The sequence below is a fragment of the Pristis pectinata genome, chromosome 14 (genome assembly GCF_009764475.1).
Source record: "Pristis pectinata isolate sPriPec2 chromosome 14, sPriPec2.1.pri, whole genome shotgun sequence".
Taxonomy (NCBI): Eukaryota; Metazoa; Chordata; class Chondrichthyes; order Rhinopristiformes; family Pristidae; genus Pristis; species Pristis pectinata.
The window spans coordinates 32,514,568-32,802,925 of NC_067418.1; the positions used below are offsets into that span (position 1 = coordinate 32,514,568).

Genomic DNA, 288,358 nt, shown 5'->3' on the forward strand with positions numbered 1-288,358 from the left:
ATTTTTCTCAATGTATTTGAGGTTCTTTTTAGCTTCAATAAGCTAGCATCCGACTACCATGTGTATATTTAGGGCAAGACATTGAGTTTTGCTTCTCAACAAAACACTGATGAAAACATCAGCACTTCAATGATTAAGCATCAAAATTTTATATTAATATTTTATTTTTAATAATTTCCCCTTTGAACAACGAATCTGTTGTTATTTTCACTAATAAGGGTGTCTTTGATTTGCAACTTTATAGTAAAGAAGGGCATAGGAATAAATCAGCAGTAATCTGAAAAAAAAATTGTAGGGTGTGATTGTGACCCAATATTTTTTTTGGAAAATCAGAGGTTGGTCTTCACTGGAAAGTATCTGACAACTTGCCTGTTCACAAATATGTGATAAAATTATATGCTATGCAACATCTATTCCCTTTGTACTTAATTTATCAGGAAAAGTCATCAACATATCCTTGTGCAAAAATTCGTGAAAATTGTGTTGCTTTATGCTGGATTACATTGAATTTGAGCTTGTGTTAGAAATAAAGACTCACCATCACTCCATAGAACTACATCATGGACAACTTTAACTTTCTGAACTGCTGCAAGTGGGGTTGGGCAGGTTAATCAGTTGCCACTAAGCGGAAGGCCCAATGTTTTGCGCAGTATGCTTGTCACCCTCTTTAACCTAGCTACTGTATTGACACTGATCTATTATATCAGTATGTCTCATTCATTTAGGTCCAGTGAGCATGGTGACTTCATTACTGAGCCAAATTTTGATTCACTATTTAAAGCTAGCACAAGTATGAAATTTTGAGGGTTCTCAAATTGGCTGAACAAATCTGATTGCCGATCAAGGCTGCCCCTTGGGTTTAGTGACTCATTATTTGTGTCTTTCTAAAGGTTGCAGGGATCTGCAGGCAATTAATTTTACCCACCGAGAAAGAGGAAACAGTTTTGTAAAACCAAGGAAAGTTTGGCTGCAGACAGCCACTGAAGAGTAAAATGACTTCTTCCGCATCCACAGATTCCAGTTCAGGAGCAATTTAATTAATAACTTTGTGAAACCATGAAAGCTGATTGGCAGCACATTCTGATGTGTTGTTCGTGGCATCTCTCACTAACTCCTCTTGCAGGGATGCATATACCTATACCTTGCAGGGATACCTACATCTGTCCAGCCCCCCAATAATATTCATCCTCATCTTTTTATAATATCATACCTCCCCTTCAGTTACTTTCACCAAATACTTTTGATTCATTCACACTTTCCATGATTCTCCCTCGTGTCTCCTCTTTGCAGAAGAGCCAAAGAATACAAGGGAGAGAGTGAGGAAAGAAGATCACAGTCCAACAATTTCACTTGTATTTAACCAGCCATGGTGACAGAGATGTGGGGCTTAGAGCTTACTCAGTGACAGAATTCAAATATCAGATAACTGGATTACATATTATATTCAAGTTACTACACTGATAATTTTAATTCTGCTGGGGCTTTGCCCATCAACCAGGATGTATCATTGCGTGAATACAATGAGGAAAAGCAATTCACCCTGAGGCTGCTCTGTACTAGCCAACTCTATGCTTATCATACACAGACTTGGGTATTCATTGAATCTGGCATGAGGGATACTTACTACTTGCATCATACAGTACAAGTGAACATGAACATATACTGGAGACTGGGAGAGATCCTCATCACTGGCAGCTGTGGAGTGGCTGGTATTTAAAGCTAGCACAAGTGTGCTAATTGGTGGATTTTGGAGTTGGTTGTGCCACAGAGGAGGAGAAATCTGTTGCTGATCAAGACCACCTCTGGGGTTTTAGTGACTCATTATTTGTGAAATTCTGAAGGTTACAAGGACCTGCTGGCAGTTGCTGGTTTATATTGCAAATATAAGTGAAATAGTTGAAAGTTGATCTTTCTTTACTCTCTCCCTTGTGTTCTTTGACTCTTCTACAAGGAGGCAAAGAAGAGCCTTGTAATGGAGAGTTATGGAAGATGTGAATGACACTTGAAAGTGAATGAATGAAAAGCAGCCAGTCTTCTCCATCCTACCACTTTATTCCTCCTCACCTCAGTTGGGTACCACAGCAAGCCTCCCCATAAATGCATCAACACAATGCACTGCTACCATTTAATGAGACCAGGGAGTTCAGCATATTCATCTCCAAAAATTCTGACGTTTTTAACTTGACAGGACAAACTTGCCAATGCAAATTATTTCTTCAGGACTATAAACCCTCCATAACTTCAGGACCGCTGTCCAAGTCTGCGTTTCCATTTCAGAAGCTCCAGTCCATTCACTCCTGCCTGTCTGTTGTATCCTCAGCATTCCCGCCCTGTACAAAGCGTCCATGAGTGGAAACACCCGGAACCCACTGTTCGTTTGTAAAATTAATCTCCCCCCCCATTACTACTTGATGGCCCTCGTCATTTTCGAACTTGCTGTACTCCATGGCAAGTAAAATTCACGGGCTTCCAACTGAATATATCTAAACTGCAATTCGGAAAATCTGTTTAAAAGACTATTATTGTGCCCGGGGTGGGGGTCCAGTAACCGAGAGGGAGGTGGGTGTGCGCTGGCGCTCTGCCCGGGCGCAGGTGGGCGAGGGAAGCGCAGAATCCCGCGCCGGATCCCGGGCTGCACGGAGCGCCACTGGGGCAAAGCAGCAGCCCCGGAAACGGCTGCCCTCGCACTCACCTCTCCAGGTCCCGCTTAGAAAACAGAAGCTGATTGCTGCACCTGAACCCACTCCACCTTTCCTCAACATAATAATACTATCCACCATGTCTCGTCTGATGGCATTTTCGGCTCAAACACGTACGATATTTATTTTTCCCCTGTAGAATTCTTGCACGTAACGTGGAAATGTTTATTATGCCCTACCCATCCCCGACTCCTGTTGGAAATGTGGTGGAGGAAACCGTGCAATGGATCAAATGAGAAAGGAAAATCAATTGCAATATTACGCTGTATTGATCGATAATTCAAAGTATCAAAAATAAAACTTGGGCTGTTTTTGCGAAATTGAACAATGGAATTTAAAAGAATCGATGAACTTTGCAAATAAAATGCTACTTGTACGTTAAATAGTTCTAGTTTATACAAATAAAGATGGAAATAATAGGGTATAAATTTATTTTAAGATTGCACGGGTAATGAACTTATTGTGCTTTTTTTGGTATTACGAAATGACTTGTCGCTTTGATTTGCATACGCACTACCTCTTAACGGGTTGGCAGAAATACGCACAGCACAGATTCAGACCTCGACAGCGGAAGACGAGAGGAAACCGACATCAGAGCCATGAGCCACTGATGTAGCCAGCATCTCACAGTCGGAAACGTATCTACATATTGAAATAATCGCGTCGCAGGTGGCATGGAGCTCTCATCCCAGAGCAGAATAAAGACAAACTTTTATTCACATTTATACTGTTTGGTAATATTAGCATCACAAGGTGAGTTAATTTTTTTTGTAAAGCAGAAGCCATTGGACAGAGCGGCATGGACGTTAAAACGAAGTAAAAAGCAGTCGGTCATTCGTTAATTTGTTAATATCCGAGTTAACGAGTTTTTTTTATATTTAGTATAGTTATCCCGTAGACATTTATTTTGGAATGGGTGAAATGAGACAAAAGTCATTAATGCATTCGTCCTTTCTTCCTCCCTCAGTGCCGAGTTTCTGGAGTGGGGACAACGGGCGAATGTCCATTGAACCGTAAGTGAACCGTTGTCATTCGAAAACAGCAAAGTGGCTTGGGATAAGAACAACAAACAATTAATTCGCTGTGTATTTTTTAAAACTAAGTACAGGGGAAAATCACTGAAAACATCAACAATCTTTATCTGACTGAATGAAGCAATGGATAGTTTTCTATAAATAAAAGCAATAATTATTTCTGTGCCCACCTAGTGTTCACTATTTTGCATTAAGCATGTAAGCTTCTACTCGCATTCCTTCGCAGCACTGTGCAGTACATTACCAATGAAGGTGCAGATTACCTGTAAAGAACAAACCTATCCTTGTTCTCCTTCTCCAGGAAAGGCAGCCGTATAACACAGAAACGAGATATCATTTCGCAGGGAGAGCAGGTAGGGACTCTCTTTCTCTCATGCAACCGTTTCAATCGTTTGAAACATGAGTTAAAGCGGAATGCACATGGTAACGGCTGATCTTGGAAATTAAGACAACAAACCAGTTTGGAACTTGAGTAGCTGTTAGATTTCCAAGTGCATTGAGACGCGTTTTCGTTAACATAACAGAAATCTATTTTTTAATAGTCTGCTGCAATGTAATAAACATTCCAGATAATCCAATATACTGTTAGACTGAAATTTACACGTTCTAGCATACTGAAATGCGATAATGTGTGTGCCCGATATAGTGCTTCACTTTTCCCATTTATTGTTTTATATATATGGAAAAAGCAGTAAAAATATTCTAATGAACTATATTGTAGTTCCGAGAAACGTGTTTATTAAGGTAGCTTACCGGACAAAATACAAATAAGCAACTGTCTAAACAGCGGAATGATGGGGTGAGAAGCACTTTTTTTCCAGTAAGAACACCGACACGGAAACTGAATAAAAAAAATCGTTTGCTTCTGCAAGCACCATAGATCAACTGTAAATTATTACCTGACTTTCGGAACAATTTACTTTTTAGCAAGAAGCTAAAACAGTGCGTTAAGGAGAAGGATTCTGAGTTTAATGTCAGTTTGCAGATGTTTGCCCCACACAATTTCGTAAAACGAAACCTAGAATCCGTAACTGAAACGAACTGTTCAAACTCCATGAAAACGTGTGAGGTGTCACCACTGAGAATATTAACAATGCTTTCTTCTTCCTTTGTCCTTTCCAATTGACGAGTATTCTATTATCTCCTCCAAAATAATGACATTAATACTTTCCCTTTGAAATGAATACATCCAAGTCACAGAGATTTTAGTTGTTGTTTTAACTTCAGAAATGTAAAAATGTGCACGAAAATTCCTTAGAATTCTTTCATTTATGCTCGAAGCGCAAAGCATTGTCCATTGGGTAACCTCCCAGCGTCCTAAAAAGCACCAAAAGCCGTAAGTTTTCACTTGTATGTACATGGTAACACGGAATCTAAAACTTTGGATACACTTTTTTGTGTTAACTTTAAAATTGTGAATGGTCATCCAAGAAAATTGAGCTTTAAGTGTAAATTATAAAAAATGCTATGTTAATGTTAATCCAGAGAATCCGAGTGTAATTATGACTATCGTAGTTTGGGTAAATTAAGAAACAATTGAACTGGATTTGGAAATGTGAGGTGTATTTTTACTATATATCTATGTACTATCAAACATTGCAATTTAAAATTAAAAACATGTACAGTTAAAGCTAATTGTTCCAATGATTGACAAGATGTTATCAATGCCAGTAATAACAAATATACTTAACACCCCCAGGATATTCTCTTTTAGTTATCTTAATGGAAGTACTTACTTGTTTTAAACAAATATCACAAATAATGGTTGGCAGTTAGAATTTTGAGCATGTCCGAGATCTCTTGCCACTGAGCATTAATAACAAAAACCACCTATCATGTCACAATTTATACAGTCTTTGTATAAAATGATCTTCAACTAGCAGTTAGCAAAATTAATATGCATAATGATTTAATTGTTGGTGTAAATTCAAGTTTTAAAATGTTGTTTGGGAATTGTGAGCATGAATGAGCATTTAAAGTTCATAAATATATATCTACATTTATATGTACATACAAATCGGGAGCATGAATAATTCACTTGGTCCCTCAAGCTTGCTTTGCCATTTAGTAGGACTAAAACTCCACATTCTGCCTATATCCACCAACTTTTACTTCCTTGTTTATCAAGTATTTATCTAACTTTGGCTTAAAAATATTTGAAGACTGCTTCAACTGCCCTTGGAGATAGAGAGTTGCAAAGACTCGGGTGCTTTGAGAGAGAAATAAAATTGTGTTATCTCTGTCTTAAATGGGTGATCCCTTATTTTTAAACAATAACTCTTAGTCTCAAATTCTTCCATTAATGGAAATATTCTCTCCACATCCATCCTCTCAAGAGCTCTCAAAATCTTACAAGTTTTGATGAAGTAACTTTCACAATTTTGGAAGAAGTCCCCAGAAGAAATGATGATTGGAATTAATTTTTATTAGAAACAGTTATTAAACAGTCAGCAATTTGTTCGTTCATCGAAGTAATAAAAAAAAATCCCTGTCTTCCATTGCGCCAGTAAATCCTGTACCACACTGCTGTGAATATAAAAGTTCCCAATCAAGGCAGATCCAAAATAAGACAGATATTGCACAAATTGCTTTATACACAAGTGGTTTTATTAATTCTATTTTTATAAAGTCTTTTCCATTTCTAATTACCAATAAAAGTATACAATTATTATAAAATAATGAGTGTTCTTTATAATGTAGTGAACTTTGATATGTGTCAGATTGTTTTCAAATAGAACTGGTTTTCTGTAACTATATACTTTAAACCAAAAAAGATTAGATTCAATTTTCACAATTGAGGTTAGGTGTACTTTTGTACATTTTTAAATTTTTGAATGAAGAATAAACCAAGAAGATCTTTCTTCTGTAGATTTTATGTGCATGTCACATAGGTAACAGCAAAATTTGCAAGCAAAGAAAAGTAAATTTATCAGTTTCATAACAGCATCACAGTATAAATTCACAAAATGAGGGTCAAATGCACTCTTCTTGGGTTTTGGTGATTGCAGGATGACTGCCTTAAATTTAATGAATAATACTTAGAGCTGAACTTTTCTTGAACTTTTATACTTCAGATATTGCAAACATCTGGTGTTCTTTCCTCCCTTCCTGAAGCTACATCTGTTGCGTGGAGATCAGCACCTTCATTAGAGGGATCAATAAGTAAGTGAGGATCACTTGATTGACCAATCAAAAATAAGCTCTTGAAATAACCAACTCACCTGCACACCCAAGTTGAACTAAACTGATCCAAATCACAAATGTACAAATCTCCAGAGAAATGAAGCCAGTTCCAGATTTTCATCAGTGGAGTATTGCAGTTGCAAGTAACTGGTCATTGTTCAAGATAATATTGGATGGTCAGATGAATTTTTAAAAAAAGTGTTTAATGGATAATGGGTCAGGCATTGTATAAGTGAAGTCCTTTTGCTTGCATAGTGAGGAAACACTAATGCAGACTGTTTGGGATGAACACCCAATTGTAAATTCAATGTATTTCTGTACTTGAGTTAAGCAGCACAAAAGTACCACTGAACTTGATGAAAACAGTCAAAGAACAATTGTGTTTGATCAGTTCTGACTGATAACAAAATTCTGCAATAATTATTTCTGTATATACTGTGATATATTCAAGCTTTATGAATTCATTACATGGAAATTGCTTGAATTTGAATTTAAGTTGAAAGGAGACTGCTCCTGCTTACCATCTAACAATATAATGAAACCAGTTGCAAAAGGGACACTAAATGGACTTTGTATATTCATGCAGATCTATTTTGGGATTCAAAGGAGCGACATGCAATTTCTAAATATTGCTGATTGTTCTTCTTGCAGGATAACTTGCAGGACATTTTAGGCCCTTGCATTTGAAGAGCAGTGACTACAGTAAAAAAAATGCAACAATCCTTTCTTCATACATTAAAAGATCCTAACATAATCTGAGAAACAATGTCTAAATGCAATTATGTCCATGCCATATGATTTGGAAAACATTAATATTTGAATGGGTTTAAAAAGTGAAATTATTTTTGCATTAGTGACTCAGAAACGGTCCATATTCAAGGCTTGTTAATGCACTGCTGAAGTGCCAATGGGCCAAGCTTCTACAAAATAAGTGTCTGCATGGTTTCTAAATCTTTCTGTGGCCCAATAGTCTAATTTTATCAAGAAAGAAGTAAAGCTGTGGGCTTAAGAACCCAGTTTTGTAGTTCATTAACAGATTTCAAACCATGAGTAAGCCATTCAAACTCTCTTGCATGCTCCGCCATTCAATCAGATCATGGGTGATCATTTAACTTGGTGCCTAACCCCGAATGCCTTGATTCCCACAGTATCCAATAATCTATCAATCTGCAATCTTTGATCCTCACACAGAAAGCCGTTTGTATGTGACATTTTACTATTGCCTCAGGATTTGTGCATTAGAGAGAAGTCAAATCTATCTAGGTTTCCCACTTCTGATCATCAGACACATGTTTAGATTTTACATGAATTGGAATATAATTTTTGGTCTGAAATCTGTGCTAAGTGTAGTTTAAGTGGTATTGCATTTTTTTTGTTTAATAATTGGCCCTATCCTCTTCAGTATTGCTCTACGAAATGTTTCAAGGCATTGACTTGTGAATCTGGCATAGGAAAAACAAAGCAATGGCTTAAAGATTTTGAATATGTGAATAGCAGGAGACTCAACTAGATATTTAATTTCTGTGCAAAAAGAATGCATTTTCTGCATCTCTTATTTAGGATTATAACAATGTATGTTTAACACTCAAAAGTTACTTTTTTAATTTTATTAATAATTATTAATACTTGTAGAGTTTTAACATGCTTCTAATCATTAAAAATAGATGTGGTTTTAAAAAATACACTTAATAATCACTTAAAATCTGAGGTTTATGCTGAGTAAAGGTTTTTCTGTTCTCTTTAATATTTAAATAATTACCTTTATGTTTGTGTTATTTTACACCATCAAAATAACCAGTCATCCAGATAGCAATAATTTACACTTATCTAATACCTATAACACAGTAAAAATCCTTAACTTGCTTCAAAGGAGAGATTCGAGAGGTAGGCAAAAGTCTGTTCGCTGAAATTGTGTTTTAAGGAATGTTTTTAATGGAGGAGTTCAGGAATTGGGGGAGAAATCTCCAAAGTGTGGGCCCAAGGGACTTAAAGGACAGCGGTCAATGAGGAAAGAAAGTAGGTATGAATCAGAGTAAGGGAGCAGTAGCATTGTAATTCAAGAGAATTTTGCATAGAGAGGGAGGACAAGGCCATGAAAGTATTAAAAGATAGGGAATAAAAATCATGAGGCTGATGCAGAATAGGACATGGCTGTATCTGTAATCCAGATGTAATATTAAGCTGGACTTGGGATCAGACATGAACCCGAAGTGGAGAATGTGTATAAAATAGCATTTAAAGCAATAAATGTGTGGCACAGGATTCAGATAAAATTAAACTTTTAGCAAATTTTAAATGCTACATTTTGTATAACTACAGCTTGAGTTATGCTATCTGAATGTGAAATAAGCTCAAGATTTTAAATCATTCTTGCCTTAATGTGATAATTCATTTTATTATTAATAAAATGTGTCTCCATCCATTCTATTCCATTGAAGATGTCTGAATAATTACCAATACTATTGAACTGCTATTTGTTCTTTTTAGGCCTGTGTTCACTCCCATGTCTAAATGCAGGACTTTGTGTAAATGTGGACCAGTGTGATTGCAGTGAGTTTGGTGCGAATGGAACACTGTGTCAAGCAGGTACAATTTTGAATAAAGGAGAAATTTCAAGAGTTATTTTAATTACATAAATATCAAGTATTGATTATGGGTCTTTATAAATAATTTTATTCCTATTAAGTTAATCACCAGAAAATCACTTCCAAAAAAAATTGAAAGGTTTTTGTTGTTTGAGTAAAATCACTATCCTTGAACATGCTTCTCTTCTGATTTACGATACTCATGAAGCAAACTTGCAATATTACAGTAATTATTGTTGACCTAAATCCAGTAAAATTGTAGTTGTTAAAGAAGATAAGCTTAGAAATTGAACGACTCCTATTTGGGTGCATTAAATAGCTGGTGCTTGTCAGGGTGGTTAGTAAATGCAAAGGTAAAATTACAAGGTATTTACAGTAAAGAAGGTTGAGGAAATACAAGGCTTGCATGCGGTTTGGCTGCTCAAATGTTCAAACATTGTATAAAATATACCAAAGACAGCAAAATTTCCAAATTTTTATGGGATATGAATGATAATAATGAAAACAGATAATTTTTATTTAAGAATGAATGATTGTGAACCTGCTTGGTCTTTTCAAATTTAATACTAATTGGGAATAATAAAGTAATTTGGAATTTTAATGATATGGAAAATGCACCTAGATATTGACTTGGTCATAATTTGACTTGTTTGGTATCGTATAAACAAGTTGGCCACAAAATGATTTACAATATGTCTGAAATTTTTTATATATTTTTTTAGTTCTCAATAGAGGCATTAATCGTGATTTAATCTGCCGAACTTGGGGTCAGTACAACTATGAAACATTTGATGGGCTATACTATTATTACCCTGGAAAATGCACATACACACTGGTGAGGGAATGTGAACAAAGTCAGCAAAGCTTTTCGATTCAGGTAATTATTTCATTGGCTACTTCCGGTACTCTGAAAGGGCACTTTCCCTTTCTGTCCAGTTCCCTCTACCCATGCTAAAATGAGGTAATTGAATGACACTTGTTTCCTAAAGTTCATTTCTCTTTTTATAAATTGGCTTTTCACCATGTGGGTTTTAATTTAAACTCACTGACGTTCTCTGGCTTACTACAGTTATGTTTCATCTACTTCATTTCAAAGTCCCCATTGTCTGTGTAGTCAGTTAATTATATGTGTATATAGCTAAACTTTTATTATTGTATCTGATACTTGACGCACTGCTTTGGGACCTCCTAGATCATCTTGCCCTTGTCTAAACATGCATTTTCTTCTGCCCATTAGTCTGGTGCCCAATAGCGCAAGATGTGTTTTTGTCTTTTGTAGAATAATCAGTCTTTTGATACAGTAAACAGAATTCCTGGAAGTCAGAATAGCTTAAGGAACCACAATTTATTTTCACTGATGGAGAGCCAGTGCTCCAGTACTATGTGACATATTTGTTCATGAATTTTAGTAATTGTTTGCTAAATAACACAGGCAAATTGCTGACTTATAAAGGTCTATGTGTAAGTGATTTCAATGAACTGATTTTTGATCAAATGACAACTGCTGTTAACATTGTGAGGAAAAATGAAAAGAATAATACCCTTAGATATGCAGATTTTGTTAATATCAAACTTGCTGCTCAAAATTTGTCCTTTGGTTCTGAAGGGAATTTTTTCATTTACAATTTTCATTTTGTACTTAAAACATCAAATAAAACTTTCTCTGAGGCTGTGGTTGCAATCAGATTATAGAAAAGAATGTTGCACAGGTGTGATGATTAATACTTAGCCGAAGTTTGTTAAACAAAATGGACATGGACTAATCTTACTAAATGACAAAAGGTGCTAACCTTTTATTCACCAAACAAAAAGAAAAATAAAATAGAATTGTACTGAGATTGCAAGTTTTCTAAAATACTATAAAAAATCAATATCATTAAGTACTTAGAACTGTATTTCACAGCTGCTGAAAAATATATTTTGAAGTGGTTCTAAAAGGCACAAAACAACAAATTTCACAGCATATGTCAGTGATAATAAACCTGATTCTGATTCTGAAATTATGAGAGGTTTATAATGTCCTAGTCCTTTAGAGGTTGTGAGACATCTGTGCATTTGACTGTGCAGGAATTTACCGTCATTTTGGGTGAAAAGAAATGAACATTTCCTCCTTTAGTATTGAATGTCAAAACCTGTTGCATGTAGGTCAGGTTCACTGAAATCTTGCATTCATCTACTCTTGACTGCCTCACAAATGCATCCTTGTTCATAAAGAAAACTGTCCACCAACATGACATGCGTATTTAATACACTTTTGTGGTTTGTACTCTTCAGAGCTAAGACCTGGAGACTGAATAGAAGGTAGTTTTGTGTTCTAGAAAGATCTTCATTATGGAGTCACTAGGCTGAGACTGATAGAACTTAAGTTATTTGAGATATTTAATCCTTTGACTATAAAAGTGGAAAAAAATTCCTTTCCCTGGGTTGGATTTATTCTTGGGTTTCATGAAGTAGTGGAGAGTGACCAGATTTGTTTATTTTCACTGGTGCAAACCCAAAATTATTTCTAAATTAAGGTCTTTGATCTATTCCCATTATATTTCTTGTTTCTGCAGATACACAATGACCCAGCATGCAATTCTCCTCTATATTCTTGCCAGCGATTGGTCAGTTTGTTCTTTGCATTTGAAGGGGAAATCATTCTGCGAAACCACGAAGTCATTCATCATGGAAAAAGGTTATTCCTTTTACTGATAAGTGTCAGATCCTTAATGTGCCAAAATACTTAGAGATTTAATTAGGTCAAACTTTTTTTTGTTCACAATCGCAACTTTTTGTCATTCTCTATGATCAACTGAATTGGTATATCACAACTTGTAAATAATTAGACATTCTAAATCTGTACAGAGGTAAGCGGATTTCAGTGATAGAAGCAGAAATTAGGTTGGATTTCTGCATTTGGGAAATATTTTATGTAGATGAGGAAGGTCCTGGCCTCACTAAATTTAGTTCAACGTAATATACTTCCCGCATGTTTCTTGTGTTTAAAAAGCACAGTGAATGGAAAGGGATATGAAACAAAGAGAACAGCAGTTGGATCAGTAATGCATAGTTGGTTGCTCTTGCTACGTTGAAGATTTTCCTCAGTAATCGTGGTTTGGACATTCCATTAGGAGTAGAGCTGAAAATCCAGAGAGGAACCTGCTCTCTGTGCCACGATGTTTAGCAAATGTGGCAGAAAGTGATTGGTTGTGTGATTCCCATCTCTCATGTTCCATAGGTCATGGGAGAAAAATGAGGAACCAATTCCTAGGCTTAAGAAAGAGTGCCAAGGTAAGGGTGTCCATTGTTTGACACCACAAGTTGACTATTTCAATGGTGTGCATGTCATAAACATTGCATGCTATATTTTCAAGATCAGCAAAGGAACTGGAAAGATCAAGCAGGTCTTCTCACAAATTTCACACTTGTATTTACATGTCCACAAACATTTGCCCTGAATGTTTGTGATTGTTAGGCAAAGTGTTTTTAAGCTCTTCATTAACTGTTCCATGTTACATTATGAAATCAAAATTGCCTCTGAAACTACTTGGCCACACATTTGTGCAGGAGAACTATAGGAATATATTAAGCTCCTATCATCACAGGTAATGTGGCACCAGCTGGCCACTGGACTGGTGCACAAAGCAAATGCTGTCTCATTGTATTTTTTTGTTTTTAAGTATTTGCTCTACAGTATTCATTTTGATAAATATTTTTGGATTAATTATTTGCTTTAAACTAAAAACTTTGAACATCATTGCAAAAAGGATGTTCCTTTACATAATTATTCTCCCCCCCCCCATGGGGATTGCAAAATAAACTTGACCAGAATGAATTTTTATGCCAAATATTATTGTTGTTAACTTTGATAAAACTGGTCAAATAAGACTTTAGTGTTGTGGTGATCTTTGTACTCTGGATTGCTATTGTGCTAGAACTTGTTTGGAAATCCACATAATGCTGTTTGGGTCTAACAAGGCTTTAAGAGGTCTCTTCAGTTTTTCCCAAGGAGGCGTATCTACATATTTTAACTCTGCCGCTCAGACGAGATTAAACATTTGAGATTAATTTATACTTGCCATTGTTCTTTCTGCATGAATGACAGTCCATCTCCAAATTCACTGCTGCTTGTAAGAGTTTTGCGAATTGTGTACCTGCCTTGTTAAGTAAATGTGATGCTTCATCAAAAACACAGCACTTAAAGAGTTTTTCAATCCATTATTTTTAATGCATATTTAAAATTTTCTTCTGTTTTCTAGTGTTCAGCTGCCTTACATTATTGGAAATCTGAAGTTTGAACAGATAGCTGGATACATTCTGGTCAAGCATCACCATGGATTTTCTTTGGCTTGGGATGGTAGTTCTGGAGTATACATAAAGATGAGCATAGAGTATGTTGGGAAACTATGTGGACTTTGTGGCAACTTCAATGGAAATATGCATGATGATTTATACACTAGCTATGGTAAGTGATTTGAAACGTTAGAGATGATAATATGATAATCTGATTTAGTTTTGCAAAATATAATCTTGCACAAAAATTAGGTTTCTCAACATAGGTATAGATACCTTCTTTCACCAAATATGCAAGGCATTTTCTTCTCTGCATGCTTTTGTAATTGAAATCTCCATGGGAAGACTCATGCTGATATTGAAGTAATGTGACTGGATGAATAGAGAGGTCTTTTTTTTAAATAAATGGAACCATTTGCTAATTTACCACAGCCCTGCCTCCTACCTGTGCTTCTTTCCACTCTAATTTCCAGTGGGAATGAGCTTTGCTTTTTAACACATGCTCTTCACCATTTTCTTTGCAGAGGAAGAGAAATGTAACCATGCAAGAGATAGCTCAGCTCAATTTTAATTACGTCATGGCAATGTATTGTACAGAGAAGGTGGATTACTTAAGACAAAATGAATAATTTTGTATATATCTTTAAAACGCTCTATTGACATGCAACAGTCATTGGTCTATGATTACATGTTTTAATGTTTCAGTTCTTCAGTTAATGTTTTCTTTTTTTTCAAAATTTCAGCACAGTTTCCACTTTCTGGAAGTGGTACACCTCTTTGTAAAGGTGATGCGTTAATTAATGATTTCATTACATTGCTTCATTGTTGCGCTTTTTATATTTATATTCTGTCAGTTTTATTTTCTTTGCTTAGCATCCTTCTGCTTCCCAACTTGTATCTACTAGAGATATGCATCATCGGAGTACTGGGATAACTAAAAAAGCACATAAGATAACCATAAAGCTGTTTCACAAGGGTAATTCTCAACTATGCTGTAAAATGTTTGACACCGATAGAATTGAGTGGTTGGATAAAATGTCTCCTGGCATGGATTTGGTGTTGGTGATTCTAGTTAATTAATGCAAAATCCAGAGGGACAGATTGAAGGAAATATGGATAGTGGTAATGAAGACTAGAGCACGATTTGTTATCAGAAGCACTGCTCATGCAAAGTTTTTGAATGAAGTGCTTGTTTTGATTACTGGAAACTGAGAATAATGGGTGAATTGGTGTGATGTCTTCCTCCTTGCCCTCCTCCTCCTATCCTGCTGTTGGTAAGGTCATGAAAGAACAACGTAGCAGATAAATACAAATATAGGTAAGTTTTCTTTTATTTTAGGACACGGCACTATGCCGCTACACTTTTACCTAGAAAGACTTGTTTCTGGGAGACCATAACAGCCAACCTTGGCTATTGCTACTAGCACCTGTAGAATTTCCAAGGGAGAATCTGAGCACCACTATAACAAGGTAGGTTTTGTCCTAGCCATCAGTGAGCACATTTGGAATTTTGAAGATGTACTTCAAACTCCTGGATTAATAGAGGAATGTTTAACCTGAAGACCCAAATGTCATGGTTTTGTGCAGAAGCTACACAGCTTTACCTCACAAAGAAACCACATCATTGAGGCTTTTGAAGGAAGAATCAATTGGAGAAAATACGTCAGATCAATTGGAGAAATACAAATTGCCCTGAAGAGGATAAAGCTTCAAAACCTCTGACAGTCTGATGTGAAGTTCTTTTCTTAGTCATAATCTGGTGCGTGACATTTCAAATTACATCCTGATGGAACTTTCCACCTTCCTGTCATATGGATACCATCATCCACAAATGTTTCCTTAAGTTCCTCTACTTTCATGCTTTCTTGCTTGCTTTTCCTTTTAAAGACAATTTGATTCTTGCTTAGGACAATGCTAGTTCCATGAAGATTTCAGTGCAACAATAACTTTATTTCCAGCCTAGTGTTTGAATGTGCCTGAACGTTTTGGCATCATACTCCAAGACCGTGACTGAGATGCAAATATGCAAATGGGGACTTTTAACATTTCACCTAGTGGTTCAATTTGGCAAGTAAATTTACACTTCCACAATGAGGATGGTGGGTGTGGGGTAGAGATGGGGTCAGTTCATTTTTGTTTGAGTGGATGGGCACAGAGTGTAGCTTGCAAAGTTTTCTGCTTGAGTTTCTATGTAAACTCAAACTTCAAGGATTTGTTTCCTTTCATTTCTAGTTTAATCATTCTTAACTTTTTTTTCTAAGGTGTATTAACGGAGGAAATAACTATTTTTGGTAATAGTTGGATAGAAGATGCCCCAAATAGGAAACCTTGTCATGTTACTCCAATCAACCACCCAGCACCTTGTTCTGAACAAAACCAAAGTGTAAATGAGGTTAGTTATAAGTTAATTTAATTTTTAGTGCTATTGAGCAATTTTAAAAAGCACCGTTCACATGATTTAAGAGAAAGCTAGTCACAGTTTTGTTCATGTAGTTTAAACAAAATTGAACACCAATTTTTATGCATGGTTCAATGGAATATGCTTTGCCTTAATAACCTCCAAAAATATACAGTTCAAACTTTCATCATGTCTAAATCCCTTTTTCCACCAGCATCTGAAAGCTCTTCTGGTGCTATAACTATTAGATCTTCCCTAAAATTCTGCCATCTTTCTCATCCCTGATTTCCTCATTCCTACCAAAAGTAACCATCTAGCCCATTATCAATCAGGTTGGTTAAACACTTTTTTGGATGGAATATTCTCTGAGGAGAGAAGCAAGAAGCCTGGCAGGGGTGGTGGGGAGATGTGAGGAGCCAAATAAAGTAGTTGCAAGTGGTGAGGGATGAGGATTTCTGTCACTCATGATGCAGGGGTAGGATATGTGCATGAGCTCACTTTTACCTTAATGTTGCCCTTTCCCTCTGCTAGAAGAGAGGAAAGATGTTTCAAGGGCTCGAATTTGGATAGTACTTGTTGGGAGAGGGGTAGTGGTCAGAGGTCTGACAGGGAAGAAGAGATCTCACAGTACTGGCCAGTGGAAGCCACGTTGAATCATCATTATAAAGGTGTTGTTTTTCCAATAGCATTCATGATAAACCTCTTGAGAATTAACGCCTGCTGTCTGGAATTGTATACTTTATTGATGACTAACCAACTGCCCTAATAATTATTAATCAAGAGTTTCACTTGCAGCATTTTAAACTACACAGATTTTATTTATTAAAACCATGGGTTAGAAAAAATAGTTTCAGTTTTAGTTTGTGCAGGAACTGTACAATTAACCAAAGATATTTGCTTCAATATGATTTCTTTACAACCAGTTCCGGTAATGTCACTAGACCTGTTGAGGAATAACTAAAACCAAAATTGTGGCTCCTCATCTGGAAGTAAAAAATACTTTCTGGTGAAAATTTGGTGATTACTTGGAATTTTTTCATAAAACTCTTGTTACACTTGTCTGTCAAGTTTCTAAATATACAAGATTGTCTTTTTGACAGAAGCAAAGGTTTATCAAGTTGATTGGGGAGCATATATATTTTTGTGTATGATTTTTCTAAAGCCATTTTTAAAAAAAAAATTCCTATTAATGAGCCTGCTGTCAATGACATCATTCTTGTTCTTTAATTAGCTGCCATTCCTGTACCCTCTGCATCCCTACCCCTTGGCATCCAACTGATCCTCCCACTCAGGCTATTTCTCTGCTTTAAAGATAGACAGAATAAACTGATTTAGATTGTGAATGGCACCACTTAAATACCAAGATCTCTCGGAGCTCTTCACTGCCAATGAAGTAATTTTGTAAACATTAGATTTTGGTAAAAGAATTAGAAGGGAAATGAGGATCTTTTTTCACCTGGAGGATGGTAATGCTCTCGAATTTGCTGTCTGAAGAGGTGATAGATGCAGAAACCCTCACTATATTTAAAAAGAACGTGGATGTGTGCTTGAACCTGCAGGGGTATGGATAGTACAGGAAGACACACCACAAGGAACATGTTCCCCTCCCCTAGGAGTCCTCTCCTCAGCCCTATAGAACATAGAACAATTACAGCACAATTCAGGCCCTTCAGCCCACAAAGCTGTGCCGAACATGTCCCTACCCTAGAAATTACTAGGCTTACCCATAGCCCTCTATTTTACTCAGCTCTTTATACCTATCTAACAGTCTCTTGGAAGACCCTATCGTATCAGCCTCCACCACAGTTTCCGGCAGCCCATTCCACGCACTCACCACTCTCTGAGTAAAACAACTATAGGCTGAGAGATTCTTTTTAGACTGGCGTAGATATGAATGGTTAAGAAATTTTCTGTATCTTAAATTTTTTGTGATTCTATTTCATGGTTTAATTATACTGTAATGGATCAACAACCATGGAGTCCTTATTTCCCAGCTTCCTACTGCCTCTTGTTTGAGGCCAAATTGCAATGTTATGTTATTTGGGAACAGTCTGTGCTCTGCAGCTATTAATCATGTTAGGTGTTTGTCTTTGTAAAAGTTAAACTGCCTAGTTAAGATTTATTTTGTAATTTGTTATTATAAAGATAATAGTTTGTGTTTCCATCAAGAAATAAGGTATAGGTTTAAGTTTTGGTTTAACTATTATGACAGTACTAATATTGTTGTATATTCTGCAGAAAATAAGAAATTTGTGCACTGTGCTTCTTGGATATCCATTTACACTCTGCCATTACCATGTACAACCCTATCCATATATGGCCAGTTGTATGAATGAACTCTGCACGTGAGTATATTTAAAAAAACTAATTAGCATTAAATTTTAACACTCAGAGCAGCATTCTTATCTGCTATGATGTTGAATTTCATGTTAAAACTAAATCTGATCAAGTACTCCCACACATGAATGCAGTTCCTGAAATTTAATTGCAATGATTTGTGCACATGATGCATTTGCACATGGCATCTACGGGGATGGTTTTGAGTTGTGATGATTACTGTGTTAACTCATGCTTGATGTCACTCTTGTGATTTTTCTCTCTTAAATGGTACAAGCCATGACTAAAGGAGCAGGCCTTCACTGGAGGGTGAAGTCCTACTGAGTTGTTATTTAAATAACCCCAGAGTACTAAGACCACCACTGGGAAGTTTGTCCTTCTTCCTTCAGGTACGTTGCTATGCTTATGTTTTTTTTTTGGCACTGAATGCTCCATTGCCATTAGAGGCAGTTGATGCACACTGCTCCCCAAACCTCAAAAGTGGTTCTGCCATGGAGCAGAAGCAATGGGGACAAATGCATTACAAATAACCCTCATGAAAGAAGATTGAACTGCAGATTCACAATCCATGCTCGACTTTGTGTGTACTATGCAGTTTGTGTCTGCAAGGCTCATGATTATGAATTCAATGCACACAATGATTTAATGGATTGAAAATTTTCTAGTCCTAATGTCTTTTATTTACAAGTGTATGACAGTTTATAATATTTTGTATTTTCTTATAATTATGGAAGTATTAATAATTTGTACTAATACTAAAGTCTGATTTATTGGTTAGATTGCCAGACCTCAGGGAACAAAGAAGATTTTTGATTTAAATAAAGAAGATGGATCTTGCTGTGTGATTTTTGTTCTATATTGTTGCTTTCCTTTATTCTATCAGGTATGGACCTGATGATAATACAACACTGTGTGGAGTTTTGACTGAGTATGCAAGGGCTTGTGCACAAGCAAATAGACCACTAAATGGATGGAGACAGCTATTCAACCAGTGTGGTATGATACAATGAAAACAGACGTGTAGACCAGTTTTATTAGTTCACAGTCTGTATCAATGTAAAATTATTTTGATATCATGGATCAGGTCTTTGTGTAACACACAGAAAGCACACAAAGGCAAGAACCATAGACTACTTTAAGCCTGGAAGGGAATGACTTGGGAGCTGGGACTGTTACCACATAGGCATTGATCTGGATATAGGGGGTGGTAAATCCTGACGCAGGGTCTCAACGTGAAATATCGACCACCCCTTTGCCTCCCCACATGTTGCTTGACCTGCTGAGTTCTTCCAGTGGTCTTTTTTTGCTTCAGATTCCAGCATCTTCAGTCTCTTGTATCTCAATAGTAGATCAATAGCAAGTGAGGGGGAAAAATGTTGCAGAATAGAAGAAACACTTCAGTAAATTTATGTTGAAATGAAGCAATTAATAAAGTAAAACAAACAAAAACCTGAAGATGAAGGTATCCAAAATAAAACAGAAAATGCTGTTGTTACTCCAGAGATTAGGCATCATTTGTGGAGCAGAAACGAAACAGTTAATTTTTCAAGTTGATGATCTTTCATCAGAATTGGAAGTGTGAGAACACCAAGTCACAGAGAGGGGAAGAGAGAGAATAAAGGGAATATTTGTGAAAGGATAAAGACCAAAATAGTCCACATGACAAATGTCAAAGAGACAGACATGCATCTAAGAGACATTGTTGACTTCTTGTTAATTGTAGCTGGTCTGCGTGGAGGGCTAAATGGAGGGAAATGAGTGAGGGGAGATGGAAAGGAAAAACAAACACAGCTACACCTATAAGATGCAGAACTCAGCAATTTCTGGACAACTGAAATCAAAGAGAATGCTGGAAATACTCAGTAGATCAGGTAACATCTGTGGAGGGAGAAAGATTGAGTTAATGTTACAGCTTGATGACTTGCACCTGAGCTGACCAGTGTAGAAACAATCAGGAAAGGATGGTTATCTAAAATTGTTTAATTTCGGACTGAGTCCTGAGGGCTGCTTTATGCCTAGATGGAAGATGAGGTGCTGTTCCTCAAACCTATTCTAGATTTAGAACAATGTAGGAATCCAAAGATGGCAAGGTCAGAGTGGAAATGCAATGGTGAGTAAGAGCGCCCTGGCGACCGGAAGCTCAGAATTGCCTTCCAAGATTGAAATGAAGGCAAAGTGTCAGTTGGTCTGCATTTTGTTTCTCTAATGTAGAGGAGATATTATTGAAAGCACTGAATGCAGTCCCCTGTATTGGAAGAGCTACACATTAATTACTGCTGCACCTGGTAGGAACGTCTGGATCTCTGGATGGTGGATGAGATTTAAGTGTTGCATCTCCTGCAGTTGCATCAGAAAGTGCCTTGATACCTAGAATGGTGGAGATAGACTGACCCAGGGGTCCACAGAGGGAACAGTCCCTTCAGGATACTGAAAGGGGAGGGGAACATGTTCCTTGTGGTGTATTCTCATTGAAGCTCGTGAAAGTTATGTAGGATGACCTGTTTAATGCAGAGGCTGGTAGAGAGGAAAATGCAAATGCTCTGTTTGGGAGGAGGGTCTCTGAGAAACTGCAGGAAATAGCAGATGTGGTTGTGAGCCCAGTCATCTATGGTGGAGGGAAGCCATTATTTAGGAAAAAGGAAGACCTCAAAAGCACTGATCAGGAATGCCTTGTCATATATACGGATATGATGGACCTGAAGAAACTAGAAGCATGATGTGGTGTCCTTAGGAACATGATGGCGGAGGTATAATCATGATGGCTGTTGGAAGTCTGAGGGTGATGGGGGTAGAGACGAGAGGGGAAAAGTCAGATATGGACATTGTGAAAGTGAGAACAGGGTGGAAATGAACACTTTGAGTTCTGTATGAGTGCAGGAAGCAGCATCAGTACATTCATCAATGTCTCCAAAAAAAGTGAGTAGAACTGAAACAAGAACTGTTCCGTGCATCTCATGAAGAAGCAGGTATAGCTTGGGCATATGTGAGTTCCTGTAACTACAACTTTTGATTTGGAGAAAGTGATTGGAGCTGTGAGAACAAATTCTCCAGGCGAAGGAGGGTAATATGGAGGGGGACTAGTTGGATATCTGTTCAAGGAAGAAGTGAAAAGGCCTCTGTTTTTAATTGATGGAAAGAGATTTGCAATATCAATAAGGCTCAAATTATTATTTGTGTTTCATGGGTCATGGCTAACCTTTGTGTGTGCATACATCCATCTTCTCTGCACCTGCTGTGTGAAACCTGCTGTTGAGATTCGAAGATCTCACAAGATCTTTATTAGGGTTATGAGGGTTTTATGTGTGGGGAAAGTATGAATGATGTAGCTATAAGTAGGATGCTCCTCCTAGACTGAGATGATAAATTCAAGGCAGAAGATTAGATGAAATTTTATAATACACTTATGCTGCACTGAAATGATAAATATTTGGTGTTAGCACTGTCTATCAAAAGTAGAACAATGCTGAATTCCTCAAAATCTATCCCTTGACTTGATAGCATAAAAAATCATAAAACTGTCTAATTTATAAAATAATGTAATTAATCATGAAAGAGAATCTCAATCTGTCATGATGCTGACTTTCTTTTCACAGCATCAACTTGTGAAGGTGAATTTGTGCATCGTGAATGCGTGGAGTGTTGTCCTGTGTCATGCAGTGTGCAACAGGAATGCATTGACACTGATTTTCAGTGCCTTGATGGATGCTATTGCCCTGAAGGTAGGTTCATTATTTGGAACTTTTCAACTTCAATTTCATTGCTTGTACTTTATCACCCTTTACCATTCTGGCCTCTCAAAAGTTGTATCTGATCAGGCAGCAACAGACATACATCATTCTTTACGTTTTTATCATTCATTCGACTTTGAATTGTTTGGGTAATTGCCTTCAGATGTAGTCTTTAGCCAATCAGATGGGAATTTAGAATAAATTTCCCTTGTCTTTGGCTGAGGAAGAGCATGGAAGTCAGGTTGTTGAAATTCCGGTAAATGAAAAATGTACCATGGTGATATGATGTAAAAACTAAAGTAATTGCAGGATTATGTTTAAATATAACAAAACAACTTGTTGAGAGCAGCTCGATGCCTGTACTCGATGGTTTGATATACAAAAATTTAACATTTCTGTGATCCGAAGTAAGTTTGGGAGTAACTGGCACATTTCTGTGAAGTAGCAAACACTTGGTGCAACACGGGTGATTCCAGAACAAGGAAGGAAAAACACAATGATGCTGGAGGAACTCAGCAGGCCAGGCAGCATCCGTGGAGAAAAGCAGGCAGTCAATGTTTCGGGCCAGGACCCTTCTTCAGGACTGAAGATATAGGAAAAAGGGAAACCCAATATATAGGAGGGAAAAGCAGAGCAGTGATAGGTGGACAAAAGAGGGGAGGCGGGGTGGGCACAAGGTGGTGATAGGTAGAAGCAGGTAAGAGATAGTGATAGACAGGTGCTGGTGAGAAGGGGAGAGCAGGTCCATCGGGGGATGGGTCAAAGGTAAGGAGAGAAAGGGGAAAAAATGGGGTAGAAAAAAGAGGTTAGGAAAGGGAAGAAGGGGGAAGGGGGTTGGGGATTACTTAAAGTGGGAAAATGAGCTGCTGTTTCTCCAGTGATAGTGTGGGAAGGGGAGTTGAAGTGACTGGCAATGGGAAGTCGCCTCTGTGTTGACAGCCACTTCAACTCCTCCTCCCACACTATCACTGATATGTCAGTCCTCGGCCTCCTCCACTGCCAGGAGAATTCCAAGCGCAGACTGGAGGAACAGCACCTCATTTTCTGTCTTGGAACCTTGCAACCTAACAGCATGAACATTGAATTCTCCCGCTTTGAGTAATCCCCACCCCCCTTCCCGACAACACCTTACTTATTCCCTTTCCTAGCCTATCTCTTTTTTTTCTACCCCCTGTTTTCCCTTTATCTCCTTACCCTTGACCTATTCCCCTGGTGGGTCTGCTCTCCTGACCTCACCCACAGCTGTCTATCACTATCTCTTACCTGCATCTACCTATCACCACCTTGAGCCCACCCTGCCTCCCATCTTTTTTTCCCACCTATCACTGCTCTGCTTTTCCCTCCTATATATTGGGCTTCTCCTTTTCCTATCTTCAGTCCTGAGGCAGGGTCCTGACCCGAAACATTGACCAACTGCTTTTCTTCATGGATGCTGCCTGGCCTGCTGAGTTCCTCCAGCATCATGGTGTTTTTCATCTGGATTCCAGCATCTGCAGTCCTTTGTTTCTGCTGATTCCAGAACAAGCCCTACTGAAAGAAAAAAAAATGACAACCGGCAAGACCACAAGACCAATTTGCTATCAAAGTGGTCAAGATTTTAAATGCTTCTCATTCAGAATCATTTAAAAGCAGTAAAACAATTTAATTTAAAAAATTTTAAAAATCAACTGGAAATATTAAGTAAGTACACGTAAGAAACTTTTATACAAAAATATTCATATCATTCTTCGTATTTGCTATTCTTCTTCAAACCAGATTTTTTCTTTTTAAACGAGTCCTTTCTTCTTGTGAATTATTATTTATTCAATTTTTCAGAAGATGGTGGTGAGCTGTCTTGAACAGCTGCAGTACTTATAGCCACATACCATATGACATGGGAGCAGAATTAGGCCATTTGGCCTATCAAGTCTGCTCTGCCATTCGATCGTGGCTGATTCATTTTTCCCTCTCAACCCCATTCTTCTGCCTTCTCTCCATAACCTTTGATGCCCTTAATGATCAAGAACCTATCAACCTCCGCTTTAAATGTACCTAATGACTTGGCCTCCACTGCTGTCTGTGGCAATGAATTCCACAGATTCACCACCCTCTGGCTAAAGAAACTCCTCCTCTTTGTTCTAAAGGGACATCCCTTTATTATAAGGCTGTGCCCTCTGATTCTAGACTCTCCCACTACTGGAAACCATCCTCTCCCCATGACCACTCTGTCCAGACCTTTCAATATTTGGTAGGTCTCAATGAGATTCTCCCCATCCTCCACCACCACCACCCCACCGCACCCCCCCCCACCCCCACCGGCCAAATCCTTCTAAACTCCAGCGAGCACAGGCCCAGGGCCATCAAATGCTCCTCATATGTTAACCTTTTCATCTCCAGGATAATTCTTGTAAACCTTCTCTGGACCCTCTCCAATGCCAGCACATCCTTCCTTAGATATGGGGCCCAAAACTGCTCTCAGTACTCCAAATGTGGTCTGACCAACGCCTTATAAAACCTTAGCATTACATCCTTGCTTTTATATTCTTGTCCTCTCGAAATGAATGCTAACATAGCATTTGCCTTCCTTACTACTAACTCAACCAGCAAATTAACCTTTAGGGGATCCTGCACTAAGACTTCCAAGTCCCTTTGCATCTCTGATTTCTGAATTCTCTCCCCATTTAGGAAATAGTCTACCTTTTATTCCTTCTATTAATGTACATGACCATACAATTCCCTACACTCTATTCCATCTGTCACTTTGCCCATTCTCCCAACCTGTCCAAGTCCTTCTGCAGACTTCCTGCTTCGTCAATGCTACCTGCCCCTCCACCCATCTTTGTATCATCTGCAAACTTGGCCACAAAGCCATCAATTCTGTCATTCAGATCATTGACATACAACGTGAAAAGCAGTGGACCCTGCGGAACACCACTAGTCACTGGCAGCCAACCAGAAAAGGCCCCCTTTATTCCCATTCTTTGCCTTCTGCCAGTCAGCCAATCTTCTATCCATGCTGGTACCTTTCCTGTAATACCATGGGTTCCTATCTTGTTTAGCAGCCTTGTGAGTGGCACCTTGTCAAAAGCCTTCTGAAAATCCAATAAAAACAACATCCACTGACTCTCCTTTGTCTATCCTGCCTGTGACTTCCTCAAAGAATTCCAACAGATTTGTCAGGCAAGATCTCCCCTTAAGGAAACCATGCTGACTTTGGCCTATTTTATCATGTGTTTCCAAATACCCCGAAATATCATCCTTAATAATGGACTCTAACATCTTACCAATCACTGAAGTCAGGCTAACTGGCCTATAATTTTCTGTCTTTTCTCTTCCTTGAAGAGTGGAGTGACATTTGCGATTTTATAGTCCTCTGGAACCATTCCTGAATCTAGTGATTCTTGAAAGATCGCTGCTAATGCCTCCACAATCTCTTCAGCTACCTCTTTCAGAATCCTAGGGTGTAGTCCATCTAATCCAGGTGACTTACCCACCTTCAGATCTTTCAGCTTCCCAAACACCTTCTCCTTAATGATGGCGACTACACTCACTTCTGCCCCCTGTCTCTCTTGATGCTGTTGGATCAGGAATTATTGATAGACTTAGTGATGATGAAAGAATGGTGGTGTATTTACAAATCAGACTCGTGTGACATCGGCAGGGATCTGCAGGTGGTGGTGCTCATTGGCACAAGCTAGTCTTGTCCTTGGTGGTAGAGATCATGGGCTTGGGAGGTGCTTTGAGAAGCCTATGTGAGCAACTGCAGTGTACTTTGTGGAATGCTGCAATTGTGTACTGGTAGTGGAGATATCGAGTTTTAGGGATGATAGATGGGGTACCAATCTGGTGGATTGCTTTGCCTTTGGTGTTGAGCTTCTTGATTGTTGTTGGAGCTGAAATTTTCCATGCAAGTGGGCAATATTCCATCGTGTCCCTGACTTGTGACTCATGGATGATCTAAGGGCTTTGGGATATCGGGTGAGTTACTTGTCAGATGATTTCTAGCCTCTGACCTGTTTTTGTGCCCATAGTATTCATCTGGCAAGTCCAGTTGAGTTTCTGATCAATAGTGAATCCCAGAATATTGACGGCATGGGACTCTGCAATGGTGATGTCATTGAAAGTCAAGAATGGGTGGTTAGACATGCTCTCTCTTGTTGGAGACGGTAAGTATCTGGCCACTTATTCACCAACGGCAGCACATAGTCTAGCTCTTGCTACATGCAGGTATAGAAGGATTCATTTAATTGATTTGTGAATGGAAATGAGCATTGAAGAAACATCAGCAAACATCCCTGCTTCTGACCTCACAATGTGACAAAGATCATTGATGAGGCAACTGAAGATGATCAGACTCAAGACAATGCCTGGAGCTGGAATGATTGATTCCAATAATCACAACTATCTTCCTTTGTACACAGTATGATTCCAATCATTGGCGTGTTTTCACCTTGATGTCTTTTAATCTCAATTTTACCAAGGCTCTTTGATGCCATACTCCGTCAGGCACCACCTTGATGTCAAGTGCAGTCTCACCTTGCCTCTGAAATTCAAATCATGTTTAGACCAAGGTTGCGATGAGATCTGGAACTGAGTGATCCTGGGAAAACCTAAACTGGACATCAGTGAGTAGGATATTGAAGAGGAAAATGCTGACTGATAGAGCTTTTCAGGACATCTTGATAATCAAAGATGGACTGATTGGGCAGTAAGTAGCCAGACCAGATTTGCCTTGTCTTTTTGTGGACAGCACACACCAGAGCAATTTTCCACATTGTCGTGTAGATGCTAATGTTGTATCTGTACTGAAATACTTGACTAGGGACATAACTGGTTCTGGAGTACAAGTACGTAATATAGCCAGGATGTTGTCTGATCCCATAGCCTTTGTTAAATTGTTTGTTCTTGGCCGCTTCTTAATATTTCATGGGGTGAATCATACTGGATGAAGATTGGCTCCTGTGACGTTGGGAATCTCAGATGGTGGATCATCATTTCTGGGTGTACGTGTTGACAAATGCTTCAGCTTTAGACTCTCCTGCTGAGCCCTGATATTGTTGGAGACAGGGAATTCTTGGAGCCATCTCCTCATGTTAGCTGTTTAATTGTCCATCATCATTCACTGTAGCAAGTTTGCAAATCCTTCATCTGATCTGTTGGTTATAAGATCATTTAGTTCTGGCTAATGCAAGATGTTTTAAATATAATGCACAAATATAATTCTGTGTTGTAGTTTCAACAGATTCTCACTTTGTCTTTAGATATATTTAATGATACCTTTGGCATGCCCACTGCCCTCATTGAATCGTGGAAATGCCATTGAGTCAGATTTGTCTGGTCCTTGCTTGGTCTGTGTGGTATATGTATGTTAATATGGTGTTTATATGTTGCTTTAAACTTGGTGAGGTTGCTATTTCCTTAAACAACTATATCACATGTATATAGTGTATATAAATGTATTGCAACATTATATACACTATACACCATTATATACACCATGCTTCAAGTGGCTGAGTATGGTTTGCTTTAATAAGCAGACAGGTTTCCCTGAAACTTGTGTCCAGTGAGTTGTGCAATATGCCACAACACAATTAATTACAGTCTAGATGCAGAGGGCCTTCCTTTGCTATCTTGAACTTCGGCACTGTGGTCTGATCAGCAGCAGCTGGGTCTCTATACATGCAATGCATATATATGAGCATGTGTACTTTTAAGAGCTGTGTGCAGCTGATCTTCATTACTTGCCCTTATGAACGTCAAAACAAGAGTGCATACAAGCACTAAATTAGCAATGGGTTTGGATGTTGCTGCTGAAGGAGGCAGATAAGCAGTAATTAATGAGAGATAATAGAGAAAGAGGTTCTTCAGGTAAAGCAGTGAAGACAGCAGGCAGTGGACATAACAGATATATCGGCAAGCTTGAAATATGAACGGGTCTCAGCCATTTGCCCTTTACGTGGAGCGAGTGTGGTCGGCATGGATGAGTTGGGCTGAAGGACCTGCTTCCGTGCTGTATGACTGTATGTTGCTGAGAGTGAACAATATCACCAAGGTCCCAAAGGAGGACACAGAAAAGAGCAAAGCAGACATGTGGAAAAAATGGAAGGCGATATAAGACCAGAAATGCAAGGTGTTGGTGACTTTATTACTGCCTCAAGCCATGGATGAGATTCCTAATTTTAATCCAGTATTTTGAATGATTTTTGAGAGTTACGAGTTTGGCATGTATGATCAGGGACCAGAGGAACAAGTTGGCAAATGTGTGGTTAGGTTAAAAACGTTAGCAAAATAGTGTAACTTTCAGACCATTTAAGATTACTATCTCTGGAATTGTTTAATGTGTGGATTGGCAAGTGAGCTCATTATTTGATATGCTGAACCCAACATTTGAGAGAGCATGCAGAATAGCTCTCTCAGTAGTATGGAGATAACATTGAAAAGCGTGAATATTTCGCTCCAAGAATGAGGTTGCTCCTGAGGTGCAGGCATAAAATGAGCTCACAGAAATGGAAATGGATGTGTGATCTGCTTTGCAGCTGAGTCATGTGAGCACTATAAATGGAATTGGTGGGAAACCAGAAGGTCATGTTCATGCAAAAGGTGAAAATGTTGGGAGCCATGTAAAAGATGCAAAAGGTGGCAAGCCTTGCCATGGATGTTGTGGGAGCCCCTGGTCTCAGAATGCCTATTTACGATGGTCTATTGTGATAATAGTCACAGAATAGAGCATATTGGATGGACGTGCAAGTCCCTGAAGATGGTAACTGAAGGCAAAGACCATAGTCCCCTTTTACCTTGAATGAATGGGGAAAGAATGTGGTAGGGACACCATACACGTAGCAGAATCAAACAATGAGGAGATAGAAATGGGAGTGTTGCATTATATTTATTTCTCATCTGAAGAGGAAGATAATGACAGTGTATCCAAAGCTACCTTATCAGTTGAGAATTCAATATTCATATTGGAACAAGTTGGTCTATCGTAGGCCAGGATGTGTATTGGAAATACATCCATCGTTTGGAGTAAATTGGCATGGGACTTGTATGAAGGAGGGGCTCTTCCAATTGTGGGAGAGGGAAAACTAAGTTGTCTGTGGAAATTGATAAATCCAGTTACCTATTGCAGTTTCGGGACAGAGGCCAGTCCAGTGGTCATCGTCATCGAGGCATATAACATAGAATCAGGCCCTTAGGCCCACTGAGTTTATGCCAACCATCAAGCCTCTATTTGCACACCAATCCTATCCTAACTATATTTTTTTTAAATTCTCCTCACATTTCCATTGATTTGCCCCATCTCCCCTAACCCCCAGGTTCTACCACTTATCTACACACTAGGGACAATTTACAGTGGCCAATTAACCTACCGACCCACCTGGGAGGAAACCAGAGCACCCGGAGGAAACCATTTGGTCACAGGAGAAAGTGCCAGCTCTACACAGACAGTGCCAGAGGTCAGGATTGAACCCGAGTTGCTGGAGTTGTGAGGCAGCAGTTCTATTAGCTGCACTACTGTGCCTCCCCATGGATATAGATTTGGATTGAGGGACCATGTGCTGAGGGGACCATCACATTGGGCAGTGAAGAGATCCAGGAGCTACTCGTGCTTCAGAGTGCATCAGCATCAACAGACCACTAGAGGGATAGAAATGGGAGGTGCCAAAAGCAACAGCTCAATTCCAACAAAGTGGTCATGAAAAATGAGAGATCAATTACAACCTAATATAGTGAGAAAAATTTAACTGGAATGATGTATGCCAAAGATAAGCAGCTCTTTCCTGAAGGGCAGTTCTGGCAATCAAAGTGCAGATAGATGGAGTTTGTTTGAAGGGGAATGCTAAGCTTGGGCCAAAAGGTAAGCTAAACAGCTGAGTACAGAGTCTTTTGGGGAGAAAGCAAGGATGAAGTTGGATCATTACACACTGATGCAAAAAGTGATCAAGGAATTATAGAGTTGAGGGCTACAGAGAAATTTTTTCATTGTGAATGGAAAGGTAATATTCCCAGAAGTGCAATTGTAAGTTGACGATATCAACAAAGAATACACTTTTTGATGTACAAAAAGAGAAGAAATAGAAGCATTCTTCAAAAGTCATGAGTTTGTAGTTCTGACTGTATGGGTATCCTGCGAGCAAATGCTGCACATAAATGTTTACCTTTGCAGTAGGGCATCAACTAAAGCAAATATTGCAGTATAATGGCAGCAAGTACTTGGGCAGTAGGTGTCTACTACGGAAATGTCTGCAGAGGTCACCACAAGGTTGGAGAGGAAAACTGCTAATTATCAAGAAAGCTCAGTAATTACATGTTCCCAAGAAAGGAAACTCCATCTTGTGGAGCACAAGTTCAGAGTATAATTGGTCAAGTGATTTTTGTGTTCTCAGACTAATGGGAATATTTATGGACCTTGATAGCAAGCAAATTGGATGAATTTGGGGATTGGAGCAGATTTGGGGATGGTCCCTTCAGCACAGTTTTGAGACGATGGCTATGCCATTGCAAAAATCCACAGAAAAGAAGGTCGATTCTTTGCATGGGGTACTGTAACAAGATCGCTTCAATTAAGCCAGCGGATGCTTCTGCAGTAGATGACATTTCACGAGTCTAAGGAAGGAGTTTGGTGTCTACAAGGCTTTTGCTGTTCATGAAGTTACTGAATGGGCTAAAGCAAGATTGAGCTGGACACCATCATCGAATATTACAGCATGGAAGGAAGCCATTTTGGCCCTTGAGTCCCATATGTAAGAGGATTCCAGCTAAGTCCCATTCACTCACTCTCTCTCCCCACAGCCCTGCAAATTAAGATAAGATAAGAAAAGATATCTTTATTAGTCAAAACTCACAGTGAAATGTATTGTTTGCGTAGAGTATTCTGGGGGCCTTTCCTTTCAGATACTGATCCAGTTTGCTCTTGAATGCTGCCTCCAGTACTACCCATTACAATACATTCTGGGCTCCAATCACTTGTGTCAATGTAATTTTTGCTCTTGTCTTGAGGAAGAACTCCTCGAGGGAGAGCGTATTGAAGGTAGGACAGTTGTGGTGATTGAGATGCAGGCAGATGGTGTAATTCACCAAAGGATGCTACTTGGTAGTTCTATACTTATTACTTGCCTATGAGAGCAGCAACACAAAAGAGCTATGGATACTAAACTGAGAAAGTCCCATTGCAGAAATAGCTCTGAAAATTTGGAGATTCTGAAAAGCACCAGCTCCAGCTTTGTCTGCTGTAAAGACCGTAAACATCACTAAATGTCTCTAGTATTTGGAGGCATTTAAAAACTATTAAAATTTAAAAAAAAACAATTTATTCGACATCAACTAATTCTTAGTTAACTAAATATTTTTGTGGCTGTGAGTGAGGCTCTAAGATGGTGTGTTGCCTTCCTGGTGCCAGGGTCAAGGATATCTCTGAGAAAGTAAAGGACATTCTGAAAGGGGACGGTGAGCAGCCAGAGATCGTGGTCCATATATTGGTATTGACAACATGGGCGGGAAGGGAGATGAGGTCCTGCATGGGGAATTTAGGGAGTTGAGTGTAAAGTTTAAAAAGCAGGACCTCCTAGGGTAGTAATACCAGGATTATTCCCTGTGCCACATGCTAATGAGGCCAGAAATAGGAAGGTGGTATGGTTGAATGCATGGCTCAAGAGCTGGTGTAGGTGGGATCATTGGGATCTCTCCTGGGCAGGTGGGACCCGGACAAGAATGATGAATTACACTTAAACTGGAGTGATGTGAATATCCTTGCTGGGAGGTTTGCTAGTGTTACTCAAGAGGGCTTAAACTTGTGAGGCGGGGTTAGGAACCAGAGCAGTAGGTTAGCAGGTGGAGTGATTGAGGAGAAGGTAGGGGTTAGCTCAAATAAATCTAATAACAAAAACGGCTAGGGCCTGGATGAAAAACACAGCAGGATTGATGGTCTGAAGTGTATTTATTTTAATGCATAGAATATAATTGGTAAAATAGATGAGCTTAGAGCCTGGATTAGTGTATGGAACTACAATGTTGTAGTCATTACAGAAACTTGGTTGAGAGAAGGGCAGGATTGGCAGCTCTATGTTCCAGGGCATAGATGTTTCAGATGGGACGGAGAGGGAGGTAAAAGAGGTGGGAGAGCTTATTACTGATTAGGGAGAATGTCATGGCTGCACTCAGAGGACATTTTGGAGGGCTCATACAGCAAGGCCATATGTAGAACTCTGGAATAAGAAAAGTGTAATCATTATGATGGGATTATTCTATTGCCCACCACCACCACCACCCCCCCCCCCCCCAAAAGCCAGCAGAATTAGGAACAGATAGGCAGGCAGATCATGGAAAGGTCATTGAGTATTAAAGTTGGGAAGTTATGTTGCAGCTGTATAAAACTTTGGTTTTGCTACATTTGGAATACTGTGTACAGTTCTGGTCGCAATACCACAGGGAGGATGTGGAGGCTTTGAAAGGTGTGCAGAAGAGGTTCACCAGATTGTTGCCTGGATTGGAGTGTATTAGCTACAAAGAGGTTGGACAACCTGAGATTGCTTTCTTTGGAGTGTCAGAGGCTGTAGGGTGACTTGATAGTAGTGTTTAAAAAAAAATATAAAAGGCATAAATAAGATAGTCCTTTTTTCCTCCCAGAGTGGAAATGTTTAATACTACAGGGCATAGGACTAAGGTGAGAGAGGGAATGTTTATAGGAGATTTGTGAGGCAAGATTTTTACACAGAGTGGTAGGTGCCTGGAACATGCTGCCAGGGGTGTTGGTAGAAGCAATGTTTTAGATGCATTTAGACAGACATGTGAACAGGCAGGGAATATAGGAATATAGATCTTGTGCAGACAGATGGGATTAGTTTAGATTGGAATCGTGGTAGGTGCAGATATCGTGGGCTGAAGGGCCTATTCATGTGCTGTATTGTTCTATATCAAAACATGTAAAACAATTGATCAAATAAATTACACTAAACAGAAAGAATTACAGAAGAAGAACTTGCCAAATCCTTTATCTCTATGCAGTCTTACGATCCCCACTGGAATCGGTGATATCTTGGATCCTGCACCAGGTTTAACCACTGGCAGAATCCAAGAAGCAGTTCCACAAGGCACTTTATGTGGAATTTCCAGGCCATATGATTGTGTACATGTTACAGTCCTGGACTTCCATTTATATGCTGGTTGTTCCATTCAGAAATATTGGCATTTGTTAGCAAGTTCTAGGTCATTTATTGTACCTGCCTTCAATCTAAGACTTGAGCATGCCTTCTAATACAATGACCTACAGAATGTCCTGAAAAGAAAATTGTTTCCTTTTAAATGAAGTATAATATATTCTTACGGGTTTGATTTATGAAAATGGGACATGTCTGAAACCTACCGAGTGTCCTTGTGTGTTTCAAGGTACTCTCTACATGCCCGGCTCTATCATTCAGAAACACTGCAGCACCTGGTAAGTAATTTAATATCGAATGTGTTATTACAATTTTCTATTGAATCATTCTAGACAACGACATTCAATGAATGTTGCATCAGCATGTTGTACACTTATCTTTCAAATTCATTCCATTAATGTGCACTGACTGTAAACCATGATATGTATATTCCTCTGTCGCATTACACACATTTATATAGTGGGTCCTAAATCAAAATTTAAAGTCTTCATTCACTCCTTTACTGGATATGCAGTTCAATATGGAGAGAAATTCATCTCTGGCAGCACCAAATCTCTGCATGACTTCCTGCAGCTGGCTGCACTTCTGCTCATTTGGTTCCATTTACGTTAACGTGTGATTGTATTCCCCTTCTGCATTCCCAGGACAACTTGGGTTCATGCAATCAATTCTCCTTTAGCATGCTTTGACCCACATTAATGTGAGGTGGGAAAATTTGGACTTGTATCCAGCTATTCTTGAGCACCTTGGAGGAGTAATCAGCCTCATTATTGCTATAAGTATTCCAAACTTCTTGCATGTATTAAATCAGTAATAAAGAATATGTTTAATGCACAGAACTGGGCTTTGATATATGCACTAGACACTGATAAATGAAATTTGGTTGTATGTCACCAGTTTTCCAGTATTGAACATTCACATGTTGAATGACTTGTGTTTAGTATATAGCAAAATATTAAATGATATGCATGGTGATGTGGAATTTGGACCAGTTTGAATCAAGCTAAGAAACAGCAAAGTGCAGAAAATATTTAAAAGTTACTTATGGGCTTCCAAGTAGTAGTTATAATATTGGAATTGGCATAAATCAGGAAATTTATAGGTACATGTAACAGGGCTAATGCAATAATCAGAGGGGCTTTCATTTACACATAGACTGGACAAGTCAAATTAGTGATAATAAGATGGAGGATGAATTCATGGAATGTTAAACAGAATGGTTTCCTTAATATGTTGAGGAACTAACTGAGGAAAGGACTGCTTTAGATTGTATTTTGTGCAATGAGTAAGGGTTAATTGACCATCTTGAAGTAGTTCAATCCAAAGTTAGGACCTTAAAAGAAAGTATGGAGATATGAGTGGAAAATGATTGTGGTTGTTCGGGAAAATGTTTTGAAAAGTATGATCATGGACAGTGTTACGGATTAGGTTGCTATTTGGTTAATGTCCCTTTAAGACATAGTACAGTAGTGTGTGTGCGTGGCGTCATCACGACAGCAAGAAGATAACAACGTGCTGAAGTTTGTTCAGTGAGTCAGAAAGAGGGGGAGAGAGACACTTACTGCTGGTCTCTGTATCGATGGATGGGGAACAATAGCTTTGTCTGTCACTATAGTCCACGTATGGATTTTTGGAGTAATCCAGTGGAGTCCACTTTGTCGTTAACCTGTAGAGGGACACAGGTATTTGTGTGGACGGCCACGTCTCGAATGCCTTTCAGGGTGGCAGATATTTCAGGACAAGGCAATGGTGATTGAGGACAAGGACATTTCAGGACAAGGCAAAGACAATCAGTGATTGAGGTGTCATATGGGTTCCATTGTGGAACATCTGGATTTTGTAGTTTCTCTCTATTCTATCCCTACATTTTCTCTTCAGTCAACAGTGATTTTGCAAAAGCCTTTGCTCACGTTTCACCTTATGACTTGCTGAACTGAACTTTGAGAACTATTCCTGGACTTGGAGTTTGGGAATTTGCCACACACACACACTTCGGGTTTAGTTTTGGGGTTAATGTTTAATATCTAACATTCTTACTTATTATCATAAGTAGTTATTAATAGTTTCTAACACTTATACGTGACTCGGTGTGTTTCTTTTGTTGCTGGTACGTAACAACAGCATTTCAGAAAATCATGCATTAGTGCAGGAAAAATACAGTTAAGGCATTAAAAACTCAACAGGTGAAGTAGTCTATCTGTGGCTGGCTGATTAAAATTAAAGATGGTATTAAGTCCAAGGAAGAGGCCACATATTCCTCCCATCGGTTCCCCTCCTCACCTCCTTCCCTTTATTCCATGGTCCACCACCCTCTCCTATCAGATCCCATCTCCTTCAGCCCTTTGTCACTTCCACCATCACCTGTCAGCTTCTTGTGTCATTCCCACTCTCCCCTTCCCTCACCTGCCTACTACACCCCTCACCTAGATCCACCTATCATTGCTCCACCCTTTCCCCCAGCCTCTCTTATACTGGCTATCTCCCCTCTATCTTTCCAGTCCTGACGATGGGTCTCAACCCAAAACATTGACTATCCATTTCCCTCTGACCTGCCGAGTTCATCGAGCATTTTGTTTGTTGCTCAAGAGGCTTACAAATTTGCCAGAAATTAGCAGTAGGCCAAAGGATCAGGAGCATTTTAGTATTCTGCAGGGGATGAAGGAGCTGATAAAGAAATGCAAGATAGAATATGAGACCGAAAGAGCTTCAAGAGATATATGTAGAAAGGAAAATAGGAGTGAGGACAAATATGTGGCCATGTAGACAGAAACCAGAGACTTTATAAGGAAAAAGCAGAGAAATAAAGCAAGTACTTGATGATGAATTTTCAGGGAAGAAGACAAAACTTGCTAGAAATGTCAGACAACCAAGAATCCAATGAGAATGAGGAGCTAAAGGAAATAAGAACTTTAAAAAAAATATATAGCATTAGATAAGGTGGTGAGACTAAGAGCTGATAAATTAAGGATGAAATGTCTACATCCCAGAGATTTGAAAGAGGTGGCAAGAGAAACAGTGATCACTGTTTATCATTTTCCAAGATTCTATAGGTTCTGGGATTGTTCCTGTGAATTGGATGGTCCGGAAGGTTAGGTCCCGTGGAATCCAGGGAGAGCTAGTTGGATGGATTCAAAATTGGCGCAGAGGTAGGAAGCAGAGAGTGGTGGTTGAAGGTTGTTTCTCAGAATGGTGGCCGGTGACTAGTGGTGTGCCACGGGTCGGTGTTGGTACCCTTATTATTCATTATTTATATAAATGATTTGGATACAAGTGCACAAGGCTTGATCAGTAAGTTTGCGGACGACATAAAATCAGGAGGTGTTGTTGATAGTGAAGAAGGTTATCGTAGATTACAGGGGGATCTTGATCAGTTAGTGGGTCAAGAAGTAGCAAATGGATTTCAATACGGATGAGGTGATGCAGTTTGGAAAGCCAGACCAGCGTAGGACTTATACTATGAATGGTAGGGCACGAGGGAGTGTAATGGAACAGAGGGACCTAGGAGTACAAGTGTATAGTTTGTTGAAAGTGGCATCTCAGGTAGACAGGGTGGTCATAAAGGCATTTAGCACGCTGGCCTTCATCAGTCAGGGCACTGAGTATAGGAGTTGGGACATTATGTTGCAATTGTATAAGTTGTTGGTGAGGCTGCACTTTGAGTACTGTGTACAGTTATGGTCATCCTGTTATAGGAAAGATGTGGTTAAATGGGAAAGAGTACAGAAAAGATTTACGAAGAATTTGCAAGGACCAGAGGGCCTGAGTTATAGGGATAGGTCGGCCAGGCTAGGAGCATATTCCTTGGAGTGTAGGAGAATGAGGGGGTGATCTTATAGAGGTTTATAGAATCATGAGGGGCATGGATAAGGTGGATGGTAGCAGTCTTTTCCCCAGGGTAGGGAGTCCAAATCCATGGGGCATTGATTATGGGTGAGAGGGGAAAGATTTGAAAGGGACTTGAGGGGCAACTTTTACACACAGAGGGTGGTGAGTATATGGAATAAGCTGCCAGAGGAAGTGGTTGAGGCAGGTACAATAGTATCATTTAAGAAGCACTTGGATAGATACATGGAGGGGAAAGCAATCTGTGACTGTCTTGTTTGTAAAAGAAATATAAATCAGTGGCATTCTGAAATGAGAGAGTCAAAAGTTGGAAGGACAGATTGGGTTGCGCACTTTTACCTCATCTGAACCTATGCAAAGACTGCGTCCCATAAAACTGCCTTTTTTTAAACAGAAACAGAATTATCTCTTTCCAGTTTATTTTGTTATCCTCCTTTCTCTTTTCCCTCTCCTTAATTAAAATTATAGCTAGTTGAACTTGTATCAAATGCTGTTTACCCTGTTAAAGCAGTCACTTTTCTTCCCACTGTCTCTCTGCTAATGTTAGCAGTCTGCATACACCACTCCTGTCTGCCCTTTCCCCTATTCTTCTACTGCCTTTCATTTGTTAGCATCAGTTTTCCTCATTTCTCTAACGGCAATCCATTTCAGTCAATTTCTAATGGAATTAAATATTTTACTTTTAAAATATTTGTAATTTTAATTACTTTATCTAATTTCCCTGTAAAGGTTTCATGTTACTTCAATTTAATTTTTTTTTATTTCAGCGCTTGTGCAGGAGGCATTTGGAACTGTATAGAACATAGCTGTCCAGGTAAGGTTTGATTCTGATTTTGTTCTAGAATTTAGGCATCTAATGTTGTGGGGGTTAGTGTTGTACTTGGGAGATATAACATTGCAATAACTACAAGATGCAGCAGTGAAGAGGCATATTTTTGGTTTTCAGTTTTATTAACATTTTTGAGAAAATGTCTTGAGAGCCTTAATTCATCATTGGCTTTCTTAAACGTAGAACAGAGAACAGTACAGCACAGAACAGGCCCTTCGGCCCACAATGTTGTGCCGACGTAGCTAATCCCTCCCACCTACAGAATGCCCATATCCCTCTATTTTCCTCTCATTCATGTGCCCATCCAAGCCCCTCTTAAAAGCCCCCAATGAATTTGCCTTCACCACCCTATCAGGCAATGTATTCCAGGTATCCACCATTCTGTGTGGGGGAAAAAGAATGTACTCCTCACATCTGTTCTGAACCTACCCCCTCTCACCTTAAATGCATGCCCTCTGGTATTGGATTGCTCAATGGGGAAAAAGATGTTGCTTGTCCACCCTATCTATGCCCCTCATAATTTTATACACTTCCAACAGATCACCCCTCAGCCTCCGCTGCTCCAGAGAAAAGAGCCCAAGTTTGTCCAGCCTCTCCTGATAGCACATGCCCTCTACTCCAGGCAGCATCCTGGTAAACCTCCTCTGCACCCTCTCTAAAGCCTTGACATCCTTCCTGTAGTGAGGTGACCAGAATTGCATGCAATACTCCAAATGCGGCCTAACCAGAGTTCTATAGAGATGCATCATAACTCCTTGACTCCCATACTCAATACCTCGATTAATAAATGCAAGCATTCCACAAGCCTTCTTAACCGCCCTGTCTACCTGTGTAGCCACTTTCAATGAGTCATGGACTTGCACCCCAAGGTCTCTTGCTCTTCAATACTGTTAAGGGTCTTGCCCTTAAGAGTGTACTGCCACTGTTGAAATTAGTAGTGACCAACGCATTTCAGTCTGATCATATGCTTTCCCATAGTTAAACTCATTGTTGTCAAATTGTTACTCTTTTGAAAAGGCACTTTAAACTTTGAATTCAGAACCCAGAGAGCTTTTACTTATTTGTAAGTCGATTATCTGTGCCAGAGATAAATAATGAATATATAAGAGAAGGTTTTTTTTCTCCCCCAGGTCAATGGATGACAATACTAGAAAGAAATCTTTTAGAAACAATAAGTGCTCATTATGAAATCATTCAACATTTTTCAGGGGCCAACCACACTCATTCTATTCACTTATGTCTCCAAAAATATCTCCAGATGCATCTGTAATTTATGGTTGCTATTTACACCACTGGCTCCCCCTCTTTATTCCACACTTGATAATTCTTTGGCTGCAATGGTCAAGCCTGACATCCTTCCTGAATTCTAACTTAGCAGTTTCTAACGTTTCTCCTGATAGAGAATACAGAACAGTATTTACTCCGCCAAAATTAAATTATTTACAGAAAATTTAACTTTATTTCACTGTAACATAGGTTGATGGATCACTCAAGTCAAGTTAAGATCAGTTCAAGTATGTTGTGTATTAATTTAGAACAGATGGTAAGCATGATGGTGCTGTGTTATATTAATCTATGTGGAACAATTCCATGATTGTTTCATGTGCCAATATTCTTGCACTTTGGCAGGGGATTATGTCTAAGTTAATGTTAATAGTTCATTTAAGTGTAACTCCTTGATTAAAAAAAATACTGTAAATCGGCCATTGTCAGTATGTTCCCTATCCTGAACATCCTATTAAGTGATCCCTGAAGATCTGGCTCAAGGACCTGGCCTGAGAAGGCTGAAAATACCTGTCCTGATAAGATTTTGTTTTGTTTTGCATCTTCTAGTGGAATGCTCAGTAACTGGAGATATTCACTTCAAGACGTTTGATGAACAGCTCTATTCCTTTCATGCCATATGTCAGTACATCTTGGCAAAGAGCCGCAGTTCTGGAAAGTTTACTATCAGCCTCCAGAATTCTCAATGTGGCACAGTAAGAAACAACATTTGTTTACATAGATTAAACAGGAATTAAGATAGAGTTAAAGGTTTGAACAATGGTGATTTCATTAAGAAAATAGATTTAAATAAACTATTTGAAGAACAAAGGAGATGGGCAGTAGTTGGTAACTTGTGAGTTCAGTGACTGAAATTTTGTCCACATCTGTTCTTGGATAAAAGCCTCCGTTCATGTTGGATATTCAAGGCCATCACATTTTACCTGAAAGAAATACTACAAGGTCTCTAACCACAAAGCTAGCAATCTTCTGGTGCCAGTGAGTTGATGAAAGCAACATTCAGCAAGACCATGTAGATTTAAGGATCATGTGAAACTTACAGAAACCTTTATAACAATAAATTGGACAAGCAGTTCACTTGATGGAACCTTATCTATGTCCCTGTTGAAATGTCAAAGTCTTTGATGGTGTTGAGGATGAGAATGAGCTAAGATTTAAAAAAAAAAGTTTGTAAAGTGGTTGGTGAAAGAGACAGCAGTTGATATAAGAACACCTGCTGAATGTGGACTGATGTAAAGTTATCAAAGAGACAATTCAGTCGAACAGAGAATTATTGTTGGCTTGAATTTCTCTCCAATTTCAGGCAGTTATTCTTCGTATTTTGCATTTATGTAATATCCTCTCTAAATAGTGAATATTTTAGAAGTAATAAGAATTTTACTTCTGTATTTTTTTTTGTGAATATTCTGGTAGCATTTGTATTTGCGACAACTTGCTCAAGGAAAAACAGCTGAAGTGCAATGAAAATTTTTCTTGAAAGTACTGCAAAGGTCAGACAACCTGTCACAATATTTGTCCCTTGGGATGTTGGCTCAACATGATTAAGTCAATAGAACTCTTGTCATATATTCCCTGTCAGTTGGCAAAATCTTTACCAGTGAAGTAAAATCTCCCTTAAAATTCTGAACAACTAGTCCCTTTCAAAGATTTTTACTTGAGCTTTGTATTAGTAGCTTGTGATTTAAATTTACTGGATTTTTGTTATATCATTTCTATGATTAAATATAGCAGGAGATTGCTAATTTGCTAATACCTTTATGACCTATTTAGTCGTATGTGTATTTTTAGTAAATTTGCATGTTTGGACTGTCATTCTTGCAGGGAGATGCCTTGACTGCATGAGAATGCACGAAAATTTTAAGAATGCAATGTGCACAATTTTTCGGGCTATTTAAATTAATGGTCAAAAAGTAGTGTGCAGCAATTGTTGAAATTTACTATTTGTTCCTGAGGAAATAGTGGTGTCTGTTGGAAGTTGCTTGTTCCAAACAAGTGATTTGTCGTGGAAAGATGGCTGCACCCAGTCTATCTTGCATTCTGGCTTTCCAATTCCTTTTGGTGACAAGGGTATGAATAGTGGGTTAATTTTTCACTTTCCGTTTCCTTAAAACAACCTCAAGTTCTGACTGAACTTGGTACACGCAATTTGATGGGAACTTCATTATTATGGGTAACAAAGTATGGGGAAAGTTATAGCATCAGGTCTACAGCACACTCATGAGAGCCCTGAAGATGGGATGTCCTATAGGAGGTTCAGAAACTGCAGGTTAAAAGGCTTAGACCAATGTTGTATTTTATTTCTTCAAGTTGGCACTTGGACTTTCAGGAGCCTTTGTGTCAGCCTATGTTCACTTTTATTGACACTGAAGGAGTTACCATTACACATTTGGTCAGGAGGAAATGGAGCTATTGAGAGATTTCCAAGGTTTGTGGACTCCCCCTGACACTCACTCTCCTATATCTGTAGAGAGTGAGGTTGTTGATTGATTAAGTTGCCATTGAAGGTTCTCCAGAATCTTTCTAAATTGTTGTGCCTCTTGTAGGGCTCTCAGTCCCATTTGTTTTAAAATTTAATTTCTGCAGGGTGGCTGTCATGAGTGATGTCATCCTTAGACTCAACTGAATTTACAACTGAAGGTGATCGAATATGTTAAGCAGTCAGATGTGTAACATTCACATCTGACTGCATAATATATGAAGACAAAAATTAACCTTAATTCTGTAACTGCTGTATGTCAGGTTGTGTTAATTCAGCTCTAATCTGTGATCAGACTTGGTAACTGCTGAATTTATTTATAACGAGCACGATTTAAACGTGTTCACAAACAGAATAGAAGTAGATATAAATATTAAAATTAATATTATTAGAAATTTGATTTTCAGAAATGATAATGCAGAAACAAAATTAGCTCTTTATTCCATCATATCACCCATTTTGTTTGCCATGGTGACTCCTAGTATTTTTTGAACATGTAACTCACTTTTAAACAATTCAATTAAATCTGCATCTTTGGTATTTCATGGCCATGCACTCCATGTTTTTGTGGTTAGTTGTGTGAAGAAGTTTTCATTTGGGTTTAGTTTTAATTCATTGAAGTTCAGGATTATTGCTAGGAATTTTTTCATGGTCTCCAAAATTGCCATTATTGAAATACTGCTTCATCATTACTTGCGTGACTCTTTTGGTAAAGTTATGGCATACATTTGGGAGAATTTTTTTAAAAAAAAAGACTTGTGTATGCTTGATTTGTTTTACTTTTCTAAATAATGCATATATCAAATAGAAATTGTAATGCAGTCCTGCAAATAAATATAGTATGCACACATTATGAAACTCTAAAGATGATCTGTGTTTCTCCTTTTCTCAGAATCTGAATGGTGCCTGTATTCAGTCAGTGAGTATTATTGTTGATGAAGATCCGAAGAAACAGGTGACATTGACTCATTCAGGAGAGGTGTACCATTGCAATCAGTACAGGATTAGTTTACCTTATAAAGATGGTACGAAATAATGACCACTTGCTGCATTACAGTTCGCAAAACTTTGAACTCGCTTTTTAATATACTGTTTTTTTAAAATCTTTGAATAAATGCTATTTGTATCATTTTTCAATAAGTAAATTGTGTAGCCTGCTAAATAATTTGCAAGAACTAAGCATAGCCAAATTTATGTAACCACAATAAATCAAATCTGGTACATTCTTTATTTTTATCAGCTACGTATTTTATAGCTGGTCTGACATATTAACTAATTTAGGAAAATCTTTACTTCGAGGTATCAATTTAGCTTTAGTGTTTTATCTTTTTAATTCAAGTGTGTGTGTGTGTGTGTGTATATATATGTGTGTGTGTGTATGTATGTATATATAAAATAGACCAACTGTATATTTTATGTTATTAAGGTAAAGTAGAAACACAGTATTTTTTAAAGACTCAATTAGATGTTGTTTTAACCAAGTCCAAAGAGGAGATTGACAGATGCTGGGTTGGATGATCAGATCCTTTGGAACCACTGAGTGCACACACTGGTCTTCAAAATGATACCTTCCTGTCTCAAGAAGTCAGGTGCAAATGGATGGAACCAAGTGTGCATAGGGATACTGATGACATTTTCTAGTATCCTTTGTTTGCTCAAGTTATATTATTTGAACTTTACCCACAATGAATTGATCTTTGGAAGATGTTGGTGTAGGAAATGAATTATTTGGGTAGAGGAAGAAATATAGTTTGTTCTAGATGCTCATATACAATTTAAGAAAACAAGGATATAAATGGAGGCCTATACATGGAGGAAAAGCCCTACTGAAAGAAAGAACTTGTTTAATTTTTAAGTGCTGTTGTCATTATGCCTGAAAGACTGCTTCCAGCTTCCCAATCAGTTTAATTTGGTTAATCAGAAATATGATCACTGGTACTTTTTCTTATCACTTAACAGATTTATTTGAAGTTACTGAACTTACTTCAGTGTTCGTACAAGTTAACACAAACTTTGGACTGCGTTTGCAGTATGACAGGGAAGGGAGGAGGCTCTACCTCCAAGTGGATGCAAGGTGGAAAGAAGACACCATTGGACTTTGTGGAACATTCAATGGCAATATTCAGGATGATTTCTTGTAAGTATTCTTCATGCTTTGAAACTAATTGGCTTTGATTAGAACTTATTGACTGACTACAATTCGGTTTTTTTAAAAAAGGAGGTCATAATTAGAAAACCACAGCCAAACCTTTGTTTTCAACAAGGATTAATTTACAACCGTTCTATAGATGGGCAGTGGTATCTTGTTTCGTATTTATCTGAAGTTTGGCAAGTACTTCAACTGTTACCCACAGACGATTAACCCGTACATCATTTGTGCTTCTCCAGGTACTGGAACAATTCCTGAAGTTTAGGAGAAATAACCTTTTGAAGCAAATAATGTTGTTTTCCCAGAAGTAATTAATGAAAACTCGTCTAAATTTAAACCTGTTTTGTAGACATTTTCAGTATCTTCAAAAGAAATTTGCTAGTTTCAAAGTTGTGCAGAAATGCTTAACCAAGATCCATTTGCTTACTATTACAGTGTTAAATTGCCTCGGATTTGCAAAGCATGACATTATTTCCTTATATTAGCCGATTCCCTCTAGCTAGCACAGTACAGCACACTTTAAGAAGATGTAATTTTTCCATTATTACCCACCATCATTTCCAATCCACCTTGGTCATGTCTCCCTAACTTAATTGAATTGTTTTGAAGCAAAAACAGAGTGGATTTAAGTGTGATATGTTTCATATAGGTTGTGAGGGCTTTAGCAAAGCTTTTCCCAAGGATCCAAATACCAAAATAGACAGATAAATAAAAACAAATATTGGATCCAAGAGAAAATGATGAGTTGGCTGGGAGCAAAGGATAATGGTTAACAAATATTAGTTGTTTGCAATTAAGTTGCACAGGGCTCGGTTCTGGGCCTGTACTTTTAGAAGTTTTGTGTCAATGATTTGGATTTAAATGTAAGAGTTATTGTTAAAGAAGTTTGCCTTTGGTATAAAAATTGGCTGTGTGATTGATAGTAAGAAAGAAAGCCATAAGATATAAGAAAATAACTGAGTAGAAGGATGGCAATTCAAATTCCATTCAGAAGTGCAGGGCAAGAGGATAAAGTGCTTAAATAGCCATTGGGAATGCTTGCTATTTTGAGCTGAAGTGTAGCATGTATAAACAGGGAGTTCATGATCAAACTGCAGATAAAAACAATTACACTCTAGCAAGAATACTGTGTATGACACTGGTCACCACATGACAGTAAAGGGGTGATGGCAGAGAAGAAGGTTTACAATCCTGAAGAGATTTACAACACTGTTGGCAGTGCTGAAACTTTTCAAGGAAAACCAAAATAAAAATTAGCTAGCCTGAGGCTATTTTCTTTGGAACAATCGAGATTGAGTGGAGATTTAATTGAAGTGTACAACATTATGAGAGACCTACATTGAGTGAACAGGAATATCCTGCTTCCCTTGGTAGGGAGGTCAAAAACCAAGTTCTAAGCATGGATTTAATATAACTTGTAGAAGGATTTGAGGGAAATATTTTTCATCCAGAGCAAGGTGAGGGAATCTGGAACTCGCTGCTGGAAGAATGAACAGAGATAAAACTATTTTAAAAGTATTTGGATAAACTATAACTTGCAAGGCAAGTGTCCAAAAATGGAAAAGTGGGATTAGGCTGGAACAGACTCTATAGCTGGAATGGGCACTACATGTGATGTAAATTTCTATGATTTTGTGATTTCAATGACTATAACAAAATAAAAATGAAAATTAGTGTTTTTTTAAATGCAAGTGTTGTTTTGGAGGGTGCTATTGCGGCTGTGTCATGAATATATTCCGAGATGGGTCTATGGACTTAAGGGTAATTGAGAGCTGTGATGAACAAGCAGGAAAGTGGTATTGAAGCCAAGATCAGATCAGTCAATGGACAGCATAACTTCTAGATATTGACATTTAACTGCAAATATATATTTATCTTAAAGTGCCATTTGTGAGTCATATAGATTGCAACTACTCATCCAGACAAGGGGAAAATATTCCAAAGGGCTTTGGGGAATTAGGAGGCAAGTCCTTTGCCACGTGGTAGCCACCTGCTGACCTGCCTTTATAGACTTGGTATTTCTCTGAGTTACTACTGATGCTGGAAATCTGAAATAGTAGGGCTTTATTGGAGGTCTTTGTTGCCATGTACTATCAACTGCTGTCCGGCAGTCAAGACCAGCCATGCTCTACTCATTTTCAGAATTTGTTTGTCCACGTTTGGACTAAGGCAGTTATGAGGTCTTAAGCCATCTGACCTTGGTGGAATCCAAACTGAGCATCAATAGAAAACTATTGCTGAGTAAGTGTCACTGCTGATTATGCTTTTTTTCCTCCCCCACTTTGCTGCTTGAGTATAAACTGATCAGGCAGTGGTTAGATGACATTTGCATTTGAGTTACTTGTACTGATAACAACAGCGAGTGCGGTTAGCCTCACTATTTTAGTTAATGCAAATTCTGGGCCAAAATTGTGCAGATATATAAATCTGAAATATTACTCTGAAATTTCTAGTATATTTATTACAAAACTAGGTAACAAAAATAATTGTTGTTTCTTTGCCTGAAGTTGATGCTCAGAGCACTGGTCTTCAGTCAATGATAGCAACAGAAGTTTAAAAAGGACTGATTATCCATCAGCTAGAAGGATAAAACATCCCAGTTGGAAAGCCAGGGCTCAAACAAAAATTGATGTGACTCAGGTTATAAAGTGATCTGGAATTGACACTCAATTCTTAGTTTTTCTATATTGCCTGTGATTTATATACTGTGATTCTTCCTTTGGTGTCTTAGTGTTGAGAATGATTTGCTTCCATTCCAGTTCTGAGGTGATTGAAGTACCTTTATGTGCCATCTGCAGACTGCCACAAGGGATGGGACTTGGTTGTGTAGGATATTAACATTGCTTCTGTTGTTAGCATGTGTGCTTCCATCATAGATACTTGTGGAGCTCAGTGCCTTCCCAAATGCTGTTTCTCTACTTGGTGAGGATGTTACATTTTTTCAGAGAGGCTTGGATTATTCGTGTTGCTGTGATGTCTTGCGTATATTTTGCAGATTACAACAAGGTGTTTCTTATGACAAGATATCATGCTCCAAGCATTTTGAAAGGAGGACGACTCCATTGGAGTTGTTTTTCTCTACTTCTTGCTAATTAAGTGTTTCCAGCAATTTGTGTCCAGATTATCAAACTTGTTTTGAGGAGTGCAAGGTGCCCATGCGTGATTTCTTTTGACGTGGAGCTATCAGCCACCGTGTTTGCCTTGACAGCTCAATGACAAGAGGATCCGAAATGATTGGAGATCAGGCTCTTCTGCATGGACTTAAATGTGATTCCACCAAAGACGACAACAATTTGAGCTTTACTACCACTCCTTTTAACAAAGCAATATGCCTTGGAATAGTTCATGGTATTGGTATCAAGCAAATTCTGGCATGGAACCACAAAGAGATATTTGGACAAATCTTTAGTGGTGAGCTCTGAAGAGTGCCTTGGAGGAAAGCATATAGATGGGTAGAGAGATTTAAGGAAGAAATTCTTGTGTTTAGGACCTTGGCAACTGAAAGCACAACTATGAATGGTGGAATGATTAAAGTCGGTGATGATCAGGAGGTCAGAACTAGAAAAGTGAAGGTATCTCAGGGACTTGTACAACCGGTTACAGAGATAGGTAGAGGCAATGCTATGGAAAGATGTGAAAACAAGGTTCAAAATTTTAGAGTCAAAAATAGGAATCAATGCTCATCAGTAAGCTCAGGGAGGATGTATATACAGGGCTTGGTGTGAATTTGGACGTGTGTACTAGAATCTTGAATGATTTCAATTTATAGCTCAGCAAGAGAGACCAGTCATGTATGCAAACAATTATTAGAATCTTAAACAGAAAAGTTTTATTTGTCCAAATCATACTCATGATGTCTTGTGCGCTTCAAGCGAGTGCTCCTCTTGCTAGTCCCACAGTTACACTTACATTAAGGATGCTGGGAGCCATAGCCACAAATGTATCTGCTATACTGTCCCATGAGGCGAGGGCTCCATTAGCTGTAACCAGGCCACAGGCTATGAGGTCATTCTTCTAGACTGCTCAGATGACCTTCTGACAGCTCGTGATGTCAAAGATCCTTTCAATTGATCCTACCTATTTCTGCTGGATGGTGATGTTGAAATATTTGTTGTTGAATCGCTGTTGAAACATATTTAGTTAAAAGAATTAAAAATGATTAAAGACATTATTTTTAAAAATTGTTAAAATACATTAAACTACTAGAAATTAATTAAAAGCATTATTGAAACACTTACCCTTCACGTGCTTTTAATATTGAATAGTGCTCCCATTAATCACTTAAGCCCTGTTTACTACTCCAGCCATAACTGGAGAAAGCTAAGCCACACCCCTTGTTTTAGTCATCTGTCAAAGCTTTTAATGTTTCTTAATATCTCCTGACTTGTAGAAACAATCAAAAATGTTTAACTAATCAAAATATTAGAAAAATTTAAACACTGACAACATTTAAATACTAAAATACTTTTAAAACAGTTTTTTAAAAAGCATGTAAACAATAAATGTAGTTAACTAAATTCCAACAATTCAAAAATGTAATCAAATCAAAAGTTGCCTGTATCTTTGGAATTTGTTCTCTCTACAGCAGTGAATGGAGCTGCTGTTCCTGCCCTTGGTTCAATCTAGCCAAAGTAGTTCAGGCAAATTCCCCTGTATAAGTAGTGGAAGCTGCTGTAACTTTGCCTTTCTGCTGGATTTGGTGTAGTGTAATGTAGTCAACAAAATGCCAGCAAGCAGGTACTAACAATGCAGGACTTCTACGTTCACACATATTGTATATGCATGGAAACTTTGAACCACTTGGTACTTACATGAGTGTGGATCTATTGGCATTTCTCTGCAAAATCCAAGCATTTGTGAACACGTTCAGTTATTTTCAAGATTAAGTTTTGGGACTTTCAGTTTTCTCTGTCGGATTCTGTAACAAAACAATTGTATTGTGTTTAAAAGCTGTGGGTTATAAATTTACCTAGGGAGCTGCAGAAAATGGGTCTGTTTTGGTCTCCATCTGAAACTTGTTTCCATTGATCTTTAAGTACAAACTTCTCAATTTCTCCTTATTATTTGCACAGGTCCCCAGGGGGAATGATTGAAAGCACACCACAGATCTTTGCCAATTCCTGGAGAGTCTCCACAGCTTGTAACCCAGGTGCCAACGTTCCTGAGGTGGATCCATGTGACACACACCAGCAGTATGGTAAGTCTTAGAGTCTATTTTGTTGCTGATATTCATTTCCATGTTCTACTTTGTTCAGTTAAAATATCCAGATTTTGGTGGTTAGAAATTTACCTCCTGATTGGTAGTGGAAAAATATGCTATACAGTGGTGTAAAGATATTTTACTCAATGTAAAATTCATTCAGTTGTCTTTAGAATAAATGTTGGTGCTTGAGTACAATGTGCTTACACAATTAAAATCTGTAAATTGGTTTATTACTGTCACATATACCAAGGTACAGTGAAAAACATGTCTTGCATGCTCTTCATACAGATCAATTCATTATACAGTGCATTGAGGTGGTACAAGGTAAAACAATAACAATGCAGAATAAAGTGTTACAGTTACAGAGAAAGTGCAGTGCAGGTGGATAATAAGGTGATAATGAGGTAGATTCTAAAGTCAAGAGTCCATCTTATCGTTCTAGTGAACTGTTCAATAGTCTCATAACAGTGGGATAGAAGCTGTCCTTGAGCTTGGTACACGCTTTCAGGCTTTCGTATCTTCTGCCCGAACAGCGAGCGGAGAGAAGACAATGTCTGGGGTGGGTGGGGTCTTTGATTATGCTACTTTACCTACAGAGAGAAGTATAGACATGTGGAAGGGAGGCTGGTTTACATGATGTGCTGAGCTGTGTCCACGGCTCTCTGCAGGTTCTTGTGGTCATGGGCAGAGCAGTTGTCATACCAAGCCGTGGTGCATCTGGATGGGATGCTTTCTCTGGTGCATCAATTAAAAATTGGTGAGGGTCAAAGGGGACATGCCAAATTTCTTTAGCCTCCTGAGGAAGTAGAGGTGCTGGTGAGCTTTCTTGGCTGTGGCATCTACGTGGTTGGACCAGGACAGGATATTGGTGATGTTCACTCCTAGGAACTCAACTCCCAGAATAACTCTAGGAGTTGCTCTCGGGAGGGTTTAAATTAGTTTGCAAGGGGGATGGGAACTGGAGGGATAGGTCCATGGAAGAAGTGCATGGAGTAAAGCCAGATCTAACATATAGAGAGGCTTTGAGGAAGGAGAAGCAGAGTATAGGGTATAAAATTAGTAAGGTGGATGGGCTAAAGTGCATTTACTTAAATGCAAGAAGCAGCAGGAATAAGGGTGATGAACTGAGAGCTTGGATAAATACATGGGACTATGATATTGTGGCTCTTGCAGAGACTTGGCTGTCACTAGGGCAGGAATGGATACCGAATATTCCTGGATTTCAGTGCTTTAAAAGGGATATTGAGGGGGGTGGAGAAGAGGAGGATGGGTGGCGTTACTGGTTAGAGATATAATTACAGCTGCAGAAGGGGTGGAAAATGTAGCAGGATCCTCTCTAGAGTCCGTATGGGTGGAAGTTAGGAACAAGAAAAGAGCAGTTACTCTACTGGGAGTATTCTATAGGCCTCCTGGTAGCAGCAAGGATACTGAGGAGCAGATCAGGAGGCAGATTTTGGAAAGGTGCAAAAATAACAGGGTTGTTATCATGGGAGACTTCAAGTTTCAAAATATTGATTGGCACCTGCTTAGTACCAAAGGTTTAGACGGGGCAGAGTTTGTTAAGTGTGTCCAGGACGGATTCCTGTCACAGTATGTTGATAGACTGAGTAGATGGAATGCCATATTAGATCTAGTATTAGGTAATGAACTGGGTCAGGTGACAGATCTCTCAGTGGGTGAGCATTTGGGGGACAGTGACCACCGCTCCCTAACATTTAGCATTGTTGTGGACAAGGATAGAAGCAAAGAGGACAGGAAGATATTTAATTGGGGGAGGGCAAATTCTGAGGCTATAAGGCTAGAACTTGCGAGTGTGAATTGGGCTGACATTTTTGAAGGGAAATGTACTGTAGAGATGTGGTCGTTGTTCAGGGATCTCTTGCGGGATGTTAGGGATAAATTTGTCCCGGTGAGGTAGAGAAAGAATGGCAGGGTGCAGGAGCCATGGGTGACGAGAGGTGGAACATCTAGTTACGAGGAAGAAGGCAGCATACATAAGGTGTAGGCAGCAAGGATCAGATAGGGCTCTTGAGGAATATAGGGTAGCAAGGAAGGAATTTAAGAAGGGGCTGAGGAGAGCAAGAAGGGGACATGAAAAGGCCTTGGCGAGTAGGGTTAAGGAAAACCCCAAGGCATTTTTCATTTATGTGAAGAGCAGAAGGATGACGAGAGTAAAGGTAGGACCGATTAGAGACAAAGGTGGGAAGATGTGTCTGGAAGCTGTGGAAGTGGATGAGGTCCTCAATAAATACTTCAGTATTCGCCAAGGAGTGGGGCCTTGATGACGCTGAGGACAGTGTTGGTAAGGTTAAAGTTCTAGAGCATGTTGATATCAAGAGAGAGGATGTGTTGGAGCTGTTATAAAATATTAGGACAGATAAGTCCCCGGGGCCTGATGGAATATTCCCCAGGCTGCTCTGCGAGGCGAGGGAGGAGATTGCTGAACCGTTGGCTAGGATCTTTGAGTCCTTGTTGTCTATGGGAATGGTACCAAAGGATTGGAGGGTGGCAAATGTTGTCCCCTTATTCAAAAAAGGTAGTAGGGATAGTCCAGGGAATTACAGACCAGTGAGCCTTACGTCTGTGGTGGGCAAACTGTTGGAAAGGATTCTTAGAGATGGGATCTATGGGCATTTAAAGAATCATGGTGTGATCAGTGACAGCCAGCATGGCTTTGTGAAGGGCAGAGCACGTCTCACAAGCCTGATAGGGTTCTTTGAAGAGGTGACCAGACAGATTGGTGAGGGTAGTGCAGTAGATGTGGTCTACATGGATTTTAGTAAGGCATTTGACAAGGTTCCACGTGGTAGGCTTCTTCAGAGGGCATGGGATCCAGGGAGGCTTGGCCGTGCGGATTCAGAATTGGCTTGCCTGTAGAAAGCAGAGGGTTGTAGTGGAGGGAGTGCATTCAGATTGGAGGGCTGTCACTAGTGGTGTCCCACGAGGATCGATTCTGGGACCTCTGCTTTTTGTGATTTTAATTAATGACTTGGATGAGGGGGTAGTAGGGTGGGTTGGCAAGTTTGCAGACGACGCAAAGGTTGGTGGTGTTGTGGGTAGTGTGGTGGATTGTCAAAGATTACAGAGGGATATTGATAGGATGCAGAGCTGGGCTGAGAAGTGGCAGATGGAATTCAATCTGGAGAAGTGTGAGGTGGTACACTTTGGAAGGACAAACTCCAAGGCGGAGTACAAATTCAATGGCAGGATTCTGGGTAGTGTGGAGGAGCAGAGGGATCTGGTGGTCCATATCCACAGATCCCTGAAAGTTGCCTCACAGGTGGATAGGGTAGTTAAGAAAGCTTATGGGGTGTTAGCTTTCATAAGTCAAGGGAATGAGTTTAAGAGCTGTGAGGTAATGATGCAGCTCTATAAAACTCTGGTTAGACCACACTTGGAGTACTGTTTCCAGTTGTGGTCGCCTCATTATAGGAAGGATGTGGAGGACTTTGGAAAGGGTGCAGAGGAGATTTACCAGGATGCTGCCTGGTTTAGAGAGTATGGATTATGAGGAGAGACTAAGGGAGCTAGGGCTTTACTCTTTGGAGAGAAGGAGGATGAGAGGAGACATGATAGAGGTGTACAAAATACTAAGAGGAATAGATAGAGGGCAAGGGCCTCTTTCCCAAGGCACCAATGCTCAATACAAGGGGGCATGGCTTTAAAGTAATGGGTGGGAAGTTCAAGGGAGATATCGGAGGGAGGTTTTTTCCCCAGAGAGTGGTTGGGGCATGGAGTGCACTGCCTGGGGTGGTGGTGGAGGCAGGTACATTGGTCAAATTCGAGAGATTGCTAGATAAGCATATGGAGGAATTTAAAATAAAGTGATATGTGGGAGGAAGGTGTTAGATAGTCCTAGGCGAGGTTTAAAGGTCGGCACAACATTGTGGACCGAAGGGCCTGTATTGTGCTGTACTGTTCCATGTTCTGCATTCACTCAACCCTCTCGACCTTGGCACCGTTCATGTAGACAGGAGCATGTGCACTGCCTCCCTTGCATTTGGTGCCATTGATTGGGGATGAATTTCTACGTGTATTTATCAAAGACAATTCAAATGTGATCTGGTACAATATTTACAAAACAAAAAAGGCATAATGAATATTTGAGACACTAATGTAATAAGTTCTGTAAAGGCAGAAGATTAGTACACTGCCAGCACGATTTCAAATAATGCTGATAGAAATCAAAATGAGTTTTAAAAAAAATCAAAGCCATTCATGGGGATTCTGTCATGTTTATAGAAGTATATCTCAATCATTAAGACAATTAGACTTGCGTCTCAGTGATTGTCAAAATACTTGGTAGTCCCCTATTTTAAATCCCATGTTGTAGTGACTCACCGTCTGAGCAAGTGAACCGGCTCGGCGGCCGGGTCACGCGTCGTTGGAGCAGTGAGGCCAAAGATGGCGTTGGGCCTTTGTCTTCCTCGAGCGACAGGGAGAACCCACGCGCAGGAAAAGTTTGATGATGTGGCGCATATGTCATTTCCATTTTCGGTGGGCAGGAACCGTTCCTCTTAAAAGGCCCGCGCAAGGTGGGAAAAAAAATCAGTTTTTGTTCTGCAGCCCACCGACTAGTGTCTTGCTTTCACATCACGGTAGCAGCTGCTACAATGTAACAAATAATAATATGTTTGGCATATACCCAGATCTCCCTGCTACTATTAATAACAACTAATTTCAGTCTTTAAAATGAATCCAAATTAATCCAGATAAGATGAAAATTCCTTTGTATTAAACAGTCTTTTCATTTCATAGCAGTAGGGTTGGAGGTGAAACACTGGCAAATAAGCTGTACTGAGCAACAAGACTTCAAACCAAATCCTTCCCTCAAAGTTGGACTTCAACTGCAGTGATTTGTAAAGTTTCAAATCTGCATCAAGAAAAGTTGTTTTGGTAAACTTCCCATTTAGAAGTGTGATGATTTGATGAAGAGATGTGCATGATCTCTGAGATTCAGAATTGGCTTGACTATAGAAGACAGAGGGTAGTGATGGAAAGGTGTTATTCTGGCTGGAGGTCCGTGACCAGTGGTGTTCCGCAGGGATCAGTGTTGAGGCCTCTATTGTTTGTGATATGTATAAATGACTTGGATGAAAATATAGATAGGTGGGTTAATAAGTTTGCAGACAACACAAAGATTGATGGAGTGGTGGACAGTGTAGAGTGCTGTCAAAGGATACAGCAGAATATAGATCAGTTACAGATATGGGTGGAAAAATGGCAGCTGGAGCTCAATCCAAGCCAGTGAGAGGTGTTGCACTTTGGGAGGTCAATGTAAGGGGAAAGTGTACAGTTAATGGCAGGACCCTTAACAGCATTGATGTACAGAACTGCACTTGGAGTACTGTGTACAATTCTGATTGTCCCATTACAGGAAGGATGTGGAGGCTTTGGAAATGCTGTCTGGATTACAGGGTTTGAGCTATAAGGAGAGGTTGGACAAATTTGGGTTGTTTTCTCTGGAGCATAGAGATTGAGGGGAGACCTGATAGAAGTTTATAAAACTTATGAGAGGCAAAGATAGGGCAGACAGTCAGGATTCTTTTTTTAGGGTAGAACTGTGAAATACTGGAGTTCATGCATTTAAGGTGAGAGGGAGAAAGTTTAAAAGAGATGTGCAGGACAAGTTTTTTTTACACCAAGTGATAGGTGCCTGGAACTGGCTGCCAGGGATAGTGGTGGAAATAGAGATGATAATGGCATTTAAGAGGCTGTTAGATGGACACATGGAACAGGGAGATATGGATGATGTGCAGGCAGAAAGGATTTAGTTGAATTCGGCATTGTGTTTGGTGCAGACATTGTGGGCTGAAGGGCCTGTTCCTGTGCTGTACTGTTCTCTGTTCTAAAGTATAAGAGCCATAAATTTTGTGATGTGCTCCATTAAATGTATTCCTTGCCATGAAGAAATGAGTGGTAGAAATTTTAAATGATAATGGAATGTCAAGGTAAGAGGGACATCTGAACATTGTGACCCAGGGTCTGTTTTATCAGCCAAAGCAATTAAGTGATAAAGAATGGGAAAGAATATGAGGAGAATTAGTTAAGTTAGGTACAAAAAGAGAAAGAAATACAAAAAAGAAAACAATAAAAATGGTTTAAATTTGAAATTAAAATAAGCACCAAAAACAATTGACTATTTGGAGTAAGTGAGACTTTCCAGTTTCAATGGGTTGGATTTTCTTGGGAAATGCCAGAAACTGTGGAAAGAGAAACATGGTTAATGTTTCCGGTTGATGATCTTTTATCAATAACGTGAAACATTAACAGATGCCATCTGACCCATTTGCTATTTCCAGCATTCTCAGTTTTTAATTTCAGATTTCCAATATCTGCAGTTTTTATGCTTTCCATATGTGAAGTGGGCAGCAGGGAATTCATTCAGTTGATTGTTCCTGGTGTGTAAGGTTAAGGTAAATGCTAACAGGCAGGCTTTAATGACATTTGGTAAGGGACAATGAAGAAAATATATCCTAATTTCAATTTTTTAAAATATGTTTTATTTTCAGCCTCGTATGCTACAGAGAAGTGTAGCATTATCAGTGGATATCTTTTTGCATCCTGCCATCAGTATCTGAGTCCTGACCTTTATCAACAGCAATGCAAAACCGACACCTGCAAATGTGGACAAACATGCATGTGCTCTGCTGTGGCTCACTATGCTCGACAGTGTGGAAACTTTGGTATTTTTGTGGACTTCAGATCCAATGTTTCAGAGTGTGGTAAGCAATACTTTGTTAAATGATGAGATGATGATTTTTCTCTCAGTGTCTTGAATCTCTTGAGAAAGAGATACAAGGGTAATAGGAAAGGAATTTTTAAGTGTTTTTAAGGTAGAGGTAGATAGGTACTTGATAAACAAGGGTGGGGGGAAGGAGAAGGGAGATCTATCAGAATAGAGCTGAGGTCTCAATTAGTGCTATTTAAAGAGCATGTAGATTATTTTTTGGAAGATGAGGGAATTGAGGTCAATGGTGAATTGGCACAGAAGAGATGAGGCCTTGGGTAGATCAGCCATGATCATATTTAATTGCAAGGCAGGCTTGAGGGGCTGACTGGCCTATTTTGGCTGCTATGTACATATGTTCTTATGAGGAAGCAAGAATCCAGCTCGCCTGTGAAGTCTGGTTCTGTGTGATTGAAATGGGACTTCCCAAAGGAGGTTCCAGTCCAGCTGGCAGAGCCTGATTCTGGTACATCCCTTAAGTTATTTACCTACCTGCTCTCTCATTAGACACCCTGCAGTACCAGCTTCCACCTTTCCCTGATCCGTCTGCTCCACTTGCTGGTTGATGAACCTCTCTTCTTTGAGACTATCTGGATTCAGTCCTGGAGTTAACTGATTTCCTTTGTGTGCTCTGCACTGCCCAGATGCAGCATGGGAGGAGAATGCTTTGCTTCTCAAGGCCGATTCTTTTGTGCCTGAGCCCTAAGATTAGGGTCATGGTGCACTTCGGATTTGTAATGGAGGCCATTGTTGGGTAACTTACTGAATAGTTGAACTATAATCACCACTCTGTGATTTAGAACGTATATTTTAATTCTGTGCACCACTATAGCAGTAGGATTAATAGGAATGCATTGTTTTAATGTCCAGTGATCAACAGGGTCACATCCTTCTGGTAAAACTCTCAGGGGCAATTACTTGGAAATGTATGAAGGTCAATGATGGCAGCCCATTTAAGCTGGATAATAGAGGAGAGAAATTAAAAAAACATGATATGATTACAAAATTAATGCTTTGTTCTTTTGGGTGAGGAGTTTTAACAATGTGCGGAAGGGAGTAAATTATGGCTCCGAATGTTGAGATACATTAGTGTAATCAAGCATCAAAGAACTTTGTTCTTTTCTTTTACAATATTTTTATTAATTCCAGATAGAAAATACAAAGTACATGAAACAAAAGAAAAGACAAAATGTTACAAGATACATTGTATTGAATCACACTTGAAATCACAATACATCATATTGATAAAAATGATAACTAATGTTAATAAATTGGAATAATTTTATTATTAAAAAAAAATCTAAACCCACTACCAAGACCAAAGCTGTTTGGTTAAAAAAAGAAAAAAAAGCCCTAAAAACATAATAGTATTAGCCAGTATCTGTACTTTAAGCACCAAATCAATGGTTTTGAAAATAGTTCAAAAAGGTCCCCATAAAATTTGAAAGTCCAGATTAGATCCAGAAATTGAACAATGGATCTTCTCTAAATTTAGATATGACATAACGTCCCGTAGCCATTGAACATGAGTGGGGGGAGTAACTTCCTTCCATTTAAGCAACACAACCCTCCTGGCTATAAGAGAAATAAAGGCCAATATGTGTAAGTCGGAAGTCTCCAGAATTATATGTTTTTCTCCAACAATCCCAAATAATGCTGTTAAAGGATTTGGCTTAAAATTTATTTTAAAAAGCACAGAAAAGGTTTGAAATCCCTCTACCCAGTATTTTTTCAGACTCGGACGTGACCAAAACATGTGAATTAAAGAAGCCTCTCCATTATTGCATTTGTCACAATAAGGAGATATATCCGAATAAAAATGCAATAACTTGTCTTTGGACAGGTGAGCTCTATGGACCACTTTAAATTGAAGGAGGGAGTGACGCGCACATAATGATGAAGTATTAACCAGTTAAAAAATTTCATTCCAAGTTTCCTCAGAAATTGAAATCTGCAAATCATGTTCCCAAGCATTTTTAATTTTGTCTAAAGGAACCTTATTCATTCCTGATAACCTACCATAAATCTTTAGATATTGAACCATCATAAAAAGGCTTCAAATTAAAAATTGCATCTAGTAAGTTCTTATAAGGACTTATAGGGAATGTATGTACTTGAGATCGGAGCAAGTCTCTGATTTGCAAATATCGAAAAAAGTGAGTTTTTGGTAAATTATATTTAATTGACAATTGTTCAAACATTGCGAAATTTCCTCCAACAAGTAGATCCTGAAAACAAGTAATAGCCAATCTATGCCATTCTTTAAAAACTATGTCAGTCATAGAAGGTTTAAAAAAACAATTAGCAAAAATGGGACTCGACAAAGAAAATCTCAATAAATCATAATATTTTCTAAATTGTAACCAAATCCTCAAAGCATGTTTAACTACCAAATTATCAATTAATTTATTTAATGATAAAGGAAATGAAGAGCCAAGCAAAGAGATAATAGAAAATTTGTTAGGAAATGAAAGATCTTCCTGAAGCCAAAAGAATTCGTCATGATCTATTCTATACACTTATTTTGAAGTACAAGTAGATTTAATCTTTTAAAAATATATTTGCAAAACTGCCCATCTTAATCTTGTAGACAAGAGTTATATACATCAACAGCATTGAAAATATTTCTTGGAAAAAGGTGCATGATGTGAGTAAAATTATGTAACATGTAAAATCGGGTTTCAATTATTCATAATGCTGTTTGTTTAAAAAAGGGAAAGGTGGCAACTGTTACTTTTTCAGAAATCAGTGCAAGGATCCACATTTGAATGAAAAAAAAATCCATAAAATACATAATTATTTTCAAAGTTAATTTGTTTAGGATATTGTATGTTCCAAAAGATGCATTACAATATTTGAGAGGATTTGAGTCATTTACCAATGCATTTGCAGCTTATTGCTGAGATGCATATGATGGTACAGCTTCCAGATTGTGTTGAATTCTTTCCCTCTCTTTCTCTTTTTCTCTCTCTCTCTCTCTCTCTCTCTCTGTGGAAAGGTATGGAGTTTTCACTTGCAATAATGTGGTAATACTGATGACTCAGCAGTGTGAGACTGAAACTACAAACTCACATGAAACATTTCATTAACGCTTCAATGCACGGCAGCATTCATACGCCATGAAGTAACTATTTTATATTCAGGAATCTTAATTTTCTGATAAATTTTATCTTTAATGCACATTTTTAATCTTTGCAGCCATTCAATGTCCAAGTACTATGGTATATGGCCCTTGTGTGTCATTTTGCAATCAGAAATGCCAATCATTATCTATGCCGGAAGATTGTTCCAATGAATGCACTGAAGGATGTGCTTGCCCTGATGGCACATATTACAACACCAAGACACACACCTGTGTAATGAAGTAAGTGACAAATACGAAAAAATTTGTTCTGAAATGTTCTCTTGTAAAAGTTTAACTCCAGCAAGGGATCATGTAACTTAAGCAATGCAACTCTCAATGTCTGATGCTGCTATTATTTTCTTCTTAGCAAACATATTCACCAGTTTAAAATGTATAAGAAGTACAACTTTCTACATTCCTGGTAAGAAGGTAAAATTTAACTGAATTCCATAACACCAATCAATACTTGGATCAGCTACAATACTACAACCCATACTTGGATCAGATATAATACTGGCTAAAATTGTTTGCTCTATATTTAGGTTAAGGTTATGTTCCTGAATTTTTAGGTGTTAAAGATATTCTTTTAGCCAATGGACTAATTAGTTGCTAATAGTGGTGTTACTGTAAATTTAATACTGTGCTGAATTAATCAGCTTGTGGTATTTGCAACCCTACGTAGGTTAACATTGTTTTAGGTGCTTTGGTGCAGTTAATGGAGCTAATAAACTCATGGTTTTTGGAAGTTTTGCCAGGTGTAATGTAATATTGTTCTGAATGTGGAACATAATAAATTGCTGTATGATGTAGCATTAATTCTGTAACATAGATTCCTTTCTTAAAAAACTTGCTTCAAGTTGCTAGCTAAAAAAAAATTAACTGCTGCTTTCTTTAAAACTTTTTTCAATTATATGATGCACAAAATATGGTTGATGTCAAAAAGTTGTACAACTGAAATTGCTGAATGCATTTTGTCTCGCTGTGAAGTATCTTCTTATCCTGTTAATTTTAGTGGGTTTCTAAATAGTGCTCATAATTTTATTTTAACCATGACAGCTATGAGTGATCCTTACTTTAATTTTCTCAAATATTTCTAGCTAAATGAATTGGGGTAAAGCTGACAATTTAGCTTATGGATAGATGATACTACATTGCTTGGTGGTGACTCTATCTAGATCAGCTCAAAAGTAAATAAACTCAAACTCAATTCAATAGGAGCTTCCATGATCTAAAAGAGGTACTTGTGCATCACAATATATTTGGAATTTTATTGGATGTGTCATGCATGCAATGTTATTTGGTCTAATGATAGGCAAGTAATTACCAAAATGTTGACTATCATTCTAGGCTGAGCAGAAGGGTTATCTTCACACTGTAGGAACTATTTACATCTTATTTAAAAAAAAAAATTCAATCATTTCTATTTTGATTTTAAAGCCACTTGATTTGTTAATACATTTTTTTTTCTTTAAATTGACTTGTGATTTGCTGTTGAGCCCAAAATTTCCACCTCGTTGGCATATTTCACTTCCATTCAAAGAGGTTGCAAAAATAACTTTGAGCCTGCTTGCGATTATAAGTGGGGTTTGCTTTTAACCTTTGTGGTTTAGCATAGGTTCATCAACTATTAGATTTATAAGTAGATTTACATGCATGTGACACCAAGAGAAAATTGGTAGAGTTAGGATTCTGAATACCGACTTTAATGTCTCTAAATAAAGCTAACAATTGATGTTCTTCTTCATTATACTGTATTATAGAATCATAGAAATTGCATGTCAACAACTGAGAACATTAATATTGCTACAAGACATCTAATTTCAATATTTATTAATTAAGAGAAAACATTAATGCAAGTTCTGAAAGTACAGGAGGCTTCATCTCAGGTTAAAGTGGTGGAGAGAATTGTCTTTGATCAGCTTCCTTCATTAGTTTCTGTTGAATAGCAATCCTATAACTCATGAGGAGATTTTTCTTGAACATTGTTTCCAGCAAAATTGTGTTTTTGTACTACTTTTAATTTCCCTGTATTTAAATAAACCCCATGTCCATTGCCATGAACAATGAAACATAACTTTGTAAATAAGAAGTTAATTAATATCTTCTCATGATTTTTCTCTTTTTTCAATTTTACATTTTAACTAGTATATAATTTTGGTAAGTAAAATCGTTTGAAATTATGCAATTGACTTTTACAGAAATGATTGTCCTTGTTATTTTATGGGTACAGAATATTCACCTGGAGAAGTGGCAATTAGTTCCACAGGAATGTGGTGAGTAGCAACTGCAGTTTTCTATTCATCTTGCACCATTTATTTTCTGAATCGGAATACTACTTGCAATACTCTCCTTCACTACCACTTTGTTCTCATACAACAAATTAAAGGATGGCATCTCGCCTTCTAAATCACTACTTAATTTTCTTCACCTTTGAGAATATTGCAAAAAAAAACATCCATCTGGCTGACATAGATTATTTAAATCCTTTATGAACAGCTGTTTGACCACCTACAGCTCTTTTGGTTTGTTAGAAGCCTATTTCCGTTTTACAGTGCTGAACAGGTGCTATTCATTGTTTTGGGCTCTTCAACTGCCAGAAAACCCAATAAAAGTCGTGGTTACCCCAATAAATTACTTCATTAAAGTACATAATTTGGGTATCTAATTTCTCTTATTCCATATATACTTGTTTCACTGAGAGATGTTTAACAGTATGCACAGTTCCAGCATTGAAAAGTAGACCATTACTATTTTAATTGTGATGCTAATTATGTCAAAAAATATGAATATTCTTTTGCAGAAGATTTGAATTTTTTTTCAAAGGATGGAACACTATGCAGATTAATGTTGTTCTGATTAGTAAGAACAAGATGCCTGTTCTGTTAACACTAGAAAGCAGATTGTCAGAAAGATACATGTTTGTTCTTTAGCAACCTGAAGCCAGTTTGTCAAGATTTACAGATATCTTCTGAAATGGGTGAAAAAGGCACCCTGCTGAAACAAATGAGACCCATTAACTTAATTAATTAGGGTAGGTGATTAAAGTAGTTGATGGAGATGGTTCTGAAAATGCTCTCAAAAAGCCTCTTGTTTTTTCTTTGTGAAAGCCTGACCCTTCTGTTTCCCCACACTCCTTTCAAGTCCAGAACAGCTTGGCTTGTTTCAGCTGAGAAGCTGTCAGAGTCCTATCCATTGAAACTCTATTGTATATGGTGGCTCTAAGTGGTCGAGGTAGAAACTACTCCATATCCTGTCTCCCAACCACCATCAACCTTCTTCTCCCACCCTGATGCCCCACACTCTCTTCCTGTTACCCCTTCACAGGCCCCCTCCCTCCCCCCCATATCTGTGTATCATGACACTGACCACTCTTAATGTAAAAATCCTGAGTTCACACTAGTCTTGGTCTTCTCTGAAAGGACCATTTAACCTGGCAAGTTCTGATCTTGTAGTCATTGGTAACAGTTCAGCAACTGTATGATTTTATTTTGCACCCAATGGGCATTTTGAAGATGGTCATTAAAGATAGCCATTAGGAGATTAAGCTATGAGCAAGTTTTTGTCGAATGTTGGAAAGGAATAAGTATCTCTACGTCTTAGCACTCTTTCTGATGAACTGAGGAATGCAGCTGATCATTTCTGATGTGCGTTGTGTTGACTTTTCCAACTTGGGTTGAGGAATCTAATGTGAAAGGCAAAACACTATTCTTTAGGCATGTATGTGTAAGTTGAACATGAAACATTTTTTCATTAAATAACTGAATTGTTCTTTACCTATTCTCAGGAAACATGTAATGAACTGAAAATGTTTAGAAAAACATTGAATGTTTAGAAGTAACAGCTTTGTTGTCATTTTCAGGATATGTTCTGAAGGTACCATGCAATTCCAGAGTCAAAAACAGGGTAAGTACCTGCTATTACAAAATTTAATCTTTGAAGTCATAGAGAGATACAACATGAAAACACATCAATTAAGCCCACCACATCCACACCGATCAGTGGGCACCATCTGTACTAATCCCAGCTCCCAGCATTTGGTCCATAACCTTCTATGCTTGGGAGATTCAAGTGCTCAGCTAGAGACTTCTCACATGCTGTAAGTGACCTCACTTCCACCGCTCTCTTGGGGAGTGCGTTCCAGATACTTGCCATTCTTTGGGTGAGAAAGTCCCCCTCGTATCCCCTCTGAATCCCGTCCTCTTGGCCTAGTTCTATGTTTTGTCTACCTCTGATATAGGGAAAAGTTTCCTGCAGTTTACCCCATCTGTACCCCTCATAATTTTGTATGCCTCAATCATGTCCCCTCTTAATCTCCTCTGCTGCAAGGAGAACAGACTTAGCTTCTCCAGTCTCTCCTCATAACTGAAACACTCCATCCCAAGCAACATCCTGGTGAATCATAAACTATGTTTTTTTTCAGTATTGAGAGATTGAGGGATTGGGAATGATCAACTATCTGAGAATATATTTGCTACTTGTGGCTTGATTTGCAAAACTTGAATTTATGAATATGATCTGGTCCATGATATTGCATGCAATAAATAAACATTACTGAGATGCCCTTAGTACATATGTGATGTTACGTCGTGTGAAAAATTGGATGTTAACATGTGTTGGGTTTGAGATTATACTACACCATAAATAGCAGAAAAGAAATTTATAAATTGGTATTGTGTTCACAGCATGAAAACCACATAGATTTGGACACATTTTTGTACTTCAGAAGGCAGAAAATCCAAAGTGCCAAGTTGTCTCCCATTCTCCATAAATTAGTTTCCCTGTCAAAGATTGTCATAAAATTTCAATATTAGTGACAGCCTTGACACCTGGTGAGCAGGGGTTATGAGGTTGCCAGTGATGTTTTATTTTGGTGCAGGAAAGCAAGTTATGTTGAAAGAAGCCTAGAGCTGTACTACACTCTTTTGAGCTTCTCCAGTGAGCTGGCAGCCAGGCTTCCAGCTGAAGACTATATTCTGGACCAGGTTAAAAGAAATTGCATGCTACAAAGATGAGTGGCAATCACCTCAAAGTCAGCGGGAGTCTGGGCCCACAGTCTGAACATTCATGTACTGCTATTTTAAGAGTTTGCTGTGTACAAATTGGCTGCTGTGTTTTCCACATTATTAAAGTAACTACATAAAGAGTACTTCATTGACCTTTATGGTGCACTGAAAGGTGCCATGTAAATAAAAATATTTTAGTTTTTACCTAAACAGATGTGGCATATTTGATTGTGAGTTGCAGTAAAGTTGGAAAATGCGTCTGCCTATCCTGTAGGTGCGGAGGCATACTGAAGTTTAATACTGCAGATGCTGAAAATTTGAAATAAAGGCAGTAAATGCTTAACAAATCAGGAAACTGATAGAATTAATCTTTCAGGTCAATGACCTTTCATCAGAACTTGTATTTCCATCACTTGATTGCACTGAACAACAAACTTGTGGAACAAATCTCCTAACTCAGTTCCAATTTTAACTTTGATGTAACAGGTTGCTTCAATCCTGAAAACTTTCTCAATCACAAAATGAAACTTTGAGGTAAAAATAGAAAATGCTGGAAACACCCAGCGGATTTCTGGAAAGAAACTGTTTCTCCAATTCTGATGAAGGGTCTCTGACCTGAAACGTTCATTCTGTTTCTCTTTCCACAGATGCTGCCTGGCCTGCTGGGTGTTTCCAGTACCTGCTGTTTTTATTTCTAATTTCCAGCATCTGCATTTTTATTGACATTCAAATATCTTTAAGATTTTGAAAACAAGTAATACTGCACTTATTCTTCTGCATTTATTCACTCAAAGCTTGTTATTTCAAATAAACTGAAGAAAAAAATAATTAACCATTTTCCTAATTCTACAGATACCCAATGTGGACCTGGCCAAATATACTTTAACTGCAGTGCTCTTGTGAGTGGCTCTGAGACAAACGTAGGAGCAGGATGTGGAGAGACCTGTCAAAATTTACTCTTAAACACTTCATGCCCCAAATCTATGCCATGTCTTTCAGGATGTGTTTGCCCCCCTGGGTAAGTGACTAGTTGCATTAAGCAGTGATGTACAACAATGATATAAGTAGGCAAAAGATTACATTAATTATGTTACAATAATTTTGTCTTTATTGTCTAAGATGGATATTAAAAAGGTGATGCACAGCCAATAAACCTAAAACTATAATGTTGTCTCTGTCAGGCACAGCTTTACAAATGATTGCTTGCATGTATGTCCAGGGCTCAGCATTCTGGCTGGTATTTGTTTTTAATGTGAAGAAGGATTGTTAGCAGCGCTTGATTTCTCAAAATTAGTGATTCTGTGCTATATTTCAAAAGTGCCAAGGCATGGGTACTTATGACTTTTTAAAGCCATACTTTATACTTCAATAATGTGTTTACCTGTGAGTAGCATGTGTAGAGTGATGGACTCCTTCAGGGAACTCTTAGAACATGTCTATGATGGTGCTTTGGGTTTTTGATCCGCTGAACTGGCTTGCTGTTTTTTTTGTGGTGTATCTTGTAAAGCAGAGGCAATCAAAGTAATCTGAGCAGTAATATCTTTGAAATTATTATTTTCAAATATAATTATTTGAGAACATTTCTACTCAGTAATATTGTTCTGTCATTGATGTTTGAGTTTATTATACCTATGAATTACTGCAGAGAGGAATGATTAATGAAATGCAGCACAATAGTTTGCTTGGATTCCTTAACTCTATCTGGAGACAAGCAGCAGGGTTCAAAATTCTGGTCTTTAAATGAATTTGTAATTTGCCACAGCCCATAGAAAGCCCCAAAAACTCCAATTAAAAATGAACAACATCTGAGTTGAGCAATTGATGTATCTACATGCACAAACGATCATTATGATATTAACTCGAGCAGTAAATATTTGTATCACCAACATCATCCTTTTTTCAATTAAAACCATGTTCTTGTTGTTTTTCTATTTTAAGGCTGTAATTTTCTATCCCTCTTTCCTAGTTTGTTGTGGGAAGGAAGCAAGTGGAATTCCAAGAATTAAATATGTTAAATGATGAGAACCAAACAAGCAGGTTGTGAGCTGAATTGATTTACCATGTGAATTAAGTCTGATTCTTTTTGTTAGAGGTTGCATATTATATTTTGACTATTATTCGTGAGATGTTATTATCATCAGCAAGATTTTCCTTCACAACAATTATATATTTGCACAGGCTTTTTCTGGTTGTTATTCATCTCCATCTTGTGTGCATATTTATTGAGGATAAACGAATGCAGAACCATCATAGGATATGTGGCTGATGTATTGTTCTCCAGACTCTGCCCATTTCCAAGCTATATGACTCCTGTGAGTGAATCATTTGGTCTACTGCTCGGGAGAGGGGGTTTCAAATTAGCATTAGGAGCAGGAGTTCTTGGTTCCAGCAGTCCCTACCAATGGCTGCCATTTGCCTTTTAAGGATTGGCTGGAATTCCCCCCACCAATTATTGATGAATCTGCAGGATATGGTGGAGACCCAGCATATCTGTATTTAAGCTACATATCTGAGATTTTGAGGGTTTTCTTTCTGAAGTTATGGTATTAGAGTTCAACGCTGAACTTGTTTTTTTTTTAAAAAGAACTTGGAAACAAAATTTTTCCTTTCAGTACCTCATGCATGCACGCTTTAGATTATTGCTGGAGACAGGTCATCCAACTGATTATCTATTACAGCCACTCATGAATTATCTGCAAGAAAGTAATTCTAATAGATTCTTTGTTGGCAATTATGGTGCATGATATGCACTAGTGATTGCTGAAGAATCTTGTAGTTGTCTGTCACTACTTTTTAATTAGAGTAACAAAATACTCACTATAAAATGCTGGTTCAAAGGCTAGGGATTTAGGATAATGTAACAATGGATCAAAATTTACCTTTAGTAGGCAGCAGATTCCAGATTTGACATACAGTAGGGGCACTGGAGTTTCCAATCAGTACACTTGCATCATTTCTGGACTTTTGTTGTAGTGACCTGTGAAGAAAATATGTGAAGGTCAACAGTTACGTAATCAAGACTAATGCAACAAAATGACCATGCCATGTCCCTTTGGCAAGTCTGTAGCTTTCCTGACTGAGCAGTGTCAGCTGAAAACTAACTTGATATACCAAGTGAAAGAATATAATAACCTTGCAAGTTAATGCAGCAATTAACAAGTTGAGAGTAAAAGATGGGCATAAAAATGAATTGATAAATGAAATATCATTACTCAAGTAAGAGAAGACTTCAGTTTCTGAAGCATTGGAATGGTTTCTGGGGCAAGTGAGGCCCGTAGACCTCAAGTTTGCGGATGACACCACTGTAGTAGGCCAAATCTCAAATAATGATGAGTCATGGTACAGGTAGGAGATAGTCGTCATGGCTATCCCTTGAGGTCGCAGATAATGGTCTTCGTTCCGTTGATCTATTTATGGGCTCTCAAGTGGCTTATCAGTCCAATCTTGGCTCTTAGCCCACAGAACGAAGACGCCAGTGCATGCATTTGTTTAACGTGTACTTGATGTTGCACTACAAAAAGCGCACGATACTTCACAAATCAACAAATTGATTCCAATGGCATGGAAACCACGACGATTGGAGCTGATGGATTTGTTGCAGCCTTTATCCGCCTTCACAGCCGTTGAGTTTGAAGTAACTTCATCCCCCTGTTCCACTGTTGAGGTCTTGGTTGGATTGTTCTTTGTCAGGGACCTCACCGTCGACCTTGCCGCCATGGGTGACCCTACCAGGAGCATAGCTCCAGACAGCATCGCTCTCAGGATCTCAGGACCACACAAGCTTCTCCTCCACGACAAGGTGACAATCCACGGAGAAGAGGAAAGAGATAGAGAGCTTAGTGACATGCTGTCATGATAACAATCTTTCCCTCTATGTCAACAAAACAAAAGAGCTGGTCATTGACTTCAGAAAAGGGGCGGTGCACATGCTCCTGTTTACATCAACAGTGCTGAGGTCAAGAGGGTTGAGAGCTTCAAGTTCCTGGGAGTGAACATCACCAATAGCCCGTCCTGGTCTAACTACGTGGATACCATGGCCAAGAAAGCTCACCAGCACCTCTACGTCCTCTGGAGGCTAAAGAAATTTACTATATCCCCTTTGACCCTCACCAATTTTTATTGATGCACTATAGAAAGCATCCAATCTGGATGCATCATGGCTTGGTAAGGCAACTGCTCTGCCCGTGACTGCAAGAAACTGCAGAGAGTTGTGGACACAGCACATCATGGAAACCAGCCTCCCCTCCATGTTCTCTGTCTCTGTTTCTCGCTGTCTCGCTAAAGCAGCCAATGTAATCAAGGACCCCACCGACCCCGAACATTCTCTCTTCCCCCCCCTTTCCCATTGGGCAGAAGATACAAAAGCCTGAAAGCACGTACCACCGGGCTCAAGGACAGCTTTCATCCTGCTGTTCTAACACTATAGAACGGTTCGCTAGTACAATAAGATGGACTCTTGACCTCACAATCTACCTTGTTATGGCCTTGCACCTTATCCTCTGCCTGCCTGTGCTGCACTTTCTCAGTAACTGTAACACTTTATTCTGTTATTGTTTTCCCTTGTACCAGCTCAATGCACTGATGTGATGAAATAATCTGTATGAATGACATGCAAAACAAATTTTTTCCACTGTATCTAGGTACATGTGACTATAATAATTAATAATAATTTCCCCATTAGACCTACACAAGTCAGACAGGTTGCATCTGAGCAGGATTGGGGCCAGTCTCTGTCTGATAGTATTGGTTATAGTTGGGGTGGGGGGGGAGGTGCGGGTGCAGGGGTGTTTTGTTGCTAGTACCATTGTGGTGGAGTTTGGCAGGGGGGTGGTTGGGAGTCTTGAAGGGAAGTCAGGAACAACAGACACACAGAGGAAAGGAAGATTAAAAAAAAAAGTAGCAAGTGAAATAGAATTAAATTTGTATTCTGAAAAAAAGATTTTGACTATCTATCCTCTCTGTGCCTTTCATAATTTTATATACTCTTGTCACATTATCCCTCGTCCTTCCTCGCTAGTAAATGCATCAGTGGTGAAAATAGAAGTAATCAGGTGTGATCTGTCACTATGGAAGCATGAACCAAAGGTGGCAGCCAAAACTTGCAATGTGTTCAACAATTAGGAAGAGCAGGCAAAAAGGGAAAGAGTGTGGTGTAGCACTACTGATGAAGGTTGAGATTAATGAAGTGGTGAGAAATGGTCTTTGCATGACAGGTTGTGGTGTAGACTTGGAATCAACTCTGGTCAAACTAAGAAATAGCATAAAGCAGAAAACATTGGTAGGAGTTTTTTTTGTAGGCCATCAAATAGTAAATGTAATATAGCGAATGACATAAGCCAGGGAGTTGAAGGTGTGTGGAACAGGGTTATGGGACTTTACCACCCCCCGCCCCATCTAGTCTGGACAAATCAATTTTACTGCACTCAGGTGGAAGATGAATTTATGGAGTGTATTGAAGACAGTTTTCTAGATCAATATGTTGAGGAACCACCTGGGGAAAAGACAGTTTTGGATCTTGTTCTTTACATTGACAAAAGGTTGTTTGATGATTTTGTTGTCAGGCAGCCTTTGGGGGAAGAGTGATCATTACATAGACTTTAACATTCAGTTTGTAAGTGACATAGCTCAATGTTACACTGGGCTCTTCAATCAAAACAAAGGAAACTCTGAAGATGCGAGAGGAGAATTGTCTGTGGACGATTGGGAGAATACATTGGATGGTACAATGGTGAATCAGCAATGGTTAGCATTTTAAGGAATTAATGGATAAGTTGTAAAATAATCTGTTTAAGTGCAGACACCCAAAAGGAAAAGTGTTTCAACCGCAATTGACCAGAGAAATTAAAGATAGTATTAAATCAAAACAAGAGGCTTATAAATTTGCCAGAGTTAGCAGTAGACATTTGGAATGCAGCAAAGGAGGACCAGGTAGCTGATAAAAGCAAGGTAGAATGTGAATGTAGACTGATGAGCAACATGAAAACACTGAGTCAGAGTTATACAGCACAGAAACAGGCCCTTCAGTTCAACTGGTCCACGCTGACCAAGATTCTCATCTAAACTGGTCCTATTTGCCCACATTTGGCCCACAGCCCTCAACTAAAATAACATCGTAAGTGTGTTTAATAGATCAGTAAAAAAGAAAAGTCTAGTGAAGGCAGATGTGGACTGCCATACAGGCAGACAGAACTTATAATGGAGAACATGGAAAGGGCAGAATAATTGAACAATTACTTTGTGTCAGTTCTCATGAATTAGGATACACAAAAACAACTGGATATAGTCAAGGGTCTAATGAGAATGAGGAACTGAAAGGACTAAGTATTGGTCAAAATCTTGTATTCAAGTATTTGGCGAACTTGAAAATTGATAAAGGATCTGATGATCTCCCTCCGTGAGTTTTGAAAAAGGTGGCTTTAGAGATAGCTGATGGTCTGGTTATCATCTTGCCAAGTTTTGTAGATTCTGTAATTGAATTGGAGGATAGCAAATGTGACCTCACTGTTTAAAAAAGGGAGAGAGAGAATGGGGAACTACTGACCTGTTAGGATATTGTCAGTGGTGGGGAAATGTGGAATCTGTAATAAAGGATGTGATACCCAAACACCTTGAAAAGAATAATAGGATTCAGTGTTGCCAACATGGACTTATGAAAGAAACCCATGTTCAACTAATCTGTTGAAGTTCTTTGAGAATGTTACTGACAAAGGGGAATGAGTGGATGTGGTGTATTTAGATTTCCAGAAGGCTTTGGTAGGGAACCACACATCATTGATTAACAGGGTTAAAGTGCAAAGATCTGAGAGTAATATGCTGATATGGATTGGGAGTTGGTTACTGGACAAAGCAAAGAGTGGGGATAAATGGGTCCTTCTCAGGTTGGCAAACTGTGAACAGCAGAGTACTGCAGGGATCGGTGCTTGGCCCCAGCTAGTCACGACCGATATCAACAAATAGAGCATCAGATGTCATACTTCCAAGTTTGCCGAGGATACTAAACTCAGTGAGGCAAGTTCTGAAGATGTGAAGAAGTTTCAAGGGAGTATGTGCAGATTGAGTGAGTGGGCAAGAATATGACTGATGAAATATGATGAGGTCATGCAGTTTGGTGCACAAATCATTAAAGTGTTAAATGATTAGAACTTAGGCAGTGTTGATACTCAAAGGTTCAGGTGTGCTTGTAAAGTGTCACTGAAGGCCAGTGTGGAGTTGCAACAAATGCTAACAGTGACTCATGGCACATGGTATGTAAGCGCTTATTACAAGATGGTTTGATTGCAGGAGTAAGGATGTTGTATTACAATTGTAAAACACTGTTACCAGTTTTGATGGCTGTCAAATCTGTTAGGATTTACAATTTGAAGTGTCTCCAACATTCAAGGGAACTTAAAATGAAGTAAATAATTAAAATGTTTGTAAAGTCAGACATATGAATTAGGAGCAGGAGTAAGAATGCTCTGCCATCTAATATAATTATAGCTGATTTAATTGTAACATCAGCTTGGCATTCCTGTCTACGCACAGTAACCTTTCAACCCCTTGTTTAACAAGTATTTTATTGACCTCTGCTTAAAAATATTAAAACAGTCTGTTTCCACCATTTTGAATTTCAGAGACACAACCCTCTGGGAGAATAATTTTCACCTTGTTTCGGTCTTAAATGAGAACACCTTATTCTGAAATGGTGGATGCTAGTTCTTGATACTCCAAGGTATTTTCTCCATATCCACCTTGTCCTGACCTCAGGATTTAATGTGTTCCAATCAAGTCATCTCACACTCTGCTAAACTTCAGTGGATATAAGCATAAGACAAGATGCCCATTCCAGAGATTGGTCTCGTAAACCTTCTCTGAGCTGCTTTCAGTGCATTAACATCCTTGAATTAGGAGATACCTGCTTCAGGGCACTCCAGATGTAGTCTCGCCACTATCCTATAGAACTGAAGCATAAGTTGAAATACACTGCCTGAGAAAGTGGTGGCAGCAGAGTCACTGTTAACATTTTTAAAAAAAATGTCCAGACGAGTACTTGAACCGTCTAGGTAAACAAGGCTATGGGCCAAGTGCTGGAAGATGGGATTAATATGGATGGATGCCCACTGGTTGACATGGACATGGTGGGCCGAATGGCCTGTTTCCATTGCTGTATGACCCTGTGACTAACCTCTCCTTTTGTATTCAGTTACCTGAGCAATAAATGCTATCTCTTCTAATTGTCATTGATGGCTTCCATCACTTTTACTGACTGACAGTAGAATGATTGGGTGGTAATTAACCAGATTGGATTCATCTTGCTTTTTGTAAATAGGACGTACCTGAACGATTGTCCACATTGTTAAGTAGATGCTGGTATTGTAACTACAGTAGAATAGTGTGGCCGAAGCACAGGTAATTCTGGAGCACATTCTTCAGTACTACTGCTGGGCTTTCATCTGGCCTGTAGCCTTTGCTGTATGCATTGATTGTGACTTAACCCAATACAATGTCACAGTGCTCAATTAATCTTTATTTGTGTTGGGTATAAAACTAGTATTTCAGATTAACCCCACATTATACATAATGTGTAATTTAATTGCTGTTGATTCCAATGGAGATAAATTTAGCAATTTGTATAAAAGGTAGGTTGATTTTTGTCAGCAGATCGATCATACAGGTGCAATAAAATTTACAAGGAAAGTACTCTGATATTTTTGTAGTAACAGTGTTCAGTTATCTTTCTCTCAGTAGCTGTGAATGTTAACTGTGATATCATCAACTTGTCAGTTGAAGGTACTTGTGCAGCAACAGATTTAAGTTTCCCTTCTGGGGGCACAAAATGTGGTGCCAAAGCCCCAGACAGAATTATTTTTATCAAATGGCAATCAGTAATTAATTAAGATATTACAGGCAACTGGAAGTTATTGCAATTATTCAGAACTTTATTAAAGAACTTTTATTTAATATTGTTACAGTGTACAATCTGTTCTTTGTGAAGTACAGTGGTTGCTTGTGAGAAAGTATTTCAGATATCTGCCAACTCATCTCCCTAAAAAAAATCTATTCATTTTTGAGTGGTTTTGAGTAACAGAATTGAAAAACTGATATTTCATATTAATTTCATGAGAACCAAATCAGATTTCAGCCTCCAGAGAATGGAGATTTCTCTTCAACAAACAATGATAACTTTCAATATGTCTAATTATACTACTTATATAAATTTTCACATCAACCATCTGTTAATGTAGCAGTCAGTAGGTCCATGAAATTGCTATAAAGTGCAAGGATATTGGAAGTGTGGAGGAACAGAAGGATTTGGAAATGTATGTGCATAGATTTTTTAAAAGTAAATCTTTCAAGGCTGATAAGGTGATTGAAAAGGTACATGATTGCTATCCTTTATTAGTCAAGGTATAAATATAAATGCAGGAAACCTGTGCTCGAAATGTAGCCACACTTTGAATATTGCATACTGTTCTGGTCACCACATTGCACAAAAGGTGTGATTGCGGTGGAGAGGTTGCAGAGGAGATTTGCATAGATGTAGCCAGGACTGGAAACTTGTTGCTATGAGTAAAGCTTAAATAGGTTGGGGTTGGTTACTTTGGAACAGAAGAGGCTGAGGGAATATTGAATTGAGATGTATAAAATTGAGAGGCATGTATATAGTAAGAACCTATTTCTCTCAGCAGATGAGGGAAATATGGATTTGGATTTAAAGTTACAGGTAGTATTAGAAAGGACATGAGGAAAATTCTCTCCCAGAGAGCAGAGTTCTGGAATTCACTGCTGGAAATGGTGCAGAGTCTGAAACCCTCATTACGTTTAAATAGTACTCGTACATGAGAGCTATAATCTGCAGCTATGGATGTGGACTAAATGCTGGAATCCAGGATTTGACCAGCACAGACATGATGGGCCAGATAACCTCTTTCCATAATCGTAATTTTTCTATTGTCCTCTGAATATGAAGGAGAAGAATTTGTAACAGGATGAAAATTTTACAAAAAAACTGTAGGTTCTGGAAATCTGAAGCAAAAAAAACCAGAAAATGCTGGAACCATTCAGGAGTCAGGCAGGCATCTTATAGAGAGAAATAATTAATGTGTCAGTTTAAAGACCCGTCATCAGAAAGTTCTGAAAGGTTTGCCAGAAAGATGCTTTCAGAAACCTTGGGACTTTTACATTTGGATGTGTATGTGGCAGAGTCCCAAATTTTCTGGCATTTGCACAGTTAAAGACTGGCAGTTCTGTTTGAGAATTGTTTTAATAGGGCATATATGATTACATAGTAATTAATTGTGAATATAACATCTCAATTGTTTGCATGTATCAGTAGATCACACTTTGAATTTGATCAATTGAAAATGAATTAACCATTGACAGGTAACTAGTTCATTGAAATATATTACATCTCTTACGAGTAACTTTGATACAATTAAAGCATGCAGCCAAAATAATGACCATTGAACATTCATATTTCATTATTGAATGTCCAAAATTTCCAGCAGCTTTATCTCTAACCTTTTTCTATATCCTACTGCTTTAAAATAAGCTGCCTGGCTGTCTACATGAATTTGTTGTTAAAATTTTTATTTTATGCAGTGGCTTTCAATGACCCTCATTGTAACTACTTTGTGGAGCTATTTGGAGCAACTTGGGTCTTTTTAAAAATGCTTCCTTTGAAATGACAGCTAAGCATGTAGTGCATTAACATGCAAGTCTCTATGACTCCAGTCGGGAGTCAGATGTTCATAAGCATAGTACAGCCTGCTAACTCAGTTTATTCCAGTGGGTGGTAGCTGGCAGTAGAGTGGTTGGGGAGGAATGTGACGATTTAGTTAGTGGATTATAGTTGGATTATCATTTATACACCGTGCATATGATCCCAGATGCAGGAAAACACTTGCTGCAGAAGCCTGATGCCATTTGCAGAGTGCAAAGTTTGGGGGAACCATGGAAGGTACCAAATAAGCTTAAGATCATATTTTTAATTGGAAAAAAACATCCAATTAAACACCAAACTTTCACCAGAGTTGATGAACAATGTGGAGTCAACATATAATTCCAGAGTATGTAAAAGCAGCAACTGGGCAGCAGGTGTGCTCAAATAAGAACGACTGCTCCTCAGAATGATCACAGTCGATCACATTTATTGCTTTAAATTTAATGAACAGCAGGGTGAATCATGTATGGCACAGTTAAACAGTTCACCATGAGATATGTTGATGGAATTTTTTTTATTAAATATTCTATGCACATAAATGTTCTTTGCACACATTTTTTCTTGCATTACATGGTGTGCTCATTTCTTAATGAACGGGGCAAATTGTGCATGTCTTGTGGGGTGGGGAATAGATGAAAGATTCATGTTCCTGGTGCCAAAAATCTTGTACATTCTTAATTTGGTATAGTAGGACTTTGTTGCATTAAGACTGATTTAAACAAAAAGACATTTAGTCATTGCACCTTTAGCTATTGAAGAACTGTTTCCAATTTAAAAAATAGCCATGTGTCAACCCTGCATAATTAGATTTCCACAGGTTATATGCAAATAAGGTATTTTTGAGGGATGAATATTGTCAAGGACTATGTGCAAAATCTTGCCTATTATTTAATATAAAATGAGGTTTTTTTTTGGTTGGTTTAAAAGATTGCTTTCTGCTGGTTTGTATCGTGTAGCCCTTTATTTTGACATAAAACGTTGCTAACATAAAATAAGATACACTGACCACATTAATAAACCCATTAAATGAGAAATAATTCATGCAAATGTATGCTTTAATGAGGTTTCAAATAAAACAGAACATTCATATCCAGTAGTTAAAATGAAAGCTGTGTGGGTTTTGGAAAAATAATTAATTGTGGCATTCTTTTTCAAAGCGATGACTTCATTAGGTGGGACAATAAAGATGAGCTTTAGACAAACTTAAGCAATTATTGGAATGAGTGCTAATACTCCTGTGTTTGGCAAATGGTTAGTCAATATGATACAGTTAGGGAGGCCTCCAATCACTTTTGCTTCATTTTTCAGGTAGTCTTTGCTCTCTCTACCAGTCAGAGACAGACAGACTTTTGTTTTGAGACTGTTGCTGAAATCTGACCCAGATTAGTTCCCTCTTCCTCTATCCTTCAACAAATTTATTTGGCAAATAGAGGCATTCATTTTCTTCAAACTTTTTGGTTACTTTTTTTAAAAGAAAAACTTTTTGATCTGCCAAATGCACAGGGAACAAGTAATGAATTTGCATTGAGAAATTTAACCTTAGTTTTGTATTTTTCTTCTAATTCCTTTTTAATTGACTTAACAATTTGATTCAATGCATGAAACACATTACCAAATATACCATACTGATCTCAACTCTATTGAGATTATGCTGGTACTATTGCAACCATCTAGCGTTGTAAGCATTTTTTGTGTTAAATCTTACATGTAATTGCAGCAATTTCTAAGCACTTTTGGCCTATGTATATTGCCTGTTCGAGGTTACAGTTTCTCGACAAAAGGCTATTTTCCATTGCTTCTACACTTGCAATATTAAAACTTAATATTGTTTTTTCCCTAGATGGTTGTTGGTTGCACTGACCTGTTGGCAACAAAACTACATTCTAAGTTCTGAATAATTCCGAGAACAACAATGGATCCTTTATTTTAGAAATTGACTTTTGAAATTTTCTGAATTTTTGTTTTGGATTAATCAATGTATAATTAGTTTCCTAGTAATTTTAATTGCAATCAATAGGTGATCCTTCATCAATGACAATAGATTTCAATTTTTCAACAGAAATATAAATTGGTGACAAATGATCTAAATTTGTAAAATTATCCCATTGATTGTTGTTCGCAGATTTGCGTGTCACATGCCTCTCCTCCATGCCACCTAGATGGGTAATTTATAGTATATATCATGGCCTTGCACTGATGGAAACAACTTTAAAATACTAACCTTGCTTGTAAATCTTTCTTGCCATTTCTTTTGTAAAATTAGGGTTTAAAAAAACTGAAGGTTGGATTGTTTGGGGAAGGTGGTTTGAGAACTGAAGGGGAAGGTAAAGAAGGTGAAATGGCAATGAGACAGGTGATGGGGGAATAGGTGGTAGAAATGGGGAACCTTGACTCTCTCTCCAGCAGGTCCATAAACAAATAAAGTAAAAAGCAAATCTAGTATAATAGATATTATTTACTGTTCAAATTCTAATAAAATCTTCACCAGAAGTTCAAACAAAATTTCCTCCAATCACTTAAAATATTACAAAATAAAAGAAAGGTCTCTCTCCAGGCACAGAACTAGAATTTGGAAAGTATAAAGTATAATGAGAATTTGGAAAGTATAGAGGAAAAAAACTCTCTCTCTGTTTGTGTGCAGCATAAACATTGATGTGGACCCTTAGGGCTAAATAGCTGTTTCTCTGCTGTATATGCTATTTAATTAAATATTTAATTCAGCCTTTAAACTTCAGCAAAAATTAAGTTTTGCTTTCAAAATACCACAGGATGATATGTTGTATTTTGTTTCTGGTTATATGATCCACTGAAGATTTTAGGTCAATATTAATGAGGATCTTTTACTAGGGTGAGGAATGTTTGCTGTAATGAGGATTTAGACTAGTTGTGGATAGTAGATTTGAACTGTATGGAACTCTGACAAATGCACTGCACCTTGCAACCTCCTTCTGTGGTCACATTTATCTAATATGGCCATACACTTGTTAATGACACTAAATTGAGTGGAAAAGCAAATTGTACAGAGGTTGCGGAGACTCTGCAAAGAGATATAGACAGGTTAAGTGAGTGGGGAAGGGTCTGGCAGATGGAGTACAATGTTGGTAAATATGAGAGCATCCACTTGGGAAGGAAAAATAGATCAGATTATTATTTAGATAGTGAAAGATTGCAGCATGCTGTTGTGCAGAGGGACTTGGGAGTGCTTGTGCATGAATCACAAATGGTTGGTTTGCAGATGCAACAGGTTATCAAGAAGGCAAATAGAATATTGGCCTTAATTGCTAGAGGGATTGAGTTTAAGAGCAGGGAGGTCATGCTGCAACTGTACAGGGTACTGGTCTCTTTACTTGAAGAAAGATGTACTGGTCTTGGAGGCAGTGCAGAGGAGATTCACGAGATGATTCTGGAAATGGAGGGGTTAGCGTATGAGGAGAGAGGGAGTGTCCTGGGACTATACTTGCTGGCATTCAGAAGAATGAGAAGGGATCTTATAGAAACATATTACGTTATGATAGGGATAGATAAGATAGAAGCAGGAAGGTTGTTTCCACTGGTAGGTGAGACTAGAACTAGGGGCCATAGTCTCAAGATTAGGGGTAATAGATTTAGGATGGAGATGAGGAGAAACTGCTTTTCCCAAAGGGTAGTGAATTGGTGGAATTCTCTGCCCAGGGAAGCAGTGGAGGCTACCTCATTAAATATATTTAAGACACAGTTAGAAATCTATTTGTTAATTAATATTGGCTGCTCAAATGCAATTAACAATCACTTTTGATTGAAAAGAACATAGTATCATTAATAAATTCAAGCAGAAAACAGCAGATTGAAGACGTGCTACAAGTAAAAATAATCAAGTCACCATGTATCATTAGTTGGCTGCGGATAAAGAACAACTTGACCCTTGTTTCCCGTCAATCTTCTAAATAACTGAACATTCTTAGCAAATTATTCACTTTGATACATTGGCAGAATAAGAAAGTGGGATATTCATTTCTCTATGGATATTGGAAGTAGAAATTGCATAAATGTAAAATAATATGGCACATTTTCTCCCCACTAATGACTTCCTTTTCTCTCCCTTCCCACTCCTACAACATACGCTTTCAACATGGTGTTGATTCTGTAGATGACAATTTCCCTTCTTTGATCAGTTGGAGGGAATTTCTGTCATCCAACTTTAATACCAACAAGTTCGTTGAGCAGCTCATTCCATCAAGGAATCCTATTCGGGCGACTCAGAAGCAGGGACCAGACAGTGCGAAGGAGCAATTAAAAGTGGGCGGGGTGACGAACCAGTGGCCCAGGGAGCGTGAAGCTGAGAAGGCAAAAGGAAGCGAGAGCGAAGCACGAAGGGTAGAGAGAGGCGCCCAGACGACCCGAGCGCAGCTCAAGCCGACCTGCGAGGGAGAGGCAGGGTTGAGCTCAATGGCAATGGCCTTGCGGACCGCGTAGGGTGAACCAGGAGCAGGGCAGAGACGGTGCGAATGGGCGACTAGAAGTGGGGCCCGGGCAACATGAAGAGGTGCAGGGTGACGAGCCAGGGTGGGTGAAGCATGAACCGGACGAAGCGCGAACCACGAAGGTCAAAGGCGGAGCGGGCGGGCGGGGGAAGAAGCGCAGAGGCGGCAGGATGGGGCGCAGCGCATCTCGCAAACTGGGTGCGGACCCGGCAGGGTGCAGCTCGCCGACCTCACCCGAGCGGACCTGAAAGGGATACACGAGGGGGAGGGCTAGCAGAGTTCAAGCGGACCTGAAAGGGTGATGGCGTGGCGGACCGCGTAGGGTGAACCAGCAACAGGAATGGGGCTGTGCGAAGGGGCGACTAAACGCGGGCCGGGCGATGTGAAGAGGGACAGGGGCCCGACCCAGCGCGCCAGGTGGCGTGAAGCATGAGCGGGCTGAGAAGGCGGCAAAGAGAAGCGTAGCTGGCAGGACGACCGGCTGCGAAGCCGGCAGGATGCAGCTGAAGCGGGCCCGACGGGGATACCCCGGGCTGGAGCTCTGGCGGACCTGAAAGGGATACCCCGGGCTGGAGCTCTGGCGGACCTGAAAGGGTGAACGGCCAAGCGGACCGTGTAGGGTGAACCAGGAGCAGGGATGGATAGAGCGATGGGGCAAGTAACCAAGGAATGCGCAACATTAATCATCTCCTGGGTGAAGCAGGGAGCGCACAGTGGTTGGAAGTGGACCACGAAGTGTGAAGGAGGTGCAGACACGGAAGGGTGTAGCAGAAATGATGCGGGTAAATAGAATTAGTGGAGATAGGCACAAGGGTGGCATAGACGGTGGGCCGAAGGGCCCTTTTCTGTGCTGTATAATGCTGACTCTATACCAAGAGCAGATGATACTAATCTACATCAGGGCATAGCTGGCCGGCAGACGGGGAGCAAACGGCATTTAATAGGGACATGATGCATCTCCCCAGAAAGAATGGGGAGGGGGAAGAGAGACTTCACGGCTCAGTTCTAAGGGGGGTGGGGGGAGGGTGTTGGGAGAGGTCCATGGACGCATCAACTAACATGGCAGGGCAGATTCAGGGTGGTTGGCAAAACGTGTGGAATCTTGGGCTTCTTAAATAGAGGAATTAAATATAGAGCAGGAAAGTTGTGCTGAACCAGAAAAAAAATCTGCAGATGATGGGATCTGAAATAAAAACAGAAAATGCTGGAAAAACACATTAGGTCTGGCAGCAACTATGGGAAGATTAACAAAGTTAACAGTTGGGGTGACTGATCCTTTATGTTGAATCTTTATAAAGCTGACATTGGGCCACTTGTGGAGTATTTGGTTAATTTGTGCTAGTTTTATAGAACAGCATGTGTGCAACTGCAGCACCTGGACGTTGATGGCTGAGACCTCGGTTAAAAAAAGGATAAAGAAAAATGAATAGGAAAGGTTGAGAGGGATATGGGTCAAATGCAGGCAAATGGGACGAGCTTGGATGGGCATCTCAGTCAGCATGGATTAGTTGGGCCGAAGGGCCTGTTTTCATGCTGTATTACTCTATGAATCCTTAAATCGGGGGAAAAAAAAACATCTTTAATTTCACATAGAACGTTTTGCAGAGGCCTAAATAAACCAAGAAACGTAGACAGGTGATGAAGGATGAAGCATATTTTAAAATCTATTATCTTGAAATATTTAGTTTGGGAAATTAAAATATCCATTGTGTAGGGCCAGAGAGACTTCAGAGTATTAAATGTGGTTTAATATAAAAAAACTCACTTTGACCTTGTGCTCCAAGAGTTTCCATGGTCCATGATTTTGTCTTCAAATATAATAGCTTAACATCCACACTTACAGTCTCAGATGCTATTCAATTCAGCACTATCCCAGCAATTGCCTACCAGCAATCTCTGTTGGTTCAACAGGTCAGACGGCATCTTCTGAGCTTGGCGTGATGCTGAATTGTTTTTCTGTTGCCCTGAGTGTTTCCAGCACTTCTGTTTTTAATTTCCCATCTCCAGAAACTACAATTTTTTTAAAAAAATTCGATTTGTTAATCAGGACTTAAGCATAACATTTGCATGCTCAACCACATTATCACACATTTTACAAACTTCACAACTACTTTGGCTATGTTGTACACACTACCCAATGTTCAACTATGGTGGCCACATAAACTCAAATACTTTGTATGACACTTTCTGATGTGCATCTCTCTCCATCCCTTTCACTGTTGGGGCAAGGTAACAGGCAACTTGACGCGACAGAAGTTAACCGGAAAGGGGCGAGTGCTCAAATGTATGGTGAAGATAGTGCTGGTAATGACGAATTCACCTGCTAAGGCTGAAGCCATCTGTAGGGCTGACAAACGTTAAAAAAAATTATATGCTCATGCTTATACTCCATTTCAATCCATTTCTCACTCAACCCAAACCTCCTTATTTTACAAGCTTCAAATGGTATAGATACACACTTCTTACTTCCCCCAACTCCCTCCCCATTTACCTGCTTCACTCCTCAGCCATCCTGCTTCAGGCACTCCGTACCTGCAGCTTGGGCCGACAGTGGAGAAATGACGAGAAGGCGGCGATGAAGATTCACTTTAACTTGATTCCACGTTTGCAACGATTAAACCGGTGACTGACATAGGGGGTAGTTTAGATAAAAGCATTGTGACAATCTGAATGTGGTGAGACAGCTTGTAGAAAGCATAGGAGTGAGGATACCACCTTGCATTGATGGGTCATGCTATCAAAGGATGGGTGTGCAAAATGGCATGCTGATGTAGATGCCTCCTGCAGCTGAACACATGTTTAGCCATAGGAGGTTAAGAGAGGCTTTTGCTGGAAGTGAAATGTCACTAGCAGCATCAAAACAGCACTAATTGCTGGCTGATGTTACGCCTGCTTCTGGATGCCACCAATAGAGATTTATTAGGCATTCACTGGCACCCTTATCAACGTGATAGCTACCCCAACCCTCTCAAACGTGCGCAGGTTCCACAGTCACAATTTTGGAGGTTAAGAACAAAGACTAATCTCTCGCCATTGACATTTAAAAGTATAGAAGAAAAAAACGTTGTGCAGGAGGATAGGTTTTGTGGGAAAATACATAATATAAGTAGAAAAAGGTAGAGAGGAGGATTGATACTGGTTATACGCCTCATGCTCTTGTGATCATTATTTTCATCGGGTGAAATATGTGAGTGTTGAGCAATGGAATTCTTCCCAATCAGGTACTCAGAATGCTAGAACAGTCAGTTACTTCCAGTTTAGAACAACACCAGTGGCTGCCAGGGAGGGGTCCTTTTGCTCAAGCAATGCAGTGTGCTTCATGTGCAATTGCAGAATAGTTCCTCATTGGATAAGAGTCCTTCTGATGCCAGGATTGTACTATTGTAAAGTTTTGGACCTGGGAGTAAGAATCGGGTGCTGCATTCAGCTTTGCTAAATGTAAAAGAAAAAAATGTGTGAAGCATGCTGCCTTGTCCCTCAGAATTGCTTCAAAATACCACATAGATAAAACATTAATTTGAAGATTCCTAGAATTGTACAGCACAGAAACAGACTCTTCAGCCCAACTCGTCCGTGCTGACCAAGGTGTCTTCCTGAGCTAGTCCCATTTACTTGCAATTGTCTCATATGCCTGGAAACCTTTCCTATCCGTGTAATTGTGCAAATGTCTTTAAAATGTAATTGTGCCCACCTCCACCATTTCCTCTGGCAGCTCATTCTATATTACCCACCACCCTCTGCGTAGGAAAAACTGACTCTCGGGTCCCCTTTAAATCTTTCCCTTTAAGATTTATGACTTGATCTCTGAGGACAACACAATCCCACGATGAGTCATGAAATGCATCAAGAAAATCTAATTTGAATAACGTTGCCTAGAGAGAAACTCAAAGGGCATGCTGCTCCAATTTGAATAGATCCTCAGAATCTGTAATTCTCTCTGAAATAACCACAAAGGGTCTTGTCTTAAAAAGGAATACTGAAGTTGTAATCACTCCCTCAGTGCTGTCCTGGAATCCAGCATGTGCTCAAGTTTTGAAATTGGACTAAATGCACAGTCTACTCAAATAGTTGTGAGAATGTTACTGTTTGATTCCTGTCAGTTTAATATTGAAATAAATTGGTAAATTTAAATTGGTTTATTATTGTCACATGTTCCAAGGTACAGTGAAAAACTTGTTTTGCATGCTGTCCATACAGATCATTTCATTACCGCAGTGCATTTAGTTAGTACAAGGGAAAGCAATAACAGAATGCAGAATAAAATGAGATTTGAAAGAATGGAACGATTATAATAGAAGTAATGAGTAGATCTGCAGAGAGCAGCTTGCAACAAGTTGCCACGTTCCAGTGCTATAACCAACAAATAGATGATTTGCATATTCTAAAGGCATTTGGGCAAGGTGAATATATTTTGGTGTTCAATAGCAAACTTTGCTATTTCAGCAGTAATGAACGTACAACTTATCCCTGGTTATCAGTGTCCTTTTGTCTGATTAAACTTTTTATGTATTATTTAAATGCAAAAGAATGTGCTAAGAGGATCGGATACCCTCTAAGAAGCTTAACAGAATGTTGGAATAGACAAGAACTCAGCACTATTTCATTAAGCCAAACTAGAATCTTTATATAACGTAAAGTTGCAAATTTTCCACAAATAGTTTTTTTTTGGCTACACGCACAATGCATGACTGCAGTTGTGACAAACTGCACATTATTTTCAAGTATGTTTTAACTGCTGGACAAAAAGATTTGCATTTCTGCAACCAAGACTTCTTAGATTAGTGAAATTTTGTACTATTTTCAAGCTCATTTTTGAATCTCTGCCCCTTTAATTTCTATTGCGATGAGTAACTGATGGCTTTATGTATTCACATACAATTGAAATTTATGGTACTTAATTACTTCAGACTGTTGTTCTGAGGTATTTTTAATTATAATAAAACTAAAAAAAATCAGTAAACCCAGGAAAGAAGCAGAATATTGAGCCTTGTTATGCAGCTTGTCCCTGTGTACCTGTGTGAACGTTGAACTGAAAGTTCATTTACCACCAATTTTGCCCTTTTAAGGAATTATTACAGTCAAATTAATAGTAAATTTTATATTGAACGGACGTGATATGTAGACTTAACATATTAAACATTTATTTAAATATGGATTAATAGTTTTTTTGAAATGGCTCCACCCATCTTTAGTAATTAATAGTTTTATTTCTGTGTCTCTCTTATTTAATTGTGATGTTATACAATTTAAAAGATAGGGAATTCTGTTGCTCCCAAATTATTTCTTACTAACATTTTAATACCACGGTATGTAATTGTTTTGCCTTCCTCAAGTCATTAAAAAAACTAGCTGCTTTTAAAAATCTTCAGTTCAGTCTGTGTAAGGAAGTGTAATGTGCAGCAGGCAGGAGGGAGCTGGGTTGTGGAACAGTGTGTATCATGGTGTGGGCTTTTGTATTGAAGGAAAGATTTGGTAAGTTAACCCTAGAATATGGAAGTATCAGGAACAGAGGAAATGATGATAAGTACATTGAGAGTCATGCAAGAGTTTTGGGAGTATAGTGGTGGCACAGTAGTGTAGAGGTTAGCGTAACGCTATTACAGTGCCAGCGACCCAGGTTCAATTTCCGCTGCTGTCTGTAAAGAGTTTGTATGTTCTCCCTCTGTCTGCGTGGGTTTCCTCCGAGTGCTCTGGTTTCCCCCCACATTCCAAAGGTATATGGGTTAGGAGTTGTGGGCATGCTATTTTAGCGCCAGAAGAGTGGTGACACTTGCGGGCTGACCCCAGAACATTCTCAGTAATGCAAAAAGATGCACTTCACTGTGCGTTTTGATGTACGTGTGACTAATAAATAAATAAATGGTAGCTGTTGGGTGCTCCTGCTATACATCCCTGCCCTCTGAAAGGTTTATAGCGAAACCAGCAAAAACATGGACCATTGCTCATTTTATATGAAGCACCTCTCGAGGGCAGACTTCGATGCTGAAATTCACCATCGCCTTCAACACACCAGCATAGCCTTCGGCTGCATGAGGGAAAGGTTGTTTGAATATCAGGGCCTCAAACCTTGCACAAAACTCGTGTTCTACTGGACAGCAGTGACTCCTGCCCTCCTATATGCTGCTGAGACTTGAATTAGCTTTGGCAGGCACCTGTAGGCACTGGGGATATAAACCATTATTGTCCCTGGAAAATTCTCCCAATTCATAGGGTCATTAGTGTTGTACAGCACAGAAACAGGCCATTCGGCCCACCATATCCATGTTGACCTTTTCACCCATCTACACAATCCCATTTGCCCATATAGGGCCATATCCTTCCATGCCCTGCCTGTTTAAGTGTCTGTCTAAATGTCTTTTAAATGTAGGAAATGATCTGATTCCACCATCCCGTCTGGTTGCACATTCCAATCGGTTACTCACTGTGTTTTTTTAAAACAAAACCTACCCCTTAGATCACACTTCATCTGAAACTTGTGCCCTCTTGTTTTTGATATCCCTACCATGAGGAAAAAACACTTTGACTATCTGCCCTGACTATGCCTCTCATGATCTTATATACTTCCATAAAGTTACTGCACAGCCTCCTTCATCCAGGGCAAACGAACCCAACCTATCCAGTCTCTCCTTCAGAACTAACACCTTCCAATCCAGGCAACATCCTGGTGACTCTTTCCTGCACACTCCCCAGCGCAATCACATCATTGACTTTCAGGATAAGCAAACCAACGTCAGTGACTTGTCTCAGGCCAACACCCCCCACCATTCAGGCCCTAGTTACACCCAGTCAGTTCCAGCGGGCAGGCTGCATTGTTCACATGCCTGACACTGGCTTCTTGAAACAGACACTCTATTCCGAGCTCTGTTTTGGGCAGAGGTTACCAGGTGAACAGAGGAAAAGGTTCAAGGATGTTCTTAAAGCTACTTGAAAAATGCAACGTACCCACTGACTCCTGCAGATCTCTAACCCGTGACAGATTAAAGTGGAAGAGGAGCATTTGGAATGGCACTGAGAATCTCTGAAGCATGCATCAAGAGTGCACAGAAACCCTTTGTATGTTGCGGAAGGAGTACGCCATCTTGCAATCAGCCATGCACCCATCCTGTCAGAGACCTTCGTGTTCCTACTCTGGTAGAGTCTGGAGATCCCACATTGCCCTCATTGGTCAACTTAGAACCCACAGATCTGGAGTGGAAGCAAGTCATCTGCAATCCCAATGGATGGCCTAAAAAGAATAACTACCAGTGGCAGTCAAGATTATCTACAGCAGAGGTATTTTTGCTCTCACCCATCAAAGTCTGTCACAGTGCAGATGCTTGCATTAACTTGCTCAGGAGGCTGGTATTTATGTATGAGCCAAGATGGTGAGGGTTGCGAGATGGCCACAAAGCTCTCCTCATTCAAAATTTACCATGGATGTTTTTGTCTTGCACTCAGAGAGGGAAATGCTGGGTAATTTTTCTTCTCGCAAGCACAATAGCACTAAGGCTACCTGCAAAAACCCCAGATACTGTTCTGGCTAAGTTCTGCTAACTTGTTAAAAATACAAAATAGTTTTTGAACTTTAGACCTTCTCTTCAAAAAAAATTCAAAGGTTCTCCTGTCACTGCATTTATCCCTTGGGACATGGGTGTGTGTGTGTGTGTGTGTGTGGGGGGGGGGGGGGGGAGCTAGGTTAGATTTAACAACAAACTACAATAGAAAGAAGCTGGGAAAGATGTCTGACTGTAAGTGATGTTCATTTTTGTTAAAAGAAATAACTGCAGCTTTAGGAAGTCATACTTTCTGTTTTGATTGACAAATCAGTTTTGTTTGATAAGAACCTGAGATTTAATGTTCACTGCTTTCTAGAAAGTGTTTAATCTGGTCCTCAAAGAGAGAATGAATGGTGGATTGTTTAAAATCCTTTGATCACAGAAATTAATATATCTTCTTGGCTTGCTGGTAAAAGAATCTGTTAACATCTGTCCTATCTATAATGTAACATAACACAGATGAAACCCTTGGCTTCTGCAGTTCACTGATTGTGCTGTATTTTGTTTGAACATAGTTCTCAGCCTTGCTGTTGTACCTTAGTGGGAATGAAGTGTGCTTAATGTTTTGTATTTATTAAGAAATAGTTCTTTAAAAAAAATTGGAAAGTAAACCTATAGTTCTGCGAAGCATTTCAGAAATATCCTTCTTTGGGGTATGTGGCCTAATGTATAACTAAAAAGTAGATTCATTTTTTTCAAAAAACGGAAGGAGAAAACATTACCCAATAGCTATCAATGTTCAAGCTGTATTGTATTGTGGAATCACCATTACACTGTACTGTTAAATGATGGAGACTGAAATAGTTTGCTGATGTTTCTTCTGGATAGGGGGCTGTGGGACAAACATGAGCAGGAGGAGAGGGTCTGAAGACAAAGGCAGCTTGCCAAAAGACCCTGAAAGAGGAGAGGAAGAAGGGATCTGGCTTGGAAAGTTTCGCCCTTCAGAAGACAATCTCCTAACTCCAGGGTTCCAAGAAAAAATACATTGGACTAAGGTTTCCAAGGGGATGTAACCAGAGGTCTGTCATCTTCTGTAGGGAGGGCTCCAGCTGCTCACCCTTGCCTGGTCTGCTCTGTCTTTAGAGGTGAAGTTCACTGTCAATTTGGACCCTTTCAGACAGAAGCTGTTGGGATTTGTCACATCGTGACGCTTACTGGCTCATTGCTGCATACAGGATAGCAGAGATGCTCTTGATTTGAGAAGAGGGAAAATAGTTTTCTTTGTGAGCAAGATGATAAGATAAGATTTCTTTATTAGTTACGTGTACATCGAAACACAGTGAACTGCATCTTTTGCGTGGAGTGTTCTGGGGGCAGCCTGCAAGTGTTGCCACGCTTCCAGCGCCAACATAGCATGCCCACAACTTCCTAACCCGTACACCTTTGGAATGTGGGAGGAAACCAGAGCACCCGGAGGAAACCCATGCAGTCATGGGGAAAACGTACAAACTCCTTGCAGGCAGTGGCCAGAATTGAACCCAGGTCACTGGCGCAACATGCATTGTGGGAACATGGATTTGCCAGGATTATGGGTCCAAGTCAACAGGGAAATCCAGTGTCAGAAAGCAGAACTTGGGTGGCCGTGCTCTGAATTTGCACTCTAACACCAAGCAATTGCTTGGCTTCCACCTGGGCCGCAACGGAAATTAAAACCTCTGCCATCACATTTGTTGCGCGGGGGCGGGGGGGGGGGGGGTGGGGGTGGTCCATGCCTGTGGGCAATAAACCAGCCACCACTTCCCTAATGGACGGGGTAGGTACCTGGTTCTGCCTGTTGGCCTGAGTGAGGTTGGAGCTGGACCATCCCATTGCAACCTGCAGAATGTTGGATTCTGACCAAAAGTACATAACATGGAAACTACTTTCCCTCTCGTTTATAAGCCCAAGTGTAAGCAACTTATATTTGTTTAGTCATCAATTAGTTCATGTTTCAATTGAGCTTGGACACTATGGCTTGTATTTCACAGGCAATATTTGAGGACCAGTGCTTGCTGTTCATTATGATTGCAGTATTGTCATGAGCAGCTGAATGGTAATTTGTGCTTAATCATGAGCCTTTATAATTCAGTGAGTTGCTCTGCGGTGGATCATTGATGTGAACAGGACCAGCTATGTATTTCCCTATTCAATCACATTGAAGAATCATCAACGGAGTATAGAACCATGTAAGGAAACAAAATAAAAGAAACACTTGATATATTTTTGTGTGTGTGAGAGAGATAAAAGAGATAGAAAGGAAAAAGGCAAAACAAATTAGTTTGTTTTGGATCTAAGACAGTATCTAAATTGTGAGGAGATCAGACTCAATACATGCATAGTTCAGTTTGTGGAAGCCGTAGAGCTCGTTAAGACTCATTATGTGGCTTAAAAATTATTTTCCAGTTGTATGTAGCAACCCTAATGTTTTCTCTGTGTGTTGAGTGAGTAGCAGGGTGGTGCTCCAAGTTCTACCGCTTGACTTGGGTACGGACCTCTATTGTGCCCGAGCAGTCCTGAATTGTCCATCCTCTCCATGTAAAATTACTTTAACCTTGAAGTTTGTAGGCAGCTGTGAGTTCTGTGCCAGTGTAGTTCTGACAGTGGAGAAGGTACCATGCAATATTGATGCCAGGCTGATGAACATAATCTCAAGCGCAAATTTGAATCCATTGGGGACTGTCAAACTGGTTGATATTATCTGTCTTTATTTAAAGATGGAAATGATAATTCTGCTGCTGTAAAACGACATTAGTGTATTTAGGTGTTAAATGTTCTTCCAAATGTTCTTAACTCTGTGCTGCCTTGTTCTGGATAAACCTAATTTACAAAATTACAATCATTGTGGTTTAGGATTTGATATTCCCAACTCTTTCTGCAGGACATTTTGTTAAGAATTTTCCACATGCTTTCAACACAGAAGTTTTCTAAATTGGTGGGGGTTTACACAATTTACTTACAGAACATGATCTTATCATAGTTCAAATGGAGTAGTAATTCTGAAAAATTGACACTCCTGTAATGGCAACAACTATCTAAGTTTTAATCCTGGCAAATCTATCCAGTCATAAGTGAGGAGAATGCTGGATTTATTCAGAACACAAGATGGGTGGTTAGGAATTTTTAAGATTATATTAGAGTGAATGAACCAAATGCATTGTTTTTTAAAATTATATTTTTAATTAAAGAAGTTAGATAAAATGGAATCAGAAGGGAATTTGGAATTGCAGGTCTAGAAATTGGTGCACAATAGCATGGTTCTTGGTGCTAATGCCATGTCTGGTTCCTGCAAAAAAAATCATAAATCTGGACAAAAGGACATTTGAAACATCAGGTTGTTTACCCCCAGAAACAAGTGCTAAAGCATGACCTGCACAATTCCTGATGAGCCATAAAGCAACTTCACATGCCTTCTACGCAACAAACGAAGGGCATTAGCCCATAGAGGCACATTCCCTATGACTACCATGGATAAGAGAGAAACTTCAAAACAGTGGGAGACAGCTACCTAATTAACTTCCCTTTAAATCCTGTTCCATGAAGTACATGCTAGGAGTGGATGTTCTGCACCAAGGGGCCAAGACGTCTGCCAGGAGCTCCACAGTCCGGAAGGAATGATTCCAATAAACTCCTTCAGAAGTGATAATTTTGGACAATAGAGCAATAGAAGGAGGAACGTCACGTCATCTCAAGTTATGTTATTGTAATCTGCACATAACTGTTTACACCTATAGAGGGAGATCCTTACAGGAAAATGCGTTTTCTGCAGAAATCTTGAGTTTTTTAAATAAGATACCACAGCAGGAAATAGTGTGGTGCTGTAGCTTGCCACTCAAGTTATTGGTGCAAGGATTCATTCATTTATGTGTTATGATCAGTACAAGTGGACCTGTATAGCAGAATATTGATGAATTTTTTTGTGTGTCCGCTGGGATTCCCTGCTTGATTATTGGCCCACTACACTGATGATCGAAGTGCAGAGAAGATCATTTAGCTTGCATCAGGTCTACGATTTTGCAGGCTCCTCAGGAGAACCGTCTCTCCTGAAGTCTCTCGTAGCTGTGCTAACAATGCTTCCCCCTTCTACTGCCTTGAGAGATATGGTTGTAGGTGCTGAGTAGGGACATTGGTTCTCTTCCTTCTGCTGCTTCTCTGGCATTGCTTTGTGCACTTCAGGCTTCAGGTCGGGTCTCCTTGCTCTTCTTTGGCACTGCCTGCTCTTTCTGGTTTGCAACATTGTACGGCATGCAGCATCTGCATGGGGTGTGCTGCAGGGCAACTCTGTACTGACTCAAACAGCAAAATCCCATCTTGCGGATACCATTGGCATTTTCCACGATAACCTTAGTACTTTGGCTCTTGTAATTGCACTCAGCCGCTGTTTGGAGAGCACACAGGTGGTAGGAACCAGCGAAGTAGAGGGTTGCCTTCATCCACCTAGATCCATGCCTTTGGCTGCTTGAAATCTCCAGCTGTGGGAATGAAAGAGTCATGTGTGCTTACTGCAAATGTCACATTCATCATGAGAAAATTCTTCCCATGTACTGTGGCAAGCTGCATATGAAGGGACTAGAAACTTTTCCTGCTGATAAAAATGTCGGGGTTTCTGCAGAGAATCATAATGGATGCATGAATGACTCCTGCACTCGTGGGGAAACCAGGATCACAGGTAAATCCCAGTGCCAGAAATGCTAAAGTAGGTGAAATCATTGCTCCATGAATACTGTGTCTTGGGTGGCCTCCCCAGCATAGTGGAGAAAAGTAAATTGGACTTATGACAGAGGTCTCTGTGGCTGCTTGGGAAAAGTGCCATGGTAATGAAATTGAGAGTCAAAGTGAACTTGACCTCCTTGGGTAGAGCAGTCTGGGCATAGGAGTGTGACCAAAGGTGTTAGAACATAAGAATACAGTGGAAGAGTTGGTGATTCAGCCTCTCAAGCCAGTTCTACTATTCGATACCTCCATGATTGATCCTGTTTTGGTCTCAGGACCACTTTCCCGTAACTCTTCCCATAACTTTTGGCTCCCAAGTAGTTTCCCTGCTGATTTTTTTTTACATGTTCCAATATGACTGTTGGATGTGGTGTCTCTGAGGATTCTCAGGGGTAGGCTTTTTACTGATGAGTTATGTCTATGCTTCCTGCCATGAGATCTTTGGCTCACTCTGATGAAGGCTCCAGTGCAGTTTGTGATATGACTAATCGGGGAATAACTATCTCACCAGCTAAATGCTGGAGAAAATACTCCCCATTCATTTAAACATACTCTGTGAACTTTAAACAGTATTTAAGCAATCTGCATTGAGTGCTGAAGTTGCCCAGTCAGGTTTCTCAATGTCAGCAGAGTGTCCATTTAAACAGCACAAATATAAAGTATTTAAATAAATTGTTGTGAATTAATGCATGATGCAAAGTATTAATAGAACTAAAAGTAAAGGAATATAATACCTCCTTCAATTCTAAGTATACAGTACTATTTGTGTCCTCATTTATTCTAGCAAATGCTTGAAGTGCTTGCATTTATATTGGTATGTTTAGAATTAAAGAGCAATTAACTGAGTGAATGCATTCAACTAAGTGGAGCTATACTGTCAGCACAAGTAAGAATACCATCATTTTGTTTCAATAAAAGGCCATGCATCAGTAAAAAATCACTGCTCAATTTCATCCGTCCTTGCTTGTTATAGGCTTGTGAAGCATGAAGATGAATGCTTTAAACCTGAAGAATGCCCCTGTCTGTGGAAAGGAAAGGAGTATTTTCCTGGTGATGTAGTAAAATCACCTTGTTATATCTGGTGAGTGAGTCATCTATTAATGCATACAGTCTCCATTCTTTAAATTGGAAATTCTTTGTGATTATTCCCCTATTCTTCACAAATTTTCTTCCTTCCTGTTCTGAACTCTTGACTCTTTGGTGCATGGCATGTGCTACCTTGGGTTTGCGTTACAAGTAACTTTAGATGCAATAAAGGGCTAATAAGTTTTCCTGTCAAGGAAAATCCTGCAATATTTCTGTTATTCATGATTTTAAAATGCACTAAGAAGACTGTAAAAGAGAACATTTAATAACCAAATATAGATTTGGCCAATTTCATTGATTTGCAAGTTTCAAATTTTGAGAAGAGGGGAACTGGAAAACCAGGAGGAGGGATCTGATGGTCTTCAAAGGGCAGCACTCAAATAATTTATTTCACTGATGCCCAAACTTTAATAAACCTAACAAATCACACACATCATTTACTGACTGTATAATGCCATTTAGAATTCTAAAATCTTAATGGAATGCTCAACAAAAGTATTTGCAGGAAATACAAGGCTGGTAAAGTCCTCTTTTTCATTCCTAGTATCTCTGCTTTCCATATTGTTCATGCAGATTCTCTTTTCTGTAGAAGAAATCCAACTTCTAAATTTAAAAATAGTATCTTGATGAATACATATTTAAAGGCTCTGAACTGGTCACCAGAATGCAAACAAAATGGAAAATCTAAAAATACTTATGATGAACCAGGAAGTGTTAAAAGGTGATCTCAGTCCTAAACAGCCTACATCTTAATCTCAAACAGTACTCCCTGATTCTGGACTCTGATAATATTCTCAGTGTAGATGAGGTCTCCACTCATTCTTCTAAACTCTGGAGAATGCCGTCCCAATCTACTCAATCTCTACCCATAAGGCAGATCTGCCATGACTGGAACCAGTCCAGTAAATGCTTGTTGCACTATTGGCAAGTACATCCTTTGTTAGGTAAGGAAACCAAAACTGTATACAGTACTTCAGGTGTGAACAGGTCCTATGCTATTGCATAAAACTTTCTTACTCCTGTAATCAAATCTCTCTTAATAGAAAATTTCCTCCTTACTCTCAATCCCATCTAGTTTAATATTGTCAGCAAATTTGGAAATGTGATAGTTGGTTCCCCTCAGCCAAATGACTGATATGCATTGTGAATGGCTTGGACCCTAAGCACTGATTTCTGCAGTACCTCACTATATATTGAAAAGAAATAAAAATTCAGTTAATTGGGAGCCAATAAAAATGCACACTGGATGTTGATTAACATGGTTAGAGAACATGGAATCAGAGATAATATACTGGAATGGGTAGAAAATTGGTTATTGGACAGAAGTAATAAGCTGATCCTTCTCAGCTCCTTCTTTGCCAACCTGAGAAGGATCAGCTTATTCCCAGTCTTTCTGTCGGATAATTGATTTTCTACCCATTCCAGTATATTATCTCCGATTCCATGTTCTCTAACCAGGTTAATCAGCCTCCAGTGTGAATCTTTATTGTCTCCCAATTAACTGAACTTTTATTTCTTTTCCATATCTCTCCTATAAAGTTCTGGTACCCACATGTCTTTTATAAATGCTTGAAAAGCTATGTTAGTCTTCAGCAGCCCCAATAAATATCAACTTTCATTTTCTAAGATTTTTTTCTGAAAAAACTACATTCAGAAAATGCATCTTATTAATCGCTGAGTACTCTTACAGCAGATGAAAATGTGAGCAATGCACATGGTTAAATGTTTTGTTCTAATATATAATGTATGCAAAATCTGTATAACTGTAAAGCTGTCCTGATCTGGAACTTTAGTGGCTGACAGCAGCAAGAAATAGTTATTCTTCATTCAGTATAGTTATTTCTGAATTAAGAACTCCTGATAAAAAATTTATGTTGGTGAGCAGAATTCATAGTGTATAAAAAGTGGAGACCTCTATAAATGTCATCACACATGAACTTAAACCTTGCATTTAGCAGCCTTATGTACATGTTAAAGAGTGCTCAATTCTGGATGGGAAAAAAAGAGAATTTCAGTTTAAGTATTGAGTGAAATGCTGAATGTACTTTCCTTCATGGTTGACGTGTATGCATCCTTATTGGTAAAATGTTCTTTAGTGTTTGCCAGCAGGGAACATTCCAGTGCACATTCCATCCTTGTCCTTCAATGTGTACAGCGTATGGGGACCGCCATTTCAAGACTTTTGATGGAGTCCATTATGATTTTATAAGTGGTTGCAAGGTTTACCTTGTTAAGGTGAGAGTTTTTTTTTAAATCTGGTATCATTTCGGTGGAAAGAGTATTGGTTTAGAGAGTTACTTACCATTGGCAGATGTCTGGTTAAGTGCAGAAACTATGTTTTACTTCCAAAGTTGTGCATGATAAATGAATTTAAAAGTGCAATTTCTAGCCACACTAGGACCTCTTAAAATAGTGGTTCTCAGTTGGAACCACCGCTTCAGTAGTGGATCAGGGTTGCAACGTATTTGGCTTTAATTGACAGGTCAGAGACGAGAGCAAACACCATACACCTCCATTGAATGATGAAACGTTAAGCCGTTGGAATTTTGCCACACTCAAATAAGTGCCACGCTCTGTTTGATATCACTTCTGAGCATCGTGCACTTGTGTGAATGTGTATGATACTTGGTGAAAGCAGCAAAATAGTTTCTGATCAATATATCCCTTTGCAAAGCAAAACATGCAATCATCAATTCAACTTTACGTTCATTTGCTCAACATCAGCACCCTATTAGTAACATTTGTGGTTTATTTAAATGTATGCAAAAATCAGCATTTTACAATGCCTGAGCAATAGTTTACAGACTATGACTGAGAACTGTGCGACTGTTTCATGCCATGGGTAGAAGTTGTAATGGTATTCTTATTCTGCTCTTCTGCCTGGACTCCTCTCTTAGGTTTTCTACAGCTTCTGGTCGAGTCTCCTTCATATATCCATTATATGCCCTGTCTGTGATAGTGATTCACGGTGGGGAAATATGTCCAATCACAATCTTTCACACAAACTTTCTTTATGAAACCACATCCTTACAAAGGATCCACGGCAGGTGAAAGTGACGGCATAGAATACCTGGACAGGAGAACGAGGGGGCTGGTTTACATGCCCAAGCCATAACCCATATAGTGCAGAAGTTGAAGTCTGAAACACAACAGAAAATGCAGGAAATACTTAGCAGATAAGGAAGCCCTGGTGGAGAAAGAAACTAAGTTAACATTTCAGTTCAAATATGCTCCAATTAAACTTGCTGTGTCATATCAGCATTTCTCGTTTTCATTTTAACCTGTAGCATCTGCTGTATTTTACTTTTGTTAGTAATGTCCAATTTTTAAAGCTGTCCATGACATACTATACGAGAACATTAGAGCATTGTGCCATTATTAGAGTAGCTCATTATTTGAGCCAAATCCAAAACCAGCAAACAAGAACATTTTTGCTTGATTTGTAAACTAATTCATGATGTCTGACATCCATTTCTAACTACATGTATTAACAAATATTTTTTTCTTCCGTCAGAGTATCGGGAGTTTAAACCTGTCTATCACTGCTGAAAATATTGATTGTTATGGGAGTGGCACCATTTGTAAGAAAGCCCTGTCTATCTCTGTTGGAAATACTTTCTTAGTATTTGAAGACGATAGCGAAAATCTGGTAAGTTGCACACCAGTTAACTAAACAACTTCACTCACTGCATTTAATGATTGGCAAAGATGCACTCGTTCACCTACATTTTATAAAGCATGGTTATTCGTAATTGACAACAATGCCATAATCTTTAAAATGATCTATTAATTAATACAGTTGTTTAATGTAATTATTGAAGATTTTAAAAGAGAAAATGCTGGAAACACAGCAGGTCAGGTAGCACCTGTGGAGAACTGGAGTTGAAGACCTTCCATGAGAAATGGGAAAGAGAAGACAAATTGCTTTTAGGTTGTATAAAGGATGGGAAAATGATGGGTAGGACAAAGGGAAAATCACTGACATGGTGTAGCCAGGGTTGCCATAAGAATAACCTGAGGAAAGGATCATCTGGTTGATAGGTTAATGGGGACAGTTAGAGAGAGCAAGAGAACATGAACAATGGAGCACTACGAAATGCAGAGTGGGAGTGGGCTGGAGAATTAGAGTGGCAGTCAAGAGGAAGCAGAGGATCACACTGGTGGACTGAATGCAGGTGTTCTGCAAAGCAGCCACCAGTCCAATAAAGAGGAGACAGTATTGCGAACACCAAATGCAGTACGCTGGATTGGAAGAAGTGAAAGTGAGTTGCTGCTTCAGATGGAAGGACTGGATGGTGGGAAAAGGACACGTAGTCTGCAGTTGAACAGGAAAGTGCTGTAAGAAGGGAAGTGGGTGTTGGAAATGCAAGAGCAGAACAGGAGGGTGCAAAGGAAACAGTCACTTTGAAATGCTGAAAGGGGAAGACAAGATGTGCCTGGTGATGGAATCTCATTGATTATTGGCAGAAATGTAAAATTATATTTGTGTTTCATGAAATGTATACATAGTGTTAAATTTGAAAAATTTATCTAGTGACACCAATTGCCTATTACCGAAATGGCAGTTTCTCTATTGGAGCTCAATCACATTTACATTAAATTATCCAGTCTTTTGTACTGTTCATCAAATAACTGTCATAAATCTTCTCAGAGTCCTTCCAGCGTCATGGACACAAAACAGATCATGCACATATGGAAGGCAGGTATTTTTATCATGATACATTTCCCTGCTGAAGAAATTTCCGTACTATGGGATCAAAAGACAACAACGCACATCCAGGTTGGACCTAAGTGGCAGGTACGCCCCATGATTTGCAACATTTTAATATCTAACTTTCTACTGTGAAAATTGTGTACTCATATTTGAGTTAAAGATTCTATACTACGTGGCTTTTCCTCACTAGTAATTATCTGCACATTGTTTACATTTGTCTACTGCAGACGATTGATAAATTGATGTGTATACTTTATTGATTGGATTATTTTTTTTCCTCTGCTTTTCACATTCCTACAGGGTAAACTCTCTGGGTTGTGTGGAAATTTTGATATGAAAACAGTCAATGAAATGTGGACTCCGGATCACATGGAAGCACCAAATCCACAAGAGTTTGGGAATAGCTGGACTGCTATGGAGGTACATAAGTATTAGAGAAATTAAACACCTGGCTTGATTGTGGGAAGGGGCATGTATTTGGATGCTAAGTGAGATTCAGGGTTAAGTTTGGCTGAGATTGATGCCTCCCACAATCTAATAATCTAATGACCTTCATTATACATGTTCATACAAAATGTGTCCTCAACTAGTGAACCAAAGTACTATCATATCAGTGTTTAGACCATAAAGTAAAATACAGTGATGTTGAGGACAACTGAAAAACAGGAGGGAAAGATTGTACAGTAGTTCATTACTTTTGCAAAGCTTCAACTTGCAGTCGCACTTTGGGTACTAAACTAACACTGAATAACACTTCACTCATCTTACAGATAAAACAGCATTAGGATGATCATTCAGATCAACTTTACCACTGTAAATTGTGTGTACTGTTTGTAACAATCAATGGCATGCTTTAAATAACTACTGTATAAGAAGAGCTAATGTGAAAGAACCCTCAATGGGATCAGAACCAGGGTAATCATGATCTCAATTTGAGGTGATTTATAGATAAATATTTATCTCATCTTAAGTAGGTTAATATAGCTATCCAAGTGGAAGAGTTTCTTGCGTATCTTCTGAAGCTGTGAGTGACCGTTTGAAACATGCAAGATCCCGAGGAGCTTGATAAGGTGGATATAGGAAGATATTTCCTCCTGTGAGAGAAGCTAGAACTGCATATCCCAGTCAAAAATAAGGGGTCACCCATTTAAGGCAGATATGACTATGTTTTTATCTCTGAGGGTTGTGAGTCTTTGGAACTCTCTTCCTCAAAGAGAAGTGGAAGCAGAGTGTTTGTATATTTTTAAGGCAGATGTAGATTGTTGATAAGTAAGGGTGTGATAGGCTACCACAAGCAGATGGAATATGGAAATGAAGTCACAATCACATCAGTTTATTAAATGGCAAAGCAGGCTTGAGGGGTTGAGTAGCCTACTCCTGCTCTCAGTCCCTGTGCTTGTATGTTTGTGTTATATGTCCTGGACGTCCCCAGAGGGTTCAACACAAACTGACCATAGCACCCTCCTGCTCTTGCATGATACTACTGACTGTATTGGGACAGTTACCATCCTTCCTTTCTCCGCTTTTTTGCTTTCCCTGACGTATTCACTTTTGGGGTACAAACATTTTAACAGAGGACAAATGGCAATCAGTCCCAGTGACAATAGGAGTCGACCAGTTTCTGTCAGTATTATATTTTAGAAAATCACCCTCCCACCTTATTTATCATTTTTTAAAATTCCTTTAGATCTTGTGTACTAATCTAATTTCCACTTAAATGTTACTATGCAGCTACCCTTGGTCCTCTACTTTTTCTCATCCATCTAGACAAGGCACCTGTTTTCCTTTCTCACACCGACTCCACTAATAGTATTCAGATTTATTTCTCTGTAAGTTCCTTTGTCCTTGGTTGTTCAGACAGGTATACATTAACTTAACAAATCTCCTCCAGTTGGACACAGGGCCATTCTTTAAGAATTTAAGAAAGTAACATCTTTGTGTGCTGGGCTATTCTATGGTAGCTGCCGAACTTGCTTTGAAAGTTTATCTTTGTTGGGTTAAAAGACTAGGTCTATGACGCTCTTCAATGTTGAATGGAATGAAGACGTCTACACCAAGTGGGGTCCTTTCACCAGCAGCAACTGTGACCTCACTGACCTGATTCGAAACCAGTTGGACCTGATTATCTCTCCATTTTATCATAAAAACATGGAATCATAAAATATAGAGCACAGAGGGGGGTCATTTGGCCCATTAGGACCACACTAGCCAATAAGGTTAATTCCACTTCCCAGGATCATGCAGTAATTTAACCGTGCACAAAGCCCGGATTTGCTTCGGTAGGGTGTAACACCATGAGGGGTGAAAGGTAAGTGGGTGAGGTTAAAATTACCTTTAAATCAAGATCTCTTGGTATCCATGTAGATCTACTGATCCAAAGATTTGCAGATGAGATTCCCTTTAAAAGCACCCTAAATCAGCCAGAAAGTTTTAGTACTGAGGAAAAATTAGATAAACCAGGATTGTTTACCTTGGAGTAGAGGAGGCTGAGGGGAAACATACCTGAGGTGTATAAAATTATGTGAGGTCTAGATAACGTAAGGATCTATTCCTCTTGACAGAGTGGTTAAAAACCAGTGGATTAATGGTATTTGGTAGAAGTTTTAGAGAAGACATGAGTGTTTTTCACCAATAGGTTGGAACTCTCTGCCTGAAAGGGTGGTAGAAGCAAAAGCCCAAATCCCACTTAAAAATTACTTGGATAGGTACTTGAGGAACATAACTAGAACAACTATGGATTTAGGGCTGGAAGCTGGGATTGAGTTGGGTATTTATTTTTCAACCAACACTGATGTGTTGAGCTGAATAATCCTCTTCTGTGTCATAAATGTTTAGAATGCCATGATTCTAAGAGGCCTGTACATTGCCTGTGCTGCCCACCTTGCAAGCGGCTCCATTGATTTGCCTTAATATTAGTGTCACACCTGTGTCATATGCCATTTGAATATGGGATTATACTTCTGAATTTGGTGATGGGGTAGGGGAATGGGGGGCAGGGGGAATGGTTGATGAAACAGGTTGGGGGACAGCTGTGTTTCCTTCCTATGACCTTGTATATTATGACAACAGGGAAATTGTGAGCCTAAATTTGGGGATAAATCACAAGTGCCATTTTGAGGCCCCTTGCACCTGATTTAAACTGAACAGGGAGAGTTGGAATTTGTTTCAAAATATTTACAACATTAAGTACTTTCATGCTCCGAAACTTTAAAACCAGTTTCCCTAAGTGTATTGCCTACAAGACCGCATTTGAAACCAGTTTTTAAAAAAATTGAAAGCACACCTTATTAATATTCATATCAGTGACTTAATCTTTCTTAGTGTGCAAGTAGCCCTGACATTCGTAATCCATGTAACATGAACCCACTCCGTGAGCCATTTGCAAAGAAGGAATGTGGAATACTATTGTGCGAGGTGTTCCAGCCCTGCCATCCAGTGGTGAGTACTGACCTAAACAATGGGATTTTTCTCTTCAGTTTCTATCCATACTACCAATTGTGACCTCAGATCTTGAATAAAAGGTGCTTGAATAGGACGATTACATTCCCTGATCCATTGATGCTTTTCCCCTGCTTCTGATGTTTATCCCTGATTTATTCACTCCAAGAAAGCAAGAGAAAGTGGTGTGAGTTTCTCATTCCAAATAAAAGGATTGGGCTGTCACATTTCATTTGTTATGTCAAATGACTTAATTTCCCCTCTATGTATCTCCTAAGTGATCAATCTCATCTGACAAATTTCACTTTATGTTGATATTGGGATACTCTGTAAAGTGGACATGGGTATGAACCTGCCAACACTACTGAATCTTTACCAGTGTCCTGTTCACCATTGCAGGACTATTAGAACTAAGTCTTGTGTTTCATACTGTGTGTTAGGAAATGAGAAATGTCAGTTCTGAGTGTTGCCACAGGAATGAATTTCCCACTCTTCTCTTCCTGCAGTGTGCTAGCAATCAATGCACACTGGCCAAATTTACAGGTTATAATAAACCAGGATGGCCAGTGGAATCAGAGAAGATAACTCAAAAATTACAGAATAAATTAAACAATGTATGAGATTGGTTTGTCTACACAATGAACAGCAGGAAGTAACAAAGGTTAATCTTCACATCTAACTAGTAGAATAAAATCCAAGGGAAGTTGTGATTATACAGTACTGTTCTGATCAGATCTTGAAAACTGTCTAGTTCTGATTACCAAAAAGGATGAAAGAGAGATTTGGTGCATGACTGAATCTCTTGTAAGGCTGGACAGACTTGGAGCTAACAATTCCAGCACGTAGTGCAGTGTTTTTGTACAGATGATTTTTGTTTTAACATGAAAGTTGGTAGCTTTGTACAGCAATCATAATTCTAGTTGGCACATCTGTGTATCCGATACACTAACACATACAGCACGTTGGTGACATTGATTTGCGTGCATTGTTCTACTTGACAACATTCCTGCCACCTCCACTGAAATTGTAATACACCTGGCTGATTGAAAAACATATGGGCAACTTGCAGGGAACCAAATTTTAATGGCATTCCCACTCACAACACCTGTACTATTTAAAGGGGTAATCAGCTGCTGTTGAGTTGTTGAGTCAGTCATACTTTATTCTAAAGGTTTGCAGGCGTCACAATGGAGTGGATGAAAGTGGTAAATCAATATCTGATGAGTCCAGAGGTTGTTTCTCCATTATTAACCCTCTTTACATTGAAGGCCCCACTGGGCTTGGTATTGTGGGAGCTATTGGAGAGTGGCTTAACGAAAGGCAGAAATGTCAGATGACCTTGAGAGCGAAGGGAAAGAAATGCTCATTCCAGTAGACACTCTAGATGGCTACAAGGAACCGTGCTCTAACTCCAATTCCAATTGGACCAATGTACTCATAAGTTGAAGATCTTGAAAACTGTGGTGACAGAAATAAGAACATAAGAAATAAAAACAGGAAAAGGTCATCTAACTCCGTGAGTCTGCTTCGCCATTAGTTAAGAACATGGTTAATCTGATCTCGGCTTGAACTATACTTTCCTACTTGTCCCCATTAGACTTGTCTATAGTTCAGAATACTGACTTCCTTAGCCTTGAGTACACTTAATAGGGTCATAGAGGCATACAGTACTGAAGCAGGCCATTCGGCCTACCACGTCCATGCTGACAAGCAAGTACCCATCTATACTAATCCTATTTACCAGCACTTTATCTGTAGCCTTTTATGGCTTGGCGATTCAAGTGCACCTCTGAGAGTACTGCCTCTCCTATCCACTAAGGCAGTTCATTCCAGATTCCAACCACCTTTTAAGTGGAAAAAGAAGTCTACCTCTGATCCTCTCTAACCCTCACATTCCTTAATTTAAAGCAATGCCCTCTAGTGTTACAACACCTCTGCTTTGGGGAAAAGCTTACTAGTGTCTACCCTATGTATGCCCCTCATAATTTTGTACGCCTCTATCACGTTCCTCCTCAGCCTTCTTCGCTCCAAGGAAAACAAAGTAAGGTTCCACCAACTGTTGCACTATCAGTGTTTTGCAAAAAACAAACTGCTGGAAGAACTCAGTGGGTCGGGCAGCATCTGTGGAGGTAACGCGATAGTTGATGTTTTGGATCAAGATCCTGCATCAGGACTGAAAGTGTAGAAAGAAGATAGCCAGTATATAGAAGTGAGAGGGGGGAGTGAGTCCTGTTGCAGGGTTTCCACACAAAATATCGACCATCCCTCTGCCTTCACAGAGGCTGCTTGACATGCTGAGTCCTTCCAGCAGTTTGTTTTTTGCTTACTGATCAGAAGTTGACCCAAGTTGATCAGTACTGAAGGAATTATGTCAGCGAGCTGAAATCAATGGTGTACAAATAAGCCTGTTTTCATTGACACTGTATACTGTATAATCATGATCTTTTATCCAACCTAGTAGTTTTTGGAGAATAGGTTTCTGGATATGTGGAAACTTACTAGTTAATTGTAGCCTAATCAAGTGAGCAGTTCTGAATTATTTTATAAGATTAATTTTGTTTTATTTACTGGATTTCCAGATGTTTAATGACATATTTTGTAAACAAAAAATTGATTACTTTGTTTTACTATTTTTGTCTTTATTCAGGTTGATGTCACTTGGTTTTATTCTAACTGCTTGACTGATACTTGTGCCTGTAATAGAGGTGGAGACTGTGAATGTTTTTGCACCAGTGTGCTAGCATATGCTCACGTATGCTGTCAACATGGGGTTGCAATTGATTGGAGAACCCCCACAATGTGCCGTAAGTATTGAAACTACAGAAAGTAATTTTTGATTGCCCACCTGTAGCAGTAAGAGAACAGTGCTCAAGCAGTGACCCAAGCCCTCCAGCTCTCATTATCTCTTTAGCATGGAGGTCCCGGAGTAGTCTTGTAGTCTGCGAATCCCATTGGCCCTTCTTGTTTTTGCAGCATTCTGTCTAACTGTGAGGCTCTCTGGAGAAGCATCGGGAAGGTGGAACTTGCTTTCTATGCTTCACACAGAGCTTGGGAAAAACTTGCTACCAGTTATGTAACGTTCCCTTCCTTGTATGTTTTCACATGGTCAGTTGTGGAAACATGTGCTCCTTCCTATAAAAGTCAATTATGAATCATCATGAGTTTTGGTTCTATTGCAAGTCACATTAAAGAAACGGTCATTGATGCAATTGCATTGTTTTATGTACAATTTTTGAGATAATGTTAAAATCCTTTTTAAAAGAGAGCTATTTCAGGCTATACATAATTAATAGCTTCAGTACCCCTTTCTAAAACTAAACATGTATCTTAATATTCCTAGTAGTGATGTAAAATTAATTGTAAAAAAAAACACTTTTATTGTACTGTTCTGAATCTTCCATATTTTTAAACAGGTATAGCTTTAACTGTATATAAATCACTTCAAAGTGAGTTGCTGTTCTTCATTTAATCTTCTATATAAGATTTTGAGTGAAGAACAGGCACTTTTATTAAAAAGAGAAAATTAAGCAGCTAGTTATCCCTGACAGCTTCTTGCTAGCTCACGACATGGCAACTTTGGTAGAAACTTGGGTGCAGGTAACCAACCTATACATTCAGTGTGAGAAAATGCTGGGGGAAAATAGTCACAAGGAATTTAAAGATAGTTATATTCATTCATTAGAATTTTGATTACTTTAAGTGGCAGAAAACAATTTTAAAGGCTTTTCTCCTTCATTTCAGCTTATGACTGTGAATATTACAACAAAGGTAAGATTTGTGATATGATCTGTGAACCAGAACATTTGTATGTAAGGGATTTTGAGTAAACGTACATTTTGCTTTTATAAGACACGTTTACTGCAATGGCAAAAGAGAGAGTAATGGTGATGGAAACAATTATTATGCACTGTAAGGTAACTTAAGATTTTACTGGTTAAAAAAATATTCAACTGTGTATGCTTTCTCTGAAATTTTGAAAAAATTAGAACTGGATTTTCTGGCTCCTTAAGCTCTAAAGTTCGAGAAATTCTTTAACTGAGTTATCAGCAGAACAAAATAATTGTTCTGTACAAACAGGGTAAAATACCCATTTCTTAAAACACTAACTGTACCTCAGTCGCTTATTATATGAGTGCAGTGGATCCTTTCCGCTATGCCTAAAGATCAAGCATTTATTGCATGAGTTTTAAATTTAAAAAAAGTGAAATTTGTTTGAAAAATGTTGTGGAGCATTTCAGTCCAGAATCTCCATATAGTGAAGCTACTGAATTATCAACAAGACTGTGCCCCTAGAGGGGGCTAAGTGTTTACTATATTTGAAAAGTTACAGCGTATAGTACCTCATCATGTTTCCCCCCCTTTTTTTAAAGAAAAGGTAAACTGGTGTCTGAGAAATTAGTTTTCAAAAATTGATTCAACAGGGTAACCTTTTCAAATTGTGGTTCTTTGCATTATTAAAAAAGAGGACATTATCTTATCCCTGTTCCACCTTCCTCCTTGTTCAAATATGCACTTAATAACACAAGATGCATGATCGTATAGCAGAGCTGAAGTGATCCAAGGCACCAATTTGATTTAAATAGTAGGTCATGGTGCTTCTATGTAGTTTGTATGCAGCCAACATAAGGAGCTTTATTAACAATCTACCAATGTGATAAATAAAAGATGTTCAAAATAAAGATGGCTTTATTACTGAGGAAAAGTATAGAGAAGTGTCTGGAATCAAATGTTAATCATATCCTGGGCATTCTGCAATGTTGGAAAGAGCTTAAGAAGGCACAATCACAGATTATTTTTAAAAATTAACTATTTATTATGTGCATTGCTCAGTTGAACCAACAGTGCCAAGTGATTTGGGGGGAGGTAAACAGGTGCAGTTGATGTTCATTATACATTTATGAATTTTCTAAATGAAACCAAGTGAATCTATTTTCTGCTTACAGTGCTGGGAAAGGGTCCTTACTTATTGGTCAGTTACTTGGATGCAAGTACAGTGGTGGCAGCTAATTTGTCAAGTGGAGCTGTTTTTCTAGCTACAAGAGAAATTTCCATTCCAGGAGTAGTGACACTTTTTATGCTGACTCCAGGACTTTACTCCCCTAAGCCGCATGGTAAGCAAGTCTAAGTTTGACAAACTTGGCAGTTATTCAGCATCAATCATCGTTTATTTGCCAAAAATCAATATTTATAACTAGCAACAGTTTGCACCCTTGAAATATCTGATCATATTTTTCACGTGTTCTAAATACATAAGCATTATGAGGTGAATAAACAACAAGCAATTAAAATAGTCCCTATTTGTTTTGCCATCTTACATAGCTTCTGAAAATTCCCTGTTCCAAAATAATAAAAATTAGGAATGTAGAAGGTAGTATAATCTATAATAAATCTTTAAAAGAGAGATCACACTGATTATATCAGCATTTTCCTTTTGTTGGTTCTATTGATTTTATATACAGACCTTCACATTTTATTGAAAAGAATGGATATAGATTCACATATAGATGTGAATGCATAGCTTAAGTATTGATGCAGATGGAAAATTTTGGAATAATCCTGTATGTACTGGAGAATGTGTAGAATTGCAAGCTTAGACCTGTTTATGTGGAGACTTAATATAAACCCAAGAAGACATATAAAACTTCAGAACAGTTTGAAATTCATATAGTGACCTACCCACTTAGTGGTTGTTTTTAATGTAGGTATTTTATTTATTTTTCTCTTTATTTACTGATGCTGAACTGAAGATACAAATGTATGATTACTGATGGCTCCACTGAGGCTAGATCCCCTAAAGTAGATCACCCAGGTATTAAAACACAAGAAAAACCCCATAAATTCTGAAAATCTAGTATTAAAACAGAGAATACTGAAACTACTCAGCAGGTCGGTCAGCAGCTGTAGAGAGAAACAGAGTTAATGTTTCAGGTCAATCGTGTTTCTTCAAACCTTTCTGAAGAAACACCATTGTCATTGACCTCAAATGCTAACCTTGTTTCTCTCTCCGTGAATGCTGCCTGAATACATTCAGCATTCTCTTTTTTAATATCAGACTTCAATTCACGCAGCTGTCTTGATCTTGTTTGTGAGTTTGCACAGTGATTGCCAATTGGATAAAAGACCACTACCAAATAAAACAATCCAAGATAATTATTTTTCACCCTTTATCTAGGCCAAGGTCATTGACACCTAGTACATCATCAGTTGATTGCAGTGAACTCTGAGATCAACAAAGAGAGAACCTGTTGGAAATAAGTAGAGTTTTTTTAGCAGTATGACTCATCATCAAACTAAGATTTTTTTTCCAATACAGCTGCAGTCAATGCTAGAAATGAGTTTAAAAACAACACCAAAATAATGTGAATTATTTTCATTTATTTATTTGATGTCCATTAATTACAATAAAATATTCCAACGTTCCAACTGCAGATTTAAATGTGTAATGGTGCACTTCACTGGTAGAAGCAGAAAAGAATTTGATGAAATGCAAGTAATGAAAACATAGTGGCAGAATAGTCAACAATGCTCCTTGCAGAATCACATCCATGCATTAGGAATCTTTGCCAAGGTTGAAGAGAGTGCAGCTAGGGAAAAACAAGCAAAATTTAAGGGGAGAAAAACCCAAGTTGTAGGTGTATCTGGAGCATTGCAGAAAAGATTTACAAGGATGTTACCAGGACTCGAGGGACTGAGTTGCAGAGAGAGGTTGAGTGGGCTAGGACTTTATTCATTGGAGTGTAGCAGAATGAGGGGTGATCTTATGATGAAATCATGAGAGGCATAGAAAAGGTGAATGCACACACAGTCTTTTTCTCAGGGTTGGGGAATCAAGTTTTAAGGTGAGGGGGGAGATCTTAGTAGGGACTCGAGGGGCAACTTTTTCAGCCAGAGGGTGGTCTGTATAGGGAATGAGCTGCCAGAGGAAGTGATTGAGGCAGGTACTTTAACAACATTTAAAAGACACGTGGACACGTACATGGATAGGAGTGGTTTAGAAGGATATGGGCCAAGTACGAGCAGATGGGACTAGCTTAGATGGGCATCTTGGTCGCCATGGACCAGTTGGGGTGAAGGGCCTGTTTCCGTGCTGTAGGACTCTATGTAACAGAATAACCAGTATCTGACCCTTTATTTAATGAACCCAAAATTCTGTTTCCAGCTTGATGATCAGTTTGAGGTTCAAATATCCCAATTATTCCATTTGTTCTGCTTTTACAGAAATGAAACCTCTTCATGTACCAAAGTTCTGCTGACTTGAGGTGTATTCACCCACAGTTTGTAAACGCATGTGAAACTGTGCGAGGGACAGGGCACAGGTTTAACTCTGGTGAAGCCAGGAAAAACAGTAGTCTCTTTGCCTTTGCTTCTGCTTTCCCCTCCATTTACTCCTGAACTGTTAGATCACAGCTTGTCATGATAGCATGCAGTTTCAACCTAGTGGTATATGCCTAGATATTCTAGAGAAGCATAAAGAGTGCTGTGGAACAGCAATGATGTAGTGGAACAAAGACCCCATTGAAATTTAGTTGTGATTTAGACTCAAACGTTCAATCATAAGCTACTGGACATTGCATGTTTCTGTGACTGGAGCTGTGCTGCCCATTCCTCTTCTGAAAATGGGCCTGGGAGACTGGCCACAGCCCAGTGAGGTCTTGGATATCTTCTGATCAGGAGACTGGAATTTGGGTGGAGATCATTGCCAACATTTGTGAGGTGGGGAGAAGACAATCATGCCAGCGTCTGTTGGGGATGAGATCTGGAAGACCGTCAAAAGAACAGAGAAAAGGGCATTGGAACATCAGTGTGGATGAAGGAGGGTGGGCAGATCGAGGACTGAGAAGGGGAGGTCAGAGGAGAAGACGTCAGGGTTGGGGTTTGACAGCACCCAGAGATGAGGGGTGTTGGGGAGACCAGTTCATTTTGGGGTGATGGAATGGGTCGAGAATGAAGTTAAGTTGTTTTACTTACTTCAGACATCTCAGTCCAGCACCATGTTTTTAAGACCATTGAATCCCTGGAAAATGTGGTCCAAGTTCCCCTATGATGCTCCAAAAGGAGCATTGCTTGGGAATTGCATCATTCCGTTGTTTTTGACATAGAAATCGCATCAGAGACACAAGACTCGTTGACAGGAAGTGCTCTGTTTACTTCACGATTGATGTGATTTGACCTGGAATGCATTGCAAGTGAAATTTATGCTAGGTTAAATTGGTTTTCGATAGCATAGCACTCTAAACAAATGACCCCATATGATCCAATTTCTAAGCAATAATATCAACAGAAAATGCTGGAAGCACTCAGCAAGTTAGGCAGCATCTGTGGGGAGTTACTGTTTCAGTTGATGATCTCTGGCTTCTGTGTTTCTGTCTCCACAGGTGCAGCCTGACCTGCTGAGTATTCCCAGTATTTTCAGTTTTTATTTCATATTTCCAGCATCTTCAGGTTTTTGTTTTTTGACTATAGGTGTTAAAACTTTGCATCCTATTTGATCCTGGTGGTCCTCATTTCATAGTTTCTCCATCAGGAAGCTTGTCTACTTTTACTACCATAATATCACCAGCTTCTCTTGTATCTCCGCTTACTTTCCACTGAAACCCTCATAATCAACTCCAATGTTCTATCAACCAGTCTCCTATCATTCTGTGTAGAGTTATAGAGTTAGGAAAGCAAGCCCTTTGGCCCAACTCGTCCATGCCAACCAAGGTGCCTACTTGAGCTCGTCCCATTTGCCTGCATTTGGCCCATATCCCTCCAAAGCTTTTCCATCCGTGCACAGGCCGTCCCAGGATAATGAACGGGTTCTGCTTTTTCCAGACATCTGTAAGTTGATTTTGTCCGCAAGTCGAAAAATACACAAAAATCACTCAATATGGTAACCGTACCTCCACAGTATTGTAATGAATGGCATCAAAAGCACATAAGACTGATTTGAAAAAATAATTACTGAAAGTGGAGAGAGAGAGAGGAAGCTAGTTCTGCTGTCGTAGGAACGGACATGTGTACGTACATCGGATTTTTGAATTTAATAACATTATGGGAATCTGTTCGTAGGCACAGGCATCCGTAAGTCGGGTGTTCGTAATCCACGGACGGCCTATACCTGTCCGAATGTCTTTGACACATTGTAATTGTTTCTGTCTGTGTGAAAACTTGATCCTCGGGCCCACCAAAACCTATACCCTCTTATTTTAGTCTCCTTTACCCTGGGAAACAGGCTCTAAAAGTAAAATTCAACATTTCAAAACTTTTGTTGCACAAACGATATTTCCACATTTCACTTGCCAGTGACCTCTTTCTGGTTTGCATTGGTTTCATTTTTTGAATATCTTAACATTTCCATTCTTGTATTTCAGTTCTTTCAGAGCCTTGCCTCATTTTACCTTGAGCTGCCCCCAGCTGTAATTGCTTCTGAACTTCCTTTTCTTCCTCCAGCTTCTTGTATATTCCTCACTTTCTGTAATTTTATCTGGCTCTATGCCTTGGAACTCCTTCTCCATGGAGCTCTGCCATACCATTTCCCTCTCCTTTAGCCCCTTCCTCCAAACTAGTTTCCTTGTCCAATCTTTGATCTTTCTCCAAAGATGCTATTCAAATGTGGGTTCTAATTTTATTAGGATTAATGTATAGTCTGCATGAGAGGTTGAGGTGCAATTGCATTATCCAGTTAGAGCAGATCAGCATAGCTAACAAAAGATAATACTGCACATTCTATTTCAAAGAGCATGTGAAGCTTACAAAGGAAATTATGTTAATTGAAGCATCTACGTCAGCTGTTCAGTAACTATACTTCACTCATAATGCTTTCTCGAAAGTAATTTTCTCCAGCAATAAAGTGATCTCACTTTTTTTTAAAAAAATTTTTTGTTTCTTTGTTTACCACAGATGCATCATTAGTCTCCTTGGAAGTGGCTGACAAACCAAACTACTTTCTTCGGACTGGATTAGATGGAGACCTACATCTCAGTAAATGGGAATACAATACAACTTTTCAAAAAGAGGCAACGTTTAAATTCCACAAGGATGCGTGGGTTTTGGGATATAATGCCTTTGAATCTTACATAAGACCTGGATACTTTGTTCATCTGGCAAGTTCTATTCTCCATCTGCTGAAGTACAATCACTCAAAGGGTTTCAGACATGCTACACTCTTCCAGCTTGTAGGTGAGCAAATAATAACTAATCTTTGATTTTAAAAAAACAGACTAATTGTTAATAAATATACCTTAAAATAGAAACCTATTAAATGCGTTCTTAAAATTTTGATGGACAAAACCTCATTTTACAGATTCTCATTCAGAAACATTGAAATCTAATCTGAAATTAACAGCGAATGTCATGATCTGTTTCTAGTCAGCTCGTTTTCAAACACCGGATAGACTTGAATTGTAAAAAAAATATAACTATCAAGGAGGATAAGAACACCAAGTCCACCTGACCAGAATTTTGAACAGGTTACATACTGTATGTCTTCTGCAGCCATATGCAATAATATTCCAGGTTTTCCTCACCTATATCGTGGACAATGGCCTAGTGGTTAAGTTGCTGGACTGATATCTGGAATCCTGGGCTATTCTGGAAACATGAATTTGAATCTGACCGTAACAGCTGAGGAATTTAGATTCAATTAAACAAAATACTGGATTAAAAAGCTAGTATCGGAAATGGTGATCATGAAACAACTGGATTGTTGGAAAAAAAACAAGTGGTCCAGTAATGTCCTTCAATAAAACATAAGAACCGGAAGAAGCAGTAAACTATTTGGCTCCCTGTACCTGTTCCACAGTAAAATTGTAGCTGATCTATTATCTTATTTCCATTTTCCTACAGTAACTTCTTTTTTCTTAATTCACTCGGTACCCAAAAGTATATTGATCTCTCTCTGTGGTGAATATACTCAGTGGCCGAGTCTCCACAGGCCTCTTGATTAGAGAATTCCAAAGATTCACTACTGTCTGGGTCAAGAAGTTTCTTCTCAACTTAGTTGTGAATGGCCAACCCCTTATTTTGAGACCCCTGCTTCATTTAATACACCCCAGCCAGGGTAAGCAGTATCCCCGCATCTATCCTTCCAAGCCTTACAGAATTTTGGATATTTCATTGAGATCACCTTTCATTCTTCTAAACTGCTGAACCTTTCCTCATCAGTTAAACCCCCTGCCACCTGATGAATCTATCTGGTGAACCTTCATGCGCTTCCACTATTGCAAGTGCACCCTTCAAGTATGGGGGCTGTACCCTTTCACAGGATTCCTGGGCGTTATTATTCCAAGAAAGCTTTTTTATTCTTGTATTTAAATTCTCATGTAATGAATACCACATATCATTTGCCTTCATAATTGCTTGCTGTGATTTTATTTTTGAATAACACCCAGATCTCTCTGAACACCAACATCTTTCAATCTCTTGTGACCGTAAAGAAAAATCTGCTTTCTGTTTTTTCTCTACCAAAATGAATGACTTCACATTTTTCCACATTATATTCCATCTGCCATGTCCTTATCATTTATTTAGCTAATCTATTTCCCCTGAAAGATCTCTGCATCCTCTTCACAACTGACACTGGCACCCAGTTTTGTGTTACCAGCAAACTTGGATACAATCTGGATTCAATCCAATCTTGAATAGAATTGGCTATAAATTGTACTTGGTCCTCTCATCCAAATTATTGATATAGACTGTGAACAGCTGCAGTACTGATCCCTGCACTAGTCACAGCCTCTCCACTTAAATGACATGCTTATTCTCTTTGTTGCTTGTTTGTTACCCAATACTCAACCTAGATTGGTATATTATCTCCAATTGCTTTTGCATGAATGTTACTTAATAATTTTTTGTGTGGCATCTTATGGAATGCGTTCTGAAAGTTTAAACGCATCACATCAACTGATTTGCCTCCCCGCGCACCACCCCCACAATCTATTCTGCTAGTAGCAAACTCAAAAATGTTAATAGATTGGTCAAATATGATTTTCTTTTCAGAAATCCTCATTGATAATACCTGACCCTCTTATTTTCTAAGTGGATGCCTATAGTGGCCCAGAATTTTTTCATTACATTTAATAAATTATATTTGCAAATAGTGACCACTTACTTAAACTAGGTAGCATTACCAAAATGAGATGATGGCAAATTACTGGTTCATTGATGATAGTCGTTAAAGAACGAATTGGTGGAACTCTCTGTTCAAAGGTGCAATGGGGAATTTAGTGTTTACCTAAATTGCCAATGTTGCAGGCAGCAGTCTAGTCTTCTGCACAAACAATGCTTTTTCAAATGCAGGAATTTTGTCAGGATTGTACTTTTGTGTTGGATTAATTTATGTGTTCAGAGCTTGGAGTGTGGCACAAGTCTACAAACTGATTACCCCTTCTTGAACTGAGAATCTCACCGTAACTAATGTACAAGCAGAAAACATTTATCATCAAGGATTATACTTGTAGTAGTTTCAGGAAAGCACTCACAGGGCATATTTTGGACTACACTAAGTTTTTCAATTCATGACAATGCCAAGCTGACACAGCTGTAGATTACATGCTTGAATTTAGTATTGAAAAACTGTCTCTTTTAGGGCATGTTGCCCAATCACATGTCTTTAATCACAAACTTGGTGGAATTTAATAGGTGGTGTGACATTCTCCGAAACCAGCTAGCATTCTAATAATGTGTTGCTCTTTCCTTAAAATGAGAGAAAATGCATGTTCCAACACTCAATGAAAATACAATGCAAGTACCATTCATTGCATTACCTTTTTAAAGTGCAGGAATCTTGCTCTCAAAGCTGTTTATGCTAAAAATCTAACCTATGCCAATGGAAAACTGAAACAATTTACCTCCGCTATGGGATCAGATCAAATGATCAAGAAGCATTTCATTAATCACTACATCCAAGGAGTCAGGTTTCAGCATTTTTATAAGCGAAGCACTGTTGCACTTGGTTCATTCCCCAGCGCACTTTCCTAGGCACAGTCTGGGCCTAACATGCTGAGGCAGGGTAATTGCACGTTCTAAAAATACAGTACCATTTGTTTAGGTTAATGGAAAAGTTATACCAGCTACAGAGTGCAGAGGCAAAGGCAGATTAAATTTCATGCTGACTGTTGTACATGCCTGGCATATTAGATCAGAGATCATATCCAACTGGGGAATCAAGATTCAGAAGGAACCAAAGTGAAAAGAAAAGAATAACAGGCAATTTTTCAATATACTAAAACTCTTCACTTACTATTTTACAGGGAATAAAATAAAATATTCATTTTGTAGAATAGATGTCTTTTTAAATTTAATTTTAATTCAATGACTCTCCCTCCTCTTGCTGGAAGGATTGATTTTTACAGTATTCACAACTTCATCACTTGTATTTATCATGGAAAGTTTAACCTGGTGCAGGGTTGTGGTATTGAGGGGGTATCATTGGAAAAAGACCTTTGCATGCTGACTGGCATTGTAAGTTGATTTTACCATTTACAGGCCTTCTATTGGTTACAGATGCCTCCCTTGTGGGCACCCATACTTATGAACAAACTCATATATTTAAATTCAAATGAGAACCTGTCTTTTAAAAAAAAACCTGTTTACATATAACCCCCCACAGTAATCAAGCTCTTAATAACACAGGCTGCCAGTTCCACCGTGGGAGGCCACTTAAAAAGGTTCGTTTTGAAATTGATAAGCAATCACTTCTATTAATACTCGTGCAATGATACTCTGTGAAACATTGTAATTTTGACTGATACTTCAAGACCATCAGGACCAGCATGGGACATCCTGATTCTGTACCATTATAACTAGGCAAGGAAAGAGAATAAACAAATGTTCATGTTAATTGGTCCTCAACAACACCATTCATTACAATACTGTAGAGTGATGGTTACCGTATTGAGTGATTTTCCAATTTATGGACAAAATCAGCTTATGGATGTCTGTAAAAATGGAACCTGCTTGTAACCCAGGGATAGAAGGTAAATGTAAGGTTCCGAGCCAGTAGTCAGAATGATAATTTTGAAAAAGTTCTTGAAATCTTTAAGTAAGCTAGTTCTGAAAGTAGATAACGTGGCAGTCATTATCTAAAAGTGGGGACCCAATGATAAAAGATGGCAAGGGAAACGATATGTGAAAGATGGAAGAGCAGACAAAAAAAATCAGCCAGTCATCTCTCACCCGGTAACCAGCCTGCCTATATTTCTCACACTTCCTGCTTCTGTTGTCTGCAGCTTGAGGGGATAAATAACAAACAGTAAGAACTAGTGAAAGTTTTTTTCTTCTCTCTATCACTATCAAGTGTGCATTCCAAAGCATTTCATTGAATTATGAATCTCTAATTTTTTTAAAATGTTTCTTAATATGAGAAATTCCATAGGAGTTGTGGGTGTGAACCTGCGCCACTGTGTCATTGGCATAAGTCTTACTTCTCGTCATCTGACATTTCACTTATTGATTTAAAAAATGGACGTACTTGCGTCAGTCTGATCATCAAAGGACAAGAGCAGAAATGCTTGAAGAACTCAGCCAGTCGAGTTGTATCTGTGGAATAAGAAACCAGCTGAAGACCCTTCATCAGAACTGAGAAAGACAGAAAGCAAGTTGGTCTAATTAGCAGAGAGGGTAAGGAGGGCAGTAGATAGAACAAGGAGAATGTCTGTCGTAGGTTGAAATGATGTAGCCATTGAATGGACAGTTAGGCTCCTTTGTCTGGGTAATGTGTGGCTAATGTTGTGAACTCTAGGTGATTTGTATATTCTGGCCTACTGGGATGTGCTGAGCAGGCCAGAATAAACAAGTGAAAGTTTTAAAAAAAACAAAATAAGAGGGGGATGGGGGGAGGCAAGCCCAAATGGCCAGTCCTGATAATTTTGAGTCTTGCAGGCTGCAATGATCCCAGATGAAAAATGAGGTGTTGTTTCTTAAGCTTGTGTTGGGCCTCATTGCAACAGTGCAGGAGGCCACAGACAGAGAGGTTAGACTGGGAGTGGGATGGTGAATTAAAATGGCAGGCAGCTGGAGGCTCAGAGTCACTCCTGGGGACTGAGCTGCACCCAGTCTGTTTGGTTTCTCCAAATGTAGTGGAGGCCACATTGTGAACACCAGATGTAACACACTAGATTGAAAGAAGTACCACTTCACTGGAAATGATTGTTTGGGTCCCTGGACGGTGGGAAGGGAAGAGGTGAATAGGCAGGTATTGCATCTCTTCCAGTTGCATGGGAAGGTGCCATTGGATGAGGAATGGTGGGTGTCGACAGAAGAGGGGACCAGGAAGTCATGAAGTGAATGATCCCTGTGAAATGCAGAAAGGGAAGGAGAGGGGAAGATGTGACTGATGGTGGGATCATGTTGGAGCTGGTGGAAATTGCGAAGGATATGTTGAAAGCAAAGGCTGGTGGGGTGGAAGGTGTCCATTCAACACCTGAATATTCAACAACACCTTATCTCTTCCCACCAACCAGGGCAGCACCTGACACACAAGAGTGCCTGGGGAAGGCTGCCCTAAGGAAAGGCAAAAATGAACTAAGATTTAATCCTTGGGATTTTGTGCATTCGTAAAATCAGTAAAAGTGCTAATTTTATGTTAGGACTGGGAGTGAACAATCATGTTGGCGTTAAAAAGGAAATTGGGATTTGCTGAATGTGGGGAAAATGCAAATATCCATTTTGGTAAACTCAGCAGCTTCCCCCACTTTTTCTACACGAATCCTGACATGCACAATGAATTCTACTCGTATCTTAAGGGTGTGACCACCACCTATATTCATTGTTGTCAAAATTGTTGTCAGTTTCAAAAATTAGAATCTTTTCGCACGTTAATAGTAACTAAATTATCAGAAATTTAGATGAGTTTCGTATCTGAATTTCACAACACTTGACATCATTGCACATTATGTCATTTCTTTCTCGTGTGTGCCTGTGTAATGTTTACACAGTGCCATCCCTGCATTAAACGAGAATAAACTTCAAATGTAAATTGAGTTTCTGCAATGCTTAATGCTAGTTTAAAATGCTGGAATTTTGTCCCACCTGCAAAACTAATCACACCAGCAGGAAATAATGAGCACAACAAGTTTCTATAATTTGCAATTATAGGGTGAATCTGCACCTGCGTTTACTTGATAGTTTGCATGAGCAGTTTCACCCATGTGTAAAGTTCAACTTGGCACACAGTGAGTATCTTATGCTTGAAATTGGCCTACTTTTCTGTAGTGAAAGTTCCAGCCCATATCTGATTTGCAAATGTAAAAACCTTGAATCAGCACTGCTGGGCAGTGAAGGGTACAAAATCATTTATTTTCTACCATTATATTAAAAGATATTCATGATATGAAGCTGAAAACTTGAGTTTTATTATTACAGCTGAAAGTGAGGTTTTTTTTACAAAAATAAGTCATTTTGTGTGTGAGTAACCTGATTTTAAATCATTGAAGCTATGTGAAACTGCTATTTCAATTGCAATAAGGTCCTATTTAAAAACACTTTTGTAATAGGAAACATATTTAATTATTGTCTACTCATGCTCTTACACCTAATAACCTCAAATTGAAGAAATGCCTTCTATGCTTGAAAGTTGTTGCAAACAATAGGAACTTATCCTGCTCACTATTTCCTGCCGATAGGACAAAATTCCAGCATTTTAAACTAGCATTTAAGATTATAGAAATTCTGTTTACATTTCAAGTTTATTACAGTCAGTTGATGAAAATCAGCCCAAACTGCTGAAAACTGTAGACTTCTACACTTTAGCTCAGCTGTAAGTCCTTTACATTTGTTTATATACCTTCTTATACAATGTGCATCCACTCATTTGCCATGCATCCACAGCTGTGTGTCTGCATCCTGAATAAAATATTAAAAGCTAGCTAATAACAATATCATAAAAATACCATCAAAATATCCTCAATTATTCAAGAATTAATTTAATGATTCTCCTTATTCTCTACACAACACATATTTTATCCTATTTAAATAGTGCTTTAAAATTCAAATGAATGTTTTCGTAGTACCATTGAATACAAGACCTTTGACACAAGAACACCTGTGAAAGAAATGTAATGGATGCCATTTATCTGAAGGTATGCCTGGTTATAAAATTAACTTGCTGCTCTACTCCAGATGTCAGGCAGTATACTAACACTAATTCTTGCCGGCTTGTCCTGCATTGCAGGTTTATATTCATAAACTTTGGACCTTTAAAAATCAGAAACTTAAAGATTAATGCAAGACATGTCACCTCAAGTGCAGAAAGGGTGATCTATTATTTAGCCTAGTTTTTTTTTATTAGCTCCAATTAATGTGCTTCTTGTATAAGCTGGATGAGGAATGACAGTAAATGCCATAGCCGCTCGGTTAAACCTCTGATTATGGGAATTCCCATATTTAACATTTTCCAATACTGGATTGAATAAATTTTTATCTTCCATTCTTACAGTAACAGGAAATTGTACCTTGTTTGATTATATGTTTACCTTTTGAAATATAATTATTTTATAACAAAACTAATAATAAGTATATATATCAATTGTTCACTAACTCAAGTGCATCAAGCACCACTACATAAGAATGTTACCTTTATTAACCTACGTTTCATTCTGGGATCTCTTAAGGTATTTCTTTGAACCACGGTCTGCCATAAAGCATACCAACAGATTATTTTATTTGTGGGATATCTGTTGAAAAAGGCCATTAATATTCCCCCTCCTTAATTTCCCCCAGTTGTTGGTGCCATCAGTGCCAATCTTCATGCCTGTCTCTACTACAGGAAGTCCCCGGATTACGAACAAGTTCCGTTTTTGAGTCTGTTTGTAAGGTGAATTTGTATGTAAGTTGGAACAGTTACGTACAGTTCACATCCTGCGTCAGTTAGTCCTGAATCACTACAAGCTTCAGTTATTTATAGCTATATATTAAGATCTGAATGGAATTTTGATTCCAGTTTCATTATAATTCCACACATAATGTGAAGCAATCTAAAATACAGCATAACTTGTTATCACCAGGACATGTGAAGACTGTCATCAGTCTTATGTGTGTTTGGTGTCATTCATTACAGTACAGTACTGTGGAGGTACAATTACCACATCGAGTGAATTTTGTGTATCTTCCGACTGACGGACAAAATCAACTTAAGGACATCTGTAGAAACGGACCTCGGTCATTACCCGGGGACGACCTGTCGGGGGAGAGTGAGTGCTGGATAGATAGATAGATAGAGAGGGAGATAGAGAGATAGATAGAAAGATAGATATGGTGGGTGGGGGCAGCGGGAGAGGGGGCTGGTGACCATTCATGGTGTCCCTCATCATTCGGAACTCCTCGAACATCCCTGCCCCGAAATAGCAGTACTGACTGTAACACATGAAATCCACGATCCAGCCGTTCGCCACCTCCATCACCTGGAAAAAGTGAACACTGACAGGCAAACCGTTCTGCGCCCAATTCCGCACCTTCTTCCCGCCGTTCGTAAGTACAGGCGTTCGTAAGTCGGGTGTTCGTAACACGGGGACTTCCTTTAATCCCACTTGCCTGCATTAACTCCATATCTGTCTATGCCCTACTCATTCAAATGCCTGTCCAGATGCTTCTTAAATGTTGTTACAGTTCCTGCCTCCAGTACTTCCTCTGGCAGCACATTCCAGATACCAATTACTTTGCGTGAAAAATTTGACCCTTCCAATCCCCTTTAACCCTCCTCCCTCTCACCTTAAACTTATGCCCTCTAGTTTTAGACACCCCTACTGTGGGAAACAGACGATGGTTATCCACCCCATCTACGCTCTCATAATTTCATTATACCTCTTTCATGTCACCTTTCAATCTCCTTTGCTCCGGGAAAAACAGATCCAGCCCATCCAGTCTCTCCTGAAGATACAAGTCCTCCAATCCAGGCAACATCCTCAGGAATTTTTTTTTACATCTTCTTTAGTTTAAACATGTCCTTCCTACAATGTGATGATCAGAATTGGACAGGATACACCAAGTGCAGCCTAACCAACTTTTTGTATAACTGTAACATGACACCCCAAATCTCTCATTCCATGCCCCACCTGATGAAGGCAAGCATGCTATGTGCCTTCTTCTCCACTCTGTCTACCTGTGTCACCACATTCTGGGAACTATGTAGAGTCATACAGTCATGCAGCATGGAAGCAGACCCTTTGGCCCAACTCATCCATGCTAACCAAGGTGTCTTCCTGAACTAGTCCCATTTGTATGCATTTGTCCCACATCCCTCTAAACCTTTTCCTGCCCCATGTACCTGTCCAAATGTCCTTTAAAATGTACCCATCTCTATCACTTCTTCTGGCAGCTCGTTCCATATACCCACCACCCTCTGTGTGGAAAAACTTGCCTCTTGGGTACCCTTTCCCCTCTCACCTTATGTCCTCTAGTTTTAGACTCCCATACCCTGAGATAAAAGACAGGAATAATCCAACTTATCGATGCCCCCTCATGATTTTACAAACCTCTATAAGGCCACCTCCTCAGCCTCCTTTGCTCCTGGGAAAACAGTCCCAGCTTATCAAGTTTCTCCTTAGAACTCAAGTCCTCTAGTTCCAGCAACGTCCTTGTGAATCTTTTTCTGCATTCTCCTAGCTTAATCACATCCTTCCTGACAGTACAGTGACCAGAACTAGAGACAGTGTTCCAAGTCTGGTCTCACCAATGCCTTGTATAGCTGACGTCCCATCTCTTGTTCTCAGTGTCTCATCCAATGAAAGCAAGTGTGCCATACGCTTTCTCACCACTTTGTCTACTTTGTACTTCAGGGAACCATGTACCTGTATCCCTAGGCGTCTTTGTTCTACAACACTCCTCAGGGCCTTGTCATTCACCTTGTATGTCCTGCCCTGGTTTAGCTTCCCAAAATGCATCACTTTGCACTAGTCAGAGTTAACTTTCCATCTACCATTCCTCAGCCTACTTACCCAATTGATCTATATCCTGCTGTAACCTTACACAACCGCCTTCACTGTCCATTATACCACCAATTTTGGTGTTTTCTGCAAAATTAGTAATTCTGCCACCTACATTCTCATCCAAATCATTAATATATATGACAAACAACAAAGGATTCAACACTAATGCCTGTGGCACACCACTGGTCATAGGCCTTCAACCCAAAAAGCACCATCCTCTGCCTTCTTCCACCAGACCAATGTTGTAACCAATTTGCTAACTCACCCTGGATCCCATGTGTTCACTAACTCGTGTCTTCTGGACCAGCCGACCATGCAGGGCTTGTCAAACGTCTTGCTAAAGTCCATGTAGACAGTGTCTGTTGCCCTGCCCTCATTAATACCCTTGGTCACCTCTTCAAAAAAATCTCAATCAAATTTGTGAGATGTGATTTTCCCATGCATAAAGCCATGCTGACTATCCCTAATCAGTCTTTGCTTTTCCAAAAGCAAATACATCCTGTCCCTCCCTTTCGATAACTATCTCACTACTGGTGTAAGGCTCACTGGTCTGTAGTTCGCTGGCTTATCCCTGCTTCCCTTCTCAAATAAAGGCACATCAGTTATCCTCCAGTCTTCTAGTACCTCACAAAGGTACAAGAATCTCTGGTAGGGCCAGCAATCCATTCTCTTGCTCCCCATAACACCCTAGAATACACCTGGTCAGGCCCCATTAATTTATTCCACATTTATGCATTTCAAGATCTCCAATGCCTCCTCCTTTGAGGGTCAAGGTATTTGTAATCGAGGAAGTATGATGTTCCTATAAACCTGCAACACTTATCCTTTTAGGTGGTCTAGTGTGCGATATTGGGAGGTGGTACAATGATGTATTGGCAAATAACTACAACCCATTTTGTTGATGCTACATACTGTAGCCACATTGTGCCAGGGATGGAGGCAGATGAAGGGTGGGTATTGGGTACCAATCAAGTGGGTTGCCTTTGTCCTAAATTAATTCAAGCTTGGAGTATGTTGTTGGAACTGCACTCGTGCAGATACACTCCTGATTTATGCCTTGGAGATGATGGAAAGGCCTTTGGAGAATTGGGTGATGAGTCATTTTCCATGAGATATTTGACCTCTGAACTGCTTATAAAGCTGTGGGTATTTATGTGGCTAGTCCAGTTAAATTTTTGATCAATGCAAAGGTGGTGGTGATGGGGGGGACCTGGTGATTGTAACGCAGTTGAATGTTGAAGGGATTTTTCTTGTTGTGAGATCATCATTGCCTCACACTTGTGGAATGAATATTAATGCTACTCATTGGTCTATGCCCGAATGTTCTCCAGGTCTAGCTGTATGCATGCACAGACTACTATATTATTTGATGAGTTGCAAATGGAATTGAATATTCTGAATTGTGAACAAACAATCCCACTTATGATCTTACAATGGAGAAAAAAATTATTGATGCCATAGTGATGATGGTTGAGTTTAGGACACAGACTTCCTCTCCTTCAGCACTGTCCAGGAGCTGAAATAATTGACCTCAAACAACCATTACCATACTCTGTTAGGCAAGGTATGGCTTCAGCTAGTGTGGAGTTTTCCCATCCACTTCAATTTTGCTAAGACTTCTCAAAACATTGTCATAATGTTAATAATGATCATACGCACCTCACTTCTGGAGCTGTTTTGTCACATTTGGACTACAGTTGTCATGAAGGATGAATTGATTGATCCTGGCAAAACCCAAGCAGACCAATAGTGGGTACATTATTGGTGTGGAAGTGTGCTTGATAACACTTTCCATTACTCTGTAGATTATGATTTCAGTGTTAGATTAATCCTTGCCCAATTAGGATAATGCAAGAAGGATCGAACTCTGTGCTGCCTGCTAATTTGAATGACTTCAGCAGTGAACCAATCCTAATAATGTTGCTCAGTATATGACCAATATCCTGCATGGCGAGCATGAATTTGCCAGCTTTTGGTGCTAAAGGCTACACCAAAAATAAATTATGTTTTAAACCCCAGGATCTCTTGCATTAGGTCTGCCAATTTTAGGCAAACTACACGGGGGGAGGGGGGATAAAACAAAACAGCACAATTGAGCATAAAGACCAGGTTCATGATGTGAAAACTAAGGATTGTGCATGTTCTTGGCAAAGATTTATCAAATAAAGTAGTGATATGTTTATTTAGTTTCATTTTACCATTTGATAGCAAGTATATATTTAATGTTATTATACTATCTCATACCAACATGCAGCCAATATTTTTTGCAACTAATCGTATATTTTGTCAGTGGAACAGGGTGTAGCTCTGCAGACAGCAGATGGCAGCATTTGTGTTCTAATAATTTGAATGCACATGTTTGGTCATCTTTATAAACTTTCATACATGCAGTGAGCACAATGGGCTGGATCATCCTGCACCTGGCACGGTGCCTCAACTTGTCCTCAGTGCCAGACCTGGATGGCACTGACTTGTGTTTGAAAACTGAGGACCAGCCAAGCTGACACTGCACACCCGAGAGTCATTTGAGGTGACTAACCTCAGGTGGCATTTCTTGAGGCTCCCCATCCGAAATGATCTGATAGTCTTTAGATATCCAAAGGCATTTATAAACGGTTCAAATAGACTTCTCTACAATTTTTAATAATTGTAAAAAAAAAATTAAAAATTAATAAAACCTTAAATTATAGGAAATTAATTGAAAACATTTAAGATCAAGTAAAAGAAGTAAACCATACTGGCTAAAGGTAAGTACGATCTGGTCATTCACTAGGATGGGTTTTTTAATTAGGTGTCACTTAAGCGATTGAACTGGTATGTTCCTCCTGTGGTTTTGTTTACTGGAAAAGATTTGAACACTTAGAATAACAAACTCTTAAGAATGAGTTTTTCTCATCTTACCTCTGTTTACATATCAGTTTAAAAGCCTGCATTTTCTCAAATGAACAAACTTGGTTTCAAAACACAATAAACCGATATAAAAGAACATCCAGTAATGTCATTGTGATTTGTCATTGAATGTTAGATTGATGTGAGTAAGCCTGATATTTACTTTCCCTTCCTCCTCCCTATGGAAATATTTGGTAACACAGTACAACAATAGAGCTGAGATGGGGAGTGAGGGCCAATGCATTTGTAATCCCCAAAACTTTTTGTTTTAATCTTCAGTCATGATCTTAAGCAAATGTACTAACTGCTTGAGTCAATATCCAGGTTCCTTACGTGAAAACGTGTTGATTCTTTTTTGCAGTCCAGCATTAGGAACATAAGAAATAAAAGCTAGTGCACATGTGGCCATTTGAGTCTGCTCTGCCATTCAATAGATCACACCAAACCTACAAGGTTCACTTTCCCACTCGATCTCCGTATCCTTTGATTCGATCTTGATCTGGTACATAATCATTGCTTGAGCATCTTGTGTAGACAATTCCAAAGATTTATAAATAAAGACATTTTCCTTTATTTCAGTCCTAATTGCATGATTCCTTATCCTGGGATAATGTCTCCTAGTTCTAGAATCTACAGCTGAAGCCACCCAGCATCAATCCTGTAAATCCCTTTCAGAACCCAATAGGTTTCAATGAGATCACCTCTCATTTTTCCAATGAATATAAGTCAACCTGGCTCAAAGCCTCCTCAAGGGACAACCGCCACATCTCAGGAATCAATCTGGGATTTTTCTTTGGTGTATTTGAGTTCAGGAATTTTGCCAGCTAAAAATTTTAGCTAGTCTTCTTGGAAGTTCTGTGAGGCAGTTCTCGATTTTTAAGCATTAAAGTAATTGATTGATAATACAAGTTACAGGTTCCAAGCTGATGGATGCTGCAATTTTAACAGCTCTCCCAATAATCAAACCCTTGTACCATTCAGCTGACTTCCATCCTTCAAAGGTGTTGCAGATTGAGAGAGGAGACCTTCCCAAATTATGACAAAATGGTTCTCAGAGTTGGTTCATCCTGCCTTCCAGCTGAAAGACACCCAAATGAAAAGTTAAGATCCATGTATTTTGTTCAGTTGGACTTGCATGATTGCACCATTACATTTGAAAGGTAACAAAAACTGTTGTGCAAAGTAATGAACAATCATTTCATACGTGTGCTAACATAGAGTTGGGTAGTAAGAAACAAATACTCAGAATGTCACATTGTTTTCTTAAAATATCTAAACAGCAAACCAAGAGTTCTAATGAATTTCATCCACAATTATAACATTTTTATTGTTCAAATAATTATTAATCAGCATACTTCAACATTTGGGGTTTTAAATTTCATAATTCCAGAATTCATGGTCTTAATTTTTATCTGCAAATGGTTGATACCATAATGTTCTGTGGCATTTATATTTTAATGCCTCTTCTGAATTAATAAATGAAGTGCATAAAATGGGCTTAATTATTTTCATGAAGAATATGTAATAAGAGCTGCTTTCCAACAGGTGCTACTCTTTTTCACCGGTGTGATTTCAGATAAATATCTCGACACTCCAGCTGTGGAATCATTTGCTGAACATTAATCCTGAGTTACTGAGTAACAAAATTTAAATCTGATCAGAGTTCATTGAATAAAACCAGAATAATGCATACCTGGAGTTGATTGAGGGCAGATACATGTATAAGAAACTCTTAAAGAAAATATACAGTTAAAATTCATGGAGTTGTTATTTTAAACCATGCTGGTTAGACTTTAACTAGAGTATTTTGTCCTGTTCTGGAAGCCATGTTTTACTGATGCAGAAAAAGATTTAGTTGGTGTCAGTATACAAAGAGCCGGATTAGAATTTTTATACTTGGTGGTTCATCATCTCATCCACCTACCTTTCTGAGAGAAGTAACAATGGGTTAACAAAAATTTACTTTGAATGGTCCTCTACCTGTGCATTTACTATCTGTGAAGTTGGAAATAAATCCTGTTCTGGAAAGGATTAGGGAATCATTGTCTTGGCCATGCAGAACCGGCCAAGCAGTTAAAATCCAATAACTTCTATCATTGCACTCCTTGGGTTACATTATCGCATATTTAAATAGTGGAGTATGTAGGCACACCAATGTAAGATGTTCACACTAATTTTACAAATATTGAGCACAGTAACAAATAATTCACTTTGAGCTGGTTTATGTCAGTGTAATAAAAAAACAAAAATACTGGAAACTCTCAGTAGGTCAGGCGGTACCCGTGGAAAGAGAAACAGTTAATGTTTCAGGTCCGGGAACTTTCATCAGAGGGGTCAGTGTAAGATAAGATATTTAAGATATTTATTAGTCACGTGTACATCAAAACACACAGTGAAATTCGTCTTTTTGCGTTACTGAGAATGTGCTGGGGACAGCCCGCAAGTGTCGCCACTCTTCCGGTGCCAACATAGCATGCCCACAACTCCTAACCTGTACATCTTTAGAAGGTGGGAGGAATCCAGAGCACCTGGAGGAAACCCACGCAGACACGGGGAGAACGTACAAACTCCTTGCAGACAGCGGCAGGAATTGAACCAGGGTCACTGGTGCTGTGACAGCATTACGCTAACCGCTACCATGCTTCACATGGCCCTCCTCCCATTCTAGTTCAAATAGCCTAATCAGCACAACCCTCACTTTTTTTTGTCCTATGTACTTTGGCTTCCTCCTCAAGCATCAATGTTATTTCCCTCACCAACTCCACATTGTGGCAAGTTCTGGTAATGTTTTCCTTTAAATTCTTTTTTAATTGTTAATGATTTCTACATTTCTGACCCTTTTGGTTTAACACCAAACAAATGGAAATACTTTATTTATCCAACCTGTCAAGCATCTTCAAAAACATCCAATACACCTTCATGTTATAGCTGTATGGGACGTTGGTGAGACTGCATCTGGAAGATTGTATGCATTCCTGGTTGCCATACTATAGAAAGGATGTGACTAAGCTAGAGACAGTGCAGATGAGATTCACAAGGATGTTGCCTGGACTGGATAAGCTGGAACTGTTTTACCTGGAGTGAAGAAGACTGAGGGGGTGATCTCATAGAGGTTTACAAAATCATGAGGAGCATAGATAAGGTGGATGGTCACAGTCTTTTTTTCCCAGGGTAGGAGAATCTAAAACTAAAGGCCGTAGGTTTAAGACGAGAGGGGAAAGATTTAAAGGGCATCTGAGAGGCAGGTTTTTCACACAGAACGTGGTGGGTATATGGAACAAGCTGCCAGAGAAGTGGTAGAGGAAGATAAAATTACAACGTTTAAAAGTCCTGATGGAGGGTCACGACTTGAAACGTAGACAATTCCTCCCACCCCCCACAGATGCTGCTCAACCCACTGACTTCCTCCAGCAGTTTATTTTTTACTCCAGATTCCAGCATCTGTAGTCTCTAATAGTGACCCGGGTTCAATTCCCGCCGCCGTCTGTAAGGAGTTTGTACGTTCTCCCCGTGTGTCTGCATGGGTTTTCTCCGGGTGCTCCGGTTTCCTCCCACATTCCAAAGACGAACAGGTTCGGAGTTGCGGGCACGTTATGTTGGTGCCGGAAGAGTGGTGAAACTTGCGGGCTGCCCCCAGCACATTCTCAGTGACACAAAGAAAAGATGCATTTCACTGTGTGTTTCCATGTACATGTGACTAATAAATAAATATCTTAATATCTTATCTTGTGTCTCAACATTTAAAAGGCATTTGGACAGGTTCATGGATAGGAAAGGTTGAGAGGGATATGGGCCAAATTCAGACAAATGGGTCCAGCTCAGGAGACACCTTGGTTGGCTGAAGTTGGGCTGAAGGACCTGTTTCCGTGCTGTATGACTCTACGATTCTGAGATTGCCAGTCGAAAGGGAAGATTAGTGTCGAGACAGCTCAGGGCTAATTTAATAGTGAAAAGGCAACAATGAACAACTGAAGGGCATGTGCTGAAATACAGACATAGAACTAACTAAATATTAACCAAAAAGTAGAACCAAACGATATGGAAGCACAATGCAACAAAGCAATTTAGGACTGTGAAGTGAAAGAGTAAAATGTTAAAAATATAAAATTGAAATGTCTATTTTTGTGAATGTGAATGACAACAGAGAGGCTCCAGACAGTCTGACTTCTGGATTTTCCTCTGCAGGGTAGACTCCTGTCCACATCAAACGACTACTTACTTCTTGTTGTTTTGAACCATACCCGGAAATATGAGCATACTTCTGTGCATGAATACAGAATGCATAATGGATGTTTTTTCAGATTTTTCATGTGTTTTGCATGTAATACTTGCGTAAAGGGACTCCTAAATGAAATATATGTTTGTTGTATTTGTACAGATGCAAAGATTTTGTCTCCAGCTCATTCTACCTGTGAGTGGCAGTATGAGACTTGTGCCAGCCCTTGCATCAGAACATGCAGAGATCCTACAGGCAACATTTGTCAAGCTCTACCAAGGTATATGTGGAGAAATAGAACATAAATCTCTACTGCCTTTCTAGACTCTAGATAAATGAAGATACAATATTTCATTGACAATTATAAAGCGTGAATAATTGATTTTTTTCAACAACATTTTTTTTTCTACCTTGAATTTTGTTGCTAAATTTATAGAAGACTGATAGTATGTGATGAAATGTGATGTGGGAGGGAGGGTAAGCAGACCATCATCTTAAATGATCTCTGTCCTGCTGCTGTCCACAGACTCAGAGGGAGCTGCATCAATAATTGCTAACACTTTCTTTTTCAGGCTGATGAGCCAGTAAACGTGGGCTTAGCCCTGCTGGCCGTGTGCTGCTGCTGGTACTAATTACATGTTATTATCCTCCTGCAAGAGAAAGGAACACACCAGTGCTAGACTTTTGTTGTGTGATTGGGTGATGGTTTTGACTGTTGGCAGTATGAGAAAACTGAGCAATGCAAATATGAGGTTTATAATCATATTGGATGTGTGAACATCTGATGAAGCATATGAATATTAGATTGGTGTCAAAGATTGTTGAAGAAAATAATAAAAGCTGCAGGTCATAGGAATATGAAATAAAAACAGAAAATGCTAGAAATACTCAGTAGGTCAATCAGCATCTAGAAAGAGAAATAGTTAATGTCCGGGACCCTGAGTCTGAAATATTCTGATGAAGGCTCCTGGACTTGACATGTAAACTGTTTTTCTTTCCACAGATGCTGACTGACTTTCTGATTTGTTTCCAGCATTTTCTGTCAAAGATTGTTGTTAGGTGAGCGATGGGGTGGGGGGAGGGATGTCTGAGGCTGGTGGTACAGCTGTTGGAAGATGTTGTATGACAATATCTTTACTGACTAAGGCATCCAGAGCAGTGTCGGATGCGGGGTGCTTGCTCCTGCCCAGACTCTGCCATTGCTTGCTGCAGGTTTCTGAAGACTTTGCATTGCCTTCCATCACCGACTACAAAATATGAGAATGCCAGCTTGGCATTCGGTGCTAGCTAGGTTGAACTGGTCCAAAGCATTCATGGCTTAGTAACTTCTGGACATGCACTAAGAAAATAAATAGTGCAGTTCACACACTGATAATTAGGTAGAAGTATGAATCTTGTGTGCACCTGCAATAAGCCAAAAGGAAACATGTTAACTATGCATTGCAATCCCAGCACACATTTTCCATTCGTTGCTTTAGCCCTTTTCATGCCTCAGTACACTCTCCAAAAGAGATCTATTTGGTTGTCATTGTGTCAGTACAAATAATATAACTTGTGCTAAGGAACATAATTCAGATAGGTGTACTACTGGTATCTTCATTGTTTTTTTACCTCAATATATTGTTTACAAAAGATCAGTCAGACAAATAAGTGGGTTGGTTTTAACATTTTGATGTCAAAGGAGTCATCGCTGCCTTGTATCTATCCACCAAAATCACAGATTTTGTTATCAAGTAAATTTTGCTGTTTGAAGCAGTATGCATATGGACTTTGAACAGATCTGCCCACAGACAAAAACAGTAATGCAAATTACATATTAGTCTGGAAGGTTACCACAACTCGGCTGTAAAACAAAGTGACTCAAGATACACAATTGGCTTGATGGTGGAAAGCAGAGGGTGATGGTGGAATGTAATTTCTTGGACTGGAGGGCTGTTACTAGTGGTGTGCCTCGGGGTCGGTGCTGGGCCCATCGTTGTTTGTCATCTGTGTCAATGATTTAGATAAGAATGTACAAGGTATGGTTAGTAAGTTTGCAGATGACACTAAAATAAGTGGTATACTGGACAATGAAGAAGGTTATCAAAAATTACAGGGGGGATCTTGATCTGCTGAGTAGGTGGGCCAAGTAATGGCAAATGGAGTTTAATTTGGATACGTGCGAGGTGTTGCATTTTGAAAAGTCAAATTCAGGTAGGATTATCACAGTGAACAGCAGGGGCCTGGGGAGTGTTATAGAACAGAGAGACCTTGGAGTACAAGTACATGGTTCCCTGAAAGTGGAGTCATAGGTAGACAGGGTGGTGAAGAAGGTTTTTGGCACACTGGCCTTCATAAGGCAAGGCATTGAGTTTAAAAGTTGGTCAGTCACAGTGCGGTTGTACTGGATGCTGGTGAGGCCGCACTTGGAGTATTTGTTCAGTTTTGGTCGCCCTGCTTTCGGAAAGATATTATTAAACTGGAAAGAATGAAGAAAATATTTAAAAGGATGTTGCTGGGACTAGAGGGACTGAGTTATAGGGAGAGATTGGACAGGGTAGGACTTCATTCCTTGGAGTGTAGGAGACTGAGAGGTGAACTTATAGGGGTGTATAAAGTCATGAGGTGCATTGATTTGTGTGATTCTCTGATTTTTCCCAAGGTTGGGGAATCAAGAACTAGAGGGCAGAGGTTTAAGGTGACTAACTTTGGGGAAAGATTTAATAGAACTTGAGGGGCAACATTTTTCCACAAAGGGTGGTGTGTATCTGGAATGAGCTGCCAGAGGATGTGGTTAAGGAAGGTACAATAACAACTTTTGAAAGAGAGTTGGACAGGTACATGGATTGGAAAGATTTAGAAGGTTAAGGGCCAAACACTGGCAAATGGGACTAGCTTGGATGGGGCATCTTGGTCAGCGTGGACCAGTTGGGCCGAAGGGCCTGTCTCCATGCTGTATAACTCTATGATTCTATGAGAATCTTTGGCTCAAATCTGATGATGTCCATAAAATGATCCAGTTTTCATTACGATGAACTTGTAGATGTACAGAATTAACAATAGTACGCTTAATAATTATGCTAATCTGAAATTCTACAAACAAGGCATTTTTTACATCATTTTATGGTTACAACCCTCAGTTTAAAATAGCTTCAGACCTAAAGACTTGAATCTTTCAGTCTAATTGTTGGGTAAAACATCTGAGCAAAGCCACAGTCATGGAAGTTTCCTGTATTTCACTACACTGTTTATGTCACTGTGACACTATTCAATAAACAAAGTGATATTTCTTGTTTTTCTATGTTATCAAAAAAAATCCATCAACATTAATCTCTGTGTGAGGTCTGTTCTTCAACCTATCATAAAATGATACACAAATCCACAGGCATGCCATGTATGCATGTGCTGTGTCTAAGAATTTAAGTATAAGTTTTTTTTTCAGAAGCAGGCCCCATGGTCCAAATACATCTGTGCACATTCACAACATTTCATTCTCATATCACTATTTCTTTGGCTATTCTGGGCTTGCACTAAGTAATGTAAGCTTTTGACAACTGAGTGGTCATTTTAGCTTTTAATATCCTCAACATGTGTCTCTTGCAATACATCTGCAAAAGTCACTCAGTTTTTATTTCTAAATAAAATAAATTGGTATTAATAAAACAGTAGATTTACACAAAATATTATATGAATTTCAAACAAAATTACTATCATTGTATACATTTTCTCCTGGTTTCTCCCCCTCCCCCTGAGTGAATTTTTCAGATGTATTGCCCTGTGCTGGTGCTTAGTTTCCAGAGTGTAAGCAGCCTCTGTTGCAAATCAACGGCCGTTAATAAATTTACATTTCTCATATGTGAATCTGGAGAGTGTTTTTTAGTTAGTTATTCAACTGTGGAGAAAAGCACAGCTTAGCCCTTTCTGTCCACACCCTATATCCACAAACACACTTTTCATAAACACATTCAGTTCCAATCAGGAACATCAGCTTTATTTTCTCTCCTCTGGCTCAGAATCACTGGGATGAATTTTCCACCTTGACTGCTGGATGAGTGTTGATAGATTGTACATGATTTTACTTGCCTTCACTAGTAGAAGAAGATAATGTAACCATCCAACAGATGCACACTTGCACATTGTTGATTAATCGTTTCAACAACTTCAAAGCTAATATTTATAGGTAACTGAGTTGTATTATTGTCCAAGAATGCCAGATTCAATACCTCGTTGTTGGACTGGTTTATAAATTTAGAAGTAAAGCCGAGTGGCTAAAGCCAGTAGATTAGCCAACTGTAGTTTTGAGACTTACTATGAGTTATCTGGAAAGTAAATCCTGATCTAAATCTGAAAGTAAAACATAATTCACATTCTGCTGAGATACCTCCTGAAGAGTGCTGTACTCACTTTAATAAAGATGAGGGGGAGAAATATAAGGCCACGGAGTTAAATAAGTGGAGATGAATACATTTGTGCACATATCTACAACTGGCAACCAAAAATAAATTTCAAGATATTGAAATGATTTTGCCAAAATGCTCTAGAAGCAGAATTATATGGAGTAAAAATATTATTTTATATTTACCATTACTTAGATATGGGAGATAATTTATCTCCAGTATTTAGGCAGAGAAAATTTTAATGCAAGATTATTGGTGAGAAGATTTAGTTTCACCTCTCCTGCTAGCTTTGGCTCCTTGTAGCATGTCCTGGCCAAAGTCCACCCCTTGTCCCAAGTTGCCATTCCTCTGGGAACATAGGGAATGAGAGCTTTGACCAAGATTGGCTAATCCCAACCTTATTCGTCAACCACAATTCAGCAAATTCACTTGTCATTGCTAAGCTTTGGGGAACCTGGCCATTATTTGGCTTCACTGAGTGTAAGCGAGTGATCCTTTCATTCAAAAAAGCTGGGAACTGTGGACTAGAAAGGGACTTTTTATAATTGATCTGGAGCTTGGAGTCAGAAGTGCAATGTCCAAAATTTGCGAGTAATACAGAGCTAAATTGAAGTGTGAGATGAATATTTACCTATGAAAAATGTTAAATAGTTGATTGAAAGCCAAAGAAGGTCTGGAAGTGGCCATTACAGATCAAAATTAAAATGTTTGAAAAGGAGTCGATCTAGGAGATGTGATTACAATAATTTCAAGCAATTGCAATAATTGTTAGGATATTCTATTGAAGTGAATATTGAGCCAGAATGGATGGGTAATCTTGGCATTTTATGAATCCTTAGTGAGCCCAGCATAATAAAAAGTAAAGTTTTGGTTAAAAATTTGGTTAAAGGATGAAATGATTTTGACAAGAAGCATGGAAAAATAGTGTTCATTCCTTAGCGATTTTACTCATGTTAATATCTATAATTAATCCTGTTTTGGCTGTGGGAAAATTGCAGATGAATTACAGATACAGTGATGAAATAATTTAATGTTCTATTTTATATGAAATAATTTAATGTTCTATTTTATTCTTCAGTGTGGAAGGATGTGTGCCTCGTTGTCCATTGGATATGGTGTTTGATGAAGATACACAGAGATGCGTTTATCTAGAGGACTGTAAGTGATCATCTGACTTTTATTTTCCTGTGCAGAACTAAAGTTGAATTTAGCCATGTAAGGTCATGCTTGGCAAAATGAAAGTAGTTCATGCTTTGGAAATCAATAGCAAAGTAAAACACAGAGAATAGACAATTTTAACTTTGTAAATGAAATGCAGAAGAGAAGGAAATGCTGATTGACCTGTTGTTCCATTCTGTTTTTCATTCTTGAATGTTGTTCATTCTCCATTTTTGAGTTTATCTGTAAATCTTATTTACAGATTAAGTATCTGTTCAATTTGGAAGCTGAAAATATGGTTGAGTTATTTATGCAGTGAGTAGTGATTAAAACTGAATGTTAGTTTACATGTATTCTGAAATCCATACCTGAAAGACCTCATTTTCATTGAAAATGAAATAAAAACAGGTGCTGATGCTGGAAAAGTGAAATAAAAACAGAAAATGCCAGAAACACACATTCAGGATCAGTGTTATAAAAATAGTGGTTCCATTTTCACTGGGACTTTCCAATGCATTGACAGCTTATTGATTCCAAATACTCTTTACTGAACAATTAACATTGACAATGCATTAATTCTGATGTGAAAGCATGGCCTGAGATATAAAGGTTTATTGGACCAGGTTAGACAGATAGATGGTTTTTCTTGTACACAATTTTAAATATTTTAAGTCTGCTAGAGTGAAACCAGAGTTAACATGGATTTAATCTAAGTAGCCTCTTCCTGCACCATCTGTGTTTTAGTCTAAGTTGTATTGTCCTTTTTAGCTATATTAAAAATAACTTTTCTGTGTGGATGCCAGTGTTTGCTTTCACAGAGATCCTACCTAAATAATTTTTGATGTCCAAACTGTCAGCAGTTTTACTGTCCCTCAGTATCTTTGTTTTAAGCAGCATAACCCATATTTAGCTCCCATTTCCTGTTTTTACTTCCTCTTATTAATTAACCTACTTTTTGTATCTTGTGGATAAATGGCCATTACAACTATCTATTTCTTTGGTCTAGCGCTATCTCATTGAAAATGAAATAAAAACAGATGCTGATGCTGGAAAAGTGAAATAAAAGCAGAAAATGCTGGAAACACTCAGCAGGTCAGGTAGTATCTGTTATCCGTGGATGTGGACGATGTAAGGACATAAGAAATAGGAGCAGGTGTAGGCCTTCCAAGCCTGCTTTATCTTTCATCAAGAATATGGCTGCTCTTCCACTTCAGTGCCATTTTGCAGCACCATCCCCATATCCCTTGACACCCTCAATGCCCAAGAAACCTATCGATCTCTGCTTCAATGAACATAATGGCTCAGCTTCCACAGCTGTCTTGGGTAGAGAATTCCAGAGGCTCACCAGTCTCTGGAGAATGTTTTTCCTTAATGCCATGTCCCTTATTGTCAAACTGTGTCACCTGGTTCAGACTCTTCAGTCAAGGGAAACATTGTCCCTGCATCCAGTCTGTCCTTTTAAGACTTTTGTGTTTCAATGAGATCTCCTCCCATTCTGCCAAAGTCTAAAGAATTTTGTCCCAATCTACGAATCTCTCCACACATGGCAAGTCGTCCATTCCTGGAATCAGTCTGGTTTGTCTTCACTGCACACCTTTTGTGGCAAGCAGATTCTATCTTGGGTAATGAAAGCAAAACTTATAATCAATATTCCAGGTGCAGTCCTACCAAGATCCTATACAATTCTGGTAAGACTTCCTCATCCCTATAACCAAAACCCCCTGTATAAAGGCTAACATACCATTTGCTCTCTTGATCAGCTATTGCACTTATCTTCTGGCTTTCACTGAATTGTGTACAAGCCCACCTAGGGTACCCTTCAACATCAATACTACCCAATCCCTCATATTTTTCTATATTTCGTTCCACCTGCCATTTCTTCACCCACAAACTCAGCTTGTGCACATCCCCTTGAAGCCTTTTTACCACCTCCTTCATATTCACAATGCCACCTAGTTAAGTATCATCAGAAAACTTAGAAATATGATATTTGGTTCACCTCAGGCAAATTAATGTGGAATTATAGATTTATACAGCACAGAAACTGCCCACATCCATGCCATATTTGGACCATATCTTTATATTTAATTATCTCTCTAGTTGCCTCTTAAAAACTATAATTTTATCCGATTTCACCACCTCCCATGGCTGTGCATTCCAGATATCAACCGATCTCTGTGTAAAAATAGAAACTTTCTCAAAAGATCCCCTTTCAAACTCCTAACTCTCATTTTAAACCTATGCCTCCTTGTTTTTATACCCCTAACATGAGAAAAAGGTTTTGACTAGCCGCCCTATCTGTGCCTCTCATAATCTTATCTATTTTTAACAAGTCTTCTATCAGCCTCCTCCTCTCCAAGAAAAATGAGCCCAGCCTATCCAAACTGTCCCTGTAGCTAAAGTCCTCAAATCCAGGCAACATCCCGGTGAACGTCCTTTGCGCTCTGTCCAGTGCAGTCACATCCTTCCCATGGAGTGACACATGATATTCCAAGTGCAGACTAATCTGTCATTTGTAAAGTGGCAAAATAACATCCCAATCTTATATTCTGTGTCCTAATCTATGAAGGTAGATATGCCATATGCCTTCTTCACCACCCTATTTACCTGTGTGGCTGCTTTCAGGGAACCATGGACTTGGACACCTATGTCTCTCGTTTCATTAGCATTCCTTAGTGCCCTACCATTTGCTTCATATGTCCTACCCCTATTTGACTTCCCAATGTGCATCACACTTGTTGGAATTAAATTCCATTAGCCAATGGAACTTTCCAGCTGATCTATACCCTGTTAGTAGCCTTGGACAATCTTCCTCATTATCCACAACACCACCAAATTTTCATGTCATTCAGCATTTTTGTTTCCAGCATTTTCTATTTGTTTTTGTTTGAGATTTCCGGCATCAGCTCCTGCTTTTTATTTCATTTCCATTGAGATAACAGAGTTATTCTAACAGCCAGCAAGCTGATTCAGAAGATAAAGCACATGGGATCCATGGAGATTTGGTAGATGGGATTCAAAATTGGCTTGGCCATGAAACCAGAAGGTAGTGGTGGAGGGATGTTATACTGACTGGAGGTCTGTAACTAGTGGTGTTCGGCAAGGATCAGTGCTGGGGCCTCTGTTGTTTGTGATATATTGGATGAAAATGTAGGTGGGCTGATTAGTAAGTTTGCAGACAACACAAAAATTAATGGAGTTATGGATAGGAAAGTTGTCCAAGGATTCAGCAAGATATAGACCAATTGGAAATATGGGCAGAGAAATGGCAGATGGAGTTTAATCTGGAGAAGCTTGAGGTGTTGCACTTCGGGAGGTCAAATGCAAGAGGAAGGTATACAGTAAATGGCAGGACCCTCAGGAGCAGTGATGTACAGAGGGATCTTGTGGTGCCACTCCATTGTTCCCTGAAAGTGGATACACAAGTAGATAGGATGGTTCAAGGAGGCGTACGGTATACTTGCCTTTATTGGTCAGGGGCATTGAGCATAAAAATTGGCAAGTCACGTTGCAGCTGTATAGAACTTTGGTTAGGCCACATTTGGAGTTTTGTCTGCAGCTCTGGTTGCCGCACTACAGGAAGGATTTGGAAGCTTCGGAAAAGTTGCAGATGTAATTCACCAGGATGTTGACTGAATTAGAGAGTATTGGCTAAAATGAAAGGTTGGACAAACTTGGATTATTTTCTCTGGAGTGTCAGAGGCTGAGGGGCGACCTGATAGAAATGTATAAAATTATGAGAAGCCTACAGAGGGTATATAGTTATTCCCAGGGTGGAAATATAAAATATCATACATCATAGCTTTAAGGTGAGAGGGGAAATGCTTAAAGGAGACTCACAAGGCAAGTTTCTCTACCCAGAGTGATAGATACCTGGAATGTGCTGCCAGGGGAAGTGGTGGAAGCAGATACAATGGCAAGGTTTAAGAGGCTTTTGGACAGACACATGAACAGGCTGGGAATAGAGGGATATAGATCATGTGCAGGCACATGTGCAGTTTGAATTGGCATCATGATCAGTACACACATCGTGGGCCAAAAGGCCTGTTCCTGTGCTGTACTTTTCAATGTTCTATCCACTAGGCAAAAGTAATGGACAGTTGTAGTGCTCACTTATCCACAAGATACAAAATGTATCAATTAATAAGAGGAGGTAGAAACACGAAATGGGAGCTAAATACCTGGGATTATGAATGCCTGGGGCCTAAGCATTGATTCCTGCAGTACTCCACAGTCTGCCACCCAGAGAAGGAGCTGCATATTCCTACTCTTTGCTTTTTGTCCAGTAACCAATTCTCACTTCATATCAATACATTACCTCAATTCCAGGTGTTCTAACTTTGTTGTGTGGGACCTTATCAAGAGCCTTCTGGGAATCTAAATTCACCATATCCTCTGTTTCCCCTATTAAGGACTTAAGGACAGCTTCTACCCCACTGTGATAAGACTATTGAACGGTTCCCTTATACAATGAGATGGACTATGACCTCACGATCTACCTTGTTGTGACCTGGCACCTTATTGCACTGTACTTTCTCTGTAGCTGTGACACTTTACTCTGTACTGTTATTGTTTACCTGTACTACATCAATGCACTCTGTACTGACTCAATGTAATTGCACTGTGTGATGAATTGACCTGTACGATTGGTTTGTTAGACAAGCTTTTCACTGTACCTTGGTACAAGTGACAATAATAAACCAATACCAATAAAAATATTGTCAAAGAACTCCAACAGTCAAACGTAATTGTCCTTTCATAAATCCATGTTGATACTGCTCAAGGTTTTCCATTACTACTTTTTTCATTATGGATTCTGGCAGTTTCCTTATCATTATTTTTAGGGTATTAGGTTGATAGTTCCCTGTTTTCTCTCTCCCTCTCTTAGATAGTGAGGTCACACTTACTACTCTCCAATCCACAGAAACAACTCCAGAATCTTGAAAGATGATAACCAGAGCATTCACCATCTCTAATGCCACCTTTTAAAACTCTGGCATGTAGATCATCACGTCCTTGGGATTTGTCAGCTTTCAAGCTCACTAAGTTCTCGTACCATTTTTTGACTGATACTTAGTTACTTCAGTTCCTCATTCCTCTGAGGCCCTTAATTCCCTGATATATGCAGCAGGTTTTTGTGTATCTTCCATGAAGACAGACGCAATGTAATTATTTAATTCCTCTGCCATTTCTTTATTCCCCATTATAAATTCTCCTGCCTTGGCCTGTAAGAGGCCTCTATCTCATGGTTTACAAGCCTCTGAATATTTAAAACTTGGCATATTTTGTCTATAAGAATATTGTGTTCCATTTTAACACTCTTTCGTGATATAAAGGTATCCTTATGCTGCTTAAGCTAAATGTGTGTTTTAACACTGTATTTCCCAAGCAATGCATTATTATTCTTGCTTGAAAGTGATTATAAGTGTTGATCCTTTCAAGGTTAATTATTAATTTGCTACACGACTGATACAGTTCCCTACATTCTAAGAGTCCAAATACCTTTGTATTAAAGCTATAGTTGAAGCATGGTGCCTAACAAACAATGCCCTATTTTTGGTTCAACCTCTAGGAAAAACATTTAGAATGTTTTAATTTAGCCTAGTGAATCAGTGGAGCTCCTCAAGGCAATAATTTAAAAAGAGATAATGTCAATGAAGTTGTTTCTATTTTTACCTGTAAGTCTGCACATTGACTGTAATGCAGCATTGTTTGAGGCAAAATAAGTAAACTTCATTGCAAGTTCAATTTTGTCATTAGAAGGTAGAACCTAAAGATTGGTAGTTATTGTCTCTAGTGTTTTAAATTATGCTCACTTCAGAATTTCTAACTGTAATTAAAAGCAGAATCTTGTTTGCCAAGACTTTATCATTATTTGTTCTTCATAAGTTCAGCAATACAGAGAACATTTCACCCGAATGAAACACTCAGAGTTGGTGAGATGGAAGTAGGGCTTTTGATAGCATGAGATAAGTTATTGGTGTATTGTAACATTTGCTGCAATACCCAACCAACACAGGCTGTATTTATTGAAGTTCTTTTTTTCTCATGCAATTGAAGAGGTAGAAGCCAGGTCCTAATGTTTGTCTATTTCCTTTTTCCTCAATTAGGCATTAGGCCAGCTGTTTATATTCAGCCTTCCAAATCCACAAGTGCATCAGCATCACCAGGAATATTCACTTCTCCAGCCTTTAATGCCTCAGTGAAGCCATTGACTTCCAGTGCGATAGCTGAAATAAGCCAATTTACTAGTTTTCCAATAGCAACAAGTAGTACAAAGACCACTGTTTCCACTTCAACTCCTATGGTAACCCAGCTGTCAACAAGTCTAGCTGTGTTAACTACAAGTACTTCTCCACTTCCATCCTTTACTGGAACAACTACATCAATACAAAAGGTAACATCGAGAACAACACCTACCACACAACGAGGCTTGGTATATTCCACAGAATCTTACACATCACCCCCTTCTACATTAGGCTCATCAGCACGAATAATAACAACCGAAGCAGCAACTTTGCCTGAAATGTCAACATTAATGGAAGCCACAAGTCCAACTGAATTACTAACCAAGCCACATTTTCGATCCACTTCCATTGAAACCAAACATACTGTTACCAGAACAGTACCTTCAACAACTGCTACAGGAATAGCACTGTCATCGACAAGATGGCTAACTACAACTAAAACAATTCCGTCTAAAACAGAATCATTACCCGAGAAGACTTCCTCTTCCACAATTGTAGCATATTCCCCTACAGAGACAAAGTCAATTACCCAAAAAACCTCAGTGCTTCCAACTTCAAGAGGAACAGCAACATATGCCACTTCAAAAGAAATGGAACCAACTGTGCTTCCAACGTTCAGTAAGACAACCACAAAGACCACTCGTTCCAGTTATCCGTTCTTTACAGTGCACCCTTTGTCCACTGGAGCAGTGTCTTTGACAACAGAAAAGGCTCAATCATCAACGCCTGTTGGAGCCTTTAAATTATCAGCATCAACAGAAGGAGCATTGCATCCATCAACTGAAAAATTAACAACCCCTTCAGTAATTTCAATAACAGAATCAAATAAAACCACCACAGCAAGTTCAGCACAACTCAATGCAACAGAAAAGACTACAATTTATCATCTGAGCAAAAGAACTCACTCAACAGCAATTCCACCTGTGATCGATTCAAGTTTAACTACATTACACACAACTTCAAAAGAAGCTGTCCCCACATCAACTACCACAACGTATTCAACACCATCTGCGACAATATCCTCAGAATCAACAGCTCTCAAAACATTTCCAAATAAAACGACGACATCATTTCTTGAACATTCATATCCATCACCATCTACAAAAGGACCAGAAATAGGTTCAACTGTGGACATTTTCAAAATGGTTTCAACTCCCCAGAGCACAGAAATGACCTCTGGTTCAACAACCGAACTACATGCAAGTAGTAAATCAACTTCACCGCAACCAACCACTGCAATGAGATCCACAACTACTCAAAAAACAACCCTTTTGGAAACTTCATCCATTCAGACATTCAGAACTTCTACTACAGCAATCCCAACTTCCATAAAAGTTGTCCCTCTTTCTGTTTCAACAGTTAAAACAACTACTGCAACTGTAATCACTCAGCTTGGAACGACTACAATTTTACCTACATTGCTTACAAGCACCTCAGTAAAGCCCTCAACAGTTGTTTCAGGGCTCACATCTAAAATGACAGACACTGCACATGCAGTAAATGCAACAACACCTGTTTTTTCACTTTCAGCAACAACTACACCAACTTCAGCCAGCAGAACCATCACTGAAAAAGTAACAGCTCCAGCCGTGGATGTAGGTGGAACTAAACCTACAACAGTTTTGTTTAAAACACCATTAGCAACAGAAACATCAACTGTTTCAGTGAATGAAACATCTGTTACATCAGCAGGAGTTATTAAGACAACTATAGCACCTGTTACATCTGCAAGAATTTCTACTGGAACTGAAGGAAAAATAGTACCTTCTCCGCAGCTAACCAGTACTACAGAACCTGTATCTGTGAGTTTGAATGGGACTGTTCCAACTGAGTCCAAAATAACTTCAATTAAATTTGTTCCTTCAACTACACAATCAACAACTACCAGTAGCTCCGAATCACAACCATATACCTTATCCAATGTCACGTCATCTACAATTACTTCTGCTGGTCTATCAGAATCAGTAGCAGGCCCAACAGTATTCTCAGAAGGTGCCTACACGACAGCTCTGACCATCCCACCAACTAGTCATTGCATTGTAAGTAAAATATCAGCAAACCTGTAATCTTCACTGTTAGGTTATGTGGCACTATAAAGCTACTTGCTTTACATTATTCTTTGTGGCAAAAGCAATTGGAAGAGTGACCCAAAAATGGTGGGAGTACTAGGTGGTGGTAAAGAGAACTCTAGTGAGGAATTTCCCAGAACTTCCCCTGAACTGGAATTACAGTTATTGGAATTATTGTAATTCCAGTTCAGAGGTAGTTCCTTGATCGTACTGAAATGCTTTAAAAAAAAAGTCTTTTCCATCACGTCTGCTCCTTCACCGTCACCACCAACATAATGGATAAGACACCTTATCCTCTTCATCACCGATTTTATTGGCTACTTCTACCTCTAATATTGGTCCTATTTCGGCCCAACTCTTAGTTAGAATCTCAAGTGCTCTTGTTACCCAGCAGCAGCCTCTATTCACCTTGAACGCATCCAAAACTTTGATGCCCATAGCCAATTTGCAGCATGTTCCATTTTGCAGTCATTCCTGTGAATGATGACTTTAATTGGCTCATAATCAGACAGCTACTGATTTTTCATCTTTATGTTCAGATCCCTCCATGGCCTTAATCATTCCTTTTTTATGTAACACTCTACTCTTGGACCTCCCAAGATCATAGTGCTCCTTGAATAGTCTCTTTAGCATCCCCAGTTTTTGTTCCTCCACTCTTGGTGACTGTGTCTTCAGCTACCCAGCCCCTAATCTGGGAAATTCCTCACTAGAGCAGCCTTTACCACCATTTATTACTCCCACCATGTTTTTGGCCACTGATTTTAATATGTTACTCAGTGACAAAATTTATTCTGCAATACTTAATTGAGATTTTACTACAGTAAAAGGTATATAAATAATGTTGAACTGACAGACTTCTTGCTCTCACTTAGATGGAGACACTCCGTTCAATTCAATCTATCACATCTCTCCTCCACCCTTGCCTAACAATCCCATCAACTCCATTCCCCCATGTCATAGCCATGAAGTAACATCTTTCGTGGACTTTCCCTGTTGCTTACCTGACATCCAGTGTTGGATGAACATAATTTTTGTTTGCCAATTAAAACACTAATGGCCCTAAACTTGTGATTCCATGCCAACACCGATGCCGGGAGTTGCCTGTGTCTCCCTGCAGAAGTCCTGCTTTCCAGCAGAGGCACAGGCCTAAGCTGCTGGTGGCATCTTCTGCCCTAGTGTTAGCGGTCCCTGTGCTCCCCAGTGGACTCCCCATGGGGTCTGACAGTGCCGTGGTCTTCCACAGCCATCTCAGCTACCAGGTGAAAAGTAAGTAGATTCTATTTTATTATTTTTGTTTACATGAGGTTCACAATAGATTTTTATGAATTTTTTTTTAAGAATGTGATTATTCTAAGTTTTAAATGAGTCCCAAGTATTACCAAAAGGTGGTGAAAGATATTCACAAGCATTCAATGGCCCAGAAAACTTTGACAGCTGCTGAGTCCGAGGGTGGGGACCTGCCTGCTCTGTGAGTGCAGCTGGCTACCGATGCTGAGACAGCTGTTGTGGTGCACTCCACCACAAAGTGTTGGTCTCCAGGCTTCCGGTGAAAGACACCACCTGGGGACACATGGAACGAACAGGTGCAGGCATCCTGTGCTTTTGGGGCAACTGAAAATCTGTCTCAGTGGAAGACAAAGCCTTTGTTGTAAACTCTATTCTTCAGCCACTGATTTCTTCTTGTATCCTGGCACTATCTGAGGGTGACACTAGATTATTTATAGCCCTAAGAAGCTATTTGATCGGCACTGAACTTCTGACATCTATCCACTTCACTCCCCACACTGCCTATTTAATTTCCTTAAAATTACACCTCTAAGATAATCTGCCCCTAAACCTATACTTTTGTTATGCTTGCAGTATTCTCCTGATTGGCTTATCATTTTCAAGCTTTCGTGAGCTTCAGCTCATCCTAAACTCAGCCGCACATATCCTAACTTGCAACAAGTCCCATTTACCTACCACGTTGATTATTAGTTTGTAAAATTGTTGTCCTTCTCGTCAAATTCCTCCACCATTTCTCCCTCAATAGTCTTGGACATCTGAATTTAATTCTTTCACTGATAGTGGCAGGTAACAGTGACCTTCAGCAGGTAAGGCCTTAGTTTCCAGCATTCCCTGCCAAAACTCCTCTACTACCTTCTCTCTTTACCCTTCTTAAAACCTAACTCTCTGGCCAAACCTTCAGCTATATTTCCTGACATCTCTTTTTGTGGTTCAGTGCCATTCTCTTTTATTTGATATTGCTCCTGTAAAGCACCTTTAAAATGTTCTTGCCAGGTAAATGAGCTAAACAAATATTCATTAAGCTTCAGTTCCATTTTGCCACCTAGCCCAAGAAGCCAAACTTCCTGCTGTTGTTGCTGCCTGCCAACCTACTTCGGCTGTTGATCTAGGAAAGCTGAAAATTCTGTATTTTTTTTTTGTTCATCTTCCTCAGATACTGTGTGTACTCCCTTTCTATTTTTTAAACCTTGTCCACACCTACAACACTCTAAGAATTCTGCATTTTCTCAAATTGGATTACGTGTTGTTTTTGCTAATTTTCTGTTCCTACCACTGATGGTTATGCCTTCAGTAGTTCTGGCCCCAAGCAGTGATATTTGTTCTCCCTGCCTCTCAACTATCTTGACTACCTCTTTGACTATACATTTGAACACCTTTCCTATTTTCGCTTAATGCGGCTTGGTGCCTTTTTATGTAGTAACATTCCAACCAATTGCCAAGGAATGCCTCCTTCGCTAATGCAATATAAATGTAATTTTTTGTTATCATATTACCTTTGTTGCTTAAGCATAAGGACATGTCATTTCTTTTCCCATTGGAATGTTCATCTTGCTGTTTCTGTTAGTTGTCCATTGACATTATAAATGATAAATTATACTGATTCAATATTACTTTCCATGCAACATTAATCTGTTTCCTTTCAAATGTTTTTCAGATTCCATTTCCACAGGATGGAGATGAATGCATCACACAGATCTGTGTGGAAGGGCAAATAATGCAAATCAATAGATCACATCATTGCCCCTACATTATTACTCCACCCACTTGTGAGCTTCTAGGATTTGCTGTGCAGGTGAACACTGATAAGTGTTGTCCACAGTGGGAATGTCCATGTAAGATATCTGGCTTTGTTCTAATGGTTTAGTAAGACCTAGTGAGACCAAAAAATAGAAGATAATTTATTCTGTTACTCCCACTTCAGATCATCAAAATACCCAACAAGTATGCTTGCCTTGGTCATTTCTATTCTAACCGTCTAATTCTGTCTCCATGAAATTATATAATTAAACCTAAAATACTTAGCAACTAAAGCCTTTGTTAAACCATGACAATTATCTATCTTATAATTACAGTGAAACTAGTAATAACGTTTGTCAACACAAATTGCCAGCCTGGTGATTTTTTTTTGTCAATGTTTTATGAAGAGAGAACTTGTTAACTACCCGTGACATTAACTTTATTTTTTCTCAGTTCTTTTTTACAATGATATAGAAAAAAATAATTTGTGTGCCGTCTTCTTAACTAATACCCCATGATCTTCCTTCCATTCTACTTTCTTGGTTTCTGATGTGTCTGTTAAGCCCAGTGTGGGAAGTACAGACTCTTCAAGAGATGAGTTAAGGAGGTGTCTGATGGGGTGGGTGGGTAATGTGTGAGGTTGTGTGATTCTTCCACTATTTAGCCAAGACTTCTGAGTGCTTCCGATGCACGGACGTGACATTCCCACTATCATCCTGAATGCTTTCTTCATCTTTGAGCAGTCATGGGCCAGGGATTTCCAAGAGTCAGTGAAGGTGTTAAATGTTTCAAGGAGGCTTTGAACACATACTTGAATCTTTTCTTCTGTTTGCCTGGTAATCTCTTCCCATGACAGAGCTCAGAATGGAATGTCTGTTTGGGAATGTGCTGTCAGGCATGCTAGTGATGTAGATTGCCCAGTGGAATATTGGCCTAGGAGAGGATGCCGACAATGGTTTGCTTATACTTCCAGTGACTTTGGAGGATTTTGCGGAGATAGCATTGATGTTTTCTTCCCCAGTGTCTTGAGATGCCAGCTCTAGCTAGTTAAGGTTCTGGAAGATTTGGGAGGACAGGAATTCCTTGAAGTCTGAGGTCTTGATCTTCAAATATCCTTTTCCTCAGCTGACCAAAGGCTGTGCTGTGCACCAGAGATGTTGAGAAATGGTTCATTTTTTCCAAGGTCATATGGTGAACTTTTGTTGTTTTAAGACAGCGTTGTGCAACAGGGGCAGGTTGATTGAGGATCTTTGTCTTGTGGATTTTGAGTATAAGGCCAATACTCTTGTATGGCTGCTGTTACTGTTAGCCTTTTCAGGAACAATTTCTTACTAGCATTAAAATTCCTTTATCTTTCAATTAATCACAAGCAGCCAGATGTATTGGTTATTGATTAAAAAAAACACATGTTTGCATAGTTTGAAAGAAATTTGTCCCAGCAAGTCTGATGGAAATAAATGGATGTGCTATGCTGCAAAATACCAGAGTGCCAATAACCACTTCAACTGTGGGATTCCCACCCCAAGTGGGACTCTGCCACAACTGAAAAGACTTGCATTTTTTTCCTAATTGAAAGTGTGCTTTACTGATACTGAGGTCAATTTCATTGGAGGTGGTGGAAAGTGTGTTTCCTTACAATAGGAGAATGAGCACTGTGGCTTTGTGTTGGGTTGCTGAGAAAACCTGGAAGGGGGTCTGGGGAAATCTGAGGATTAGTCATTGGAGGGGCCTTGGAGGACTGATTTGAGGGTATCTTGGAGGATCAGTTGTTGGAGAGGTGGTGCGAGGGAAATGGAGGGTCAAGCTTGGGTTCTGGGAGATTGGTGGGTTGGAAAGCAACCCCTTTTTGATGCTATGGTAGGAAAGAGGGAAATTAAGTTATGGACTTGCCTCACAGAGGTTTCAATCCAGTGCTATGATAGTAAAGCATGGTTGATGGGAGTGACCAATGATGTTATGAATTACACAGTCAAAGTTGCTCCTCAATGCCTGGGGATTGACATCATCCTGTGAGCAACCAAAGTGGAAATCATATTGTCATCCAAGGGTGCTCATGCCAAGATGTGCTGGTCAAATTTTTTTTTAGTGATGGACAATGACCAGGAAATGATTGTTATTGCATTTTGCTGCATCATCACAGTGGTATACAGGTGAGAGGGACTAGCCCTTGGACTCCTCAATATTAACTCCACAATCAATTTCATCAGGTCAAATATGACCAAAGAAACTTCCTTCTAATTACCACACATCATCCTACCTCAGGGACAGTTTACCAACCAGCACATCTGTAGGATGTGGGGGGAAACTAGAGCACCCAAGGGAAACCCACACATCCACAGGGAGAATGTGCAAACTCCGCACAAACAACACCTGAGGTCAGAATCAAACCCAGGCTGCTGGAGCTATGAAGCAGCGTTGCTAACTTAAATCCCTCTGTGTTGGACAGGATTAATTCAGTGGCCAGCTATTCTCAATGATTCAGTAGTTTTACTGTTGTTCTATCCCCCAGTTTCAATGAATTAGATCTAAGAATAGTCTGAGAATTAAACAGTTAAGTGTTATAATGTGCAAATAAAATAAAAATGTTATAGATTTATGATAAGTAAATTAGGTAAAAAATAGATTGGAGAATATTTATCTGCATTACTTAAAAATATATTATTAGCTTAGGTGCTGTCTTATATGTAACAAAGAGCACATTTTTGAATGTTTCATCATTATTTTCTCAGCCCTAAGACGTGTGGATTCTGAAATGCAACCAATGAGAGGAAATATGAAAATAGACACCATATGTTTAAAATGTACCTTGAGTTAAAATTCATCTTTTTCAAGATGAATTGAACTTTCATTCCAGGGAACTTTCTGTTGAATTTGGGTTATTTCTGCTAGGGGAGGACAGCACAATAACTTTCCACAGTCTGATAACACAGTTTATAGCACTTGTACAAAAATTCATAATACTAAATGCAATAAAGCTATATTAATCTTTTGAAGCGCTATCATACCATTATTAAACATAGATCATTGAAATGTATACATTAAGGGAAAAGTTACTTCACTTGCACTTTGTGTCTATTGTTATGAATTCTGAGGAGAAGCAATTGAAGGATAAGATCAACAAAAATTTATATCTGATTTCTCTTATGGTAAATTCCAAAAAAAAGATTTCTATGTGCTCCACAAAAAGGAATGAAAAAGTAATGAAAACTTGAACCTTCCCAGTCTGTTTTTGAAGTTAAAAAAAGGCTATTTGGAAGTGCACCAAATTACTTGGCAAAGTATAAAATAAACAGAAGCTATATAGAGACCGTCATAATTGTCTTGTATAGACCACCTGGCTGTAAGGGGCCTCCATCTCATATTAATTTGATGATTGACATTTAAACTTCTGTTGAACAATGAGCATAAGTCCTCAACTACAGTCTCAATAGAAAGTGAAATAAAATTAATAAGGGCAATAATTCCTCTATAACCAAGTGGAAAAAATAGCAGGTAGCTTTGGCTTTTCCAAGAGTCATTGAAGCTTGCTTTGTCCAATTTCATCACCAGAGCATCTGGCCATCCCCAAGAACACGCATATATCTCCACCTGTAAGGGTGTGGGGAAGATTTTCCTGGGTGGTGCATTTCAGCTTGGCATCACCCTATCTTGTTCACAACTTACTGCTTTGCCCTCAACCTCTGCAGTATATTCACTACATGAAGCCGAATCAAACATCAGTGCAAAACCTCTTTTCGGTACTATATACAGACCCCCTTCTTGTAAGAACTCCCTCACAGATATATGTGCAAGAATTTAGATTTGGCCACTAGTTCAGCATTATGTTGAACTTATGTATATTATACAAACACATGCATGCCTCTAAAGTGCTTGATAAATATTTTGGGGTTAGGGAGTGGTGGGGCAAGGGGATATGTTACTGGGTCCCTGCTGGCCCCTCTCTCCGCACGTTGCTCAAAGCGATTTTACAAGGAACTGAAGGCAGCAAGACCTATTCATTGTAGAAGCCTCAATCAACAGGCCTAGGCCCCAATGGGTCCTACACTCCCATTTGTGCTTCACTACCATTCATTCCTACATAGGAACAAAATGTACATCAGTACCCATGAATAAGGAGCAGCACATATGCTACCTTCATACCGCATTTTTCTTTTTTGTTTTGGAAATATTTATTAACCACAGCACAGAAATAAAGAAATGATTGTGTGGATGCTACTTTTGTTTATTTTGAAAGGTTTATGCATTTAAGTGTTGTATGTTTTCCATGTTGTAAATCAATTGCAGCAGAATCTTAGCTAATTTGCATAATGTTTTAAATTGATGTTTTTGGTATTAAATAGAAGTTTGAAAAGATTTTGTTAATACTTAGTCATCTAATTTTTACTCATTTAAGTCCTTATGAGAATGATAATTTGATTTGTGCATGATTTAAGAGGGCGTCAGTCTCTACCAGAGCTTCTCCTTCCCAGCGTTCTCCTTTGAAGCTCAGCTTACTGATTTTTGGAAACTAGTTTTAATTACAATGTGAGCTATTTAACTTTTGTAGGTCGATGTTCCATTCTTGCCAATCTGCACATAATTACTTTTGATGGAAGTGGTTTTGGCATTTCTGGAGCTGCATCATACGTTATTGCTTCAACGGCAAATGAAACTATTATTGTTGGGATCAACGAATGTCTCAGCAGCCAGATGGTAAGTGTTCAAGATAATATAAACCCCTGAGAATCCATGTTACTTCACAGCATAAAGTACAAGGTTGTCTGAATTACTACATCTTTCTAATTATTAATTATCCTGCATCATTCAACACAATTATCTAACTTTTAATCAAGAGCATTTGCTAGCCAAGTTCAATTAGATGAATTCTTCGGCATCTATTTTAATATTTCAGGGCTGTGTTACCACATTGGTATTTGTTATAAGAAATAATATGGGCATGAATGTAATCCATTTGCTTTAGTTGGAGGTAGTTTGCAGCTGGTTCACTTTAAACCTTCTGCAATGTTTATAGTTTTTTATTATCTTCATAACTATTGGAAACACTGACATTCAGACTTCTTGGCAAATATTTCCCTTTTTCTCCAGGTGTTGAAATTTGCTGTGATGCATTCCCATGAACTCTGCAAAACCCAACTCATTTGAACATTCTTGGTCCTTTGGCCAAGACAATGAGTGCTGGCTGGCTTCATGATTGTGAAGAGCATCATGGCCAATCTGGATCCTTCACTCAGTCAATATCCTTGCACACTGTTTGCACTCAATATTCACTGATACCCACTTTCTAGTGTGATTGGAGGTTAGACTCTTGAGTGTTTATTTTTCCCAACCATCACTATGCTGGGGAGGATGAGGTCATTTGTAACGCACCACTGCTCTACCAGCTTAGATCCAAAGTCCATACATATTAGGGGTCAAACCAATTATCTTATAGGATGTTAGATTTCTAGCCGTTAGAATATGATTGCTCTTGTCAACAGTTCTTTATCTAATTTTACAAAAAGTAACGAAATAAAATTCAGTTTCCCATTTTGAAACACATCTTGGTGAATAAAGATGTCAATGTGGATAATTAAATTTTTAAATATCAGTAAATTTCAACACTTAATAGTAATCATTTTTACATTGAACAGAGAAATTGATGTGACTGATAATATCTACTGAAGATTTTGTTTGGTGCTTAAATATTTAAGCCAGAAATCAAGCTGTAGATATTTTATTTATCTTGCATGCACTTTCCCCACAACCCCAACAAATGGGGATATTGAATCAAACCTTGCATGATTTCATATGCGGTTAGTGATGTTTTGCCTTCAGGATGTGGAGAAATGCAATCAACAAAACTACTTAAACAATGATTTGGAATCATGCAGTGTGAAAACAGGCTCTTTGGCCCACCACATTCATGCCAACATGCATTTATGCTAATCGTACACTAATCCATTTTATTCTCATTTAAGCATACCACCCCCCCCCCCACCCCCACCAGATCCAATTGCTCACCTGCACACGAGGAACAATTTACAGTAGCCAATCTACCAAACCACATCTTTGGGATGTGGGAGGAAACCAGAGCACCTGGGGGAAGTCCACACTGCCACAGGGACAACATGCAAACTCCACACAGTCAGCACCAGTGGTCAGGTTTGAACCCAGGTTGCTGGAGCTGTGAGGCAGGAGTTTGTACGTTCTGTCCCTGTCTGCGTGGGTTTCCTCCAGGTGCTCCGGTTTCCTCCCACATTCCAAAGACGTACGGGTTAGGAAGTTGTGGGCATGCTTTGCTGGCGCTGGAAGTGTGGCAACACTTGTGGGCTGCCCCCAGAACACTCTACGCAAAAGATGCATTTCACTGTGTGTTTCGATGTACATGTGGCTAATAAAGATCTTATTCTACTAGTAGCACCATTGGGTCTCTTGGACATATGAGCAGATCTGAAACAAACAATTCGAGCTCTCAGTATACTGAGGTACCAAATTTAGACTCGTGTTATCCATGCAAAACCTGCTCCAGCCACTCCCACCCAGTTATTAACCCCTATCCACACCCAAGCAATGCCAGCACTCCTTCAGTGAACAAGCTGCAAGTGGTTGCATGGTTGGTACCTGCAACTCACTGTCAATATTTAAATGAAACCCAAATAATGGAAATTAGATTCTGTAGGAAAAAGATAGGAACCATGATCCATCCCTGAAGGAGAGAGAGGAAAGATTATAAAAGGATCTGAGGAGCAAATTCTTCCACACAGGGTGGTGAGTGTATGGAATGAGCTGCCAGAGGCAGGAACGATTACAATGTTTAAAAGACATTTAGACAGGTATATGGATAGGAAAGGTTCAGAGGAATATGGGCCAAACTCAGGTAAATGGGACTAGCTCAGGTAGGCAGTTGGTTGGCAAGGGTGAGTTGGAATGGAGGGCTTATTTCTGTGATGTATAACTCCATGACTCTTGCATGTGATTGCCCCTGTAAACAGTGTTTCTGAAATTGAAACTGGGGGTAAGTAGATGTTTAGACAGTTGAAAGCAATGAATTTTCAGAAGCATCTTAAGTCTTTCTCGAAATCTGAATATGCAGTTGGCTGTTATATTACAAGAGATTCAAAAATTGTTTGAAGAAAACTCTATTGTATGACCATATCACAATAATTTCCCTCTTTACTTAAAATCCAGTTACACAGTTCACCTCAGAGTTAAATAAATATGTGCAGCATGAGTGGAAACTAGGTGAATTTGCACCTACATCATGTTGTTGAGTTTCCATCAATGTGCTATTGGTATGGTATGATAAAAGTTATGTTACCACACTAGACATACAGAGGCCTGGATTATGTCAACAAACAAGTTCAATTGAGCTCTTTGGCAGCTGGGGAATTTATATATCAAGCTTCAGTGATTTGAATCATGAAAAAGGTTCACAGTTGTCCTTCAGGTGAAGTAAGTTTGTTATATTCACTGGTCTGCTCTGCATGTGAGTTAGACCCATGGTAACATGGTTCACTCTTAACTGCCCTATGAAATGGCCTGGCAAACAATGTGTTCAAGGGCAATTTATGTGTCAGGTTGGTAGATAGGAATAATTCAGGCAAGGGTCATGAGCTGGGGCAGGGGAGTCAGTAGCATTGGGGGGAAGGAATTAGTGTTTTATTGTAAGGAGGAGGGTTGAGGCAAATTTGTGGTGGGAGATGGTGTGGAGAGGTCCTAATAAGCAGATACGATTGGGTTGGGTTGTGAGTGGTCAGTGGCAGGTGCCGTTTTAATGCAGGTGCCAATTTAACCTAATTTCTAAAATGGTATCGCACTTGTAATTATTGCCATTATATCCGTGTTCAGCACAGAAACTGCCTTATCCGTGTAAAGACAAGTTGTTACAAAAATGCCTGGTTGAATTTCTAGAAAATTACCAGATTTCCAGACAATAAATCTTTAATACATTGTGGCTCAAAAATTTTAGATGACTGGATTTTTTGCAAGAAGTTATGGTCCTCATGTGTCCCTAACCAGAACTGAGCCAATCCAAACTAATCCAATCATCGTTTCATTAATTATATGTTTACTTATCAAGAACACCTGGTCCACAGCACAAATTAGTCCTTAATTGCCTGTTACTAAATATCTTTGCTACATAGATATAATGTATCAAAACTGTTTGAAGGGGGTCCTGATTATTAAAATGCATCTATTAATAATATTTGTGGAAAAAGACAGGATGTTTGATACTCTGCCATGAGAAAAAATGTGAAGCCTCTAAGTAAGTCATATACATCCACACAGTTTCTTATACAGGGTTCATATTTTGTTTAAATTATCTACTACTACATCCTCCCTCTAATTTACCTTGGTAAAACATGTTTTTATAATTCAAGTTAAATAGGACCATGTAATTTATGGCAAATTGCTGTAGTTTCACTGCTCAGCTCTAGCAGGAGGCTTAGCTATTAAGTTTTTTTTGTTATTTGCTGATTTTGTATAAAAGTTATCTTTGTTGAAAAACTGACATTTAGCATGTGACTCATTTTAGTGAAAATAAGTGGTAAGTGCTTTTGGCCTGTCACATAGACTTAATGGCCAATAAATGACTCCTGTATTGGTGTTGGATGATATCAGATTTGCGAAGCTGTGAATTTTTTTGGGGGGTCATCTTACGGGAAGAACTTGTGAATTTTGAATCAGATATGCAGCTATTTGTTTGGTCTAGACTTTCTGGAGGTTGTTTCAGAGAAAATTAAAATGTGGCTTTGGTGTGTCTGATAGACACTTCACCAAATAATACAAAACATTCCTTTAACATCATGTCCGTACTGGACTCGGCAACAAATTAGTTTAGTATCTTACATAACTAAACTTTTGGAAGGGATGATTTTATTGCTGAAAGAGTTAATTAAGTAATTAGGGAAAACCGCTAAGGCACCGTAAAAACTCTTTGGCACCGTAAAAAAAAACTAAATGGCAGTTGGTGAAGTTAGTGGGTGTGTGACATTTTTTTCTGCTCCATATAGCGATCTGCAGATGCTGTGCATGTTACAGTCAGACTTGAGAGAACAGTAAAATGAATATCATTACTTTAAGTAGGTTTGCAATTGTTCTAATGGTCTCCTGAATATCCTGATATTTGGTCACTGCTTGAGCCTTACTCTGATCTCAGAAGTAGTAGTGGAATGCATTTCTCACTCTGGGACAGCCTTGGTAAGTTACTAACAAAATTAGTAACTCAAACATCAGAAAAAGAGTAAAAGGGCTGTTTGTATCTCTAGTTTTGAACTGAAGTCTGCTAAAAAATTTGAAAATTATTTTGGTCTGGTATTTCAGTACAGGATCATGGGATTGCTTTGCTATTGGAGCTTGGTCAAATGCTTAGCATTTGAAGCATGAAACGTTATGAGATTTTTAAGAGAATGTGATTTTAAAAAATTAACTAGGCCAGATATGAGATGCCCATTTGTTCATTCTAGAATATGTTTGTGTTAAAGTGTCATTTCTAAGACTGGTTAAGATGTGACATTTGTTGCAAAGAAGATAAGTATGTAAACATTATCATAACATTTAAAGTTAAGCAATGAGGCCTAGATCATGTAAAACTAGTACAGCAAAAATTATGACTTGTGAATAAAACAACATTTTTAATTTTTATTCCAATTAATACAGTACCATATTTAAGTGGAGAAAAAATCATGTTCCTCAGCCATAAGCTGATGCCTATTTCTAAGTACTTATAGGCATATCCATCCTGACAATATGAACTTGATTTTATTTTTCTGAAAATGACAAATCATTGGAACTTCAAGTTGAAGCATTATCCTGTCATTACAAGCTGGGGAGAGGCTCCACAAAACAAAACACTGAAAATGTGTATCAATTTGTTTTCTAAAGTAGGCCCTTCCAAAATATGCAATAATTTCACAGGTTTGCAGTAATTCTTAGTTTTGCTTCACAGACCGAACACATCTGTGAAGAGAATAAACATCGAATGCTCATTGAAATTGTTTATTTGTTATGTCATCATGCGTAATACAGATTTGCTTGGTAAAGGACCGCGGTTAACACCATGTTTCTTTCTAATCAGACCACAATGATCCAACCCCAAGTGAACTCCAGCAACCTCTGTCTCATGAAGCTTAATATAACTCATGGATCAAACATTGTCATAATTGACCGGCAAAAGAGAAGGGTAGGTTCACTCTCTTTAATTTACAGTTGGTTACATGACTCATCCTCATGATTCTCCTAGTTAATGTAATTGCAGAGCTACAATTCATGTTAATAAATATTAGTACTAATCATGGGCTATATTGTAGTGCCTAGGATATACTAATCTGAGTTTGCCTTGGTTCATAAATATTAAAAATGTCATTAAAAATCAATTAATTCTTAACTGACACGGTAGAAATGTTTATCAACGAGCAATTGGCTACATTAAATTCCTGGGCAATGTTTACAATTTATTCTTGTGAGACGTGAAGGGAAATGTTCTTTGAAATTTGATATTAATTGTATCAATGAAATTTTCATGATAAAACAATCTAAAATTAATGACAAACATCCTCTTCATCTTCATTGAGTTTTTAATTAGCAGTTAATTTTCCTATTGTCTTTCCAATCATTTCTCCCAACTGATTTGAACAACATGAAAGTAATGCATTACACACAGACTGACGGCTACTATTTTAAAGGGAAATTAGTGATAATTTTCCTTTTTGTCATAGTTATGCATGCTTTTTATTTTGGAAAAGAAAGATAATTATTCACTGTGCTCAGGACTTTACAGTTGGTATATTTGGACTTGTTTCTTAAACATTAAAACTGCAGGAAACAGTTCCATGAAAAAGAAACATGTCTTAGTATCATGCAGTACAGTTATCCAATTAGCCCTGATCTTTCTCATAGTTCTTCAAAATATCTATCTCCCTCCGCCTCATTTTAAAACATTATTGAATTTGTTTCCACTGCACCTTCAAAAAGTGAATTTTGGATCATAGCAATTCAATGCATAAAACATTCCTTTTATTCCCACTAGATTTTTTGCCAATTATTTTAAATCTGTGCCCTCTAATTACCATTTCTATCAAAGGCCTCATTAATTTTAAAACCGCAATCAAATGTCTCCTTAATCTTCTTTGCTTTAAAAATAATAATCCCAATTCGTTCGCCTCTTCACACGTGTGAAGTCCTGTGTCCCTGGCATTTCAGAAAATGTTTTTTTGCTTCTTCCCCATGGTCTTAACATCCTTCCTTTGGTGTCATGCTTAGAATGGACGTAATATCTGGTTGGAAGTTCTGTACAACTTCCTTGCATGTTCACTCAATGCCTCTGTTTATAAAGTCAAGAACCCCCGCACATTTTTTTTAAACAATCTTATCGATCTGCTCTCACATCTTCAATGTTTTATGTATGTGAATTCCCAGGTCTTTCTGTTTCGAGATGTCAATTAAATATGTTAATATTCCTGATCCTCTCTTTATGCTAGGTGAAAATTTCATTGAACAGGTTAAGGAGAGGCTGAGTGAAGGTCGGGTTCTGCTTCTTACAAATGGTGGAAAAATTAAGCAAATCTCCTGCAAAAATAGATAAATTACTCCTCACTTCTTAGTGAGCAATGTTTGAGCTGTAAGGAAAATAAAACTGAGAGAGGAAAATTGGTAATGTTGTGTTAGGCTGAGAGTGCCTCACATGGTAATTGAAATGAAATGATTGGGCAGATTCTTTGTAATATGTCCTGCATTTCAATATAATGTGGAATTTTCAAAATACACACCATATTTATAAACAAACTTCTACAATATAATCATATATTTTAAGTTTTCTAATTTTCATTGAATTGTGTATGTAACCATGAGTTTTTTTTGTCATAGTTAAACATTAATTCAAAGTTAGGCTACACTCCATTCCGAAGATTTGATTTTGAGATTGTAGACACTGGGAGCATGTACACAATCCTGACTCCAGCTGGTATAGTGATACAGTGGTTTCATAGCACAGGGATTATGGTTATCGACACTGGAACACCCAATAAAAAGCAAGCCACTTTGGGACTATGTGGTATGTAAACATTGGTTACTTTAAATAGTTTAACATGTTTTGAAGTAGATTTTAACACAAAGAGACAAAAAGAGTAAAGGCATTTTATTACAATATAATACCGAGCCTGTTTTTAAAGTGTGGTTACAATGTGCACAAAACTTGAAATGGGCGATGCATTCAGTGACATAGAAAACCAGCTCGTCCAAACGCTGGAATCTTGCCCGAGCCCCTCACATCCTGGTGGTAGGTGGAAGCAGGGGGTCAGTGCTGGAAGACCACAGTTGGGACATATGGGAATAAAAATTAGTTTTAATTTTAAGAAAATAGTATTGAATCAGCATGAATAAAAGTAAGTTTTTTCTTTTTTGAGAGAAGACTCTTAAAAGTGAAATAGTTTATTGAACTCAAATAGAACACCACCTCATTTTCCCAAATATACAAAAATTTAAAAAGCAATATTCTGAATATTATACCTTTCTATTTTCATTTTACTGCTTGACGGCACAGTTTCATTCATTGACTTGTTGAGTTTATATCTTCTTACATATTTATAGGCTATTGCGATGGAAACCCAATAAACGACTTAACTTTGAAAAATGGCACTGTTCTTAATAAAGACGATGACCCAGTGATCTTTGTTGAAGATTGGACAGTGGCTAGCACAGAGACTGGCATAAAAATGAGTCGGATTCTTGAGGTTAACTGCTCCACAAGCAATTGCTCTGAGTGCTTCAGGATGCTCCAGAGTGAGTCTTTTGCCCCCTGCCATTCACAAGTAAGTAGTTCAGGAATTACTCTTAGTTTCCCAAAAGTCAACCGTCATTTTCTATTCAACACTATATATGAATGATGATATCCCTGTTGTCCTTGCATCTCATTTATCACTTACCATTTCTACCACTTGCGCATTGTCACCACTGAGCTCTTCTAACCTTACTTTGTCTCTGCTTTCTGGAAGAACATTTCACTCAAAATTCCTGTTACTTTTCTGTCAACCCAATCTTCAGCTAACTTTCCCCAGGCATCTATTTATATTGGAGCAGGAAATGCAATTACCATTCATTGAATTGTTCCTTTAAGGTATTGGTCACATGCTTTGGAAATATGTATTCACTTCCCCTAATAAACTACATCGTATTTTCTGTTTCTCTTTATCAAACATGGATTGAGTGACAGCTTCACTGAGCACCTTAATTCTGTCCACCAGCCACTGCTGTATTCTGTCCCTTTTCTAATTCCATTCCCGCTTCAGGTGCAAAACACTGTTAATCCTTGGGTCGGAATAGAGTTGGAAACAATTTTGGACCTTAGCTATCTTTCTACCAATTTGTTTGTGCCCTTAGCTGTTGTTATTACCCTTTGCTTTTCTAATGATGAGTTTTGTTACCTGACTGTTACAATCATTGTATATCATTCTATTTTTCTTCTTGCATCTGTAAAATAAAACAATTCATTAGCCTTTTCCAAATGCTGTTTCATTTTATTTTGTTTGATCCAAAAATAATCACATTTATCTCCTAGTATCCATTTTTGATGAAAAATCCCCGTATGAATAATGCACTTTTCTCTTTAATGGGATCTAATGAGTCCTCATTGCATTTTCTTTTATTTAAGCACTTTACTCATGAGGAAACTTGTGGAGTTTCAATTAGATTCTAGGTTTCATTTGTAACTACTGTATCTTTTGATAGAAACAGGTGGTAATAGCCTCAGCTGATTCTTTCTGTGACTGCAGCAAATAGTTGTACTCTAGTGCAAATATGATTGGTATTATGAAAAAATCCAGCCGAGAGTCAGTCTGTATTTTTTAATTGTTTGATATAACTTCCTTGTTTTAATTCTCTGTGACTCCGACTTTAAATACAAGAATCTCACATTCTTTATATCAGCTTTATATGATGTCCCACCACTTTCAAAAATTTGCACTTGTCAGTCTCCAAGTGTCTCTGTCTTATTCATCTCACGTTGCTTCTCATTTTTCCATTCAGAATCTATAATTTAAAATTTATTTGCCAAATGTTATATTTGGCTCATTTCTTCCCACTCTTTAGGTCATTTTAAAATGTACTTTTTTCCTCAATGTGAACACCATCCTTATCAGTCATACTCATTATGCCCTACTTTATGCATTTCTATGTGTTTGCATTTGAAATAGTTGCATATTGAAAAATAAAGCAAAATTTTGAGTGAATTTGTACAAAATATAAACAAAAGTCTCAGTTTAAGATGCATAGTATCTATCCTGTACTCCATTGTCAATCATTATTTAATAGAATCCTCATAAGCAGTGTGAAAGATTTAATTCATTTTTTTAATCCCAGGTTTCCCCAGAAATGTTTTGTGAACTCTGGATCCGCGATTCATTATTTGTGCACAACCATTGTTCTGCCCTGGGTGCTTATGTGGCACTGTGTAATAAGTTCAATATTTGCCTTGAGTGGAGGAAGCCAGACTATTGCCGTAAGTAGCGCTGTTTAAATAAATTGATAGAGCGTTGCTGCACGACCATGAAAACACATCCAGACAGAGGATAAAGCCCACTCTATTCTGCTAAAGTATTAGGCTCAGATTTACTGCTACGTTGCACCTTACTATATTCATAATATTTCCGATATCAATTGGATCTCTTCAGAACTCCAAATTGATGTTGGCAAATCCCATCTTGGGAGGTTTGGAATACAGCTCCAGTGTGTGTTAACCAATTCAAGTAAACGATAAAGAAATAGGAAAAAAATAGAGAAGAATAAAAAGATGGATAGTTACATTAGATATTGAAAGAGAGACAAAGAGGAAATGAGAATGGGCTATGAGAGAGATTGAGAGAAAAATGTCAGTTTTACTTTGTTTAGAAAAAAAGACACATGAAAGAAAAGGATATTTAACACAGTCTGTGTACTTTTAAATTAGTCCTTGCAAAGTTTAGCAAAAGCAGAGTGAATGTGCAAAAGTTACAAATATTCTTGGCACAAGATAGAACTGGAAGCCCTGTTCATACTGATTAGGATAAATAAACTAAACAATTAGAATCATATTTAATGTTTTTCCCCTTTTTTTTTCAGCATTCACATGTCCTCCTAACATGATATACCAGGCTTGTGTACTGACCTGTGAAGCAAAGACGTGCCAGAACAGAATTTTCTTCCCATCAGAAGACGCATCATGTTCCATAATGAGTGAAGGATGTGTCTGTTCAGAAGGATCCATCCTCCATCGTCTTGACTCCACCCTGTGTATACCTGAGGCAAAATGTGGTATGGCAGAGTTCTACATCGTATCTGGCTATGAAGAATTAGACACCAAATTTTACAACACTTTTATTAATTCCAAATTAATGCAGTGTGTATTTACAGCAACAATCATAATAGATGTTTCAAGGCTTCAGACATACCAGTTGTATTGCTAAAGGTCATTCATGTATTTCATACTTTTCAGCTTGCACCGATAGTTGGGGACTTCCACATGCTGCTGGTGAGACATGGAATGCATCAGTGGATGGATGTTGTATGCATCAGTGTCTGGAGAATGGGACCATTGTTACTGTCGACCACAACTGTTCAGCTGTTCCTGAACCAGTTTGCCATCGTTCTGGGGAAGTAGTAGTTAGTCTAGCTAGTGATAAGAGCTGCTGCCCTAACAAAATATGTGGTAAGTTTTAAATTCTGTACAGAAGTAGCTAATCCTCCTCACCTTAAGAATGTTAGCTCTTTGTAGTTTCTGTAAGGGCAGTTGATGACAATGGCATAGAGGTGTACAGCACAGAAACAGGCCCTTGTCCTACTTGTCCATACCAACCGTGATGCCGATCTATGCTAATCCCAATTGCCTGCATCAGGCCCGTATTCTCCTACTCCTTTCCCATCCAAGTACCTGTGCAAATGCCTTTTAAATGCCGTAATTGTAACTGTGTCTAACACTTCCTCTGACAACTCGTTCTATATAACTGCCACCCTGTGTGAAAATTTTCTTTAAAATTTTCCCGTCACCTTAAACCTATGCCTTTTTTTAGATTCCCCCGCACTAGGAAAAACATTCTATCTTGCCCTATCTTTGTCCCTCAATTTTATAAACTTCCTATAAGCTCACCCCTCAGCTTCCTACGTTCCACTGTGAATAAATCCAAGCTATCCAATCTCTCTTTATAAGGAAAGCCCTCCATTCCAGTCAACATTCTGGTGAATTTCTTCTGAACTCTTTTAATGCTACCACATCTGCCCTGTAATGTGGCGACCAGAAGTGTACACAGTACTCCAAGTGTGGCCTGACCAATGCTTTGACCAGCAGCAACCTCACATCCCAACTCTAATACTCAATGCCTCAGCCTATGAAGGCAAGCATACCGAGTGCCTTCAAAATCCACCTATGTTACCATTTTTGGGGAACTATGAAGGGTTCAATTCCTGCTGCTGCCTATAAAGAATTTGTATGTTCTCCCCTTGTCTGTGTGGGTTTCCTCCCACATTTAAGAGACGTACGGGTTAGGAAGTTGTGGGCATGCTATTTTGGTGCCGGAAGCGTGGCGACACTTGTGGGCTGCCCCCCAACACATTCTTAGCAATGCAAAAAGACGTATTTCACTGTGTGTTTCGATGTACATGTGACTAATAAATAAATATCTTATCGGAGGCCTCTCTGTACATCAGCACTCCTGAGGTTGCTGCCATTTACTGTATATGTCCCAAAATGCATTACCCGCAGAGTTAAACCTAGGTTTTAAAATGAAAATATACTCTTGTGTTTCATAAGAGCCATTACAAAGTTATCTGATGATGTATTAGGAATGTTTTTTTGCATTTTAGACTTCCTCAACCTTTATAAAGAGTCAAGAGGTGTTTTACCTTCACTAAACGCTTGAAGTATGGAGTTGCATTTGGGGCATTATAGCAGAAAGTGTACAATGAATTACCATTTTATTCCATTTTCAGCTTGCAATCAAACAGTCTGTGAGAGTTTTGCCCCTCAGTGTGCATATGGAGAGAGGCTCATTACCCTTTATAAACCAGACTTCTGCTGTCCTGACTACTTCTGTGGTAAGAACGTACATTTTAATGCAAAACAATACTGCCTGAAGTGAAATCTTGAGGAAATGATCACGTGTACTTCACACAAAAAAAAATGATGTAAATTTCCAGTATATCATGAGTAAAGAACAGCTTTTGTCATAAACATTTATTATCTTCTAATGTCATTGTGGCTTCAGTAAATCTATTTCAGAATTTTGCATAATTAATAATCAGGAAGCTATTTGTCAGTATAAAATTTGGAAAATATTTTAAAAAATCTTATTGATTAACATTAGAAATTATTCTTTATTACTGCAACTCAGATCATAAGGTTCTCTGTAGGAGTGATGTAACATTGCACCTGCAGTTCTTCAAATGCACAAATACCATCAGAGTAGGTGCAGAACAGACATGACGGAATTCACACAGAAGGGAAAAAATAAATCATTCTGCAGCATCTCCACTCTGTGAAAATGCATTGACGAGAAAGGCCAAAACGAATGGTGTTTGCAATTATTTATTTTGCTAACCCAAAGTAAATAACTATAAATTATAAAATTTATAAATTTATGATGTTATAGTTGCAGGGGGGTGGGAACCAGAGCGGCAGGACAGCAAGTGGAGAGGCTGTGGGGAAAGTAGATGTTAACACTACAAGATGGAAACCGAAAGGTTGAGCGTGGTGGGACTAATCTTCTGAGTTGTGTCTATTTTAATACAATGTGTAAGGCAGATGAACTTAGAGCGTGGATCCATACGTGGAATTATGATGTTGTAGCCATTAGTGAGACTTGGTTGCAGGAGGGGCAGGACTGGCAGCTCAATGTTCTGGTGTTCCGTTGTTTTAGACATGATAGAAGGGGAGGTATGAAAGGGTGGCATTCCTCATCAGGGAAAGTGTCACGGCAGTGCTCAGAGACGACATACTAGAGGGCTCGACTACCAAGGCATTATGGGTGGAACTAAGGAATAAGAAAGGGATGACCACGTTAATGGGACTATATTGTGGGCCTCCCAATAGCGGGATTTAGAGGAGAAAATCTGTAGAGAGATAGCAGACAATTTCAGGAAATACAAAGTTGTGATAGTAGGTGATTCTACCTTTGCACATACTGGGACTCCCATACTGTACAAGGACTGGATGGGGTCAAGTTTGTCATATGTGTTCAGGAGAGTTTCCTTAATCAATATGTAGATGTCCTAACTAGAGAGAATGCGATACTGGATGTCCTCTTGGGGAGAGACAGGGCAGGTGACAGGAGTGAGTGTAGAGGAACACTTTGGATCTCGTGATCATAATCCCATTAGTTTCAAGATAATTATGGAAAATGATAGGACCTGTCCTAGGGTTAAGATTCTAAACTGGAGGAAGGCCAATTTTGATGGCATCAGAAGGGATCTGGCAGGTGTGGATTGGTATAGTTTGTTTTCCGGCAAAGAGATGCTTGGTAAGCTGGAGGCTTTCAAGAGTGAAATATTGAGAGTATAGAGTCTGTATGTTCCTGTTAGGATAAAAGGCAAGACTAACAAGTTTAGGAAACCTTGGTTATCGAGGGATATTGAGGCCCTAGTAAAGAAAAAGATGAGGTGTATATCAGGTATAGACAGTTAGGATCCAATGAGGTGATTGAGGAGTATAAGAAATGCAAGAGAACACTTGAGAGAGAAATCAGGAAGGCTAAAAGAGGACATGAGTTTGCACTGGCAGACATGGTGAAAGAGAATCCAAAGAGTTTCTATAGCTATATTAAGAGCAAAAGGATAGCAAGGGACAAAATTGGTCCTCTTGGAAGATCAGCATGGTCATCTATGTGTGCAGCTGAAAGAGATGGGGGAGATTTTAAATGGATTTTTTGCATCTGTGTACACTCTGGAGGCAGGCACAGTCTATAGAACTAAGGAAAAAGAGTAGTGAGGTCATGGACCGTATCTGGATTATGGAAGAGGAGGTGCTTGCTGTTTTGAGGTGAATTAGGGTGGATAAATCGCCAGGGCCTGATGAGGGGTTCCCTCGGACCTTGTGTGAGGCTAGTGCAGAAATAGCAGGGGCCTGCAGGAGATATTTAAAATGTCCTTAGCCAAGGGTGAGGTGCTGGAGGACTGGAGGATAGCTAATGTTGTTCCGTTGTTTAAGAAAAGCTCTAAGAATAAGTCGGGAAATTATTGGCCAGTGAGCCTGACATCAGTCGTGGGTAAATTATTGGAAGGTATTCTGAGGGACAGGATATATAAGTATTTGGATAGACAGGGCCTGATTAGGAATAGTCAATGTGGCTTTGTGTGTGGCAGGTCATGTCTAACCAATCTAATAGAGTCTTTAAAGGTGATTACCAGGAAGATCGATGAAGGGAAGGCATTGGACCTTGTCTACATGGACTTCAGCAAGGCCTTTGACAAAGTCCCACATGGGAGGCTGCTCCAGAAGGTTAAGTTGCTTGGCATTCAGGATGAAGTAGTCATCTGGATTCAACGTTGGCTTAGCGGGAGAAGCCAGAGAGTGGCAGTAGATGGTTGTCTCTCTGATTGGAGACCTGTGACTTGTGGTATGTCGCGGGGATCAGTGCTGGGTCAGTTGTTTGTCATCTGTATTGATGATTTAGTCGATAATGTGGTAAACTGGATCAGCAGATTTGCAGGTGACACCAGGATTGGGGGTGTAATGGACAGTGAGCAAAGCTATCAAAGCTTGCAAAGTGATCTCGACCAGCTGGAAAAATGGGCAGAACAATGGCAGATGGAATTTAATGCAGACAAGTGTGAGGTGATGCACTTTGGGAGGACAAACCAGGGTAAGACTTGCACAGTGAATGGTAGGGCACTGAGGTGTGCAGTAGAACAAAGGGACTTGGGAATACAGATCCATAATTCCTTGAAAGTGGCAACGCAGGTCGATAGGGCCGTAAGGAGAGCTTTTGGCACATTGGCCTTCATAAATCAGGGCATTGAGTACAGGAGTTGGGATGTGTTGAAGTTGTATAAAACATTGGTGAGGACAAATTTAGAGTATTGTATACAATTCTGGTCATCTACCCACAGGAAAGATATCAATAAGCTCGAAAGAGTGCAGAGAAAATTTACACGGATGTTGCCAGAACTTGAGGACCTGAGCTACAGGGATAGGTTGAATAGGTTAGGACTTTATTCCCTGGAGCACAGGAGAATGAGGGGAGATCTTATAGAAGTATATAAAACTATGAGGGATATAGATAGGGTGAATACATGCAGGCTTTTTCCCCTCAGGTTGGGTGAGACTGGAACTAGAGGTCATAGGTTTAGGGTGAAAGGTGATATATTTAAGGGAAATCTGAGGGGGAACTTCTTCACTCAGAGGGTGGTGTGAGTGTGGAACGAGCTGCCAGTGGAAGTGGTGGATATGGGTTGAATTGTAACATTTAAGAGAAGTTTGGATGGTTGCATGGATGAGAGAAGTATGGAGGCCTATGGTCTGGATGCAGGTAGATGGGACTAGGCAGAAAACCGAAGGGCCTGTTTCTGTGCTGTAGTGCTCTATGACTCTATAAAATTTGTTCATGCATGGCATATGCTTTCAGAGTAGTGAAATATTTATATAAATAAAAGATTTATGTTTGAAATTGATTTACTACTTGAATTGACAGACCATTAACTTTCTACAGAATGTGATCCAGGAAAGTGTGGGTCTGATATTCCAATTTGTCGAGAGGACCAGACTTTGATTGCTACCCATGCTGACGGCAGTTGTTGCTTAGCATATATCTGCAGTAAGTTACACATTGATTCAAAAGATCTAACTTGTATCTGTCATTCAGCAAAAGTTTATTCCTATCAGTTCCGTCTTTGTAATTTCTTATTCATGAATGCCTCAAATTTTTATTTTGTCAAAGACCAATTTATATCTAAAATATTCTGATATAACACGACACCTAGAAGTCCAAATTAGGATGAGCTAATGTTTTAGCTTTAACAAAAAACAGAAAATAACTCCTTTCTCTGTCTCTTTGGCTGCCTCTATCTCTCATCCACCTGCCACGGTCTCCCAACTCCACCCCTGCTCCCCTCCCCTACCTGGCACAACCCACCTGTCATCTTGCTCCCCTCCTCTGTCCATCAGTCACTTCAGACTCCTTTCTCACCACTCACCTTCTCTTTACACTGGCCATCTCTCCTCATCACTCTCAGTCCCGATGCAAGGTTTTAACTCAAAACATTGACAATTTCTTCCTCCCCCTCCCCCACATATGATGCTCGACCCGCTGAGTTCCTCCAGCAGATTGTTCCCAGCCATCCATTATCCACATTTCAATGAGTCTGTGCACACAAACCCAAAAGTTGGAGGCACTGGAGATCAGATGCCAGCACATTTGAACTCCCACCTTGCCACTAGACTTACCATTAGGTCCAGTAGGAGATTCTGGATCATACTCAGCCCAGGCCAGATGTACTTCTCATTTTGGACCCTCAGCTTTACACCAGATAGGCTGATGAACAGTTGGCAGCTGTATCTGACTGTGGTCTTTACCCATTAAAGTGTCATTTTGGGTTAGGATCTTCCTTTCTCTCACCTTGTATTTTTAATTAACCTGAAATACAATGTATTTTTGTTATTTGAAATCCACTAAGCCAATCTTTGAATGGATTAAAAAATGATTCAGTCCAGTATTGTAAAAATTGGATACTTCTAAAATGTCAACATAATTAAAGAAAACCAATGTGGATTTATGAAAGGGAAATCTTGTTTAACAAGCATACTAGAAAATTTTGAGGATGAAGCAAATAGATAAATGAGTACCAGTGGATGTGGGTATATTTGGATTTTCAGAAGGCCCTTAATAAAGTCCCACGAGGTTTGTATGATTGTGGGTAACATACTGACATGCATTGAAAATTAGTTGACAAACAGAAAATAGAGAGTAGGAATAAGTGGATCTCTTTTGGGGTGGCAGGTAGTGACTGGTTGGGTACAACAGGGTGGGATTGTGAGTCTTGAAGCAGACACTAAGAGGTTTCAAGATGGTTCACACCAGTTGAGCGAGTGGTCCAATATGTAGGAGGTGGAATATAACATGAAGAAATGTGAAATTCTCCATTTTGGTAGGAAAAACTGAAAGGCAGAGTGTTATTTAAATGATGATAGACTGGGTAATGTTGATAGACCAAGGGTTCTAGATGCCTTTCTGCACCAGTCACTGAAAACAAATATGCAGGTGCAGCAGGCAGCTAAGGCAAATGGTATGTTGGGCTGATTGCAAGAGGTTTTAAGTGCAGGACAGGAACATCTACATCGAGTTATGGTGAGATGACATTTGGAGAATTATGTGCAGTTTTGGTCTCCTAAGAAAGGATATACTTGCCATAAAGGGATGCATAGAAGATTCACCAGACTGATTTATGGGATGGAAGAATTGTTGTATGAGGAGAGATTGGGTCAACTAAGTCTGTATTGTTGAGTCTAAAGTAATGAGAGGAGATCTTATTGAAATGTACAAAGTGTACAAAATGTACATGGCTTAACAGGCTGGATTCAGGGAGAATATTTCCCCTTGCTGAGGGGAGGAGGTTCAAAACCAGGGTCACAGTCTCAGGATACAGAATACGATAGGACTGAAATGAGGAAACATTTCTTCATTGTGGAGGCAGAATATATTTGAGGAGGAGATGCATGGATTTCTAGATACAAGTGTCATCTAGGAGTATTGGAGAACAGGAACATCATATTGAGCTATCAGGTCAACCATGCTCACATCGAATGGCGGAGCAAGCTCAAAGACCTGAGTGGCCAGCTCCAGTACTTTTATTTGTTTGTCTCAAGTAGAACCCTCGATCCCCTTTCCCACCCCTCCTCCCAATCATCCACCACCAAAACACTCTCATGCATGTTCTCCATAATCCCTGTGACTGCAGGAAGTTGAAAACCCTATGAGTTGTTTTACAGTGAAAAGGCCTGTTCAGTGCTGCAAACTACTTTGGACATTGTGAGAGGTGCAGAATATTGAAGCAATGAGCCTCAGATAAACTAGCACATTTTTTATAATTAACCTTTTTACTTTGTACATCATGCATGTAAATATCATGTATCCCCACCACATTATTGCAAAACGCTGTGAAAAGTGCAAACTTTCTCCATCATGGGATACCTTAAACTGGTAGTTCTCAAGAAAAATTGCTGCTTCAGTAATGGGTAAATTAGAGGTGGAAGAAGGGAGTGAATGCCACACATTTCTGTCATCAGAGCTGGGCATTTAGGGCAAGGATTGATGTGGTATCAGCCCCCTCCCAATGAAAGAAGCAGTCCTTACCTCGGGACCTTTGCTTGTTTCACTCATGAACTTCCCGACAATGGTGCAGGTCAGGATGTGCTCTTTCACCTATCCTGAAGTAGTCTGCACCCTTCTAGCATCTGATAAGTATCCAGAGAATTGGACTATTGATTAAGTTGATGAGCTTGAATCCCACTGGGATATCTGGGGAATTTAAACCTGAGTCATTAAATAAATCTGAAATAAAGAGTTAGTATCAGTGACCGATGAAACTACTAGATTGTTGTAAAATCTACCCAATTCAATAAAGTCAGGGAAGAGAATTTACCAACCACAATCTGATCCAGTCTGTGTATGTCACCAGCTACTGAGCAATGTGGTTGATGTGGTTTAGCAAGCCACTCATTTCTGGGACAGTTTGGAATGGCCAACAGATGCTAGTTTTATGATCAATTGCCACAGCCTATTAATGAATACACTGAAGGCTTGCTTCGGGATGTCCATCTGTTTGCATGCTACAGTATTGCAGTGGCATATCGAATGTTCATCACATGCCAATTGACCCTGCTGTTTGCTGAGTGGCCTCCTTGGCTTGGTGCGACATGAAGTGCATATCCTTGTGCACTGCATGGAACTGGCAAACCCTTTTAAGAAAATGAAAAAGAAATTGCACTTGCTGGAAATTTGAAACAACAACAGAAAGTGCTGGAAATGATCAGTAGGTTAGGCAGCATCTGTGAAAAGACATTTTAGGTCAAAGGTTTCCAGTATCTTCTGTTTTTGTGGCAATCTCTTAGTCATTGACTCGCTGTGTGTCTAGAGACAAATACTTTGCAGTAGAGAAACAAAAGATTGCAGATGCTGGAATCTAGATGAAACACACGATGATGCTGGAGGAACTCAGCAGGCCAGGCAGTATCCATGGAGAAAAGCAGGCGGTCAATGTTTCGGGTCAGGGCCCTTCAGCACTGAAAATGGGAAGAGGGGAAGCCCAATATATAGGAGGGAAAAGCAGAGCAGTGATAGGTGGACAAAAGAGGGGAGGCGGGGTGGGCACAAGGTGGTGATAGGTAGATGCAGGTAAGAGATAGTGATAGGCAGGTGCGGGGGAGGAGGGGAGAGCAGATCCACCAGAGGATGGGTCAAAGGTAAGGAGGAGAAAAAGGGGGGTAGAAAAAAGAGAGAGGCTAGGAAAGGGAAGAAAAGAAGAGGCATGGTTGGTGTGGTGGAGGGGGAGGGGATGTATTACTTAAAGTGGGAGAATTCAATGTTCATGCCATTAGGCTGCAAGGTTCCTCCATGAGATGCTGTTCCTCCAGTTTGCACTTGGAATTCTCCTGGCAGTGGAGGAGGCTGAGGACTGACATATCGCTGTGATAGTGGGAGGGGGAGTTGAAGGTGAAGTGACTGGGAGCGGGGAGATGCAGATCGCGGTTACGGACAGAGCACAGGTGTTCTGCGAAATGGTCACCTAGTCTGCGTTTGGTCTCACCAGTGGAGAGGAGGCCACACTTAGAGCACTGAATGCAGTAGATGATATTAAGGGAAGTGCAGGTGAATCTCTGTCTCACCTGAAAGGACTGTTTGGATCCCTAGATGGAGGTGGTGTAGGGGCAGGTGTTGCACCTATGGCAGGGGAAAGTTCCCAGGGTGGGAGTGGGATGGGTGGGGGGGGAAGGAGTGAACCAGGGAGTCACAGAGAGTGATCCCTGTGAAAGGCAGAAAGGGGTGTAAGTGGTGGAGAATGATTTGGAGGAACAGCACCTCATTTTTCATCTTGGAACCTTGCAGCCTAACGGCATGCAATTCACTTGGACTATCTCTGACACCTCTCTCTCCTTCCTCAATCTTTCCACCTCCATCCCAGGAGATTCCTTATCCACTGACATCTTCTACAAACCCACTGACGCCCACAGCTACTTCAATTACAGCTCCTCTCACCCTGTCTCTTGCAAGGACGCTATCCCTTTCTCTCAATTTCTCTGCCTCCGCCGCATCTGCTCCCATGATAAGGCTTTCCACTCCAGGATATCCGAGGTGTCCAACTCCTTTACTAACTGTGGCTTCCCCCCTACTGTGGTTGAGAGAGCTCGCACCCGCATCTCTGCCATTTCCTGCACCTCCGCTCTCACCCCCACCCCTCCCAGACCCAACAAGGAAAGGGTGCCCCTTGTCCTCGCATTTCATCCGACTAGCCTACGTATCCAACACGTCATTCTCCGCCACTTCCGCCATCTCCAACGGGACCCCACTACCAAGCATATCTTCCCCTCCCCACCCTTTTCTGCCTTTCACAGGAACCACTCTCTCCACGACTCCCTAGTTCTCTCCTCCCCCTCCACCCATCCTGCTCCCACACCGGGAACTTTCCACTGCTCCTGCCATAGGTGTAACACCTGCCCCTACACCACCTCCATCACCTCTAGAGGTGCAGGGACCCAAACAGTCCTTTTAGGTGAGACAGAGATTCACCTGCACCTTCCTTAATATCGTCAACTGCATTCATTGTGCTCCAAGTGTGGCCTCCTCTACATTGGTGAGAACAAACACAGACAAAGGTGACCATTTCGCAGAACACCTGCGCTCTGTCCGTAACCGCGATCTGCATCTCCCCATTGCCAGTCACTTCAACTCCCCCTCCCACACCATCACAGATCTGTCAGTCCTCAGCCTCCTCCACTGCCAGGAGAATTCCAAGCACAAACTGGAGGAACAACATCTTATTTTTGGTCTTGGAACCTTGCAGCCTAAGGGCATGAACATTGAATTCTCTGACTTTAAGTAATCCCCACACCCACCCCCAACCTTGCCTCTTCTTTCCTTCCCATTCCTAGCCCCTCTCTTTTTTCTCTACCCCCTTTTTTCCTAACTATCTTTGACCCATCCCCCAGTGGATCTGCTCTCCCCTCCTCCCCCACACCTGCCTATCACCATCTCTTACCTGCGTCTACCTATCACCACCTTGCATCCACCCCACCTCCCCTCTTTTGTTCACCTATCACTGTTCTGCCTTTCCCTCCTATACATTGGGCTTCCCCTTTTCCTATCTTCGGTCCTGAAGAAGGGTCCTGACCCGAAACGTTGACCGCCTGCTTTTCTCCACGGATGCTGCCTGGCCTGCTGAGTTCCTCCAGCATCATCGTGTTTTTCAATACTTTGCAGTACCTTAATTTCTGACTTGCACTCACTATAGGTAGGTCCCTTTGCTTTCACTCATAGTGATAGGAGATAATTAACAGAAAGGGTCACTCACTGCCTTTGAAAAGTCATAGAATCCTCTTTTTGTAGTGATCAATGTCATTTGAACCAAAGCAATTATATAAGGAAAATAGTGAAACTTGCGACAACACAGTTAAAAGTATGAAGGAAGACAGGTTTAGTTTCCTATTGCACAATCTAATGTGCAGACAGAAGCCTTTTCCTGAATGTAATCAAGCATTTAATCATGCATTGACCAATATGATACTTGCTTTGTTTTTCCTTGTACTTAGTGTGTGGTGCTTGTTCTGACCAAATTCCCACCTGCCAGGAAGGAGAAATCCTTACTGTGGACAACAATACAACTGAGATGTGTTGCCCAGACTACCAATGTGGTAAGAGTAATATTTTGCCTTTCAAGAGATGCACACGCAGTGCCAGTTGGTAACACAGAAGTGTAGCATACTTCAGGAGTCAGGTTGTGGTTTGATTCCTGAAAGCACTATAATCAAGTAATACAGTGTTGCACCAGCTCGCTGCTTGGATTCTCCCTCAAGAGAATGGGATAATTTTAAAGTCCAATTTTCCTCTGTCTAGGCAGATAGGCTGGCCTGAAGCGTGCTTTATCTGTACTTCAGGATTTGGGTCATGTGCACATATATGCTCTTTAACAGAGGTCTCCACCTGGAAACTGAGGTAAAGTTCTGCTGTGGAGCTCAGAACCATGATGTTGCACTATTCTCTGTTGGTTTTAGGGCATTGTACTGTGGCTGGAGGAGGGAGGGGAGAGGTGAGTAGACAAGACAAAAGTCACAGGAACAGAGTTTGTTATTTTAAAGTTTCAGGGCTGCAGACAATTGGAGTCTTTGGGGAACGGGCAGGTCATAGGTTGATGGTAGGAGAATTTTGGATGAGCTGGAGGATGGGTATCTGACCGTGAGATTGCTAGAATAGTTTTTAAAAAACAAAAGCAAAATATGTGGGGGTTGCAATTCTGAAATAAAACCAGAAAATCATGAAAACACTCAGCAAGTCAAGTAGTATCTGCAGGGAGAGAAACTTCAAAGGCTAATAGCCTTACAGCAGAATTGAGAAAAATAAACATGTTTTAAAATGCAGAGAAGGAAAAGAGTGAGACAAAAGGAAGATGTGCCAGAGAGGAAGGCAAAAGAAATTAAATAACAGAAAAACTTATAATGCAAACTGGAAAAGTGTGGTAATGAGACACAGCCTAGAATAGGCATGAAGGAGAGTAGAATTGTTGTTTGAAATTATCAAAGAAGGATATTTTGAATGGTGGAAATCTTGATTATCTGAAATTGGTGAACTCAGTGTTGAGTCTAGAAGACTGTTAATGTGCCTGGTCAGAATATAAAGTTATATTCCTTGACTTATGTTGAACTTCATTGGAGCAATAATATGAAGCCAAGAACAATGAGTGAAGAGAGGACTGGTTCAGCTGTGGGATGGCTGAATTTGGACAATGTTAGGCATGATTAGAGGGTCAATGTTGAAGGGGTGAAAACAACAGTCTTTGTGGTCAAGGGTTTGAAACTCAATAAATCTGAGGAAAACTGGACACTACAAATCCATACTGGCACTAGGGATTTGCATTCATTGAAATTTAGTTAGTTACTACCTTCCACTTCAACTTCCACAGATGTGATGTCAGACCTTAAAATGGTTTGAAGTTTTTCTTTTGAGTCTCATGAATACTTTGTAAATCGAGTTTACAGACCTTGCTTATGATAGGTCACTAATATTGCTATGTATGTTTTACTATACTTGAACCAGTGCTGCAATGTAATACTCATATTTAGAAGTTAAAGCTAGGAGAAGCATGCAGATCTTTGGCTGCAGTTCAGTTCAGATGCATGCATACGTTTTCTTCATTAATTACCTCTGGTTTATTTCTCCTAGTTTGTGAAATCAATCGATGTCCAAAATTTCAGTGTCCTACAGGAATGCAAGAAATTCGGGCATGGAGCCCAGATCAGTGCTGCCCATTTCATTCTTGTGGTATGATTTTCTTCAATTTCTAAAAGTTTCAACAACTTACAAGACTTAAATAACTGGCTTCAATTTACATATTTCTTTTTATTAGAATGTGCTTGTGACACAGTTCCTAAACCTCAGTGCAAATTGGTAAGCAACACATACCTATCTTTTGATCTGATGTAATGTTTTTTTCCCTTAGACTGGAGAATTATAACTATTCTATCATTTGACTATTTTAGGGAGAGGTGTTAGTAATAGAACAACAGCTTGGAAATATCACAGCCAATCCATGTGGATGCCTGGAATACAAATGTGGTAAGCTCACTTATCATTCTGGTTGCCCAATTGCAAGTGAGAATTAAATGCAACTTCATTCCAAGAATAATGCAATTTGAGCATTTAGGCAAATTTGATTAAGCTTGGGGAGGGATAGGAAAATATTAAACACTAAAATATCAGCTTCATGAACAGATAAAGATTGGTGAACTTCTGGAATTAAGGGTTATGGGGAACTGACACCGAAGAGGAATTGAGGCCTGGGGCAGATCAGATTGACTGGTAGGAAAGAGACACGGGATTCTGTAGATGCTGGAATCGGGAGCAACACACAAAAAAAAAATGCTTCCACACCTATTACCTGCCAGCCTGTGCTCCTCCCCCTCCCCAACCTTCTTATTCTGGCTTTTGCCCTCTTCCTTTCTAGTCCCAAAACATCGCCTGTCTATTTCCCTCCATCGATGCTGCCTGACCTGCTGAGTTCCTCTGGCATTTTGTGTGTGTTGACTGGTAGGATAGGCCCAAGGGGCCAGGTGGCTTACTCCTGCTCCCATTGTGTTCATCTTGTGCACAGGATCTTGGTTACAGTAAAAGCTGGGTGGCCTTCTCATTATGATAATTTTACGAGAGAAGAAATATTCCATCACAGGCTAAGTGGAACAGGGTGGTTTATGCATTGCTTAACTTTGGTTCTAATCCATAGATTTTAATGTTGCAAATAGTCTCCAAATGTGGAGATATTTGAACTGTGAGGGAGTCGAGAGATATAGGGAGCGCACTGGAAAGCTGTGGGCCAAGATTTAGTCAGCCATGACCTTATTTCAGTTCAGGCTTGAGAATTCAATTGGTCTACTCTTGCTCCTGTTAGGTTTCTAATTTTACTTATTTTGACTCCATTCATGTTGAGGGAAATGGGCTGGATTTTGCTGGCCCAGTTCCCTGAATCCATAACTGGTTGGGATGCAGGGAGCCTATTTTGATAGCTCAAAGTATTCTCCAGCTGGTAGGAGGGTCAGAAGTGTCGCAGTGACTGAAGCCCGATTCCAAGTGCTCTTTACGAAAGGAAGAAAAATGGGCAGAAGCAGAAAAGGGGGTGTTCGAAGGAGAGAGTGGAAAGGTAGTTGCAAGGAATGGAGAGAGCAAAAGAAAGAGTGGAAGAGGTTGAAGAGATGGAAATGGTGGGGGAAGGGAGAGGAAAAACTAAAAGGGAAAGCAGGAAAGAGAATCTGGGAGAGAGGGCTGAGAAGACAAAGGAAGGCATAAGGAAAACAGATGAGAAGGGAAGAATTGTCAAGGAAATAAAGGATAGAGGAAGTCGGGGTAAGAGAATGGTAGAGTTGGAGAGGGAGTGAAGGTGCAAAGGGGAGGAGACTGAGAGAATAGGAGAGGGATACAAAGGGGTAAGGAACAGGGAGCAGGAGAAAGTGTGGGAAGGGGGAGAAGAGGAAATGAACAGAGGAGAATGGTGAGAGGAGTGCGGGGGAGATGGTGTGCAAGAGAGGGGCAAGTTGGGGGATGGGAAGGAAAGAAGACATAAAGAGAGGGTAGATTTAATTAACTTCCAATGTAAAAGTAGCATTTATATTGGAGCAGCAGATAGAATGGAAGAATTACACAATGTCATTCGAAACTTATATCCAACTTTCTTTCCAAGTCCGTGGAATGAATAGTTTAAAGTTCCAAAATGAACTCTGAATTGGCAATTATTTAGTGCATCTGTGCACTTTATTGCAAGTACAATAGAGGCAGCATGTTCTTAATTAAGTCAACATTTTTAACTATTAGAAAAAAGCTTTATAGCCTGTTTTATTCTACATTGTTAAATAGCGATTTCCCGGAATCAGATACATTATTTTCATGTTTTTTTTTTGTCACAGTAAATGACCAAGTGTGTATTGATGGAGAGAGAGGTATATTACGCCCCGGACAAGCCATTGTAGAGCACACAACAGATGGGCTTTGCTACTCCACACAGTGTACACACAATCAGGACAACAAAACTGGCTTCTACCAACTGCTTGTCACCATGATCAACTGCTCAGCACAATGTGAAATGGTAATAATTCATGAATTAGATATACTTCAATCCTTGATACTGAGATTAAAGAGACAACTGAGGCATTTTGTAAGAAAATTGTCTATTGTACAGTAAACAGGAATCTATTTAATGGGGGAAATAGAGATGACAGCAACTTCTCCCAATAAAACCAGATTAACTGCCCCCTCCCCCCAAAAAAAAGTCAGTGAATGGAGGATAGTTACAGATAAATTATGTGTATAAAATTTAAATATATTTACAACATTGTAGCCATGAGGTTTAATGGAGAGTGGAAATGACCCAATAACTTCCACACCATTTGTCACTTTGCAGCCTTCTATAATGCAACTTTTAGTAAACGAGAAAAGGCATTGTTTTCTTTGTAAATCTACAGGAATAATAGGCCAGGATTATTCAGTGAAATTACATAATGTGCTAAATTTTAAGTAAATATGCAACTAAAAAACATTCTGGTAATTTTATTAGATATGATTTACCAACAGGCTATATGTGAGACGTATTAATATTTGTCATCAATTAATTACACAGAATCAGGTCTACATTCCTCCTAATGACTTAACAACATGTTGTGGTGTTTGCAAGAATGTATCCTGTCTAGATAACTTGGAAAATGAAACTACAACCATCCACAAGGTAAGAACATTAGGAAAAGATGAAAGAGAATACAGAAGTGAATAATTAAAGTTTTGCAGTGTTTCTCAAGTCTTCAGCTCCAAAACATCAATTATCGTTATTCTGCAAATTTTGTCTGACCAATTTACAGCTTTTTTCTGTTTTGTTGACAAGATTCCATTATCTGCAATATTTAATCTTGTTTAGTGAAGAGGCGAAGACGGAAATTATGATGTCACTGGTGCACTACCTGTCTGAGATGTGGATCAGGAATTTACTTTCATGTCATCTAGCTGAGATGTTTGATACATCTACATCTTTTTAATAATATAATGCCTTTCAGTGAAGACAGCCTGAAAATAAGTTAAATGTTAATCTGAACACTACCACAATTAGTTTGCATGTTACTTTAATCATCAAGTATATTGCTCTGCAATTCAGCCATTCAGGTTAACATGGTTTGATGAAGAAATTATACAATTATTTTTCATATTTAATTCTTATCTCTAGCAATAACATGATACTTATCCAGGAATACCCCTGGTTCAAGCACCAGTCTGTGTTGGTGTAGTGGATTTCAATAAGAACAATGGGAACACAAAATTTGCCTCAGTACCCTAAGGTTAGGAAAGAAAAGGTCACCTGGATACTTGCTCTTGATCACCGTCCAGTAACTGCTACCAAAAATCTATCCACATGGACATTGAGAGCAAGGATGGGGTAGTGTCATCCCTGTTCGCAGTATCCATTTGGATATATTTGGAAATCAAGCAGCATATCTATGGCAAAATAAATGATGGTCATATTTACTGAAATATCAGAAGGTGACAAAGTGAAAGAAGCAATTTCTCCTCCCTCATGTAGGATCACAAAAATTGATTGAAGTATTCTAAATGCTAGAAGACTTATGTCAAATAACTCGGTCAAGAGAAGGGATTGCATGTGAGACTTTATTCTCAGTATATCTTTACCTGCAGAGACAATGGAAAACACCTTGTCTCTGGCAAAAAGCTTTAAAATTGCCCTGGATTTTGAAAATCACCTATCACAGACTTTGACAAAAACTATTCTCAGAGATCTGGCAGTCTTTATGATATGGACTTACCCTTTTTTTGATGTCTGCTGCTGTCAGGCCTCATCAGTTCAAGAGATCTCATCTAGGGCATTAGTTGGAGGACATCTAACAGCCATAATGTTAACCTGGCCAAGTAGCCTATCGTAGACAATAAGTCAGCTAATGTTGTATAATTTCATAGAGCCCAAACCAAAGCTTGGAATATGGTAAGGCTAAAACTTAAAGCCTCACAATATTCTAAAGAAAAAATAATTTCATCTTTAAATATTTTTCTGATGGAATTACAATCCACATGCATAAAATTAGCTTGTATTTAGGTCTACTGCTAAGCAGCAATGATGGGTTTGTACAGTATTAACATACATAAATCTCATGTGATGGAGTGCAAAATTTTCAGGACACTAAAGAGCAGGATGAATTTGTAAGTATCCTGAGTAATATGACCGTTCTCCTGTAACAATGCTATATGCAAATATTTTTGCCATAAATACAACTGAGGAATCCAGGTCAGTATTTAGATTTCATCTTAGTACTTTTCTTCAACTGACATCATTATGTTTAACTTTTATCTATGACTAACCCGTCTCCTGATTTCAGGCATTCTCTCAGGTGCCTGGAATGTTTGCTGTGTCCAGAGCTGCTTTTTTCCATTTTAGTTTAGCACCCATCTTTACAGTCTGGGATAGTTTACAAACATTTTATGTTATCTCCTGGAATAACTAACTTTTATACCAACAATACTATGTCTGGCTATGCATCAGAGCTATTTGCCTAATACCCCACAGTTTGGAGTGCAGCAAGTTGCAAGGAGGTGTGCTATACGTCAGAGAGAGTTCTTCAAAACTTGTATTGAATAAGAAAAGTAAAACACACGAGCTTGCTAAATTTAATTTCTGATCTCATAATTTGCAACCTGTATATTCCTCCTCCTTTCACCAAATTATCAGGAAAATTTTACAATGTGTTATAAACAGTTCTTGTATGAAAACAGTACCTTATCATAATTCATTTTCTTCTTGAATAGCCTGGAACATCGTGGATGTCCAACTGTGTCAGGCATGATTGTACTGACACAATTTCAGGACCGGTCTTGATAACCTCAAATATCAGTTGCCCACCTTTCAATGAAACTGCTTGTTTGAAGGTCAGTCTGTCGCATATCAACATGTTCAATATTGAGGATTTATTTTGGATCATTTTGTAACTAAAGGTACAAAGAATTTGGATGAGAGCAGAATTATAGATCCAAATCAAATTATTTCAAAATGGAAGAAAATACCCTTGATGTGCATGAACATGCCTCTGCTTGTCAAAGTAGCAACATAATTTCCGAAATACTGTATATATAATTATGAAAGATAGTGTTACTTTTTTAAAATTGTAATATAGCCTGTCTGAGTTTAGCTACTAATTTTATTGGTAACTTGTTATAAGCCTTCTACCTAGTACTCTATGGCACAGGGCGCCACTGGAGCATTACCTTCACTGCATGATATTTTAAAACAATTATTTTTAGAAGTGGTCTGTTGGCACGACTTTAGACCACCAATAGGCAAATTCACAATAAAGCAAACTTGCACGCCCAGGTCCAAAATGGAGATGAGATCTTGCCTCGCATCCCTCTTCACCACTTGAGGAAACTAAGAAAAATCAGGCACAATTTTGATACTTGGAAGGGGTGACTCACTTGGGGATAAATCCAAGAAGCTTTATGATCCAAAGTGCAACATTTCAGTCCGTCCTACTTGTCAAAACCTCAGCTTCTGTCTCTCAGCCCTGAAAGGTTAGTCTAAGTATATGCGTTTTAAACATTTTGTGGAATCTGATTGCACTACACTTTCAGGTATTGTTTTCCAGATGATATCAAAACTTTGCAAAATAATTTTTCTTATTCTTCCTTTTATTTTATTTTGAGTTCTCACATGCCTGACAAAATAGAGCCTCCCTTGAACTTTTCTGTTTTAAAGAGAACTACCAGCTTCTCCAATCTGTCTATGAACTGAACTCTCATCTCTGGAAGCATTTAGATAAACCTCCTCTGTACATTCTCCCAAATGCTTCTGTAGCCAAGGCTGAAGTGGGAGTTGATAAGGGTCGTGTGACTTTCTTGTCCTTCTAGTCAATGCTCCTATTCACAAGCCAAGTATCTGATATGCATTCTTAAGCACCGCCTCGTGTAGAAATCAATTGAAGTATGAATATGAAGTTAAAATTACTGGGCTCCCTGACTCCATTTTGTACATTTTCTGTTCACCAAAATAAAAACATGGGCATCCCAGATTAGTAACTAATCTTAAAACCCTGAGTTTGCTGGTGCACAAGTGCAGTAATACCGTTACTCTTCAACAACCTACCTTAGTTTGCTCTTTTGATAATACACTGGTATGTAAGCATTCTCAGATGTATTCTTTGTCTGGTACAAGAAACTTGGTTTTAATGTGCATAGTTCAATCTTATTGCAGCTGACAGTAATTAAAGCTTTTCTTCCTCAGATTGGAGGATCAATTATAACGTACATGGAGGGCTGCTGTAAAAGCTGTGAGTAATCATGTAACTGGGACTATTTTTGAATCTGCACTAATCAGCAACTCTTTAAAATTGTTCCATTATTTTTACCATAGAAAAATTAACAGTGTAAACAAAATGTTAACGTTCATGGAACAAATAAGTCATGACTGTTATAATTATTTGAGGAGCAGCACCAGAAATGGAAATACTTGCAGAAATAAAGCCCTAGGTGGAGTAATCCATTTAGTCCCATTGCCCTGCTCTTTTCCCCATGGTCCTGAAAATTATTCTTCCTCACGCCTAACCTCCTCCTCCCTTGAAAGACCCTGTTGATTCTATTTCTACCAATCTTACAGGCAGTTCATTCCAGACCAACAATAGCAATGATTAACAGGCATGGAATAGAGGGATATAGGTCATGTGCAGGACAAATGTGCAATTTAAGTTGGCATTGTGGTCAGTACAGACATCATGGGCAGAAGGGCATATTCCCCCGGTCTTTGATACTGAGAACAGCCAAGATCTTCTGAACCTCTATCAAAACTCCTCTTAACCTGCTTTGCTCCAAGGAGAACAACTTAGTTTTCTAAGTCTAATGTTACAGCAGATATCCCAAATTCTTGGGATCATTCTAGTGAATAATTTCTGTACTTTCTATAGATGCTCATCGTGACTAAAATTAGGTAACCAGAATTGAACGCAACATTCCGCTTGTGACCCAACCAGTGTTTTGTACAGATTTAATACTTGCATACTCTCTGTCCCTATTTATGAATCCAAGGATAGCACACACTTTATTAATTACTCTCTCAATACGCTCTGCCATACGTAAGGATTTATGAAGAATGTGCAACATAATTACTCTTCGATGCAGAGGAAGAATCAGAGAAAACGTTGTAAAATGGGGAAGATTTTCCAAATGTTACAGCTCGCATATGTTAATCAAGGATAATAGACCAAGCATTGTAAGATCAAATTAATTTCCATTTCAAGCTACTGGCCAATAAACAATGACAGTTGTACATAGCAGTACCCATGTCGTTTGATTGTCCACATCATTACTTTTTGAGTCCATATAATCCTTCTAACTTTTTGGAAGCTTCTTTGGCACTTTACGCACACAGTTCAAGTACAAGATCTCTTTCAGTGTTTAGCTTTCTACATAACAGTTTAGAAATTGTGTATTCAATACCTATAAGACATTGTTTCAACATTCTGAAATATTGTCCTAGACTTTGCATTCCCGACACTTGCCATCAGCAGATTCAGAAGACCAAACTTACTTGTGGTATAGTGGAATAAAACAATACCCTTACAAGCCAGCCCACAAAAGCCTTCTGAAAACCTTTGACAGCAAGCAAATCCTGGCACCAACGTTGTCAGCTATCAAAAATGATCTAGATCTTTCTCACATGCAGATGCATATAAAAACTATTTAAAAATTCATAACATTAATTATTGCAGTTTTGATAAAGAACATCAATTAATAAATTTTTTTGCCCTCAGCCTACACATCAAATTCAAATGAATCGGTTTGTGAATCCTGCATCGTCTAACTTAGCACAGAGTAAAAAGGGCAGATTCCTTGTGGAGGAAATCTGATCAAGCTCTTGATTCACTATTAGGCTCTATGGGAACTGTCAGCAAATTCTAGGCTATTTTACAAAATTAGTAAAAACTTAATTGCAACAATCAAGGTGAGCCAAGTCCACCATTCCCATGCCAGCACTAATTTAGGGATTAACCCCCATTTCCTCTCAGAAGTCCCTTCTTCCAGTGCTGACATAGGCTGAAGCCAACAGCAGCCTGCTGCTGATGCTGTCCCAATGGACAACGCATGCAGTTCACCAGGGCAGCCTTTGGGAACTAGATTTAATATTAATGAACTATCATAGAACACAACATAGAGTAAATCTATAAATGTACCTACTTCATTACTACTGCTCTAACAGCTTGATCGTCCCTGCTCCTATTATTCACATTTTCAACTTTTATTAGCAGGGGCTGGGGGAGAAATTTAACAGCATTAGAAAACCAGCACTGGAATCCAATTAACACATGCCCATTTGAGCTGGTGGAGGTCAGAGGGAAGATCTAGCAATCAGACTTCATTGCCATGATCAGTGACCAGAAAATGCTAATCACATTGTGGCTGGCATGTTCCTCAACATCTGAAGTGGATAAAACCTATTGGAGTGATAACCAGCTCTGTGCGTACATTGGCTCAACAGGAAGTCCTTTATGGCTGCAAATAGACCTGAAATCCATCCTTAGAACCACAGAACACTACAGCACAGAAAACAGGCCATTCGACCCTTCTAGTCTGTGCCAAAACGTTATTCCGCTAGTCCCACATACCTGCACCCAGTCCATAACCCTCCAGACCTCTCCCGTCCATGTATCTATCCAATTTATTCTTAAAGCTTAAGAGTGAGCCCACATTTACTACATCAGATGGCAGCCCGTTCCACGCTCCCACAACTCTTTGAGTGAAGAAGTTCCCCCTAATGTTCCCCCAAACCTTTCCCCTTTCACCCTAAAGCCATATCCTCTCGTACTTATCTCTCCTAATCTAGGTGGAAAGAGCCTACTCACGTTAACTCTGTCTATGCCCCTCATAATTTTGTAAACCTCTATCAAATCTCCCCTCATTCTTCTACGTTCCAAGGAGTAAAGTCCTAACCTGTTCAATCTTTCCCTGTAACTCAACTGCTGAAGACCCAGCAACATTCTAGTAAATCTCCTCTGCACTCTTTCAATCTTACTGATATCCTTCCTATAGTTAGGTGACCAGAACTGCACACAATACTCCAAATTTAGCCTCACCAATGACTTATACAACCTCACCATAACATCCCAACTCCTATACTCCATACTTCTATTTATGAATGCCAGGATGCCAAAAGCCTTTTTTTTTAACAACCCTGTCTACCTGTGACGCCACTTTCAGGGAATTATGTATCTGAACTCCCAGATCCCTTTGTTCCTCCGCACTCCTCAGTGCTCTACCATTTACTGTATATGTCCTACCTTGGTTTGTCCTTCCAAAATGCAACACCTCACACTTGTCTGCATTAAATTCCATCTGCCATTTTCTGGCCCATTTTTCCAGTTGGTTCAGATCCCTCGGCAAGCTTTGAAAGCCTTCCTCACTGTCCACTACACCTCCAATCTTAGGATCATCAGCAAACTTGCTGATCCAATTTACCACATTATCATCTAGGTCATTGATATAGACAACAAACAACAATGGCCCCAGCACAGATCCCTGAGGCACACCACTAGTCACAGGCCTCCAGTCTGAGAAACAATCATCCACTACCACTCTCTGTCTTCTCCCACACAGTCAATTTCAAATCCAGTTTCCAACCTTTCCATGGATACCTAGTGACTGAACCTTCTGAACTAACCTCCCATGTGGGACCTTGTCAAAGGCCTTACTAAAGTCCATGTATACAACATCCACAGCCTTTCCTTCATCAACTTTCCTGGTAACCTCCTTAAAAAACTCTACAAGATTCGTTAAACATGATCTACCACGCACAAAGCCATGCTGACTATCCTTAATCAGCCCTTGGCTGTTCAAATACTTGTATATCCGATCTCTGAGAACACCTTACAATAATTTACCTACTACTGATGTCAGGCTCACCGGCCTGTAATTACCTTGTTTACTTTTAGAGCCTTTTTTAAACAATGGAACAACATGAGCTACCCTCCAGTCCTCTGGCACCGCACCTGCAGCGAAGGACATTTTAAATAGATCTGCCAGGGCCCCTGCAATTTCTACGCTAGTCTCTCTCAATGTCCGAGGAAATATCTTGTCAGACCCGGGGGATTTATCTACCTTTATTCACTGTAAGGCAGCAAGCACCTCCTCCTCTTTAATCTCTATATGTTCCATGACACTACTGCTTGTTTCACTTCCTTCCATATCCACTATGCCAGTTTCCTGAGTAAATACTGATGCAAAAAAACTGTTTAAGATCTCCCCCACCTCCTAAGGCTCCACACATAGATGACCACTCTGATCTTCTAGGGGACCAATTTTGTCCCTTACTATCCTTTTACTCTTCATATACTTGTAGAAACCCTTTGGGTTTACCTTCACTTTACCTGCCAAAGCAGCCTCATGTCTTCTTTTTGCCTTCCTGATTTCCTTTTTTAGTATTTTCTTACATTTTCTATACTCCTCAAGTACCTCATTTGTTCCTAGTTGCCTATACCTGCTATACACCTCTCTCTTTTTCTTAACCAGAGCACCAATATCTCTTGAAAACCAAGGTTCCCTATGCTTGTTAACTTTGCCTTTAATCCTGGCAGGAACATGCAAACTCTGCACTCTCAAAATTTCACCTTTGAAAGCCTTCCACTTACTGAACACATCCTTGCCAGAAAACGACTTATCCCAATCCACTTTTCCTAGATCCTTTCTCATTTCCACAAAATTGGCCTTTCTCCAATTTAGAACCTCAACTCGAGGACCAGACCTGTCCTTATCGATAATTAACTTGAAACTAATGACATCATGGTCACTGGACCCAAAATGCTCACCTACGCATACTTCTGTCACCTGACCTGTCTGGTTCCCTAATAGGAGATCAAGTATTGCATTCTCTCTCATTGGTACCTCTATATATTGATTTAGAAAACTTTCCTGAACACATTTGACAAATTCCAAGCCATCCAGCCCTTTCACAGTGTGGGAGTCCCAGTCAATATGTGGAAAGTTAAAATCCCCCACTATGACTACTTTCTGTTTCTTACATCGGTCTGCTATCTCACTACAGATTTGTTCCTCCAATTCTCTCTGACTATTGGGCGATCTATAATACAACCCTATTAGTGTGGCCACACCTATCCTGTTCCTCAGCTCCACCCATATGGCCTCTGTAGACGAGCCCTCCGAGCTGTCCTGTCTCCGCACAGCTGTGATATTTTCCCTGACTAGTGATGCCACTCCTCCCCCTTTCATACCTCCCCCTCTATCACGTCTGAAACAACGGAACCCCGGAACATTAAGCTGCCAGTCCTGCCCCTCCTGCAACCAGGTCTCAGTAATAGCAATAATGTCGTAATCCCACATGCCAATCCACGCCCTAAACTCATCTGCCTTACCTACAATACTCCTTGCATTGAAATAGATGCACCTTAGAACATTTCTATCACGTACAAACCTTTGACTTCTGTCGATACCTGCAGTCCTCGCATGACCTTTTTCCTCCTCCACCTCACTATCTGCTCTAACACTTAGTTTGGAGAATATTGCAATAGGAGATGGCACACTGTTGCAGGGAGTTGGGCCCTCTGATTTTCAGATGCTAATTTAGAAGCACTGATGGGTGGGTTGAAGAAGAAAGGGATTCTCTACTCAGAGGGAGGGAAGAAGCTTGTATCTCCCTCAAACAAGATGAATGACCTCCGACCTCACACGTCAAAGGTTGGACAAGGTCAGTGAATGCATCTTCATCCCCCTTCCTGCCAAATGCACTACCAGTCCCCACACTGCTTCATGAAATAAAGCATCATCAACTCATTAATCAAGCAGGGAACAGCATATTTCCACAAATGTATGTGATTCCACATCTCACAGTTTATGTACATTTCCAGCTATCCAACTATGGCAGGCACATCGGCCAAACCCATTGCATGATGCACACCGGCATCTTTTCCTTTATCTTGCAGAAAAAAAATGACACAATCAATGTCAACAGCCCAGTAGGAGCCAAGTATGCCTGCAGTGGCTCAATATCCTTAAACTGAAAGGGAATAAAGAAATATGGGGAACAGTCAGAAAAGTGTTGAGGCCAAGGACACTCAGCATTGGAGCAGGCTGGAGGGGCTTTGTGGCCCACTCCTGTGCTTGATTTTTAAGTCGATATGTAATCTTCACCCGCATTTGTTGATGCTGTAGCCCTAGTTTCACCTAGGCAATGGAAGGAAGGTGGCATACCTATTATCACTCCTCACTTTTCACTTCCCCCTCATCCAACAATTTTTTGGTGTAAGCATGTACCTCCCATTCTCTCTACTTCTGAGCAGTTGTCCTTTAAGACAATGAAGCAATCCAATCCTCCAGGTAGATCCAGCTGAGCAGAAGAAAAGCATATCCAGAGAGAATCACTGGTTCTGAGATTCACAGCCACCATCTCAAATACTGAAAGTGTGGAGGATTTTGATGTTAGCATCTGCTCAAGGTGGATCAGTGGGCTGCAGCTAGGCCAGGGTGAAAGGATAGCCCAGGCCCTGCTCCCCTAGTGTGTCTTTACTTTATAATGTTTACAGTGTGTGGATTAAAATACTGTGATAATTGTTTGCTACTCAGACTACTGGTTGCATCACATTCCTTAACTGTAATCTTTCTGCATTTTAGTAGGTGGTAGAAAAAAAACTCCTGAAGAGAGCATAGCTGTAAATTGCAAAATGGATGAGTAAACAGAAGCAATGGGATACTGTTGATTTATTATTAGTTAATGATGATTCATTAGATGATAGACAATTAACAGCACAGCTCTGTGTCAGAGTCCCAATTCATCCGTAACCTGTGGTTGTTACTGGCCTTACCCAAGTTTCTCTGACTTACTTGTATATCTTTCTGATGGCATTAGATGATCTGCCTGATTTGAACAAGATGAGCAGTGCCAAACTAAGGAAAGTGGACTCTGTACCCTGGACAAAGCACAATATAATTTATTTTGGAAAACCCAGCAAATGGAGGGAGACACCTCAGTACCATGGTTTGAAGCCTCTTAAATACGTCAGATAACCCAGCTGACAAATGTAGATATGCACATTCCCCTGTCTTATTCCCAACAGAGAATGTAGTCACACACTTTCAGTACATAGAATAGTACAGCACAGGAACAGGCCCTTCAACCTAAGATATTGAACCAAACTAATTAAACTAATGATATCTAATTAAACTAATCCCTTCTGTATGCATGGTCCACATCCCTATCTAAGAGCCTTTTAAACATCGCTATTGTATCTGCCTCTTCTACCACCCCGGAGCACATTCCAGGCACCCACCACTCTGTGTAAAAAAAAAACTTGCCCCACACATCTCCCTTGAACTTCCCCCCTCTCACCTTAAATGTATGCCCTCTACCATTAGACATTTCAACCCTGGGAAAAAGATACCAGCTGTCTACGCCTCTCATAATTTTATTAACTTCCATCAGGTCTCCCCTCAGCCTGCACTGCTCCAGACAAAACAAACCAAGTTTGTCCAACTTCTCCTTATAGCTTACACCCTCTAATCCAGACAACATCCTGGTGAACCTCTTCTGCACCCCCTCCAGAGCCTCCACATCCTTCCTATAATGGGGCAACCAGAATTGAATGCAATACTCCAGATGCAGCCGAACCAGAGTTTTATAAAACTGCAACATAACTTCCTGACTCTTGAACTCAGTGCCTCTACCAATAAAGGCAAACATGCCATATGCCTTCTTTACCACCTTATCAACTCGTGCAGCCACCTTCAGGGAGCTATGGACTTGGACCCCAACATCCCCCTGTACATCAATGTTATTAGAGGTCCTGCCATTAACTATATACTTTTCCCAAAGTGCAACATCTCACATTTGCCTGGATTAAACTCCATCTGCCTTTTCTCCACCCATATCTGCAACTGACTTGTATCCCACTGTATACTTTGGCAATCTTCTACACTATCCACAATGTCGCCAATCTTTGTGTCATCTGCAAAGTTACTGACCCAGCCATCCACGTTTTCATCATATGACATATTATATAGAGGTCCCAGTATGGATCCCTGCAGAACACCACTGGTCATGGACCTCCAGCCAGAATAAGTCCCATCGACCACTGCCCTCTTGTCTTCTATGTGCAAGCCAATTCTGAGTCCAAACGGCCAAGTCTCTGTGGATCCCAATGCATCTTAATCTTCTGGATAAGCCTACCATGAGGGCCTTGTCAATTATGATTATGAGTTACAATGTATGAAAAAGCAAAACAAAGCCTATGCTATGCACATCCATTTCAGAAGATCCCAAAATACCTCTCAGCCACTGACATACTTCTGAAGTGACTCACTATTGTGGGAAATATGACAGTCAATTTACACACAATCTCCCTCATCTACAATGATTAGATTATGTTTTAGAAATGTTAATTGAGTGATGAGTATTGGCCAGGACAAGAGTGATAGTTCCCTTAACCTTCATGAAAGTTCTTTCATATCTACTCAAAAGAGAATATGGAACCTTGAAAAACAAGTCTTCCAAAAGGTAATGCCTCCTGACATGCAGTACTCCCTCAGTACAACACTGGAGTGTCAGCCTAGATTTTTATGCTCCTGAGTACAAACTGAACTTGGATCCTACTGATTCGAGTAAAGAGTGCTACCACAGTGTACCAGCTGACACCAGTTATAATTCTTAGTGCACATTTTTTTTCTTATGGCTTTACAAGAGCCCTTTCTTCAGACCTCGTAACTATTAGTCAACGGTCTGAGGTAAATATTACATACCAGCATTAACTAACATACATACTTATATATTTTGTAAGTGCTGCAGTAAAGCCCAGCATCTGCAAGGTTTTCTTTCTCCTTCCTTACTTCTGTTGGCTTGTTTTAAATGATATTTACATCTGATTGTTAAATCCGTTTGTTTATCTCTGAACCTGCTTCAACACTTTGACTGTATTTGCATCAGCAATATCCAATATTTACCTCTTCATATTTCGTTATATTTTAAATTTTTTGGTTACTAACATACCCATTCAATGTATGCTGTTTTCCAAGGGATTTTTGTTAGTCTTTGCATCACCTGGAAAATCAGAGTCATTCCCAAATCCAGAACTCACTTGTTTACTTGTGATGTCAAACACAATCAGGACAACTCTTTTTGTAAAGTAATTAAGGTAATATCCAATCATCAGAGTTGAATGCTACTTTAAATTATTTAAAGAAACAAGAAACTTCAAGCAATGAATAATATAAACAACTACCCAAGAATATCATTGCAACCATGTACAGAAGTTGGGAATCTGTCAAATTACTTTACAGTTTAACAGAAAGAAGAATAAATTCTTAAGAAATACACTAGTCTTAAAAAAAACAAATCATGTTAACTCAAATTGGAAGGTTTTGAAATGCACACTGAAATATTTTAATGGAAATGATCTGTACAGGTAAAGAAGATGTGAAGTCATGTCAGAAGGTAGTCGTGAGGATGACCATTCGAAAGAATGATTGCCGAAGTAACAGACCAGTAAGTAACAAAGGAAATAGAAGAAAACATGGTTTTTTGTACCCGAGGCATATTCTCTATCAAATTAGCTATCATCGCCTCATTACATAAAATAAGAGTAGATCCAGGTCATTCATCCTGACAAGCACATGCTATCTTTTGTTTTGGACCATTTGCATTGTATCTACGTCATCTTGGAGTGCAGGGATCAGAATGTAAACCACCTGTGCTTTAACTTGGGTTCAAAGCAAATTTAGCTTAATTTCTCTACTTTTCAATTCTATACCTTAGTAATCTTAGTCTACAATTTTGCACTAGGAGATTCCATAAATGTTTGCGAGAGTCAGTACTTCTCCAAGGGCCTAGAGATGTTCATGGATGTTCTTAAAAACAGAATTTGTAAAATATGCAGTGACACTCTGGGAGCAACTTGCTACAGTTGACTCATTTAAGGAACAGGGTATTAAATTATCCAAGTGCATTATAAGATTAAAGAAATAGTGATATAATGAGCCTGTATGCAAGTCCTTCGTTGAAGATTGTTTGGTTTAAATAAAGCCGAATTATGGGGGAAAAGGCTCCTCTTTGACAACAGTAAAAGCCAGTTATAATATACATCTCACAACAGCACTGTGAATATCAAGACAACTTAAGACCATGCTGGATTTATCCATTGAATAGTTGTAGTTTCAGAAAATTATCATACTCAAGAATAATCTGTCCAGAAAATAGCAAAGTGCAACTAGATATTAGATTGAACTAAATAACAATTGTCATATTGGTATAAGCAGGCAGGAACAACCCTTGAAGTCCTCAACATTGACCCCAGACTGCATGAGGTGTCATGATTTCAGCTCAAGCACGGACTAGGAAACCTCCTCCTGATTACCACCCGCTGTCCTCATCTGATGAATCAGTCCTCCTTCCAAGTGTTGTTCAACGTGGAGAAGTACTGAAAGTAGCAAGGGCAGGGAATGTATTCTGGGGTGAGGAACTTCACTGCACATCACAAGAGTGGCTTGGCTTGGCTTGTTAACCCACACACCAAGCTGGCCATGGCCTGAAGGATATTGCTACATGCTGGGCCTATGGCAGGTTGTAAGTGAACCATCATGAGGCATAAACATATTTGACATTGTCCTGACCGATCTATCTGTGGTAGGTGCACCTCTCCATGACAGCAAATGTAACCACCACACAGTCTTTGTAGAGACAAAGTTCCATCTGCACGCTGAGGATACCTTCCATTGTGTTGTGTGGCAGATCCGGCACCTCAGAACACATGGGGCTCTGTGGACTATTAGCAGCAGCACCAGAAATATATGTTACCACAACCTTCAATCCCATGGCTCAAATACCTTCATTCTACAAACTATCATTAAGCTGGAGATCAACGCTGGTTCAGTGAGGAGCATCAATTATCCCTAAACATGTGCCAGCGAGGTGAAGGCTCACAGAATATCCCCATTAGTAGGCCCCGGCAATGGAGTGATGAGGAAAAGGCAGAAGCCACAGTGCTGAATTATCCAAGTATGTCTCATTCACAAAAAGGACAAATCCAGTTTGGCTAATTACTGCCTAATCAGTCCACTCTCAATTTTCAGCAAAAAAAGTGATGGATGCCATCCATCAACAGTGCTATCCAGTAGCACTTACTCACCAATAACCGACTGAGTTTGGGTTTTGCCAGGACCTCTTGGCTCTATACCTCATCGCAGAAGAGCTGCATTCTAGATGTGAGAGAAGGGTGACTGCCCTTGACTTCTGGGGAACATTTTACCAAGTATGGTATCAAGGCTTCCTGGTGAAATTGAAGTCAATTGGCATCAAAGAAAAAATACTTCTGTGGATGGAGTCAAATCTTGCACAAAGGAAGGAGGTTGTGATTAGTGGAGGTCAAGCACCCCAGCCCCAGGGCATCCTTGCCGAAGTTCCTCAGGGCAGGATCTTAGACCCAACCATCTAAAGCTGCTTCATCAATTACCTTCATTCTTTCATGAGGTCAGACATGGAGATACTCGACGATGATTGCACAATGTTCAATTCCATTTGCAACTCCTCAGCAAATGAGGCATCCATGTCTGTATGCATCAAGACCAAGACAACATTCAACCATGGGCCATTAAAAGCAAAGTAACATTCACGCCATAAAACTACTAGGCAATGACCATCTTGAATAAGAGAGAATCTAATCACCTACCCTTGACATCCATTGGCATTACATTTGTTGAGTGCCCCACTATCAATAAGCTAAGCGTCACCAATGACCAAAAACTCAATTGGATCAGCAACATAAATACCAGCAGCAGAGCAGGGCTTGGCGACATGTGGCGAATGACTCACCTCCTGACACCCCAAGGCCTTTATACCATCTACAAGGCACAGGTCAGGAGTGTGATGCAGTATGCTTCACTTGCCTGGATGAATGCAAATCCAAAAACTCTCAAGTCACTATCCAGGACAAAGCATCCTACGTGAATGTCGCCATAGCAAGCATCCTAAACATTTATTCTCCTCACCCCTGGCAATAGGCTGGATGCAGTGCACACCATCTACAAAATGCACCGTAATTACTTGCCCATGCTATTCCAGCCGTAGTTCCCAAACCCACACCTCTATCATCAAGGAAAAGTGCAGGAGATGTATGGAAACACCACCACCTACAATTCCCTTCCAGCTATGCACCATCCTGCCTAGGAAACATACTGCCTCTCCATCATCACTGAGTCTAAAGCTTAGAACTCACTACCCAAGAGTATTGTTAGAGTACGTTCACCAAAAGGACTGCAGTGCTTAAAACTGGTGGCTCATGATCAGTATCTCAAGGGAAATTAGGAATGGGCAATAGACACAGGCCTTGCTAGTGACACCTAGATCCTGAAAATGAATTAGTATAAAGCAAATTTTTACATTTAATATGAGATATTGTGAACAGAATAATTGAAGGAAAAATATAAGCTTGCACTTTTTTTTATCAAAAATAACTACCAAAGAGTACCATAGAGTATGGGGAACAAAAACAAAATAATTGGTTAAGGAATAATACAAGTTAAAGCCACATTAATAAAAAAGTTCATTTTGGCTCAGTTCATTGATACAATGGAGGAAATATTAAGAGTGGTATCCAAAACTCTGCTCAAAGGAATGGGTTTTAAAGACCGCCTTCAATGAGGTGAAGATGGGACTTCTGGAAGGTGAGACTTTGATGGCTGAGGACAGTTGCTGGTGGTGGTATAAAATGAAATTGCTGTCAAAACACAGGGCATCATGATCACAGGAATGTAGAGATCATGGGGACTGGGAGGTAAGTGGTGCTATAAATGGGGTATTGTAACAAAGGATGGTGAGCAATATTCTGGTGGAGGAAGTAGGCTGTATTTCTATAGGGGAGGAACTCAGGGTCAAATAGGATGTTAATAGTTTGTGGCACCGAGCATTGAGGGAGTGATAAGCGCTGCCACAGTGATGAGGATACTGAGTTTGTGATAGGTGATAAAGGCTTCTGACTTCTCAATATATTGTTTAAAGAACTTGTGGTTGAACAAATTTTGGATGTAAAGCAAAAAGGCTGTCAAATCAAGGGAGCAAGGAGTTGCAAAAGGTGGATGAAAGTAAGAGCTAGTACACCATACTTGACTTTCATCAACATATGAAGTCACCAAGGTATCGTTTGTGGATGAGAAAGATGTCAGAACTAAAAACAATCCAGAGATTGTGGAGTAAACTCTGAAGAGCTATCTACTACATCATCTAACTGTGTGTAATTTTACCACAGACTGAAGTATCACATAAGAATATACACTTGGTTAAAGTACCAGAATGATTGATTTCTGAGGAACTATCTTCACTACACACAGAAACTTCAGGAAAAGGAGAAAATTGGGAGGGAAGCAAAAAAAGTTATTCAAAATGAGTTTTCTTGTGTCACACAAAATTAACATGTACTTCTGTTTTTTAGGTAAATATAGTATCGTGTGATGGAAAGTGCCCCTCCGCCAGTATTTACAACTACAGCATTAACACACATGCCAGATTTTGCAAGTGCTGCAGGGAAATTGGTCTGCAGAAACGTATGGTACAGCTTTACTGTAGCGGCAACTCAACCTGGGTTAGCTATCCCATCCAAGAACCGACAGATTGCTCCTGCCAGTGGTCCTAGAGATTGATGGGCAGAAATGAACAAAGAGAAAAACTACTGTATCACCTGTAAAGCAAATGTTTTTGAGAATTTGTAGTTTGGTGCCACATGCAGTCTATTCCAATTGATCCCAGTCCCTATTTTTAGGAATTCTAATTGTTATTTTAGTTTAACATCTTTTTGAAGATCCTTTATTTCAACTCCTTCACTATTTTCAAAATTGCCTGAAACAATTCATTAATTTAACTCACAAAAGAAAGCTCTGCATCTTACCTGCTTAAGGTTGCCAAAGAAATCCAGCTAACTAGAGTCTAACTTGTGCAGGTTGACTTTATAAATTTGTTTCACTGCAAGTGAACCACACGTGGTCTACCTGGTCTGAGGTGTTTGAGGCTGGCGGACAGTGCACAAGTAGGAAGGCTTCCATTCCCTGGCACTCATTGCCTCACTGAGAGGAGCACAGACCTCACACAAAATACATTACCAAAAACTTTTATAAATCATAATTACATAATTATTTTAATTATCCATTTTTAATGAAATGTTGTCATAAAAACATTTTTTGTACAGAACTATTGCCTGGTTTTATGCCAATGGATTTATTGAAATACCTTGAATGTTTTTTTTTATTCTTATGCTTTTAAGTTTAGGATAGTTACTGATCTTTTTCTCAAAATATTTCTGTTTGTTATCCTTTTGAAATTATATACATTAAACTTTGATCAGAGAAAATTAAAGCAACAAAAATTGATAAGGATAGGTTTTGGCATAGATATCTGGTTCATGTTCAGTGCAGCTGATTGGGTTCTGTACATTTCTGTGTACTTTATTTAAACATTAAAACGAATAAAACTAACCCATCTATTTTGTATTTGTGTGCATCCAATATTTAGTAAAAATCATCGTGAAACTTGAGTAATTCTTTTTTATCAATAAGTGTTTGTAGTTTTCCAGTTATATACACAGAATATGCTAATCTCTAATAGATATGGCCTGTTGTGACTATGCTAATAATATAAATAAAGATACAAAATACATGGGCTAAGAATTGTAATCAGCATATCTGATTTTTTTTTAAAATATACACAGAATACATGCACAATCCAGCATTGAAATATTTGCTCTATATTCTGTAATACAACCAAAGGATGTCGACTCCATAAAACCATTCCAACTCCCCTAATCGTTTGAATGTGTTCCACTATAACGAGCCTTAATTTTTCCATTGTTAGATAACCCTGCTGAACTGATCATTTAAGAGATGGTAGGGGACATGCTGAGGATGTTCCGTAACTTTTGGTATCACATATAATAATCATACCATTTTACTACACATGTAGCCAATGCATTGTTCCATTACGACATATCGTATTCATGATCTAAATGATTAAAAGACCGAATAGCAAGAAAAGTATACTCGAATTTGTTTTCATTAAATAGCACATATTTTAGTTTTATGATTTCATTCAGTGAATGGAATTACTGCATTGAAATTTTGAAGTTTCCTCTCACATTGTAAAACTACAAAGCATCAATGAAATGTTCCCAGAGAGATATGCAATACTTTTCTCTTCATTTGTTATATGTTATAAATTTATTCTGAGAACATTAAACTGAATGGTCAATTGAAACTGGTGCAGAAGACATATTCCAAAACCTTTATGGTGATTGTTAGCTGCTAGAAACTTGAATGCTGCAAAGCTTCATATTTAAAGGAATAATGTGCCACTTAGGAGCAAACTCTTTAATCTGAGTTCAACTGGCAACTTTATTACATCACAGCCATGTAATTCACTGCCATTCATATATCAACCTGTATCTATTACCTAGCTTCACAGTTCGCTACTGATCATACGTGGCATCACAGATCAACCCCAAACTATCAGAAGAGAAATATCTGGCCCATTTATCCCCCAGGAATAATATATCTAAAACCATCAAAATAACAGCTTACGTTTATTATATTTGCATATGTTATTTTTGTAGCAATTACAAAGTGGAAAGGGTTGAAAACGGAGTGAAGACTGATGCAGAAGGGCTATCCTGAGATAGTGAATAATGAAGAGATTTACAATTATAGAAGACGGAGTGAAGAATTTAATTGTTTACTAAAAATAAAAGAGGTAACACAGAAATTCAGAGTCCTGTACTTTTTAAAATTATATCACAAGATCAGAGATTGAATTCTGGTCATCATGGTCTGTGATGACATAAGTCCATTCATTGTGAGGGGAGGGAGAAATTTAGGTCACTAACCTTTAAACTTTTGGTATTAAAAATGATTTTTTTAAAATGTTTATTGTGTTAGTGAATGTGAATATGTGGATCTCTAAAGTCATGAGATAAATTAGACATCGCTTATACACGGAAAAAGAAAGCACGAACTTAAGCTCAGGATAGTGAAGGACAAGACCCAGACGACCCAGAGGTTGACATCGGAAGCAAGCCTTATCCATTTATCTTAAACAAATCCCTGCTGTCATCTTCTGATCTATCCCTTCTCTTCTAAGTTCAAAGCAGCTAAGGCCCCAGGATTGCCTTTTTACTGCCTGTTTGAGGAAAATAATTAAATTAGAGGGAAATGAGCTCTCGTCCTTGGTGACCATTTTAGCTTTAAAGCGTTCTGAAGTCAAGAGGGTCTCATTAGTGGATTCTTTCATCCAGTGTCTCATACAAGAAATAAAAACAGTCCAAGAACATGGAAAGTGAAAGGATGTGGACACCTGGACAAGACTAGCTTTCCACCTCTCCTAAGGAATCTGATATTAGTCTCTTACATACCTCAGCCAAAAAATGCTTAAGTTGTCAGGAAGATGTATAAACACAAGTCACAATCAACAAAATTAAATAGTAGTAGCTTTAAATTGATGGCAAACACAGTGCAAGCAGCAGTCAACATGGCATGCAGGTATATAGGGGTTTTCCTGTGTATAACAGAAGCTCTACCTTGTTAGTATAGAGAATGTGCATTCGCTTCACGATTTACGTGAAGAAGTAACAGCTCAGAAACCAATTAACCTGGTCCATGTTCAAATTCATGAGTATCCTGCTATCCCTCCTCAATCAATTCTACCAGCATTGCTCCCTTTTCACTCTTCGATTTTATCCTTAATTATAGAACATAGAACAGTGCAGCACAGGAACAAGTCCTTTGGCCCATGATGTTGTGCTGAACTAATTAAACTAGTAATTAAATGCCTAAACTAAACTAATCCCTTCTGCCTACACGATGTCCATATCCATCCATTCTCTGCACATCCATGTGCTTATCTAAGAGCCTCTTAAATGCCTCTGTTGTATTTGCCTCCACTACCACCCCTGGCAGCGCATTCCAGGCACCCACCACCCTCTGTGCAAAAAAACTTGCCCCACACATCTCCTTTGAACCTACCCACTCTCACCTTAAATGCATGCCCTCTAGTATTAGACATTTCAACCCGGGGAAAAAAAGACACCGGCTATCTATGCCTCTCATCATCTCCCGTCGGCCTCTGTTGCTCCAGAGAAAACATCCAACCTCTTCTCATAGCATATGCCCTCTAATCCAGGAAACATCCTGGTAAACCTCTTCTGCATCCTCTCCAAAGCCTCCACAGCCTTCCTATAATAGGGCGACCAGAATTGAATGCAATACTCCAGATGTGGCCTAAATATATCCATACTACTCACCCCAAATGTTCCCTGAAGTAGTAAATTCCAAATTCTCTGGGTGAAGAAGTTTCTGATTTTCTAATTTTGTTTTTGATTTCCTTTTAGTTTTGCTCTTCCCTGTAGATGGACACTTTTCCTCAGACTCTATCGAGTCCTTCCATAATTTCTAAGACTATTAGGTCATTTGTCAGCTAACTTTGTAATTTTGATATTATTCATGTTTAGATCCTCTCCTGTTCCTCCATACTGTTTGTGAAATGTGCAGGCCAGAATTATTTCCAACACATGCATACCTGTGGCAGCCATCTTTGCAAAGCAGCATAACCAGGTCTAGTTTTACATGGTGAACTACAGCTTGGTAATTAAAATCACAGAGTCAAAGAAAATCATGCTATGCTATACAATAAAAAGCTCATCTCGCCTCAGATTTTCATTCCTAAGCACTGTTATTCTGTCTCCTCCAGTAACCAAACCTTCTACCACAGAAAACTGTTATTAATTCCCCCACCAAAACCCTGCATTATTTTGAAAGCATCTATTTCTGCTTGAAAGAGAGTAACTACAAATTCTCTGTCTCTCTATGAAGTCATGGATCTCCAGAATCATTTCAATAATTTCCTTTGAACTCTCTCCAAGAACTAGACATTCTTCCATGCAAGTGGCCAAGCAAGTAGGTAGGATGGTAGAGAGGGCATATGGCATGCTTGCCTTTATTGGTTGGGATTTTGAGTGTAAGAGTAAGGGAATCATGTTGTAGCTATGTAAAACTTTGGTTAAGCCGCACTTGGAGTATTGTATGCAATTCTGGTCGCCCCATTACAGGAAGGAAGTGGAAGCTTTGGAAAGGTACAGAAGAGGTTTAATCCAGGATGCTGCTTGGATTAGAGGATATGAAATTTCAGGACAGGTTGGACAAACTTGGGTTGTTTTGTCTGGAGCGTCAGAGGCTGAGTGGAAACCTAATAGAAGTTTATAAAATTATGAGAGGCATAGAGTGGGTAGATAGTCAGAATCTTTATCCCAAGGTAGAAATGTCAAATACCAGAGGACATGCATTTAAGGTGAGAGGGGGAAAGTTTAAGGGAGATGGCGGGCAAGTTTTTTTTTACACAGAATGGGCTGCCAGGGGTAGTGATGGAAGCAGAGTGGCATTTAAGAGGCTTTTAGAGAGGTATATGAGTATGCAGGGAATGGGGGGATGTGGATCATGTGCAGGTAGAAGAGATTTAGTTTAATTTGGCACAGACATCATGGGCCAAAGGGCCTGTTCCCATGCTGTACTGTTTAATGTTCTATGTTCCTAAAGTGTTGTATCCACGACTGCAGAACTTCAGCCGGCACTGTGCTCTGTAGGCATCAGTACCTTCACACAATCACAATCATTTCATCACAATCAGGATTCTTCATTATGGATAATGCTTTAAGCAGTAGTCATCTCTGTTGTGACACAGGTAAATGAGTATGAGAGTGTATGAGGCGAAAGCAAGGAACGTGACACAGTTATTCCAAAGCCTCTGGAATTATGCTCAAGATCCACAGCTCCATGGAGAGACTAGAGAACTTAATGTTACAGCTGCAGTATTAATATGTGCTTAAATAAATGCTTTAGGAAGAGGATTGTCTTATTAATTGCAAAACTAAATACCAACATTTTCTTTGAGTCCTCCGTTTAATAATTAACTTGGGCACCAATTTTGAGCTTAACACTATTTGCCCATCCTCTCACCTCTAAGAAAGATCATTTGTGTGGCACCACTTTTTGGAGCATTGCTTCTGAAATTTTCTGCTCATTCTAATTGCCTTTGAAGCACCTAATTTGAAACCTAAAACCCCGTGTTTAAATATCAAAACAGGGCCAAACTATTTTGTTTCTTCCTGTGATGAGTAAGGCTGTTCACTTCTCACAGAAGATAATAACATATTTATTCTACGCTATAGTAAAAAATGTATCCCCATCTTGGCTCAGGTTCCTTTCACCAATTAATGTTGTGGTCCCTGGTTATTGATCCTTCTACTGCTAGACACTTTCTTAATCTATCAATGGCTTTTATGTGACAAAGGAAATATTTGATAAACAGTTTGCAGATCAGGGAGGAAGGAAATTAGATAGCCATGCCCATGAAAATGAGGCTATGGCAAAAATTGGGACAGAATTGTGAACCAATTTAGGATGCTTAATGGAAAATTTCTACTTAGGATGAATGATTCTGACCTGTGGTGGAATAATGATCAGTTTCAAATTTGGGGTGAAAATTAAATTACTTGAGAATAAAACCAAACCTTAACTTTGCATTAAGCACAACCCTGGGAAGAGGTCAGAGAACTAAATCCTGCCAACCCCTGCTGTAATTGAAGCCAAATTAAGAAAACGATCCACTTCACGCAAACTTGAGTATAAAGGATCACGCAGCCTTTTTCTAAAATATGCAAATGCCAGGAATAGATTGGAGAAAGACATTCCAAATTCAATACAGAAATACCAGCACAAAATTTATCAGCAGTATTCTCAATGTTCTATAACCTGGAGACATTCAGATATGCATGCATTCAAACACAACTACCCCATCAGACATTTGTTGACCAAATAAATAAATGGATTGCCCATTATAGAATTTAAGCCACAGAGCCAGAAGGTTCTGATTTGCTGTCTGATCTGCAGTGAATTACTTGATCACAGCTGGGGTACCAGGTGGAATATATTATTTGGCCTCAGATAGTAAGCTATTGAAACTACTGGGATTATTCACATCACATTTCATACAGTACCATATTGACCATTTATTTTCACAAAATATTCCCCCGGTACGTGATGTGCAAGATTTGAGCTAATTAAAACAAAGATGACATTAAACTGTCTTTTTAATTGGTCCACAGAAAAATGGAGCCAATCACAAAGGCCTGACAGAATATTTAATACCACGTTTTACTTCTAATGCATACAAAATGCCGAACATGTAGGCTTAGGAGAAGGATCCTGCCTTGCTGCTGTTCCAGCAAACTGGCTTCAAGATCTATGAGTAAGTGACAAAGTGACAGCTGTGATGTTTACTTTTGTCACGTTTGACACTGTGCCTGAAATTTGACCAGGTACGTCCAGTCATGTTTCAGTTGTGCGATTGGTATACATTGAAGATTAAATACCTCTTGCAATATTTCATTTAGAATACCGAACAGGAAAATGAATCGCTTTGATTCAGGAAAGACCATTAATTTTTTTAAATTTTATTTACAGCGTGGTAACGGGCCCTTCCGGCCCAACGAGTCCGCGCCGCCCATTTGAAACCCAAATTAACCCACCCGTACGTCTTTGCAACGTGGGAGGAAACCGGAGCACCCGGAGGAAACCCACGCAGACACAGGAGAACGTACAAACTCCTTACAGACAGCGACGGGAATCGAACCCCGATCGCTGGCGCTGTAATAGCGTCGCGCTAACCGCTACGCTACCGTGCCGCCCTAACCAACAGTCAGTGGTCACCCTGAATCAACCATACTTTACTAATGCTGTGCAGGAAGAGACGCCCAGGTAAGTTGGGTGCTCCACTTAACTTTGTATCCCGGTTCGACTCACATGCAATTGGCCAGCACCCCTTTCCCCCAAACCTGATCACCCACCCTTTTGTTAAACTCCTCTCCTGACACTCAATCAATCATTTCCCAGCTCCCTTCCCCATCCACGATTCCTAACCCCTCACCACAAACCACCCTACACCCTCTTGGGCCTCTAATCAGCAATCCTTCTCTCACAAACCACGCCAACCCCACCCCTCACTGGCACTATTACCACACCTTAATGCCATGGATACCAGACCCCAATTGGTCCTGTAAATCCAGCACTCCCCAGGAGCCACATGTGAAGGAAACACTGCAATTTTTGGGATATGCTGAAGTTCTGAGGCCTTCAGCACTCCCCAATATTATGATGATGGGTCCACAGCCCAAATAGAAATAGGCCCATTGCAATATCCTGTTTGCATTGTGTTATGATAGCATTCTCTAATTGCCAGACCCTAACATATTATTACATTATTATTGGATTGAGTAGAGCCTGCTTTCGACTTGATCCAGTTTTGAATTTATTTGGAGTAAACTGGCTGAAGATCATTGATAAAGTGAAATTGTGCTGGTTTACAATTGAACTAGGTGCTTCCATGAGCTATTCACATTAACATGCCTGATACATCCCTTGCTCAGGTGTGTATCAAATGAGACTATTATTCATGTAACACCCATTTCCACCCTTACCGATATTAATTGAAACAGAAAGCTTCACACTACGGCTGTAGTTACAGTCTCAATGTATTAGGAGCATATCATGCTAGTTTTATTTTAATTATTTAAAGGGATCTTCTGCTGACATCAGCAGACCTGACTGGCAGCTTACAAGATGGCTGTTGGCTCACCAACACCTTCCCATTTCCACACGATATAGTACAATTCACGGGGACTGCTTTTTTCAGCATTTACCTGCTGGCACCTAGTGCATGCATCAATGGTAACATCACCAAAGAATGCTCCAGAATACTCCACTACTGGATGCATCATTACAGCCATGTTTGGCTGGGTTGGCAAGTTCAAGGAGGGAGACAAGGATTATCTGTCAGCAAGGAGCCTACTTCCCCATCCTCTCTGATGAGCAATCTATTTGCAGCTTGGGTTTTCCCAAGGCTGTCATCATTGAGTTACATAAAATTCTGTAGGGAAACCTTCAGCCAAGGCCCAAGTCTAGATTGCTCTCTTTGTGGAGGTCAAGGTTACAATGACTCTCAACTTCCTCAACACAAGATCTTTCCCAATGGCTGATCTTTGCTGTCTCTCTCAATTTGCTGCTCGCAGTTGCACAAAAAGTCCACTGGGTCTCCAATCCCGAAGGAATAGTTTAATCTGCTTTGATGTCAGTGACGAACTGATGGCATCTCAGACTCTGGAATTTCTAATTGGGAATGCAATGCTTCTGATTAGCTCCTTCATACTACACCAATAAATAACTTGGAAACAGCCTATACAATTCCATCTTATGCTGCTGTACAGGTCTGTTTGCACTGAAGATAACACATCAGTGAATGATTCTCTGACCCATAAACAATATTTGCTTGATCCAACTCTCTGCTTCACATAATGTTTGGACAACTGTAACTTCTTCACAAACCATACCTTCCACAGCTCAGCAGGTCTAAACATTGATGTCCATTGGCCTTCTGCTCAGCTCTAACAGTGCCTGGTCAGGATGTTAGCCACAGCAGCTGAGGGTAATGCACAACAACATATTGATCATGGGTAGGAACATGCATTAAAGGGGTAGCATTTCAAGCCAATGAAATCCAAAACATTAAACATGACAAATCTGTCACAAGACTCTAATTGAAATTACATTTGAACCTTTACAAGAACCGACCATGTAAAGGTGCACAGTGGGCCATACAGATGCAGCATCAACAGTGGAAGTACCATGTTTCATAGTTCTTAACAACTGGATCTGATCTCTGCAGTGTCACAAGCAGTCACTCTATCTAGTCTTGTCACTTTCAATCCCCTGAAAAAGGAGGGGCTCCCAGAAAAAAATGACGAGTAAGCGTTTCATCTCAGCATTCAATCTCCCTCATATTTCTCTGCTCTCACAGCAGGATCTCCCTCAGAGGTGGACATGGTAACTGTTGCAAGAGTGGAGCAGGAATTGCAGTGGAGGGCATTTGCAATCATTGCTAGAACAACACGGACTGCTTCATGAATTGAAGTATTTCACAATCACAAACTTATAGGAGGCAACTTAAACCATTGTAGAAGTACAAAGAAGGCTACCTCCACGAGATCCTCTAAATCCATTGGCAGGATAGGTGAACCAATGTCAATACTCTTATCCAGGCCAGTATCCCTCCTGCCCACCACCCAGCTCCAATGCATGGGCCACATCAGCAGACTGGCCAATGCCAGACTCTCAAAACAAGCATGGTACTGAAAGATCCATCACAGCAAGTGATTTCCAAGAGGGCAGAGAAAACACAAGTCCTGGTTATGCACTTGTTTCTCAGGGGTAAAACACCCTAAAGCAGTTTCATCCTAAACTTTTGCCAATGTTACAACTTTTTTGCAGAGCATTTAATGGGCATTAGTGCTAAATGCAGCCATATTTTAGTGCATTAGAAGTAGGTGCAATCCAAATAAGTTTTGGGAAATATTCAAAGCCATAGTAACCACATTAAAGCATTTTTTGTATAAAATGTGACATAATAGTCAGCTGGAACCTGAAGACCTCTAATCCTTTTATGATTGTTCATATAACTTCAGTAGAAACTCCAATTAATGAAAACAGCACATACAGGGACCCATCCATGTACTTCCTTACTACATTTTATTCACAAATTCACATACCCTACCAAAACAAGCTGTCATATTCTAAGCTTACACTGCTGCCAACACTTACTTCATACACACCAGTAAAATCAAAATAGTAATGCGTAAAGTAGATGATGCCCGACCAAACATGGATATATACAACAAATTCTTCAATGCGTACAAGTTACTCAAGTAGCAATGCTATCTTACCATATTACCAATCAGATATCTTCACCAATAGTCACATTGAATATTGCCATCAGGTTCCCTATCCCTGTACTTTTTAATGTGGGATGAATTTAAAGCCTTTTCCTTTCTGTGGTTCACAATTTCCTTGAATAAGAAACTAAACTTAGAGACTTCTGCCATTGTGGGATTTGTTCTCTAACCTGTGATGGACTCATGTCTGCCTGAGTATTTTCACTGAGACACCCAAAATTTGGATCAGGATGCCTGTTGTGTTTCAGTACAGTGATCATTGGATGGGGAGGTGAGGGTGATAGCTGGGGTTCCTGGTCAGGTACAGGGGATATCTCATCTCCCTCCTTTTCCTTCTGATTTTATAACAAAGTCATTAAAAAATGATAACAATATATCTGGAGTCTAACTGTACAAGGCAAATCCTGCTGGCAGCATATGCATGAAAGACCGCTGAACACATGCTGAGGATCTTCTGCTAAATCCTATTCACAAAGACTCATTCAGAAATTTATTAAGGGGGTTTTAAGCTGAATATTTCACAGATTACAAAGCAAGATCAACCAAGTTTCTTCCCCAAGGGTCCTCCTTCAACTTTGGCTGTGCTGGGGTCACACTGCCATTATGAACTTTACACATGAAATCATTAAACTTGGCTCTGTCAGTCTTACTCCCACTTAAATTGCATTTATTTGTTTTGCAGATTTGTTCTCAAATCTTTGGTGTTCATCAATTAATAATGCAGTGCATGTTCATAGTTAAAGAACACATATTTCTATCTAAAATGAGCATTCTTTTATAATTATTGTAAAAGATAAACAGCCAATAACAAGGTTATTTTAGAGGGATAGTGCCTCCCATTGTTTCACCAGAGCTATGAACACAGCTGTTGCACTGAAATTAATGATGCAATTGTAACATCCTTGCTTTATATTCAACACAGACTCTGTTATAAAGGGACAATCATAAACTGTAAGACTTAGTTCAGTATGCCAAACATTTATTATTGGGGCTATCGGATTGCCCATTTCATTCTTATTAATACCTTGTACAAATATATAATATGTATATAGTTTGAAATCCATCACTCTTCAATCATCATACCTTGTCACAAATGACAGATGTTTTCAATAGCTTTTTAAGATTAAGAGGAAGTAAATATTTTCCTGCTACTATCAATCAGCAAATGAAATTTAATTTTCAGAATGTCCCTTCATTTATAGCAATCATACTAGTTATTGTTAATATTTACTGTGCCTGAATATTGCATTGTATATTACTGACTTTATGATACCCCAGCTTACCTTGTGAGTCACCAGAAGAGACCCATTTCTATATTATATGAAACTGCTGGCATGTTATATATACTTGTATGTGGCACTTGGTCTTTTGTGGCACATGTGTACAGTTTATCTCACACTTGGCTCTTGGATAAACAAAATGTCCCAATTTGGGAATGGGAATAATAAGCAAATTATGCTTTAAAAAAAGAATGGAAACAGAAAAAAAGCAGTTTGCTGCTAAATTACCAACGAATCGACTGTTTAGCAGCAACCAGAAGAGGATTTCACACAGCTTCATCCATTCAGTAGAATAAATACAAGTGCAATACATATTATGCTTATATGACAGTACCTGCTTTGACTAAGAACTAATGATCCACCAGCATACAAAATAATAAATCTTATGGATAGTGATCTTGTTCAAAACTCAATTAGTCACCAAGTAGAAATATAAACAGGTTTGCCTCAGTTTTTGAGAACATTTGAATCTCAAATAATGCCTATAACTCTTTGATATAGAGTCATTTGGGTGGTGGATTTTTGTATGCCCAGTACACTAAAAATATATATTTGTAGCGGTTGCTACCGCGAAGTAAAACAAGACCCTAGTCGAAGGATTGTCAAACAAGAACTGATTTATTTTCCTGCTTTGCGCGGGCCTTTTAAGGGAGACTGTTCCCACCCAGTGCAACCGGCAATGACGTAAGTACTATGTCATTAAGTCTTTCCCGCGCGCGGGTTCTCCCCGTCGCTCGGGAAAGATGAGGCCCACCGTCATTTTGGGCCTCATCGCTCCGACGCCACGCGACCCGACTGCCGAGCCGGTTCGCCTGACCGGACGGTGAGTCGCTACATATTTGTATTATTTTTCACTGCCGCTAGAAAATGTTAAAGGGTGAATGACTATTTGTGTATAACACTTTTCCTTTGTTGCTGTGAATGAACTGAAAGCATAATGGCAGATACATGGTGATCTACCAGAGTGGAGAGTATTTGTACATTCTGTCAGCTACCAACCATCTCTTTGACCTCAGTGATGGTGATGTTGCCTCTCTGCAGCATGATACCCAGTCTGCAGAAGCAGCATTGTCCCCTGAATGTTTCTGTTCCATGTTCTCATGCATGTCCTCATCTAACCTTCAATGTACTTCATACTTTTGCAGAGCAGTGTTCAGGGTTTGGAACACACCAACCCACAGACAAGAGCTAGTTAGCCTTCTATACAGACACGCTGTATACCTAATGTTAAAAATAAACTTCAATCATGTTCCCTATACAAGACATGACCTCTAATCTTTCTAGTTATGAGTTTAAGGCAGGTCTACCTGATTACTTTGTGACAATACTAGTCTTCAATTTCTCAGCATTTTACTGGCTGTAAAAGGGATCACCAAAGTTATCAAGTAGCCTAAGAGGTAACTTTCAAAATAATGTGTAAATGAATGAGATATAAAGTGAGTAAAATATTTTAAAGAATACTATTGATAAAGGCATTTTAGAAAAAAAACATAATGTAAAGCAGAGAATGGGAAATAATTCAGAAAATCTCCAAGAGTCTAGGGAGAATATTATTTTCATGATAAAGGTTCATCAGCTAAATGATGATAGAGTACCTGGAACTTTTCATTATTGTGCATGCATCGAGTCATAGGAGCAATCAAGCCACGAATTTACAACACGTTATGAAACTGCTGGAGTTTCTGGCACTTCAGGCAAGAATTTTAGATGGTCCCCTGCGACTTTGATGATTCCAAGACTCAAACCAATTAGAAATAGCTGAAAACAACTGCAGCATAGAGACAACAGATATCAGTCAAAGACCAAGCATCCTGAATGCTAATGACTGAGCTCCACTGCAGACCAAGTCAGCCCATTTCTTTACCACACCATTGTCAAAACTGAAAGTTGTATTCTAAGATTCCTTGACAAATTTCTTCAATTTCCACGATACCTTCTGACTGTCATTTGATGAATTTCTATCCAATCTGTTCACATCAGATTCTGAAAGGCAGATTTCTTTTTGGATTGAGCCCTTCGTAGACTAAATTGATTGTCATCACTTTTTCAGTCCAGTACTTGTGGTTATTAATTATACTGATGGAAAGAATTAATCATGAATTTATCAAGGAGTTACGTTAAAATAAATGGCAATATTATGAAGGAATATTGTGATATTGTGAAGGAATGGGGATCTTATCCTATAATCGCAAAATAACATGCTATTGATTATAGGATCGTTACATGGCTCTTTAGTGTGCATACCTAAGGGCAAGTTGGGAGAATGGAGAGTGGGTGGACCTGGTGGATGTCACCCATTTGAATGATATGGGTTAGGGTTTGAGTTTTAAGATGAAAAATTCACCACATGAGACTATGAAGCAAAAAATGATATTTTTCTTCAAATTACCGAAGGAAAATATGGGTTAAAAATGATTTACAATATTTTAAAATTAAAACTTAACTAACTGTGGGTCAGCATTTCTTCTGTTTCCCAGTTAATCTTCTCTTCCTATACCCTATCATCACACAAACAGAGGTAGTGGGTAATGACCTGCTCAAGTGCCTCTGTTACTGTCAAAACCCTGAATCATATACTTGAAGTTGGGGAGAGTGATTCACAGTAACTTCTTCATTACTTGCTGGACAACACTTAGTATTGAAATCAGGAAAAGCATCGAATGGAAATAACATGCAAATTTTCAATCCACAGATGAGGTACCGCACTAAGACTCAATCAGAAGGAGAAATCTTATAATGCAGTGCAAATATTCTCTGGAGACCAAAAGGTTAATGCTGAATTGGAATATTCTACACTCTGCCATCTCAGTCCAAACTTCCAGAATAGGCAGAAGGCATAACACATATATAAAACCAGCAATCCAAATCTAACGCCTAAAGCATCTCTAACAACATATACACAAGGATTCTTTTTTAGTGACACTCAATTCCATTTCCTTAGCCAGCGTTTTGGGTTTCAAATATGATTTTTTTTTGCTTAAGCCTCTTCCTGTCGAAAAATTATTCAGTCAATATCTACATTGTCGTGTAATGATTTGAGTTAGAAGTTTAAGCATGCTGAATTGTAGTCGTCATGGGGCTTTCAGCGTCATTGTTGAAAGGCGATACAACAGAGTGCAGTAAAGTCGTTTGAGTGTAGCATTTTCCACTGAGAGTGTGCCTCTGTCCTTGCACACAGCATGCAGGGGGCATTGTTAATCCCTGGAGCAAGGCTGGGGAGTAGTTTGTGGTGCAGCTGTCTATTGCTGGAACACAGGCAAATTGTCCTGCATGGGGTCAGCTGCACCAACAAATGTCCATAACAAATGAAGAAACAAGATGTTTAAACCACAGCCTTCAGCCTCACACAATATGGGACATGCGAGACTGAAGCTTGGTACATTGTTTAAATCAAACTATTTGAAAGAGGCTTAGAGCCAAGTGGAAGCATCACGTCAGTGGTGCTGGAGGAATGTCCCTGAGTTAAGTAGAGCTCACAGTGAGGCTGATTTCTATCGTTTGGTTCAGTGTGGTTTGGCAACTGATTATTCACACTTGAATGAGGTAATCTTAATTCACATCTTGGCCAGTTTATGATAACCCACAGAACAATTTAAAATACATGTTAAATAATTTAATGAAGGAAAAAATACTAACATAGATATTAAACCAGGAAATGACAATCCCTGAATGTAGGTAGTTTATTAGATGAGGGCCAATGCTGAAACACCATGGACAATGTAATTTAAGCTGCAGGTGAACCCAGTAATTGATTACTTTTATTATAGGGACATTAAACTGCACTTTGTAGCAGTGGTGAATTTAAAACTTACTCAAGAGTTGTGAGCATCCAGGGAATTAGCAAATTATTCAGCAGAAGTAAATCCCAACTTCTCTGAACAGATAAATAGACAATATAAGATGAATATTTCCTTACAGATCAGGAGATACATCACCCTGGAGCATTCCGATCTATTCCTATTTTAGTTTGAATAGTTTCCAGCATGTTGAAAATTCTGTACTGTAATGCCAGTTTTCAAAAGATGAAAATGATCTCCTGTAAGGGTGAGAGATAATGTAAGTATGGCAATAAATTGGGATTTCAATCTTACTTCTTAGAATAAATACCAATAACTGCCAATCCCAAATGGTCATTTTTCTTGTGCTTCATGAGATTATAGATTAATTGAAAAGATTATTAAAAAATTAACAATTGAACATATGGTGCAAAGGAAGATAGGTTTATAATCATATATTGTCTTTCATGGTCTTGGAACATTCCAAAATACTTTTGGGCAATGAAGTATGTTACATGAAGAGTGTTTGTTTACAGGAAATATGAACTTGTAGCTCTTCAAATATTCCTATGAAGTCACAATCTTCAATAAAATTATATACAGCAAACACTAATTTATCTCATCTTCAATATCAGACAAAATAAAAAATGTTTAACAATCCAATGCTCCTGGAGAACTAATTTTTTTTATTTACTCATTCATTTTTCAGGAACTGAGTGTCACTGGAAAGTCCAGTATATATTTCCTATTTCTAATTGTACTTCAGAAGGTGGTAGTGAGCTGTCTTCTTGAACCACTGGATGACTTCCAGTGAAAGTACTCTAGGTGTTGTTGGGGAGGAATTTCCAGGATTTAGGCCTATTGATGTTTAAGGACTGGAACACATTTCCAAAACAGGATGGTGTGCAACTTGGAGGGGAACCTGCAGATGGTGGTTTACCCATGTAACTGTCAAGGGGACTACTTTGTTCTAGATGGTGGTGAGCTCCTTGAGAGTCATTGGAGCCACACTCATCCACACAAGTGGAGATTGTTCCATCACAATCCTCCTCTCTTGTGCTTTGTACGAGAAGGAAAGCTTTGGGGTGTTTGGGGGGGGGGGTAGTCACTTGCTACAAGAAACCCAGCCTCTTACCTTCTCCTGTAACCATAGTATTTATGCTGCTGGTTAATATTGACCCCCAGAATGTAGCGGTTGCATACTTCAGCATTGGTAGTGCCATTGAGGGTCAATGATATGTGGTTTGACTCTCTTGTTGGAGATGGTGAGACCTTCATTCTTTTGTAGCATGAATGTCACCTACTATTTATCAGCCCATGTATAAATCTTGGCCTAGAGGGTGTTCTGTGCAGGCTGGGACTTCATTATTTGCTGAAAAATTGCAAATGGAGTTAACATTGTGTAATCATCCTCACCTCTGACCTTATGATTCAAGGAAGGTCATTGATGAAGCAGCTGAAGACAGTTGGGTCTAGGATACTATTGGAACATGGGATGATTGATCTCCAACAACAACAATCACCTTCATTTGTGTGAGGCATGAATCCCTTGATACCCAGATGTTTCAGGACTCCTCGATGCCACACTTGGTCAAATGCTGTCTTGTTGTCAAGGACAGTCACCCTCACCTCAACTCTGGAATTTCAGTTCTTTGGTCTATGTTTGGACCAAGGCTATGAAGAAGTCGGAAGCCAAATAGTGCTGGAGAAACCCAACCTGGTTATCAGTCAACAGGTTATTAGTGAGTAAGTATTGTCAGTGATACATTCCATCATTTTGCTGATGACTGGGAACAGACTGAGTGGGTGATAATTAGCTGTAGCTGTGACACTTTACTCTGTATTCTGTTATTGTTTTTACCCTGTACTACCTCAATGCACCGTGTAATGAATTGATCTGTACGAACGGTATGCAAGACAAGTTTTTCACTGTACCTCAGTACAAGTGACAATAATAAACCAATACCGATATCAATATCTGTGTCATAACTGCACTGGAACAGCTTGGTTGGAGGTGCAGTTAGTTCTGGAGTGCAGGGCTTCAGTACCACAGTTGGGATATTGCCTGGTCCTGTAGCCTTTGTGCTCTCAGTCATTTCTTGATATCACATGAAGTGAGTCAACTTGGCTGTGATGGTGGGGCTTTCAGGAAAAAAGCAGAGTTGGATCATTCACTTGACACTTCTGGTTGATCGTGGTTGCAATTGTTTCAGTCTCACCTCCAGCACTCACATGTGGGGTCCCACCATCATAGAGTATGGGAATGTTCTTGGAGACTCTTCCTCCAATTTGCATTCCAATTGTAAGCTCGGAGTTTGCAATAACAGTTATTCCAGGTTGTATCTGCCTGGCTTGACATGTAGCACCAAAAAACCCCAGCCTCAAACTGCAGCTGCACACCTGCACCTCCCATATGAAAGTGTCCAAAGAAACTCTTTGCCACCAGGTCAGCCATAGTCCTCCTCGTTGAGAAATGGTGAAGGGATCCTGAAATTGGTAAAAGCAACTGTTGTAAATGTGTGTAGGAAGAAACTGAGGGATGGTTTCTCAACTGCTGTCCTCTTCTCAGGTTACATCGTTTCAAAGACACAGGGTTGACAGTGTATTTTGCTGTCGGTCTTCACTAGTGAGAGTTCAAATTGGTAAATTGGTTTATTGTTGTCACATGTACTGAGGTAAAGTTAAAAACTTTGTTTTGCATGCCATCCATACAGATCATTTCATCACATCAGTGCATTGAGATAGTACAAGGGAAAAGCAATAACAGAATGCAGAAAAAATGTGTTACAGTTACAGAGAGAGTGTAGTGGAGGCAGATGATAAGGTGCAAGACCATGACGAGTTAGATTGTGAGGTCAATAGTCCATCTTGTTGTACAAGGGGACCATTCAATAGTCTCATAACAGCAGGATAGAAGCTATACTTGAGCCTGGTGGTACATGCTTTCAGACTTTTGCATCTTCTTCATGATGATGATGGGGTGGGGGTGGAGAAAGAATGTCTGGGGTGGGTGGGGTCTTTGATTATGCTGGATGCTTTCCTGAGGCACTGAGAAGTATAGACAGAGTCCATGGAGGGGAGGCTGGTTTCCATGATGTGCTGAGCTGTGCCCACAACTCTCTGCCATTTCTTGTGGTCTTGGGCAAAGCAGTTGCCTTACCAAATCGTGATGCATCTGGATAGGATGCTTCCTACGGTGCATCGATAAAAATTGGTGAGGGTCAAAGGGGACATGTCAAATTTCTTTAGCCTCCTGAGGAAGTAGAGGTGCTGGTGAGCTTTCTTGGCCATAGTGTCTACGTGGTTGGACCAGGACAAGCTACTGGTGATGTCCACTCCTAGGAACTTGGATCCAATGGCAATACTTCACAACCAAAACAGAAGTGAAAGAATACTTGTCAAACTATATCATGTTTAAACTTGGAAAAAATTAGGAGTGGTACTGTTGATCCTTCGCTTAAATTTGAAGATATCTGGAGTCCATTTATTCAATATTTTCACATGATATAGATCCCCTTTCAATAACTTTCCAATTTAGAGGAACGGAGTTGACGACATAATATTGCTCTGTTTCTACTGAGAAATTACAGTCCAGCCTTTTTTTTTTGTTTTTTTTAATGCTTCTGTTTAGTTTAGTTGGATATATTGTTCATAATTTTTCTTATTGATTTGGGGATTTTTTGTTTCTTTTCTTTTATATACACAATAAATCTTTTTCTTTCCTTTCTTTTATATTATATTCATTTACTAAGAGATCGTGGGATCTACAAATTTTTTAAAAATATTTTATTGTTCTTTATGATTATCTATGCCATGATTGTTCTCCTGATCTCTTGGTATTACATGTACAAACATTGATGTTATATATTAATCTGTATTAATTTGAAAACTAATAAAAAGATTGAAAAAGAAAGAAAGAATACTTGCACTTGATCAAATCTGCCATGCCACTAACTCTATTATAAGGGGATGAAAAGGAAGCATGTAAGATATTTAAACAAATCTGGCAACACTTCAGATACGCTTTAAAAATTGTCTGAAAGTTGGCAGATGGCGGTAGGGGTTTCAAGCTGAAAAACACTTGGATGGGAAGCAGAATATATGGGAGTAGGTGGTAGCTGAATATATTGTTTGTTGCTGATCAAGGAGACAATTAAGGGACACAAGAAACTGGAAAATAAGCAATAAGGCCAGTAACATTGAAAAAATAAGTTCCAAACTTCATCACTCTAACCTGGATGTCTCCATGGTAGTGAGACTGCACAGTTGTGAATTTACAGTTTGCAGATAGAGCTGGTTGTGGTTGTCAGTAGTACTTCTTGTCTCTCCACAGATCCTTCATACAGTGAGAAAAAGGTACTGAGTTTATCAGAAGAGCAAGGAATAGTACTGCCCCGCCAACCCTTCTTTGCAGGATCTTTCTGGCAGTCATTCATTATTCACAAGATGCTCCAGGAACGAATTCTGATCCTTTCTTCCATCTGGTTTCACCTGCTGCCTACAGACTTATTTTCCCTACCTGCACGCCATGATTGAAAAATTCTTTCTAACTCATCACCCATTCTACCTTAAATTTTTTCCCTGTAACCTGATGTGCTAAATAGTTGTAACCAAAGATCCTGGTATGCCTAAAATTCAGAAATCATGCCTTTTCTCACCCAGGGGAAAGTGTCCATTAACCATCAGGAATATCAGCCAAGGATGGCGATCCTCAAGTGATAGACCACTGACCTCACAAAGAGAAGATTCCTTGGAGATCCTGGGAAATGACTTGATCAAATATGCGTGAGAGAGTGTTGTATGAGAGCCAGTGGCAGCTGCAGGTTTCTCCAAACCATCTGCCATTTCCCTGATGCCACAGGAAACACTTGTTTTAAATATACTTTGCAACAAAATTATTTTGTGACACAAATTTTAATTTATAAGTGTCCATTAGTTATCCAGTCAATGTGGAAAATTGCCCAGGTATATCCTATTCACTAAAGTAGGACACATCCAATACAGCTAATTACTGCACAATCAGGCTTCTCTCAATCATCAGCAAAATGACAGAAGTTGTCATCGGCAGCCTATCTAGTGGCATCAATAACCTGTGCACCAATACCCAGTCTGGACTTCATCAGACCCACTCAGCTCCAGACCTCATCACAGCCTTGGTCCAATCACTTGAAACTTGCCTTCAACGGTTCAGGGTTCTTCTCTCCCTTAATTTCAACTTTGAGGCTTTCAGTGCTGCTGTAGGCATCCTACACAATACTGACAGCCTTTTTACAGGATCCCCGTAGATACCTAAAAACCCTTGATACTTAATTAAAGGTGAGACTAGGAAATGGTGGTTTTATTTTGGGGATGGGTGGGTGGGGCTTGCATATGCCTCACAAAATGCCAACATGTGGAAACAGCAACAAGCAGGAAGGCAAATGGAATGTTGTTTGGGATTTGATGTGCAAAAAGAAGTAGGAAATTTTGCTGTAATTGCATCGGGTTTTCGTAGGTAAACTTCTGGCACACTGTTATTGTTATAACCTTTGTACTTAAAGGAGGATATACTTGTGGATAGGGGGTTCAAAAAAATGCTTGCCAGATTGATCTCTGAGAAGAGAGAGGCTTGTCCTAAAGAACAAAATTGGCTATTATGGGATGTATGTTCTCTGAAATTTGTAATGCCAGGAGATCTAATAGATAGGATTCCTAGGGGCATAACTCCCACATAGAAATTGAAACACCATTTTCTCTAGGTGGAGAAAACTAAGTACCTGGCTATTTAGGACCAAAGTTAGAAATTTCTTCATTCAGTCAACCTAAATCTTCACAGTTTTCTCCCCTAGAGGGGTATGGATGCTCAGTTGTTAAGCATATTCAAGATTAAGATCAATAGGTTTTCAGACACAAAAGGGATCAAGTTATATCAGGATAGGGCAGGATTGCATTGAAATGCCAGCCATGCTCTTACCCAACCTCACAGGTGGATAGTCTCTCCCACTTCTACTTGTTATACTCTAATTGAGGGAAATGTGCTAAGCAGTGAACAAGGCAGTAGATACAAGTCCTATCCTAACCTTCCTTTAGCTAGAGAAAGGAAAAACAGCTAACATTTAGGATTACTTAAAGAATAATGGTCACATGGACAGTTTCTGATGTCTGCAAAACTACTCATTAGCATTAGTCAATGCCTTCAGAAATAGTGGGGTGACATTGAACGTAGAAAAGAAAAAAATACCTGATGAACACAACACATCATTGGTACTTTAAAAAGTAAACCAGTAAGTTGAACATCTTAAATCAGTACTAAATATACTCCAGAACACTATGAAACAAATAACCACACGGAAGGTCAATTGAACTATTGGGTCACACTTTATATTTCTGGAAGAAAACTATTTAAATTTGCCAAAGTGATTTTTCGGCAAATGGCAAGTTCCAGAATTTGTGAACTTGTATATATTTCAACACAGCTTTATAGGGTCCTGCTCTCCCATTGGGATGAACTGTGTTGATCTGTGAATTGAAACTTCTACTAACATAGGCAAAGTGCTGATGATTGGCACATATAACCAAACTCATTTTCCCATATGAATAACTTTTAGGGACAAGGTCTGCTTATGAGATCAGTACGAGAGAAGCTGTTTGTTAACATACCTCTTAATTGCAACAGGTGGAAATGCCATGGGATATTCCTAACAAACTGGACCGGCTGCCAGAAATTGATAATGGACTAACTAAAGCATAAGCTCTGCTGAGGATGTAGTGGCAACACAGGCTCAGCTAATACCCAAGGTGGATATACACAAGCACAGCAGGAGCTACAGAAGGAAGAGCAATATTAGAATTTGTCAGAGCTGAAGAAGGCAAAAAAAAACGAATTACAAAAGAGATCATGACAAGAATCAGCGGGGAGGCACAAAGGAATTGCAGAAGAAAATGGGAAATTATTTAATAAACCAGGAGAGTAGGCATGTAGTGAAGATGGTCATTGACTGGAGATGTATGAATGCAGTAGATCCAGGCATAGTATATTTATTAAACAAGATTTTGCAGTTAAAGGTGAATAAGAGGGACCAGCAATTGTTTACATTTGTACAAAAACCTGTCAGTTAATCAGCCACTAAAGAGGATCTGAGACCTCTTCGAACAGAAAAGGTTTCTGTATATCTGGTTCAGCCATCAAACTGAAGAATTGTTGAACAGCACCAAAAATGGAGCAAGAAATTTCAGTTAAAGTAATGAATTCAATGTCAAATCGGGTACAGAAAGGGAAGCAAAGGGAAAGAATGATCAGTTTAAAAAAAAACAAAAATAAAAGGATTTTTTTTTAAATCAATGGTAATTAAAATCTGAGGGAATGAGCTCCACAGTGTCCCATGTAAAGTCTGGCACTATTAGTATTCTCTACATTGTTATATTAGATATGAACTAACCTTCCCTGATATGTTTACTCTGATTACATTATACAAGTATCAATTAATGAGACTGGATATGCAAGATACCAGTTTAATTCATTCTGTGGGCACATGGGTTTCTGAGCAGAGAAACTGGCACGAAATGTTAAAATTTTTATTTGGGTGTCACATTGATTCGTGCTTGTGAGAGGCTTGACTGTTGTGAAAGTTGACTTCACAATGGATCCTAATACATAGTTAAAGAAACAGAAATTTAACCAGGATGTTAGAGAGAGAGGATAAGAAAAGTAGTCTTTGGTAGAGTTGCAACATTATTTGGAAGTAGGACAACGTGAGATTGTGATGGCAAGGGAAAACAGAATACAACATTTGACAGCAAAGTATTCTACTGATTCTATTACAGAAACAGAACAGACAACAATTAAAAGGATGTCACACATGGGATTAAAAACAAGGATAAACAGGAGAAGGTTAACATTCAAAAACATTACTTCTTTAACATTTTTTCCAAAAAGGTTGATGTAGAAAGTCATAATGCAAAATGCAACATTGAGAGTATGGCATCATTGCAAGGGGACCTTGCAACAGAGTCTCCAGACAAATTGAAGGGTTTGGAAAATAGCAAGTGCTAGGCATTAAATGAGCTACATTCTAGGATACTTAAGAAGACTTAAGAAACACCTTCAGTTATTTTAAGGTTCAAATAAAGATAACAACAGAATTGGTGTTGAACATAATCATTCGTTGCTAATCCAGGTTTTTTTTTCCCTGACTGCGTTTCAAACAAATGGTGTAGCAGTTGAACATCCTTCCAGATGTCAATACTAAATTTGCCTTTTACAGTTCAACATTTTGTTGTTAGAGCATAGCTGAAAATGTTATGTTATTTCAATTTAGATTATTCCTTTGGTATATACCATATGTTTCTTCAGAATCATTCTTTGAGGTGTCGCCTTTCAAGAAACAGAAGCCTTGGCTTTTACAACTATTCTTCACAGCTTTCAATAACTAATCAGACTTGCTGCATTCACTCAGATATTGATGGTCCACAATTTGCCAAGCAGATGATACAGCTGTGGCTTGACCAGGTCATTATTATCTAACAGGATTCAAATTACTTTGATGTTAGAAAATTGCTGGATATGGAGAGTGAGAATATAATAGATGAAAATATGACAAGGTCAAGAGAAAACTTTCAGATTTTTCCTTGGCAAATCCTATCTTTCCTGAAGAGAATTTCATCTTCCATTGGTCAGTTTGGAACTAATCTTGTTCAACTCCCTTTGTAAGACATTTCCTGGCTTCTCCAAGTCCAAAACACCTGTCACTTGTCATCATCTGAAAATTTAGTGATCTTGTCCTAATTCCACATAATTTACACACATAATAACAAGCAAAGATCCCAATGTGAACATCTGGGCACTTCATTCAATACCTCCCCCAACATGATCCAGTTACCCTTCTCTTGCTTTGCCCTCTCTAACTTACTGACCTTGGTTTGTAAAGTAGTCTCCCAGTACCATCTATATAGACATAAGTCACTCAGTACTGTCTATATAGACATCTGGTGTAGCAAAGACCTACACTAAAGATCAATTAAATCAACACCAAAATCCAGGATTGAATAATTCCTGGATGTAATTGCCATGCATCTTGAGTGAATTCTTCAAAATTTTCTATGAGGGGAATAAAAATCAAAAATGTGAAGGAACAATGGTTGGGATCATAAGATACTGGCAGCAGAGGTGACCGTTTGACCCACATTATCACTGTCACTTAGAATAAAACCGCACATCGCAGCAGTCAATGATCCCCGAAGCCTCGCCCTCCATTCTCCAGCTTTGATTCCTCCTTCCTATGAAGAATATCCAGGGCATGCTAAGCAATGGCCCTTATCTGTTTCTGCATGTGTACCTTATACTACTGTGGCAATTTAATTTGAGGTAGTGCTGCAGGTTTGGCACTTCAGTTCCATCACTAACCTTGCTGTTCAGTTACTTGGCTTTTAAAGCTCTAGACACTGCTGTCCATCTGTCATCCAACTTGACCATATACTTAAAAAGAAATTCCTACAATTTCGTTATTTTTATGCAAATGCTTCAATTTGCTGAAAATTCATATAGCGTATTTTATAATGATTATGGGCATCGTAGATGTAAGTGAGTGCATACTTGCGTTTGGTACTTACAAGTTTATATTCTTTTGTTCATTCAACATTTATCTTAAAAAAAATGATGCAGCAGCTGGTTTGAGCCAGTCAGCTAGGCCAGGTCCTTATCCTGCTATTATCCCGACTCATTAACTGGACACAATTACTGGCTATATCAGTTACTAACATCTGTTGTCATGGGCCACTCATAGGATTCCTGCCAGTGAAAGGGATTAACTGCAGAAAGCAAAGCAATGAAAAAATGATTCAGTGTTACCCTGAATCTGCATTTACAGTACTTCCAGTGTTGGCTCCATACAGTTTAAAAACTCTGCACAGCTGCAGAGAATTAAGGGAAAAGATAAACTGTAAAGACTTTTTCAAAGCTGGTATAGAACTAGATTTTTTTTGCTTCTTCAACAAACGCTGGTTTCTCCCTCTCTCTCTCTCTTCATGTTAATGTTGAGAGCTTGATTATAGAAGGAACGGAACCAAGCTGTTAAAGGAAAAAAGCAGAATGACAAAAAACATAATGAGGGCAATAAAATTACAAAGTATAATCTTGCCAAGGAATGATCAACTTAAATTTTATGAAAAGTAATGTGACTGAGGTAGCAACTGCCGTATCATGGTACACTGGGTCTTTACAGCGCATTGTAACACCCTTTGAACTATTGCTATATATTATCTAATAAGGCAATTTTATTATCCAAGATGACCCAAAATACTGGGAGTGAAGAAATGTCAATTTTGTTTTTATCTCAAATTGATATCCCTTGTTGTTAAGATAATAGTTTTTGCCATCAGTTCATACCATAGAAACAAACCACGCTGGTCAATGTCAAGTAGGATAAGTGATACTCCTGCTGCTAAAACTAAGTTTGGTTTGGTCAGATTTACTTCACGCAAAATCCTTACAGCTGCCAAAGTGAAAAGACTTTGATTCCATCAATCTGGGTTATATTCAGACTCGGATTCCAGAGGTCAAACCACACTGCATAACCCACCACATCCCTAACCTCAGGCATGTAGGTGCAATGGATTGGACTTCAAGCTGGAACTGTATCCATCTCTTTCTAGAGTTATTCCTACCTAATACCTAATCAGTAGCATCAAATTTAACATGCACACGGAGATAGGATTTAGATGCCTTTCATGAGTATTCTGTGTACATTACTGAACCTCAATGCAAATTGTGGAAAATTAGCAAAGTCTTCCCAAAGTTTTTTCTGCAAAGTTTGTTAATCATTATAAAGCAGGAAGTATTTAACTCCCATTGAAATTTCAGACCAGTAACACCTTTGGGTATCAATGGTTACTTGTTCTAATCATGCAATGTTTTGGTGATTGCACATTGTATTTCATTTCTAAAATTCAGTTTCATTGAAGCTACTGGAAATTAATTGTAGATATGATGCACATTGGGCAGCATTATCATAATCTAGCAAAACTGACTGATGTCAATTTTCTATCTCATGTGAAGTAATAACTTGTTTGCAGCCACTCAGAAAAACTCTTAGTAAAGAAACATAAAGGTTAATTTCTAAAATAAGGCATCCCAAGGAAACCCAGTCTAATTTTCTCTGTGAATTATTACCAAGGACATCAAGGTCCTTATCTTTAAAAGACTTTAAAGCAAGCTTTGCAATTAGAAAGGAACCTCATCTCATTTCAGGGAAACATAAAAGCATTACAAATAATTTCCTTTAAATACAATCACAAGTAATGTGTGCAAAGTAAATCCACAAATAGATTTTGATTAGAACTGCCACTCCCTGAAGTTACTGCCTTAGTAATCATAGTAATATTTTGGAGAACAGATAGCTGGAGTACCACAGTTCTCTCAAAGCCCCTTTAAGTACTTGTATCCAGACCAATGGTCGCAATACTCTCAGTTTATACAGCTTTAAATTGACTTAAATGAAAGCCGTTCCAAGCTTCCATCTCAGACATCTATGATTCCATTCTGGCACTCAAGCATTGAATGTATTCTTATGTTGCAAATGAAGCCAAGACATTGGCCATCAGATGCTACATGATGGTTGGGTTGATGGTGTTAAAATGGAGCTGGGCACCATGCTGAGAAAATAGGGTTCCAGGCTCAACACAAAACCACAAACAGGACTGGAGCTAGTCTCCTGTTCCTCAATAGTTCCCAAACTGCACCAGGCAGAAGCAGCTCATCACAGATGCCCATCAGCCGTTATCTGTAAGGGCTAGCACCTGATCTTCCTCTTTATCTTTGTCCAACCTCACCACATTCAGATCAGCCACTTAAGATGCCGTATACCAAGCACTGGCATAAGAGCTAGTGGCTGTGAGTGTCAGATTAAGTGATGGGGTGCTTTCTTCTCGCATGTTCTTGCTAACAGCCATTTATTTTGCCAGGTTGGAGTTTTTTATGAACAGGTAAGTTATGGTGTGGAGAAGGAGGTAAATGGTGCATTTTTTTAAAAATCAGTATCAAGGGCAAGATGATGGGATAGTGCTATATATCGAAAAAGTTTAGGTATGACCAAATCATCATCTTCAATGGTCTCAGTTTTTTTCCTAGCTAGACTTGCAGCATTTTCTCCTTCTGGCAGCAAGCCAATTAGCTTTTTCTCTACCAATCTGCTGATGCTGGTCTCCTGTGAGAGATGGGCAAGTTGTAAATGACAGTCATACAATATGTCTGAGTGATCTGTCTACAAAGGTTGTGTAGAAAGCAGCATGCAGAAGCTGTGAAATATGGGCATGTTATTTATAGTGGCAAGTATGTGACGTCCATATGAATATTCAGTACAAGCCCAGGGTGATAGATTGTTGGCAGGTGAGTGAGTTTAGCATGGAGCAGTGTGCTGGACTAATGGTGCCATTATCAAAAGATGAGAGTTGATGCCTTTGCTGTGTGAACACATTCAGCCTCTTGTGACACTGCAATCCATGTCCTTGGGATATTTCTCCTTCCATCAGCCTCAAGTGTAATATGCTCCACGACCACTTGACCAAGAACCTCAAGGGCTTAATGGGCCCCAGTGAGTAGAGGTCCTTTCCTCTCTCCATTTTTGACCAAGGCATCCAGATAAATTCTGAAAATCGGGATGTTCATCATTGGCCTGTCCAAATCTGTGGAATTGCTTCCAACACTGTTTAAACCCTAAAACATGCTAGCTGGCTTCAACCAGCTTTGGATAGTATTAACTAGTACTTATATAATTGGATCTAGCATATTTATGTTAAGGTAATAAACAGTGTAGTTAGCACTGAGTAAATGATGAAATTACGATAAAGAGGCAAAAGCACATTTTAAGTCCTACACAATGGATATAGATTACTCACACATTACAATCCCAATCATTTTCCAGCAGTATCCGATTTCCCCCTAACATTAATTTTTTTAACATTCTGCACATATTTTCATCTCAGCAGATGTGGGAGAGACAGAATTATGAGTTATGTACAGGTGTCACAATAAAAGCATTATATATGTTTAATTGATCAAATTAAGAGATTGAAAATGAATGCAATCTTTCAGTCTTTTTCATGATGGGGTAGATGTATAATTCCCTACTGGGACATTAAGTTGGCAATGTGGTCATCTATTATTTCATTAACTATCTCCCTTTGTGAAAGACATCTACTTTGCAAGGGTGAACAATGACGATTAGTGCCACATTCTAGATTTATGCATTGTATTTCTGTCCACTCGGATTGAACCAATATAAAATTATTTGATTGAGTGTAGCGGTTCATGGTGGACACAATGCTTCAGAACAATTCCGGAATTTCAAAGCAAAAGTGACATTGTTGGCTGACTACTGCTTCATACATCATAACTGGCTAAGTAAAAGAGAAGATTTATCTTGTCAGTGTTCTAAATTCATAGCACCAGTTCAGCACTGCAAATAATCCATTTAAAAAAGATGGTTTTAACACACATGTGGAAACTTAGATTTGGGGATTGATGTAATCCATTTTACATCTGTGCAGAATCAGGAGCCTGATGATCTTTAGGTATAAAAACAAGACACAGAATCCATTCCAGTTTTATTTTTTCTTTTGGCAAGGTCATATTTTTAGCTTCAGTTATGAGACTTCCTTATAGGACACTGGTATCTCAGAGCCCCACCTGCATATCACAGCCAGCCTTGAGATATTTTATAGATCTATCTGGCCTTTGGAAAAGGGGAGATAGAATGACCGGTGCTACCCAAAGCAACTGGTTCCTCCACCACATTTTAGAGAATGGAATGAAACAGTTGTCCCACTTCAGAGATCTGAGTACAAAAATCCAGTGCAATACTTATAGTGGTGTCTTCTTTCAGCTGAGACTTTAACGCAATCCATCTGCACCTGCAGATGGACCGAAAAGATCCCATGACACTACTTAAAGGAAGCCCAGAAGATTTATCCCATGTCTTAGCCAACATTTATTCTTCTATCAACATCACCAAAACAAACTTTCTGCTCACCACATTGCTATTTGTGAGGCTTTGCTGTGTACAAACTGTCTGTCACTGTTCCAACAAATCAGAAATGACTGGCCTTCCAAAACAAAATTAATTGGATTTAAAGCATTTTGGCCTGTTGTGGAGGTCATACACGGTGATACAGAACTCTTTTTATTTTTACTTCTGCTGGAAAATATGTGATTGTGAGCACCAAACAGAAGGCTACATCATGGGTTCCTCTGTGACTATTAAGCTCTGCAAATTGTATGCTAAATTCAGTAAATCTCAAGGGCAGGAAGTTGTCAAATAAATGTATTTGTACTTTAAATGTATTCATCTGAAAACTTGTTTTAAAACCTACCATTAAAGATTCTTGATCTTCACAAAATGTCAACCTCCAGGGAAAACTGCCAATACTTGTAATAGTGTGCTGTGGTTTTCTTTTAATATCCAGAATCTGAGGCTATTTAGGCATATGTGGTGAAATATATTACATTAAATAGAATATATGTATAGCCCATAGTGACACCTATTGAAGTGTAAGAGAAATGGTTTTTGAGATCTTGATTTTGATCTAACATATTTATTTATGCCACTCTACCTACAGATTTTATTTCTGAGTTCAATGATCTTCAGTTGTGATCTACAGGGATTACCATTCAGATCAAACTTCCATATAAGACCAGAGAGATTAAGGAGTTCAAGGATATGTGTTTCCATATAGCAAACCCTTTGGTCTGTTTTGAATATGCTGCTGGAAGTGGTGATTATGTTTGAAATTTCCCCAGACAATACTGGGACCTGAAGTTTAAAAGAAGTAAGTCAGTTGGTGGATGTAACGAAGATACGTTGGTGATGAAATGATAATGATAATTCTTTAATTTCATCTGGTGATTTTTGTGCTTTAGTGTAGGACAGCTTCAAACACTTTTGACATACAAGTTAATAGGATGGTGGCTGATTGCTACTGCCCGTTTTATGCCACATGAAATTCCATCTATTGACTCCTTCCTGAAGTATAATTTTAACGGTTCACGATGCTCTTTCCTACCTCACTCAAAGCGCTATGATTATGTGAATTTTGTCGATGGTTGCCATGGACACCAGAGCCAAGCATGAGCCTGTACTCAACTGATGCCCAGATACTTGTTTTTCCGCAGGTGATACTCAACAACATCATAGAAACATAGAAAACCTACAGCACAATATAGGCCCTTCAGCCCACAAAGTTGTGCCGAACATGTCCCTACCTTAGAAATTACTAGGCTCACCCATAGTGCTCTATTTTTCTAAGCTCCATGTACCTATCCAAAAGTCTCTTAAAAGACCCTATCGTATCTGCCTCCACCATCATTGCCGGCAGCCCATTCCACGCACTCACCACTCTCTGAGTAAAAAACTTACCCCTGACTTCTCCTCTGTACCTACTCCCCATCACCTTAAACTTGTGGCCTCTTGTGGCAACCATTTCAGTCCTGGGAAAAAGCCTCTGACTATCCACACGATCAATGCCTCTCATCATCTTATACACCTCTATCAGGTCACCTCTAATCCTCCGTCACTCCAAGGAAAAAAGGCTGAGTTCATTCAACCTGTTTTCATAAGGCATGCTCCCCAATTCAGGCAATACTTACAGTGGTGTCTTCTTTCAGCTGAGACTTTAACGCAATCCATCTGCACCTGCAGACGGACCGAAAAGATCCCATGACACTACTTAAAGGAAGCCCAGAAGATTTATCCCAGGTCTTAACCATTTATTCTTCTATCAACATCACCAAAACAAACTTTCTGCTCACCACATTGCTATTTGTGAGGCTTTGCTGTGTACAAACTGTCTGTCACTTTTCCAACAAATCAGATATGACTGGCCTTCCAAAAAAAATTAATTGGATTTAAAGCATTTTGGCCTGTTGTGGAGGTCATACAAGGTGATACAGAACTCTTTTTTTTAATTTTTATTTCTGCTGGAAAATATGTGATTGTGGGCACCAAACAAAAGGCGACTTCAGGGGTGGAAGTTTTACTCCCTCCTCCCACCCTGAACTTTAATCTAATGGCCAACTTTAACGCCCTTGGGTCATCCTGGCTGAGATCAGCAAGATAAACACTGAACATCTTCTGTTGAAGGGTCTTCAGCCTGAAGTATTAACCATTTCTCTTTCTACAACTGGTGCCTGACCTGCTGAGCATTTCCAGTATTTTCTGTTTTTTTTAAATTTCAGATTTCAAGCATTTGCATTTTTTTTAAATTTTCAATATAAACCACAAGTGGAATATGGAAACCTCTTGGACTACAGTTCCAGTTTAAAATGCTCAGAACAATGAACAATTGGGAAATGGTAACCCTAGCCATGTTTGTAAGCCATCCAGTCAGATCTGAATAATAAAAATCCAATATTCAAAACCAATGAACATACAGATCATGCTACATACAGGTGCACATGTAAGATAATATTACAATAAGTCAGGGAGTAGCCAGATGTTTTTGGTTGTGTTCATCAGTGGACGTTTGAGCCATTCAAGCACCTATATAGTTCTAATACTTGCGTTTCTCCAAAGCTCAGATCACAATATCAGATTAAGTAAACCAACAATACTGCTTCCAATTTACAGCCAGTACATAGTCAATGACATTTCCTTCCTACAATCCTGTTGTAATCCAGAAGCTTGTCACTATGTGTTTTAAATCTGTACCAGATCATCACTCAAGTTTAGCATCACAAGTCACACCTGTATTCCTCGAGACCAAGAGTTTAATTTCACTTTCCATTATCCGGTCATTCATAACTGCAACCTGGGGCTCAAAACAATAAAACCCTTGGTGTGAAGAGAGTATTGTAATCTCTCATGTTTTTCACCTACCTAAAGAAAATAGAAAACGTCCCAACTATAAGCCAACCCATTTGCTTTCCTTTACACATAATTACATAAATCAAGACACAAAATCAGGGAAGTCAATCAGGTGGGATTGAAGAATCCAATGTAGGCTTTACTTCCAGGCTTTTCCTCTTCAGTTTCACCAACTTGTCATGACCTACCTCCTGCACAGAGGCCCCCTTCACATAAAGAAACAAATTTCATGGCCAATGTTTGTTTGGAACTTGTTGACATTTCACAGGACCACATCAGAGATTCATTAGCTGAGATACTAATCAAACTATTTCAACTCAAAAATCTTTTGACATGGCCTCCTTGGTTCTGATGTCTTTCTGTCTTTATTTAAATATATCAAACCCGAACATCCCAAGAAAGTCTAACAGGTTTCCAACACTGAAAAGTATTAACTGGATCAGCTTCGCACCCCCAATTACAGTCTCTGTTTTATGGATTTCATTACTTAAGAGCTGAATTAAACACCTTAGCATTACCTTAAAAAATTTTAACCTGAAATTTCATCTGGGAGAAAGTGTCACAGTTTTGCAATATGTGACAGTCCTCAAGAGGCTGCACTGAACATGCTAGAAATTGATCATGGGGCTCTCTGGAGCAATAGATTTGTGGTGCTACCACTGTCAGGATTATTCATGAGGGACTCGGTTTGTTGCAGTTAGCTATGGAAAAACAACATCCATGATTTTACATTGATTGTTGTGAAAAGTTCAAGTTTGCCCTTGCACACGAAGACATTACGGCAGTATGTATCATTGGAAATTTAAAAGTACAGAACCTCAGAGACAATGGAGAATGAAAAAGGTAATTCTGGATAAAAAAAAGACAAAATCTCCTTTCTAGTTGCATCCAAAATAAATGATTCCACATGCTATAATGATGTATAATTAGTTTAATATATACTACCTTTCACCTTCTTTTAACTTTTACTTGCTTTTATTGAAACATTATAATTTGTCCAGTGATACTTAGATTAAATTCCATAGAGCAGTGAGCTCTACTAGCTGAACCACTGGGAAGGATGGCAGCATGGAGGAATGCCAATGACCAATGATTGCTGCTTACAGGGGGGGAAATAAACAAAGGCTTGGAATTTCTGGGATGTGCAAATATAGAATTTGCTGTAAAACGGAATTGCTGAAGAACAAGAACACGGGAGCCCCAAGCTTACTGGTTGAGCTCCTCCAGCCATTTTCCAGCTGCATTCTGCCATGAGTACTGCAGAGGGGATCTTACTGAGATTCACCAGCATTTACAGTGGTAATCTGCTTTCAGGTCCATAGAACCTGCCACAGGAGCTATCAGCCCTTTGACTGCAGTATTGAGGGAAAAAGAAAGTGGAAGAAATCTTTTTTTTTCAAAAATTACTTATGGCTTGCTTCAGCTTTTTTTTTAAATGTTTAGTTGATTTGTTTTTATCCCTGAAAATTATTATTTTTTTTTAATATCTTTGCTTCACTTTTAAATTAAGAGACATCTGGAAACAATCAAAACTTAAGATAGAGTGCCCTTGGCACCTCCATTATCCAATTACAAATATATTTATGGATCAAAACTATGGTGTTGAATACTCTATAAAATTAAATATAATCAAACATGAATCTAACTTTACATTATATCCATTATCCTGTAAAATTTTACCAATCCACTGTTTCTAACATATGTGACTTATTTTCATATTGGGTACATACCCATTTAGGAATTGCAGCATTTGATCAACTCCTGCCTGTACATAGTGCAAAATGTTCAGGGAGAAGCTTCTGCAAATATTAGATTTGTATAGAAGGGCCTGTATAGAAGGTGCTTTCTTGTCTCTGGGAGTAAGCACACAGAAAACAAAGTGCTCTCTCTCTCCAAAATTTCTTTTGCTTAATAAAGCACTTTGTTAGTTTAATTTAACATCTATCACTGATACCTTAGAAAGTGATATTGATATACCAATCAGTCTAGACCCCTGCTGGCTCACAGCTTATAAACAAAAGATAACAGTATAGCCTGGAATTTGATGGCAATTTTGCCAGTTGTCAAAGGCTTCTACATGAGCTCCTTGGGTGGGGCTTGTTCTGACACTCCATTTTACTCCATTACATTGTTCAAGTCTCTGCTGATGCTCAACTCCTTGGCCTCCTGGCCAAACAACACTAGACTTCCAGATTCAATTGAGTTATGTTCAGCTGAGTGGTGACTGTGAACAGCAAGTATGGGCAGTGAGTCCACAACAGTAAAATCCAGACCAGAGTTCAGTTTACTATGTTTTCAGTTGAGATTTCACCTTCCAATTTTCTCTGCATTTTATCATTTCCTAGGTATTTATTTCTTTCTAAATTTAGGTTTTGAGTTGCGTGGGGATTCACCAAAACATTGTTGATCAGCTTTAAATTTCTTACTTCATTTAGTTCAGGTAATGGAAAAAATTTGGTTTATGACTTGGTTTAAATACAAATACCCTATAAAGGGCTCTGATTCTTTTTGCAAATGATGAGTGCAATTAATACTTTACCAGCTAGTTTCTTAACTGATCGATCAGCAGCCAGAAACCTGAAAATGAAATGGTTCAACTTATTTTCTTTAAGAATCAATTGTTTAACGCAGAGAGGCAACCTTTCTGTTTCGATTTTTTTAAAAAATAGAATATTAAAATATTTGTAATTGCCGCTATACCTCAAAAGTTTATTCTGTGAAGAAGTATAACAGTTGAGACATTATGTTGCAGTTGTACAACACATTGATTAGATTACACTGGGAGTATTGTGTACAGTTCTGATCTCCACACTACAGAAAGGATGTGGTAGCAACAAAGAAGGTGCAGAAGAGATTCACCAGGACTACAGTTAGGACTACATCAGAATGGAGGACTACAATTATAAGGAATGGTTGGATAGGCTGGGTTTATTCTCTCTGGAATGTAGGAGGCTGGGGGGGGGGTGGCTAATGGAGGTTAATATATTTATGAGGGCTATAGATAGTTAGTCAGAATCTTCTTCCCAGGGCAGAGGAGTATAGAACTATATAACACAGGTTTAAGGTGAAAGGGGAGAAATTGAAATGGTAACTTTTTTTCCACACAGTGGGTGGTGAACATCTGGAATGAGTTGTCGGAGAAAGTGGTGGAGAGAGATACAATTACAATGTTTAATAGGTGTTTGGATGGGTACTTGGATAGGATAGGCATAGAGGGATATGGGCCTAATACGGGCAAATGGGATTAATGTAGATAGGCATCAGGCATCACAGTCAGTGTGGATGAGGTGGGCTGTGGGCCGTTTCTGTGCAATATTTATTGGATTCTATGACTCATTGTAACCCTGCTACTCCATCAGATTACCGGCCAGGTCAATGCACTGCCTTCATCCTTATGGCTTCAACTTTAGCTAACAGCCTCATGAGTGACTTCATTAAATACCTTTGGGAAGCTCCTATAAATTAACATCCATAGACATTCCCACGTCGACTACTTTAGTTTAATTATCAAAGAAATACAACTGAAATCATCAGACACAACTTGTTGGCCTTTATCAAATGAAGAATCTGAAGATTCTGGACCAATTTTAGATTCCAGTAATTTCAAAAGAACAAGTCTCTATAATTCTCTTGTTTCGCTCTCTTACCTTCCCTCAAAAGTGGAGTGGCCTGCACAATGTTCAAAACTAAAGAAATGGATCCTGTGTCAAGAGAACTTTGGATGATTGTAGCAGATAAATAAATGAATTATCAATTCATAATGCAACCATAAAAACAATTATCACTAACATTAGTTATTGCACAGTGATATGCCTGGTTTATACTTGGATCAAATTGATATTGACAGCAAAACAATGTCCTCATTCTTCCAGAGAAAATAATTTGACTTTGACTTTTGAACCACTCGAGAGAATATAATCAATGCCTTAAGCAAGTATTTTCCTCACGGCTCTATTGGGTTTTTTTTGCTTTTTATGAAGGATACATAATACAGTACAACCAAATCTGATGCTCAAACTAGAAAACAATTATCACGGATTTATAAAAATTTTACAAGGAAATTTGATTCATGATTAGGCTAATATGAAGCACTTTATGATAATGACAAATTTTGGGTCACCAATATTCAAATGCACAGCCATATTATAGATGATTTCTTTGATCTCTGGGATTGCTTTGTCCTAATTATTATTGTCAGTGCATTCCAAACCTTATCTATTTTCCTCTGATCTTCATGATCTATTTTAGTGAGCTCATTTAACACTTACACCAAAATGAACTAATAGTCCTTATGCACATTACAGCCTACTGATGCTTCAAGTAGTTAAAAATAACAGCTGGAGGTGAGCAAGTCTGACTGTCAACAACTTCTGTGAAATATTTAATGTGTGGCGCAACTCTGGATCAGTGATATTTGCACCTTATTGTCTACCTGCTCTGCACTTTCTCTGTAACTGTAACATTATATTCTGCATTCTGTTATTGCTTTACCTTTTGTACTACCTCGACGTACTTATGTTTTGAAATGATCTGCAGGGATGTCATGCAAAACAAAGTTTTTCACTGCATCTTGGTCCATGTGACAATAATAAACCAATTACCAATTTCCTGCAACTAAAAATAAACCATCTCAGAAATCCAATCATTTTTGACTACTGTTAATCTGTTTTACATCTTTACTTTATGTTGAATGTTGAGGAAATGAGGCATCTTTCATTAGCCACTATGTTACTGATGTGATGGATCATAGAATCACACAATGATATAACACACAAGGTCATTTGACCAATTACATCATACCAGTTCTTTGCAAGACACATTCAATGTTCCAGTTGGTCCCAGTCCCTTACCCTATGATACTGGAAGTATTTCTGCTTCCAGCTTTTAGCCAGTTTCCTTTTGAAATTCATTATTGAATCAATATCTGCATCAATTTTGAACAGTACATTCCAGATCATGTTAACATACTGTGTAAAAATATTTCCCATTTGCTTCTGGTTAGTTTGTCAATTACCTTCTGATTATTCCAGTTCCACTACTGGAAACAATGTCTTCATATTTAGTCTGTCTAAACACTTCATGATTTTGAATTAAATCTCCTCCAACAAGAGCAAACATGGATTTTCTGGTCTCTGCAAATATGTAATTCTTTCATCAAATTGAAAGTCAATTGGTTGCTCCTAACATAATGCATTTGTCCTTCTGCCATGCCACCCAACTGAGCCTCAGTTCAGAAGCACGTCAGGTAGTCCATCCACTATCTGGCATCATCAGGAAAAGTTATTGACCATAGAACTGGTTAAATTCCTGGAATGTGATTCTGTTGAAGGTGGCTTTGCAGAATTCTGAAGTCTGGAATACCACAGGCATTCCAAACAGGACAAAATTCCTATCTTTTATCAGCAGATCAGATGATTTCAAGTGCAGTCCCAAGATATTTGAAAAGACATCAATTTAATTCTTGAAATATGAGATACCTTCACCAGAACACTGTTCCCAACTGTTGTTGTTTTGACAGGGTGTGCAATGATAAATGAGAACCAACATCACAGGCAAGAGAGGAATTCAAATGGCTATGATAAACGTAATTATATTAGGAATAATCCTAAAGACTATCATCCATTACAATTAACCATTTTTGGTATGCAACAATCACCCCGAATAATTTGAACTTTCTGGAAAGTGTACACCCCGAGCACACTTTGTATAGTCAGACTGCAGAATATGGACAAGTTGTCTCAAATTACAGACATGCCTAGCAGCTGAATGGCATGGAGAGCAGATCTGGTAGGACTCTGAGGGTATGGGACAAATACTTCATCACATGTACATGAAGGACTTATTGAAGCAAAATATAAAGGACTTTGAATTTAATGCTCCATGAAATTGTTTTATACAGATGCTGCTATATTTCATAATTTTAAGTAAACACAAACATATATATGCATGCAATTTTAGGCAAGGAGTTTTAATGTGGACTTAGATTGTAACAAAACTTGCACACGAATAAACATGGTAATGCTCTCTAAATTCAAGTCTGCTGAAAGAAGCAATTTCTACTCTCTTATGGATGAATTTTAAAATGATAAATCTAGGTGGTCTTGAGTGCTGGGTTCAGAGACCTTTAAACATAGAACTTAGATACTGACTAAGTAAATCTCAAATTCTTAACTGCAACAAGCATCAAGCATCTATCATGGTAGGGCACTAAGGAATGTTGATGAACAGAGAGACCTTGGGGTTTGAGTCCATAGTTCCCTGAAAGTGGCAACACGGGTGAACAGGGTGAAGAAGGCATGTGGAATTCTTGCCTTCGTAGGTTGGGGCATGGAATATAAAAGTTACAAAAATACATTGCAACTTTACAAAACACTGGTTTGACTGCAGCAACAAACAAGCTGCTGGATTTGTGGGACAATTCCTTTCTCCTGCAGATGCTGCTCAAGCCATTGTGTTCCTCCAGCAGATTATTTGTTGCTTCAGGTATTTCAGCGTCTACAGTCTCTGTGTCTCCACTGGTTTGACTGCACTTGGAGTATTGTGTATAGTTCTGGTCACCACACTATGGGGAGGATGCCATTGTGGTGGACGGAATGTAGAGGAAATTCACTAGGATGTTGCCTGGGTTGGACCGTGTTAGTAATGAGGAGAGAATGGATAGGCTGGGCTTGTTTTCTCTTGGAGCAAAGGAGGCTCAGGAATCACCAAATAGAAGTATATAAAATTATGAGATGCATTGATAGGGTAGTCACAATCTTTTACCCATGGTAGGGATAACAAAAGCAAGAGGGAATAGGTTTAAGGTGAGTGGAAGGAGTTTTAAAGGGGATCTGAGGGGAAAGGTTTTACTTACACAGAATGGTGGATATCTGGAGCTCACTGCCAGAGGTGGTGATGGAATCGGATATAATCACTACATTCAAGAGGCATTTAGACCGACTCTTGAATAGGCAAGACATAGAAGGATACTGACCTAATGTAGGCAAATGGGATTAGTGCAGATGAGTCAGTATGGACGTTGTGGGCCAAAGAGCCTGTTTCTGTGCTGTATGACTCCAGGACTCTCTATGACTCTAATTGTATTGAGAAACCTTGCCACAAATTCGCTATTAGCTTTTGCACGAGTACAGCATTTTCCCACCTAGCTCTCCCACCAAACTGCCAAGGAACCACTTCCTTCTCTACTCCATTGGCAAAGAGATGTCTAATAATCCAACCTTTCCTCTTCCTCACTTTCTCCTCTTAACCTAATCTTCCTCCATGGAAGCCTCTGAGTGATTTCAGTATTTTATGGTTTTATGCCAGATTTTTAACATTTGCAGTATTTTTACACTTTGTAATTGGTTTGAGAACACTGTCTGGAGGTCTACATCAACTTTTGTGTGTCTAGGCCCACTTTGTCACTTGAGTGCTCTTCTGGACTGACATTCTAGTGAGTTGCTGTTTTTTTTATTGAGGCAGTTAACTGGGCTTTTGACAAATTGGTTAGATAAATAGTAATGATATGAAAATATAAAATAAATATGTAAAAACATCATACCTACATCCATAGATGCCCGAAGAAAGTTCTGAACATGCGTCTGAATTTATATTTGTGAGACTTTGTTGTGCAGATTGATCTCTGTGTTGATTTATGCAGCACCAATTACAGTATTTCAGTACTGGAAGCTCATTTTAAATATTCTGACTGCACAAATCCAAGTATTATTTTGAAGGTTTCATCTTCAACTCAACCTGAATACTTTAAAAATTGGACTTGTCAGGGTTAATTGAAGTATTCATTAATCCGCTTTAAGTCATTTTAAGTAATTAGTAAATGCACTCTAGCTAATCTTGTTAAGCATTCTGTAAATTTTCATTGACTACTCATTATGGGTCCCTGATGAATGAAGATAGATCCCAAATGACCCTGAGCTCAGGAATCTATTGCGGAATGCCCTTGTAATAGACACCACAACCAGTGACTAAATAGAAAAGATTAGTATGTGCTCTTTCTGAAAGTTCTGAGCTAATAAATCATGGTGCCGTCCACTGCAGCCTGCTCAAATACCAGGATTCCTATGTACAGAACATATTGGTGTGCAAATCTGAAGAGGTTGTAATATCAAATCTGAGATCTCCTTCATTAATTGCCTCAGAGGCTGATGTTGAAATTATCAGAATACAAAACACCTCATGTCACAGAATGGCTGAACCCTCAGTGAACGGTGCTGCCACCCTAAAATACTCATACAGATTATAAAAGAGGCAGTTCCAACACATAAACTGATCAAAATATACCGTCCATTTTTCCACTTCAAACAACTCCTCAGGTTTATTCAGCTGGTGGCTGCCACTGAAGACTACAGATGCACAAACAGTTCTAAAACTTGCTGTATTTTGGGTAGGGAACTGTATTTGCTTCACTGTTTCATACATTTCTTTATCCTTTGTTTCTGTGATAGGGACATTGCATTGTGCTGCTTGGACCTGCAAATCTGAATCTTTTTTTTCATTGAAATGGGAAATGGTGAAGGAGATGTGATAATATCCTGCGTAGAAGGACGGAAGCACAAGACATCAGAATTCAAAGTTTTAAGGCCCTGGAAAATGTCAGATTAGAGCAGCTATTAATGAAGTCCAATGTCTCCAATGTTACTCAGCAATGGAAGGGTATTGATATTTAGCAGGAAGCAAAACGGAGTGGATAAGTTGTTGAAACCGGGAAGTCTGTGCAATATCCTTAAATGATTTCACCTACTGCCTTGCCACTGTGAGGAGGAATTAGTTGAACACCCCCATCCTGCTTTCATTCATAATGCAAGTGGGTGCATTTGACTTCAGATTTGACATTTTTAACATTATAACTTACCCAACAATAAAGCAAATTTCACTGTTTTTAAGTGTTAAACTTACTATTGCTATCAAATTGAAGCAAAATGTTCCTATTTTTCCCCAAAAATGGAATGAGAGTCAAAAAGTCATACAGCAGAGAAACAGTCCCCTTGGCCCAGCATGTCCATGCTGACCATCAAGTACCCAGATATACCAATCTCATAAATCAGCACTTGGTCCCTGGTGCTTCAAGTGTTCATCCAAACACTTTTTAAAATGTTGTGAGAGATACCTGCCTTCACCACCCACCAGGCAGTGTGTTCCAGATTGTAACCACCCTCTGGATGAAAAAGTTTTTCCTCAGATCTCCTCACCTTGAATCTATGCCCTCTGAATCTATGTCTCCATTATGGGGAAAGGTTTCTCACAAACCACCCCCACCCCCCCACTCCCCCTCAGGTTCCTCGACTCAAAGGAAAACAATCAGTTCCTCCTCATAATTGAAGTGTTCTATGCAGGCAACATTCTGGTAAATCTCCTCTTCATCCTCTCCAGTGCAATCGTATCCTTCCTGTGGTGTGACATCCAGATGTGCACGTAATACCCCAGCTGTGCCATAACCAAAGTTTTATAAATATCTCCCTGTTATTATGTTCTAGTTAATGAAGGCCAGCATGCCATCTGCTTTCTTCACTATCTTATGTACCTGTGCTCCCACCCTTTGGGACTTATGGACTTGTACACCAAGCCTTCTACTTGTCTTTCTGTTCCGCTACACTCCCTAGGATTCAATCATTTATTTTGTGTGTCCTGCCCTTGATAGACCTCCCAAAATGCACCACCTTGCACATCTTGGTATTAAGTTCCATCTGCCCCAAGACTATCCTCTTCACTGTCAACAACACCAGCACCAATAATTAGTATTGTTTACCCAAGGACAAAAACTGGAACTAGTATTAAAAAAAAGCCCACAAAATAAAGGACCATCTTTGATGATCATTTATTAACAATTGCAAAAATATATTAGAGAATCAAAATTATTGGAATTTTTTGCCATTAATTTCAAATATGCCTGCTCCAAAGATTTCATTGAGCAGGACTTGCTATCGGGCAGAAGGTTAATCCATTCTTCTCTTGTCTAAGGGGCAGTGCTCAAATGCTTGTAAGATTTCAAGATTAGGCTTTCTTGTATCACTGAACCCTGGTGAACAAACAATATTAAAGGTGTACAATATGTATTAGAACATTTAAGTTCTTAGACAGAGTCAGCATTCTACATCACAGAAACATCTATGCCAACCATTAAGTATCCATATATGCCAATCTCATTATCCAGTACTTGGCCCTTAGCCTTTTATGGCTTGACAATTCAACTGCTTGTCTAAATACTTCTTAAATATTGTGTCTCTGGTCTCTGTCTCCACCACCCCCTCAGGCAGTGTGTTCCAGATTCCAATCACCCTCTGGGTGAAAGAATTCTTCCTCAGATCCCCTCTATATCTCCTATCCCTTTCTTTAAATCTGTACCCTCTGGTATTATACACCTGTTATGGAGAAAACTTTCTTAATATCAATCCTATCTATGCCCCTCATAATTTTGACAGGCTCTATCAGGTCCCCATTTAGCCTCCTCTGCTCCAAGGAAAACAAACCAGCCTATCCAGTTTTTCCTCATATAGAAATGCTCTTTCTCAGGAAACATCCCGATGAATCTTCTCTGCTCCCTCTCTAATGCAATCACATCTTCCTATTGTGCAACAACTGAAATTGCACATAGCTGTGGCTGAAGTAACGTTTTGTAAAGTTGTGTTATAACCTCTCTGCTCTTATATTCTGTGCCCAGGCTAATGAAGGAAAGTATCCCACATGCCTCCTTTACTTGCTTGTCTAACTGACTTCTGTTTCAGGGATACTTGTATTTGTACACCAAAGATCTTTTATTCCACAATGTTCCCGAGGGCCCTACAATTCATTGTGTATGTCCCACCTTATAAGTCCTCCCAAAATCTCTCACCTCGTAATTATCAGGAAAAAAATCCATCTGCCATTGCTTTGCCCATCTTAACAATGTGACAACATGCCCTGGATCCCATGGGCAATAATCTTTAAGACTGGTCTACCACATTAGACCTTATCAAAAGTCTTACTGAAGTCCACAAAGATTACATCAACCAAACTGCCCTCATCAATACACTTTGTTATCTCTCTGAAAAATTCAATCAAATTGGTTAGACTGAATCTCTGCCCAACAAGGCAATACTTATTAATCTCTTCCTTCTCAGGTGCAGATTAGGACCAGAGAATCTCCTCCCTTGCCTTCCATAGAACCTGGGATACATCTCATCTGGCCCTGGATATTTATCCATCATTATGTCCCCTAAGGCATCTAATATCCCCTCCTTTTTAATTGCAACTTGTTTTACAATTTCACCATGCCCCTCCCTCAATTCTCCAACTACAATGTCATTTTCCTGAGTGAATACATATGAGAAATACAGTAGTGTTGCGGTTAGCATAACGCTATTACAGCGCCAGCGACCCAGGTTCAATTCTGGCTGCTGTCCGTAAGGAGTTTGTACGTTCTACCCTTGTCTGTGTGGGTTTCCTCTGGGTGCTCCAGTTTCCTCCCACATTCCAAAGACATACATGTTAGGAGCTGTGGGCATGCTATGTTGGTGCTGGAAGCATGGCGACACTTGCGGGCTGCCCCCAGAACATTCTATGTAAAGATGCATTTCACGGTGTGTTTCGATGTACATGTGACTAATAAGGAAATCTTATCTTAAATATGTATTTAAAATCTCACCTATATCCTTTGGCTTACACATAGATTGATAAATGGGCCCTAGACTTTCCCTGGTTAGCCTCTTGCATTTAACAGAATTAAAAATTGCTCTGGGACTTTCTTAATTTTGTCTATCAGAGAGATCTCATGTCTCCTCTTTGTCCTCCTATTTTTAAGTACTCCTCTGCACTTCCTACATTCCTGCTGGGTCTCCTCTGCTTTTAGTTCTCTATACCCATCACATGCTTCTTATTTTTTGTTATCCAATTCTCGATAGCCCTTGACATCCCAGGTTCCTTTGTAGATACTCTCCTTACCTTTCACCCTTATGGGAATGCATTAACCCTGAACTCTCACCATTTAACTTTTTAATAACTCCCACTTGTTGGCTACCTGCAGGTTGTTTCTTCCAGTCCAGTTTTGCCAGGTCCTGTCTTATGGTATTGAAATCAACCTTCCCCCAAGTTAAGACTTTAAAAGATGGGTGGGCGGGGAGGCATCTTAATTTCAGGTCTATCCTTGAAACTTACAGTTATGGTCACTTCCTCCGAAATGCTCGTCCACTGATGCTCTTGCCATTTGCTGGCTACGTTCCCTAGGATTAGTTCTAGTTCTGCCCCTTCTTTAGTAGAACTATTGAAGTACTAGTTCTAAAAGCCGTCCCGGATGCACTTTAAAAATTTCAGCCCTTCTTAGCCTGTCACACGAAGCAACCACAATTAATATTGGGGAAGTTGAAATCCCTTCCATGATAAGCCCTGTTATTCTTCCACCTCTCTGCAGGCTGCAGACATATCAGCTCCTCTATCCCCTGCTAACTGTTAGGAGGCCTGTGGTATACCACAGCAATGTGATTGATTCCTTTTTTTGTTTTTAAGCATTTCAAAATGACCTCATTTGAAGAGCCTTCAGGCTAGGACTTTATTCTTGGAGCATAGGGGTGATCTTATAGAAGTGTATAAAATCATGAGGGGCATAGATAGGTTGAATGCACACAGTCTTTTTTCTCCCAGGGTTGGGGAATCAAGAACTAGAGGGCAGAGGTGTAGAGGTGAGAGGGGAGAGATTTAATAGGAAATTGAGGAGCAACTTTTTCACCCAGAAGGTGGTCGGTATATGGAATGAGCTGCCAGAGGAAGTTGTCAAGGTAGATACATTAACAACATTTAAAAGGCACTTAGACAGGTACCTGGATAGGAAATACTTAGAGGGATATGAGCAAAATGAGGGCAAATGGGACTAGCTTAGATGGTTGGCATTGATCGGTTGGGCTGAAGGGCCTATTATCCTCCTCATTACTGCAGTAATGAACTTCTTAATTAATATTGCAATGACCCCTTCTCTTTTACCCCACTGTTATCACACCTGAAGCTTCTACACTCTGGAATACTGAATTGCCAGACTTTCCATTCTTTCAGCCATGTATCTTTGAAAGCAATAACATCACACATCCATGTGGTAATCAACACTTTCTGTTCAACGACCTTATCAGTCAATTTCCTTGCCTTATTATGCCTGTGTATGCTCTACCTACTAGACCGAATTTTCATTCTATATTTAACTGCAACTCCTCTCTAACTCTACACCAACTGTGTATGCCATCCCCCTGCCAAATTAGTATAAACCCTCCCCAACCTCTCTGTAAGGAAGACGGACCCATTCTAGTTGAGGTGCAACCCATCCAGCTTGTAAAGGTCCCAGTGATGTAGAAATTCAGTCAAGAATCAGAAGTCAGAATTCATCATTGAGTCATAGAGCATGGAAAGAGCCCTTCAGTCCGCCAGCCACAATGACCATCGAGCACCCATCCACACATCTCTTTTATTCTCCCTACTCTCCTATCAACCATACCCTCGCCCCCAGATTTTATCACTCACCCATACACTAGATGCTATTTACAGTGGAAGAAACCATTTACCACAGAGAGAACATACAAACTCCACATAGACAGCACCGGCGGTCAGGATTGAACCCTGGCCATTGGTGTTGTAAGGCAGCAGCTCAACTAGCTGCACCACTGTGTCATCCCAAATCTGTGCCTTCTCTCCTGCAGCATCTATTTAGCCACACATTCATCAAACCTATCCCTCTATTCCTATACATGTTAAAAAATGGCACTGGGATAGATTACAATCTTAGGAGGTCTTGGTCTTTAATCCATGTTCTAAATTCACATTGCAGGATCTCATCCCTCTTTTCACCTCATTAGTACCAATATGAACAACAACTGTTTACTTATCCTCCTTAGAATGCCCTGCAACCATTCCGTGGCATTATTGATTTTGGCAACAGGAAAGTAAAGCACCATCCTAGTTTCATATCCATGGTCACTGAAGTCCCCTTCCCTATCAAGTCTATGACCACTATTACTCTCGGACTCTTGTTTCTCCCTCTTCCTTGTTCAGCTGGGCCACTCACAGTACCATGATCCTGGCTCTGGCTGACTCCATTGCTGCATTGACACCGACCATTTTTCAATGTAGAGAAACAGTTTTGAAGTAAGATGCACTCTGATGTTTCATTGACTATCTGTCTGCCTCCCTTCATCTACCCATTTCTTCTATGACCATCTTTCCTGAAGCTGTGAGTGACCATACTATCCATGCAACTCTCAGCCTTGTGGACGTGCTGACATGTCTCTGAAACCTGGTATTCAAACTGGCCAAACCAGAGGTACCTCCTGTAGATGTGGTCATCCAGACCACAAGGAGTGCCTCAGAATTCTCATGTGCTGCAAGCCATATAATATACAGGACTGAAATATTCCACCATACTTTTCATTTAGAAAGGGCCCTTTAAAATGTAAATCAATCTCTGTTCTCACATAGCATTTGAACTATAAAAAAGTGAAAACACTCACCAACACTGTCACATTCTATGTTAAGACATTCCCATAGATCCCCTCCTCAGCGAAGCCCTGTCACTCACCAAGGAGAACACTCTGAGAACGTAGTACTCCAAGGACCACTCTTTTACCTTCCCACCAAATTGCTATCTCCAGCTAAAAGCCACAAGCCTATCAAGGTATCACTGGAAAAATCACTGGCTTTGATGGAAATAATAAACACTTTCCCCTCAACTCAAAGCTTGCATTCTCTGTGCACCACTGAAACCACCACCTATCTTGCAATGCATATGATAATGTTCTGCAGTTGCCCTATACTGCCATTGAATCCTTCCTGGTTCTGGGTGATCCGGGTGTTTGCATTATGGTGGCCTGACAAATCTTGCGGAGGTAAGAATAGAACATGTAAGGAGTAAAGGTGAGAGAATTGCTCCAAGCAGTTCAAGAATAGTGGCCCTATTCCATAGCACTCCCAAATGACAACCAGTGTGTAGTCCATCTGGTTACTACTTTATATAGTAGTTTGTTCATTATAAATCAGCATTTACAATTATATCAAAAGAACTACCAGATTGATATAAGATTTGATCAATGTTATTGGCAATTGTATTACGTAGTTTGAATGTGAAATATTGTCTTAATTTTAAAATAACATCTCCCAATGGTTCATAATTGCTCATGAATAAAATATTTTTATAGATTTATGTCAACAGATCTTTATTCACCTTTTATGCTCCACATCAGCCTTAATACATATTTAACCTACGCGGCACAAAGCAACTTAAATTTCAGAGAGATCATTTTAAATTAATTTGACAACTCCCATTCCTAACCTAATACAGTTGGAATTAGAATAGTCTTTTTTTTTAGTATGACTGCCAAGTTACACTTCAGCCATTTTATAGTTGGCAATTTTAATACTGGCCACGTTCTCTTTAATTTTACCATCTTCCTGTTAACAATTGACACTGGGCCAGACTTCCTGGGCTTTTTCCAGAGTGCAATCAAACACCTAACAAGAACTGGACTGATATGTTCAGAGCTAGATCTTCCCCCTACAACAGATTCTTCTCATCATCATAAGAGGAATGTTCCATCAGCTATATGAAACAGGACCATAAGTTCACAAAGGAGAGAAGATGGTTTCAGTGGCAGGCTGAAAATGTCAGACTTGATATCTTTTTAGGGGAAGGCTGAATGGTCTGTCCTGTTGGTTAACAAGATTGTAACTGATCTATGATCTACATTTCCCTGTCCATTTCCCATGATCAAGGTACCTTTGACGGATTTTTGTTAACCAGTCTTAGACTTATAATTAGCAATTGGCCTGGTATGAATATTTATTTCTGAAAGAGAGATCTAAATTCCTCCTACCTTCTGCATGCAGCAGTTTCACTTCATATGGCTGAAGTGGAACATGTGCCCTCTTGTGATATCAACTCTCTTGATATAATAGACCAGCATTCCACTAAATTTATGATTACTTTCTGAACCAATCCACAAGACTTTAATTACATATTTATCTCTAATCTTTTTTGTAATTCCATTACTAACTTTTCACCATTTAGGACATACAGAGTTCCATTATGGTTTTCCTCTCCCACCTTTCCTGAAGAGTAGAATTACTTGCACGATTTTCCCAACTGAAGGAATGGTTTATGAATTGAGAGAAATTTGGAACAATATAGTTAGGGCATCTGCAATGTTGTCACTAACTTTCTTTAAAGGCCCAGATGAAAACCATCCTTCCTTGGAGATGTGTCAGTCTTTAGTGCCATTGTTCTCTTCATCACTGGTATTTTGCTTTCGCTAATCTAGGTGAGTCTTCCCTCTGATTTAATATTAGTTTCCACAGGTTTTCAGGGATACCATCCTTTTTCTCCACTGTATGCACAAATTCTCCTTCAGCCGCTTCCCTCTCATTGTATCTGCATTCATCCTCAACATGGCTTCATGTTTAACCATGAAGGCTGCTTCTCTGCATCTACTATTTTCTGCCTTTCCTGTAGCTCCCAGTCATAACCACCTTGCAGTTGTGTTTCAAAACGTCTACAATGCCAAACCAATGAGTTGAATTTGCATCTTCAATTCATTCACTTTGTTCTTTAACCTCACTGCATTTGCATAAAGAATGCTCATTTGGGCCATACACTCTTATCCTATTCTTCTGCTTTAATTTCAACTTACTTTTCTTGCTTCTCTCTCCTTGTTTAATTAACTTACATCTTTACTTTTCCCCTTACCTTTTGTACTTAAGAACAATTTTTGATTACTGGACCATTTTCTTCCTGTTCAACAGCTTCCAAAATACTAAAAGCAGTAACTTACTGGATTGCTTCCCCACCATCCAACCCTCTCATCCTATGTTCTGCACCAATCTTCCCTCCCCAATAGCTTGCAACTAATTTATTCATTCATTCTTCTGGGATCCTGCCCTAAGCCATGTTCAGGTGCAACTGACCCTGAAGGTACAGTTCCTTCCAGATCCAGAATTAGTTTCTGTGTCATATTAATTACCACCCATACCTTTCCACAACATTCATTCAACCTTTGTTAACTTCCATAATCTGTTTACTCCCATTCCAACTTCAAAATGTTAGAAAATATGAATATTTCAAATGAAGGCAGTAATTTTGTACAAAAGGAACATGAAAAATTCTTCAACCTGCCACTACAAAATTTAAACTTGTGCACTTTAAAATTCTTTCTTTTATAACAACATTTGGGGAATGTTGGGTATAGCTACTACTTGTGGCAAGTTTATGCTCTGACTTCCATAAGTCAATAGAAATAAAAATTAGAAAAAATGAAAATCAGCAGCCGATTAGCTAGCAACCATTTTACAATGAGGTACAAAGTCAAAATTTTGCCCCCTCTCATTGCAATCCACTCATTATTGTTAATATTTCTTGAATGAATGGTCAAGGGACCCTAGCTAGACAAACAAATCAGCAAGGGCCCCCTTATGTCGCCAATGACTTACGTGTTGAAAACTAATTAACATATTTCTGTCATCCAGTCTGCAGTTCTCCTGTTGCTGAGCTATTTGAGTTGCAGACTTCACTTCTCTGGTATCAGTCTGTATTTCCTAAAATAGTGTCAACTCCCCTGCAAGCTTAACTAATTCGAAGGCTTGTCTTACAGTAGCAGCCAGTGACTGCCCGGGACAAAGGATGGATAAGACATTCTTGGGGATTAGGAGCTTCATTCTGAAATGAAATACTTTGGTCTGTAAATAAATAAACAGATTATAGACAATCACCCTGCCAAGTCAAATGAAATAGATGAACAGCTCATTCTCCCATTGCTGGTACAAAATGATTTGTTGTATGTTAAATGCTGAAACAAACGATCCATGTCCTACATTCACCATGGGTTTAATTGCCTTAACGCCACCTTCAAAATTGGTGCTGCTTACAGGTTCATGGACCTGAGTTGATGATTGGAAAGTGAAGCTCAGTTAAGAGAATCCTCACAGTGAGCACTGAGGTGACCAGGACTGGTTTTGTACTCAGCAGTTCCTTCTGAAGTTCCAACAGTCATTGGTCTTCTATGCCACTTGCCATAAACCACAAACCTCCCTCCAGCCATGATCTATAGCATGGATTTTTGAGATTATGTTTATATGAGGGTTAAATATTTCTAGAAATTGAAATTGTGAAAGCTGAAAGTCTCCACACTGTCACCACAAAAGAAATCATTTTCTTCCTCCCTCCCATTTTATTTTCTCCTTAATATAAAATGAAACCACACACTCACCTCCTCCCCATCCCATCAATGGAGTTAAATGCTCTTCCATTTCAAAATGGTCTCAAGTGTATGCTGCAAGATTGTGCCAATGAAGCAGTCACTTAAGACTTTAATGAAAAAAGAAAAACATTGTTACTTCAACACATATACTCTCTCTCTCTAGGAGCATTGCTTAATCTATGCTCAGGTGTCTGTCCTGGCTTCATCTCACTACTCACTTGGTGGCACTTAGCCTTGGTCATACTGTGGCAACATGAGACCGAGTATCTCACAAGATCTTTCTTTTAGGATATCCCTTAAGCCCAGAATTCTAACAAATTCCTTTCATTAAACTTTTGTTGCAGCAGAATCCAGCAGTTCAAAGAAACCAACACCTCACAGTATCCTGAACTGCTTTCACCAACATTCATATTAATTAGCACAGATGTATGTACCATAAAATACAAAGAAAATCTTACATTGTATATACAAAAACAGGTTATTAAACTGTATGCCATAGAAAATGCTCCACTTGAGCCCTCTCTCACTTTTTCTCATCTGAATATATCAGCTTAACTCTTTGTTCAGTTTTCCTTCATATGCTTGTCCATCTTTCTCTTAAATGCGTTGATACTCCCAGCTTCAACATCTCCCTACAGTAGAGAAAGTTCCATGTTCTCACCATTCTTGGCATAAGGAAGCCTCTTCTCAATCCCTGCTTTCCTATTGGACCTTAAGGAGATAGGCCCAGATCATCAATGCACATAGCTTTGAAGATACAACAATGTTTCCCAAGCAATGATCTATCTGACCACTTGAATATCTGTACATTATAAAGCCAGCGTACAGTTTTAGAATGTACCATTCAGTGAGCAAAGACACGTCTAGACTTCTTATATTGTGGAGTAGATGTGGTGGGGAGGGTGGTGAACCGGGTTTTCATTAACTTTATTGTCAGTAAGTGACTTTTGAAGCATCTTTTTCACAGCTCTAATTAACACATGGCAAACTGGCACAAACAGATGTCCAGATAGTTTGCCTTCAGAATATTCGTTGATGGAGAAATGTTGATCAGAACACAAGGTACAGTGAAAATCTAATAATCCACTATCTGACTATTCAGAAATCTTGATGGCTCTGCCTCTGACTCACAGGGAAACCCAGTTCCAATGCTCACCTAAAACACAAGTGGTGCCCAGGTTCCAACACTCCCTTTAACACACTGGGGACCCAATTCCCACACTCCCTTTAATTCATTGGGAACCAAGTTCCTGCAGTCCCTTTAATTTACCAGGGCCCCTGTTCTCTTGCTCCCTAGAAATTCATACGGTCCTATTTCCCACACTCTCTTGAAACTATTGTTTACTGTGCTCCCTTGAAATTTATCAGATTCACTGGAAAGTGTATTGTTCTACTGCGTAACCTCTTAAAAAACATAAATTAAAGGTGCCTTGAAGGAATATCATCCAATAATCCAGAAAATCTGCTAGTCTGGCACCATGATGTGAGCACATGTTGGATTAACAACATTTTACTGTCTTGCTCCCCTACTCTTTGAAGCTGTGCCAGGTAATCTTTTACATCCAACTGAGAAAGCAGACAGGAGCCCTGGTCTCTTCTGAAAGACGATGCATCTGGGTCAGAAGTAGCTACGATGACTCTGAAATCCATCACTATAACTTTTCACTTACTGGTACATGGCATGAGAACACAGGAAAGGTGTGAAACCAAAACAAAATAATAAAATAAAATTTGGACTGTACTAGCAGTAAACACTGGTCATAAGCAGAAAGACCAAGTTATTGATGTACCATATGTTTAACACTAAAACACAGCAAGGAGTAATTTGTACAATGCACCGTGAACGTTTGTAACAGTGTATGGCACAGGAAGCTGCTTTTAATCCAGCCCCAGATTTATTCTGAGATGTGCAGCCACTACTACTGTTCATTGTACCAGTTCTTATTTATTGGGCTCGCTGGGTTTTACAAGATAAGTTTGAAATGACTGTTTAGAACCATTTCACTTGCAGGAATGTGTAGACAGAAACCTGATAATGCCACCGGCAGGCGTCATCATTCTGAGAATTTGTGGGAGTACATTAAAGAGATCATCTCTATCTGGAAATGTGCTCTGTGTGCTAACACTGAAAACCACCAAGGTCAGCCCTTCCCTCAAGTGAAATAACAGGAAGTGAAACCACTATCACACTCTAATGAGCTTCATCCTTAAGTAAAAGTAAACTTCACAAGGACATCATAATTCATCTTTTTCCAAAAAAGCCATGTCAAGGCGGATGATATATTCCAGTGCTTCTGTGTGTAATGTTGTAATGGCAGTCTTGAAAGGGATGATTTGTTGGATTTATAGTTGTGTTGGAATACAGCTTATACAAGGCAACGTCATGATATATTTGGTTCAGTCAGAGCTCATCCTTACTGACTCATGTGAGACTGATACAGCAGATCTTCTTACTATTTATCTTGATCAAGTTTCAATTGGCCTGTAACTACTGTGGAGCTTCCATAGAATCACAGAAATGTACAACATGGAGGGAGGCCATTCTGTCCTTTGCTCAGCAAGAGTTGTGCAGGTCACCTTCATGCAGTCACCCACCCCCCCATAGCAAACATATTACGGCACTGTCACTTTTTAGGCTAATCCTACTTCCCAGCTTTCAGTCATTGCCCTGTAGGTTATAGCACTTCAAGTGCTGAACCCAGATATTTTGTTTAAGCATGATGAAAGTTTCTGCCTCTCCCACCCTTTCAGGCAGAGAGTTCAAGACCCTCACTATGCTTTCTACCCTTCTACCAATCATTACCTTAAATCTTGATCCCCACGTTATGGATTTCCCTGCTAAGAGAGACACAAGTCTATCTTTTTGCAGTTTAACAAATAGAGAAAATTGTCCTCTGCACCAAAATGAATGCTCTGAAAATTAACTAGTTTAGAAATTCAGGCGTGTATTGCTGGCATTTTTCTGTGCTTCATATCTGATACTCATCTTTTTCCACTGTGGAACGTAAATGGAACCACTTTAAGGTCGAAAGGCAACAGCTTGGAAATTTGAATGAGCCCTTTTGATCATGAATCACCTTCCCCAGCAACGCCTAGAAAATTAATGCATCAGTTATTGGTGCTCCTGGAACAACCAAGTTTTATTCATTCAACTCCAAGCTAGGGCCTCATTCAGTTAAGTCCCATTACTTACCTTGCCTTCTTTAGAGATTCTCAACTAAAGTCCTTTGATTGTTATCTACACAAAGGAGTAATTCACAGTAGCCAATTAATTACCCGCATGTCTTTGGATGTCAGAGGAAACTGGAACACCAGGTGAAAATTCATACAGTCTTTGGGAGAACGTGCAAACTCCACACAACAGCACCCGAGGTGAGGATTGAACCCTGGTCCCTGGAGCTATCAGGCAATAGCACTCATTGTTGCATGACCATGGATCCATGTGCTAAGTATCCAAGAGCAATTTTATAAATAATTTTATTTAGAGCATTTAATGTAATAAAATGAGCCATAGCCAAACAAAGAATCAGGAAAGGTAGCCAAAGGCTAGGTCAAAACAGACTTCAAGAAAGGAATGAGTTGAAGAGAGATGTGATTTTACAGGAGTTTGACAGATGTTGAAACCATAACTGGCATATTACTCAAATTTTCCAGGTCCTTCTCTAAAGGATATTAGTGTCCTAGAAGCAACGTGGTGCATATATCTGCTTGATTTATTCTTAGGATGAATAAGTTGGCTTCCAAGAAAACACTGAATAGTGTGTACCTATATTCATTGAAATTTGGAAGGCAGAGTGATCTCAATCAAACATGCATTGGTCTGTGAGGGATTACTGAGTAGCTGTTTTTTTCAACAGGATGGGGAATCTGGAATGAAGTCCATAGTATCAGGGTGAGGGGGGTTAGTCATTATCCTTCATTTAGTGGGCTGTGAATTTTTGGAATTTTCTACCAGAGAAAGTTCTAGGTTAAAAGACTGAAATTGTTAGTTTAAAAAAAAATTCACAGGGATTCAAGGGACATCAGGGTCATGTGGGAAAATGGACAAGGTATAGGATCATATGTGAGCTTACTGATTGGTAGAACAAGTTCAGGGTCCACATTCTGTTCTCCTCCTCCTCCTACTTTTTATTGTATTATGAGAAGCAGACAGATCAAGGGAGAGAATTTCAAAGTTGAGACCCTGGTCAGTGAAGATGTGCTGCAAGTGGCGGGATCTTTGAGCCTAGATCATGATGAACAAAGAGCTCTCAGGGAGCTTTTATGCCAGAGATGTTTACAGAGATAGAAAAGGGCAAAGCCATGGAAGGATCCACGGAGAGGATGAGAGTTGGGACCAGGAGCCTATGAGGTGAGTGAGTGATGAAACAGTGGGTGAATGGGAATGGCGTAAGTTAGGTTACAGACAGTGTGGCATATATACTATTGGTTGGTGCCACTTTAAGAACTGTGCCATATAACCAACTTTCTCTCTGTTTATAATGTAACATTTAGGGAATGTGTTGTAGGAGGCATACTAAGAAATGCTGATTGTCTTTCTGCAAGCTCCTTGTTAAACACAGCCCCTCTTTGGTTAGTTGCCTGTAAATTGAGGAGTGAATGAGAGAAGGTGCTAAAGCAAAGTATCAAAAAACCAATGCAAGAAAACCAAAGTTAAGACCCTGCATCAGGAGCCTGCATCCTCTGCCTCCACTGATGCCGCCCAAGATCCTCCAGCAGTTCGCCTTTTGCTTGAGTATTACAGCATCAGCAATCTCGTGTCTCCGTTGTAATACTCAAGACTAGTGGTAACAAAGGCTTTTTACACCATTCTTTTGAATAAACACTTGCTATTCACAAACCTCAATACAATTTGAATTATAACAGGTCTATCTGGGAATCAAATAGAAACATTTGAAACTGCATGTCAACTGACTGCAAATATCAGAATTCCTTACAATATCCTAAACTTTAGGAGGGAGAATAAATACTATTAGATCAAGAGAAAATTATAGAATAAATTTAAGAACAATCATTATGTTAAGGATACAATTATAGCAAGCGTGCTGCCCCATCAGATACCGCAGGTGCACAGGCTATATTAATGCTCATGACAGATTAAAAACTGTTTACTTGTCAAATCAAGCATTCAGGATTTTTTTTTCAGGGGAGGGGGTAAGTGAGAATCATTTTTATTCAATATATAATTGCATTCTGCACTGTTATAAGTGATTTTCAATAGTCTGAAAGTAAAACACTAGATCATCTGCTCCAGTTCTGGACAAATAACCCACCATTAAATTCAAGCCAACAAAGAAAAATATTTAGTGCCAGGCTCTTTGGCTCTAAAATAGAGCTAAAACGGTGTGCATTGTTTTGTTGTCGCACACTTATTAAAGATGATATATTACACTTTAGCTGCCTCCACTCATCTTCACTGCCTGGCCTCACCTTGAACTGTGCTTAAAATAGAACAGGGTAGCAAATAGTGCACAGTTTAGGGGACCAATGGTATTCAATGTTTATTGTTTTAACAATATCGGTTGAAAAGTCAAAGGCTGGTGGTGATCAGACGGCATAAGATCCTGACATGCTCCCTCATCAGATACCACAGGTGCACATTCACACTTCAGAACCTAACAACAATCCAGAAATGCTGTTCAAAGGGATGGTATAACTCAGTTAAATATTCAGATCTATTTCTCCAAGGTGACAAATTGGTCAGATGGCTACTGGAGAATACTGGGTCACGTCAAAACCAGAATGGTTATTGAGCATTACTTGCACCTGAGGTAATGATTGCATGTGCAGATCACGCAACAGAAGTGTTCACTGAACCACAAAGCAAAGTGGCTAATGTGGTGCAAGCCGCCAATCATCCAGTAGGCAGGCATTAATTTGGCACAGAGTTCTTAAACAGAGGTTCCAATGATTATCTCCAGTGCTTCATGCCTGTCTAACTCCACGTGTAGGTATGTCATGCCCCTGGAAGCACATTATGCAAATTCCCATTATGTTTCTAGGAAGTTGTGATCACAATTAGTAACTGATGTTACACTTCCTTTTACTTGCTGAAGTACACACAGTATAAAGCATATGCTGCAACTGGGGAACGTTTGGGTCATCCTGCTCTCGGCTGCCATTAAAGATGTTTGGAGATGTTCTCCATTTGATACTAGTGCTCCGTCTGCTGAAAAAGAAGTCACTTCTGGCTGATGTACCAACTACGGGTGCCTCTTTCAAATCAAGCCAAAACATTTTAAATATATTTAAACAGTTTGTTTCCCCCCAAAATTAAAAGATCATCATTCAAAGTGGGCTGTGTTCATAGAAACATAGAAAACCTACAGCACAATTCAGGCCCTTCAGCCCACAAAGCTGTGCCAAACATGTCCCTACCTTAGAAATTACTAGGCTTACCCATAGCCCTCTATTCTTCTCAGCTCCATGTACTTATCTAAAAGTCTCTCAAAAGACCCTATCATATCCGCCTCCATCACCGATGCTGGCAGCCCATTCCATGCACTCACCACTCTGAGTAAAAAACTTACCCCTGACATCTCCTCTATACCTACTCCCCAGCACCTTAAACCTGTGTCCTCTTGTGGCAACCATTTCAACCCTGGGGAAAAGCCTCTGACTATCTACCCGATCAATGCCTCTCATCATCTTATATACCTCTATCAGGTCCCCAAGGAGAAAAGGCCGAGTTCCCTCAACCTGCTTTCATAAGGCATGCTCCGCATTCCAGGCAGCATCCTTGTAAATCTCCTCTGTACCCTTTCTATGGCTTCCACATCCTTCCTGCAGTGAGGTGACCAGAACTGAGCACAGTACTCCAAGTGCGGTCTGACCAGGGTCCTATATAGCTGCAACATTACCTCTTGGCTCCTAAATTCAATTCCACGATTGATGAAGGACAATACACCGTATGCCTTCTTAACCACAGAGTCAACCTGTGCAGCTGCTTTGAGTGTCCTATGGACTCGGACCCCAAGATCCCTCTGATTCAATTATCAATACTTTTCAATCCAACTGTTATCTTGGAAAGATTTGTGAACACTCCTGTCTTCTCAGTCCTTTTGTTTAATGCCATACCTATTTTCTATCCAGAATATCCAGTTACACAAAATAAAAATGTTTCTTGCTTTAATGTGTGAGAGGTGTCAAAAATATTGATCAACAAGGCTTTCAAAGTTTAATGAGTGTTATGCTAAACTGAAGACTCTAGAACAATCAAATCAATACTAACATGTGTCTGCACTGCTCACATTATTACTGTTTGGTGTATTGTTGGTAAATTGGTTTATTATTGTCATGTACTGAGTTACAGTGGAAAACTTTGTTTTGCATGTCATCCATACAGATCATTTCATTGCAACAGTGCATTGAGGCAGTATAAGGGAAAACAATAACGGAATACAGAATAAAGTGTTACAGTTGCAGAGAAAGTGCAGTGCAGGCAGACAATAAGGTGCAAGGCCATATATACTGGTGGTATATATGGTGGTATTCTATACTGCTGGTATTCTAGGATAACACAAACGAAAATTAAATTGTTCTTAAAATTGCAAAACCTATTTTAAAAAGCCATGGAATACAGTAAGTAACTTTGAGGAAAGTGGAGCAAATGGAACCAAGATTTACAGCTTAGGAAGTGCTGTATATGAGACTTAAAAACCTATAGCTTGTAAAAGTATAGGAAGACTGAAGGATCTTGTAGAGTTCCAGGTCTTCTGCCCTTGGGAGTGAACAAAACAAGTGATAAGACTGCTGGCGGAGTCAGAATTCCAATACTGTGGATGCAGAGCTATAGAGGATATAGAATAGCAAGTTTGCAGCTTTAGAGGAACAACAAAGAAATACAGATTAAATCATAGGAAAAATAGTCACCTTAAATTATCTTAAGGAAAGGAATGAAAGGATCTTACTTCATCCAGTCTTCATCAAGACTAGCCTTGGTCACGTTTATCTCTGCTTATCCATTCTGTTTTGATGATTTTCGACACTGGTGACTCAAACAACAGTGGTTCAGACTAGAAAGTCATAAGTCTTAAATCCCAGTCATGCAAATGCCAATTCTTTGAATGCTTAGAGGATTTTTGCAGTTTTCAAACAGGCTGAAGGATATCAAGGCATGCAGGGATAAAATACTTAAACTCAGAAGGGATAGGAAATCCAGACAGTTTAACCCTGGCATACAAAACTTACCTCTTACAGCTGATCAACAACAACAGATGCAAAGATGTTGGCAGCCCAGGTCAAAGTGGCATCTTGACCAAACTTCCCACTTGTAGGTTGGCATAGATGTTTATAAGTTATTGAAGTTATTAAACAAGCCTGGCAAGTCCTGGCTAATGAAAGAAGCAGCATAGGTACAAACTGCATTAGGCTTGAAATTCAGCATTAAATGGGAGGACATGGATAGTGTTCAAGTGTAGCTCCAAGATACCTGACATTAAATGCGTTCGTACAATTCAGTTTCTATTAGGAACATACAAGTAGGCCATTCTGCCCTTCAAACCTGTTCCATACTTTAATTCAGTCATGGGTAATTTGTATCTTGACTCCACCTATTCATTGTGCTTCCGCAGCAATTAATATTCTCATTCAACAAAAATATCGCAACCTCAGTTTTGAACTTCTCAGTTGCCCCAGCCTCAGACAGCTTTTTGGGAGAAAGTCCCAGATTTCCATTACTCTTACGGTACTAGCTTTGTACTAGGAAAATGTTTTGCTAAGTATTATAAGTGAATTATTATAGGCTCTGTTCAGCACCATGTGCCTTTGTTTTAAATGTGTCACTTTGGGTACTTTGGATGAAACTGACCTGAATGACAAGTTGACTGTTCTGTAGGGAACCACTAGGACATCAGTACACTTCAGGCATCCAGACAGCTTGACACATCAAACCTCCTGTTGCACCGCTGGGCACGCAGAGGCGTAGCACTGATATGTTGAGGAGAGGGATAACTGGTATTGGTATCAGTTTATTATTGTCACTTGTACCAAGGTACAGTGAAAAAGCTTGTCTTACAAACCGATCATACAGGTTAATTCATTACACAGTGCAGTTACATTGAGTTAGTACAGAGTGCATTGATGTAGTACAGGTGAAAACAATAACAGTACAGAGCAAAGTGTCACAGCTATAGTGCAGTGCAATAAGGTGCAAGGTCACAACAAGGCAAATCGTGAAGTCACAGTCCATCTCATTGTATAAGGGAACCATTCAATAGTCTTATCACAGTGGGGTAGAAGCTGTCCTTAAGTCTGGTGGTACGTGCCCTCAGGCTCCTGTATCTTCTGCCCGATGGAAGAGGAGAGAAGAGAGAATGTCCCGGATGGGTGGGGTCTTTGATTATGCTGGCTGCTTCACCAAGACAACGAGAGGTAAAGACAGAGTCCAAGGAGGGGAGGCTGGTGTCCGTGATGCGCTGGGCTGCGTCCACAACTCTCTGCAGTTTCTTGCGGTCCTGGGCAGAGCAGTTGCCATACCAAGCCGTGATACATCCAGATAGGATGCTTTCTATGATGCATCGGTAAAAGTTGGTGAGAGTCAAAGGGGACAAACCAAATTTCTTTAGCCTCCTGAAGAAGTAGAGGCACCGGTGAGCTTTCTTGGCCGTGGCATCTACGTGATTTGACCAGGACAGGCTGTTGGTGATGTTCACTCCCAGGAACTTGAAGCTGTCAACCCTCTCGACCTCAGCACCATTTATGTAGACAGGTGCATGTACACTGCCCCCTTTCCTGAAGTCAATGACCAGCTCTTTTGTTTTGTTGACATTGAGGGAAAGGTTGTTGTCATGACACCATTCCACTAAGCTCTCTATCTCCTTCCTGTACTCCGACTCATCGCTGTTTGAGATACGGCCTACAATGGTGGTATCACCTGCAAACTTGTAGACGGAGTTAGAGCAGAATCTGGCCACACAGTCATGAGTGTATAGGGAGAAGAGTAGAGGGCTGAGGACGCAGCCTTGTGGGGCACCAGTGTTGAGAATAATCGTGCCAGAGGTATTGCTGCCTATCCTCACTGACTGCGGTCTGTTTGTTAGAAACTCAAGCATCCAGTTACAAGGGAGGTGTTGAGTCCTAGGCCTCGGAGTTTGGTGACAAGCTTGCTTGGGATTATTGTATTGAAGGCAGAGCTGTAGTCAATAAACAATAGTCTAACGTATGTGTCTTTACTGTCCAGATGCTCCAGGGTTGAGTGTACCCCCATTCATTTGATGGGAGTATTCACCTGGTTAAAAAAGGTCAGTGCTTCAAGTATTTTACTGTTTTTAATGATTTTATTTAAGTGTTAGTACTCTAAGGTGTTTTCGATTAATTGCAATTTTCCAATAACATTATGGTTTTTAAGTATTTGAGCCTTTTTTAGTTTTCTTTTAAAAATGTCTCCATGATTGTGACATTAAAAAAAAGTTCTAAAGCCTTTGGCAGTGGCAAATCATTGAAGCTGCCAGGCCATTTTGAGTGGAAACGCAATGGTACAGTACCTCAGGCCCATTTGTTGCTCAGACCTCCTCTGTCTTCCTGGATGCCTCTTGGTGATAGAAGGTCAGCTGGAGTAACCTCCCTTACCTGGACAACATAAGCATGGGCACATGGTTACTGCTGTTGGCAAGTACAGACAGTGGACATCACCAACTGGCCAAATATCTTCTGTACTTGCAATAACTATTCAGACTAGGAAAATTTTACAAGAATTTCTGGTTTGCTCTTAGTTTACTGTTGCATAATCACAAGAAAAATAAAAAGCCAAGACTCAAAGTGCTCAAGAATGTAAGGGTCCCTTGTTGGAAAGCATCTATGTATGCATATTAGATTAGGAAAGTTCGAGCTTGGCTTCAGTGCTCAATGATTTGCTGATGGTAACAGCAAAGCTTGTACATGATGAAAAGTTACTTCACAAAAAACAGCTGGAATGTGTAGTATAATATCCAAGTGTAAGTCAACAGAAATGAGAATTGAAACAATTTAGAATTCAAAGATATTAGCAGCTATCTGCTGAACACAACAAAGCTCAAAAACTAGAGAAGGAAACCTCATGCCAACTCAGTTTTGAAGCCTATCTCTGCCTTTGTACACAGGCTGATCTCTTAAAAAATCAAATCAAACAGAATCCCCACTGGAGTCAGATCAATAAGTGGAAATTGACACGTTCATAATTTAAGAATTTACCTGCCTCCATTAAAATAATGTAGGTTAACAAGAATTAGAATTGTTTATTTTGATTGTATCTGAATTACCAACTTCTGTGTAAATAAAGATTAAGCATATCAAGAACATATCTTGAAATAAAGCTTTTAGAACCTAGCACGCCAATGCACTTTTGCAAAAGAATCTGTGGGAAATGTAAGTGATATGTGAAGCCAGATAAAAGAAAAACACACTAGAATTCATTCTCATGAAATAAAAAGCCGGTTATAACTGATAATTAATTGTAAATATAGTACCAATGGGTAATCACAGATGTAGAGGCTTAACATCTTGAAAAAAATCATTATTAGTCACATCCTTTCCCAAATCTCATTATTACTTTATAATCCCATTGGGGGATCATTTTCAAAATTGCTTCCACAGTTTGCCAATAGGTTTATTAACATATTCCTTTATAATGCAAAGAAAAGTGCTTCTCTTTTCAAAGATAAAAGAAAGCTCAATATTAAAATAACTTCTTTCTTTTATTCTGCTGAAACCAATTATGGAAAATATTTACATGGGTATTCTCTGAGGTGCAACATAACTCATATGTCACTCCATATTCGCTTTGAAGTTTGACCCTGATCGAAATCTAATGTGTATGACTGTATTAAGAATCAGTGGGTCTTTCATTTGGTTAAGATTATGAATGAGCACTCAACCAGCTCAAAGATTAAGGGAAAATGCAGTGTTTGAGGGCAAAGGCAACCAACCACTTTAATACCGCCTATGATGAGATGGAGTTGTCAATCTTGTGTACCCACTCAAAGTCAGTATCAATAACATGGATTGGTGAATGCATGAATTGCACTGTCAGATTAATTCACATTACTATCTTCTATATTGTTTCAGTGGAAATCACGTCTCAGCTATGTCAATATATCATGAATTATCCATCGGCTTTGTGTTGTTTTTTCTTTATTATCTAAAAGAAGCAACCTTTGATGTCCATGGTGGATACCTAATGTAGACTTGTAGAAGGATGGTGCCAAATCTCAATCACTGAAAGAATGCAAACTGCATTCAAGAAAATTTTAGAAAACTATTGACTTTTGCCCAACGATTTTGATAAATTACGATTGAAAGTTTAGGTAAAATTGAATTCCTCCAAAGGAATCCAGAATGATTGCTACTCTCGTTTTTCACCGATTTCTCAACTGTTTAATGAGGATCTGAAGTTAAATTCTGTTGATAGGTAGGAGAGGAGCAGTGGTTAATTTACCAGACTATTAAACCAATAAGTCTGGACTAACAATTGCTTTCAGAACTGGCGTTAGTTCAAATCCCACAACACCAGTCGCAAAATATAAATCTCGATTAATAACCTGAAAATATAACAAAAAACAATGACTTGATTTAGTGATAATACCAAACTATCACCAGATAGTCTTAATGGGATGAAATCTGCTGCCCTTATCCAGTCTGTTCTACATACAACTCCAAACTCACTGAAATGTGATTGATTCTTCACTGAAATGGCCAAGCAAGCTACTGTTGTACAATGTGTTGAAACAGGAAAAAGATAAAACCAAACCCGGCATCGATCTAAGCACCAAATTCAGACACAGCAAAGTTGATAACCTTGCAGATGCTCCTCACCAACATTGGGAAACTAGTGTTTAAATTGGCAGAGCTGTCCCACAACTACTAACCCAGTTGTACTCATGGAATCATACCTTGCAGACAAAATGTGGGACTCTTCTATCACAATCTCCAGGAACAAATTATCCCACTGGTAGCAGAAACCCACCAGAGGGGCTAGAAATGCGATATAAAGATGAGGGGGCATGGCCTTTCAACATTGATTCCAGACCTTTGTAGCTTTATGGTACCAGGTCAAACATGGGCAAGGAAACTTCCTGTTTATCACTTACTATTCACTCCCATGGACAGCTTACAACAGCCTGTTATAAGACTCTTGAACAGACCTCTTGTACAATAGAGGTGAACTCTTGATCTCTCAATCTACCTCATCATAGTCCTTGCACCCTATTGTCTACCTGCACTTTCTCTGTAACTGTAACACTATATTTTGCATTCTGTTATTGTTTTTCCTTCTGTACTATCTAAGTACTAATGTACGAAATGATCTGTTTGGATGACATGCAAACCAAGCTTTTCACTGTATCTCGGTACATGTGACAATAATAAACCAATTACCAACCAGGGCTCCTCCAAGTTGGACAACATTTAGAAGAAGCTCCAAAAGTAGCAAGGGCATAGAATGTACTCTGGGAGGTGAGGGGGATAGGATGAAGGTTGGGGGGGGGGGGGGTGGGGAGAGACTTCAATATCCATTACCATGAATGGCTTGGTGGCACTACTACTGGCTGAGTCCTGAAGGACAGTTGTAAGACTGGGTGCTGCATTAGGCACTGAGTGAGCCTGTGAAGGCTACAAGCTATACCTACACTGTAGCAGTAGGCTTTACCTACTTGACTTTCTCATCAATCCAGCTGCTGTAGATGCATGTGTTCATGATAGGATTGATAGAAGTGATAATGGAATAGTCCTTGTGGAGACGAAGTCTCTACTGCTCACTGAGGGACATCCTTTGTTGTATTGCATGGTATCATCATTTTGGTAAATAGAATAGACTCAGATCAGATTGGTTAGGTCAAATCAGGGCATGCTATTGACCACAAACATTAGTAGAAATGTGCACCACCACAATCTGTAACCTCAGTATAACTCTCATTCTACCATCAAGCCAGGGATTGAATCCTGGTTCAATGAGGATTGCAGAAGGGTTCACTGAGAGCAGAACCAGGCATTCCTAAAATTTGAAAGGAAAGACTGGAGGACGTTGTGGAATTTTGTGGTCCTTAGCCCCTGGGAGTGACTGTAACAAGTTATAGGACTGCCTGTGGATTCAGAATTTTGACGTAGTGTGGATGTCAAGATGGTTCAGAGGACATAGATTGGTGTGTTTGAAGTTTTATTGGAGCAACACAGGTAACACAGATATCATAATCAATGGAATTAGGGGATCTTACACCTTCCAGTCTTTATCTAAACTAGCCTTGGTCAAGTTTATCCCTGTTTAAACCATTCTATCTTGATGATTTTCAATACCTGTGACTCAAACAACAGTGGCTTAAACTAGAAAGTTATGGGTCTTAAATCCCAGTCATATGACTGCCAATTCTTTGAATGCATAGGGGACTTTTTGCAGATTTAAACAAGCTGAAGGATATCAAACCATGAAGGGATAAAATATTTCACCTCAGTAAGGATAGAAAAGCCAGACAGTTTGACCCTGGCACTCAAAACTTGCCTCCTACATCTGGTTATCAAACAACAAGTGTGAAGATGTTGGCAGACCAGATCAAAATGGCATCTTATACCAAGCCTCCTATTTGTAGGTTGGCATTGTCGTATAGATCAGAAAAAGTTCTTAAGCCCGCCCAGCAAGCCCCAGCTACTGAAGGAAGAAGCACAAGTACAAACTGTAGAAGGCTTGAAATACAGTTTTCAATGTTCAAATGTCCAAGATTGCTGATGCCAGATACTTACATTAGAAACACAGGTGGGCCATTCTGCCCTTCAAACCTGTCCCACCATTGAATTAGGTCATGGGTGATTTGTATCTTGACTTCACCTTTGTTCCATGGCGATCAACATTCTCATTTAATAAAAATATCACAATCTAAGTTTTGAACTGCTCAGTTGTCCCAGCTTCAATGTATTCTTGTTCACAAAAAGCAAGATAACTCCATTCTGGTTAAATACCATGTAAGCAGTATACTCTTAATCATCAGCAAAGTAATGGAAGTTGTCCACTAACCTACCAAGTAGCACCTAGTCATCAATAACTTACTCAACACAGACCAGCTTGAGTTTTGCCAGAACCACTTCACACTAGGTCTCATCACAGCCCTGGTCCAGACATGGACCAAAGAGCTGGATTACAGAGGTGAGGTGGGAGGGACTGCCCTTGAAACCAGGCAGCATTTAATTAAACAGGACATCAAGGAGCCCTTGTAAATTAAAGTCAATGGGCATCAAGTGGAAAACATTCCAACAGTTGGAGGCATACCATGAAAAAATGAAGGGAGTTGTAGTTGTTGGAGATCAATCACTTCAAGAGTTCCTCACTGCAGTATCCTCCACCCAGCTCTCTTTAGCTTTTTCATCAATGATCTTCTTTCATCATTGGGTCAAAGATGGAGACGTTAGCTAATAGTTGCTTGAGGTTCAACTGATTGGCAACACCTCAGAAAATGAAGCAGTCTATGCCTGCTTTCACTAAAATCCAAGCAAATATTCAAGCTTAGGTTGATAAGTGGCACAAAAAGTGCCAGGTAATGAACATCTTCAAGAAGAGAATCTAACAACTTACCCTTGAGATTCCTTGTCATTACCATCACCAAGTTCTCCACCATCAAAAACCTGGGGTCACCATTCACCAAGAACTGCTCTGACTCCAAGGGCAGGCCAGACGCTGTGTGTGTACCTTGCAGTAAGTAACTCACCTCTTAAAATCCTTTCACCAACTACAAGGTACGAGTCAGAAATGCGATGGTACGCTCTCCACATACCTGATTGAGCACAGCTCTAACAACTCAAGCAGCTCAACACCATCCAGGACAAAGCAGCCTGCTTGATTGGCATCCTATTCACTATCCTTAACATTTATTTCCTCCACCACTGGCACCCAGTGGCTAAAATGTGTGCAATCTACAAAAAGCACTGAAGTAAGTTAATGGTTCAAAAACGTGGCTGACCACAACCTTCTTGAGGGCAATTAGGGATGGTCAATAAATACTGGCTTTGTCGGTCATGCCCACAACCCAAAAAAATACGGATAATAAGATGATCCAGAAAGTAGGAGGAAGGAACAAGAGGTTGTGGTTTCTATTATTCTATTAGTACATTCACAACTCCCAAGTTTCAGATAACTTGTAATATTTATTTTTAAATGAAAAGCCATAAAATTGAAACATCATGAAGTAATACAGGAGCACAGAATGTATTTCCACAGATGTCACCTCACTGGTACCAAGTAACAATACTTTGATGTTTGATTTAACATCTCTTCATAAGCACCTGAGCTTCAAAAAGAATTAATTTAAATTCTGCAGATTAACCTGGCTGCATAAATGTCTTTCTTTTGAGAAACTATGTAAAGACTGATTATTGCAGAATAGAGAAAGAGCTGGTCATTAGAGCTGCTGTAATATTTGTACCATGCAGATGCCAGGCAATGATGCCTCTGGCAACACAGCATAATTGCTATAGCCCCATCAACATCCTGGGGGCTACAACTTATTAGAAATTCAACTGAACCAATCATGTGAAACCCATGCCAACTAGAGCAGTCTGGAGACTGGGTATTCTGTAATGAGAGGCTTTGATTTCCCAAAGCCTCCCCACTGCATACAAGGTATAAGCCAAGCATGTGACGGAATGCCCTCGACTTAGCTGGATGGGTGTGGTTGATAAAACAATCTAAAGACACACCACCATTCATCACAAGCCAATCCCCTTGGTCTACCATTCATCCATTAGCCTAAACATCCACCCTTGTACTTTCAGTGAGTCATGGTGCCAAAAGTTGCACCTCCCATGCTAGCAAGATCCACCACCCAGAAGGGAGAGATGAATCAGGTACATGGGCACACTTTCCATTACAATAGATTATATTCCCTGACTCCTTGTCATTTCTTTCAACTCTTTCAGTGTTGCACAGTTAAAATAATGACCAGTTCAATGAGAGCATTTACGTATGGTCCACAAAGCAGCCCGTTACTGCCAACTAAGAACAGCTGGGGATGTGAAACAAATTCAAGCCTTGTTATGGACCCTGCAATTCTGAAAATGAATTTTAATTAAATTAGTAGTTAAGTCACTCCAAGCCAATGTTTTAAAAGTCTTAAGATTGCCAGTGAAATGAATGCAATCAGTAATGAAATCCATAGGTTTAAGATCATGAAAATGAATTAAACCCAGCAACATAAATTTGCAGGAATATAGGATAGTGCATGAATGTAAAAGGAACAAATACATCCTTACTTGTACCCTCTCATTTCCCCCATTCTCTCTCTCTCTCTCTCATATTTCTATTCAACGACATGCAGTGGCATCCTCAGAGACAAAACAAAGATTGCTTACAGGATAATTTCATCATTTTGTGAGATATATGGAATGACTTGAGGTCAGGAGGGTGGTTGGCACGTGTGGGCTGAATGCAGATCAAAACACTTTAACAGCCAATTATTTGTCACTTTAAAGGACCCCTTAAAATGTTTACAATAGGAAAAGGGGAAGATGAAGAATGCTGCTAGCCTGGCTACCATTAGTCCAGGGAAACGGCCGCTTCATTAATTAGTGCTGTCTGTTACACTATAAGGCACTTGCTGTGAGCATGCCAACAACCCTGCAGTATACTCAGATTTCAAAGGTGGCCCTTTGTGCCAGCTGCATCTGAAGATTCTGACAAATTTTAGGGATATAATTCTGGGCCCTTTTGAAATAAAAGCCGAGCTTGACTAGAAGAGATCAATGTACAAAAAAAATGCCAGGAGTTTGATATGCAGCAGATGTCAGCTCAGGTTTTTTTTGGAAGGCTGTTGACAGTTCCTGACGCATGACATCTTGACTTTTTCACAGCTAATCCCCCATCAGTGAGGCTTTAGAACAACAAGACTTAAACAAATTTTGATAGTTTGAAATTTACTTTTACGGAGAAGGGAAGCCAGATGGAGTAAAACAAATCCACGCTCATGAGGAAAATGCACACAGCATGATTCCTTCAAGGACATTTGTGTTTGGGATTTCATGACTTTCCCATTGTCCTTTTAGTTCAGGTCCATTAAACTCCCATTTTTTTTTATGGTTGGTATTTGTACAGTTTGTGCTAGTTTTGCTTGATCCAATTAGCTACTTTAACTCCATGCTTGAAACCTAAAGCCAATAGTGATTGCACTTGCAGAAAACATTTCTGTGCAGTAATCCTTTCCAACCTCACTGCCATTGTCTAGAGACTGTGATCACTTTCCACGTACGAGTATAACATTATGGTGTACGCATGCTTGCGTGTCTTTGTGTTAAGATTTTTTTTAAATGTAGATAAATGGCCACTTGATATATCATGCAATTCCTGTCGCTGCTTGGATAACAACCTTTCAGTATCAGTTTAGCTTTCCAGCTCATGGTTTTTACTGGGTTGCACATATGTTCACTTTCTTTTTGGAAAAATTGATGCATAAATATGCCTTTGTCCCAGTATCAAAACTGAGTTCAAGAGTTTATCCAGCTACCTTCTGCCAAAGGAATTCCATGAGAAACCAACATTTTTGATAAATAATTTTATACAAATTATTTTCCAATTATGGCATCATTGACCTTCCAGCTAGACTTGCAAATTCCTGTTGTGAACATGCTTCTATCTGGTCACATAACTTGAAGCCTAAAAAACTTACGATGCATCTAACCTCATATCATTATTTGGTTAATACTGTACCATACAATATCTACAGCAAAAGAAACAGAAATTTTAAAAAGCTCTTGGAGAGACACAATAATGCTGTTAGAGAGCCAGTGATCTGACATAGCCATCAGAACAGGTCCCAAGACGGCTGGTATGTCTGTACCAGATTTCTGAAGGACAGAGTCTCACAAATGAAATGCAAATGTTTTGTGGGATTTTCTTCAAATATGTATTAAATGGCACCTTTTCCTTAAGAACCTTTTTCCCTCTCAGCTTTTAGATTAACAAATTTCTAATGTTCAAAATTGAGATATTATTTTGGGTATTGTGGGCACTAAAGTATCAAAAGTCATGTATTAGGCATTAAAATCCAGAAATTAGTTATTATCTGGATGTTGGTTACATAGTTAAGGATATAAAAACTATAAATCTACATTCTGCTTACCAAAACACCTCTTCCAACTTACAGACATCTCAAACCTAGATTAAGGGGCAGCACAGTGGCACAGCTGGTGGAGTCACTACCTTACAGTGCCAGAGACCTGGGTTCAATCCTGTCTATGTGGAGTTTGAACATTCTCCATGATTGCACGAGTTTCTTCTGGGTGCCCTATTTCTTCTAACACCCCAAATACATGTGGATTGTTTGGTTGGTTGGCCACTGTAAATTCCCCCTAGTGTGTAGCTGAGTGGTAGAACCTGGGGGTGGGTGGGGGGGGGGGGCGGTGGAGGAGTTGAAAAGAATGAGGGGAAAATAAATGTAAAATGGGTAGTTGATGGTGGTTGAAGACTCAATGGGCCATAGGGGCTGTTTTTGTGCTTTATCTCTCAATGACGATTACTCTAAACTTAATAACTATTGTGAATATAATACAACTTTATGCCACTATTTGCACTTTTTATTGTGGAATACATTTGCTTGTTAGTTAAAGCCCAAGTTAAAAGTTTGCAGCGCTCTGAAGATGGAGTGAATCACATGAAGACATGGGATAGAGCCATTGGATCAATTAGCAGAAAAAGTCTCAATATTGCCAGTTGCTGCACACTGGGCAGATTACAGTTTTACTCTGACAGATGAATGTGCGGTCTTCGGTGGTTCATAAGCAGCTGAGGATCACTTGTTGGAATTGTCTCCAACATCAAGGTCAAAAACATGGGGGTAACAACAAATAAAATTTTCACATACATTGTTGGTTTTAAAGCAATATCTGTATTTTGAATCACTGTCTCTGTGAAAGAAATGGGATATTATTATGTAATGCAATAATTAAAAAGGAGTAAAACTTCAAATCCATAATTACATTAATGGGTGATTTCCACTATTCACTACTTGGAGGGAAATTAAAAATAATTTTGTGTTTAGTTGTAAATGTTGATGAAATTATACAATCGAAAATTTGTTACACATTATTTTAAATACTCTTCACCTGATTATTTAGAATCCATGCTGACTAATCTGAACCTTCCTGTGATCCACATGGAGAAATGTCTTCTGCATAGGTACACAACCTTAATTACCTAATTGCAAAATGCACCACAGATTAAACTTCTGGTGTGCACCAATATTTCAATTTTAGCCAGCTTGTTGATGGAATAAAAAGTATCAGCAGAGTTCCTACTTCTGATATCTGTGGAGGGGCAAAATGCCAAGTTTGAGTGCAATGGTTTCTCACTGCTACACATTGTCAGCTTACGCTTAAACAATAATTGAAAACTGAAAAACTGCAGATGCTGGAAATCTGAAATAAAGGCAATGCTGGAAACACTCAGTAGGTTAGGCAGCATCTGAGAGAAGAGGACAGAATTAACATTTTAGATTGAAGACCCTTCGTCGGTTCTCAAAAAGAATCTTTGATCTGATACGCTAAACTAAATTTTACCAAAGAGGATTGGTATGGATGGAACTATGCCTCAGCAGACATTGCACATTCAGGACAAAATGCCCATTAAATTTATTGATACAAATCAAAAAGGTTCCAATTTCCATCATTTGATGCTAGTTTTCTGATGCAACTGGAAACTTAATGCAAGGCAATCACTTGCTGGAAATAAAATGATCCGAATCCATGCCCAACGTATGATGTGCAATGGTTATGTTTTACTCTCCCAAATCACAACAACTAATCAGAGTACTAGTTTTAAAAGAACTGTACTCTGATAAGAAAGACTGATAATTTCTGGATGCAATTTGGGACTTATTGCAACCCATGTTGTTTTGTCCAGATGCAAAAAGTATAAAAAGTATGCATATGGCTACCTTGCCTTTACTACTGAGTGGTTACACAATACCTGCATGTAACCCAAGAGAGGAAACAGGGCGGGACATCAATAGAACCAACCCAAATTTCTTTCACTTAAAATGGAAAATCGTGTGGCCTCTGAAATGGGCAGGTAATTTTTAATCAAATGATATCCCTTTTTATAGTCTGGTCAAGTGAGATCCCTTGGCCAAGAGGTTAAAATCCATTGTAATAAAGTCATTTCTCAATTAAAAAAACAGAAAGGACAACAGATCTGCCAATCTGACTGGATTTTCAGTTTTCCTAAAAGAATTGTTTGTTGGGTAAAATCACTTGTTGTGTTGGACCCATTATTATTAAGCCTGATATTGGTAAATTTGCAGCAAAATAATGGAGTTGAAGTGACTAAATTATTCTGATGATGGCCTCTGCATCTTTTACTGGGAGTGCCTTTGTTGTATAAATCATGCCCAGACTACTTCAAAGGACTGGTTAAGTGTAAAGCATTTATGATACATGAAACAGCAACACATTATAATGTTGATGTCTGCAGTTAGGCATGAGGAATTCAACCCATATTCTTCTGGGAGCACAATTACTTTATTCCTCCATCGAGGAAACAGCAGCCCTACTGATGAACACTGGCAAAATATAAGCTGAATGGTCAAAATATAAAGCCTTGTGTGCGCTGCTGGTGTGACCTTAAGACTCAATGAGCCAAGCAAACCCTTCCCAGAGGACCAGCTAACCTGCTGTTGTTGCTTCTTCAAACTGTTCTGTCAGTCATCAGATGGAATGTATCCATTAATTAAAGCTTTTATAAACAAAACATTAATTAATAGCTTTACATGGGGGGAAAATAGCTTGTTTTTAACTTGAACCTCCTAAATGATGATGTCACATGGTAATTACATTTACCAACACTAATAAAACAATTCCCACATATAGGTGAATAAATGCAAAAAGCCCTGGCTTCTCTTCACCAACCACTTTTTCTGAATACCACCAACATTAGACTCCTCACGGAGCCTAGCACATGGAATAAAGTTGCAGCAATTCTTCAGCACTTAAGCTGAACATCCCACCCCAAAAAACCTGTGCCAATTTAGACCAAGGTCCATTCCGTCACTTAGTTATAAACTTCAAATATAAGATGCAAAATTGAAAGATCTATTGATAATGATAGATAGTGTATCAAGACAAGATTAGGAAAATCTGAGTCAGTGCAAACATTTGGGATTTGTTAGAGGTTGGGGGAGTTCTTCCCACACCAGTCCAACATGGTTGTCCTTACACTTTACCATCTACCGACCTTCTTTCCAGACTTCTCCATACACATTTCATTGAGTCAAACAAGGTCAAGGAAATCTCCTTATTCCTTCCAGCCATGCCCTCAATTGGTGAATTAGTACTGCACCATGGTACCAAATACATACTAGGTGGAAGATTTCAAAAATCATCATCAGAGCTGATTCAATGGCATTGCATAAATGATACTGGCTGCATCTCAAAAGAAAAACCTAAACTGCCATTGGATTGGAGCAACAAACAAGAAGCTGGAGGAACTCAACGAGTCAGGTAGCATCTGTGGAGGGAAACAGACAATCAATGTTTCAGGCAGCTCTCCACTCACTCTGCACCAGTCCCAGCCTCACCATCAAACCCACAGACAAAAGCAGTCCAGATGAAGGACCTTGACCTGAAACGCCGACTGTCCTTTTCCCTCCACAGATGCTGCCTGACTCACTGAGTTCCTCTCTCTCCAGATTCCAGCATCTATAGTCTCTTGTCTCTATCATTAGATTGTGGCTGTAACAATACAAGTACTATAACTGGCTTTCTCCTGACTGCCCTTGAAGCAGGCAGATTTATTCACAATTGCTTTGGTGCAATCATCACATATAGAAACTTCAAATACATAATCTCAGGTCCACTGTGAAAGACATACCCTGTAGCTTGCAGTGTGTCATTATCTCCACGCTAAGTAAAACCAGCCCAAAAGGCCATGTGAGCCATCAACAACAGAATTATATCCCTCAACAAACTTTAGATTTGTAGTTTGGCACAAGCTCATCATTAATAAATCAACAGAGGGATACACTTGCTATTTTGTCAGTCAATGAGGTAGAGGGGCAATACTTGTGGAAAATCTAGCAAATTTTTTCCAAATACCACAAAATTATTTCTCCAACACACTGCAGCGTGGAGATAGTTACATACAAATTAATATTAAATAACAAATTCCTCTTACAACAGTGTGATTGCCTGTATGATTGACTGAGTAATTCTCCAATTATCTGCATTTTGGCTGAATGGTGTGGTGTCACTACGCGTTGCTAAAAATTACCCTCCTTGTGGTACTTTCTGTACGGTGCATGGTGGTGGGAAGGTCCCAGCTTCTTATATTGAAACCCTACCACTGTGCCAAGCTGGAATGGTAGATGCATTTTGAGTAATAGCCCACACTGCCCTGTTAGTCTGACTGGGAAAGAAATAAAAGTTTGGCTCCATTGTGTTCAGCCGTAATTGTAAACAGAAAGACTCTGAGTGAGGCATGAAGAATGGTATTTTACAACTGGAAGCATGGCAGTGGATTGTGAGGTGGTATGGAACAGGTGAACATTCAGTTTGAGCTGGGCTGGAGGAGTGGGGAATGGGGGTTTATGGAGAGCCTTCTTCTCCAGAAACAGGTGTTTGTAGCCCAAGAATGGGCAGACAAATGACTTTGGCAGCTGTTGAGGAATTATTTCCCTCATTCTTCCTCCAAATGTAATTTCACTAAAGGACAGGTGGTACAGTACTCTACATTGCCAGCATCACCGAGTGCAAAATAAAAGCATTGTGCAAACAGCAATCATTTTTATTCAGAAAGTCAAAATGAAGACAATTCATAGGGATAATGCCCTGCCTCTTAAATCAGGTAGCATCCAAACAGCAGCTGTGCAGTCAGCTGAAGCAAGTTTTTTCTGTGAATGTATCGCCATTGAACTTCACCCAGTACTAAGATGTTTAAATACAGGTAATTCCTCTTTCTCTAACCTCTTTTGTTTATTTATTCATTCAAAAGATGCAGAATTGATGGCAATGCTTGCATTTATTGCTTTTTCCTAATTTCCACTGAACTAAAGAAGCAGTTCAAAGTCAACCACACTGATGGGTCTGCAGTGACAGATAGGCCAGGGTAAGGACAGAAAAGGTGCTCCCCTGAATGGCAGTAATTAACCCAGTAGTTAATCCAGTAGTTGTGGCAGTTCCTAAGGCCTTCATTTAAATTCCAGCTTTGATTATTTCTGTTAAATTCCCCTGTGCAAAGCCTCTCTCTATCCTACCACATTTGACTATACCTTCAGCTGCCTGGACATCACACTCTAAAATATCTTGCTAAAATTATCCACTCAGTTCAATGCTTTTAGGCAAAAATCAGAAAGAGAAAGATGCTAGTTAGTTTTCAGCAGGAGAGAAGATGGGGGAGAGTTGGTAAAACAAAGGGGATGAGTCAAATAGGACAAGTCAAAATGGCTTCATGGCAGAAGTTACCAGCACATTAAGCTTCTCAGTTTGTTTAATTAGTTGAAAACTGTAAGGTGGTGGGACACGTCCGGCAAACTTAACTCTTTTAAGTGCCTTGTAAAATAAACTGAATGACCAGGACAGTGATCATCCCACTCAATAACAACTTCTTTGGCTCAGCATCTAATTTTTTTGTTTGGCCCTTGGAAGTATCTTGGAATAATGTTATACATTAAAAAGTACTATAACAAAATATATATTCAGCGCTGTACTATGCGAGGATTGTTCTGTTGAAGATGAGGTCTTTCTGATACAATATTAAACTCAATCCCCATATGCATTCTTGATGAAAAGTACATTGTAAATTCTTTTCTTAAAATTTCACATTTTGCCTTATTCACTTTTCTCAAAATTTCTGCATCTTAACGTGTCTTAAGTTTATGTCCAGCCACTTCAGAAAAAATGAATTTACTTTCAGTTGCTCTGCTTCAACCCATGAAGTAATCTACACCTAAGCAGCAACATTGTAAAGCACAAAGCACGTGCCGCTAATCTGAGGAAGATAAAAATTCACCGAGCATATGTTCCTATTGGAGGAAGGTGGGTCATTCTACATTATTACAGTAACAGCTTTTTTGGCTGTTTTCTTATCCGGAGATGTTCCTTGCTCTTTGTCCCCAAGCACTCTATTTTGCTTCTGCTATCTACTTTGCCTGTGCTCACGCAACAATGCCGTGATTTAATGGTAGCACTCTCAACTATGAGTCAGAAGGTTGTGGGGTCAAGTGCCACTTGAGACTTGATCACATAATCTAGGTTGACACTTCAGTGCAGAATTAAGAGAGGGATGTTCATTTGGAGGTGGTGTCTATTTGATGGAACATTAAATTCAAGATCCATGTGTTGTTTTGGATGGATGCTAATTATTTCACAGCATTATTTGAAGGCAAGTATTGAAGTTCTTTTGACTAATATTTATTGTACAAGAACACAAACAGATTAATTAGTCAATTATGTCATTGCTGTTTTATGGAACCTAGCAGTGAGTGAATTGGCTGTCATATTTCCCTTCATTACTAGAGTAGCTATACTTCAACAGTACTCCATTGGCCATGAAAAGTCCAACTTATGAAAGGCTTACAAAATGCAAGTATTTTACTCTGTCTCCTTTTCTCATCCTGTCTTTTTTAATAATAGCAATTGTTTCTCAGTTTCTACAAACATACTGGTGGTCATAACTGACCAAGTCCTGCACTTCTTTCAAACAGGCTAGCCCCTGCCTGCCCAATAATTTGTCAGCTCGGTGCAGTTCCCATTTGAAATGTGCAGCTCACAAGGCGTACGTTAAAGAGCCTAGACCATAAGGCATGGCCAGAATCTGGCCATCAGAATCAGCCAGTCAATCCTTGTGTTCTGCCAGCTAAATGGTGTCCCGGATTAAGTTATGTTTTTTGACATCTTTTCCAGCTATTCACACTCTACATTTCAAAGGCCAAATAATTTATTTGCTTTCTTCAAGTGCAGAATTAAGAGAGGGAACTGCTCTGAGCTGACAAATTATTGGGCAGGCAGGGGCTAGCCTGCTTGAAGGAAGTGCAGGACTTGGTCAGTAATGGCCACCAGTATGTTTGTAGAAACTGAGAAACAATTGCTATTATTAAAAAAGACAGGATGAGAAAAGGAGACAAAGAGTACAATACTTGCATTTGTAAGCCTTTCATAAGTTGGACTTTTCATGGCCAATGAAGTTTGTTATGTAAAGAACCTGTCATTCCCAATAGCTTTGCTCCTTTACTGCCATGCATCTACTGCAGAAATTCTTTCTCAGATTGTTTCTGATCAATTCAATTCATGGACAACAAATCAGAAAGATGAATGTGTACAACTATTGTGTGGAACAGAAATCACTCTGCTGTCACGTCTGACAAAAGAGGGGAAATGTTGGTGAAATCTTAGGTTTCAAAAGAACAAAACCTGGGAAACCTCCCTTAGGAAAGCAAAGCAAACCAAACCAGGCCACTGGTAGACTTGTACCCAATGCTACTAGAACTGAATGTCTTGTTCTCTGTCTCCAAACAACATCATTTGTCTCTTAGTAAGCCCAAATCACTGTTCTGTTTCCCTAACTGGTCCATCGTTCCCACGTCCTGGGAGATTCCTTCTATTAATTCCAGACTCATGAGAAACTCCATTCTCCTTCAACATTTCCACAATCCAGTACCAATTTCCAAATATCACTAGAATCTCAAAGACACTTCCCACCATTCCTAGACTCCATTCTATGTATTCCTACGTTACTCTATGTTGAGTATAAACAAAATGTACCTCCTAAACCTATGGCCCATTTGAAATTACATAAAAGGTTAACATTTAGTGTGCAGTTTTCATCTGTCACACTTGGATTTTCTAGGCACATGCTGAACTTTATAAAGAAACAAAGATTAACTTTTACAATATATTGAGAAATCTACTAGAAAGCACCAGTGCCAGAATATCTGGGGTCTCACTTGACATTATTTCAATTACATTTAAAAGTAAGAGAAACAATCATTTCAATTAGTGGATATAAACTTTGTGGCCTTAAGATGGCATTATTTCACTTTGCACTAGAATACATTAGAAATTACATTGTTGTAAAGAATGTATTACCAACATACCTTGACCAATGCCACAGAAAATTGGTAATATTCGAAACATTCCATTCATTATGATCATGCATCACTTTGGTCCATCGCACCTTCACTGGTTCAGATTTCATTTATAACTGCAGGGGAGACAAATCAGAGTTCAGCAATTAGGGTAGGAAAAAAATTCCACCATAAACAGAAAGTAAAAACTGAATCAAAAGTATCACTTTGCCAGATAGCAATACAGAAATGCAATACAGAAATACAGATAGAAATACAAAAATGAAATGCAAAAGAATTTTTAAAAATTATCTAATTCCTAAAAGAATTCTCAATTTTTATGCAAATTTCAAGTTTTGCTCCACAGTGGCTAACCTCAACTGTGGGCCTTAAATGTGGCAGCTAGGGTCTTCTGTTCCACTGTTCACCTTTGAACTGCTCATTTGTCTTGTTAAAAAAAACACAATATATTTATTTTATTTTAAACACAAAAACACTCTCAATCTCCTACATTCCCATTTGATCAATTTACCCAAATTTGGCCTGGTCTGGTCCAACCAAGTCACTCTGAACTGCCTACCCCAGCCTGTAGACTGGCTATGTCATGTTGCTGGTGCAGTTGGCACACCTCCAGCCCATTCCCTGTTTCTAAGGCCCACTGCCAGCTTGAAGCTGCTTTCAGGACTGCAAATACATTATGTTATTTGATTACAGCATTCATAACCACAGGCAATATGTATGGTACAAATCCTTAAAGCATTGGAAGCTGAGGGTAGGCCAGCAGTAGGTCGGAGGGGTTAAGAGGAGGTCAGAGTTAAACGAAGCTGGCAAAGGACAGCTGAGGACAGACTGGAAGCTGGGTGGGTCAGAGCAATGGTTCACAGCCAGCCTCCTCTGAAATTTAGCTAAAACCTCAAAGCAGTTTTTCCACAGCCTCAACGTTTTTACTCCCAGGTCAGAGGATCGAATTATCTATCCAATTCCTAGTACTCTAACATTCCCTGGGGTTGTCTATTCTATTGTGATCATAGTTGATGAACCTCCTTCCCAAACTTAATCACCAACACTAATCAATCAGTCCAGTGATACCAGATTGTAACGGGACTATTAAATTAAATAATGCAAATAAAAGGAATAGAGACACTCACCAGATCAGAGAATGAGGTAGAACTAATTTTTTTTTTCAGTTCATTGACCTTACTTTACTTTCCTCTGCCCACAACTGCCTCACCTGGTATTTCCAGAATTTTCTGTTTTACACTTGATTGCCTGTATCTGCAGTGTGCTACTGACTTGACTGTTACAGCTAGAGTTGATTATTCCAACCTCTTTGATAACCTCCCTCATTCTACCCACTGTAACTTTGTCATCCAGAACATTGCTTACCAAGTTCTAATTCACACCAAGTTCCATTCACTCATCACCATTCCACTCTCTGACCTGCAATGACTCCCACAACAGCCACTCCTTGATTCAAATTCTTCACCTTTATTTCAAACTCTTCCACTGTATCACTACTCCTTTCCTCTTTGATCTCCTCTGGTTCTGCAATATATTCACACCACTACTGGTGCCATGTTTGTAGCTCTGGAATTCCCTCTCTAAATCTCTCTACTTTTCTTCACTCCGTTAAGATGCTCCCTAAAAATTCCATCTTTGTCCAAGCTTTTGGTCATCTGCCCTAAAATCTCCTTAATGATTATTAAGAAATGATTCTGTGTCACTTTGCTGCGTAAATACAAGCTTTATTATAGATATAGTTGTTTACTTGTGCAACTCTTAGAGCTCCTCATATCTCTTATTAATGCTCATCTTTCCTTGGAAAGACATGCTGCTCTGGTTCGGTCTTTACCGTTGATATGCAGGCTAAGGTTTAGATTTCTGTAAGCTCTGAGTCATTTGCTTCCTTTCCAATCTTCATCAGCAATCGTTTGCATTACCATATTATTCCCATCCACCAGACTGCTCTGGGTTTGAGTTACCGTTATTTAACTATGTGGCACTAAGTCATCTTCTCCCTTTCTTTTACTTGGACTATGTATTTGTTTACAATAAATATGGCAGTTAAGGGGAATGCTTCTATCTCCTTGCTTGGAGTGGGTAACAAGAATACTTTTTATTCATTTGCTTTCGAAGAACATTTACTTTGTTGTCACTGAAACCTTTTCACAACTTTGTACCAAATGTTTTCAGCAGGTATTATGTTATGCCCCTGCTCTATATCCCTCGAAGCAGCTCAGGCTCCAGTTTGTGAACAATTGGCTCACTAAAATGGTGAAAGTCATCTGGGCTTCAGCACTGGTAATGGCTCACAAATACACAGGAACAAAAGACACCCAAAACTTGTAATATTTTTAAAAAAATGAAATTTAAACAATCTTCAAACTATTAAATACTTGGCTATTAAATACTGAAATTTCTGCTTTGCTACTAACGTGAAAATGAAATTACTTCTTATCAACTGATGTGGTAGATGGACTTAGATTGTTAAAGACCTGTTAGAATGGTGTGCTGTCTCAGCGCATTATGTTTCCAAGTGATCACTGTGCAAAGTGAAAGAGTTAATTGAAGCTGTCATCTTCTGACAGCAAGACAACAACTGTACTGAGAAGGAAAAACCCTTGTTTACAATAGCATAAAACTTGATGAGAGATCAGCTTTCAGTGCTCAGGACAGACAATCAAAGCATGTTAACTGTGTTTCTTAACTATTCCTTATTTTTCTAAAAATGTCATCCTCAGTTTCTTTTTGAAAATGGGTTGAAAGACTAAAAACGCAGCAGCCCAGAGGTAGTCAGTCAGTACGGATATTACTAGCTAGAGGCAACATGGTAAAATTGGCCAGGTAGCCCACAGAAGTATGAAGCAAGGATGAGATATCATTTTGGCTCCTGTTTCATTGCGCTCCTACGAAGTGAGGAGGCTTGGCAGCACTTCCACTAAACACAGATTTTCTGAGCTGGGCTGATTGGATAACACTAGATTCCTTGTTTAGTATCACATTGCTCATGGATTACAGAATTGGCCACAGAAAGTCATGCTGCTTAAATGACAGATTCATCCAATCTGTGTTAGTTAGCAGCAGGACTATGCCATGTTTTATACAGCAGAGCTAATATTTTCCATCTGGTAATTGCATGCAAATGTTAGAGGGCACAGGAGTGCATCTTGGAGCAATGGGCATCTGAAAGTGCTGTTCTACATTTAAAAGGGGCCACGAGAAAAAAAGAATGTGTGCAGTCAGACCCACTGTGGGGTCCACAACATTTATCCAGCTTAAGCAGTCAGTTTGGTCGACTGGGCCATGCCTCTGTCAGTGCAGCGTTCATCAGTCTGTGAAACACAGAGCCTCACTTCACTGCAGGAAAGAGGAACATGTAGGTTTTCAGTCTGACAATTTGGATAGCAAAATGCCATATTTGTTGGCACTACACAATTCAAATTCAATAAAATATGTAATGAAATATTGGGGCCTAACAGTCACACAAAACTCATGAATTTCTTTGCTACTGCTGTGTAATACACTGAGGAACCCAGACACACATGCTGTTGGATGTCACCTCTTGGATTTTCATTTACTTATCTATGGCCAGGGTGTCTTTTGTGAAAGGCATCCTTCACAATGCACACGAGACTGCTTCAGTGACATTAAAAGGAAGTTGCCTGAAGGGGCTTCAGCACACGTAGTCCAGTTGTGGGAACCAGGGCTAAGTCCCCATTCAATCACATATTTAACTCTCCCTCAAAGCCCCCACCAACCCCACCTCGCAACCCTCATACAACATCCACCTACTTCAGATCTGACCCTAGCTGACCCCTGCCCAATAACCTTCTGACTTGACACTAAACTCCTCAAGGTCTCTGGTAGCTGCTTCCCATACATGTTCTCACAAACTTCTCAGCCTCTTTCCTCCATATCCCTCGCTGATCTCGGCCCCCATCGAGATCCCTAACTGATTATGGTACACCCCTCCACCCCCCTGACATCTGGCTTCCCTCTCCCGTGACCCACTGGAAGCAGCCCAAACTCCTCCCAGAGATAGCCGAGTTTCTTTGTGTAATCAGAAGGCTTTTCCTAGTGCCAGGCCTTTCAGTGATGCAAGAGGCCTTGGGCCAAGTGTGCTACAGAATATTCTCAATGGCATATCCTTAAATAAAATGTTCATTGCTCCACTACAAACTGTTTAGCACGTACAGGTTTTGCAAGAAGTCGATATGGATATCTGTGTGATATTTTTTGTTTTAATTAGATATATCTGAAGTTGATGAGATAGAGTTTGATGAGATAGAGTTTGATGAGATGGAGTTTGAATGGGGCTTGTATCTGGACTAATGCCCCACAGGATGAGATGCAAAGTAATCTCTTTGTGTTCATAACAATAACATGTTGGGCTATACTAGATTGGAAATAAGTCTGCGAAAAACACATTAATCCAACATCAGATGGCACTGGGTCTGGGGTAATCCAAGATGCCAACCAAGTGCAGCAATGAGATTTGGAGGAGCTGACAATAAGATCACACTGTAAGCCTGAGCTCCAGTCCGGAAGTCAATTTCCTGATAAAAAATTATTTTCTTTTACATCAACACAGAGTTCAGGACGGTTGAGGGCAATGAGTAGAGCATTTCTAAACTTTGGCTCTCGCCTGCTGCTTTTAAATTACTTGCATAAATCGATGTGACCAGATAAGAGAATATGCACTCCATATCACTACAGAAGGAACAATTTATGTTGATACTTTAGTAATTTAAGCATATGATCACTTATGTTTCAGAAAGAGAGTCTGGCCAAAAGAATAGAGGCTGAAGATATTCTCTATACATAGCAAGTCAAAAGGGAGAAATGTTGATATTTCAGGAATTTACTCCGGAGAACTGACCATTTCTGCTCTCTGCTGCTTTGGGAAGGTCAATGATGCTTTTCCTTTGCAGGAAAGAGATTTCCTTTAGTTTTTCTCTAGTTTTCCTCAAGCAATTGTAGTGGAACTGAACAAATACATAGGTGTTCTAGAAGGCAATTAACAACACTCTTGTGGCAATTAGGGCTTCCCTCCCAAACCCAGAATTCATCATTAATTAAAAAGGCTGTTACTCCCTTAAAGTTTAAATCATGAAAGAAGTTCTTCTCATGGTCACTCACAGGTTCCCCAGAAACTAACGTGAATCCTTCCTTCTCTGGAAGTCCACTTTTTATATTATATATGAATTCATTCAAGGGTTGTGGGCTTGACAGGCTGAACCAGCATTTTTTTTTAATTGCCCATCTCTCGTTGCCCTCGAGAAGGTGACGGTGAGCTGCCTTCTTGAACCTCTGCAGTCCTTGAGGTGTGGGTGTACCCACAATGCTGTTAGGGGAGGGAGTTCCGGGATTTGACCCAAAGATGGTAAAGGAACAGCAATATATTTACAAGTCAGGGTGGCGTGTGGCTGAGAGGGAAGTTTCGAGGTGGGGATGTTATCACGCTGTTGTTGCCCTTGTCCTGTTAGCTGGTAGAGGTCGTAGGTTTGGAAGGTGCTGTCCGAGGAGCCTTGGTGAGTTGCTGCAGTGCATCCTGTAGATGATACAGACTGTTACTACTGTGCCTCAGTGGTGGAGTGAGTGGGTGATTATGGAGAGCCTATCAAGTGGGTTACTATGTCCTGAATGGTGTTGAGCTTTGAGTGTTGTTGAAGCTGCAGTCATACAGGAAATGGAGAGTATCCCACCACACTCCTGATTTGAACCTTGTAGATGGCAGACAGGCTTTAGGGAGCAAGGTGGCAAGTTATTCACCACAGGATTCCTAGCCTCTGACCTACTCTTGTAGCCACATTGTGCACATGGCTACTCCAGTTCAGTTTCTGGTCAACCCCTAGGATATTGATAGTGGGGGAATTCAGTGATGGTAATGACATTGAATGTCAGGGGCAATAGCTGGATTTTCCCTTGGTTCAATAGTATAATTGCCTGACATTTGTGTGGCACATGTTACTTGTCACCCATCAGCCCAGGCTGGATATGTCCAGGTCTTACTACATGTGCTTGTGGACTGTTTCATTATCTGAGAAGTTGTAAATGGTGCTGAACATGTGCAATCATCAGCAAAGATCTCTACTTCTGACCTTACAATTGAGGAAGCAGCTGAAGATGGTTGGGCCCAGGATACTATCCAGAGGAACTCCTGCAGGGATGTCCATTGACTCCAACAACCACAACCATAATCCATTGTGCTTGGTATGATTCCAACAAGTGAAGAGTTTCTTAGTTTAGCCAGGCCTCCTTGATGCCATGTTAAGGTCAGTTACTCTCACTTCACCTCTAGAGTTCAGCTCTTTTGTCCATGTTTGGACCAAGGCTGTAATGTCAGGGCTGAGTGACCTTAGCAGGACCCAAACTGAGCTTTGTGAGCAGGTTGTTACTAAGCAAGTGCCATTGATAGGACTGTCGATTATCTCTTCCATCACTTTGCTGATGATCAAGAGTAGACTAATGGGGCAATAACTGGCCAGATTGGATTTGTCCTGCTTCTTGTGGACAGGGCAATTTCCACATTGTCAGGTAGATGCCAGAGTTATAGCTACACTGGAACGCTTGGCAAGGGCATGGCACACTCTGGTCTTTCAGGTACTATTGCCAGAATGTTGTCAGGGACCCATGGCCTTTGATGTATTCAGTACCTTAACCATTCTTGATATCACATGGAGTGAATCAAAATGGCTTGAAGACTGGCACCTATCAATAGAATAGTACAGCACAGAACAGGCCTTTGACCCACTTGTGCCATGCATGATTGCAGTTAAACTAGTCCCTTCTGCTTGTACATGATCCATATCCCTCCATATCATGTACCCTATCTAAAGCCTGAGTACCACTATTGTATTAATCCCCACTACCACCCAAGCATACATTCCAGGCACCAACCACTCTTGTTGTGGGGGGGGGGGGGGGTAATAAAAAAAAAACATTTCCCCTCTCCCCTTATAACCATGCTCATTCAGCATTTCTACCCTGGGAAAGATTTTGGTTGTGTAACCTTTCTATGCCTCAATTTTTAAAATTGGGGTCTCCCCCTCAGCCTCAGAAGCTCCAGAGAAACAACCTAAGTTTGTCCAGCCTCTTCTTATAGTTAATGGCTCTCTAATCCAGGCAGCATCCTGGTAACTTTCTTCTGCACCCTCTCCAAAGCCTCCACATCCTTCCAGTAATGGGGCGACCAGAACTTGCAAGCAGTACTCCAAGTGCAGCCTAACTAAAGTTTTATATGACTTGCAACATGACTTCCTGCCTCTTGTACTCTATACCACCAGGTGATGAAGGCAAGCATGCCATATGCCTTCTTTACCACTCTATTCTACTTGTGTTGCATTTTCAGGGAGCTGTGGACTGAGACCCCATGATCCCCCTACACATCAATGCTGTTAAGGGTCCTGCCATTAAGTGTATACTTTCCCTTTACATTTGACCTCCCAAAGTGCAACACTTCAGACTTGACAGATTAAACTCTATCTGCCGTTTCTCTGCCCATAATGGTAACTGATCTATAGCATGCTCTATCCTTTCAAGACTTTCTTCATGCTGGGGACCACTGGAGGAAGCCAAGATGGACCATCCATTCAGCAATTCTGACTGAAGATTCTTGCAAATGCTTCAGCTTTCTCTTTTGCACTGATGTGCTGTACTCCCCCATCACTGAGAATGGGGATATTTGTGGAGCTTGCTCCTCCAATGAGCTGTTTAATTGTCCACCACTATTCATAAGTAGATGTGGCAGGACTGTAGAGCTTAGAACTGATCCCCAAATATCTTTCATAACCAACACATTCTTTAGGACTGGATCTTGGAGAATAAGGACAATTTCCTCCTTCCCTGGCTTCTGACTCCTGTCCCTGCTTTCAGTTCCAGCTGTACAGGCATGATATGACCCAGACTCCGGTGGATAATGCCATCTACTGACCCAAAGATTCCAATACCCTCACCAATCCAAGTGTGCACCACATCAAGTAGGTTTTACATGTCATCTGTTATACACTACAGAGTTCAACACTTATTTGCAGAGAATAGCAAGCCTCGAGGGTCAATATCAAGAACGTGTTAGTTCATGAAGATGACATAGTGTAGTGTAGGATGAAGGCCTTTTCTGGACACGCAGCCCAAAACAATTTAGTTGCTTGGTGATTGTTACGAACACCCCACTTCAATGTCCCATCACAACTACAACAGAGTGGAGCTAATTGGCTGTGAATGACACTGCAGCCATTCATTCTCAGTGGGGAAAGGAGTACAAGAAAACATCACAGTGTCTCTGCTGCTCCTTCATTTGACTCCTTTGGACCTGACAAGCAGAGCCAAAAGAAAACAAAAACATTGCAAGTACCCAAGTGTTCTAAAATGTCACAAGACCAATATATAGTTGTCATTTGTGGAACTGGAATTATTATATCACTAACACCCACCTCCTCCTCCAAAAACAAATAAAAACCCTTGAAAACTGTAAAGAGTCATATCCCTCTTACCCTTAAAAGTGTTCCAGTCAGCAAATGGTTTGGTTGAGAGCTTCTTTGAAATAATTATCACAAGGTTACATTATCATTGACTCAAAACACCTGTCCTGAATAGCACCATTCAGCAAGGATGGAAATTAAAGGATGGAACCTCATAGAATTAAACCATTGCCATCAAGGGTTCCCTACAATTCCAATCAGGTGTGATTATTGATGAGCTCTGGAGGCATCTTCCTTGACAGAAGTCTGGGCAACATGAAAGTAACACTGTGGATTACCAGAAATAAGGTGGATCTTGGGATTCCTTTAAAGTTATTGCTTGAGATAATTCTACCAGGATAATAGGTAACAACCAATGCAAGTCAGTGTAAAATTGCTGCATTGAATACATTTTTAAACAAATCAAATGAAACACTGAGTTGTAAAAGAATTTTGAGAAACAGATACCCTGTGTGACAGAGAGATGAATAGCAGGAGGAAATAGGGAAGGGGATTCCTTATTGGTGCAAAGGGAGAAAAGTGCACACTGGTGTAGGTAGTGGTGATGCTACCTCACAGTTCCAGTGACCTGGGTTTGATCCTGATCTTGGGTTCTGTCCAAGCAGAGTTTGCACGTTATCAATGTGACTGTATGGGTTTATCCTGGATATTCCAGTTTCCTCTCTACATCCCAAGGCATGCAGGTTGGTAGGTTGGCCACTGTAAATGACCCCTATTATGTAAGTGAGTGGTAGAATCTGGGGGGAATTTGGGAGAATAGTTTACAAGGCAAATTAGTGGCAGAATGGGATTGCTCTGTGAACTGGCAGAGAGTCAGTGGCTGAAATGCCCTCCCTCCATGTCATATGGGACTTGTTCTAGCTTTGGCTTCCCTTCTGAGCCCCATTCAAACCCACTGAGCTCTGTGTCAAACAGGGGCAGGGCAGGGTGGGGAGGCATTCAATTGTACAAAGCAGCAGTTCATATTTCAATAAAATGCACAATGAGAGGAAAATAGAGGGATATTGGCATTCTGTAAGTAGGAGGGATTGGCTACGTTGGCACAATATTGTGGGCCGAAGGGTCTGTTCAGTGCTGTACTCTTCTATGTTCATGTCCGCAATAACTTCAGTGCCAAGTTTAGGGTGGGTTCCAGGTGAGGTAATGTCCAATCAGAATTATTTTAATGAACAAAGTAATAACATAATTCAAGAAGAAGCATCATATTTATACAATAAAATAGTAAACACAGATGGAAACCCTCTGTTCCTGGAGAGCAGCAATCTACTCCTTGGTTACATTTAGCAGGTTCTAATGAGGCCAGTCTGAGACGATACACAGGCATGAAGACTGAATAGCTGGTGGAATAAACATCAGCTGCTTAGAATAGAAGCATCACCAGATCCTGGTGTAGTAGTGTGTGTCAGCTCTATAATGAAAGTGGGGCTCTTTTGGCTCTGCATAACCCCCTGTAAGAGGTTGAAGATGAAGTCCTGTTTCATAGCACCTCCTGGATGTAGATTTCGTTCCTAGGACCTTCAGATTATGCTGTGTAAAGTTGTGGGTATGCTCCCTCATCTCTCTGCCCCCTCTACCAGGCATTAAATCATTGGTGCCTGCACCTTTTCCTGCAGTGGAGAGGGCCCTTTAAGGGCTAGAGCCCTGATTTACTTACTATGCGTTACTGGTGACAGCTGCAAAAAATTCAAGCAGGAAGTATCAGGAGCCACATCACTTTCCTTATATGGAAGTGTTGCCAGAAAAAAAAACTTGTGCTGATGCACCGGCATTGCAATCTAAAACTGCAATCCAAATTTGCTGAGGTGAATCAGCATGATGCACAATGTTTAAATACTCCAAAGATGGAGCCAATGAATTTCCAGACATCTCTCCTTATGCCCACAGATCATCCACAATTGCTGGAAACGTGCCTCCTTTGGGCCTCTGTCAAACAGTACCCATGTATTTTGAGGTAACTTTCCTTTCAACCAAGATAGCTAAGTGGGAACAAGTCCTCAGATTAAGCTATCCATAATTTTTCAACAAACTACAAAACTCACTCAACTCCTCTGGAAAATTAAAATATTCTTGTACATTAAGGGTGCTCTTCTAGGTAAGGTTAAGATAAATTGAAGGATAGTACTGACAGAGCTTCAGCCGGAAAGTACTCAATGCTAAACCTAATCCCATAGTGACGAAAGCTGACAAATTGGTTTCAAGCAGGAGAAATTTGGTCATAGTTCCATAGTGCTGACATCTCTCATGGAAAATTTTTTAAAGAGTTGCAAACATCACCTACAGACCACTAACTCTGGGATGTAAATTTAAAATGTACATAAATAAGAAGCCTGCAGTTTAAATTCACTTCAAAGGTAGACAAAAGTACATAAGCAAAAACAATTTGACTCTTTTAAAATGACATATTTCTTGGTTGTTAATTAATTAGTCACATGTACATCGAAACACACAGTGAAATGCACCTCTTTGCATTAACAACCAACAGTCTGAGAGTGTTCTGGGGGGCAGCCTGCAAAGTGTTGTCACTCTTCTGGTGCCAATCTAGCATGCCCACAACTCCCTAACCCGTACGTCTTTTGGAACGTGGGAAGAAACCAGAGCACCAGGAGGAAACCCACACAGACATGGGGGGGAATGTACAAACTCCTTACAGACAGTGGCGGAATTGAACCCAGGTCCCTGGTGTTATGCCAACTGCTACACTACCGTGGTTATTAAATCACAACCAAGAAATGTGATATTAAATGCTGCTCCAATCAATATTGTCGGGTATCCTTAGTTAACTGTTAAAGGAACTCTTTAAAATGTAGAACTTGCTACCACGTGGAGTAGTTGTGGCAATGATATGAAAGAGTGGACCCTAACAGAGGTCTGTAAAGTTGCTGAAGGTTTTCATAGACACTGATAGAATGATTCCACTTAAGAAGCAATCAATCTAAAATAGTCACCAGAAATCAGAAGAAATTGCTTCATTTCAAAACTGGAAAGAATGTGAACAGGAGACGTGAGAGATTGCAGATGCTGGAATCTGGAGCAAAAGCGTCCCTATGATAATGCAGGGTTTCGACCCAAGATGTTGGTAATTTCCTTCCCCCCATGGATGCTGTTCCACCCACTGACTTCTTCCAGCAGTTGTAAGGATTAGAATATTGCTATTACGGGAAACATTTTGAGGCTAAAGTATTGATTCACCTAAGAGGAAGCTAGATTGGAGGGGACAGAAATGGGAGATTATATTGATGTAGATGAGGAAGTTGAGGGGATGATAGACAGTTGCGGCATTATAATTCCACGAGGATGCATTTAAGATTAAGCAATATGATTGAAGGAGGAAGGAAAAATAAGACAGACTGATAAGATGAAATGAAACAGAACAGAAGGAACTTTGAGAGCACAGTGAACCTTTCATAAACCTGATGAGCTGAATGGCTGGTATATGTGCTGTAAATTCCATGGGCCACATCATGTTTGTTCTGGCCCACTCCCTAGGCTTGGCCTTATGCTATACCCATGCCCACACTGAATTTCTGTAGCCATGCAGATGCAATTGAGCTCCAAGTCTTATTACTGCAGCACGATGCACAATGTTTAAGTACTCCAAAAATGGAACTAACAAATTTCCTGCTTATGCCACAGATCATCCATAATGGAAGCAACGGCCAGAAACCTGCTCTCTTTGGGCCTCTGTCTAACAGAACCTGTGTATTCAGAGATAACAAGCAGTGACTAGGCCTGGTGTGGTAGATCCAGAGCTATGACTGCACCCACTGCTGAATCCAACAGCAGAACAGGAGATCAGATACACCAGCATCTGTTCACTGACTAGCTCATGTCTTCTGGATTACAATGGACATAGGCAAAAGTCAGGGAATGATTTAGACAACAGTTCAATACAGAACCATTAGCTAGTGAGTAGCAAGATCTGGTCCTTGTAATCTGACCCTCTTCCCTATCACAGGGTATTCTACACACATTCAAAGCATTCAACAAAAAGTGTCCTCAGTTGCACTAGTTTAGCTGAAAGAAAATATGAAATCTTTCATTTGTATTTTTAGCCCAACAGTTATAGCTTTTGTATTCATGGTTGTGTTCCTTTATGTTCGTGGTTATTAGTTTAAAATCATTGAATCACTATAAAATTATAACAGGGAAAGAGGCCATTCTGTTCATCATGTCCATATTAGTGAAAGAATAGTCACCCAGCCCAATGCCACCTTCCTGCACTTGATCCATATCTGTAGCCCTGAGGTTAATGGCTCTTCAAATGCACATCCAAGTATTGCTTAAATGTGATGAGGAGTTTTTACTTCTATCTCCATTCCAGATGGTGGGATCCAGACTTCATCTCCCCTATTGACCTTTTACCAATTACTCTGAACCTGTCTTCCTGGTTTTTAGCCTCTAAACTAAGAGAAATAAGTCCTTTCTGCATACCCTATCCAGGCATCTTATCATTTCGTACTCCTCGATTTAAATACCCATCAATATCCTCTATTCCAAAGAGAACAACTATGGCCTATCCAATCATCACACTCTCTCCTGTGTCGTCACACCTTTCCTGGAATCTGATGACCAGAACCGTGCACATTACTCCAGCTGCGGCCTTACTCGTGCTGTATGCAGTTCTAACATAACGTACCAAAGTCAAAGTCGAGTTTATTGTCATATGCACAAGTACACTGCAGAGAGCTGTGGATACAGCCCAGCGTATCACACAAACCAGCCTCCCCTCCATGGACTCTGTCTATACCTCTCGCTGCCTTGGTGAGGCAGCCAGCATAATCAAAGACCCCACCCACCCGGGTCATTCTCTCTTCTCTCCTCTCCCATCAGGCAGAAGATACAGGAGCCTGAGGCACATACCAACAGGCTCAAGGACAGCTTCTATCCCACGGTGATAAGACTATTGAACGGTTCCCTTTACGATGAGATAGACTCTTGACCTCACAATCTACCTTTTTTGACCTTGCACTTTATTGTCTTTCCGCAATGCACTTCCCTGTAGCTGTGACAATTTACTCTGTATTCTGTTATTGTTTTTACCCTGTACTACCTCAATGCACTCTGTACTACCTCAATGCACTGTTTAATGAATGGATCTGTACGAACAGTATGCAAGACAAGTTTTTCACTGTACCTTGGTACAAGTGACAATAATAAACCAATACATGTATGCACAGGTGCAATGAAAGGCTTACTTGCAGCAGCATCACAGGCACAGAAAGCAACCAGAGAAGGGCAACAAATGTTGGTCTAGCCAGGAGTCCCACATTGTGAGAATAAGTTCTAAAAGCCTTTGTTGGAAAACAGTTTGCTGGGATTCTGGTGCTTGGCATTGCCAGGAGGCCACAACCTTGTTTTCACATTCATCCAGGAAAGAGCCCACTTTGATCCTCACAAGTTAGATGCACTTCCACCAGGCAGGAGCTGTCCTCAAGCAGTGAACACATCACCACAGGTCAGTTCACACCAGATTAGATAGTTTATTGTCATGTGCACCAGGGTAAAATGAAATTCCTTACTCGCGTGAAGCTCACAGAGTAAACAATATAGACTATCTCAAATCTGGTAGATTATCTCTTTAGTTGTGACCTATTACCTCGTGCACTGAGGCAGCTTTGGGTATTCCAGGTGATCCATCACTGCTCTGCCCCCTGCAGAAGCCTGATGAGTCACCCCAATACCCACATTGACTTCAGTATCAAGGTTTCCAAATTGTACCTGCCTTATCTCCTCCCAGGAAATCATTGATGTAAATTTCATTGTTGTGCTGCTCTGAGTAAGGTCCTACACAACCTTGGCTGCTGTGATATTACTGTGCAGAGCTGTCATTCAGCACTGGGTCAATATTTTCACATGGACGCAGTGTTTTGATTCTAGGCAGTGCTGGAGTGAAATATGACCAGTGGGGATGTTTTGATCGAGGCTGAGTGTACTCCACTCCAACCAACATCATGGTCCAGTACAGCAATTCGAATGTGCAGGAATGCAAGAAGCTGCAGAGAGTAGTGGACGCTGCCCTCCCCACCATCGGTGGTATCTACAGGAGGCACTACCTTAAGAAGGCAACATCCATCATCAAAGATCCCCACCATCCAGGCCATGCCATCTTTTCACAGCTAACATTGGGCAGGAGGTACAGAAGCCTGAAGTCCCACACCACCAGGTTCAAGAACAGTTACTTCCCTTCAACCATTCGATTCTTGAACCAATCAACAAAACCCTAATCACCACTACAGTTTAGCAACACTATGACCACTATCACTTTGCACTAAAATGAACTTTTTTTTTGTTCTAATTGTGTTTTTTTCTGTAAAAATTGTGTATAATTTATGTTTAATTTAGGTTTTTCTTGTGAATGTTGCTTATGTGATGCTATGTGCCTATGATGCTGCTGCAAGTAGGTTTTTAATTGCACCTGTGCAGACATGTACCTGTGCATATGACAATAAACTCGACTTTGTCCCTTCTTCAGCTTGCCCATGTGATATCTTGTGCACTGCCTTCCTCTTTTATCTTCCTTATAATGGTTTTGAAAGAGATTATACATTCTAATGTGGCCTTGAGGCAAAATGGTACTGTTCCAACTGATGTTTAGCCCTTTGTTACCTTGACGCTGTGCAAGTGTATGAGGTAATCCAGTGATTTGGATGGAGATGATTGGCAGCCTGGTGTCAAGTCAGTTGGTGAGTACAGCTCTCAGACTGTAGTTGGACAAAGAATGCCTGCATGTTGTGTCATCACGAAATCAGCAAAATATCAGCTGAGATAACTCGGCCTCAGAATACTTCACCTTCTCTGTCCAATTCCTTGAGTTAATTTACAGAGTCCATCTTCTGAGGTCATTGACCTTCTACTTAATCTTGAGTATTCACTGTAAATCGAAAAAAAAGTCAAATTCTTTCCTTAAATCCAAGTTTTCTTTTGTCAATTTCCTTGTTTTTGCTTCTCCCTTAAGGCATGGATTGAAATATGGTTGCTGCTTCAGGGACTATATTTATCCTTCTTTATCAACAGATATCACAATTAACATGTGCGCTATTACTGAGCCTGATTATGTGCTTTCTAAGTGTTTTTGTGTGAGGTTGCAGGGCCAGGCTTTGAATGAATCAATCAGGAGCAGAAAACTACACTTTCTGCAGGCAGAAAATCTTTCTTTCCTCGATCAAGGCTTGATTGAAAAATTAGTCAGAGGTATTAACCGCCTTTCATTTGAGTTCACATGAACCTTGTAAATGGCGGAGTAATAAAGATGTAATTACTTCTGCCTTCTAAAATCCAGGTCCATTTCAATTAAAAGCTCCTTCTTCACAAGTCTAGTTCAGATAAAGTATTAATGTGAGTAAACATTGTAAGTTGTTATGTAACATTAAACTGCTTATTTCACTGAAATGCAGAAATATTTTAACACTGAATGCATTATCCCCTCTATAGTTATTATTCAGCTTCAAAAATATCAATGTCCCAAGTGATCTTTGGGCTCTTAACAGCAAATCTCAATATTTCCATGGTTTTTCCAGGCTGAAGATTCCTTTCCTGTTTTTTTCTCAGGAAAAAAATGATTGCACAAACCTGCTATCAAGAAACTGAAAGTTATGGTTATAATATTCCAAAAGATTAAAGGTTCTTCACAGATTTGCTCTCTTTTTACTAGATGTCATTAGATTTTAGCCATTCTATTTCAAACAATTCTAAAAGACACCATGTGGAAATGGAAACTCTACATTTTTTAATTAGGGAATAATTGATCTTTGGTGGAATTTTCAACCCTGGCTTAAATTTCAGGCTTTAAAAGTTGTAAATGAAGTTGTGGTTAATGTAATTGGAGCTAAGTGAGAAGGTAATAACAATAACATAGTTTTAACTAGCCAGGCAACAAGAACTGTTCCATTGTAATGTGCAATTTTTAAAGTTATTTTGCTTTTTTAGTGAAATATCAGCAGCATCCAAGAACATTCATATTACCAGGGAGAAGGTATGTCCAGCCTTACAGCACATTAAGGTGGATAAATCCCCAGGGCCTGACCGAGTGCATCCTCGGACTTTGTGGGAAGCTAGAGGAGAAATTGCAGAGGCCCTCACGGAGATATTTGCTTCATCGTTAGCCACTGGCTAATGTTGTTCCATTGTTTAAGAAGGATAGCAAGGACAAGCCAGGGAACTACAGGCCGGTCAGCCTGACATTAGTTACTGGAGAGAATTCTGAGGAACAGGATCTACCAGCATTTGGATGGACAGAGTCTGATGAGGAGGAATCAACATGTCTTTGTGCATGGAAAGTTGTGCTTGACAAACCTTTCAGAGTTCTTTGAAGAGGTAACCAAAAAGGTTAATGGCTGTTGTCTATTTGACTTTAGCAAGGCCTTCGACAAAGTCTCACATGGTAGGCTGGTCTGCAAGGTTAGGTCCCATGGAATCCAGGGAGAGCTAGTTAGGAGTATTCAAAATTGGCTCAGAGGTAGGAAGCAGAGGGTGGTGGTAGAAGGTTGTTTCTCGGAATGGAGACTAGTGGTGTGCCACAGGGGTTGTTGTTGGGACTCTTGTTATTTATTATTTATACAAATGATTTGGATGCAAATGCACAAGGCTTGATTGGCAAGTTTGCGAATGTCACAAAATCAAGAGGTGTTGTTGTAAAAAAAGGTTATTGTAGATTACAGGGGAATCAGTTAGGGAAGTGGGCCAAGGAGAGGCAAATGGATTTCAATACAGATAAGTGTGAGGTGATGCATTTTAGAAAGTCAAACCAGAGTAGGACTTATACTATGAATGGTAGGGCACTAGGGAGTGTATTGGAACAGAGGGACTTAGGAGTACAAGTACATAGTTTGTTGAAAGCACGTCACAGGTAGACAGGGTGGTGAAAAAGGCATTTAGCATGGTAGCCTTCAGTCAGGGCACTGAGTATAAGAGTTGGGACATTATGCTGCAGTTGTATAAGTCGTTGGTGAGGCCACACTTGGAGTACTGTGTACAGTTTTGGTCACCCTGTTATAGGAAAGATGTGGTTAAATTGGAAAGAGTGCAGAAAAGATTTACGAGGATGTTGCCAGGACTAGAGGGCCTGAGTTACAGGGTTGGCCAGGCTAGGTCTTTATTCCTTGGAGTGTAGGAGAATGAGGGGTGATCTTATAGAGGTTTATAAAATCATGAGGGGCATAGATAAAGTGGATGGTAACAGTCTTTTCCCCAGGGTAGGGGAGTCCAAATCTAGGGGGTATAGATTTAGAGTGAAAGGGGAAAGATTTAAAAGGGACCTGAGGGGCAACTTTTTTCACACAGAGGGTGGTGAGTATGTGGAACGAGCTGCCAGAGGAAGTGGTTAGGCAGGTACAATAGTATCATTTAAGAAGCACTTGGATGGGTACAGGCAGGGACGGGGCTTAGAGGGATATGGGCCGACTGCAGGAAATTGTGACTGCATGGGTGGGCATCATGGTCGGCATGGACTCGTTGGGCTGAAGGGCCTGCATCCGTGCTGTATGAAAAACACGATGATGCTGGAGGAAGTCAGCAGCTTAACCTGCTGAGTTCCTCCAGCATCATCGTGTTTTTCATCTAGATTCCAGCATCTGCAGTCCTTTGTTTCTCTGTATCTGTGCTGTATTGCTCTATGACTCTATGACTTAAGACCCGACCTTGCAGGTCTAAGTCAGTCACCCTGAATGTCTACCTGCAGTACCTGCATGCCTATGTTTACCTGGGTCACATGCGGAGGGCTGACCTTGTGCACGCTCTACTTCATTGAT

The 288,358-nt window shown here is 39.4% G+C and overlaps 1 protein-coding gene across 1 annotated transcript; it reads left to right on the forward strand.

The window, feature by feature from the left end:
• The first annotated feature begins 3,183 nt into the window (after positions 1–3,183).
• Positions 3,184–194,073, forward strand: LOC127577980 (otogelin-like). Its single transcript, XM_052029688.1, has 53 exons — positions 3,184–3,311; positions 4,661–4,797; positions 9,404–9,502; positions 10,224–10,378; positions 12,057–12,178; positions 13,743–13,948; positions 16,038–16,168; positions 18,413–18,519; positions 19,395–19,507; positions 39,877–40,022; positions 42,696–42,828; positions 43,763–43,940; positions 49,025–49,149; positions 55,668–55,880; positions 59,084–59,249; positions 61,208–61,282; positions 62,869–62,912; positions 64,865–65,030; positions 78,866–79,113; positions 79,621–79,768; positions 92,372–92,479; positions 94,581–94,719; positions 95,999–96,133; positions 97,136–97,282; positions 97,499–97,618; positions 100,520–100,636; positions 103,284–103,440; positions 104,378–104,404; positions 105,580–105,747; positions 110,519–110,797; positions 127,808–127,925; positions 133,100–133,179; positions 139,290–141,466; positions 144,438–144,615; positions 149,067–149,212; positions 154,578–154,682; positions 156,365–156,551; positions 157,088–157,308; positions 158,855–158,993; positions 159,593–159,784; positions 159,966–160,178; positions 161,456–161,560; positions 165,169–165,273; positions 171,261–171,362; positions 172,888–172,986; positions 173,072–173,112; positions 173,205–173,280; positions 175,119–175,297; positions 175,829–175,933; positions 178,012–178,131; positions 179,480–179,525; positions 188,652–188,731; positions 192,669–194,073. Exons 1-53 carry the CDS (start codon positions 3,184–3,186, stop codon positions 192,867–192,869), a joined length of 9,252 nt encoding a protein of 3,083 aa, XP_051885648.1. The 3' UTR covers positions 192,870–194,073.
• Positions 194,074–288,358: the final 94,285 nt, after the last annotated feature.

Coding starts and splice junctions, on each gene's coding strand:
- LOC127577980 (XM_052029688.1), top strand. CDS start 3,184: ATGACTTGTCGCTTTGATTTGCATACGCACTACCTCTTAACGGGTTGG. Junction 9,503..10,223: donor TGGAACACTGTGTCAAGCAG/GTACAATTTTGA, acceptor ATATTTTTTTAG/TTCTCAATAGAGGCATTAAT. Junction 173,281..175,118: donor ATGCCTGGAATACAAATGTG/GTAAGCTCACTT, acceptor TTTTTGTCACAG/TAAATGACCAAGTGTGTATT.